At 37.7% G+C, this 288358-nt stretch overlaps 3 protein-coding genes, 1 non-coding gene and 2 pseudogenes across 7 annotated transcripts; 4 read left to right on the plus strand and 2 right to left on the minus strand.

The window, feature by feature from the left end:
* Positions 1-17517: 17517 nt before the first annotated feature.
* Positions 17518-152997, minus strand: Cd109 (CD109 molecule). 2 transcript variants are annotated; one of them, XM_047558705.1, is made up of 34 exons: positions 152953-152997; positions 152526-152725; positions 151268-151440; positions 132769-132797; positions 127043-127273; positions 120773-120898; positions 94368-94407; positions 92009-92093; positions 87343-87439; positions 86950-87091; positions 86113-86222; positions 83955-84179; positions 82645-82746; positions 82492-82554; positions 81549-81725; positions 79205-79357; positions 66567-66641; positions 66067-66127; positions 64622-64763; positions 63650-63767; positions 61783-61896; positions 59922-60140; positions 59009-59153; positions 55224-55400; positions 47053-47134; positions 44028-44256; positions 42900-43065; positions 40761-40951; positions 40186-40341; positions 33056-33121; positions 29853-29995; positions 26029-26176; positions 23894-23996; positions 17518-21874 (listed from the first exon to the last, which is right to left on the minus strand). In XM_047558705.1, exons 2-34 carry the CDS (start codon positions 152597-152599, stop codon positions 21711-21713), a joined length of 4326 nt encoding a protein of 1441 aa, XP_047414661.1. In that variant the 5' UTR covers positions 152600-152725; positions 152953-152997; the 3' UTR covers positions 17518-21710. The 2 variants fall into 2 exon arrangements, with proteins under 2 accessions (XP_047414661.1, XP_047414659.1); XM_047558703.1 differs by having other exon boundaries at positions 152905-152953.
* Trnaa-cgc (transfer RNA alanine (anticodon CGC)) lies at positions 96677-96749 on the plus strand. The gene has a single exon. It is a non-coding gene; the product is annotated as a tRNA-Ala (tRNA).
* Positions 116034-116937, plus strand: LOC124988440 (growth arrest-specific protein 7-like; annotated as a pseudogene).
* Positions 152998-158977: 5980 nt separating the features above from the next.
* Positions 158978-159687, plus strand: LOC124989138 (coiled-coil domain-containing protein 28B-like). Its single transcript, XM_047559109.1, has one exon. The coding sequence runs from the start codon at positions 158998-159000 to the stop codon at positions 159598-159600; it is 603 nt and encodes a 200-aa protein (XP_047415065.1). The 5' UTR covers positions 158978-158997; the 3' UTR covers positions 159601-159687.
* Positions 159688-189716: 30029 nt separating this feature from the next.
* Slc17a5 (solute carrier family 17 member 5) lies at positions 189717-234566 on the plus strand. Of its 3 annotated transcripts, none has more exons than XM_047559128.1 (11): positions 189717-189911; positions 199777-199973; positions 201712-201945; positions 205276-205363; positions 209358-209444; positions 210485-210603; positions 216624-216782; positions 220905-221037; positions 223624-223771; positions 229671-229761; positions 233060-234566. In XM_047559128.1, exons 1-11 carry the CDS (start codon positions 189818-189820, stop codon positions 233195-233197), a joined length of 1488 nt encoding a protein of 495 aa, XP_047415084.1. In that variant the 5' UTR covers positions 189717-189817; the 3' UTR covers positions 233198-234566. The 3 variants fall into 3 exon arrangements, with proteins under 3 accessions (XP_047415084.1, XP_047415086.1, XP_047415085.1); XM_047559129.1 differs by lacking the exon at positions 189717-189911 and adding an exon at positions 190369-190461; XM_047559130.1 differs by lacking the exon at positions 229671-229761.
* A 44256-nt stretch (positions 234567-278822) lies between these two features.
* Positions 278823-279296, minus strand: LOC124987993 (60S ribosomal protein L29-like; annotated as a pseudogene).
* Between the last annotated feature and the right edge of the window lie 9062 nt (positions 279297-288358).

Here is a 288358-nt window from a genome sequence, read left to right on the forward strand (position 1 = left end):
CCTCCACCCTCTCATTTCCCTCTACATAATCTAAAGTTCCTCCATTCTTCTTTCACCCCCTCAACATCATTACCCTATGTACATGTATGATTACACAAATGGTATGACTCTATATCATGCACAACCATAGAAATGAAAATTTGTACCCTATTTGTGTACAATGAAGCCAAATGTAGTCTATAAAAATTTTTTACAAAGTAATAAATGTAAAGTATTATGTGAGGAATTTAGTTAAGTGCCAAATGTTTCAATAAATACTAGTCTTATCCTTTGAAAATAATATTGAGCCCAATATAGGGAATGACGTGTCAGGTCACTGATATGGTACTGAAGTGACTTTATCATCCAACTCTAGTTTTTCTTCTGGATTGCTTTCCCCAAACAAAACATGCATCATCCATATCCCCACACATGTGTACACACACACACACACACACACACACACGCACGTACACATACACAAACACCTCAGAAGTACTCACTTTGTCATATCCTCAGGGCTTGGCCTTGAATTGCAGAAAGAGTTCTTCTATGTCTGCTCCTTCAATCAATGAGCCACACAGCCTGGGGACCCAGGGTCCTTGAAAGAACCCCACTTCGACAGGGTTGAAGACCAGGCAATTGATACCTAATATCACTTACCATCATCTTGGGTGAAAAATAAAGAACCTGCAGAAAAAAAAAATTGACTGCTTTCTGTCTTTTGATATTTTTAAATCTGATTGCAGAGTAACACCCAGACAAGTGAACAGAAATTTCCCTGTTTGGGGCAGTGTAAAAGAACCTGGACTCAGGAAACCTGAGTTTTAGCCCCAGCCCCAACTTTAACCCGGTGACTTGGAAACATCACCTAAGTTCTCTGGAGTTGTTTTTGGCTTTCTTGCCTGAAAACAGTTGGACAAGGAGTCAATTCTAAGTTGTTAATAAATATAGAAAAATCCCCTGCTTGACTTTCTCATCCTAGTAATGGAGAAATTTGAAAGAACTTTGTCAGGAGTGGAACTCTCTGAAGCATTTTGTGTAAGAAAAAAATCCTCAGTGTCCCCTCATTCCACCTCTCCCACTCTGGATATCTGAGATAAAACCCACCCTTCCAGGTGGCCATGAACAAAGGTTCTCATGGGATGGGAGCCCTGGGCCCTGTGACCATGACTGCAAACGTTGACCCCCCAAAATTTCTGCTTTCTAGGGTCTCATTTATTTATGCTGCCACTTCCACATTGGGCTCACATGGAGACTTAACTCTCACAACGTTAACACTTCCTTAAACTCCCTTCAGTACAATTGAAACAGGACCAAGATGTTTACAAATCACTGATGCCTAGCAGAAAACAAAAGGAATAAAAATGACCTACTAGATAATTGGATTTAGATTATATAATTTGCTCATCTTCAGCCTCCTCTCTGTCATCCAGCCTCCATCCACACAGCAGAGGCCACATAAACTCCTCCCACCTGAGAGACATGTCTAAATGCCCAGTGAAGGAGAATAGCTCCCATCCCCTGATTCCCAGCTTCCTGAGAACCCAAAGCTTCCCAGATCACAGCGTCAGGAATGACTGCCCCTTTTGGGAGATAAGACCCCACCTCAGGACCGTCCCTCCCTCACCACAACAATAATATCACTAACAAGTGTTCACTTGAGGTAAGAGAGCAGATGGGGACCCATGAAAGAGAGGTCCCTTCCTTATCCTGTTGAGCCCAATAATGGACTTTCCTATCAGAGAATTTCTAGACCATCCTCCCAAATGAGAGGGGTCTCCCAATTCTCACAAAATACTTTTATAGAGATAAACTAGTTCATAAAGAACAGGAACCTGTGGGAGTGTCGCACAATGAAGAAAGACGTTAAGAAGCTCAAGGGGCAACCAAACGTCCACTAACCAAGCACCCATTTTGCTATTTTTTCAGTTGCACTTATTCTTTCCCCACTGTGAATATAAAAGGAGAATCAAGGGGACTGGGGGATACTTCAGGAGCAAAGGAAAGTAGGTGGAAAATAATAATAATAAATACTTGTGAGATGATTAATCAAGACTCTCTGGTTCTATTAGGAGATAAAAATTCCACAAATTCTAGGTCAAACTTTACTTGCCGTGACTTATTCACTAACCAAAACGGGTTAGAGGAATGATAGTAGAATTTGGCAATACTGCCTCTTTCTATACTTTCCAAAGGTTAATCATCTCTCCAGTTTGAACATCAGGATTTACTTTCATAAAGTCAAAAGGCAACTCCTACTCTAAGCATATTTTTTTACTCTAAGAATAACAAATTATTATGCATTGATTATATGCCAAAGATAAGAATGCATCCTAAAAAGTTGTAGGGCAATAGAAGCAAGCAGACTGCTTTAATAACCTGATTATCTGTTTGCACAGACGTGAGAGGATAAGAACTCAGATCTCATTACGTCTTTAGTACATGACAGGAATTTTTTAATTTGGCAACAAGTTTGAGAGTTTTCTTAATCCTCCTCTGCCCCCTAGTGGCATCATATTTTTTTGTAAAATGAGAAGGTCTACACCAAGAATATTTGGTTGTTGTAGTCCCAACCTTAGAGTACCTCTATTGTAGTTTATTCCTATTATAAACCTTAAAATCAACTTAATAAACACACTTGACTATGTAATAAAACTTCATGATCATTTTAGTACTTAAAATTATGGATTAACTTGCAGCAACTTTACTTAAAATATAGTTTTCCCTGGAAAACTGTAAGAGAGAAATAATTTGGAGAAAATGGCATTCCTGTGGTGGTCTAAAAGCTTGGAAAGCATGGGATATCATATCCTTCCTTAAAATTTAAGACATAGGATTTCATTAACAAATTTTAACTTTGAAAATATTATAGACTCACAAAAAATTGAAAATAGTACATAGAGGTCCTCTATGCCTGTCACCCAACATCCTCCAATGGTGATATCTTAAATAACTATAGGCATTATTAAAACCATGGTATTGATTGGCATGATACAGTTAACTAGGCTACAAACCTTACTCTGTATTTATCTTTTTTACATGCATTTATTTGTATGTTTTTCAAAATTTGAGGCCATTTTAACACATATGTATTTATTTACCTACCAATCTAATCAAGATACAGATTTATCTCATCACTAAGAAACTCCCTTATGCTACTCATAACCCGTCCCTGTCTCCTTCCCAATCCCTGGCAACTACCTATCTGTTCTTCATCTAGATAATCATTGTCATTTTGAGAATGTTATAGAAATAAAATCATACTATATAACCTTTGGAAGTGTTTTTCCATTGAACAAAATGCCCTTAAGATCACCCAAGTTGTTGTATGTGTCAATGTTCTTTAATGCAGTGGCATTTCAAGGACTTGGTCTTGCTCCTTCGCTGGAATCCTCAATATAGAGTGAGCATCACCTTGCCAACCTGTTATAAAGTGTTCAGATGAAATTATTAAAATTGTTATAATGAGGAATAACATATGTGTGTGGCAAAGGAAGAAGGATCACAAAGAAGGAAATTCCCAACAATTCTGAAGAGGGAAAAAATAGGATTGGGGTTGGAGTTGGAAATGATACCAACATGCCAACTTCCCAAGTTGTATAATACAGGATTCCAATGGGTCTAATGTGAAAAAAAAGAAAAAGAAAAGAAAAAACCTATTTGATGACAAAGTATAGAAAATAACAGCAAGTGTTATTGCTGTGGATTTACCATTGATAGGGTAATGTATATCTTGACTTCAAAGAGGTGGTGATGATATTCCCTGATTTCCAAGCCTTTAAACCACCACAATTGTTATGATAATCCAAAAGTATATTTAGTAATAAGTAGCTACTATGTTAACTATTGAAATTAGTTAAAACTAAGAATTAAAACCTTCTTTCGGGCTCTCTTCACGGGGCGATCCAAGATGGCGGCCTAGAGGGAGACTGCACCCCCGGTCGCTCCACAACCCAGGAGTTAAGAAGGGGAGGCATTGAGAGACTCAGACTGAAGTGGAGCCACGGGTGAGTCTGCCCACTGGGTAAAGCTCGGCCCGGGTGGCAGGCCCAGATAGAGGTGGCTTATCGGAGCCGGGCAGGGCAGCTAGAGTCATCCACAGGCAGTCCTGCGCACTCCGGCGGTGGGCCCCGCCCACACAGCCAGCTTCTCCAGGTTCTCGGAACGGAACTGGCCCGCTAGTGAGAGCCTGTCTGAACAGAGCACGCTCCGAGTCCCGGAGCCCCTGCAGTGCAGTGTACTCCTGCAAAGAACCAGCGGAGAGCCTCGATCTGCAGTCAGCCTCAGGGATAAGGGCAGGGCAGCAGGAGACCTCTTCAGGCGGCTCTGCCCACTCCGGCTGCGGGCTCTCTTCACGGGGCGATCCAAGATGGCGGCCTAGAGGGAGACTGCACCTCCGGTCGCTCCACAACCCAGGAGTTAAGAAGGGGAGGCATTGAGAGACTCGGACTGAAGTGGAGCCACGGGTGAGTCTGCCCACTGGGTAAAGCTCGGCCCGGGTGGCAGGCCCAGATAGAGGTGGCTTATCGGAGCCGGGCAGAGCAGCTAGAGTCATCCACAGGCAGTCCTGCGCACTCCGGCGGTGGGCCCCGCCCACACAGCCAGCTTCTCCAGGTTCTCGGAACGGAACTGGCCCGCTAGTGAGAGCCTGTCTGAACAGAGCACGCTCCGAGTCCCGGAGCCCCTGCAGTGCAGTGTACTCCTGCAAAGAACCAGCGGAGAGCCTCGATCTGCAGTCAGCCTCAGGGATAAGGGCAGGGCAGCAGGAGACCTCTTCAGGCGGCTCTGCCCACTCCGGCTGCGGGCTCTCTTCACGGGGCGATCCAAGATGGCGGCCTAGAGGGAGACTGCACCTCCGGTCGCTCCACAACCCAGGAGTTAAGAAGGGGAGGCATTGAGAGACTCGGACTGAAGTGGAGCCACGGGTGAGTCTGCCCACTGGGTAAAGCTCGGCCCGGGTGGCAGGCCCAGATAGAGGTGGCTTATCGGAGCCGGGCAGAGCAGCTAGAGTCATCCACAGGCAGTCCTGCGCACTCCGGCGGTGGGCCCCGCCCACACAGCCAGCTTCTCCAGGTTCTCGGAACGGAACTGGCCCGCTAGTGAGAGCCTGTCTGAACAGAGCACGCTCCGAGTCCCGGAGCCCCTGCAGTGCAGTGTACTCCTGCAAAGAACCAGCGGAGAGCCTCGATCTGCAGTCAGCCTCAGGGATAAGGGCAGGGCAGCCGGAGACCTCTTCAGGCGGCTCTGCCCACTCCGGCTGCGGGCTCTCTTCACGGGGCGATCCAAGATGGCGGCCTAGAGGGAGACTGCACCTCCGGTCGCTCCACAACCCAGGAGTTAAGAAGGGGAGGCATTGAGAGACTCGAACTGAAGTGGAGCCACGGGTGAGTCTGCCCACTGGGTAAAGCTCAGCCCGGGTGGCAGGCCCAGATAGAGGTGGCTTAGCAGAGCCGGGCAGGGCAGCTTGAGTCTTCCCAAGGTAGTCTTCCACACTCCGGCAGTGGGCTCTTCCCACACGGCCAGCTGCACAGTGCAGGCCCACAGTGAGAGCATTTCCGCACAGAGCCAGTTCCAAAACGTGGAACCAGTAGGGGGCTAGGGGCAGTATTCTTCGAATGAGCTGCTTTATCAGATTCCTCCAAGACATCAGGCTACTGAAGGCTGGGAGGTGATACACTGGAAATCTACTGGGACACTATAAGCCAATAGTGGAAAACTGCAATATCTCAGGGTCCCACTGACAACTGACCATTATGAGAAAACAAGGGAAGAAAATGTCCCAAACAAACCTAGATACTACATCAATAAAACCCAATGACAGCAGAGCAGAAGAAATGTCAGAAAGGGAGTTCAGAATGTACGTAATTAAAACGATCAGGGAAGCTAATGAGGAGATGAAAGAGCAAATGCAGGCATTGAAGGAGGAGATGAAAGAGCAAATGCAGGCATTAAATGATCGCACCAATCAACAGTTAAAAGACCAAATACAGGAAGCAAGAGATCATTTCAATAAAGAGTTAGAGATACTGAAAAAAAACCAAACTGAAATCCTTGAAATGAAGGAAACAATAAACCAAGTTAAAAACTCCATAGAAAGCATAACCAATAGGATAGAACACCTGGAAGACAGAACCTCAGACATTGAAGACAAAATATTTAACCTTGAAAACAAAGTGGAACAAACAGAGAAGATGGTAAGAAATCATGAACAGAATCTCCAAGAACTATGGGATATCATGAAAAGGCCAAATTTGAGAATTATTGGGATTGAGGAAGGCTTAGAGAAACAAACCAAAGGAATGAACAATCTATTCAATGAAATAATAACAGAAAATTTCCCAAATCTGAAGAACGAAATGGAAAACCAAGTACAAGAGGCTTATAGAACTCCAAACATACAAAATTACAACAGACCCACACCAAGGCACATTATTATGAAAATACCTAACATACAAAATAAAGACAGAATTTTAAAGGCCGCGAGAGAAAAGAATCAAATTACATTCAGAGGGAAACCAATAAGAATATCAGCAGATTTTTCAATCCAGACCCTAAAAGCTAGAAGGGCCTGGAACAACATATACCAAGCCCTGAAAGAAAACGGATGCCAACCAAGAATCTTATACCCAGCAAAACTTACCTTCAAATTTGACGATGAAATAAGATCCTTCCATGATAAACAAAAGCTAAAGGAATTTACAAAAAGAAAGCCAGCATTACAGAACATTCTCAGCAAAATATTCCATGAGGAAGAGATGAAAAACAACGATGCAAATCAGCAACAGGAGGCGCTAGCCTAAAGGAATAACCAAATAAAGGAGAAACCGAATCATGTCAAAAACAAATATGAGTCAATTGACTGGGAATACAAATCATATCACAATAATAACCCTGAATGTTAATGGCCTGAATTCATCAATCAAAAGACACAGACTGGCAGATTGGATTAAAAAGAAAAATCCAACAATATGCTGCCTGCAAGAGACACATCTCATAGAAAGAGACACCCATAGACTAAAGGTGAAAGGATGGGGAAAAACATACCATGCACACGGACACAGCAAAAAAGCTGGAGTATCCATCCTCATCTCAGATAATGTGGACTTCAAACCAAAACTAGTCAGAAGGGATAAAGAAGGACACTACATGCTGCTTAAGGGAAGCATAAATCAGCAAGACATAACAATCATAAATATCTATGCCCCGAACATTGGCTCATCCACGTACGTCAAACAAATCCTTCTCAATTCCAGAAATCAAATAGACCACAACACAATAATACTAGGCGATTTTAACACACCTCTCTCACCACTGGATAGATCGTCCAAACAAAAAATGAATAAAGAAACTATAGATCTCAACAACACAATCAGCAATTTAGACTTAACGGACATATATAGAATATACCATCCAACAAAGAATGAATACACTTTCTTCTCAGCAGCACATGGATCCTTCTCTAAAATAGACCATATTTTATGCCACAAAGCTACTGTTAGTAAATACAAGAAGATAGAGATACTACCTTGTACTCTATCAGATCATAATGGATTGAAATTAGAAATAAATGACAGAATAAAAAACAGAAACTTCTCCAATACCTGGAGACTAAATAATACACTATTATATGATGAATGGATAACAGAAGACATCAGGAGGGAAATTAAAAAATTCTTAGAAGTAAACGAGAACAAAGACACATCATATCAAAATCTCTGGGACACTATGAAAGCAGTACTTAGAGGAAGATTTATTTCATGGGGTGCATTCAAAAAAAGAAGTAGAAATCAACAAATAAACGAGTTAACACTACAGCTCAAAGCACTAGAAAAAGAAGAGCAGACCAATACCAAAAGTAGTAGAAGACAGGGAATAGTTAAAATCAGAGCCGAAATCAACGAAATCGAAACAAAAGAAACAATCGGAAAAATTAATAAAATAAATAGTTGGTTCTTTGAAAAAATAAATAAAATTGATAAACCCTTAGCCACACTAACAAACAGAAAAAGGGAGAAAACTCAAATTACTAAAATTCGGAATGAACAAGGAAACATCACAACAGACACGAGTGAAATACAAAACATAATTAGAAGCTATTTCGAAAATCTATACTCCAACAAAACAGAAAACCTTGAAGACATCAACAAATTTCTAGAGACATATGAACTACCTAAACTGAACGAGGAGGACATACACAACTTAAATAAACCAATTTCAAGCAATGAAATAGAAGAGGTCATCAAAAGCCTACCAACAAAGAAAAGTCCAGGACCAGATGGGTTCTCAGCCGAGTTCTATAAAACCTTTAAAGAAGAGCTCATTCCAATACTCCTCAAACTATTCCATGAAATAGAAGAGGAGGGAACCCTACCAAACTCGTTCTATGAAGCCAATATCACCCTGATACCTAAACCAGACAGAGACACATCAAGGAAAGAAAATTTCAGACCAATATCCTTAATGAACATCGATGCAAAAATTCTCAACAAAATTTTAGCAAATCGCATACAAATATATATTAAAAAGATCGTGCACCACGATCAAGTGGGTTTTATCCCAGGGATGCAAGGTTGGTTCAACATTCGGAAATCAATAAATGTCATTCACCATATCAACAGACTTAAAGTTAAGAATCACATGATTATTTCAATAGATGCAGAAAAAGCATTTGATAAAATACAGCATCCCTTCATGCTCAAAACACTAGAAAAAATTGGGGTAATGGGAACATTCCTAAACATTATAAAGGCCATCTACGCTAAGCCCATGGCCAATATCATTCTAAATGGTGAAAAACTGAAAGCGTTCCCCCTAAAAACTGGAACAAGGCAGGGATGCCCTCTTTCACCGCTTCTATTCAACATCGTCCTTGAGACTCTAGCCAGAGCAATCAGACAAACCAAAGAAATTAAAGGGATACGAATAGGAAAAGAAGAACTCAAACTATCCCTGTTCGCTGATGACATGATTATATATTTAGAGGAACCTGGAAATTCCACCAGAAAACTTTTAGAACTCATAAGTGAATTCAGTAAAGTAGCAGGTTACAAGATCAATGCTCATAAATCCAATGCATTTTTATACATAAGTGATGAATCTTCAGAAAGAGAAATTAGGAAAACTACCCCATTCACAATAGCATCGAAAAAAATAAAATACTTGGGAATCAATCTCACAAAAGAGGTGAAAGACCTCTACAATGAGAACTACAGAACACTAAAGAAAGAAATTCAAGAAAACCTTAGAAGATGGAAAGATCTCCCATGTTCCTGGATAGGCAGAATTAATATCGTCAAAATGGCTATACTACCTAAAGTGCTATACAGATTCAATGCAATTCCAATTAAAATCCCAATGATGTACCTCGCAGAAATAGAGCAAGCAATTATGAAATTCATCTGGAAGAATAAAAAACCTAGAATAGCTAAAGCAATCCTCAGTAGCAAGAGCGAAGCAGGGGGTATTGCAATACCAGATCTTCAACTCTACTACAAAGCAATAGTAACAAAAACGGCATGGTATTGGTACCAAAATAGACAGGTAGATCAATGGTACAGAATAGAGGACATGGACACAAACCCAAATAAATACAATTTTCTCATACTAGACAAAGGTTCCAACAATATGCAATGGAGAAAAGATAGCCTCTTCAACAAATGGTGCTGGGAAAACTGGAAAACTATATGCAATAGAATGAAACTAAACCCCTATCTCTCACCCTACACAAAACTCAACTCAAAATGGATCAAGGACCTCGGAATCAGACCAGAGACCCTGCATCTTATAGAAGAAAAAGTAGGTCCAAATCTTCAACTTGTTGGCTCAGGATCAGATTTCCTTAACAGGACTCCCATAGCACAAGAAATAAAAGCAAGAATAAACAACTGGGATAGATTCAAACTAAAAAGCTTTCTCTCAGCAAAGGAAACTATCAGAAATGTGAAGAGAGAGCCTACAGAGTGGGAGAATATCTTTGCCAACCATACCTCAGATAGAGCGCTAATTTCCAGAATCTATAAAGAACTCAAAAAACTCTACAAGAAGAATACAAATAATCCAATCAACAAATGGGCTAAGGAAATGAACAGACACTTCACAGAAGAAGATGTACAAGTAATCACCAGATATATGAAAAAATGTTCAACATCCCTAGTAATAAGGGAAATGCAAATCAAAACTACCCTAAGATTTCATCTCACCCCAATTAGAATGGCGATTATCAAGAATACAAGCAACAATAGGTGTTGGCGAGGATGTGGTGAAAAAGGAACACTCATACATTGCTGGTGGGGTTGCAAATTAGTGCAACCACTCTGGAAAGCAGTGTGGAGATTCCTCAGAAAGCTTGGAATGGAAACACCATTTGACCCAGCTATCCCACTCCTTGGCCTATACCCAAAGGACTTAAAATCAGCATACTACAGAGATACAGCCACATCAATGTTCATTGCTGCTCAATTCACCATAGCCAGATTGTGGAACCAACCTAGATGTCCTTCAGTTGATGAATGGATAAAGAAACTGTGGCATATTTATACAATGGAATATTACTCCGCAATGAAGAATGATAAAATTATGGCATTTGTAGGCAAATGGTCGAAATTGGAGAATATCATGCTAAGTGAGATAAGCCAATCTCAAAAAACTAAAGGACGAATGATCTCGCTGATAAGCGGATGAGGACATATAATGGGGGGTGGGAGGGGCTAGCATTAGGTTTAGGGTTAGGTTTAGAGTTAGGCTAAGGAGAGCAGTAAGAATGAAGGAAAGAAGGACTGTGTAGAGGGAAAAGAGGGGTGGGAGGGGTGGGAGGGGTGGGAGGGGTGGGGGGGAGGGGAAAAATATAATAAACATCATTACCCTATGTAAACGTAAAAAAATAAATAAATAAATAAATAAAAAATATATATTCTAACCAAAAAAAAAAAAAAAAAAAAAAATAAAACCTTCTTTCTACATTCTCAAGCAAGGGCAACAAGAAATTAGATAATTTAATATGAACACACAGAGCTACATTTGCTCATAAATTTATAAATTAAGGTTAGTTTTTTATTGAGCACTTAAAACAGGACTGAAATCTTCAGTGTTTGGGAATCACTGAGACCTCCACTTATCCCTGTAACTGGAATCTGACCAGGTGCCTACTGCTCAAGCTCACAATTAGTCCTTATTTCTCTTCCATCTGTATTTCTTTCTTTCCCTGCTTTCCCCCTTCACTTCCTCTACTGCTACTCCTAAATCATTCATTTATGTATGCAATAAAGTTGTTAATCACTGTTCTTCTCATTGTACTCAGTTATGCATTTCTGAATATCTCCGTATAGAAGGTAATGTTAGTACTGTGAGGTAGGACATGGCTATAATATTGTATTCTTCCTTGTAGTTAGTATCTAAAAAAATTAGCTAAGGTTCTGGAGGGAATCAGATAAGAGATCTAAAAAATAGATAATATTACCTTTGTTCATTCCAAAAAATAAAATGTTTGGTATATACCAGGTTGAGGATCCATTATATGCCCAACTGCAAATACTGAAGATTCAAAACTGAGCAAGGCAATATCTCTGCCTTCCAGAAATTTGCTTTTCATTGCACCTGAGATGTATAGGAGAGGAAAGATAAAGGAAGAAAAGGGGGCAACTTTATGGATGAGTGAAGAGAAATGACATTAACCTGGTTCGAATTTCCTAAAATCAGGGAAAATCCTTTTCAGTGTGCTTCTGTAAAACCAAAGAGAACAATAAAATCATTCAAACCACAAATTTTTCTTGCTGATTTATGATTTTATTTTATATTCCTAAATAACTTCTCCTGTTCTTCAATATCTGTCAGCCCGATTCCTAAGAAAACAAAATATATGGTAACTTGTAGGGGGCCAGGGAAAAACACACAAACTAGCAAATGAAAAACTTTAGAAGGAAAGGTAGTTGTCTGTTTTTACTTGTTTGAGATGCCAAGACTTTCACTGCATAACTTTACTATGATAACATTATTTACTAATTTCATAATTCAGAGTCCCCAGAGTTATTGAATAGATCAGACAGCATTTATACATACATAGTATTTTATATAGTTTTTCTATACATATGTACATATACACAGAGAAAGAGAAAGAGTACATGGAGGGTAGAAAATTCAAAAAAATGCAAGCTTAAAATATGGTAAGTGAATCAAGACCAACACCAATAAAAACCATTGGTCCACATTGGAAGGCAACATACCTGACTGCTAAATTATATCACAGACTCCAAAGCAGGAATGACAAAGTCCCAGCTCAAATGCCAGCATCTGATCTGGCCTCACCCATGCAGACATCTGATTCCAGCTCTTATTCCCATTAAATCTGGAAATGGCCTCCAAATCTCTGGCAGAACCCTCCACTCAGATAGTCATTTCCCACTGATTCCAGCTGGTACTCCAGAGGAAATGTATGCAGCCTCACAGTTTTAAGCATATTTTAAAATATAATGCATAAGTTAACTTAGAACAGATAGCAATTTCACTTCTCCCACTGCTGAGGGAAGGCAGGAATGCCAAGAGCATAAGGTGAGTCTTGGGGACTTAGCCATCAGCAATGGTCTCATAGGACAGGAAGTAAGAAAAGGAAAGTCATCAACATGCTAAAATTCAAATGCAAGGTAAAACAGGGGTTATTCACTCCATTGAGTGCCTGCTACATGCCATGCAAAAGTCCAGATTTTGTTCTTATGATGTTGTGAAGGGAAAAGGCAGTTGTACGGTTTCTGCAAGGCACTTAATTTCCCTATATCTTAATAGGTATTAGCTTCCTATTAACACTGTAACAAAGCGTCACCAATAAGTGACTTTAAAACAACAGAAATTTATTGTGTCACAGTTCTGGAGTCTGGATCTGAAACCTAGGTGTCAGTAGTGCCCTGTCCTGTGAAAGCTGTATGGTACACTTCTTTTCCTCTTCCTAATATCTGGTGATTTGCTAGAAATCTTAGACATCCCTTGGTTTGCAGTTTCATAACTCCAGTCTTGCCTTAGTCTTTGCTGTGTGTCTCTGTCTTAACATGGCCTTGTTCGTATAATCTTACAAGGACACTAGTTTTATTGTATGGGGGCAACCCTATGCCATTAGCCAGTAAGACCTCATTTTAGTACATCTGCAATGATCTTATTTCCAAATAAGGTCATAATCTGAGGTGCTAGAGGTTAGGACTTTATCTTTTGGGAGAGACACAATTCAACTCTTCATTAGTACTAAATTAGAAAACTTCTCAACCTTTATCATTTTTAACACACAATGAAAAAAAAAGTAATGGATAAGATAACCAGTTTTAAAAATGCCAGTCACCAGCTATCATCAGCCTCTGCTAACCAATTCCAGGCACCATGTAATCACCACCTTCTGAAATAGGAAGGGTCTATTGGGTTCCCAATATTCTCAAAATCTACCCATTAATAATGATTTGGCAACTTGAGCTTGCTCGCAGTATCCTTTCAGATATTTGAAGACAAGCATTAAAATCCACACTGCCTCTTTACCAGCTGAGTGTTGCACATCCTTTGATCTTTCAACCTGACATGGTTATGGCCATTTTGCCCCCACATGGATTCCTATTGGTGCACCTTCTTACGTTGTGACACTGGTAACTCATCCTAAGACCCCAAAACACAGACTATATTAGAACCTACCTAGAAATTGGAGGCATTTCTCTTGTCACTAAGTCATACTTTGTTGCCAGTTACTGCGGCCCTCATCCTGATCTCAGGAGTATGTCTGATCTTATGAAAAACTGGGATAACATAAAAGGAAATAAAAACCAACTGCAAATCAGAGTAAAGCATCATCTGAAGTTCTTTCATCACTCCTTCACCCTAGGAATATAAACTAGCAGTAGAACAAGCAGAAGAGAGAAAGTTCTTGTGGTTCACAAGAGACAAAGGAAAAAAGGCAAAAGATGAGACTTGGAACTTGCTGATTTCTGAAAGGAAGTAACAGATAGGAAAAGGGAGAATTTCAGAATCAAGAACAGAAATAAAATATAGGGTTGCCAGAGATGGGATTAGGCCTAAAGGAAGCAGTGACAGTCTACCCATAAATATCTCTTCTATCAGGAAATGTCCTTGTGGGGACACTATAAAGGCTCATGCTCCTGCCTGAGACCGAGACCCACACTCTTACCTACTGCAGAATCCCAATGTGACCAGGGAACTACTGGCAGGGTGAGCTACCAAGGGGTCAATTTTGCTTGAGGATTGTGGTAGGGGCAGGGATTGAGTGTGTTAGGAAAAAGGCAGATTTGGAGGACAGTATAGTATCTATACCCTGTGGCATGTAGCCCAGTCTCCTCAACTTAGGTTTGTGCTGGGGAGAGAGAAAGAAAGGGAGGGAGAGAAGAGAGAAAGGAAAGAGATGAACAGAAGGTAGGGAGTTGGGGGAATGGACAGCACAAGAAGAAATTGTAAAAGCAGTTAAAAACTTCTCGGTTTATAACCAAAGGACTTAAAATCAGCATACTACAGTGACACAGTCACAACAATGTTTATAGCAGCTCAATTCACAATAGCTAGTTTGTGGAACCAACCTAGATGCCCTTCAACAGTTGAATGGATAAAGAAACTGTGCTATATATTCACAATGGAATATTATTCCACCATAAAGAAGAATAATATTATGGCATTTGCAGTAAATGGACGGAATTGGAGAATATCATGCTAAGTGAAATAATCCAATCCCAAAAATCCAAAGGCCGAATTTTTCCCTAAGTGGAAATGATATACAATGGGGGTGGGTGGGGGTGAGAGAAGAATGAAGGAACTTTAGATTATGTAGAAGTAAATGAAAGGGAGGCGAAGTATGAAAAAAGGTGGAATGAGACAGACATCATTACCCTAGTATATGTATAATTACACAAATGGTGTGAATCTACATCGTGCACCACTGTAGAAATGAAAAGATGTACCCCATATGAATCTACATCGTGTACAACCATAGAAACAAAATGATGTAACCCATTTGTGTACAATGAGTCTATAAAAATGCAGTCTATAAAAAATAAACAAATAAATGATTTTTTTTAAAAACTCTGAGCCTGAGGCACAAGCAACCCCACTCTGTATCCAAAGGATATTGGAGAAAAATTCAATTTTGTGGACAGAACTCAGCTCTGTACTGCTGTAGGATTTTCAGATTCTTGCTGGTTATCAACTGGAGGTTGCCCTCAGCTCCTAAAAGCTGCTCTCAGTTTCTCGCCACATTGTCCTCCCAACATAGGGAACCCAAAGCATGACAGTTCACTTCTTCAAAGTCAGAAAATCCAGCAAGAAGGGCACTACAACCTAGTGTTCACCCAGTTATCTTTGCCATGTTCTATTGGCTAGAGGCAAGTTGTAGATAACAACCACACTCAAGGGGAGGAGATACACATTGGCATGAATATCAGCAGTTAAGGTTCATGAGGACTATCCTAAGTCTGTCCACCTCAATTGCTTTAACCAAGATAAAAGTTTTCTCTCTTGTAAAAGAAATCTGAAGTTAGGCAGTTCAGGGTAGCTCCATCATGATCAAGGCCCAGTTTCTTCAAGTTCTCCAGCTCACTCACAACCTTTAGGGGTTGGCCTTCCTCCAATGGACCAAAAGGCTGATAGAACTCCAGCTAGCCATTCACAATCCAGGTGGCAGCATGCAGCAAAGGTCAAAAAAGAGAGAGAGAGAGAGAGAGAGAGAGAGAGAGAGAGAGGGGCACTTATTCCCTTCTTTTTATTAAGATGCGTCTTGGAAGTATCAACTCACATCTCCATGATATCCCACTGGATAGAATAGAGTTCAGTACTCTACCTAGCTGTAAAGGAAGCTGGGAAACAGCTGCCATGCTTAGTAAACTCAGGACTCCAAAACTAAGGAGATGGAGGAGACAGAGCAGGATAGAGAAGTGGCAGTCTCTGCTACACTGGACATCAACGAAATGGGCCAGTTAGGAAAGAAAGAATGAAGATCTCTTGTGAGTGCCCTCAGCATCTTTGGGGAAAGCATGAAATGTTCTTGGATGCTCCTGGGAAGGACTTGGAAGTACTACTCTGCAGGCTGCAGGTCCTACATCATCATTTATAGTGAATGGATAATGTTATATTCAGAATCCCATTTTATACCTAAGCAGGTGAGGTCTGGAAAACTTGTTAGATATTTCAGTGATTTCCAGAACATTTCCTTAACAATTTAGATTCAGAACTTAAACCTAGACTTCCTGAACTATGGTTTCTATAAGTAAGACAAGGATTTTTTGTGAAATCAGGCTCTATGGGGGAATCTGATGATCTATCAAGTTTAGAATCATTACAGATATCTCCAAAAAAAATAATTACTGTATCTTTTCCCCAGTCTCCAAGCTATGCCTCCTCAGCTTGGAATACAGACTTATTGTTAATCTAAGTATCAGTCCAGTGAGTCTAATGACTGTTGTTGTGAAGTATCTTAAGTCTATTTTCTATTGCTATACTTGACTGTATAATTTATAAGGAAAATGACTTTATTTGGCATGGTTCCAAAGGCTGGGAAGTTCAAGATTAGTTGGCTGCATCTGATGAGGTCCTTTTCTGGTGGGGAAACTCTACAGAGTCCCAAGGAAGTACCCAGAATCACCTGGTGAAAAAGGCACATGCAGAAGAGAGGGAGGAGACAAAGGGACGACCCACCTTACAACAACATGCTCTCAGAGGAATTGCACTAATTCCTTCATAAGGGGGAAGACTCCACAATCTAATTACTTCTTAAAGGCCCCACCACCTCTCAACAAAACTGCATTGAGGAACTAACCCTCAGCATTGATGGGAACGATCCATAATCAAGCCATAGCAGGAAGGATGCATTAATAATATTAATCAATTAATTATCATTAGTAGGTAAGCTAGAAGTGCCCAGTAACACTTAGCTAGAAGGTTTCTCAACCTCAGCACTTTTAGTTTTTTTGGATCAAATCATTCTTTATTGAAAGGGGGCTGTTATGTGCATTGCAGGTTATTTACTGGCATCCTTGACCTCTACCCACAAGAGGCCAATAGAACTATCAACAATTCTGAGAACCAAAAGTATCTTTAGACAATGTCTCCTGAGAGCCAAATCACCCCAAGAACCACTATCCTTCATTCAGTGCTTTACAGGAACCCTAAAAATTTGCGACAATAAGTAAGTTTGAGAAGGAATCAAGAATGTGTACTTAGAGAGTTACACACTGGATGCGATAGTCCATGCCCCAGTTTTCCTATGTGTACATAAACCATGCATTCTCTATTTCTACATAATCTCTGTAAGTACAGTAACCTAACATCAATCCACATTTTGTGTATCAACCACTTCTCCACAGACCCCACCCCAGGACATAAAGCAAAGAATGAAGTGAAGGGCATTGTTGATCAAATGTCTTAAACCTCACTCATGTCAACCCCTTGTAAAAATAACACTCACTCTAACCTGACCTCAGGCATCCCAGTTGGCATAATTAATAGATTTAAGTAAGGAAGATGTGCTATAAACATGCTTCAAGCTAAAATAAAAAGAACACAGACAATAAATAGATGGTAATTTTGATTTTTATTGATAAATCATGATTTCTTATTAAGTACACATAAAAGTGTGCAATTAAAAATAACATAACATACCAATATTTAAAATAAAAACTTTAAGAATCACCTTGATCAATACAAAGCTTTACTTCCTGGAAAAATAATGTTTTATTACAATAGTACTCTTCTCATATGTGAAACAGCTTCTCAAAATGGGGGAATTTATAAATGAAACTTTATACAGCTTCCTTTGTACAAAAAGGATCCATATCAACTGCACCCTACCAAAAGTCCAACCACGAAGGCTTGAAGGACCAAAACCAAGCCACATCCTATTGAAGTTATCAAAGATAAATCTTAAAAACCTCCAAATGGCGCATGGAACTACCCTACCACCAATTCAATATACTGGGCGGAAGATGGTAAATGTTGACCTGATGACAACACGACATAGAAAGATTCTTAAATATAGCAACATATATGTCCATATCATCCCCATAACAGAGACACACACATACCAATATGTGTCCTCTGACAGGAGAAACTCAGAAATCATCTAAGAAATGTGTGTTTTCCTATGTTATAATTGAAATGAAAATGACAATGTATTTAAGGAATGATGCAACGTGACACTGGTTTTGATAAAGCACAAATGCAAACAGAACTCACTGCCTAGTTTTAATGCAAGTCAATTCTTACCGGTATGTACCTAATTTAAAAGTGACATTTGCTGCTTAGTTTCTTGAAGAAAAGTAGAATAATGTCCTGTATTCAAAGTATGATAAAAATAACCACACTTCAAATTACTCCCAATGTGATTTAAGATACTGAATATTAACATAAATATCTGAATAGGAGACAAGAAAATGCTAAGTCCTTAAATTGCTAAGCCTTATTAAAGAGTGAAAATAAGGGGAAATGTGGAATATACTTCTCTGCCTGACAGAACTGTCTTCTGAAAACGTAAAAGGTTCTGGCAATTTACCCAAGAGTGAGTCCATTTGTCTAAAATTTACAACGTGAAAGAAATTATGCACCCAACAACAGTAACTTGACCCATGGTAGTCACTTGGCAGACTCAAAGCATTTGCTACCCTGGTGTTGAGAAATCTTGCCAAAGAGGTATTTACAACATATTTTTATAGAAATGAGTATTCAATAGTTCAATAAAGCAAAATACAAAAAGAAAATTCCAGATTATATGCCAGAAGGCTAATAAGATAGCTCTTTAAAAAAAGGACAAGGAAATATCATAGTTCCAATTTTTTAATGTCATGGAACAATTTTTAATGTCATGTCAAATTAAATAGCTGAATTAAGTCAAAACAAAGATAATTGGTATTATATTGCCAGTCTATTTATAACTATATTTAGCAAAAGCAGAAATAAAGACTGAGTATGATTTTTTTTTAAAATAACTTTACCCAGACTCAACAGAATCAGTACAGGGAAAGTTGACCCTACAATTCCAAAAACTCCTATGTTTAGGACATGGCATTGCATGAATAAGAAGAAACTGGGAGTAATATCTATATACCTGCTTTCTTTGTAAGCACTGCTCCCCATATTATAACACACCTTAAATACTAAACCCCAGATATTTCTAGAGTATTTTGAAAAGCACAGTGCAGCAGAAAAACATAAAAAGAGGAAGCCTTTTAACGACTGAGCACATTGTAATGGACTTTTGTTTCTTCTTTAGAACTGTAATGGTGGGTCCAGATGTAAGCGTTGAATCCTAGGACTTTTTGGTTATTAGTTTTTCCCAACATTCAGTCTATGGAACCACTGGTTAGACAAAAATGCAAGTGAGATATGCTGGTGTCTTAATAAGGTTCCTGGGCTGGGGAGATAGCTCAATCGGTAGAGTGCTTGCCTTGCAAGCAAGAGGCCCTGGGTTTGATCCCCAGTACCGCAAAAAAATTTAAAAAATAATAAGGTTCCCAGGCAGTGGAAAACTGATTAGTTCACATTAGTAAGCGAAACTGACAGTATTCTCAATTGATGAGCTTCAGCATAAGCAAACTTAAAGGTAAAATGAGTACGTTTTAATATCATTACTAAAAACGTGAAGAAAATAGGCTGGGCTATTGATTAATTATTATGACTATGTCTACACCTTTTCTTCTTATGTCTGCAGCCTTGAAACACTGCTGATACAAACCCTCTGCTTATAGCAGAAGGAGCCAGGACACCTCCACAGTCCACATGTCCCAGGGCTGTGCTAACTCACCCTTTCTCTTCCTCTCTCTCCCCGCACTTTTAATACATTTATAATAAAATGAGATTAGTTACAAGGTAACTTTTAACCTGAAAATCTGAAGTTCTTCACATAAAAAGTATCTGAATTCTAGTTTTTAAATGAACCTGTCTTCCAGTGGCCTTTCCATTCTAGTGTTTCCTACTGAACCACACTAGAAGATCAGTATAAATTATTTACTGCAGAATGTAACCTTGGATAGTCCAAGGTCTCTGGGAAGAGCAGGAGAGGGGGACTTCCTCTGCCAGCACCCTCCCACAACTTCATCCTAAGATGATTTCACCCCTAAAGAAGTTCCAGAGTATAAAAGCCAGACATCATCACAGGAAGTGCCATTAAAAGTGCCATTTTTTAGAACAGACTGTAGAAAAGATTAAAAAAAAAAAATTTTTTCCACTTGAAAAGAAATTCAAGAAAATTAGATGTTTAATATTTAACCACCCTCTTCATAGACCACTCCCTGAAAGTCTATTTTCTACATATAGGATGCAAGTGCTAAAATACTGAATGCTGGTGATATCTGAAATATCTATAAGTAATACATGAACATCCACTCCAATATACTTTCTTAAAATTCAACAAAATAACATTCTATTTAAAATTAACTTTAAAACATATCTTTGCATAATTTGCTTTTGATAAATTTATGTTTAAATAGCTGAAAATATTGTATAGCACCCTCTTGAGCCCGTGGCAAGAATTTCACAGAACTTAAGAGAAAAGTCATGGAGTCAGGAGCAAAGTTAAACCACTCCTCAGATTTAGATTTTAAAATGCTTAATTTTTTTTATATGTCCAAAATATTTCAATATATTTGAAAGTAAGAAAGGAATAAAGAAAGAAAAGAGAAGGGAAAAGGAGGGAAGAAACAGGAAAAGGATATTTCTTTAAAATTCTCACCCAGAAAAAAAGAAATATTACCCTTACAAGACAGGGTAACCAATGGCCTACGTGCTTAGAATTAGGAATCTTCTTAAAGATCCACAGCAAGCATCAGATGTCACTTGACAGCTGGCAGTCTGATGATTAGATCTCTGAGCCTGGAAAAGGTTCTAAGGACTCCTGGCCAACATTATGGTACTTCGGGTAGGCATCATGTCAAGAATCTCTGTTCCCAACAACCCCAACCCTTCTGCAGATCACAGGGAGGTCAGTCTGCTGTGGCTGATGTGAACAGTAGCTGTGCCCTGGCTCAGATCATCTCCTGTCCTAGGATATTCTGGTCAGAGTCATGTAAGGCACACACTGCAGTGCTCTCCAACTCTGCTCTGCACAGTCCAAGTGTGGGGCCGAGGGCAGAGCACAGCAGCACCCCTAAGGGTAGTTTTCAGTATGGTCCTTACCCTGAGACAGTACTTTGCCTTTCTCATTCTCTCCAGACAAAAAGTTGAGTGCAGGTAAAAAGGGTTAGAGTGGGAAAAGACCATTTAACTCTCAAAAATCCACCACCCACATTCTAAAAAGAAAATAGTATCCAGTTAAAAAAGACACCGAGACCATGGGGCATGGGGTGGGCAGTAGGGTTAGGATGGGAAGGAGACAGAACAAGCTCATCCTGCAGTTTCCCAGGGAAACCCATCTTGCAAACTCTTATGTGTGATAACGCTGAAGAACCCAGGCTCATGTCTTTTATAAAACAAGAATAATAATCTAAAATAACACTTCTATTGTGGAGAAAACAAACATTTCCCAAAAGAATTCTAAAAGATTTCAAGAGGGAGAAAAAAGATACATAACTGCAATCATTTTAATCTTCCACACCAAGGTCAGGTGAAGATATCTATGCAATTGTACATACTAAGACCTGCTGACCATCTCCCAAGCCCCACAGAAGGGGAAAAAATGTTTTTCAAACTTGTCAGAGACAATATTGGATTTTGAAATAAAAATCACATATGACTTTTGGAAATGTTAATTTTACATGGAGTCCTTTTAAAATAAGTTACAGAGAGAACAGAAGCATGACACAGGAAATAAGAAGGACTGAAGAGTGATGAAGGAAGCCTGAAGTTCCATCCTCACAAGGACGGCAGCCCTGGACGTCTCCACAAAGGTCACAAGAGGACAGCTTCACTCTGGAGTTGTAACTTCTCACTGCCTGTCTCCCTGTTCACGGAGGCAAACATCAGATTACACATCTCCCTTGTTTAGAAACAGTGAATTTGCCAAAACGTAAGAGCATTTCAATACACTTTTGTGAGTTTTCCATTCTTCACATCATTTTCTTTTTCTTTACAAGAAACAACCAAAATGCTCAGGAGAGGCCCAATGCAAACCAAATCCAAGAGAGAAATGAGGCATTCAATCCAATCTATCTACCACCAGCAGTTGGCCGGCATTAAAAGGGAGCAAATAGACCACAGCTGCACACTGTGGTCACAAGCAGGACTTTAATCTCTTTCTGGAACAAGAAAAGTTTTAAATTGAGGATTGTTTAACCTCTTCAATAGTTTATTTTAGGATGACATTTTCTATGCATTCAAATAAAATTCTAATCATTATAACAACTGAAAAATATATTGACTCTGGCTTTATTTAAAAATACATAAATAGAAAGAAGAGGTACTGGAGAACGAAATTGACCAAATTATATGGTTATATTGTGTGCATGTACTAATATATAACAGTGAAATCCACTATTATGTATAATTACAATACACAAATAAAAAAGAACAAAAAATAAATATATAATAAAAAATAAAAATACTTAAGTATGTAGGGAAGTCTGCCTGTGCATGCTTTGTTTCAATGTTTTAAAACTTTGAGCACATATGATTAAAAACTATTCAATCTGAGTAAAATTCATAGCACAAGAAAATATTTCAGAAACTATATAAAGAGCCTATAGCACTATAATAAGTTTACTACCAAACAAAACTGAGTTTTATAATTTTTTAAAAACATAAAAAACATACTATTTTCAAGTTTCTTTGTAATTGTTTAAAAACTTCTAAATCACAAAACTGTTTTGGATTATTAAAAATGGATTGGTGGGTTTTGATTATTCTTATCTTTCCCATAATTTCATTTTTAAATAGCATCCTCATAAATAGTTTGTTTTCCACAAAAAAAAAATTATATAGACTGAATCTTTTTCATTTCTTAAATGTTTAAAATGTTCCCCGTGCACCTAAGAAACACAATTGGGGGATTTTGCAACAAGGTTAAATAACAAAGCCGGTTAGCAAGGTACTGTCACTGGGTCTCTGTGGTGGATCTCATCCCTTCACCAGGAAAAAAGGTGCTATACCTGTTTTTGAAAAACATCCTCCAAGAACCTGGGTGTTCTCCTCAATCCCAACAGGAAGCCCAAGGCAAGAAAAAAACTCAGAGTCTCGAATACTCTGTCAAGCACTATCAAAACTATGACCAAGTTCATTTTATTTTAATGTGCAATTATCTGAAACTACCTACCGTAAGAGAATGTTTATCCTTCTCATGTCTTCTAATGATGGGGTGCTTATTCAAGATAAGACTCATTACAATTAGATACTTTAGCCCAGAGATCCCACACTCACAGAAAGTCACTCTGTGATGAAATGTAGATTCACAATTAACTTGGGGGATCTCCAGACCAACTATCTTCACATCCTAAATTACTATCATTTTATAAAATAAAACATTACCAATCAAATCAAAGAAGTCATCTTCCAGTCTATATTTTTCTCAATACACTAAGAAAAATCTGTTAGAATGCATAAGTTTTAACAAAACATCAGTCCTCCTCAATGAAGAGCACTAATACATTGCAAATGCTGCTCATGTTCTTTCCTAAAGAGCTCCCACTTTACAGCAGGAGCCTAATGGAATGGGTTCTTGGAATAGAAGCAAAACATGGAAAGGAAACCCAACTGGATTCTTTCATGAACTTTTCCTCTGAAGTTTATAATTGTGAATTAAAAATCCAAAACATGAGCAAAAAATGTCCTTCCTTAACATTTTTATGCTAAATGTTGTCATTAGCACTTTGTTTATAAATCATCAATATTGTCTTCATTCAAATGGAAAGCTCGCCTCCTACAGGCCACCTCCTATCCTTGCCCCCACTTCTAGCGAAGAGAAGAAAGGATGACTGAATGCCTGGCTTCACTTGTAAAGTATTAGGAACTCCAGACCACAACTTACTTGGTTCATAGTAATCCACTATGGATACAGAAGCATCTTGGGTATTTGAAACCTTAAAGTTTCTCACAGCAGGAATATCAATACAAAATTGGGTTTCATTTACCTTGAAAAATACAAAAAGGACTTTTAAGGGGTTGGCACAACATGTGTTCGTAAAAAAGAGATTTCTTTTTCTTACCATTTTAAGAAACAGAAACTAACATTTAGGGAAGACTTAGTACTTACCACATACTGCAATAAATACTTTCTATGAATTATCTTTTCTAACTTGTAAAACAACCCTTAAAAGACAGGTATTGTTCTTAGTTCTATTTTGCTGAAAGGGATATTGAGAATTAGAGTTGTTAAGTAAACATCCAGACCAGAGGTACATGCTCTTAGGGCCGTGGTTCCTTACCCAAATCCTCTCTCTGAGAGTACACCTGGCCTCTAATGACTCACAGAAGCCCCCTCCTCCAGAGAACTGCCCTCAGCTTATGTGGACCACTTCACCCAGTAAGTGAGGTCCTGAGGTGGGAAGTACACCCCACAATTAGGTGTACCCCTGCCTGATGTAGGGTTTTGGGCCCACCTCAGCTGGGTGCAGTGGTGCATGTCTACAATCGCAGCTATGAGGAGGCTGATGCAGGAGGATCACAAACTCAAGGCCTGCCTGGACAACTTAGCAAGACCCTATCTCAAAATAATAAAAAGAGCTGGAAATGTAGCTCAGTGGTAGAGCACCCCTGAGTTCAATCCCCAGTACCACACACACTCAGAAGGCCAGCCATCTTGACTCCAGGAGGAACAGTTTATGCCAATTTGACAATGTCAGTTAAATCAAAAATTAATAAATTCCTTCAAACATTCATTATGTGCCAAGAGCCGTAAATGAAAAACATTAATCAGAAATTATTGGACACTCAAATTAAAACATTAACAGGAAGATCAAAGATGCAAGACAAATTCCAGAATCAATTATATTACTAAAGAAAAACTTCAAAATTTTTTTCAAGTTCCAAATCAGGCCCATGGTTTTCAAGCATAATTTAATATAAGAAAATTCCTGAACAGCAAAATAATCTAAAGACTAAATTAACTTTAACAGAACTTTAATCAGAGTGATTTCTGAAGTGCTGAAACAAATAAGAACATGTAAGATCTAGCTTTTTAAAGGTAAATATTTAGCAATATTTAGTACATTTCTGACTCATATTTAGCAAAACTGGAATAAGAAACATATGGGTTCTTCCATGTAACATGCAATCCTAAGAATGCTTAGAAATCAATTTCAATTCAACCCCTGAGTTTCATATAGATGCTAGAAGAAAAGAAAAAACTCACATGCCAGCAGTTTTGAGACATAACAAGTCAAGGCTGGAATTCCTCCCTGACCTTTCCCTGCCATGTGTTTTACTCCTTATTCTTGGATCAGTACTACTCAGACAGCAATGGGAAGGGTATAATGAAGGTTGTATATAATTCTTGGTGTATACCAAGTCCCTGAGAATATTCTTCTATAATTTAAGCTCCTTTTTTTTTTTTTCCTTAATGTTGGGGATAGAACCTAAGGTCTCATGCATGCCAGGCAAGTGCTCTGCCGTAGGCCACATCCCCAACCCTAAGCACCTAACCTTTTAAGGAAGGGTTATTAATCACTTAAGAGATTTGTTAAAAGCTTCATGAGAGCATTTTAGAACATATAATTAGAACTTTCATCATCAGCATTTGAGCAAGTATATTTAACAATTACTGAAGGTAGAGAGGCTCTCAAGTTGAGATCCAGACTGAATTTCTGAAATGATAAGATGGCAATCTCTATATATTTTACATCTAGCATAAAATGATGATTTCATTATCAAGAGCTTCCTCAGGCTTATCATTAATAATAACTAATTTTGTGGTGATGTCTTTTTAATGTCTTTTAATATGGTTGTCAGGTTAAAATCATTCAGAGACACAAAAAGCTGAAGTAACAATGACCTAAAGAAAACATAATTAAAGTAAGGAAGTCTGTGTGTGTGTGTGTGTGTGTGTTGCTAGGCAAGCACTCTACCACTTGCTATATCCCCAGTTCCATAAGGTAGACTTTTGAGCACAGTAAATGGTAATTTAATCAATAATTACCTTTTTGAAACTTAGGTTTTACTACTTACAGAATCTAAATAGAGGTTGAGCTTTCCAGGATCATGCTCCACTTTCTTCACTGTCTCGCTTAGAGGAATTGCATCTGAAGGCACAGTAAAACCACTAAGAAGGTTAACTTCCATAAGGGCCATGCCACTCCTATCTGGGCCCAAAAACCTATATCAAAAAGAAAAGAAAGGGAGAAAACCCTTTAGGAAGGATTTTAAAATAGTTGGCAAATGATCTCAGACAAAAATTAAAAGTGCAAAATGTTATCCAAATACCATTTAAGTTCAAATAAAATTCACTATAGAATATTTCAAAACACATTATTATTTTCCTATATGTGTAATATTCTTTCAATCATGTAAGTAATGATAATACAGCAATGGGGTCATTGCACGGATAGGATGAAATGCCTACAATCTAATAGGTTTGTGCTTTGAGGTTATCACACTACCATGCACATCCTTTCAACAGATTCTAGTGGTGTTTTCAGTGGTGATTCCAAAATGAATATTCATTTTCTCAAAAGCTGACTGCATTGAACTTTCCAGTTGAAAGCTCAGGACCTGAAAAGGAGACATCGCTTGACCACTTAGTGGCAGATGCCAGCCAAGTCCTTAGGTTTTCTTCATCTGGTTTTAGAAAAAGAAATCTAGCAGGAAGACGCTTTCTCTTTGTTTTCCTGTGCACGCGGAGCACAGTTCATGTTTTCTTGAGTCACCCTGAGAGAACTGCAAGCCTTAGAAAGCTTTATTACACTTCCTACTTCTTTCGCCCTGTTATACCTCCCAGCTCACCCTTTTAGTAGCTCCCAACTCAACACCACAATGTAAGCATCAAAGAATCTGGGCACCAACAGCATTTTGTCTCCTTCAAAATAAATATTTTTCTAAAATGAAGAGGTGGCAAGAGTTTTTCATTTAGAACAGGAGCACAGTGTGGTTATAGAAAGAAGTTTGCCCCTAACATAAAAGGATCATAGTATTGTTAAGTTACTTCCTGGTGTCCATTCAATGGCAAAAGCAAGAAGCCTGTTAGAAAAGTTTGCTTTCTGGAGCAGCGAACAGATGCCTGCCAAACATGACTGATTGAAAAGCCATTCTGCTAACTTCAGCTGGCTCAGCATTCTGAAGCAACTGAAACCATCTGCTGGGCACTGCACTTAGCCAGAGTAAGTGCTATTGAAAACTAGTAAGTGGATTGAAACTAGAGGTGTTTGCATGTGAGCAAAAATTAAAGATGAGAAAAAGTTAATCTTCTTAAAGTATAATGCAGATTATACTTCCACTACATTATCAAAGTACCTTGGTTGACCAAAGGCATTTGAAAGACTAGTCTACTAGCCAATGCAGAATTTGCTAAACTCCCCTACCACACAGAAAAACTTGTCTGAGGTCAAGTCTTGGACTCTGTTGATGGGAATAAAATGCCTGAACTATCAGGCAATCTTTTTATAAAGTACCACTGAAAATAAAATTCGGTGTTTTTTATTACTGAAAATTATTATTAAATTCAGTTATTTTAATGTTGTTTGTGTTTGGTATAAGATTTTTTTCAAAAAACTAGCAGTTGCATTTAAAACTCTTCATAGGCAGCACAGTGGCATATGCCCGTGGAATCCCAGCTTTTTGGGAGGCTGAGGCAGGAGAATCTCAAGTTCAAGGCCAGTCTGGGCAACTTAGCAATACCGTACCTCAAAATAAAACAAAAAGAACTGAAGATGTAGTGCAGAGGTAGAGCATTTACCTAGTATACATGATGTATGCTGGGTCTGATCCCCAGTTACAGGAGAAGGAAGGAAAGAAGGAGGGAAGTGAAGAAGGAACAGAGAAAAGAAGGAAGGAAGGACAGACCAGCCAACCTTTCATAAAACCTCCACCTTCACATGAAGACAATTCCGTCTTCAGATTCTACCTACCAACCACCCCTGTCTGCTGCCCATTTTATTCTTAATACTGGATTAAGATTTAAAATCCTGCTTCCTTACATAGACAACAATACAAATGAGGAGGCCTCTGACCAGGGATGTAGTTCAGGGGTAGAACACTTGCCTACAGCATGTGCAAGGCCCCAGCATCAATCCCCAGCACCCAAAATATAGAACATTAAATAAATAAATAGGTCTCATCATGATCTGAATCATGGTTCCACTTCATTTCCTCATCTATTTCTTCACTTGATGTCCCTAAGAAGCAAAATCCCCCTCTCACAGCTCCATAAAGCTCTTCTCTGACTTTTTCAAAACCACAATTTTAGACTTGCTTAGAGGATATTTTGTATTTATTTCTGCCTCTGCTTCCAAACAGTAAATTCCATTAAGGCAGTGTGGTGTCATTTCCTGGCTCAGCATTATATTCCCACACCTGACACTGCTGGAACACAGAGGAGACTTCACCAATATTTATTGAGTGAGTGAATGAATGAGTAAAAGAGAAAAACAGGGATTAATAATAGCATTTAGTGTATAAAGTTATTGTAAGGCCTAAATGAGATGCATGTGAAGGTGTTTTGTACAGTGCCTGGCACATAGATTTGTGAAAAATGTAGGTCGATTATTGACAATAATAACAATTTGATGTTGTTATTCTTGAAGAGAGACCAATGCAAACTTAATAAATAATAATAATAATGAGAACCCTACTTCCCTCTTGGCTGAAAAGGAAGCCACTACAGAGATGCTGCTATTCCCCTAGTACAAAATGTCCAAGAAGGTAATGAAAGGGACAAACATGTGACACTGTGTCCCAAAGTCATGAACAAGGAGGTCCAAAGACAGTACAGATGGTAGCAATAATGCAGGTGATTCAGGCAGTGGCTCACAAGGTTGACCATCAGGATGAACACTCAGAGATAGCCCTGAGGAACATCTGGCAGCTCTGGACCACACATCTGGCTGACCTTCAGCCCAACAGCAAGCTAAGTTCAACCATAATGCTATGGCAGACAGCAACTCCTCAGTGTCAATACACCTTTATAGTAGCTCCCAGTTCAACACCAAAAAATGCAGATGTATGAGGACAGACTGACAAGAAAGAAACTGCAAAGCCTCTTGATTTAAGAACTTTCTCAGAGTTGTTCTTAAACTTGTGTGTGTGTTAATAGGACCAAGAAGCTGAAAAGGGCAGCTTCACAGACTTAGCATAAAGTCAGCAGTTCTGAGGTAGAATCTCTTTTCCTTATGAGTTAACAAGATCCTCGGATATTCTGATACAAACCAAACTAAGCATCACCTTAATCAAGTACTTCCAGATAGGGTCTAATTATCCAAGATGAAAACCTAAACTGCAATATTTTCAGTGCATTCAAAAAGACTTTTCTTCATTGAATGTGCATGTTCTTATAAAGTTCAGGATCAAAAGTATAAAAGTTAAATGGAGCAAAGTATATTATATGCATTTCTGAAAATATCAGAATGACATAGTGTATACGATGCACTAATAAAAGACTAAAAAAAGTATAAAAAGTTAAGGTTAAATATGAACCTCAAATGAAATTATTTCAACAGAAAAATAACTCGCAGCAAGTAATAACTATTTTGGAATGTTAAACATGATTGGTTACAGTTTTCCTAAATTAGATTTGTATTTTATTGATTTATATATATTTTTCTATTCAAATATGTTATAAATACAACAAAAACTTGTGAACAATTCTGGGCATGTCTAAGAAATGCTTAAAATAATTAATAGTATTTTTAGTTTGTAATTCGAAGTATAATTACATAACTGAATTCTCTATTAAATAAAAGTTCCTACATATAGTTTGGTAATTATACATAAATAAATCTTCAAATCTATTTTTTAAAGAAGAAAAAGAAGGAAGAGGAGGGACCTAACCAGATACCTACCTTGTACACACATTCAAATTCACACGATTGATATCATCTTTATTATCTTTTACATCAACATCTAAATCAAAGCCTTCTTGATTTTGGATAGATCTTTTTCTTCTAAAAGACCCTGAATCTTTCACATTATAAATTACATTGAGCTGCAATAAATAACAAATTATCAGACATAATAAATTAGCAATATATTTATTAACAATAAATTGCCATCATTTTGCATTCTAAATATTAGTTAATGATTCTCTTTAAGATAAACTGAATTAAATTTGTTATCTTCACAACTAGAAAAAATTCACTTCACTGGCTAACAATGTATCTTTAGTAACAAATATTATTACAAAATCTAATTTAAAAATTATTATTAAAATTGTTAGGTATGGGTGGGGCTGTAGGTCAGTTTTAGTAGAGTATCTGCCTACGATGTACAAGAACCTGGTTTCCAAACCCAGTACCATGAAAAAAAAAAATCAAAATAAAAATTGTTAGGTAACATGCAAAGCAAACACCATAGAACGCAGTGTGTGATATTCATTGGATATTGTTTTTACAAAGAATATAAAGCGTACCCTTGAAGAGAAAGTGAAGCTATCTTCTTGAGAGTTTTATCTAATTTCTAACCTCTAACACTAAATGGAATGTTTTTCACAAACTGGAATCTTAGAAATGCTCAGTAAGATAAATGAAAACTAAAACATGCCTGTTCAGCTGCTGGGGATTCTTTTTCATGATATGCTTTTCAAAGATGATAAAATGATGGACTTAAGTCAAACAGGTTTTCTACAGAACATAGACTGTGCACTCCACTGATATGAAAGGCACTGTGGGAACCATGGAGCAGTGTGGAGACCACTGTCTTTCTCAAAGGGATCCTAAATCAGAAGCTTAAGAATGTACTCTAAATCTCCTAGGCCAGTCTCATCCCAAGATGAAACAAAATGTACTTAAATGTTTTATTTCATCCACTTTTTTTACTACCAGGGTTCATAAGGTTTAATATTGATATACAACATTATATTTTCTTTTATTCCTACTTAAAATACACACGCACACCTCAGAAGTAAACATCTAGTGTCTTTCCTATATTTACATACTTTGAAAAAATCTCACTAAACTTCACTTTTCAAATCTAAGAGTTCTAGTCTTTTATTCTATCACAATCCAATAATCTTCTGTCATATAATCATATAATCTTCCATCTCTTGGATCATACTGATTATCTTACTCCAGTCATTCTCCAACTCTTTCTTAAACTACAACAATTCACTATTAATTTTAAGAATTATTTTCGTTACTAATTATTTCTGGAGAGGTAGATGGTTTCATAAAACTGGAAAGATGGTCTTTGTTATTTTCCTCACGATCTTTTAGTGGCATGCAATTTTCCCTTCAGAGATCAATGTCATCAAACAAGGACTATTAGATTTTTCCTGCTGCGTCATAATTAATACCCATCTACAACTAAGTGTAGGGTTTATGTATGGCCCACGGTAAAGCTCAACACTTCACACAGAATGCCAAGAAATCTTGCAGTTGATTTCCAACAGCTTAGCATTTTATTTCCCAAAAGAAGTTAACATCTTCTTCCAGAACACAAGAATCTCAATATTTATTTCTGGGTGACCAACATTTTTGCAATTATTTTCCTCCATCATGAGAAAAGACTATTGGTCATTTCTATTAGTTTTCCACATTTTTATATTGACATGGGACAGTGAACATTTTGAACACAAGGTACCACAGTTACCCCTGTGTCCTTCAAACTTCAAGTAACAAGTATTTGTTTTCAGTGATTTATCTATTTTGGCTTATCAAAAATGAATCCCAACAAGTTTGGTGATTTAAGCATACAAAATTTTTCAATTTTGTCTAAAATTACTGCAAAATTTACATTGGGATTTATTTTTTGCTGTAAAAGACAGTTCAGGGAGGCTGGGGAGATAGCTCAGTTGGTAGAGTGCTTGCCTTGCAAGCACAAGGCCCTGGATTCGATCCCCAGCACTGACAAAAAAAAAAAAAAAAAAAAAAAGACAGTTCAGGAATGAGAACTTTCTCATGGTCCTTGTAGTAAAAACCAATAGAAATTATTCACTCGCTCTCTTTCTACCCTTTTCATTGCCTACCATTTCTTTTCACTGTGATCATTTTTGCTTACTATGCTTTGAGTACCATGCAAAATAATCTTAAAATTATCAGGAAATTTCTAAATTATACCTGCTAATAAGCAAGGTATACCTGCCCTCAGAGTGTACCTGTTCTCTCAATTAGAATAAGTGTATTGATTTTTTTGAAAGTAACTTTTTTCAGTAATAGTCACTTTATTACTTTCTCAGCAAGTGTTCTGGGATTGGTTTGTCTTTTCTACCCATATGTATAATCATTTTCAGCCCCATCACATAATATTTGGGGTTTCCAATAAGATGATTTAAAGTCTGCATGATTTTCATGTATTTTCAGTGTAATATGTATTCCAGTCAGTATTTTCATACTACTTCCATTCTACTGTAGCTCCTACTATACCACAAAAAGTAGGCCTCTTTTAATTTTATTCCTGTACCAAAGCATTGAACATAATCATTCTCTAATTTTTTACTTACTATTATATGAGGATTTACATTAAAGGAATGCATTTCCTATTTTTAAGACAATAACTTGGAATGACATGCTGACCTTTATATTTTTAGACAAATATTAAGAATATGTAAGTGGGGCTAGGGATTTAGCTCAGTGGTAGAATGCTTGCCTGGGTTCCATCCTCAGCACCACATAAAAATAATAAATAAAGACAGTATGTCCATCTACAACTAAAACATATTTTTAAAAAATATGTAAGTAAATGTGTATTTGTTCATCAGGTAATAGTAGAAACTATACCAACATTACAATTCCTGAATTGCATTTTCACAAAAAAGTGGGAGTTCCCAACTATTCATTTGAATCATATCGAAGGATTTAACTCTTACTTCAAAAGGCATATAATCCCCCAAAATAATTTTTCAAATCGATTATCAGTACGTTACTCTTGTCTACTCACTAGCTCATAACACCTCTTCTACCTTTTATTAAAGAAGAATAGTACATCTTACCTAAGTCATAGAAGTAAATAATTAAGAATTTTATACAAATCACCTAAGATAAAATTTAGCAATGTTCCCAAAGAATTATTAAAAGTCACATTTAGCTTAAAAATAAACATGATTACATACCTGACAAATTGCAAATCCAAAACCATTTGCAGAAATATTAACCACAGTTGGCTGTACCACAGCAAGCTGAACAAAGGTGGGGGGGAAAAAAGTGAATGAGGGTAATTTTCCATATCTAGTTCCTTCCAAGTAGCCAAAGAAATCAGTAGGGGTAGAAGCAACCCATGGAGAATTCTGAGAGCCCTGCATGGTCTTGAAAGCAAAAGCTCACCACTTCAAGCAGTTACACACTGAGGCTTTGCTTCTATCCTCTGGAGAAGCAAGTCAGTGTGGGGTGCCACTATTCCACTGTCTTCCCAACCTCTTCAAGGTTAGTAATTTGTTCTTCAAGACCCTGTTACTTTGATGCTTGCCATGTCCCCATGTGTACAGGCTAAAAACCTCCATAAATAATACAGGCTTGAAAAGTGGCGCATACTTGATGCTGCCTGCATTCTGTCCCAACTAGTTTAATTAAAGTTGAGAAAAAATTTAACAAGCTGCAGCTGCACCTGGTCTGATGCATAGGGCTGATAAGACTGAAGTGAGTGCCACAGCAGGGAGCTGTGATTCCTGCCTCCATCTGCACCCCAACTTTTATCAGAGGACAAGTGCTTCAGGCCCTTCAACACAAATGGAGCAACCAGCATCAGAATCAATTTCACCTAACAAAACTATCAACAGTACCTGTGGAAAACCCTAACTCCTGATAAGGACTACCACTCCCATAGTAGGAGTGACTACAGAGGGCACATCCCATTTACCCTGCTGCCTATACCACATCTGCCTGAATGTTTCCACTCTTACAAGACTCACAGAGACAATGTGGAACACTCTAGGCTCAAGCTGATAAATCACAAACAAAGAAGCTACAGGAAAGTTACACTACATAGTCCACTGAAATAAACTCAACAATATGCAACAAGCCAATACCCAAATCATATTGTCAGAAGAAAGCTGCACAGGAACAAGGACACAACATAAAAGTGGAAGAGGGGTACATCCCAACAGATGCATGAATCACAACGTAGAAAAACAAGAAACATGAAAAAAATAAGGTAATATTTCAATAACTTCATAGCTCCATAGTAACAGATTTCAAGGATATTGAAGTGGATGAAATGCCAGACAAAGAATTCACAAGAATGGGTTTTTGAAAAGCTCAATAAAATCCAAGCAAATACAAATTAACAAATGAATGAACTGAAGAAGACAATGCAGGATATGAATGAGCAATTCAATAAAGATATGGAATCTGAAAAAGAACCAAATAGAAATGTTGGAAATTAAAAGCTCAATAAGTCAGATAAAATTCTCAGTTGAAAGCCTGGATAGCAGAGTAGATCAATTAGAAGAAAAGAATACTGGATTTTAAAAACAACTCTACCCAAACATTTCATTGATACAACAATAATGAAAAAAATTTAAAAGAATGAAGAGAACATACAAGATCTCTGAGTCACCATTTAAAGATCAAACATCCACATAATTGGTATACCCAAGGGGAAAAAGCAACATGTAAAGGGCACAGACCTAGCCAGTGAAATAATTATAGAAAATTTCCCAAGTCTTGGGAAAGACATGGAAATACAGGTACGGGGGCATTTAGAATTACAAATAGACATGAGCAGAAAAGAACCTTTGCACAACATATTATAGTTAAATGGCCAAATGTACACAACAAAGAAAGAATATTAAAAGCTAAAAACAAAGAAGTGCTAAGTGACATTTAAAGGCAAAACCAGTAAACTAACAGCAGATTACTCATCAGACACTCAAAAGGCCAAGAGAGAATAGAAAAGTATATTTCAAATCCTAAAAGAAAATAACTGCCAACCAAAATTACTAAACCCATCAAGGTTATCCTTCAGAATCAAAGAAAAACAAAGACCTTCCAAGATAAACATAAACAAAGAGAATTCATGACCACTAAACCAAAATTATAAAAGATACTTAAGAGAGCACATAAAAAATAAATCCCACTAGAAAAGTAGACATACAAAGGAGAAATAGGAAAGAATCAGACATCACCAATACAAGAAGCCATCAAACATCTAGGATGAATAATAGTGGAAGAAACATAAGATATTCAAAACAACTCAAAGAAAATTAACAAAATGATGGAGACAAGTATATACTTTTCAATAATAACCAAATATAAATGGTCTTAACTCTCTAATTAAAAGACTCAGTGGGCTGAAAGGATTAGGAAACAAGATCAAAAAATGTGTTGCATGCAAGAAACTGACCTCACCTACAAAGACAAATAAAGACTGAAAGTGAAAAGATAGAAAAAGATATTCCAAGCAAATGGAATCCAAAAAGCAGTGTCGCTATAATTGTATGCAACAGAATAGACTTTAAGAAAAAATCAAGAGACACAAAGAAGACACAAAGAAGGACACCCTTATGGTTTGGATCTGAAATGTCCCCACAAAAAGTTCATGTATTGAAAGTATGGTCCCCAATATGGTAAGATTCAGAGGTGGGCCTTTTAGGAAATGATTATATTATATGGGATGTAACCTCATCAGTAGAATCCGTTTGATGGTTTAATAACTTGAATGTACTACAGTGTGGTAACTATAGGTAGATAGGGCATGGCTTTATTAAGTAATTCCCTAGGGGCATGGCCCTGGGGACTACATCTGTCCCTAGTCCCTTCCTGTATCTCTCTCTTCTTCCCACCTGTGATGAGCTGAACAGCTTTCCTCTGTCATGTCCTTCTACCATGATGTTTCTGCCTTGAAGTCAGTCAAGCATGGTTCCAGACTGAATCCTCTGGAACCATTGGCTAAAGTAAATATGTCCCTCCTCTAAGTTATTCATTGTCATATACTTTGGTCACAGCAACTAAAAGCTAACTAACACAGCCACTGTTTTTCAAGGGAACAATAGAGCAAGAAGATATAATTATAAATATAAATTCACTGAATGTTGGGCACCCAATTTTATAAAACAAATGCTATTAGACATAAAGGGAGAAAGATGCCCTAATGCAACAACAGTGATAGCTCTCACCAATATAGCTATCATCTAGGAAAAAAAATGAACAAAAAAAATCAAAGTTGAATTATACTATAGATCAAACAGATTTAACAGACATCTACAGAATATTCCAGCCAACAGCTGTGGTATACACATTTTTTTCATCAGCACATGGAATTTTTTCCAGAATAGGTCATATATTAGGCTACAAAGCAAGCCTTAACAAATTAAAAAAAACTGAAATAATTTATTGCATCTTATGTGATCACAATGGAATGAAACTAGAAATCAACAGCAAGAGAAGCTATAGAAATTATTCATGGAGATTGAAAAGCACACTATTGAACAGTGGATCATAGAAGAAGTCAGAGGTGAAATTAAAGAATTCTTGAATCAAACAAAAAAGGAAACAAAACATACCAAAATCTGTGGAATACAGCAAAATCAGTACTAAGAAAAAAGTGTATAGTCATAAGTGCCTACACACACAAAAAAAAATTGAGATCTCAGATAATCTAATCATTCATCTCAAGGTTTTTGAAAAATAAGAATAAACCAAACCAAAAATTAGTAGAAGAAAAGAAATTATGAACATCAGAGCAGAAATACATGAAATAAAGTCTAAAAGAACAATACAAAAGTCAGTGAAATTAAGATTTGGTCCTTTAAAATGATAAATAAAATTGACAAATCCTTATCTAAACTAACCAGAAGAAAAAGAAGATCCAATACAAGGAGACAATAAAAGAAAAAGCACTGAAATTCAAAGGATCATTAGAGAATATTTTTTAAAACTCTATGACAATAAATTAGAAAATGTGAAAGAAATGTACAAATTTCTAGACACATGTGACCTACCAAAACTGAACCAAGAGAATATAAAAACTCCTAAATGGATCAATAAAAATAATAAAATTGAAGTTGTAAGAAAAAGTCTCCAAAAAAAGATAAGCTTAGGACCAAATGGATTCACCACTGAACTTTACCAGACTTTTGGACAAACTAATACCAATGCTTCTCAAACTGTTTCATAAAATAAAAAGAAGAAACACTTCCAAACTCTTCTGCAAAGTCAGTATTTCCCTGCCACCAAAACCTGATAAGGACACAATAAAAAAGAACAATAAGAATCAATATCCTTGATGAACATAGATGTAAAAATTATCAATAAAATACTTGCAAATTGAATTCAATAGCACATTAAAAAGATAATACACCATAATCAATTCAGCTTTACTCCAGGGATGCAAGGATGGTTCAACACACACAAATCAATAAATGTAATATAACACACTAGTAGAATTAAGGATAAAAATCATATGATCACCTCAATAGCTGTAGAAAAGACCTTTGATAAAATTCAACATTACTTCCTGATAAAAAAAAAAAGCCCTAAATAAAGTAGGTATAGAAGAATCATGGTTCAACATAACAAAGACTCTCTATGGCAAACCCATGACCACCATCATATCAAATGGGAAAAAACTGAAAACATTTTCTCTAAAACCAGGTACAAGACAAGAGGGTATCCACTCTCACTCTTATTCAGTATAGTACTGGATATTCTAACCACAGCAATCAGGCAGGAGAAAAATAAAATGCATACAAATAGGAAAGGAAGAAGTCAAATAGCCCATGTTTGCAGATGATATGATTGCATACAAAGAAAATCCTAAAAACTCCACCAAAAGATTTTTAGAACTGATAAACAAATTCAGTAAAGTAGTGGATACCAAATCAATACACCCAAATCAGTAGCTTTTCCATATGCCAATAATGAACTCACTGAGAAAGAAACAATTCCATTCGCAATACACACACACACACACACACACACACACACACACAAATTAAGATATCTAGGAATAAACCTCATTAACAATGTGAAAGACCTCTACAATGAAATTACAAAACACTGAAGAGAAACTGAAGACATTAGAACATCAAAAGACCTCCCATGTTCATGGGTTGGGAGAATTAATATTGTCAACATGGCCATACTACTCAAAGTGATCTACAGATTCAATGTAATCCCCATCAAAATACTCATGACATTTTTCATAGAATTAGAAAAAGAAATCAGAAAATTTATATGTAAACACAAAAGATCCCAAATAGTCAAAGCAATTTTGGGGGAAAAAAAGCAATGCTGAAGGCAGTAAAATACCTTGATTTCAAAACATATTACAGAGCTATAGTAACAAAAACAACATGGTATTGGCATAAACGCAGATCCACAGACCAACAGAACAGAATGGAGGACCCAGAAATAATATCTTCAGCTAAATGATTCTCAGCAAAAGTTAAAGGAGGGCCTCTTCAACAAATGGTGCTGGGGAAATTGGATATCAACAATGCAAAAGACTGAAACTCCACCCCTACCTCTCTCCCTTTACAAACATCAACTCAAAATGGATCAGAGACCTTAATTTAATACCTGAAACTTTGAAACTACTACAGAAAAACACAGGGGAACACTTCAAGATATTGGCACAGATAATGATTTCCTGGGTAGGAATCCAACAGCCCAGGAAACAAAAACAAGGGTTGACAAATGGGATTGCATCAAATTAAAAAGCTTCTTCACAGCTACAGAAATATTCAACAGATTGAAGAGATAACTTGCAGAATGGGAGAAAATCTTTACCAGCTGTTCATCTGGCAAAAGTTTAATATGCATAATATATAAATAATTCAATAAGGTTAACAACAAAAACAAGTATTCCAATTAATAAATGGGCAAATCACCTGAAAAGACATTTCAAAAAAGAATAAGTACAAATGGCTAATAAATATATGAAAAAGTGCCCCACATCTCAGCCATCAAGGAAATGTGAATCAAAACTCCATTGAGATTACATCTCATTCCAGTTACCATGCCCATTATCAAAAAGAAAGAAAGGAGGGGAGGGAGGAAGGGAAAGATAATAAAAGAAAAAAATTCTGGTGAGGATGTGAAGAAGAAAAAGGAACCCTTATACGTGGTTGGTGAAAATGTAAATTAATACAGTCACTATAGAAAACAGTATGAAGGTTCCTCGAAATACTCCAAATGAAAATACCATATGATCCAGCTACACCATTCCTGGTTATGTATCCAAAGAAAATGAAGTCAGCAAGCATAAGAGATACCTGCATGCCCATGTTTAACCAAGATAGTGAATCAGCTTAAGTGCCCATCAACAGAAGAATCGGGAAAGAATATATGGAGTATATATAATAGAGTGTTATTCAGCTCTAGAGAAGAACAAAATCACGTCTTGTGCAAGAACAATAGATGGAACTGGAAGATGATATGTTGCTCAAAATGAGCCAGACCAGAAAGTCAAGTAACACACATTTCCTCTCATATGTGAAAACTGAAAAAAAAGAAAGATGACCTGAGAAGCAGAATAGCAACTACTAGGAATTGGAAGGAAAGTGAGGGGGAAGTAGTGGAGGCTGAACATGACCAAAGCTCAATACCATACATTATAAGAATGTACAGGGCTGGGGAGATAGCTCAGTCAGTGGAGTGCTTGCCTTGCAAGCACAAGGCCCTGGGTTTAATCCCCAGCACTGAAAAAAAAAAAAAAAAATGCACAGTGAGGCCTGGGGTTGTAGCTCAGTGGTAGAACCCTTGCCTAGCATGTGTGAGGCACTGAGTTTGATCCTCAGCACTACATATAAATAAGTAAATAAAATAAAGGTTCATTCACAACTAAAAACAAAAAGCTTTTTTAAAAAAAGAAAGCACAGGGAAACCCATCCAGTTATATAAGTAATATAATTTTAAAAGTTACCAATCTCTCTCAGGCTCAGTTTTACCAAATGGACAACAGCAATAAAAGTTCTTATCTTAGAATTGGTTTGATAAGGAAATGCAACAGCAGATATGAAGTAAGCTAACATGGTCCCTGTGAAGAACAGGAATGCAATGCGTGTTTATCCCTTCCAATGTGGAAGTCCCCATGTTTTCTCCTTTTCCACCATTGTTTCCAAAGTTCCTATCTCCTCCACCCTTCCTGAGATCAGAAAATTCAACCAAAAGAGGGCACCCCCACCGTCTCTCTGCAGGGCTCTGGAAAAAGTCGTTGCTGATGTCAGTAGATTAGAAATAAATCAGTATTCCAGTATAAAGAACCAACTGCACAGAATTTTAAATAACTACCCCTTGTTCACACCTCTGCTGTCTGAAGGAGAAAGCGGTTGTGTGTATCAATCAGAAACTTTACAGGACTCGGTGAGCTTGGCTCCAGCACAGTCACTTGGACATTTGTCCTTTCTGTACTCATTAGAGCTGCAAATTCAGACAGTGCCTTTAAGGCCACAATGGTATCCTGTTAAGAGAAGAAAAACGATTGCCCAAATAAGTATATATCAAGGTTCCCAAAGAGTAGACAGATTTAGGAAACCTGCTGTACATTCATCTACCCTCCTTGAGAATGGAAGACTTCCTAACTCATCTTTGAATCTCCTGGCTCAGAGAATAGCAGGGGCTCAGAAAACATTTGCTGCATAAAACTGAGCATCCACTCTTTTATCAGTTACTACAGATACAAAATAGCCAATACACATAGGGAACTAATTTATTCCATACAAATGTCAGATATGAAGTTCATATTTTAAAAATACAGAGTATCTTAAGTCTTGGAGTTAAGATACCAAACTTTTTAAAATGGGTAACTTTTATGAAATCATGAAGAAAAAAAAAGGAACTCTACCCCTAATTTAAAGAGGAAAAACTATCATCTCTCACCTGGGTAGATGCAAAACCTCCCAAGCTATTTCTTTGCCTGCTTAGCCACCTCATAATTGGGATTCCCTCAGAAATTTGAAACTGCAGGAAGTGTGAGAGTAGTGCATAGGCTGCAACTTCAATATCCAGAGAGCGTGGCTGCCAGGACTCAGAAAGCGTAGACACTGATGACACCCAGAACTGCATGCCTCCTAAAAAAGAAAAGGACTAATGTTTGAATTAACTATCAAAATTACATTTAATTCCATTAAATATTCCTACACTGATCCATGTTCTACTTGATAAGCATAAAAATAATTTAGTCTAAAGAATACATATATTTTAATCTATGTATGTGTGTACCAAGCTAGCATTATGTATATGCAGACACACACAAACACACATACATACTTACATATGTCACTTTTTTTTTTTATTGTAAACAAATGGGATACATGTTGTTTCTCTGTACATGGCGTAAAGGCATACCATTTGTGTAATCATAAATTTACATAGGGTAATGTTGTTTGATTCATTCTGTTATTTTTTTCCCCTTCCCCCCCACTCCTCCCACCCCTCTTTTCCCTCTATACAGTCCTTCCTTCCTCCATTCTTGCCCCCTTCACATATGTCACTTTTTAAGCTATTACCACTTAGAAATTTTAGTCCTTTTTCTACTGCCTCTATTTAAGGATGCTTTAAGAAACTATTTTTCCCAAGAGAAATTCCATATGTTTGGCTTCAGACTAAATGACTATAAATAAAAGAAAAAACATTATATTCCAGAAAATAATGTATATAATTTATCTGACCAGGACATCCCCCAAATAGTTGAGGACACATGGGAAAGAATCCTGTTTTGGGAATCTGCCACTAACTAGTGCTCACATTCTGGGAAACCTCTCCCTTTTTCCTAATACCTTTCACAGTTTCTGAAGTCTGTAAACACTTTCTATATTTATCACTTCTTGAATAAACAGAACTTTGAATCAGTAGGCATTATTTAAAATTATGTCTGCCCACCCACCCCCTCTCTCTTTCTCTCTTACACACATACATGTACATCTAACTTCTTTATACAGCCACTTGGGTAGTAACTACACTTGTGCTTTTGTCCTTTTGTAGCCAAAAAGCAATCCCCATTCAAAAAAAAAAAAAAAAGCCAGAAGTCATAAACACAACCCACTTACTAGTAGCACCTCTTTTATTATTTTTATAATTACTATTATTATATTTATTTTATTATATTTTTATAATTATGCATTATAATTACATAATAGTGTGATTCATTGTTACATATTCACACAAGCACATACCATAATTTGGTCAACTTCATTCTCCAGAACCTTTCCTTTTCCTTCCGTTCTCCCTCTCTCTAGTGTTCTTCCTCTACTCTATAGGTCTCCCTTCTATTTTCATTAGAGTCTCCCCAGTCCTTTTCCTTTTTTCTAAATTCCAGCATATGAAGATAAGTATATGACCCTTGACTTTCTGAGTCTAACTTACTTCACCTAACAATGCTCTGAAGTTCCATCCATCTTCCTGCAAATGACATAATTTTGTTCTGTATAGCTGAATAAAACTCCATTGTATGTATGTATGTATGTATGTATGTATGTCATCTGTTGACAGACACCTAGGCTGGTTCCATAATTTGGCCGTTGTGAATTGTGCATTTGCAGCACTTTTTGATACTTGCATTTAGATTGTATTTTTGAGCACTTGCTACAAGACAGGCTCTGCACAAGATCTCATTTAATTCTCAAAGCAATCCTAATACAGGTGTTATTCCCACTTTACAGGTGGGGAAACTGGGGCTCTTAAAGGTAAGTTGCAGAATTAGGATTTGAACCCAAGTCTCTCTAGAACCCAAGGTCTTAAGGAACACTTCAAGTCAAAAATGGTATCAGAACTTAAAGGGTAGGTGATGACATACAGCAGAACATATCTAAAAGAAGGACATACCTGAGTCCCAAAATTCTACAGACAACTCCCAGGGAGGCTAGAGGCATCATCACCATGTCAGGCCCATCCTGAACTCATTCTGCTTCATTTTTGTAAATGTAACCAACTTCATACTTATCTTATAAAATCTTCTCACTTAATTTACATATTCCATAAGGCTTTTGCCCAACAACCTCAATTCAATTCATACATTACCTTCTTGTTCTGCACGCTCAGTCAGCAAGTTCAAAGCTTCCTTTGCTTTAGGACTTCTCACTGATGACAACGCATAAGTTATAAGAGCTAGAGTATAATTGTCTGAAATTCCTCTATCGAATTCGGACTCCAAAAATGTGACAGAGTCTTGCACATCAATATTGGACTTGAAAGAAAAATGCATATTTTACTACTCAACTCATAACCACACAGTAAAACAAAAAGTACTTTGAAACATACATTCAAAAAATTTTTTCAATATTTCTTAAGCACCTAATCTTGACCTAGGCAATAAGAACCAACAGTGCTCATTGACATTTAAAGATCTGCTATGCATTTTGAAAATAATACGGCTTTCAATTGTTATAATTAAATAGGAACAATTCTTTTGAAAAAATAAGACATAAAAAGTGGAGCTTTTGCTACTGTTTGAGTATCATAAACTCAGATAAGAAAAGAAAATATAGCTTAAGAAAGATATTTCTCAGATTTAATCTCAGATAGTGAATCTCTAAATTCAGGGAAAAGTTTATGACTAGTGCTGGGCTAGGAAAACAGTAGGAGTTTAATAAAGAGAATAGGTATCGATCTTATGAAATGCAATTGACAGTAACAGTAAGATGTCAAATAGCAAGACAGTTCTGGAGCACAATTAAGTTCATGAGCATAACTTTCCATGCACACTCATTCTCATGCAAGCAACCATGCCGAAAGAATGTCTTTTCACAATATGGGTGTGCTTTGCACTACATCAACTGACATTGCAATTGTTCCATGGTATTTTAAAAATAAAAATCCTTCACAACCTCATCTTGCTAGAACACATTCCCAAGATTTAAGAATATTCTTTTCCCTAACAATAATAAAATAGGTATTGACTTCCCTCACTAATAACAAGGACAACATCTATGTTAGAAAATATGATTCTCCTCTTCCAAAAAGTGATTTAATATTTTTATACTCAGATATCAGAATGTGGCCACAAATGAAAAGCAAGGGCACCCAAATTCAGATTCTAAACTTAGCAATGTAAATTGCAAAACTCTTTAAGCCTCCAGACATATATTTGACTCACCAAAATCTACCTTCCTTAGATTTCCTACCTGTCATTTATTATTGATTAAGTACCTGATACTTCTTGTATCCCAGGAGAGAAGTCACAATATAGGCTGTAAGTGTTACTGGACTTTTAGTGCCACCTTGCAGTTCACTATGGATCACTCTTCCTGGCTCCCAAAATTCACCATTGGATTTCTGATGTCCTTTGAGCCAAGTATATGTTCTGTGTAACACATTCTGATCAATATCTATGTAAGGATCAGCTTCAAGGAAACATCTTAAAACAAAAGCTGACAACCTTGGTGAAAAGGAAGGAAAGACATAAAACACACTTTACAAAGTTCTCCAAGTAATACTGAGCAAGCAAAAAACAACTCTTTTCCCCACCAAAAAATTCACCTCTGAAAAAGAAAAGCAGGGAAGAAAGACAGAAGAGAGACAACATGAATAAATAACTGCCTAGCAGGTAGAACTGGTTTCTACTTGAGCATGGCCAAGAAATTTCAGGTTGAGTCACAAAATATCAGATTTGAAAAGGAATTTAGAAACCTGTGGGAAGCCGTCCTTATTTAGCAGAATCAGACTAGGCTGAGCCATGGGACTCAGAGGCCTGCCTTCTAGGAACTGCCAGGAAGCATGTGGTGCTGTGTGGGAGTGGTTCCCTGTCTCCTTCTAGAATTTTCCCCCTAAGACAATGGCTTCCCTAACTCCACCCTTTCCTGTCCATCACAGAAGAAGCTCCTCCTGCTCCTGGCCCCCCTTTACCTGTCTGTTATAAATAAAGGAGAGTTGGGTGAGTAGTTGTTGTAAGAGGCCAGAGCTGGTATGGCCAGACCCGTCATGCCCCCTCTCATTTGAAAAGAGTACTGGCTCTTATGTGTTTTGCTTATTGAGTAGATTAAGTTTTTTGAGTAACTGAGTGATATACTGCCAACATTCTCCTCTGGCAATTAACCCTTTTCTCCTCCACGCAGGATGTGGCAGAGAGGACCCCCACAGAAACCACCTAATCCAGTCTCATCATTTTATAGATTGAAATATTGGCACTCCAAAAGAGTTAAATGAATTGTTCAAGGTTACTCATCATTGTATTCCTCTACACATGTACCAACAGTCTTAAACACATATGACTCAGTATAAAGCTGTGGATGAAGGATGTACAGTTCACTAGCTAACTGAGGTCCTCTACATGAGGAGAATGGGCATTTTCTCTCTTACAGTACTGCAGCACATAGACCCCATCTGCTTGATCCAAATCTGACCCTCAGGCAAAACAACCCAGGGCATGTTTCTGTCTGCACCCCCCCACACATCTGTCAATAGTGCCAATATCTAGGAATGATTCTTAAAGAGAGAAGGAGAACAGAAGAAAGGGCAAGGAAGAAGGGAAAAAGGGGGGAAGGAAGTGAGAGAGGAGGGAAGGAAGGAAGGCAAACAAGGAGGTGGGGAGGGAAGAAGGTGAGGTTTATGCAACAGAGACACTATGTGGCCCAAAATATCTGAAGTATTTACTGTCTGACCCTTTACAGAAAATGTTTGCCAACCCTGATGCAGAACACTATATTAAAGTAAAAAGGATGTACAAAATCTTCTATTTATGGATCTATAACCTGACTTGTGATTAAGAGAAAATTTGAAGCAGATCTATTTCATCTTATGAAAGGTTTAGCTTGAAAAATATTACTAATATTCAATAATATCAAGTTCTCCTTTGAATATTAATGTTCAATAATACCCAGTTTTCCTTTACTTTGAGTATGCAGAGGAATTCACTTCCCTGCCCCCTTAAAGTTAGGAATGGCATGTGACCAGCTCTGATGATGATAAAGTAAGTAGAAATATTACACTTAGACTAAAGCATCCAATTGTCAGTGCTAGATACTCCAGCCTTCTCTTTCAGGGCGGTGGCAAGCCTAGAGCCTCCTGTTCTGATGGTGAGTTGCTGGTTGCAGAAGCACAGAGAACAGAGTCCCCTGCTAACCCACAATGGAAATGCAGCAAGAACAAGAGATAGACCATTGTTGATATGCTATTGAGATTTAGGATTTACTGCTATAGTTTGGATCTTGTGTTCCAACACATATGTTAAAGACTTGGTCCCCAGAAGGGGACTGGGGAGTGGTAGAACCATTGGTGAGAGGTAGGGTCTTGTGGGAAGTCCTTAGATCATTTGGGGCATGGATCCAATGGGGTTGTCAGACCTTGACCCCTTCTACCTTCTTTTTTGCTTCCCAGACAGGAGGTCAGTGCTTTTGTTCTGCCATAGTTCTGCCATGATGTGCTGCCTCTCCAAAGACCCAAAACAAAAGGGCCAACCATGGACTAGAATATGCAAAAATAAGAGCCAAAATCTTTTCTCTCTCCCTCTCCCACTCTTCCTCTCCCCACCTTCAAAAAAAAAAAAAAAAAAAAAAAAAAAAAAAGAATGAAAGAAAGAAAAAAAAAGCTTTGTAATACATTCTTTTAACATTATTTTTCAGTGATGATGATCAAACGCAGGGCCATGCTAGGTAGGTGCTCTGCCACTGAGCTATATACCAGTCCAATCTTTCTCTCTATAAGTAGATTATCTCAGGTATTTTGTTGCGGTGACAGAAAGTTGACTAACACAGTCAATTTTATTCTGAAATATGAAATCAAAGATAGTGCGAAGACAGATTAATTATCCAAAATCAGTGACATTGAGATTCATTCAAGAGGAAACTCCAAATGCGCAGTACTTAATTCAATCATTGTTTGTTTAAAAAAAAAATTAAAGAAACCACATAGACTGTATTAACAAAACACTTGCACTAATCACATCAGATTATGGAAAAAACTATGTCACAATAATCAATTTTCCTTGTCAGAAGCATTATTACTTTTAGTGCTGTTTTTCCTACAAAAGAGAAATTACAATTTATCTTTTCTAAATAAAAAGTATTTGATTTATTAATGTTTTAAACCATGCTTTAAAAAGAATCCCTTTTATGGGACTATGGGAAAAGCAGCTGCCAAGTCTATACACAGAGACATGTCTATCAATTCCATGGCCAGTGTGACCTGGTAAAAGCCCATTCCATGACATATGAGTTGGATTGTCAAAAGCACTTACCAAGTGCTCCCAGAAGGGTCATTATTACCAAAAGCACTGAAGGAGCCATCATCCCTCTGGTAGAGAAGTTCCCTCTGGTAACCTGAAGACACAGAAATGGACCACTATTCAATGTAATCAACTTGCCATGAATAAAAGTTTCTAATAATGACTCTGTATTGAGGAAATAGAGCAGAGAAATGGAAACAAGAAAACATAAACCAACACCTAATCATGAGTACTTACTATGTTAAGTGTTATAGGAAATTTAAAATACTAGGACTTTTGAAGTAGAATGCAGAAAATAAGAACTATAATATCCCCAAGTTAAATCCAAAAGAATACCACAGCATAGACAATACTTCAAGACCTTCAAAAGCAAGCAAATTAAAGGCAGAGTTTTATTTAACCTCCAGTGTTCACCACAATGGTTTTGTGCTTAGTCATCTAAAATTATTTGATGCCTAAAAATATGTATATATATTACTTATGGTATCATAATTAAAGTTTATAAGGCCCCAAAAGAAAGTAAAAATACTTTCTATTCTTAGGCCAGCAACAGATGGGAGGAAATGCTATATAATCTAAGATAACATCTCTTAAATTTTTTTATCATGGCTAACTGAGGAAAATCAAAAAAATCAACTGGTCTGCCTACCACAGCAATTCCACATTTCCACTAAAAAAAGTACTTGGTCATGAAACTTAAGTATTACTATTAAAAGTAAGAATTGGAGAGGGATGTTTAGGCTCAAATATCTGCCTTCATAAACGCAGATGTTTCATATTTGCAAACAAACGATTTCAAATCAAATGCAGTTGTTTCATATTTGCAAAGTAATACATACAGGACCAAGTCCAATGACTGAGAAATCATAAGCCAAACACAAAGGATCCACCAAACAATCTGCTTTTGCCATTAAGTCCCAAACTTTCCTCCTTGAGTCTTTCCACAATAAACATTCAATCTGAGTATCTGAATAAGATACAATAAAACAAAACCCATAAAGAAAAAAAGGTACTATGTTCCACAATAATCTTTAAGACTTAACATCAAAAGGAATATGAACATGTAAAGTGATAACAATTTTGCTCAGTTTGAAGAAGGGAACATTAGATTATGATTTTGTACAACTGAAATATGATGGTACAGTAATTAAATAGGCCACCTTCATTCAACACTGACTAGGTATCAAGAACTGCTCAGGGTCCTTTGCAAGTATTAACTCAGGTAATTCTCACAACAACCCTGTGGTGTAGATGCTACTATTATCCTCTTTATACAGATGATGAGGCTGAAACTCAGAGGATAAAAATACTACCTGCACAATCACACAACTGGTAGATAGTGAAAGTGGGATTAGCCAAGGTCTAACTAGCTCCAGATAATTCACAGAACTCTTTCAATGATTAAACATGACACTGCATGAAAAGCCCTTAGCACGATACCTTTTACATGGCAAATTCTCAACAAAAGATAGACATTGGTCTCTGAATGGAGTGTGGGAAAGGTTTTCTAAGCACCAAATATGACAAAATAAAAATTGAAAAGTTTGACTATTAAAAAATATTTTAAACTCTTCAATGAAAAAAAAGCACCTGTAAGTGAAGTTGAAAAAAATAAAAGGATATATTTGCAATATATAAAATGGATAAATAGCTAACATAAATAATAAATTTATTTGTATATATGTTGACATTACATATACATATATAAAGAATTTTTTTAACTTATGGAAAAGATTTTTTAAGTCCTATAGGAAAAAAGCAAACAAAAAGATAAGAAGAAACAGATCACAGATAAAAAGATGAACTTAAATATATGAAAAATACTCAGCTTCATCACAGGAGAAACTTAAACTAAACTTACAGTGACCTACCATATCTTACTCGTCAGATTAGCAAAGTTTCAAAAGCTTGAACACTCATTCTGTAAGGAAGACAGTATTCATTCATCACTATAGGAGATTCAAAATGGTACACCAACTATGTAGGAGAATATCTTTCCCCTTTGAGCCAGTATCCCCCTTCTGGTAATCTACCCTGAAGATATGCCTCCAACAACACAAAAATATATAGGCAGATTATTCATTTTAGCATTATTTATAATTATAAAATATTGAAAACTACCTAGTGCCAAATCAGAAATTGGTTGAATAAACAACTGTACCTATGTACAACAAAGTACTATGCAACTGTGAAAAAAGAAAGAGGAATATCTCAGTAAATCAATGTCATTTCTTGGACATACCTTTAAATTAAAAGGCCCAAATCTAAAATAACATATATAGTATGGTACTTTTTGTACAATAAAAAGAGGAAATAAAAAGCATATGAATATGTGTTTTCTTTGCAAAAAGAAGAAACTAATAAAGTAGGCTACTCACAGGGTGTAGGGAGAAGACAAAGGAGAGGGAAAGACATCCCTTTAAACATACTTTTAAAAATAAGATTAGCTTTTGGCAACATGTTATTTTTTTGCATATTCAAAAAACAAATACAAATGGAAAAAATAAACAATGAACTTTATTATGAACACTACTGTAGTTCATTTTACCATGTTTTAGTTTTTTATACAATCTTGGGGAAAAAAACAGCATAGAAGTTCTTCATTTTTCAGAGGCAATCAGGGATCACAGAGAAGCAGAATAATTTCTTAATATTCACAAACAATATTAGCAAAAGAGTATAAGACATTCTCCCCCGTTTTCCAACTCAGGACTAAATCTACCAGATAGCCAGAGTTCAACTGTGAACTCGATCTAACAGGGAAGTGGAGGGGAGAGGAGACGTTTGGGGCCCTCCATCATTACAGGAGGTTCTTCTGGGAGAGAAAGCCATGTACTTCCAAGCCCCCACATCACATCAACAACTGCAGTTCCAAGTATGAGATCTTGTAAAACTGGTCAGAGAGCTGAGATCATGGAGATGAGATCAGTGCTTATGGAAATTACCCTTCAGGTGGCTGACCTCCAACATTCCCTGTTAATATCAACAACTAGCGCCATTCTTCCACTAGGGGCAGCCAGCCCAGAGGAAAAGAGGAGCCACATGAACTGACTTAGATAAACCTGAGAGTCTAAACCTCCAGCTGTACTCCCAAGAAAAAATAAAGGAAACAAGCAGAACCCAGAGAGAAGAACTTATATGACTCTCTGTGTGGGAGTCCCCTGTGAGGTTTCCCTCCTCATGTCACACCACATGCATGTTGGAGAACCCTTAGCTGTTTATCCTCCAGCGCATCCTAGTACATCAGGCATCATTTCCACTCCATGAGCAGAAAAGGGTACTGTTCATGGAGCTGTAGCTTTTGTTGTTAATAAAACAATTCAACATTCCAGTGTAGTCACCTGAGTTGTTGACTTTTCATCATAATAGGTAAGAAAGTTAAAAACGTGGTTTTTTATTTCTCCAAAAGTTTACGGAAAAATAAGAGTATTGTTTTTGAATTAATAGTTTTTGACTTTGGAAAGTAATAGCATAAGCAGAATTGTCAGAAGCTTCTGAAAATTGAAATACAGAAGGAAGAAGTCAAGAGGGCTGGGGATATAACTCAGTTGGTAGAGTGCTTGCCTTGTAAGCCCAAGGCCCTGGGTTCAAATCCCCAACACCACCAAAAAAAAAAAAAAAAAAAAAAAGAAGAAGAGACTTTTAGGATAATGACCCAGGAAGCACTGTTTATAAATGACCAAACAAGGCATACACTTTTCAGGGTCATGAATTTTCTTTGGGCTAACCATGAATAAAAAAATCTTCAGAATTTATCATGATAAAGATGAAAGTACTGTTTACAGAAACACATCAAAAATTAACATTCCAGGACTTCAGATGGAGCTCAGTGGTAGAGCACTTGCCTCACATACAGGAGGGCTCTGGGTTTGAACCCCAGCAGCACCAAAAAAAAAAAAAAAAAAGTAACATTCCAAAATATATTTTGGCTTGGTTTACCTTAAATATCAAAATTATATGTAAATGAAAGAAGTAAAATCAGCTCTTTGTTACTATGTGAAGCACTTTCTCTAGCAAAAGCTGATAAAGATATTTTCTGACTTGAGATGAGATAAAGATGTTTATGGTTTTTTCTCCTCCAGCTTCTTCACTATTACCTCCAGCCATACTTGTGACGACCAAAGGCAGCAAAATTCTGAAGCCCTTTTTTCCTGTTTTTATTTCAATAGATAAAAATATAATGTGTTTCAACTAGACTTGGTCTGAGTCTCACTTGAAAAAATTGAGCTGCAGGCACTACAACTTGAATATCTGGGGAAAATGAGAGGTTTAAATCTTTAATTAATAGGTTCAGGATTTCCAGTCCTTATCAGAAATGGTTTTCATTTTATGATTCTGCTTTTCATTTTTTTTAAACAACAAAATACACACACTTCATTCAATGATGTAGCTGTTGTTTTGACCCCAAAAAAATCAATGGGTCAGGTTACAGGTTCCTGGGCCAAGCATGATTTAAGTAAAACAATGCGCTGTTCATAAATGACATTTAAATAATGTAATCATGACTCACACCAAAGCCACTTCAATTTCTTAAAAAAGAAAAACAACTACACTATATTTAAAGGACTTGGGCAAATATGATGGCAAAAGAAAAGACAGTCTCTGATTTCATTATGAAATCAGTGTCTGATTTCATAATGAAAAGTATTATACCAGGAAACTTTTGTCTACCACTTTGAAATGTAATTTGGACTAGCATGTGAGATGATGTACTTAGGGAACTCTGTTTTGCTAACTTTCATTAGTCACTTCACCAGATCAAAAAGGAATATGTTGAAACCATGGGTCACATTTCCTGGCTGATAAGAACACATCGAGACCAGGTACAATCTTTAGTGTCTACAGACAATCACTACATTGTGGAAGCACTTCAAAAATCTTCAAGGCCCATCTCCAAATGAAGATGGTGAATCTAAAACCCAAATTAGCTAATATGGATAATTCATTCATCCATTTGGTATTTACTGAGATAACCATAAAGCAATACAATGAAGACACGGTTGAACCTTGTCACAGAGTTCATTCTCCAAGTGTAGGAGACAGATGATGAACAGGAGAATGGAGGAAGGAAGGACTGTATAGAGGGAAAAGAGGGGAGGGAGGGGTGGGACGGGTGGGCGGAAGGGGAAAAAAATAACAGAATGAATGAAACAACATTGCCCTATGTAAATTTATGATTACACAAATGGTATGCCTTGACTCCATGTACGGAGAAACAACATGTATCTCATTTGTTTACAATAATAAAAAAATTAAAATAAAAAAATAAATAAAATAAAATAAAGAATGTTAATGAAAAAAAATGAATTAATGTAAATCAGAGTCACTAAATGATCAGGGAATGTCACTCTGATGAAAACACAGCTAACTAATGAAAAGAAGAGAGTCATGGAAAGATCTGAGGGAAGAGCACTCTGGGAGAAGGAAGAGCAAGTAGCTTGAAGCTAGCAAATCTCCAGACACTGCAGAAAGGGAAACAGAGAGCAGTGTCAGCTGAGGAGAAAGATGGAGGACAAAGCCAGTTCACTCAGGACCTGGTGGGTCAAAGTCAGAAGCCCACAGGAGAATCTCAAGCAAGAAAATCACATAATCTAGAAATTTTCAAAAGATCCCTTTTATAACATGGAGATCACACTGAAGAGGTTACTTAGAAAATCAACGGATTAGTCCAGATGAGTAACTATGCTATTAGAATGGAACAGTTAACACTGAGATGGAGAGATGTGGGAGGATTTCTTGTTTTTAGAGGTAGACGAAACTGAATTTGTTTGCTGACTTTTAACCCTAACTCCAGAGTTAGAAGGAACCAACTTTAATACAGCTGACGTACTAACTGTTGAATACAGTGCTAAAATATCTCATTCTCAAATCAACTGTAACAGTGGAAAAACTGAGGGTCCAAGAGGGCAGGAAATCAGCCCAAGGCAGAAGCCTAGTTCTGACTGCCCCATAGCCAATGCTATAACCCCTGGACTCCACTTTCTCCCAAGATGAGACAGGCTTCCCTCACAGCAGTAGTGCTGATCAGTCTGAACAATTTGGAGGATGGTTTGGCACTTAAAAACCAAAGATTTCTTTGCCCTCTGGCTGCTATGCACCTTCTAACGACCAACAAAAGTGAAGAAAGTTCTCAAGTAATCAGTGAGATATCCAGAGGACTACTTTGAAAAAGTACAGTTTGGCACCAATCTGGCCAGGACTGCCCTGAGGGACCAGCACTGCTTTTGGAGCAAGAGCTCTTTGAAAAAGAGTTGGATCAGTCATTTTTTAAAATCTTTGCTGACCCAGAGTAAAGTCAGCCCTAATTCCAAATCCTCGTCTCCCTTGGTTTCTCCTGTCATGAACTGCATTGCTCCTGATGTAACCCCTTGACTCCTACTCAGCCTTGTCTGTACCATTCTATCCCACAGACATCTTTGGATACCTCATCCACTTGGATTCAACACCTAGTAGTTCACACTGTTGTAATCTGACAATGCAGATTCAAATCTTTGGTGTCTACTTGTCCACAGGACCCCAAGTTTCTCTCTTTCCATTTTATCAGAACCTTCACTTGAGAACTCACTACATTAATGGTACTCCAGCACCTTGGTCCAGTTCCTGGCTGCCTTCTGTTCTATCCCACTGCTTCTAACAACCTAAGAACATTGCAAACTAGAATTATCCTGCAATATTCTGAGGAAGATCATGGACATTGGAGCCAGATGACCTGGGAAAGCCACAGGTAAGTTAGTTAACTTCCCTATGCCTCAATTTCCTCATCTATAAAAGAAATAGCAGTCCATCTACCTCCTAGAATTACATGAAATATGTGCAGGGCTTTCCAACCTGGTAGTTGCTATTACCATTACTACACAGACTTTAGTTGAGGTTAAATAGGTCTCTGGTAATAAGGGAACCTGCAAGAAAAGCTCACATCAAAGCAGTCTTTACTGAGTTTTCCAATTCTTTTATGTAAAATTTAACAAAGCAGCTAACTGCTTGCCTCTCTTTACATTCAACCCATTCATTACAAAAAACAAAAAACATAAAACTTAAGAACTGGAAAATGTTGAACTATACTTTTCTAAGATAATACTGAATAAGTATTTTCCAATCATTTTGTATAAACCATTCAAATATTCATGAGTTTGATGGACAACACATATCATACAAATCACACAGACAGAAAAAAAAAGAGTCACACAATGATCTTGCTAAAGGTCACCTAATAAGGAAATGCAAAAACTGAAACTGTAACTTCCGGATGGCTTTTGGAGTATTCCAGGAAATCAAATTTGTATTATTATTATTATTATTATTATTATTATTATTATCAAAAATATCTCGGAACTCTTTATTTTGCTCCTAGATGTGCATACTAAGAGCATAGACTTTGGAGTCAGATATTGGGTCCAAATCTCAGTTCTGCTACTGACTTTCTACATGACTCTGGGTAAGATAGTTAACTTTTCTGTGCCTCCACTTCTTCATTTGTAAAAATGGGGTCATGCTAATACTCACTATGAGTGTTCAATGAGATATTAGATGTAAAGTGCTTAGAACACTGCCTTCCACATAGTAAGCTCTCAATCATGGTAACTGTTGATATTAGCAAGTGGCCATGTCATCTGGTATCTAAATAGTTCCACCTCTCAGACAGTCAGGGCAGAGTCATTACCAATGTACCATTTTCTGAGAATCTGGAAGGTCCTCTCCATACAAACACTTCTTTCCTAAATTCCATCTGATGAACATTTTAAATGCAGTGTCACCACATGACTCTGTCTTCTCCATTGACCGTGATTCTTTGAGAGGAAAGGCCCCAACTTCCTCTGTTCACTCAATCCTAGAATTGACCCTGGCACTAAGAGATCCCCATAAATGTGTACTGAATAAATGAACACTCATTCCTTTAGATTTTTAAAGAGTTTTAAATTTCAGATCCTTTATTATAATACAAACCCCTCTAGAAACTACCTGCTTAAGCCACTACCAACACCTTAGCAGCAGTTAGTGAACAGTCAACTACAGGAAGGATGATAACAACTCCTAGCACATTCAACACCGTCTGGTCCCACCATCACACACCAGTACAAAACCCACCTAGGCTAAAATATGGTCTAGGGCGAACCCTGCTTGGAAAAAAAAAAAAAAGAATAAACTTCTTATTACAAATAAAAGCATATTTCTAAAATGTTTACCTTGTCTCATAAATGAAAGAGATTTTTCTTTTATATTATCTGTCAGTTGTTTCTTTTTTGTCAGATAATCCAAAATGTAGATATTTGGAGCAAAATTTATCATGTTTTGTTCACCACAGCCATAAGGCATCTGAATCAGCGAGGCTAAGCCATTGATGGAAGGCCCGAGAACATCTCCTGAAAACACAAAACATACAATTCATTCAATAAACAGGCAGTCACAGTTATCTGCTGGTGGCAAGTCTTCCATTGAGTACAGAAGGTATTTGTCATGTAAGCAATTAGAACAGAGTAGAAGATTTACATAAATTACCTGGTCAGAAAAATAATAATGCAGTGGTACTGAACTTGTAATTACATGATAAATTAGGAGAGTTTTAACTCAGTCAAAGATGTAACATTCACAGTAACAAAAACAGCACACTGACATAAAAATAAACACATAGATCAAAAGAACAGAAAGAAGAGAGGACCCAGAACTAAATCCACACATCTTCAGCAAACTATTCTCAACAATGGTGCCCCAAACATAAAATACACTGGAGAAAAGACACCCTCTTTTATAATTGGTGCTGGAAAAACTGGATATCCACATGCAGGATATTGAAACTTGGCACATACTTCTCACCTTGTACAAACATCTACTCAAAATGAATCAAAGACCTTAAGACCTGAAACTTTAAAACTACAGAAGAAAATATAGAGGAAACACCATTGGCAGGTAATGATTTCCTGGGTAGGATTCTAACAGCTCAGGAAACAACGAGCTACTAGACGAGAATTAATACATGGGATCATATCAAATTTAAAAGTTTCTGCACAGCTAAGAGAACAATCAATAGAGCAAAGAGACAACCCTACAGAATGGGAGAAAATCTTTATCATCTGTTCACCTGATAGTTTTAATATCCAGAATATATATAAAGAACTCAAAAAACTGAACAACAAAAAAAACAAACAAACAAGTAATCCAATTTACATGGGCAAATGACCTAAATAGACACTTCTCAAAAGAAGAAATACAAACACCTAAAAAAATACATGGAAAGAAATGATCAACATCTTCAGTCATCAGAAAAATACACATCAAAAGTACATTGAGATTACACCTCACCCCAGTTAGAGTGACTATTATCAAAAAATAAACATTTTAAAAAGTAAATGATGGCAAGGATGTGGAGAAAAAGTAAACCTTACATACTGTTCGTGGGAATGTAAATGAGGACAGACATTATGGAAAACAGTATGGGGATTCCTCAAAAAACTAAAAACAGAACTGCCATATAATTCAACTATCCCACTCCTGAGTATATATCCAGAGAAAATGAAGTTAGCATACAGAAGAGACACCTCCTTACCCATGTTTATTGCAGCACTCATCACAATAGCCAAAATATGGAATCATACTATTTGTGTCAACAAATGAATGAATAAAGAAACTGAGATATATATACAAAATGGAATATTATTCAGCTATAAAGAATGAAATCATGTCATTTGCAGGAAAATGGATAATACTGAAGGTCATCATGTTAAGCAAAATAATTCAGACACAGAAAGAGAATATCACATGTTTTCTTTCACATGTAGAAACTTAAAAAAAAAAAAGACTGAAAATAAGGAGAACCTTTTAGAGACTGAGAAGGGAACTGGGGGCAGGGAAATGAGAGAGAAGGGTGAGAAAATGTAGAAGGGCGGGTAGACATGATCAGTGTACAATATATGCATGTATGGAAATGTCACAGTGACTTATTAAATCATATCATTAACACGTGTTAATAAAATATGAAAAAGATGTGACATAAATTAGGCAAAAATAATCTCTTCTTTAAATCTTTAACAAAAATGTAAGGAACGGACCATTAAGACATCATTCTTAAACATGAAAGAAATGCTGTATTAGTAGTATTCTTCACATGAACAGAACTTTTTATTTCTTACTAACATACTATAAACACTTGAGAAATTATATATCTTAAAACAGGGGTGGTAGTGTTTTACAAGTCCTCTATTCAGCAACTACAAAGTAGAAATAAAAATTGGGAATAAAAAAAAATTGGGAATATTCTTCACAGGTAGTAATCTAAAATGAAACAAAACACAAACTTAACAATAGTCTCTTGTACCCACACTCAAACACCCTCAGGAAATAAGAAAATTCAGATACAGGTTGAGTTTTTAATTTTGACGCCTACTGTTGTTAAGTTATATGAAGAAGAGTATTCTTCTATGTCAATTTACTTTGAAAACTTACACCATGCCAAGTCCAAATAACTAGCGAAAAACTGATCCTAACAAAAATGAATACAAAAAAGAGAAGACCTCTTTCATATGAACAGGATGCAGCCATGCCAAAATGTCTTAAATGTAAGATGTTAACACAGAAAAATAAATACAATTCACGTTACCACCCCTGAAAAGTTACATTTTTAATATTCAAATTAAACATAAATTTACAATCTCAAAGGCCAAAGAAACAAGCTAAAATTTATACATTCTGAACATCAAAGTGGGTGTTTTAATCATATAAAAATAGGACTTGAAAACCCATTCTTTACATTCAGCAAAAAAGTTAAATCTCAGAGTATTTCTGTGACCCTGGATAGGACAGGCTTATTCCTATTTAGGGAGTGGTGGTATACATTTAAAATTCAAGAATTATTGTGTGTGCGCATGCGTGTGTGTACTACACCCCACTGTATTTCTACTGCATCTCCACGAATACCTACATTGTGAGAGAAGCATAGTCAGAATTCCTTAAACAGAGAGCTTATTTGATTCTTTTAAGGAATTATATCTAAGGCTCCAAATAAAGTCCTCTGTGCAGTGATTAGTTCTTTGTGCTTATAAATATTACACCTGTAGGTGAGATTTAAAAGAAGTCTGAAGACCTGACATCCTGACATCTTGAAGGCCTAAAAAACGACTTAGATGTCTTTAATTAATACCATTTTCTACAGTTATTTTTAAAGCATAATTTACAAGCCATAATTTACAAACCACTTGTGGTGGTTAATTTTATAAGTAGGACAGGGGTGCCCTGACTAAATATTGCTTCTGGGTGTGTCTGCAAGGGTATTTCTGGATGAGATTAGTGTGAGATTTTTGTTTCTCTAGAGAACCCAAAGACACCAGTGTGTAAAAGTTGTGTGTAATTCTAAAGTATTTTAGATTGCAAGGTCCTAAGGTAATTAAGAGAGGTAACTAGGTAGTTTCTTATCCTCAAGGTAACCTATGTCCTGCAGAGAACTAACTGCTCTAGGCAGTAGCTCACAGTCCTTGATTATCACAATCACCATACCCACCTTACCCACAGCCCAAGAAATTCTACCATAGTTGGTTTAGAGTAAAGCACAGATATCTGTGTCTTTACACAGCTTCACACAAGATTCTGATACTCACCAGTGGTCAAGAGCTAAGAAGCTTTGATTTTAGGAACAATCCCTCCCTCCAGCCACAGCAGAGTGGTCTGCAGTGTGTGGTCTGCAAGCCAGAAACTTGCCATGGCATACCTGGGAGCTGGTTAGAAATGTCAAATCCCAGCTTCCACCCAGATAGCTTTCAAACAAGATCCCAAGTTGATTCATAAGCACACTGAAGACTGAGAAAAGCTAATCTAGGATACATAGTTTGCTAACCTTTCTAGTATAATCATCAGTTGGAACCAATTAAAAACTCTCACAATTTCTTCTCTTTAGGACTAAATAAGAAAATACATGTATAAATAAATGAACAATATATATGATTATGTACAAATAAATCGGTATATGGGAAGATATTCTTACCAACTGCAGTGATCTGAACTCTTTCACTGCCACTGACTGTATCAGGAGGAAATGAGAAACTCAATGTTTTCATGGTAGTTTGCAGCTTGTTGCCAGTCAAGTCTAGTAAGATCGACTGTGAATATGATTTTTCTATTCCTTCAGCCTATTGAAAAAAAGGAACACAATTAACATGGTCTCTGCACATCAATTCACAGAGAACTGTACGCAGATATGAAGAAAAACACCTGGCCTATTCTATAGTTTGTGTACAGCTAGATAAGTAATTACCACTCTTGATTCTGCCTTCAAATCTGTTGTGTGTTTACCATCTAGTTAAATTAGACAAAAAGTTTCATGGAATGTGATGGGAACACGAAAGGTAAAATGTGATGAGAAAAAAAAACTTATGGAGTAGGTTCTATTGTTATTAAAAGAGAGGGAGCAAATACTTTATCCAAAATCACATTTAGCATGGCAGAGATTCAGAATGAGGGCTTTCTCACCACAAAACTCAAGTGCTCATCTGCTATGCTGACTTAGATCTTTTTCTGCAGAATGTCTTCTCAGACAGTCTACAGAATATCTTCTACAGGCACTGAGAATTACAAAATTTTAAATCTACTTATCAACCTGACCATGATTTATAGGATCCCAATGTAACAAAGACTAAAGATGTAAATGACTATAAAAGAGACTTTGTGGTCTCGAGACTCACCATATTGATTCATTTTAAAGAGGATACTGGTAATTATTTCTAAGCATATACGTTATATTTTTACATAGAGATGAGAAAACAATCAGGCATTACCAGGAGGATTGAGGAAAAGGTGTACTAGGTTTGCCAACAAATTTAACCAAGAGAAAAAACATCTTTTTTGTCCTTTTCAATTCCACATTTGTATTTCATTTATTTTGGACTCCAAATATTTACCTTTACTAAAATCTTCTGGGTGATAGCATCAGAAGCAGCTGGTGAAATGGCTGTGACTGTGATAGGAATTTCTCCCAGATGTGTCGGCTTGATAGGAAAAACAACAGTTGCCCCATCCTCACTGGGAACCAGAATGGTCTGCTGATGTCCTGTGGCATTGATTTCATTCAAAGTCATTAGAATGTCATATCTGTCACTTTTCTCAATGATTACCTTAACCTGGAACAAAAGAATACCCATGGTTTGCTATAATAAGTGCTCTCAGCAAAGCATCTTACCACCATTGTAAGGGCTGTTGAATCTGTTCAGCTCAAAACTAGAGAAAGATGAGGCAAAGACTCAGCCAATAAGAGGATAAAAAGAAAAACTTCATTCATGTGCTTTCCCCTTCTACCTCAAGACATCTGGGGGAAAGGCACCCTTTACCTCCCTTTCTAGTCCTTTCACTAATCTTAAATTCTGTCATTATGCAAAACCACTGAGTGCTAAGGTTGTACATAGAACTGTGGTGTTGGTACAACCAACAGCCTGATTTAACTGTTTCCCCTAGAGACACGGGTCCCATCAGAAAACAATGAGACAAACAGGATGAGATGCTATTACATCAAAGTGTGACTCAGACATCAATCCTAAAGTGTATCTATCTTGGTTGTAAATCTTGCAAATTATGCCAAAATTGCTAGTCTCATCAAAAATAGCATTTCTGGGGTTGGGGAGATAGCTCAGTCGGTAGAGTACTTGCCTTGCAAGCACAAGGCCCTGGGTTCAATCCCCAGCACCCAAAAAAAAAAAAAAAAAAAAAATAGCATTTCTCTAGACCTTAAATTTTACAAATTGTTTACCAATGTATTTTCTCATCTGCTTTTCAAAGTACTTTTGTGTAGATAATAATTGTAATTCCCATTTTTTTTATAGATGAGGGAACTATAATTAAGTTATTTGCTAGTATGGGGCAAATTGGACACTGAGCCTTCTGACTCCAAATCTTTTGTTTGTTACACTGTACCATACTGACTACATTAAAAAAAAAATACAATTAAAAATTTTAAAGACTCAGTGGTAGAGTGTGTGCTTACCATGAGCAAAGCCCTGGGTTTAATCCTCAGTACCAAAAGTAGTAGTAGCAGTAATACTGATACTAATAATAATAATAAACATTTTATTCTATAGATATAATACTTTTAAAAGTATATCATTTCCATACAATAAAATTAATTACATATCCTGATTAGTTAATTTCATTCCCTATTACTCTGGGGGGGAAATATCAGCCATTTGGTTTAACACTACTGTGGGCACAGCACAAGCAATGGTCCTCATCTCAGCCTTCCAGGGAACTGACTAGCTAAAGAGATACAAAGCACATGACTCAAAAAATAAATCCTTGAAAGTGTAATACACTGTATAACAAGGGAGAATGTAAACATAATAGAACAGGTAAGATTCCTCAGGAAAGGCATCTTAGTTCCAAGCCAAGTCCTGCAGGGGATAAATCCTTTGCCAACTGCACTGGGCACAGAATGTAAGTGAGAATTGACAACACATTCTAGATGTGGGGGACCAAGGGGAAACATGGGCGGGGGCCAGACTGGAGAAAGGCATGCCTCCAAGACCATAAGGAAGGACCGGGGCTGAAGGGGAGAACCTGTGCTGGGAATTAAGGAGGAAATGCACAGATCTGCCGACAATTCTCTAAACATTACTACAGAAGAAATAGCTGACAAAGTCCATTCATATTGACTTCCCAGGAGGGTACAGCAAGTCTAGAAGCACAGATGTTCAAACACCACCCAGGCTAATCCCTACATGTTTTCTCCTGAAACAAAAACATAAACAAGCAATAAAACCTTGAACATATTACCTCAGTGGCCTCTTTCAAATAATTGAATATGGTTACTTCCAGAGCAAATTCTTCACCTCTGATAACAGAGTAGGGAAGATTCAAAAAAATGAAAAATGGTTGGAAGGCTTGTAGCTGAAAAGAACACAGTGAGTATATATTTTTATTCAGGTCAAATGCTTTAATTATACACAATTAAAAACAATCCTCACAACGCCTGTGTAGTTTATATGTCCACCTAGAAATGTCCACCTGCCTACCAACAGAAGGCAAATAACAACTTATCCCAAAAAATTATAGCAAGTTGACTTGTTTTATGTTATTTATTGTAATTAATCCTATACTTTATTGAATGCCTGAAAGGAGCTAGGCACTTCACAAATTATTCCATTTAATCATTACAACTCTACGAAGATGCTATGCTCCTATTAAATAGCAAAGTAAGGTTCGGGGTCTCTGTCACTAGTAGAACCTCATGTTATAGGCAAGTAGAGGAACCAGAAGCAAGTTGCTATTTAATACCAAAGCAAGTTGCTCTTTGGTTATGCAATATTGACTCCATGATCTGTTTTGAAAGCTACTGCCCAAATCAACAGTCCCTGTTTTGGACTAGTGTGGTAAAACTGAACCCAAGTACAGGCCTCGTGACAGTCTGCTTCTACACACACATCCACATGTGTTTCCTTCAAGTGGTCCAATTCTGAAAATGTTGGCCAAGTCCTACAGGGGAGGCCGAGCCCTTGCCCTGCCTCTGAGGCTTAGTTTAAGTCAATGGTCACGCTGGCAACAGTAACTCCTTCTAGAGGTTTATTTGGATATTTGTGAAGGTGTCTTAGGTCATCACAATGATTGGAGGGTGCTACTGGCACTTAGTGGATGAAGGTCTGCAATATTCAGAACAGACCCAGTGAAGGACTGTTTCCCAGTGAAGGACTGTTTCCTAGTGAAAGACTGTTTCATATTCCTCAGGATTCTTGAGTGTTTCTTTAGATATGCACATAAATAAAGTACCTATTTAAAATGATGCAAGTTTACAACATAATTCCAATATATACATACAGGGCACATTAAACTTTTCTAAATACAACTATTTTGTACATTAAGAGAAGAATGCATCTTGATTTGTTTGTAACTTTACCAAAAGTTGTTCACCATTTCAGAAATTTACATCCCCATAGGCAGCGCCACTCAAGGATTTTGAGTTGCTGAAACAATACATGTACACATTTATAGCTGTTGCCCACAAGGTGATTGCAGGCATGGCATAAGCACTTAAATGTCACTGTATCTCTAGGGCAATAATGCCTGATCACAAACATACCGAAGTACATATCATGTTATCATGTGCTGCTTTCTTTTTATTTCTCTTAGTATTTCACTTAGGGCATCATGTTAATTTTTTTGACATTGTATACATTAGGTGGATTATACATTCTATGAATTTCATTCTGAGATGCTAGCTTTACAAATAACAGAAGTGAGAAGTATTGATCTTTGGCCATTCACGGTCATGTTATTCTGCTTAGTAATTAGAAACAAGATATGATGGAATGTCCATAGGGGACATCCTGAGAAGTTGTGCTTTTTCTTGAAGGATACATGGAAATTCTCTCTCCTCTCTCTGTTCTGACCATTGGAAGTTGTTAGGTCACATCCAAAATAAACTTTTTTAATCCTAATCTCAATATAGAGACTTACCAATTAACAGTCTAACATAGCATTCTTTCTAAAATTTAAAACAGATAAAAAGCAGAAAGGCAAAACCAAAAAATTACCTAAACTATGATAAACATTATAAGCAATCATTTTTTAAAAATCTACTGAGTAGCTAGAACTTCCTTAGCTTCAAGGTACTATAACAGTAATAAGCAGCCCTTTCATATGGTACCTCCACTGGAGTAGTTGTTAGTCCAAGACCCAAGTCTTCAGAGATCACAAAAGCAGTAGCCACCCAAGAAGTGATAGAATCAGGTACTGTCACTTCAAATTCCTGGTAAATCTTGGATCTGAAATCAAGACAAACATAAAAATCACAAAACCCAAGAATTGACATATTTCAAAATAAGTCAACATAACTTTAACTATTTTTGGAAGAATTTTAATTTTCTATATCATTTATGTATCTAAATTTAAAAACCATTTAGCATAAAAAAGTAGATTCCAAGTTCTCAAGGTATAGGTCATTATAAGGGCATAATACCACATACTAATTCAAATTCCAATAAATTCTTTCTATAATGTTTATATCTTCAGAATGACCACTATATTCTCATAAATGTTGTATAGAGAATAAATACATATTTTCAAACTCTACTCCAATTTTTTCTCAATTTGAAGAAGAGTTACTTTTCTACATCCCTGTAAATACTGTCTTTTTTTCAGAGATTATTTTGAGTATTCCTAAATAGCTGTCTATAAATTACTGTACAGACTTCATAATTATCTTATCAGGTATCAGGTAGCACAGTGTTTAGCAGTTAAACTGAATTCCTTCCACCACCCACTCCCCTCCTTCTCCTGGGGATGGCATTGCCAGTGCCCACGAGACAGTCACAACTACTTCTCACCCAGTGGCAACAAATGTAATTCCCGCCATTTTTCTCCAATGAGAACTATGAGACTTCAAAGTTAAAATCACCCTTCATTAGGGAAAAAAAAAAAAAAGGGAGACCTGTCTTCTCCTTGTTGATAATCTCCTATCGCAATTTGCATGTGACTTTATTAAATACTAGTTAGATTTGATAAATATCCTAAAACAAAATCTACTTAGTTCTTCATCAACACTAGAAAGAGGGCAAAACTTATTTAAAACATATACTAAGCAAAATATATGTGAACAAAGAACTTTATAAATTTTTACCCCATATCAGTGTCTAGCCAAAGCCAGGTCTCTGGAAAATGCTTTCTTACACGTGGGTTGCTAACGGAAGAAAAGTCATTAATATCTACTAGATATCCCTCGTTTTCCTCCACAAACCTCTCAGCATACTCGGCAGTATCATCTAAAAACAAACATTGATAGTGGTAAGGAAAACAGTCACCAGAGAAAATGAATTGTAAACTTGGTGCAGAGGCTCAGACCCTCCCAGTTGAAGGAGATTTTAGATTCTGTCTTGTCCAACCCTCTTAGTTTCTCAGATAAGAAATCTGACAGGCAGAGAAGTCAAGTGATTTACCAAACACCACATGGACAGTGACCTCAGAGCCAGAAATAATTTTTTTAAATGTTTCTTGTCCCTGATGACCAATAACTAAAAAACTACTTACAGTTCAGTTGCTAAAATTTTTAATTTGAATTTTTAAAGTATTTAAAAGTATATTTTTAAACCTTTTATAACTTTTCTGCTCTTCTCTTTTTAGATCTTTAGTGCTAACAATTAAAAAAGGACTATAATGGGCATCAGGCAGGATTTGATAAGTAGAGATGAGCAAAGATGCATAAAAATAGAGACTGAAAAATGGATAAAGACAGATGCTTGGAAGCCTTGTAGGACAGAATTGTATGAGGAAAATTAAGTAGAGCACATGTTTTTAATACATAAATATCATAAAAACTTCATAAATCTTCAAGACTATGAAATATCTTTTAAGCTTCAGAACAGAGACTCAATGTGTGGCAAGAACCAATGCAAAGCCAAATAGCCTCGGGTTGAGTACAGAGTAACTCAGAACACCTACAGGAACTAGGAATCCAGGGATAGGAAGTGTGATAGCTCTGGAACCCTCTCAAGATGACACTAGTACAATTTTACCTGAAAAAAGAGGGAATAACTTCTACAGTTAACCATCCTTATGTATACATTTCCTTCAGTCAAAATATTTTATGGCTTCTTTGTAAAAGTATACTTTTTATTTGAGTGGCCAACTCCATGGATAAAGGGTATGTGTGTGTGAGAGAGACAGAGACAGAGACAGAGACAGAGAGAGCTTACTTTTAGCAACTGGGCAATTTCTGAGTGAACATCAAAAAGCTAGAGAACACAAATGTTTCAAAAACATGTTTCTCCTTTGAACTAGTTCCAAATAATAGCACAGCTTGCAATACAAATTGGAACCAATATGTTCAAAATATAACCACCTCAAAGAATTACACAAAACAAATGAAAAGCATTCATTTCAAAGATAGGAACTCAGAAGAACATTTCATGTCATGGCCCAGATGTACTTCCAAGTATATTAAATTCCACACATTTTAAGGTACAATATTCATGTTCAACCAGAAAATATCCATACCTGTATAAAGTAATACTAAATGTCTGATGTAAAAGATAAACATTTTGAAGCATATTGGCAGGTTTTACTTACAAACCATATCAACATAATCTTCCACAAGGTTTGCATCCGTCAATACCCAGAGACCACATTCCTAGAAAAAATAATTTAAATTTTCTTTTAAAACGAACATTTAGATGCTCTCTAATCACAGAAGTCTCCAACACTCTAACTCACTCTTGCTCATTTTTGAGAACTTAGGTACATACAGCTTCTCTGTCTCTTTCTTTCCCACTCTCTCCCTCTCTCACACATGCATGAACAGCCATTTCAAAGTCAAAGAAAGTAATATGAAGAAAATAAAATATTTGTTTAGTGATAATTCCATTTCTGTCTCTAACGGTGAATTTTCTGTTTACTTTTAAAAATGAAAGGATGATTATCTTTCCATCTCCAATTATACTTATGAAACAGTACACTTCAGTGACACATCTAATAAAAGGTTAACATTTCAAAATGATCATTAATTCTGATAGTGTTTGATATAGTAAAAGATACTAAGGTCTTCAAATTATATAGCAAAGTTAACATACCTTAAAGACAGCAAAAGAATTCATAAACATGCCTAAATAATATCCTGTGTTATAAAGTTCCAAGTCATGGACCACCTACAAAGAAGATAAAATACACAGAATGAACAGTTGATGTAAATGTTTTCTGCCTTCTGAATCATTTCTTAGAAGTAACTTAGATTAGTCATAGCCCATGTGCTTATCAAACTTGAAAATGATACAAATCAAGGAGTAAAGAATATGTGAATGCTTTGTTCATGATTCAATTGGTTGGAATTATATTTCTTCTTTAAACTTATTTTGACTTTGCTCAGCAATCCAAAATTTCTGAGAGTTTAGAATTGAGTTTTGCCCAGGAGGAACTTAAATGTTACTGACTGACAGATCAACACATAAAGGTCAGATTTAAAAATAATCCATACTTCTGGCAGACATAAATGGGTTAAACTGGATGGCAATTAATATATCCATAAAATATCAGTTACCTAATTTTTTTCAATAACCTAAACAGACAATTCAGAAAAGAGAAATATATAAATTATTAATAGGAAGAAAAAATATTCATCCTCACTGATAATCAAAGCAATACAAATGACCCCAATTAAGATAATATATGCTTATGTCACATTAGCAGTGTTATTATTTTTTAAGAATAGGTAAAACAGCTAGCAAGAATAGGTAAAACAGGTTAAAAGAGTGGGTAAAACTCTCTTTTTCCTCAAAAAGTTAAACATGTAATTAGAATATGACTCAGCAGTTCCACTCCTAGGTGCATACCCACAAGAACCAAAAGCAAAGACTCAGAGGTACTTCTATGCAATGTTTGTTCTAGCTTTACTCACAATAGCCAAAAGGTGGAAGAAATAAGTAAATGTCTAGAATAAATACATAAGAATGTAGACTAAGCAAATTCATAAAGACAGAAGTGGATTAGAAGTTGCCAGGGGGTCAGGGCAAGAAAAAATGGGGAATTACTATCTGAAAACAGTCTCTGGAGCAACGAAAATTTTGGAAATACCAATGGTGGTTATACAACTTTGCAAAGCAATTAATGCCACTGAATTGTACATTAAAATGGCAAAAATGGCAAATTTTATGGCACAAATGTTTTCCTAGAATAAAAAAAATTAAAGTATTATATCTTTTTAAGTAAGTATTGATACTTCTCCCTTATTTACATTAGCATTAACCAAGACAAACTGAGACAAAAGTAGGAAAGTAGGAAAGAATCTAAGTTGAAAAAACTCATTCTAGGATGAAATTAACACCTGCGGCCTCTGTGTTCAGCTATGCTAATGACCACAGATACATCCCCGGTAAGCAAACACGACGATCTGGCAATGTGTTAGCTTTTGTCATTGTGACCGAAATTCCTAACAAGAACAATTTAGAGGATAAAAAGTTTATTCTGAGCTCACAGTTTCAGAGGTTCAGTCCATCATCAGCCAACTTCTTTGCTATTCAAGAAGCAGCATCTATCACATAAAGAAATCCTCCTTTTCTCACTGCCTCAACAAAAAGCATTGCAAAGCTGCAGCACAAGCTAACAATGGGAAGGCTAATGCCTAAAAATTGTTCCTGGAAGATCTAGTATACTTGAAGTACTCTCAACACATTCAACAAAAAGGAGGGAAGCCAACACAGTCTGGTATCACAGGCTCCTGACTCCCTCCCCCAGAGTCAACTCTGGAGAAATAATAAAAGCAAACAAAATGTGAATGAGTGAGATGGGAAAAATCCCAAGAGTAGAGGATATTTTGAACCGGTGCTGGAAGGAAGGCAAATGGTTTCGGTCTGAGGCAGAAGACAGCTAAATGGTAATCAGGAAACTGATCAGGATGGGGAAAGTTTTTATAATTCTCTTGCTTCTCTCCAGGGGGTAGCCTCAGGAAAATCATTCCTTGCAACTTCCCTGTCAAGATCAACAGCAGCAGCAGCAGCAGCAGCAGCTTAGAATACCTGTGCAGATGCCCCAAGGATAATTGCAGGTGGACACTTGTGGTGTGAGGAAAACATGGCCAGACCCTTCCTCCCCACCTCTTCCAAAGCCTCAGGGCTTGGATCATAATCTCTTCCTGGTGCTGCTTTTCCCTAAATGTTTAAAAGTAGAACTCTGAATAGAAGCAGGTAGCAAACAGGATCAAACCTAATTCTCTAGTCCATGAATTGCGACCCCTCCTTTATCTTTAAACTCCCAGGACCTACACCAAAAATTGAAGCCTGTTATTCAGGTTTCCCCAGTAGATGTTATCAGAGGAGATGCCACATCAACTAGCTACCCAAAGAGTATAACTACCCAAAAGAAAAACATCCAACTAGACAACATGACATATGAAGCACAATTATTGAAAAAAATTTAAAATAAGCATAGTAAATATGCATAAGGAGATAAGGAGAAATATTAGCAATATGAAGCAGGAACAAAAAATGACCCAAAAGAAAAAGACACTAAAAATATAATAGATAACAAAATAAAAATAAAAACAAAAATAAAAATATAGAGCTGGCACAAAGGAAATAATAAAAGCTTTCAAAGTAGGATAGATAAGGCGATAAATGATATGAGAGCTGGAAGAATCAATTGAGGATCTTTCTCAGAGAACCACAGAAAAAGAGATAGAAAACATAAAACAAAAAACTAAGAGATATGGAGGATGAAAATAGAAATGTCAATTTCTGGATAACAGGAGTCTCAGAAGGAAAGAAAAAATAAAATGGGAAGAAAGAAATAGTGGATACAAATTTTCAGAATAAAAACTGAAAAAAAGAACATAGATTAAAATGGTAATCCATAATAACATATAATTAAACTCTGTAAACAGCACCATTATCTGACCAGGGAAGGAGAGGAGGAGAAGATGGGGTGGAAACAAAAAGGATATGAGAGCACACTAAAGACTTGTCTCATTAGATGAAGATATAAATATAATACTGATAACTCAAGCTCAAATAAAATTTGATCTAGTACATGGAAAGAAAAAGAAACAAAAAAAAAAGAGTAGGCTAAATTTAAAAACATGAAATAATATATTTATCAACATATTTAGAAAGCTGTAAGGTAAGAAATACAGTTATATTCAGTTAAAGAAAACACAGATCTATAGACTTTCCTTGTGTGTGGTGCTGGATCAAACCCACCTTGCACATTCTAGGCAAGCACTCTAACACTGAAGCATAACCCCAGTTCCAAACCTATAGACTTAAGGATAATGTGAATTTAGGAAAAGTCAAAGAGAAAAGATTGATCAATTGGTTTTAAAGGGATTTTCCTTAAAAAAAAAAAAAGCTGAGAAAAATTACTTCTGTAAACAGAAGAAAATGTATAATTTTTCACAAGTGAATTAATTTTCCAATATAATTGCCAAATCAGCCTAACTATACATATCCTTCCTTCTGCTACATAGTTAATCACTGTGCTGAATCAATTAATGGACAGATTATACAATCTATATTAAAACTCACAATGGTACACAAAGATACAGCAAAAATGTGTGAATAAAAATGAAATGACTAATATGGAATTCATTTATGTCATTCTAAACATTCATATATTTCTCAGTTTGTAATTTTCTGCAGAGTAACCTGATTTCACTCCTTCAATGCATTGCAAATTCCTGATTCCACGGAGATTATAATCACTTATAAACATCATACATAAAGAAAATAGGAAGCATTTCAAAATTATCTCAAGCTCTATTATCCACTGTCATCCAGAACTGTGCGAGTCAATTTCCCAGTACTTTCTCTTTTTAAAATTTACTTTTTAATTGATACATAAAAACATTAACAATGTACATATAAATGGGGTACCAAAAATGTTTTCATACATATATACATTGTATAATGTTTAAATCAGATTAAGCATATTGATCCCCTCAAACATTTGTCATTTCTTCATAGTGGGTCATTCAAAATTTTTTCTCCTAATTTTTGAAATGCATAGTTCATTATTATTACCTATAGTCAACTTAATGTGCAATAGCACAACAAATCTTGCTTCTCTCTAACTGTAACTTACTTCCCACTGATTAACCTTACCTGACTCACCACTCCCATTACCCACCCCCTCAACATCTAGTAACCACCAATTTATTATCAATATCTATGATATCAACTTTCTTATGTTCCACATATGAGTAATATCATGTGGTACTTGTTTTTCTGTGCCTGGCTTATTTCACTTAATCATTCCCAGTTCCATCCTTGTTGCTTCAAATGACAGGAATTCATCTTTTTATAGTTTAACAGTATTCCATTGCATAGATGTACATTTTGTTTATCCACGCATCAGCTGAAGACACTTAGGTTGTTCCCATTTCTTGGCTATTATGATTAGTGCTGCAATTAGTGCTGCAGTGAACATGGAGTACAGATGTCTCTTCAACATACTGATTTCATGTCCTTTGAATGTGTATTCAATAGTAGGACTGCTGGATCACACAGTAATTTTATTTTTAATTTTTTAAGGAACCTTCATATAGTTTTCCATAACAGCCGTATTAATTTATATCACCAACAAAATGCAAGCCTCTTTTTCTTCACATCCTCACCAGCACTTGTTATTTTTGTCTTTTTAATAATAGCCAGTCTTACTTGCTAGGGCATAATTTCCTAGTATTTTCTTGAGTGTCTTAAATTAAAAATATAGTATGCAAATGAGGAAAACTCTAATTGGCATATTTACTGTGTAAATTGTAGGGTAAAATGTGATGTTTTGATATACCTATTATATATCATGGAATAATTAAATCAAACTAAATAGCACATCTATCACATCACAATTTTACCACTTTTTGTTGTGAGAACATTTAAATCTGTTCTTTTAGCAACTTCTAAGTGTATAACACATTTTTATTAATTATGGTCACTGTGCTATACAATAGACCACCAGAACTAGTTCTAGCTGACTGTAAATGGTATTTGTCACATAAGACAGAGAAGACACTTAAACACATAAGCTTTGGTCAACATAACAAGTACATGCAGATTCTTTTTTATTTGGAGGCTTTACTATTTATTGGCTTATACACTCAGAAAAACTAATGAATTTCCTCTAAACATTTAAAATAATGCAATACGAAGCAATCCTTAGTGAGAAAAGTAAAGCAGGAGGCATCACAATATCAGGCCTTAAATTATACTACAGAGGTAGTAACAAAAACAGCATGGTATTGACATCAAAAGAGACATGAAGACCGATGGAAAAGAATAGAAGACACAGAGACAAACCCACATAAATACAATTACCTCATACTAGACAAAGGTGTCATAAACATACGTTGGAGAAAAGATAGCCTCTTCAACGAATGGTGCTGGGAAAACTGGAAATCCATATGTAGCAGAATGAAATTGAACCCCTATTTCTCATTCTGCACAAAACTCAACTCAAAATGGATTAAGGACCTAGGAATTACACTAGAGACCCTGCACCTAACAGAAGACAAAATAGGCCCAAATCTTCATCATGTTGGCTTAGGATCAGACTCCCAAAGAACAAGAAATCAAAGCAAGAATCAATAAATGCAATGAAATCAAACAAAAAACCTTCTTCACAGCAAAGGAAACAATCAAGAACGTGAAGAAAGAGCCTATAGAATGGGAGAAAATGTTTACCACCTGCATTTCAGATAGAGCAATAATCTCCAGGATATACAAAGGACTCAAAAAACTTAACACCAGCTCCCACAGGGCCAGCTTCTCAGAGCAGGCCCCCCAGTGAGAGCCTTTCTGAACAGAACCAACTCCAAGTCCCAGAGCCAGTGCGGCGAGCTCCGGCCCGCAAGCAGCTTCAGGGACCAGGACAGGGCAGCCAGGGACTTTCCCAAGCAGCCCGGGCCCCTGCGGCGGGAGGCGCCTTTCAAGGCTAGCTTCTTGGAGCAGACCACCCAGTGAGAGTCTTTCTACACAGAGCCAGCCACATGTTCCCGAGCCAACGGAGAGCTCCGACCCCCAGGCAGCCTCTGGGATCAGGGCAGGGCAGCCAGAGACTTCTCCAGGTGGCCCTGCCCCTTCCGGTTGCAGGCTCTTTCCATGGGGCAATCCAAGATGGCAGACTAGAGGGTGACTGCATCTCCAGTCGCTCCAGAACCCAGGACTCAAGAAGGGGAGGCATTGAGAGACTCAGACTAAAATAGAGCCATGGGGTGAGTCTCCCACACCGGGTGAAGCTCGACCTGGGTGGCAGGCACGGATAGGGGCGGCTTATCAGAGCATGGCAGGGCAGCTAGAGTCTTCCCCAGGTAGCCTTCCACACTCCGGCGGTGTGCTCCTCCCACACGGCCAGTTGCGCAGTACAGGCCCCCCAGTGAGAGCCTTTCTGCACAGAGCCAGCTCCAAGCCCTGGAACCAGTAGCAGACTAGGGGCAGCTTTCTTCAGAAGCACTGCATTATCAAGTTCCTCCAAGACTTCAGGCTACCGAAGGCTGGGAGGTGATACACTGGAAATCTACAGGGACACTATAAGCCAATAGAGAAAATCTGCAATATCTCAGAGTCCCACTGACATCTGACCAATATGAGAAAACAAGGGAAGAAAATGTCCCAAATAAACCTAGATACTATATCAATAAAACCCAATGACAGCACAGCAGAAGAAATGTCAGAAAGGGAGTTCAGAATGTACATAATTAAAACAATCAGGGAAGCAAATGAGGAGATGAAAGAGCAAATGCAGGCATTGAAGGAGGAGATGAAAGAGCAAATGCAGGCATTAAATGATCACACCAATCAACAGTTAAAAGACCAAATACAGGAAGCAAGAGATCATTTCAATAAAGAGTTAGAGATACTGAAAAAAAAACAAACAGAAATCCTTGAAATGAAGGAAAAATAAACCAAGTTAAAAACTCCATAGAAAGCATAACCAATAGGATAGAACACCTGGAAGACAGAACCTCAGACATTGAAGACAAAATATTTAATCTTGAAAACAATGTTGGCCAAACAGAGAAGATGGTAAGAAATCATGAACAGAATCTCCAAGAACTATGGGATATCATGAAAAGGTCAAATTTAAGAATTATTGGGATTGAGGAAGGCTTAGAGAAACAAACCAAAGGAATGAACAATCTATTCAATGAAATAATAACAGAAAATTTTCGAAATCTGAAGAACGAAATGGAAAACCAAGTACAAGAGACTTATAGGACTCCAAATATGCAAAATTATAACAGACCCACACCAAGGCACATTATTATGAAAATACCTAACATACAAAATAAAGACAGAATTTTAAAGGCCGCGAGAGAAAAGAATCAAATTACATTCAGAGGGAAACCAATAAGAATATCAGCAGATTTGTCAAACCAGACCCTAAAAGCTAGAAGGGCCTGGAACAACATTTACCAAGCCCTGAAAGAAAACGGATGCCAACCAAGAATCTTATACCCAGCAAAACTTACTTTCAGATTTGACAACGAAATAAGATCCTCCCATGATAAACAAAAGCTAAAGGAATTTACAAAAAGAAAGTCGGCATTACAGAACATTCTCAGCAAAATATTCCATGAGGAAGAGATGAAAAACAATGATGCAAATCAGCAACGGGAGGAACTAGCCTAAAGGAATAGCCAAATAAAGGAGAAACCAAATCATGTCAAAAAACAAATGTGAGTCAAATGACTGGGAATACAAATCATATCACAATAATAACCCTGAATGTTAATGGCCTGAATTCATCAATCAAAAGACATAGACTGTCAGATTGGATTAAAAAGAAAAATCCAACAATATGCTGCCTGCAAGAGACTCATCTCATAGAAAGAGACACCCATAGACTAAAGGTGAAAGGATGGAAAAAACATACCATGCACACGGACACAGCAAAAAAGCTGGAGTATCCATCCTCATTTCAGATAATGTGGACTTCAAGTCAAAACTAGTCAGAAGGGATAAAGAAGGACATTACATACTGCTTAAGGGAAGCATAAATCAGCAAGACATAACAATCATAAATATCTATGCCCCAAACATTGGCTCATCCACGTACATCAAACAAATCCTTCTCAATTCCAGAAATCAAATACACCACAACACAATAATACTAGGCGATTTTAACACACCTCTCTCACCACTGGATAGATCTTCCAAACAAAAATTGAATAAAGAAACCATAGATCTCAATAACACAATCAACAATTTAGACTTAAACAACATATATAGAATATGCCATCTAACAAAGAACAAATACACTTTCTTCTCAGCAGCACACGGATCCTTCTCTAAAATAGACCATATTTTATGCCACAAAGCTACTGTTAGCAAATACAAGAAGATAGAGACACTACCTTGTACTCTATCAGATCATAATGGATTGAAATTAGAAATAAATGACAGAATAAAAAACAGAAACTTCTCTAATTCCTGGAGATTAAATAATACACTATTATATGATGAATGGATAACAGAAGACATCAGGAGGGAAATAAAAAAATTCTTAGAAGTAAACGAGAACAAAGACACATCATATCAAAATCCCTGGGACACTATGAAAGCAGTACTTAGAGGAAGATTTATTTCATGGGGCGCATTCAACAAAAGAAGTAGAAATCAACAAATAAATGACGTAACACTACAGCTCAAAGCCCTAGAAAAAGAAGAGCAGACCAACACCAAAAGTAGTAGAAGACAGGAAATAGTTAAAATCAGAGCTGAAATCAACGAAATTGAAACAAAAGAAACAATCGGAAAAATTAACAAAATAAATAGTTGGTTCTTTGAAAAAATAAACAAAATTGAGAAACCCTTAGCCACACTAACAAAGAGAAAGAGGGAGAAAACTCAAATTACTCAAATTCGGAATGAACAAGGAAATATCCAACAGACACTATTGAAATACAAAACATAATTAGAAGCTATTTTGAAACTCTATACTCCAACAAAACAGAAAACCTCAAAGACATCAACAAGTTTCTAGAGACGTATGAATTACCTAAACTGAACAAGGAGGACATACACAACTTAAATAAATCAATTTCAAGCAATGAAATAGAAGAGGTCATCAAAAGCCTACCAACAAAGAAAAGTCCGGGACCAGATGGGTTCTCAGCCGAGTTCTACAAAACCTTTAAAGAAGAGCTCATTCCAATACTCCTCAAAGTATTTCATGAAGAGGAGGGAACCCTCCCAAACTCGTTCTATGAAGCCAATATCACCCTGATACCTAAACCAGAGAGAGACACATTGGGGAAAGAAAATTTCAGACCAATATCCTTAATGAACATCGACGCAAAATTCTCAACAAAATTTTAGCAAATTGCATACAAAAATATATTGAAAAGATAGTGTACCACGATCAAGTGGGTTTTATCCCAGGGATGCAAGGTTGGTTGAACATCCAGAAATCAATAAATGTCATTCACCATATCAACAGACTTAAAGTTAAGAATCACATGATTATTTCAGTAGATGCAGAAAAAGCATTCGATAAAATACAGCATCCCCTCATGCTCAAAACACTAGAAAAAATTGGGGTAGTGGGAACATTCCTTAACATTGTAAAGGCCATCTACGCTAAGCCCATGGCCAATATCATTCTAAATGGTGAAAAACTGAAAGCATTCCCCCTAAAAACTGGAACAAGGCAGGGATGCCCTCTTTTACCACTTCTATTCAACATCGTTCTTGAGACTCTAGCCAGAGCAATTAGACAAACCAAAGAAATTAAAGGGATACAAATTGGAAAAGAAGAACTCAAACTATCCCTGTTTGCTGATGACATGATTATATATTTAGAGGAACCTGGAGATTCCACCAGAAAACTTTTAGAACTCATAAGTGAATTCAGTAAAGTAGCAGGTTACAAGATCAATGCTCACAAATCCAATGCATTTTTATACATAAGTGATGAATCTTCAGAAAGAGAAATTAGGAAAACAACCCCATTCACAATAGCATCGAACAAAATAAAATACTTGGGAATCGATCTCACAAAAGAGGTGAAAGACCTCTACAATGAGAACTACAGAACACTAAAGAAAGAAATTAAAGAAAACCTTAGAAGATGGAAAGATATCCCATGTTCTTGGATAGGCAGAATTAATATTGTCAAAATGGCCATACTACCTAAAGTGCTATACAGATTCAATGCAATTCCAATTAAAATCCCAATGATGTACCTTGCAGAAATAGAGCAAGCAATTATGAAATTCATCTGGAAGAATAAAAAACCCAGAATAGCTAAAGCAATCCTCAGTAGAAAGAGTGAAGCAGGGGGTATCGCAATACCAGATCTTCGACTCTATTACAAAGCAAAAGTAACAAAAACGGCATGGTATTGGTACCAAAATAGACAGATAGATCAATGGTACAGAATAGAGGACACGGACACAAACCCAAATAAATACAATTTTCTCATACTAGACAACGGGGCCAAAAATATGCAATGGAGAAAAGATAGCCTCTTCAACAAATAGTGCTGGGGAAACTGGAAAACCATATGCAACAGAATGAAATTAAACCCCTATCTCTCACCCTACACAAAACTCAACTCAAAATGGATCAAGGACCTCAGAATCAGACCAGAGACCCTGCATCTTATAGAACAAAAAGTAGGTCCAAATCTTCAACTTGTTGGCTTAGGATCAGACTTCCTTAACAGGACTCCCATAGCACAAGAAATAAAAGCAAGAATCAACAACAATTCAAACTAAAAAGCTTTCTCTCAGCAAAGGAAACTATCAGTAATGTGAAGAGAGAGCCTACAGAGTGGGAGAATATCTTTGCCACTCATACTTCAGATAGAGCACTAATCTCAGGAATCTATAAAGAACTCAAAAAACTCTACACCAAGAATACAAATAATCCAATCAACAAATGAGCTAAGGAAATGAACAGACACTTCACAGAAGAAGATGTATAAGCAATCAACAGATATATGAAAAAATGTTCAACATCTCTGGTAATAAGAGAAATGCAAATCAAAACTACCCTAAGATTTCATCTCACCCCAATTAGAATGGCGATTATCAAGAACACAAGCAACAATAGGTGTTGGCGAGGATGTGGGGAAAAAGGTACACTCATACATTTCTGGTGGGGTTGCAAATTAGTGCAGTCACTCTGGAAAGCAGTATGGAAATTCCTCAGAACGCTTGGAATGGAACCACAATTTGACCCAGCTATCCCACTCCTTGGCCTATACCCAAAGGACTTAAAATCAGCATACTACAGAGATACAGCCACATCAATGTTCATTGCTGCTTAATTCACCATAGCCAGATTGTGGAACCAACCTAGATGCCCTTCAGTTGATGAATGGATAAAGAAACTGTGGCATATACAATGGAATATTACTCAGCCATAAAGAATGATAAAATTATGGCATTTGCAGGCAAATGGATGAAATTGGAGAATATCATGCTAAGTGAGATAAGCCAATCCCAAAAAACTAAAGGATGAATGATCTCGCTGATAAGTGGATGAGGACATATAATGGGGGGTGGGAGGGGTTAGCGTTAGGGTTGGAGTTAGGTTTAGGGTTAGGGATAAGGAGGGTGGTAAGAATGGAGGAAAGAAGGACTGTATAGAGGGAAAAGAGGGGTGGGAGGGGTGGGGGGAAGGGAAAAAATAATGAATCAAACATCTTTGCCCTATGTAAATTTATGATTACACAAATGGTATGCCTTGACTCCATGTACAAATAGAGAAACAACATGTATCCCATTTGTATACAATAAAAATATATATATATATATAATAAAAGAAGCTTTAATTTCTTCAAAAAAAAAAAAACTTAACACCAAAAATACAAATACCCCAATCAATAAATGGCTTAAGAAACTGAACCAACACTTAACATGAGAAGAAACACAAATGGACAACAAATATATGAAAAAATATTCAACATCTCTAGCAATTAGAGAAATGCAAATTAAAACTACACTGAGATTTAATCTCACTCTAATCAGAATGGCAATTATCAAGAATACAAGTAATAATAAATGTTGACAAGGATGTGGGGAAAAAAGTTCACTCATACGTTGCTGGTGGGACTACAAATTGGTGGAAACTAGAAAGCAGTATGGAGATTCCACAGAAAACTAAGAATGGAACCACCGTATGACCCAGTTATCACACTCTTCAGCATATACCCAAAGGACTTAAAATCAACATACTACAGTGACACTGCCACATCAATGTTTATAGCAGCTCAATTCATAATAGCTAAGTTATGGAAGTAACCTAGGTGCCCTTCAACAGTTGCATGGATAAAGAAAATGTGGTATGTATATATACACAATGGAATATTACTCAGTCATAAAGAAAAATAAAATTGTAGTATTTGCTAGTAAGTTGATGGAACTGGAGAAAATCAAGCTAAGTGAAATAAGCCAATCCCAAAAAAACAAAGACCAACATGTTCTCTCTGACATGTGGATGCTAACACACAATAAGGAGAGAGGGACAGAAGTTAGATTAGACAAAGGGGAATGAAGGGAAGGAGGGGGAAGGGAATAGGAAAGACAGTAGAATTAATGGAACATAACTTTGCTGTGTTCATATATGAATAACAACCAGTGAAACTTCGCATCATTTACAGAGAATGGATTATACTCTATATAAACATAATGTGACAAAATACACTTGTCACGTATATATAAAAAGAACAAATTTTTAAAAAGAAAAAATATTTGTAACTTAATAAAAAAAACTAAACTCACATTTTCCATTGTAATATCATTTGAGGCATTCATCAGATTCACACTTTTGTCAACAGCTACAATCCCAACTACTGAGTCTGGCTGTGTAACAGAGACCCTGAGAGAGACTTTCTCAGAAGGTTCAGCATTAACTTTGCTCCAAAACAGCTTTATCTGAGGGAGAAAACAGGATTGATTGATTTTACTTTTTAAAAACATTTGTTACATACCTTACCAATAACAGATTAGTAACTCAAAATCTAAAAATCCTACATTTGCCTTGGTCCAGGGATAATTCTAAAACATATATAACTCTTTCCAAAGAAAAGAATAAAAAAGATTTTTTTTAAGAAAGGCTATTCCCTCATGTTTGCAAGCCATAAAACTTCTTACACTTGTACAAATGTGAATTATCCTTCACATCTCTCTTCCCCTTCTCTCTTTCTCCCCTCCTTCATCCCCCGCCCCCGAGCCAGTGCTGGACAGGCAACGGCAGTGTCTAGCACAGCTGAGAAGGACAGCATCCGAGAGGGGGCATGCAAAAGAAAACAGGTTTCCTATACATAGGTGACCTGGACTTGGGAATGAACACAGAGAGCTCCCTGAGGACTCACCAAACTAGGTAGGCTGTGAGATATGAAGGTTCTGTCCAAGACACCGTCCGTGCTCTGTGTCTCCATGGCTACCTGACTTCCTGTCATCATACTCAACAAAGCCTAGTCCTACTACTTCTCAGAAACCATCAGTCATCTCATCACTGCTGTACAGAAGGGCTTCTCACGAGGCCCCTTCCTACAGGGGACTCTCATTTCATCTAGCATCTATCTCTACACTCCCCTGTACCAGCAATGGCACCGTCTGTCCAAGATGGCCTTAATGCCACCCTAGGCTTGATTACAGTTTGGATAGGCTCCTTCCTGACTATAGCCCCCTTTCCTTAGAGCACGTGCTTTAGACATCTTGCAATTCAAAGTCTTTCTCTGACTCTGAAGTGTAAAACTTCTCGTGGTGGAAACCATCCTCTCAAAGTGTAATCATCAGGAAAGACAGAGCCCCAACTGTTTTCCTAGTCTCAGTGGGAAAGTGGGAGCCAAATTCCATAGGTGTCAATTAGCAAAAAATGAAGGTCTAATCACTTTAACCAACCTTCCCACAACAACCTCCGGTACTTTTATTTTAACTCACCCCAGTGCTTTAACAGTCTCCTACCTTTTGTTTCAATAGACTTGAATTCAAACTCTCTTATATTATAGAATCTTGAGTTAAAATCATCCCCTCCTGCCTATCTGGTCTGGTGCAATTTTTCTCTGATACACTTCTCAAGTCATCTTATCTGAGACTGGAACTGAAACTGATTTCCTATCTCATATGTCTAAGAAATTTCTTGAAATAAGCTATCAATACACTCTGCTTCCTCAATGTCGATGACCCTATACACTTGTTACTAATTTTAGAGCTTGATCTCACTTTCAGAAATATGTCTCCTAGGTTAAGCCTCAGTCCTACTTTAAAATTCACTTTTGTCAGCTATTATCATTAGAAGTAAAAATTGTGCTCTGAAGCTAACAAAATATAGTGTCTTCTTTTTTAAAAAGAAAAATGTCTTATGTCTTTTCATCAGACAAAAAGTAGAAGTTTATATTGTGATAATGAAAGTTAGGGTTAACAATTCTCAACAGAAGAAAGCATGGAAGAACCCATACTCTGCAAACACTGCTTTAAAACAATGAGGACCAGAGAGACAGCGAGTTTTAGTGAGAAGCATGGCTCATTCTGATATATGTGAGAAGATTCAGTCATGTTTCTTTTCAGAGTTAGGGGCCAAGGCAGCTTCCTACACAAGCGGATTACTCAGGCTACAAAAAGCACTGATGCATCTGGAGGTCAGACTTCACACAGATCCTCATGTGCAAGGTAACCAAGTATATTAAAAATCTATCCCAGGTTAGTTTTCAGCTAATGTAATAGATAAACCAAAGCCCAGCTCTGCCTCTTAAATTCATCTCAGATGGCCTCACTCCCTCACTCCAAGGTAAGGTCAAACCACACATATACTACAGTGCCAATGAATTCCACAACCAAGCTACATCAACTCAACTATTTTAAAAGTCCTTAAATGGTTGTATGTTTTTACATACAGCCAAGAACATTATCTCACAAATAAGATACATAAAGTCAAATAATTCTACATGCAAAAATACACATGTAGTAACTAAATATGAAGAGGTTTGACCATAGTTCTAGAAGGGACTAATATATCATCCTAACCAATTTGGCTTAATGATACTTTTTTAAAGAAATAGCATATATCTCAGACTTCACTAATAGAAAGTTTTATTTTAAATATAATTACTTTAAATCTTACCTTATTTTTAAAAATAAGCTGAACAGGAATTTTTAGGACATCATTTATAATTTCACCATCATCTTCAACATAATACACAATTATACAAGACTTTGGTGCCCAAGAACTTTCCGGTATTAAAGAAAAGGTTGTGGTGTTCTGTTTGCCTACAGCCACCAACTGTCCCCTGGATATTACCTGAAAAAAAAAAATAGTAGATGAATTTAATTTTTTGCAAAAGTTAGTAGGATCTCAATTGAAGCTATATTTATCGTAATTTTAAGCAAAACCACAAATTTTTGACTTAAATCAGTCTTGACACCTTTTCAAATACAAGAAAACCAACTTGACAGAGAATATAACCTAAGAAATAGAAATTGAAGATTAAAGCAATGCTGATTGGAATAACAGTAGATTCATAATCAAAAATTAATATTTTTAATTCTCAATTTAATTTATTGCATTTTTAATTTTTGATTGACATGTAACATTTGTGCACACTTGTGGGTCATGGTGTGATATTTCAATACATGTACACAGCATGTAATGACCAGATTAAGGTAACTGGCATATCTATTCCCTCAAACATTTATCATTTCTTTGTGTTGGTAAAGAATCTATTTTTGATTGGGAGGAATACAGGACTCTACTGGGACAGTTGGATTTAAAAAATTACAAAGTCATGATGTCAATTTCTATTTTTTTTTATATTTTACAAATTTCTACCAAGAATGTATGTTACTTGTCTAATAGAAATTTGAATTTTAAACATGATGCTAAAATTAATTAAAGTATTTTAAATTAGAAATGAAAACACAGGTGGAAAAAGATAAAAGATACTTTGATTCAATATGAAAGGGACAGCCTAATTTCAAAAATTAGTAAGTTCAGTGTAGATATAAGGTAGATACCATTTAAGATGATTCTATAATAGATCATAAATTTAAATTCTGTAAGAGATTACCATATAGCTAAACTCCTTCAATTGCTTGTTGCCACTGACCACCAGTTCAAAAGGTGATCCTACCTAGAAGAAAAAGATCTCAGTTAATGTGCACATATCGATGGCAAGAGAGTCCAATTGTACTTTGATTATCAAGTGAGTTATATGTATTACCTTTATATTTTCATCTCTTGCTTTTAGCTGGATGTATGTCTTACTGGGAGATGTAAACATGCCATGAACTGCCATGCTACTTACACTGGTCAGAAAATAAGCCTACAGCAAAAGAAAGAGAGCTGAAAATTTTCATTTTGAGTAACCCTGAGAAAAGATGCTACCTGATGAATAATTACTAAAAGTCAAATTCACTTTACTTTCTTTTTTTTTTTGAGCAGTAAAAATACATTCACCAAACACTGGTCTTCATCATTTTATAGTTATACTATAAAGAACCTGATAATTTAAAAACACAAAAGTCCTTGCTATCATAACCTAGGGGGGAACAAAAAACACAGCTCTTTTTCAGAAACAAAGGTTATTTTATCAGGAAACACTGTGAGAAGAGAGAATGAAAAGGAAAAGGAACCTTTCTTTTCTCCACAACACACAGCTCACCAACACCTCTTAATCCATCAATGTTCAGAGTGAAAATCAAAGAGGCGGACTAGGGGTATGGCTCAGTGGTAGAGCCTGGTACGTATGAGGCACTGGGTTCAATCCTTAGCATCACATATAAATAAATAAATAAAATAAAGATCCACTGACAACTAAAAAAAATCAGAGGCCCCAACTGTGGAGCACCCTGCTCAGCCAAGGCCCTGACTCAGGCAAGACAGAGTAACCAGAGGGAAGGTAGCAGGGATGGCTGAGAATTCTCAGACAAACCACTTTGAGAAAGGAAGCTCAACAAAGGTGTGTATGTAAAAACAAATACATAATCTTCTTTGATTCCAGTTCCTCCCAAAATAAATCCACTTTTATTTTTATTTTCCAGTATTAGGGTTTAAAGCCAAGTCCTTACTCAGCCTAGGCAACTGATCTACTGCTGAGCTATAACTCCACCCCTTTTCTATTTTATTTTATTTTGATATGACTCTCTAAGTTACCCAGGTTGTCCTCCAACTTGTGATCCTCCTACCTCAGCCTCCTGAGTAACTGGGATTACAGGTGTGTGTCACTACACCTGACTGAAAATAAAATTTCGAATGACTGAAAATCAACCTAGACCCAGGTTTTGAGGAGCTTCTCCCTCATATCTTCACATTGTTATATTTTACTCTGCTCTTCAAAATGAACTTACAAGGAAAATTTCAGGCCAATCCTCAGTCACTGTCATCAAATTACTTCTAACACTTTCTCCCACTTTAAAACACAGAAACGTGTCCACTTCCTATGCACTTTGAGCTCTGACAGGTTGAGTGTCTACATTGTTACAACTGAGATGATGGTGTCTCAGAAACATAATCGTGGGAAACAGAGGGCACCTTCAGCTGTAGCTCATTGGAGTTTTCCAGGATTGGGAATTCAATCTTAAAGATTCCATTTTGGGGAACAGTATAATTCATGATCTGGACAGCTTCCATATCCTGATTTCCATGATTCTGTCTGCTCCAGAGATTGGTATTGTTTCTCTGCGTCACTGCTATGACTACATTATTACTTCTTTCTTCAAGAGTCAGTTGGTTGCCATCAGAACGGCTTACTTTCACCTAATTATCAAAACAAGATATTTTTAAAACAGGTAACAAAAAAAGCAAAGAATTTAAGTTCAATTGGCTACAGTTTCCATCTGTAATATTCCCATTACAGTAAGTCTCAACAATTACTGGTGGCACTCTCACTTCCAGATTCAGTGGCCTCTCTGTAGGAGGCATCGAGAGCCCATGGTCCCTGCCTTCTTAACACTATGGCTTCCTTGCCTTCTGTTAAAGTGTTCTTCTCCCTTCCTCAAAGGTCTCAGTGTTCCTATGCCTTAGTTTGTTATTTTGGGGGGATTATACGGTAAATCCAAAACCCCTATCTTTTCTTTGCACTGCAGCTCATACCCAATACCTCCAATTCCCTCCAGGAAGTTCTCACCTGAATACCAGTCACCTGGAAATCAGCATATCTAGCACAGAGTAACCATCTTGCCTTTCCTGTTTTCATTGATACCACAATTCTGCCAGACCTACCCTCCAAATTTTCCCTCCCTTGCCCTACCTCCCAAATCCAGTGAACATTAAGTCCTATATTTCTCTGTTGCCTTCCACTCTCACAGCCACCACTATGAGGTCCCTGTTGCCCCTCGCCTAGGCTGCTTCCGTCCTCCAGCGCACAACCACATGGCCCTACTCAGTTTTCACCATAACCCTCCCACATTCTGGAGGTTCCTAGGCTTCTCACTGCCTAGAGTATAAAGTTCAAACCATAAGGGAGAATTCAGGACCCTCCTGTCTTATCACTCCCAGACATGAGCCCTCAGCTGGGACTGCAATTGTCCAGTCACTATCTTCTGAGTACCCCTGAATTTGCCATCCAGTCTCCCACTTTTTGTCTCAACTCACCTTGCTCCCCACCTCCCAATCTCATGCCCAAACATTTAAAACCCTACTAATCTTTTAACAAAGCATTCAGAACTTCCTCTTCCATAAAGTATCCCTTAACCCCCATCCCATCCCAAACCCAAACCTTCCTTCCTGAACTCCACTGTTTCACTCATCTGGAAACAAATATCAGCAGCCTCGTGATTTTTACCTTTCAAATTGCCTGAATTATTGAGATCACTGAAAACAGTAACTATCTAAAACTTCTCTTCACACATTCAACAAGGATCAACCCCTCCTCTTTAAACAAGGATTAGCTAACTGGAAAGCAGGCATGCCTATCCAGTATGTTTGTAAATAAAGTTTTATTGGAATATAGTCATTCTCCTTTGTTTACAAGTTGGCGGTGGCTACTTACATAGGACAATGACAGAGTTGAGTAGATGTGACAAAGACCATATGGCCCAGAAAGCTAAAAATATTTACTATCTAATCTCTGCAGGAAAAGTTTTGCAATACCTGCTTTAAATCCCTATAGAAACTAACTCATGATTTAAAATCTTATGCTGCCTTGAATTACATTTCTGTGCATATTTTCTTGTCACCACCACAAAAACTTTGATTTCCAGGGTAGCCCTGGGTCTTTCTTTGCTCCATAAGCCCTGCCTAGCCCTATACCTTGCACTCTGTCAAAACATACTAAAGTAATAAGTGTTAATTCAACATTTTTTGAAAAAGAGATATGATGTTAAATTTTAAAGTTGTATCCTTTCTAGAAATAAAATTGTCATTGTAAAAATCAGATTTAACTTAAAATTTTGACCACCATCAAATCCCTTCAATTAATAAAATCTTCAATGTAGCAAATCTAATTTAAACTATTAGCTAAATAAATTTCTAGGAAGATATTTTTGTTGTTGTTAGAAATGACTTTTAAAAACTTGAGATCCAGATCATTTAGAAACAATTCTACTTATCTCACAGTTCTAAAGAGGAAAAGTAATATATCTAATTTTGGTTTAAATTTTTGAAGAAACACTGAATATAGTATTTCCCATTCTGTTTTTCATTCAACCAAACTTACTGCTATGGACTAGTAATAAATATACCAACTTACAGTGGCTGTGAAGTTCAGAGATGGCTTCAAGATAGTAGCATAATCAAAAAATTCAATGATGTAATCATGTTGCTTGAAAAACACATTGGAGCTTGCATTTCTTGAGATGCCTATTTTGGAAGTTGCATCATTTAGAATGAAAAAGAAATAATTTCCTACCAGCTTCTATCAACCAAATCTTCCCATCTAAGCTACTTGTGAAAAAGACTGAAAATATCAGGACACATAAGCTTTACTTCTATACTGACATAGCACACTACAAAAATCATATGACTCTATGATGTTTTCTGTGGACTGCTTTTAATTAAACACCACTACCACCATCCTCCGTCAGTGACATGGATACCAGCAGACTAGGGTCACTGACAGAATAGTCTTGCTTTTCCAATAATATTTCCAAAGCTGTTGAAATAATAACAGAAACGTCCAAATAATTGACAATTTTTTATTAAAGGATAAAACTATCTAGAACCAGGTGAGATTTCAGATGATGTTAAATAGTTTTTAAAAAAGGAGGAGGAAGAAGAGGAGGAAATAACAGTTGAAAATGTAGGCCTTTCTGGGTGGTTTTCAAGCTAAAAAGAAAGAGTAAAAATGGGAGGAAAATGCAAATAGCTATCACATGTGATTGAAGCACAAACTCACAGAAAATAAGTTTCACTTTTATTATGAAAACATCCTGCAAGTTAGACTACTTAATAGTCTTGAAAACTTCAACATTAAATAGCATGTTTAAAAAGGAAACTAAATGCCCTCAAGTGAAAGTGCAAGTTATAAAAAGAGAGGACAGAGCAGCAGCACTTAAGTAGCTTTACCTTCAATTCAACATCTACAAACCTGTAAGTGATTCTGTTACTGTGGCTAGAATTTCTATTGGCCCAGGAGTAGAGAGATCCGAGTGTTCAAAATGCCCATCTGAAAAATCCATTACCTTTTTCATCTCTTCATCATTAAAAGAGAAGTTTGCAGATCCATTTATCTGTTTTGTTTAAAAGTTCAATTTTATTCTCACTTTAGCAATTCAAATTCCAGAAATAAAACTCAAACTAAGTTACAACGTGATGGCTCCATATTAATCACTATGTAAGTGGGTAAATTCTCACTTTTCAATGCTGCAAAGCTCTTGATTATCTTACACTCAGTTTTTTGTTAATTCAGTATAAAATCTTATTTTTAGAAAAAATACATATATTTTCCCATTGCAAGTTATAAACTGTTTGCAAAAGTTACCTTAAATTTTTTTGTAATATTTTTCTTCTCTCCCCAGAAGGATAGAGGTAAAAATGTAAGCACTACATCTCCTTTCACTGGCTTCCCATATGTATACCTGAAAAACAATAAACAGGGTTTTTTTTTCCCCCTAAAACTTGATACTGTCAGAAGAACAAAATAAAAATATTACTTTCAATAGCATATACTAGCAATCTAATGTAGAAGAATTATATTAAATACACACTCATACTACAAATTTTTAAAAACTAAGCCAGCGTCTCCCACATACTAGGCAAACGCTCTACCACTGAACTACATTCCCTGATATTTTTAATTTATTTTGAGACAGGATTGCTCCAGCTGGCCTCAAACTTTCAATTCTCCTGCCTCAGCCTCCTGAGTAGCTGGGATTACAAATATGAGCCACACCCAGCTTGAAGATTTTTAAATGTCAGTTGAACTTACAATCCCTGTGGCCAACAGCTGTACATTCCAGTATGAGTCAGGAGGGATTATGAGACCTTAGATTCTGGAGCACTGAATGAACTCACAGCTGCCAAAAATTATTTTTGCAAGAAAATCAAAAACAGTAATTTTTTCAAATCCATAGGATCAAGATTTTCTTCTTGAATCAAATCTCCTTCTCTGCTGTTGGCAGTCTAAGTATTATTAGTATCCATTCTCATCAGGGGAAATTCTCCTCATATAAAGGAGAGGCAATCTTTGAAGAATCATTTTACTGCCAGGAAGTCTTTTAAAGATGTGTTTCCTAGATTTCTTCCATCTCTATTATGAAATTCTGGGTCAAATGTGAAAGTAATTTTGCTTTGCATTCTGTAAATTATAAACTACGACTTCCTGAATACATTGATTAGACACAGAAATAGCCCCTCATCTGGGTCAATTCAGCTCAAAAGCAAATATAGTATATTTCAAATCAAGAAGGAAAAAAAAAATCAACCTTCAATGCACTACCCTTCCAAACAAAAATAGTAAAGGTAGTGGAAACCCTGGTTAGAAACCTTAGCTTCAAAATCACTTAGTCTAAAGAGTAAACCTAATATCGTTTATATCTTGGTAAGTAAATAAAAGCAAAACTATAATAGCAGCACACTATATTTTAAAAGAGTTGTATCACATGCTAGTACAGAGAGTTTTAAAATAATCATTTAAAGTATTTTTGGATGCAAATTTTTAATTTGGCTTAAATGTGAGGTAGACTTAGCTTTCTACCAAGCTGATAATAATCACTGTGAAACAGGATTGCTGACAATTATTATCCTAAATAGAATCTGAAAGCATTTAGAATACATTAATTATTCATAAAATAACTTGGCAACATTTTACAAAGCAAATCAAAGATATTCTAGGATAGTATCATTAAGAAGATAAGAAATTTTTTATTCTGAAAAAAGTCATGGTAAAAAAGATTTATAAAATAATACCTAAAAAAAAATTAACCCTATAATTCATGTTTCTCCCTACCTACCTTTTTTTTTCTTCATGTTATTTCCAGGATACAAATGTCTCAATTCAACAAATAAATACATTTTAATAAACCTTAGATTAAATAATCTTTTTTAATTCCACTGTTCCCAGGAGTTGTAGGAGCAAACTAGACATAGGCTGTGTTATTTTCTTTATAATCCTCTAAAGCTCACTGGGGTTAATGGGAAAGAATCTATTACTTATTTTTAATGAGGTAGAAATAATAAGCAGATATTCACATCAAAGGTAACAGATAAAAACATACTTTTATTTTTTAGTCACCTCAGTTAGTTTTCAAAACCAAATGGAACTTTTTTAAAAAATGTGTTCTAATTAGTTCTACATGACAGTAGAATGCATTTTGACACATCATACATAAACGAAGTAAAACTTCTCATTCTTCTGGTCGTACTTAATAGTAGAATCACATTGCTTGTTTAGTCATATATGCACATAGGGTATTAATGCACCAAATGGAACCTTTTAAGCTTCTCCAAGAAATTTCTAGCAATACCCTGTACATATAAAATAACCTTGATGGAACAGATGCTTACTAGCAAAAAAGATTATTTATCATCCAACTCATAGAGGTGACTATGACAGCTATTATGAAATAGATATGTATGAGATAATTTCTATAATTTAATATCAACCACCTGAAAAGACAGACGACAGAACCCACCTTTTAAAATACACCTGAGGAACTTGATTTCAGGTTCTACTCTCTACTCCCTAATTTGATAAGACCAAACCTACTGCCCATACAACTCAATTTGGTTCACTCCAAATCACAGCCTTTTAATTTGGTATGAAGACCTTGTCTGTGCTACATACAGCTTGGTGCTGAAATCTTAGGAGTCGTGTTGTTCATCCATTGTTCCTTCAGCAAGTATTTCCTGGATGCCTATTCCATGCTGATGCTGTACCAAGGTGCAGTGGTAAGGCAGACTCATTTTCAAAGAAGTGAACTAGCAAACAACAAAGCTGCACAACTAGTGCTGTGAGGACAGAGGATTCGGGGGAGTAGCCACACCTTGAAATCACCTATATAAAGATCATAAAAAGCATTTTTCATTCTTGAAGCACAAGTAAAATTTGGGGAGTAGAGTTTGGGAGAGTGGAAAAAGAGCTGGGAGGTGTCAGGAAATATGTTTAATGGAAACTGCAACAGTGATTAAGAAGAGATAATGTAGGTCTGAATGAAGGAAGTAGCCATGGAGAAAAGTGGATGAACTTGAGAGAGAGAAAGGAGACAGAATCAACAGCACTGGTTGTTGACTGGATATGGGAATTACTGAAGGAGTAGAAAGAGCTTGGCTAACTGGAGCAGCTGCACTGATGGTGGTGCAGTCCACCAAGACGTCAGCAGGGAGGTCACAAAAGAAGCATCAGGTTGTGGGGGGTGATAGGGTTAGTTAAGTACCTATAAGACACCCAAGTGGAGATGTCTAGTAGGCAGCAAGATATGAGCGTCTAAACCTCAAGACAGAAATTAGTGCTGGAGATAGAGACTGGAGATAAGGACTGGAATGACTGGAGAGTCATTCAGTTATATACTATAACCATGAAGGAAACTAAATAAATGTGTCGAGAAGGAAGAATGCGCTGGCCATGGTGGCGTATACCTGTAATTAAAAAAAATCCAGCAGCTCAGCAAGAGGATGGCAAGTTCAAAGTCAGCCTCAGCAACTTAGCGAGGCCCTAAGCAACTCAGTGAGACCTTGTCTCTAAATAAAATATAAAAAAGAACTGGGGTTGTGGCTTAGTGGTTAAATACCTCTGGGTTCAATCCCTGGTACCAAAAAAAGAAAGAAAGAAGAGTGCCAAAGATGGAGCTCTGAGGAATAAGAACTTTTCAAAGATGAGCAGGGAAGAGTAGACTGCAGAGTCTTCAAAGAGTAGCCAAAGGCAAGGAGGAAACCCAGTCAGGAAATTAGAGTGGATAGCAATGCCAAATGCTGCAAAAGGGAAAAAAATCTAAAAATATGCCCCAGAGACTGAGCAGGAAGGAGGTCATTGTGACCATGGTGAAAGCAGTTCCGACCGATTATAGGTAGCTGAGGAATGAATGGAATGTGAAGAAGTGGAAAATGGATCTGTGACTTCCTGTGAAGAAACAAAGAGATAGGCGGTGGTTGGAAGGAGGGATGGAGGTCAGGGAGGGTTTGTTTCTTTAAGATAAAGATGATTAAAAGTGAAGATGCCTCTAAAGAACAAAAGGTTAAAGATACTGAATGGAAAAGTCCAAACTCAGGCCAGAGGAAGTGGCTTGGCACTCTCCTGATAGCAGCCTGACAAGTCCCAAGTGGAGGAATTAGCCTCTGGAGGGAAAAGAACTACAGCTTTCACCATGACAGTCAGTCAGGATGATGGAGATGCAGAGGGGGAGAATGACGATTACGATCATTTCCACCTCTACTGGGACCCAATATTGATGGTGTATGTCTATGCTCATCTTTATAAACTGATAAAAAGCTGGGCATGTGGTGCATGCCTGTCATCCTAGCCATTTGGGAAGCTGAGGCAGGGAGATCGAAAGCTCAAGGCCAGCCTCAGCAACTTAGCAAGTCCCTAGGCAACTTAGTGAGAACCTGTTTCAAAATAAAAAATAAAACATGGCTGGGTTCAATCCTAAGTACCAAAAAACAACAACCACGACAACAACAACAAAAAAAAAAAAAAAACTGAGATTCCTCATAAAACTTGGAATGGACCAACCAGAATGAAGACACCAGATATATGTGAGGCAGGGTGAGTTGAAGGTCTCTGTGTACATATGGGGAAATGAATGAATGTCGATTGCAATAAGACAACCAACCTCCTCTCCCACTTCCATTATCAATGAGAAAAAAAGAATAGGATTTAAGAAAAGTTAAGTTGCCTCAACTCTACATCATCTGAATGAGGAATAAGAATGGATACATATTTTTTTAAAAAATCTAGCAACTTATAATGTATATCCTTGATGTAGTCTTGGTCTTTGGGAAATATTTTAGGACTGGACTGGCTTAGAAACAGAGACATGGATATAAACACCTGCTCATGCTTGATTATTTATTACAGAGAGTTGATCATTGCCCAGTAGGATATTTTGATAAGCAAAACACAGTGCTAATATTCTGGAATACATAATGAGCTTTTGTGTATACAGTTTTATAATGGTTCAGAGTCATATCAAAAGAAACATAATACTTACTTTGCTGTGATGGTACCACTTAAATTCTTAGAAGTCAAAGAACAATATAGTGGTGTCTGCAAAGCAACTTCAAATTTTGGCAACACTGAAAAAGAAAGGCAATTTCTTAAAGAATATGTTTTACCATTATCTTCGGCTGAACAAAATTAAAAAATTAATTCTTCTGAAAGAGTTGATGATTATTATTACTTAAGTTTAGAATCATTAGAATCCAAATACACATTAACACAGAGGACAACCCCTTTATTTTATTCCAAATTAGAAATTCTGAGTTCAGCTTTATGTAATCAAGTATTAAATGTTTTAATTAATACTATTTGACATAAAGCACCCCACCAGAGTAAAAAATGTTTGTTTGCTTTTTTCTGATCTATAGAAAATTTTTTTCTATAACTTCACTGATCAAAGAAATAGATCTAAGTCTCATAACAAAGTATCTCACTATTCAATTAACAGAAGACAAATATCAAAAAGGCCTCTGGGTCCCATAAGGCTAAAGGCCCTCTTCAAGCTCCAAGTCCTTCCTATACCCTGGACCAGTCTAAAACAGGAAACCAAAAAAGTCACATAAGTAAACTACGACTCCCCTCTTCCAAGGAAATTCAAATACCTTCTCCTCACACCTGATAGGTGGGTAATCAGTTTCCCCATACACTGTACCCCATTCAACAATATACAACCACCAAGGACCATCACAACATGATGTGAAAATAGCCTATAAAATTATTGGTCCCCTATGATTTATGCTTCTGGATTAGCACTATCCAAAAGAAATAAAATGTGAGCCACGTGTAATTTCTTCATTTCTAGTAGTCACATCTAAAAAGTAAATCAGTGAGATCAATTTTTGCAATACTTTGCTTAACCCCATATAGACAAAGAAATATCACTTCAACATGTAATCAAAATAATAATTATTACTAATGAACTTTTTCCTTCTTTATCCTCTTCTATTAATTCTTCAAGATATGGTGAATTTTATACTTATAGCATATCTTCTTTTGGACCAGCTACATTTCAAGTGCTCCACAGCCACATGTGGCAAGTGGCTTCATGTTAGACAGCAGAGTTCCAGATGAAGGGACAGCCAACTATGACCAGCAAGAGCTAAGACTGGTTTTTACTATTTTTAATTCATTGGTTAAAAAAAAAATCAAAATAATAATATATCATGACATATAAAAGTTACATGAAATTCAAATTTCTATGTGCATAAAATAAATTTTATAATATCACAATATTTGTTTACGTATTGTCTACAGCTGCTCTCACCCTACAAAGAAAAGTTGAGTAGTTATGACAGAATATAGGACCTATCCTAGGGCCTCAAATATTAACATCTGACTCATTGTAAAAAAACACTTTGCCAATTCCAGTTTTAGGTAATCCTGAGAATTAGATCTGAAAATAGTGTGTACTGAGATTCTGAGTCTGAGCCACAGAAGGGATAAGCACAGTACTTTCCAGAATTTCAGTTGCCTGAACGAAACACAGTCTCAAAATGTGCCACAAATCAAATGAAAAGGTTCATATACAAACTCAAAGTGGCTATTTAAATTGTGAACTAAGATGGAGATCCCCAGCTTTTACTCATTTCTCCTCCATTCATCAACAAACTAGCAGGACCCACTGTTCCCATCTGTGCTTTTAACACAATATTGTAAGTGCTGCACTTACAAGAATATGATTAACCTGAGTTAAACAGGTTCAGCAATGTTAACCAAATAAAAATGTGAAAAATAAATTGACAGCAAAATGGGTTTTCATTTTCTTTTATTTTATTTCATGGTGTGGGGATTTAACCCAGGGCCTGTGCATGCTCGACCACTGAACCCCAGTGTTTTCATTTTGCTTTTTTGGTATAGGGGTGCCTTACCACTAAGCCTTATTCCCAGTTCTTTTTTTCTTTTTCTCTTTTTTCTTTCTGTTTTGAGACAGGGTCTCACCAAGTTACTGAGGCTGACCTTGAACTTGGAATCCCCCTACCTCAGCCTCCTGAGTGGCTAGGATTACAGGCATGTACCACTGCACACGACTAACCCCAATGTTTTGACTTTTAAAAACTCAAAAAATTTTAAATATCTCATGATCACAACAAATAGAAAAAAGAAAAACTGTATAAAAGGAAAAGACTAGCATAATGGGAATTTAGGTAATATTTTTTTCCTACTTTTCTTTTACAATAAGATTTTAGAACTTTACAAAGGAAAATACTTGTTTAGGCCTAATAAGGAACACCAGAATTTTATCTCCATTGGGATTTTTACTTTAAAATAATATCTCTTGAAAATTTCTCTTATCTCTGTAGAAAGTAATAAATGTGGGGTTTTTTCTTCAAAATAAACTGAGGCACTCTTACCATACTCTGAGACTTGAAATGATTGATAATATGTCTGGTCCTATTGGGAGGAAGAAGAAAGACAAAATATGAGTTCTTATTCAATTATTTTGCTTGCTTACTTACCTGCATATAAAGGTTTAGAAAATGAACTTTAAGTTACATTTTATATGATTTAATGAACCAAACAGTTTATCTTAATTTATGAAAGCTTATTTTTAGACAATTGCAATAATAAGCTTGTGAAATTTCAGAGTTTTACTTTCCAACTTGCTTACATAAACAGATGACCTATCTCTTTGCAGGTCATTTAAATAAAACTGTTTAATATGGTTCATCATTTGCAAAATAAGATTAAATATGATAATCAATAAATTTCATAAAGTAAGGATAACACATATCAAACTAATTATGGATTTCAATTTTGTTTTGAATATCACTATCAAAAAAACCAATGGTTAAAATAAAGCTAAACATAATCAAAACTTTCTTTTTTTTTTTTTTTTTTTTTTTTGGTACTGAGGATTGAACCCAGGGGCACTTTACAACTGAACTACATTCCCCCTTTTTCATTTTTTTTATTTTGAGACATGGTGTCACTAAATTGCTCAGGTCCTCCCTAAGTTGCTGAGGCTGACCTCAAATTTGTAATCCTCCTGCCTCAGCCTCCTAAATTTCTGGGATTACAGGCATGAGCCATCATGCCCAGTTCCAAATTTTTATACATAATCTAGGATACAAAATCATCATGAACCAACATCCTTCACCTTTCTCATTCCTTAAATTATTATCTAGTTAACCATTAAATCTATACATTCTATCCTACTTTGATAACATTATTTCTTTTTCTAATATCAAGAAAGCATGTGGTTTATTATATCATTTTTCTAATTCATATTTCTGCCTATTCTAAATTATAAGTAACACATTAAGTAGAACCTTTTCAAAATAACTAAGTAATTCCACCAAAGAAATTTGTGTTCTAAATCTGATTCCCTAAACTTATCAAAGCAAACACACAGATGTGATTATGAAATATTAGTGTTTCCTAAAGTTAATCTAAAGCATCTGTATATCAAGAAGTTATTTCTTAATCTTAAAGAAAGGATATAAAAGACCCTAATAACCGAAGCAATCCTGAGCAAAGAGGGTACTCTGGAACTATCACAAGACCTGATTTCAAATCATACTACATAGCCACAGTAACAAAATCAGCATGAGACAGGCATAAAATCAGGCCCACAGACCAGTGTAATAAAACAAAGGATCAAAAAATAAATCTACACACCTATAACCATCTGATTCTCAACAAAAGAGTCAAAACATACACTGGAGAAAAAAACTGCACCTTCAACAAATTGTGCTGGAAACCTCAATGTCCACATGTAGAAGATTGTGTATTCCTATCTATCGCCCATACAAAAATCAACTCAAAATGGATCAAAAGCCAGGCACAGTGACACACGCCTGTAATCCCAGAAGCTCCAGAGGCTGAGGCCAGGAGGATTGCAAGTTCAAAAGCCATCTTCAGCAACTCAGCGAGGCCCTAATCATCTTAGTGAGACCCTGTCGCCCAAAAAGAAAGAAAAAACAAAAACAAAAATAGGGCTGGGGATGTGGCTTAGTGGTTAAGCACCCCTGGGTTCAATTTCCAGTACCAAAAAAAAAAAAAAAAAAAAAAAAAAACAAATAAATAAATCATTGTCTAAAAGTTGACTTTAATATAGTCATTTAAAGAGTATCCCAAATAAGTTGTGCAGTTCTCATCAATATTAATCATATCTGTGATGTGTGACTTAAATTGTTTTCTTGTCAAATATAGAAATTTTATAAATTAAATGTATTTAATTCATTTGTAAGTTCTAATTTGTCACCTTGAAAATCAAATCAAGAAGGTAAAGTACTCAAGTACCTATATTACCAGTTTTACTGGTAAACAAAGTGTTCTGGTCTTTTTATTTTCAGGGGTTTTTTTTTTCTTTTTTTTTTTTTTTTCATTGTACACAATTTCTCTGGTTGTACACAATGTAGAGTCACACCATTCATGTAATCATACATGTTCATAGGGTAACGATGGCTGTCTCATTCCACCATCTTTCCTTCCCCCCACACCCTCTTCCCATCATCTCTCTACACAATTCAACGTTCCTCCAAGAATTCAAGACTTTAAATTAGTTTTTGTTTATTACTGAGGTCAGCACAGGTAAAGCTATGGATAAGAAATTAAATAAGGATGATGTCTCTGCTAAGTTAAAATTACATAGCAAATATTCATTAAGTAGTACATGCAAAACACCATATGAGGTTCTATAAAAATGAATTCAGGGGCTGGGGATATAGCTCAGTTGGTAGAGTGCTTGCCTCGCAAGCACAAGGCCCTGGGTTCAATCCCCAGTACCCCCCCCCCCAAAAAAAAAAAATGAATTCAGTCCTCAGCATCAGTATATTCAGCCGTGGGGAAGGACAGAGTCAAAGGCTTTAACAGCCATGCACTACATAACAATGGGCATAGTACCATGGTGGCCAACCATACAGTCTACTGTATAGGAGGATGTACCACCTCAGTGTTGAAAGTGTACTCCATGATGCTCATACAATACAATCGCTTAATGATGCATTTCTCACACTATGTTCCCTCCATTAAGTGAAGCATCACTGTACGTGATTGACAGCGTCTTGGGATTTCATGCACTGTGCTTCTGCTCATACTTTTTTCTATGTTTAAGTCACTCATACTTCCACCTCTACCCATCTTCCAAGGCTTAGCTCAAACTTTTTCTTTCCCTGTTCCCCAAACGAAAAGAAATCTCTCTGTCCTCTAAGCCTTCATGTTTTTTAGCCCTTCCTTCACTTCCTGTCACTTTTTGCCCTGTACTGTAAATATTTAGATATGTGCCTTATCTTACTGCAAGTTCTTTGAGGTTTAGATTCATATTAAATGGTTTCTGTATCGTTCATAGTTTATCTCTGGGGTTGCCAAAAAAAAAAAAAAAAGAAAAGAAAAAAAGAAAAACAAAATGTGCTCAATAAATATGTTAGATTAAATAAAAATTACTGACTTTTACAAATGTAGGAAATCAACCCATTTATTTGGGCCTACTTTAAACAAAAGCCTTAAAGCCAAGTGTTAGGCAATTATTTACTTAACAGGTAAGTAATTACAGATTGTATTTTAAGTAAGTTCTGTCTTCCCTACTGCCCCCATATTGCCAATCATTCCTGATGACTCTTTTCTTTTATGGGGGGTTTTATTTCATGTATTTATTTTTATGTGGTGCTGATGATCAAACCCAGTGCCTCATACGTGCTAGTCAAGTGCTCTACCACTGAGCCACAACCACAGCCCCTCCCTCTTTCTTTTGTCTGTCTTCCCCTTAAGTCTTTTGTTCTCTTGGTACTCCTAAATATCTTTCTGACTCCTGTTTCCTTTATGTGCTGTCTTTCTGACTCTTGACTGCTGGCCCTTCACATATGAGCCCAATGCTCTCCCAACCCCAACTTGTAGGTGAGTTCAATTCTTGTGTTTTTAACCATCATTTCTATCTTATAGACTCTTAAATCTTTATCTCTAGTCCACATCTCAACTGGGGGTTTCAGGTTCGAATCCACCTGCTGGACATCGCCACCCAATGTCCTACTGAATGTCCCAGATTTCTTTATCTGGATTTAGCCCCTTCCAAGTAGTCTGTCATGATGTGCTCTCCCGTGTCATGTTGAATCCCCTTCTCTCCCATACTGCTCTGTGAATTATTCAATCATTTTCCTTAATACAATATATTTTAAGTATCTGCTCTACATCATCTCCTATAAATGACTATGAAATCCTGTGGACAGCACCTCGTCAACAAACTCCCAACATTTGTTGAATTCATGTATGTATGAATGAGTGAAAGTTAATTCTTTTGTCCCCAGGCTGATTCCGATGATGCTCATTAGATTAGCCTCAGTTATCAGATAGTATCTCCTGCAAGACATTAAAATAACTCTTGAGAAGGACCAGGTTACACCAAGGAGGCAAATTACCCTCAGAGTAACCTTATATCTGCCCTTTATTTGGAAGGAACATAAATGCCAAGGAGTAGAAGAGGCCACTAACAAAAAACTGAAGGAAAAGGAAAATGCTTCTTTTCACTGTCGTTTTAATTATTTCCATAAATCAAGAAATCATCTTGCAATCAAGTGCTGACAGCACACTTTGCACCATACCATGTCTTCCCAGAGAGTTTACAAGTGGTAAATGCACATTAAGAAATAGATTTTTTTTAAAAGATTTTTAAAATGCTACTTAAAATAAAAAAGAAAAATTATTTTACCATTCAAAGGATTTGGACAAAAGCAAAAATGATCTTTGCAATATTCAATTTACTGTTTACTAGGCACACAGGATACTTATCTTCAGAATGAGTTTAGTTATTTTTACAAAAGATGTAATCCAGAATGGTAGAAGATACTGAAATATTTTAAATTAATAACAATTCATACAATTAGTAGCCCTTTGTATCATATATAACCACAACAACATTGATATTAAGTATTTTCATTAGTCTAGAACAGGGATCTGCAAAGACCAGGTAATAAATATTTTAGGCTATGCAGTTTATATGGTCTCTGTCACAACTATTCAACAATGCCACTATAGTGCAAAAGCAGCCAGAGATAATATGTAAGGGAAAAAAAGTATATATGTTCCAATAAAACCTTATTTACAAAAACATGGATCTGACTGAATTTGGATGAAAGGCTTTGCTGCCTCCTGATATAATAAAAGGAATTAAATTTATTTCCAAGTTTTTCTGTTTCTTCTAGCTGAACTAAACAAAACCTGACTGAATTTATTTAAAAACATGAAGAAAAAAAACTGATCTTTTTTATGAAGTACAAGTTTCTTTTACTGAATGATTTTCCTTCGGTTTCAAAAGAACTGAATCTACTTCAAAATGACTTGATACATTAATTGCAAGTCATCAAATAGGGCTAAGCTCATTCACTCTGCCAGCAACTGGAGAAAGCAACCAACCTGAAGGCTTAAATACTTGGACAGCCTGTCTTCTAAACAAACACCTTTCCTGGCAGGAGAATACATAACTCATCAATGTCTTCTGTGCTCTTCTTACCTAATATGGTCACCATTCCATGGGGAAAGCTCTGCCTTAGAAGTACCCATATTCACTATCTGTTTGCATTAGATGCAAGTCTTCCTCAATTAGATTTTCTAAACAATTTCTAAGGCAAAAATAGAAAAGAAGAACCAGTGGGTATTCTCTTTAACTCCTACAGCAATCTCTGTAGCTTCTCTAAATGTTGATCCTGCGTATTAATTTATTATAAGGGTATGTGTTGTATAAATCAGTCAAATGAAAGGGAAAGAGAGAAAACATTATTTCTTTTAATTTCTTTTTAGTTGTTGATGGACCTTACTTTATTCATTTATTTATATGCAGAGATGAAACTCGAACCCAGTGCCACACACATGTGAGGCAAGCACTCTACCACTGAGCCCAACCCCAGTCCTATTATTATACATTTTGAGTCAAGGTCTCACTATGTTGCTCAGGTCAGCCTCAAACCTGTAATCATCCTACATCAGCCTCCTGAATAGCTGGGACAACAAGCATGTACCACTGTGCCTGGTTGGCACATGTAAAAATTAAGAAAGTCACTAAATTTTTTCAAACTACGCATTATCAGGATATTAAAATGAACTACTTCAGACTTAATTTTGGCTTCGGTACCAAAGAAAATAGATGCCACCTACATACATCTTCCAAAAACAAGTACAAGACTACCATGCAGGACTTGTAAAGGGGGTTTCCAAAAACTAGTTTTGAAACAACCCCTCAGTTCTGTGGAGAATATAAAAGTGTTAAGATGAAAATAAACTAGGAGGGAATTTTGGGAGAAAAGTCTCGATGAGTTAGGAGTGACACACACCTCTACCTCCCAAACTCAGGTGGGTGTTGCTTCAAACCTAGAAAAAGGGACTTTAGTGGGAAAATCCAGAAAGTTGGATATGTATTCCTGGGAGCATCTTCAAGTTGTCAGTGAGCATGTTCACATACTTGAAAAATCTAAAAAGAGATTCCTGGAACGGATCAACTAAACTGACAATGGAGCTAGCTGAGTGCTTTGTTGGGTTAGTTTGCACCTCCCAAGTGTTGAAACAAAGAAAGCACCAGCATTTTCTCTCAGTGAGACTGCAAAAAAGAGTGAGGCATCATGGGACTGTTTTCTATCTTGACCGAAAGTGCTGGAGGGGTAGGCTGGAGGTGTGCACCCTGGATGACCAGGAACTGAAGGCAGTTATGAGCTACCAGAGGAGACAGATGCAAAAGCATTCAAGGCTCTTTGGATGAAGAAGATCCCAGCAGTGATAGGGATGTGCCAAATAAACAACAAATCAGTTCTAAAAATGAAAAAGTGCTAATTTTAAATGACTTCTAAGCCCAGAAAGTTCTGATGCCAGATGACAACAGTATTTCTGTGAACCATATTTTATAGGATAAATATTGGCAAACTCATATGTCTCATCTTTGTACAGCACATAAGAATTTTTTACAGCTTCTCTCTCTTCCCTTCACCCAACACAACCTGGAAGAATTGAAGGCAGCCTAGTAAGTTGGAGACAGGGAGCCACACCAAAGAAAAGCTGAGCTGGGAGAAGGGAGCACTTTATGTTATGGAGTTGTACATATGAGTTACTGAATGTAGACTTGTGTGAGGGGAAGAGTTGAATGTAACCAAAAATGATTAATTAGTCCCAAAGAACAGGACTAAATGGCAAAAGAATAACATTGTGGGTTTTTTTATTATTACTATTGTACCTGTTGAGTATTAAATTTTCAACCTCACCAACCTCACAGTTATAAAAAATAACTGGACACAGAAAACTGGGCAGCTGTTCTTATAAGAAAGGTTGAGGATGAAGAGGGTAGTCAAATTTCAAACTCATAAGATGTTTTTCCACAACAATCAGTTCTAGGCTGAGTCACAAAGGTTTACCTAACATAAGTACATCAAGCATCAAGGAAATCATGTGGTCTTTTGCTACTATCCTCACCATATGCCCTATTCATTGTCTCCTTAGAACAAAAGTTTCAAATGAGGCACTCTATGACACCTGGAATCTGGATTTTGCCTCTGCCATATCACAGCACCAGTGGATAACCAGAAAACAGCACAGCTTGCCTCTAATTGCCCATCCTTTCTCTCCGCTTATTCTCATTGATGCCTCCTCAACACCTGACACTATAGCCACCCGTTCTGAATCTCTATCCCTCTGCTTTGTGCCTGCACTTTCTTGGCTCTTTCTTCCTGAGTCTAGCTATCCTTTCTCTATTGCTCTGAGTGTCTCCTCTTCTGAGCTCCTAAAAGTGGTAATTTCTGATAATTCAGTCCAAATATGTTTTGCTCAGCTCTCATCCCTAAACTGGGCTTCCATTGTTTACTCCCTATAGCTTTAACAAGTGATTCCCAAACACCCATAGGTGAAATCTCAGTCACCTTCTACTCCTCTTTCTCTTTTGCCCCAATCATGATCCAGTCAGTCACTGGATGATTATTCTTTTAAAGTGTCTCTTGAATTCAACCATTCCTCTTTATCTCTCTATATCTGCTCCCTTGATATAGTCCCTTATTACCTTCAGAATGGACTATTACATCCTAACACAGATGACATTCAGATATTTCTTAAACAATTATACTAATCCTCAGACTTCAGTTTCTCCCTCTTAATCAAAACCACACTCTGCCACAAAAATGATTTTCCTGAAATGCTACTCTGATCATGTCAAACTGCTACCTATGGCTTGGGGCCTAGCTTAGTGGTAGAGCACTTGCCCAGCACGTGTGAGGCACTGGGTTCAATCTTCAGCACTGCGTAAAAATAAATAAAAATAAAAATAGAGATATTAAAGAAAAGTTCTTTAATTGTTACCTAAAAACTTTCTACAAAAATCAAGAAGAAGACAACAAATGTTAATGATTTTCTGCCTGGGAGTTTATCATAAGGGTATTATACTTTCTAATGTGTAATGTTTAGATGTTTTTACCTTAATTATGCATTACTTTGCTAATCAGAAAAATTGAAAATGTAAGATTTTATCATTTATAATTCAAGACACTCGTTCACACACATTTTTCTTTCTTTGTCCTCAGAAATTTATATGAAATTGTAACACTTGTTAGCATGCAAAAGAAAAAAAGAAGAAAAAATCCTTTTAGAGTTTCCTTTCTATAAAATGAAATCAAAAACTTAAACCTGGTATCCAATACCCTCCACAGGTCAGCCCTCAAACTCTTCCGACTTTCTCTTGGACTACTACTGTCTACAAGCCCTCCATTCCAGGCATGCGCCTGCTCCCAACACTGTGACTCTGTCACCTCACTCAGAGCTCCATTCACCTCTACTTCTGCACACTCCCATCCAAGTCCTGAGCTTCCTCCAGCCCCATCTAGTCACAAGGACTTTTAAAGCCGGGGAGTTCTCTGATCCAGGGCTTATATTTTATAGCTGAGGAAACAGATTCAGAGCTGAAGTGACTTGCCCACAGTCCCTCAACGGGGGCCCTAGGATCCAGATCTCATGACTTCTAATCCAATGCTCTTTGCATTTACTACATAAAACCTCCTAAATTTAAGCTCCTTGAATATAGGAGTGTCTTATCATCTTCAGATGTTTACTGGCTGGTGATTCTTTTGATCCAGCACATGAGAAAAAAGTTCCATCGTTTTGGCTTTTTTCAGATCCTTACTAACCTTGCTGTGTTTAAAATATTGCCCATATAACACTAGTCATGTAATAACCTGTCTTTTTCCCTCTTTTATTTTTACCATAAAATTGGCAAAGAGTTTAAAAATAAACAAGAAATCACAATGAAAATATCATCCTATAAAAGCGTCAGTAGATGTATATTTTTTAAAATGCCTTTGTTTTATTTATTTTTTATGTGATGCTGAGGATCAACCCCAGTGCCTCAAATGTGCTAGGCAAGTACTCTACCACTGAGCTCCAACCCCAGCCCCAGTAGATGTATATTTGCCTACCTAGACAAATGACAGAGCCAACAGGATTTGCGAAATGACTGGAAGTGTTTATTAACACTTACATTGTCCTTTCCTATTTAGAGCCTAAACATCTGTGGTCTAAACTATAGTTACAACCTACTTCTCTAGGGGTTTCAACCTAACTGAGCAGCAGAATCAGCTATGCTGGGCTTAATATAGAGAGATCCTTGGTTCCCACCCCAGAGTTACTGAATCAGAACCACCAGGGCTGAGGCCCAATACAGAACTGCCTTCATCCATCTACTCCTTCAACAGCACTGTGCTGGGAGGTGAGGATAAACCCTCAATGAATGGAGATTTTGTTCCAGTAAAAACAAAGATATTTATCAAATAATCACATACATAAGTACATGATTAAAAACTATGGTAAAGGCTGTGAATTAAACCTATAAGAATTAAGACATCTGGAGATGAGATGGGGAAAGGAGATCCAAGTCAGGTAAGGCCTTGTGTAGGCCATAGTAAAATATATGAGCTTTACTCTAAGAGCAGTGAAATGTCTTTGGAGAGTTTTAAGCTAGAGAATAACATGAGCCAACAAATGTTTAGATTCCTTTTACTGCTGAGTAAAGAACTGGCTGCAAGGAGGGAAAGAAAATTTAGAGAGAAATAACTCAGACATGGCAACCAGAAAACAGAGAGAGCTCTGGTCACCAAGGACAAAATATAAACCCCTAAGGCACACACCCAGTGACATAGTTCCTTCATCCACAACCTACCTACCTATCTTTAACACCCAGTTAATCCATTTCAGTGGATAAACTCAGTGATTAGTGTTGGGACTAATGACACGTTAACTAACTCAAGCTGACTCCTTACTTCCTGACGAGTGAGCAAGATCAAGACCTCAAAGGCGATTTCAAAAGTTAATGACGAAAGGTGCCAAAAATATGCAATGGAGAAAAGATAGCCTCTTCAACAAATGGTGCTGGGAAAATTGGAAATCCATATGCAACAGAATGAAACTAAACCCATATCTCTCACCATGCACGAAACTAAACTCAAAATGGATCAAGGACCTCAGAATCAAACCAGAGACTCTGCAGATTATAGAAGAAAAAGAAGGTCCAGATCTTCAACATGTCGGCTTAGGACCAGACTTCCTCAACAGGACTCCCATAGCACAAGAAATAAAAGCAAGAATCAATAACTGGGATAGATTCTAACTAAAAAGCTTTCTCTCAGCAAAGGAAATTATCAGCAATGCGAAGAAAGAGCCTACAGAGTGGGAGAAAATCTTTGCCAATCATACTTCAGATAGAGCACTAATCTCAGGAATCTATAAAGAACTCAAAAAACTCTACACCAAGAATACAAATAACCCAATTGACAAGTGGGCTAAGGAAATGAACAGACACTTCACAGAAGAAGATCTACAAGCAATCAACAAACATATGAAAAAATGTTCAACATTTCTAGTAATAAGAGAATTGCAAATCAAAACCACCCTAAGATTCCATCTCACCCCAATTAGAATGGTGATTATCAAGAATACAAGCAACAACAGGTGTTGGAGAGGATGTGGGGGAAAAGGTACACTCATACATTGCTGGTGGGGCTGCAAATTAGTGCAGCCACTCTGGAAACAGTGTGGAGATTCCTTAGAAAACTTGGGATGGAACCACCATTTGACCCAGCTATCCCACTCCTCGGCCTATACCCAAAGGACTTAAAATCAGCATACTACAGAGATACAGTCGCATCAATGTTCACAGCTGCTCAATTCACAATAGCCAGAGTGTGGAACCAGCCTAGATGCCCTTCAATTGATGAATGGATAAAGAAACTGTGGTATATATATATACAATGGAATATTACTCAGTCATAAAGAATGATAAAATTATGGCATTTGTAGGCAAATGGGTGAAATTGGAGAATATTATGCTAAGTGAGATAAGCCGATATCAAAAAACCAAAGGACGAATGATCTTGCTTATAAGTGAATGATGACACATAATGGGGGGTGGGAGGGGTTAGTGTTAGGGTTAGAGTTAGGGTTAGGGAGGGGGCAAGAATGGAGGAATGAAGGACTGTATAGAGGGAAAAAAGGGGTGGGAGGGGTGGGGGGAAGGGGAAAAAATAACAGAATGAATCAAACAACATTACCCTATGTAAATTTATGATTACACAAATGGTATGCCTTTACTCCATGTACAAACAGAGAAACAACATGTATCCCATTTGTTTACAATAAAAAAAAAAAAGAATGGAAGAAAAGAGGGGTGGGGGAAGAAACAAATAGCAGAATGAATCAAAAATTATTACCCTATGTAAATGTATGATTACACAAGTGTTATGCCTCTACTTCATATACAGAGAAATAAGATGTATTCCATTTGTTTACAATAAAAATAAATTTTTAAAAAAGCAAAAAAAAAAAAAAAAAAAGTTAATGACGATAAATCGGACCACCATCAGGGATTGGTTAACAGTTCCGCAAACGTGATCAGCTTGAGCTTGCCATATAGTCCTATGGGACTCTCACCTGCGTGAACCCCCAATGCCTTGCTGACCTTTAAGCTGATTGGTTCCCACCTAGCCCCCACCCTACATAAAAGCTGTGCGACTTCCTCAATAAACGAGATTCCTGCTGTGCCTCTGCGCTGACAGACCTCCCGGCTCTGGTGTGTTTCCTTTGCCGCCCACACTCATCATCCTGCTCCGCCCAGTATTCTCCTCAGGCCGGCCCTGAGGAGGTACATCTGACCTTGTTGCCCGACAGGGAGCAACAGATTAGGTCATGCATCTCACGATCTACTCTTTTCACCTCTGAAAATTCTTGCATTGTCTTATACATGAGCTTTTGGGGGATATCTAATATCCAAACCATAACATTCCACCCCTGATCCTCAAAAGTTCACATCTATCTCACAATTGAAAATACATTTAGTCCATTTCCAAGAATTCCCATTGTCTTAATGGTTCTAGCATTGCCCAAAAGTTTAAGTCCAAAATCTCCCCTGAGATTCAAGGAGAGCTCTTAGCTATGAGAGTAAACATCAAAAGCAAGTTACATATATCCAGTATATATAATGGCAAAGAAAAAATATTTCCATTCCACAAGGGAGAAACAGGGCCACAGAAAGAAGAGATGGAACAAAAGCAAGGCCAAAATTAAGCTGGGCAAACAAGTCACATAGCTCCAAGTCCTGCATCTAGGGCACATGGCATGGTGATATTCTCTGCAAAGGGCTTGTTTAAGTAGGTTGATCTGAAATATATTTAGGGGTAAACATTATGGGAATGTGTAATGGCCTGGATATGGGTAGGAAGAGCATGAGCTGTCAAACAGAGCTCCAAGGCCACCCACTCGCACAGCTGGATGGATGGGGAGTACGCCGATAAACTGGAAACTGAGGAAGCAAAACTGGAGTGAGTTGGAAAAATGAAGGCAGAGAGATTCTTTTTAGAAGACTGGCTAGAAAGGGAATATGAAATCACTGGAGAGGTATATAAGGTCAAAGTGCTCTATTTTTCTTTTTTTGATTTTTTTGTTCGTTTATGTGAAAGACTTTCAACATATTAGATTTTGTGGAATGATCTGGGAGAGAAAGGGGTCCAAGTTGATGATCTAGGAGAAATAAGAGGTTATCAGTATTGTAAATTTTGTGAGAGAGTGGTAGAAGGGAGAAGCCAAGGCAGAGTAGAAGTATTGGTCTTAGATATGAAGAATGACACCTTTTCTGTAGGAGAATAAGCATGAGACGGACACAGAGGCAGGTAGAGAGGGTTGAAGAAATACCCATCTGATGAGTTCTGTTCCTCTGTGAAGTAGAGTTGGAGTGAATCTACCTAGAATGAGGAGGAAGGAACCAGAACTTCCTATAACACAGACTTTTCCTGAGTCCCTCGTCAGAAAATATTGTAAGTATTCTGGTGCTCATGAAGACTGAAACTAACCGTCTGAAGAGCTGAAGTCGTTCTGGACCTGACAGTCAATCTTAGTGATAGGACTTGGGGAAAACAGGGCTAACCCATAAGCCAGACATAGACTGTGCAAGGCTCCAGTAAGAAGGACAGTGGACAAGCATCCAGTGGCACAAGTACACTCATTCCTAAAAAGTTTTCCCATTTGCTGTTCAAGTATATTGTGCTGTGCAAGAAAAAACACTGGCTTCCCTGATGGAACAGTACTAAAGAGAAACATCCAAACAAAAATCACTCACACAGCCCTCTCTGCTCCAAAGAATTAAGGTTTTTAAAAACACATAACATGACTACCTTTCTTGGAAACTGTCTCAAGCAAAGCTTGGAAAAAGCAGCAAAAGAGCCAAAGCTTCATGTTTAATGGGAACATTGCCCCTGAAGTAACAGAATTCTGTTTCTTAGTCTTTCCTCCTCAATTCAGCCAGGGAGAGACAAGCACTCCTCTTCAGCACCCCACTTGGGTACCCAAAGCTGTCACCTCTAGTCATCACCAACAAGTTATAATATTCCAAAATTCCCTCTATGTCATTGAAAATTAAGCATCATAAAGAACTATAAACATATATCCTACAAATGTCAAATTCTTGGTTTTGATGTTGTACTACAGTCATGTAAGATATCACCAATGGGTACCCTGCATAAAATGGACACAAGACCTCTCTGTACTGTCTTTGCAACTTTCTATGAATCGACTTCAAAATAAAGTTATTTTGAAAATTAATCTTCTTATGCCTTGTATGACCAAGATTATAAGGCTGGCTAGATGATAGCTAATCTCTAATAATATATTAATGGATAATGGTTACCAGAAAACCTATGTGCTACAACCCAAGTCTCCTAGGCTCAAATCCTCACTCAGAAGGCACAGCTCCTGCAGCCAGAATCCGAGACACTTTGGGAACAATCCAACGTATGAGGAGGGGATCCATATGACACCCTCAAACCACAGAACAGAGCTATCATCTTCTCCATCAATGGATATAGCAGGTCCTGATGAAATCTAAACTCAAACCAAAAGGGTAACCATTTTAAAACAGCAATAGCTGTACGTTTTAACTTTATAGGATTGAAAGTGTCAGGAAATCTAGCTTCTCACTCAAATCCTTCTACAACACACTGACTGGGTGAAGCTCACCACATCACACCTCTTCATTCAGATTCTTTACCCATAAAATGAGATGGATCTAAGTGATGTCTAAGAGTCTCTCCAGTTCTGAAACCCCACAGGATATGCCCAGATTTCCTCAAATTCTCCATTTCACTGATGATCATGACATACTTAGGTCTGATCCTAAAATTTTCTAACTGATGCTAAAAAGATGTTATGTGCAGAGAGGGATAGGGACAAGACATTTGAAAGGAAGGCAATCCTAAGGCAGGTTTCTGGTGGGAAAGAACAACACAAAGAATTCCTCCCAAAAATTCACATCAGCTGGGTGCAGTGGTGCGGGCCTGTAATTCCAGCAATTCAGTCTGAGGCAGGAGGATCATAAGTCTGAGGCCAGTCTCAGCAACTCAGCGAGACCCCATCACAAAATACAAAAAAAAAAAAAAAAAAAATTTAAAGGGCTGGGATAGTTCAGTGGTAAAGTGCCCAGGGGCTTAACCTCCAGTATCCAAAAAACATCACAGAGATTCCAGAAATTAAAATGCACACCATCAAAGAACTGGCAGTAATAGATCAAATGGCTCAATCATTAAATCACAGGAATAATCTGGCAAGAAAACTGTGAGCACAGTTTAAATTTTGTAAGAAATTAGAATCATCAGTTATTGACTGAAATCTTTTTTAATTTTATAAATCAGAAAATCCAGGAATTAATCCAAAAGTCCCTTTTCCCATTGGCTAAAGCTCTCGAAATGAAAAAACATGAACATGTTCTTTTTAAGTTGCAGTACCATACAGCATAGAGGGACTATAAATCAAAGAACATGATAAATGATAATAATTGATAGCAAGAGCTCAGGAGAAACAGTTCCTTCACTCCATCCTTGCATTCTTTCATCCCACAAACATGAATGAGTTCTCACAATAGGTCATATGCTATATCAGATAGAATAAATACGAAAATTTATAATAAACAGGACTCCTGCCTTCAAGCATCTCACAGTCTAATAAGTGAGGCATATTTTTTTAAAAAACTATACTGATCACAACTTGAGAAGATAAAATGAGTTGGAAATGGATCATGTTGGCACCACAATATGAAGGTATTTGATGTCACTGAACTGATTAAATGGCATATCCTATGTTACATGTATCTTATCACAATAGTTGTTAAAAGGGGGGGGGGGAAAGACACTGATCAATAAGTGCCGTCACAGAGGTGTCTCTAAAGGCCCTGAGGAATGGAGAATAAAGTACTGCACTTTTGCCAAGAAATCAGCATTCTAAAACCAACTCCTCTCTTCCTTTCTCACTGCACATGCAAGTAAGAACTTGAGTTCTTTCCCCTACAAACAGCCGTCTTCTTACAAGCAGAGATCAGCAAGAGTATTTTGGAAGCCATGTCAACTTTCTAGAGAAGATGCCACTGTTTTCTACCTGTCACCATTTGCTCCGTGCTTCCTGTTAAGTTGTCACCACAAGCCAGAGGGGTTACCAGATGCTACTTGTAGAGTGCTTCAGGGATAAGAGCTGTCCAAACAAAGATGTGCTCATTTGCAAAGGAAAAACAGCTCCAGAGAAGCCAGACAGCTGAGAGGAGCTGACCTAGTAGGGAAACACGAGGAAGCAGTGACATATTGGCAGCCCTCTCCCAACATTTCTACAACTAACTCTAGTGAAAGTAGATGTGATGTTATGAGGAACAATTCAATGCAAATTGTTTCTGAATTACAAATAATTTGACACCCACAATTTATTGTGCAGTACCCCAAAAGAGAGATTTCAAACCTTAAATCTGTTTGAGTTTTCTGCATTCTGTTTCTTGTTCCCCATTCCCAACACTGAAGATTAAGACATGGGCTGAGAAACTTCAGTGATAGCTAGAAGAGACTACAAGATTATCGGGATCAATCGTTCCCAAGCTGGCTCACCAGAGAAGCTATTGTAAAAATACAGATTGTCGTAAAAATTCTGATTTAGTGTGACTAAAATGCCAGGGAGCTCTACTGAGCTGATCACCTAGAGAGATAAAGTAAATAACTGAGAATATCACCACTAGAGAATTCAAAGAGTAAATCAGATGACCTTCCCCAGTTCCACACACTGTTCATTACACAACAATGTCTCTGAATGGAATAACTACTAAAGATGCTTCCCTATGGGCATTTGTCAGTACTTCTCAAAATATGATCCAAAAAAAAAAAAACAAATAACACTTCCTAGAATTTCTTTGATACAAGGTACTTAGAGTTCATCAAAATCAGAGACAGAAAGCAGAAAAATAGTTGTTGTGGATGGGGAGAATGAAGGAGAAAATTGGGAATGATTGTCTAATAGGTACAGAGTTTCAGATTTGCATGATAAAAAGAGCTCTGGAGATGGATGGTGGCTATGGTTGCACAAAAATATGAAGGTACTTAATACCACTGAGCAAAATACTTGGAAATGGTTAAGATGGTGAATTTTATGTTGCATGTATTTTATTGAAACTTTAAAAACAAAGGAAAACTGCAACTATTTGGGAGAGGAATCAATATCACTAAAAAGATAAAATGCCTAGAGAAGCATTGCAAAATAAAAATACAAGCAAGGTCTAACTTTCAAAACAAGTTATCTTCCCATGGTGTATCTGCACATTAATTCAAATCAGAACATGTTTCCCCACTTAATCTAGAATGTAACTAAAGCATGAGAGTCCAATAAAACATGCTTCTATGCAGAGATGTCACAGCTAAAAATAAACCTTTTCCTTCTGAGGGGAAGCTTGGTGTTCAAGAAAGCTGAGGGTGAAATGACAGAAGAGAGCTGAGCATTCAAAGTATGGAAGAGGCAGAAGAGATGGTGATTCTTCTAAAGAGAAGTACAGTCCCCAGAGCAGCAAAAACTACACATGTTAGATGTAGGTATGCAAATTAGGCATATGCATAAGTAACACCAAAATGAGTCAGTGTTCTTACTAAATTTTACTAATTTTATGAGGGCTTTAAGATAATAATCATCAAGAGGTGCTCTCCAGTTAAAACAGCATTGGAAAAAAATCATAGGTTTGTGAATATATAAACTTTCTGTGTCCTACCACCATATACTACACAATGAAAGACATAAAAAATAAGAGGAAAAATCTAGATCAAAATAAGTACTCAACATTTCATTATTCATCATTAGAAATCCTGAAGGTGAAAGTAATACATGAAGGCAAATGCAATTTAAGTTATTCCAGAAAGGTCAACAGTAAAATAAATGACTCATTATCTTAAGGTTCTACAAATTAACTTATTACAATTGGATAAAAGTCACAGAGTTCATCAAGTCACTAAAGGGCACTTTCCTCACCTAGAAGAAAGTATAACTAAAGAAAGTCACTTTCTGATTATCTGCACAGTCACTACAACCAAAACTCTGATAAGTCCTGTATTTTTAATACGCTGTCCTTCTGATGTTAACATCATTCTATATCTTTTCTACAGACAAATGGGATTTCCAAAATACTGTACTAAAAATAAGTTTCCCCTCCCTGAGTTTTATACTGAGAATGATCATAGGCTCAGGAAAATTAAAACGTGATCTATGATGGTGGACTACTTAATATTTCCTCCATAGTCATTATTCACTGCTAAATACAAAAGCTGATAGTCCTTTAATGCTGTTCAGGAGTCAAAGGAGGACAAGAACCAGAGATGGAGGCGGGTCTGGGTGGTGTTTCCAAATATTTCTTTGACTGTACTGACCCCTGGTGGCCATTGAAAATTTTTTAAAGGGTGGCTTCCTTTTTTCTTAGTTGTGGGACACAAGTTAACATTTCACAACAATAAGAAGTACCTGATCAATATGCTTGTCTTGAAAAGGACAAAGACACTTAATAAAATGTGGAAAGGGGAGAACTGCATTTAGTGCAGGACATTTAATAAACATCGACTGCTACTTATATGCAAACCACGGTGCTAGGTCCCAGGGATGGAGGGGTGAACAACAGCTGCTACCCTTATAAAGATCACAGTCTATTCGGAACTGTCAATTAAAAGGACATGAATGCAGTGAGAGAGGCACAGAATGCGAGGGGAATGTTTGGAGGGGTCTGGCCGCATCACAGAATGCCTATAAGAGCAAGTAGCTAGAATACAGGGAGCAAAAACAGCATCGCAGGCATGAGGAAAAGCTCTGGTGTGAGACAGACTGGTGAGTTTAAGAGATGCCATGGATATAATATTCTAAAGCACAGAGCTCAAAGGCAAGGTGGCAGTTAAGACCAAAGAGGTGGACAAGGGCTAGATCTTGTGAATATTTTTAAATTTTTTTAAGCAACTAAATTTTCTTAAGAGTGTTTTTCCCCCTACCAAAGCTATAGGACAGTTCAAGTCCACAGCTGCTACGTAAGAAATTCTGTTGCTCTTTCTTTTTTTTTTATTTATTTTTATTGTAAACAAATGGGATACATCTTGTTTCTCTGTACATGAAAAAGAGACATACCATTTGTGTAATCATACATTTACCTAGGGTAATAGTTTTTGACTCATGCTGTTATTTTTTTTCCTTCCCCCCACCCCTCCCACCCCTCTTTTCCCTCTATACTGTCCCTCCTTCCTCCATTCTTGCCCCCCTCCGACCCCCCATTTTGTGTCATCATCCGCTTATAAGCAAGATCATTCGTCCTTTGGTTTTTTGAGATCGGTTTATCTCACTTAGCATGATATTCTCCAATTTCATCCATTTGCCTGCAAATGCCATAATTTTATCATTCTTTATGGCTGAGTAATATTCCATTGTATATATATACCACAGTTTCTTTATCCATTCATCAATTGAAGGGCATCTAGGCTGGTTCCACAAACTGGCTATTGTGAATTGAGCAGCTGTGAACATTGATGTGGCTGTATCTCTGTAGTATGCTGATTTTAAGTCCTTTGGGTATAGGCCGAGGAGTGGGATAGCTGGGTCAAATGGTGGTTCCATCCCAAGTTTTCTAAGGAATCTCCACACTGTTTCCAGAGTGGCTGCACTAATTTGCAGCCCCACCAGCAATGTATGAGTGTACCCTTTTCCCCACATCCTTGCCAACACCCATTGTTGCTTGTATTCTTGATAATTGCCATTCTAATTGGGGTGAGATGAAATCTTAGGGTGGTTTTGATTTGCATTTCTCTTATTACTAGAGATGTTGAACATTTTTTCATATATCTGTTGGATTGCTTGTAGATCTTCTTCTGTGAAGTGTCTGTTCATTTCCTTAGCCCATTTGTTGATTTCTGTTGCTCTTTCAACAAACAATTTACCTCTCCCACAAATTTCCTACACTCTCTTGCCCTTCTTACTTCTGGTCCTTATTCTGTCCACCACTTATTGAACAAATTAATCACTTAGGACCTTTCATCCAGCTAAAACTTCTCTTGCTGGTCACTGTGCAGAGGTGGTTTATGAATGGACCAGCAAAGGATACGCCGACCCAAGGGCACCCCACCAGCCACCCAAGAATAGGCTTGCTTGTGGGGCACTGGGCCAGTGTAACCAGCCCCATTCATATCTAGTTGACAACATCTCAAAGGTTGGTGGAAAAGTGAGAGGAGAATGAAGTAGACCCTAAGATGTGGAAACAGCTAGCCCCAAAAGCACTGCTCATCCTTAAAATAAACACTCTTTAACAACAAGGTAGCCCAAACACCTTCCAGAATCCTCTGCTATTACAGTGCCTTGTGTTCCTCTATCACCCTCGTGACATTTAACAATGTTATTCATGTCACTTCAGCTATGATATTTGAAAGTAGCTATCACATGTTTAGCTTTCTTGCACTGTAAGCCCTTAACACATATTGGGTGCATGGATGGATGGATGGATGGATGAATGAATGGATGATGGATAAACAACAGAGAACTGAAAATAAAATCCTAACTCCTTAAAACTTACAGTATGCTTCCTCAGCTCCAATTTCCATCCTTCTCCACATGCTTGAGTAACACCAAACTTCTCCCAAATTCCCAGACACACGGGTACTCTTCCATTTTCCCTGCCTCTACACGAATGCTTCCCTCTCCTCTTAGTCTCACAAATGCCTACTCTTTCCTCCTTCTCTACAAACTCAAGTGCCCTCTTCCCCAGACTTCATCACGCCTGCTCAAGGCTTCCATCCTCCCTCTATTATGCTTATAAGCAGATGATGACACATAATGGGGTGTCTCTATGCCTCCTCACTTTGCATCTGCCCTCCACCCTCACCCCGTACCACAACCTCTCCACAGGTCAAGTGTGCTCTTCAGCTTTAGGCAGATAAAAGAGCAAGTGAATAGTTGGATTGCTGCTTTTAGCATGTAGCCCCACAAAATGTGAACTAGGGGGAAAAATTAAAGAATTTAGTACCTCAGTTTAAGAAAAGAACTGAGTCTACAGAATATACTTACTATATATATCTGTAGATTTGTTGACATTATGAAGTTTATTGCTCTAATATAGAGAATTTGAGAATCTTAAAGCAATAAAATGCTCAAAAAACTAAAGGACGAATGATCTCGCTGATAAGCGGATGAGGACATATAACGGGGGGTGGAAGGGGTTAGCATTAGGTTTAGGGTTAGGTTTAGGGTTAGGGATAAGGAGAGCGGTAAGAATGAAGGAAAGAAGGACTGTATAGAGGGAAAAGAGGGGTGGGAGGGGTGGGGGGAAGGAAAAAAAATAAACACCATTGCCCTATGTAAACGTATGATTACACAAATGGTATGCCTTGACTCTATGTACAAATAGAGAAACAACATGTATCCCATTTGTATACAATAAAAAAAAAAGAATATATAGAATGAAAAAAAAAAAGCAATAAAATGAAATAGAAAGCTGCTATTTAAACTGAACTAAAGATCAAAGAGAAGTCAACAACTCCTGCTTACTTAAGAAGTTCCTCTATGTGGTTGGGTCAGGGTATTCTCATCATAAAATGGGCATAGTCATTCCCAACTCATGGGATTATACAGTATGCACAATAAATATGAGAACATATCTAAAATACCTGCTACTGTGCCTGGTCAACCTTCTCAAAATTCATCATAATTACATGACATTACAGAGAGGATTACCTGATAAAACCAGAGTTTGGAGGAGCCATCTTGGAACTGCAGTGTGGCGGAGCCTACAGAAACTGAAACCCAGATTTGTGAGGTACTGGAAACCTTCAGGGACACTATAAGTCTACAGGGTAGAAACTGTACTACCTCAGATCCCCAGGACCAGATGGGAAGACACACAAACAAAATGAAAAAAAAGGGAATAAAGCACTCCAAACAAACCAGGATGCTCCAATTATAGACTCCATTGACAAACCAGTAGAAGAAATGTCAGAGAAGGAGTTCAGAATTTACTTGGTAAAACTGCTTCATGACTTTAAGGAGGATATAAAGAGAAATCAGAGGTATGTTTCAGGAGAAGGAAGATAACTTAAAAAAAGAGATAAAGACCCTGAGAAGAAATCTTTGAAATGAAGGAATCAATAAACCAAAATAAAGATTTGATGGAAAGTAGCAACAACAGAGGAGACCACTTGGAAGACAGAACTTCAGGCAATGAAGTCAAAATATATAATTTTGAAAATAAAGGTGACCACATAGAGAAGATGATAAATTGTGTGATGTTCCCTCACCCAGACACAATGCCTGAACAGCAGCTGCTGAAGTCAACTGAGTGGAGCTACCGTGACTACTTCTGGGCTGATAAGAAAGACCCTCAAGGCAATGGCACTGTGGAGGGGTTCCAACTGCTGCTCCAAAAGCAACTGAAGGGCAAACAAATGCAGAAAAAAATGTCTGAATTTGTCTGAGAGAGGATAAAGATTGAAGAAGAATATGCAAAGAACTTGGCTAAGCTCTCTCAGAACTCGTGGGCTGCACAGGAGGAAGGCTCCCTGGGAGAAGCATGGGCTCAGAAGAGCCTGGCAGATGAAGCAGAAGTTCATCACAAGTTCTCCGTCAAGCTTCACAGTGAGGTAGAGGAGCCCCTAATGAACTTTCATGCAAACTTCAAGAAAGACATGAAAGAGTATGACCACCATATCGCTGACCTCCGCAAGCAACTCGCCAGCCGCTATGCATTGGTGGAGAAGGACGGGAAAGCCTTCACAGAATGGCAGAGAGACCTGGAGATGAAGACCTAGCAGCTGGAGATCAAGCTGAGCAACAAGATGGAGGAGGACATCAAGAAGGCCCGGAGGAAGTCCACACAGGCTGGTGATGACCTCATGTGCTGTGTGGACCTCCACAACCAGGCCCAGTCCAAGTGTTTTGAAGAGATGGTGACCACCACTTTGGAGCTGGAGCAGCTGGAAGTGGAGAGGGTGGAGATGATCCGGCAACATTTGTGCCAGTACACACAGCTGCAGCAAGAGACAGACATGTTCAACCAAAGCATGGTTGAGCCTGGTGGACCAACTGCTTGGAAAAGTGAACCCGGCCAAAGACAGAGAGCTGTGGGTCAGAGAGCACAAAACGGGCAACATTCGCCCTGTAGACATGGAGATCTAGACACGCCTGTGTAGCCCCGGGAGTCCTGCCCAGGAGAAGGGCTGGGTGACCCACAGAGAGGAGATGGTGTCTCCTGCTGGGTGAAGCTACCCTCCCACCCACTCTCCTGTCCACTGAGGACAGAGGAGAGAGCTTGCAATTCCAGAAGGATGATCTGGATGGTCCAGCTGGGGGATCCCAAATATTCCCAGGCCAAGAAGACAGACCTGCAACCCTACTCTTGTCTCCAAGACTGAAGCCCCCAAACCTCATGCCATGCGTGTTGCTCTGAGAACAAACTGAGGCTGGAAAAAAACAAAAACAAAAAGACAGAGTATGAAGGCCCAGTGTTTACACCATAAGCAACCCCTGAAGACCAGTCCTTGTCTCACTGTTAAATGGTGACCCCATGTCTTCTTTAATTTTTTATTTGTCTAACATTTTGTTTTGGTAATTACTGAACTGCATTATAAATAAAAAAAAAAAAAGTTAAGACCTCAGACGCCAATCCTACAAACATGTTTTCAATAGTCACCTACAACATTTGTCTCTACAAGTTTGAAACTTTTTATAACACTGCCTCCAATATTCTTTAAAACCATATTGTGCACTCAATAGAACTGCTAAACTAAAAAGGATAAAATTGGTAAACACATCAAGTAAACATCCATAAAGGTGAAGGCTATCAAAAATAATAAGAGACTCTGTATGGAATAAAGAAAACATGGAATATATACACAAAAGAGTTTTATTCAGCCAGAAAGAATGGAATTATGTCATTTGCATGAAAATAGATTATCTTGAGAACATTATGTTGGGCAAAATAAGCCAAATCATAAGTCAAGGGTCACATTTTTTCTCTTATGTGGAAATAGGAAAAAGGAAAAGAAAGGTGGGGCATATCATGAAAGTAGAAAGGAGATCAACAGAGTAGAGGAAATGATCTAGGGGGAGGGAGGAGAAAAGGGAAAGAGGAAATACTGGGAAATTATATTGGTCAAATTATGTCATTATATTGTGTGCACAAATGAATATGTAATAATACCACCATTATGTATAATTATTATGCATCAAAAAATATGGAAAAAAGCCAAAAAAGGAAATAAAGTTTTTCAATGTTCATGGTGAGTGGGGAATAAAATAGACTCCTAATAAGACCCTAACACAGTCTTTTTTCATATAGGTCAGTTCCCACAACTGGTTCCCACACAAGACTCCAAACTACAATGCATCATGCAAGCAAGCTGTAATTTCATGCATCTCATTTTTACATATCACTAGATTTTTACATAAAGAAAAAATGATAATATGATATTTTCTTTATTTGACACAAAGAAAAACATATTTGTACGTTTTTAAAAATACATATTATAGAGAAAAATCAGTGTTTATCAACTCTACACCTAATGATCAACTTATATCCCATTACTTTTTAAATTTTTTTATTTTTAATTATGGTAAATTATCCATAACATAAAATTTCTTAGCCCTTTTTAAGTGTACTGTTCAGTACCGTTAAGTATGTTCACATTGCTGTTCAGCGAATCTCCAGATCTTTTTCACCTAAGAAAACTGAAACTTTACCATGAAACCACCTCCACTTACCCCGTCACCCCTCCCCTTGAAACTATCATTCTACTTTCTGTTTCTATGATTTTGACTACTGCAGATGTCACACAACATTTGTCCTTTTGAGACTGGTTTATTTCACTCAGAATAATGTCTTCAAGGTTCATCATGTGTCAGAATAGCCTTCCTTTTTAAGGAAGAGTCCATCATTTTTAAATAGAGCAAAAGTAAGGACATAATTTTGAAGAAAGAATTAAGAATATAAATATCTTAAGATTTCAAAGTACTAAGCTAAGTTCCCTGGGTGTGCTGCTTTTTTTTTTAATTTATTTTTATTGTAAACAAATGGGATACATCTTGTTTCTCTGTTTGTACATGAAGTAGGGCATACCATTTGTGTAATCATACGTTTACCTAGGATAAATAGTTTTTGATTCATTCATAGTAAATTTACCTAGGGTAATTGTTTTTGATTCATTTTGTTATTTTTTCCTCCCCACCCCACTCTTCCTACCCTCTTTTCCCTCTATACAGTCCCTCCTTCCTCCATTCTTGCCCCCCTCCCACCCCCCCATTATGTGTCATCATCCTCTTATCAGTGAGATCATTCATTCTTTGGTTTTTTGAGATTGACTTATCTCACTTAGCATGATATTCTCCAATTTCATCCATTTGCCTGCAAATGCCATAATTTTATTATTTTTGTGGCTGAGTAATATTCCATTGTGTGTGTATATATATATATACCACAGTTGGTGTGCTGCTTTTTGGAACAGAAATTCCTAGAAGTAGAATCACAATTCTATGATAAAAATCATGTATTTCCATTTGTTTGCTGAGGTTCCCCTTATCAATAATAAGTGTGCCTGGAGGAAGGTTATCTGTTAGGTTGAACTACATAAAATTGCTGATATTAGGCACTTTTGACCAAAAAAAGAACAATTTCATGTCCAAACTAATAATTTATCATTTTTCTTTTAAACTCATCTAAAAGATACTGCTTTGAATATGATTAAAGGTGTACTACATCTTATATCTTCTAACCAGGGTCCAGACTCAAGGTATTTTTACCATGGTGCTTCAGTTACAGAATTTCAGGGTCAATTTGGAGCCCAGGCTTTTGGCTCCAATCTTCCTGGCAAATTGCTAAATTTCTCTAAACTCCACTTTCCTCATCTAAAAATTGAGTTTAATAAAATCTGTTTTCAGAATTATCAATTATTGTGACAATGCAAATAGAAAGTGGGGCACACCTGGGGTTGTAACTCAGTTGTAATGCACTTGTCTAGCATGTATGAGACCCTGGGTTCCACCCCCAACAGCAAATAATAATGATACCTAAAAGTGAGGCACCTATTAATTACTGGGTACTCTTATCTTATGTCAGATCTTAGGCTAATGAATGATTACTCTTTCTAATACGGTAGCTCTCAGTGGTACAGGAGGAGGGTATTTCCCCCACAGGGAACTTTGGCAATGACTAGAGATATTTTTGTTTCACAACTTGGGGGAGGGGAAGCTGCTACTGGCATCCAGTAGGTAAAGGCCACAGATGCAACTCAATGTCCTACAGATCAAAGGACAGTGCCCATGAGAAAGTTTTTGTCCAAACATCAATGGTGAGAAGCCCTGTACTAAGAGAACTATTGTTTACAGTTCTTATTCATACATATATTTTTTAGTTCCAAAGAAAAATGGGAACACCTGGAATGAACGTCCAAGTATCATGCAGCAATGCACAAGAGAAAAACTGAGGCAGAGAGATGGAGGCATTTTAATGCCTCTGCCCTGTTAGATCTCAGAACTACACAAGTTGGCAGCCAATGCAGGAAACAGGTAAAGGCACTGGGGAGAGAAAAGGGTCATGAACGTGACTGCTTCAAGTCATTATTTCTTAAAGCAGAGACCAAGTACGTGAGTCCAATCACTCATCAGGAATTATTCTGAGTCACAAAATTTGGCAAGTAATAGCTATATAGTCATTTCTTAATTTTAACTCAATGCATGATAAGTAAGCAAACACTTATTTAATCAGTTTCATACCCAAATGCTAAAAGGTTTTAGCTTTCAAACATTATGTTACAGAAAAAGACAACAATGATTAAAATGTTGTAGTGATGGCCAACCCATTGATAAACACAGTAAATTAAGAATAAACCACTTAAATTGTCTAGATGTTCATATTAATTTTTTCCTACTTGTGAAATAAGTGACTTTGGAGATACTTTCCCACCTGAATGATTTCAATAATTTTAATATTCCCCCCCCAAAACAAATTCATACTTACATTCACTTGAACTTGAATGGACCAGTCACCAAGTATTGGATGTGAAGATAATTGAAAAGTTTTGGAAATGACTCCAAGCTCACTTTGTTGTGACAACCACTGCTGGATCAAATTGGATTTGGGGTCCTAAAACAAAAACCACACATTAACTATGTAAAGGCTGCCCCTATACATGGGGATCCTATTAGGTTAGGAATGATGTTTGCAGCACCCACAGACACATCCAGAACATTCCCCAAAATAAGAAACTAAGATAGGTTTTGGGAAATGTCAGTTCTATACTACTAAAGAAATCAAATCAAAACTTCTTTCCTTGTATTTCCCCTGAGATTCCTGACACCATATTTCCTTTTACAACATGTACATCACCAAACTGAAGGTGGTATCAAAAGAAAATTACTGTTACTGTAGAAGTAACAGGCCCCAATTATTAGAGACCCAAAATGTCAAGCACTCTGCCTTGTCTCTAGTGATTCTAATTCTGCAGAACTGCATTGTCCTCACCTTAGAGTTGAGAAAACTGATGCCTGGCGAGGTTTGGTAAGCACTCAACTGTAAGTGTTGGCATGGCCCAATATTCTAGTACCAATACATAATGCAATTGAAGACTCAAACCCAGGTCTCTTTACTCAACCAAAGCATATCAGAGAGATGTTTAAGCACAGACATAAATGACAATCACTTAAGTCTTCCCATCATCTCCCAGACTTACTGTCTCCTCATGCGATATTCATCCCAGGCACTCCAGCAGCCACCCCGGATTCCTCTCACATTCCCAGTCTCCTCAACTCTGTCTCATTCCCTCTCTCTCTCTCTCTCTTTCTCTCTACTTCTATTCATCCTCACAGTTTGCCACCATCTCCTGTTTTCTAACTACTGCAACTGATCTCCTCCCTCCAATCTTGCCCACTCTGATACTTCTTCCCCACTGCACAGTGTGATCCATCTGAAATAGAGATCTGAGAATGAAGCACATGGTTGGAATGCTGAGCATAGTTCTTGGCATGTCGCAAGCGATTAGTGAACACTGGAATGATCATTCTAATAGACGGGTGGGTACTGATGGTTTTAGTCTGCAGAATGGACTCTGTGCTCTTTTGCATAGTTTACAAGGCCCTTAGTCATCTGACCCCATCTGCATTTCTATGCTCATCTTCTTTCTAACATATAGATTTGTTTACAGTTCACACGGAAGTCCACACATCTAGACCTCTGCAATTGCTGCATGGAATGCTCTTCCTTCTTTGATCACCAGTGAAATGAGCTCCAGTTTATTCTCCATACACATCTCCAACAGGCAAAGATGACCACTTGGGTACTATTAAGCCCCCAGTATATCTGGAGTTTACTCCTCTTGAGTATATCTTATGGCTAAAGGCAGTAAAAAATGTTTATTATATATATTTTATTTTACAAAAAATATTTTTATTCCCAACTAGATTTGAACTCCTAAGAGCAGAGAGCAAATAATTTCTCTGATTGTTAGTCTCTGTCCTTTGACTAAAAATTAGTGAGTTGTCTCTGTTATTAGAAACCAAAAGAAACTTCTCTGCCAATGTAGGGAGATGAAAGTAAGGGTAAACACAGTGCTGAGAACTAAGTAGGCAGTAGCTAATCAATTGAGAGTCAAGCAGTAAGCTAGAAACTAATTGTTAAAACCAGGGACTAAAGGCAGATCAAGAAGAAGCAGGTCACTGTACCCTTGGCCAACTCCTGAGACAGGTATTGTAACTAGCAGCTGGCTCTACTGGGCCTGCCGCAGCATGAAACATGGAGAAGCTGTGCAGTTTAAAGGCTCAGAAAGAAATATAAATAACCAATAAATATGTGCTGTCTAGTAATTAAGGGAGTGAAAATGAAAACAATAAAGTACTGTTTTTCTTCTCACAGATTGACAAAGACTTTTAAAAATCAACAATAATTCTCAGTGTTACCTAAAGTGTAGGGGGAGGGAACACCCGTATTCTGCCAATGTCTTATGGTGGTGAAGGTGTCATGCTCCAAACAGGACGTCTGAGCTGACGTCTTCGGTGATTTTGTACCTGGAAGATCTCAGTTGAGGGGGTGCATGAGAAAATCCCTCTGGTTTCCCAAACTCATCTTGGGCCCAGATCTATCCATCAACAATAAGGAGGACATGTAGGCAATACAGAACCACCAGAAATCTTTACAGAACACAGTGGGATTTGAACAGGCCATGCATGGCACCATCACAGCAGAATCCAGCATTTGTGCATGGTCATCTCCTGCTGAACCCACAGAAGAGGCCATTTACAGTTGAACAGTGCCCCCATCAGAGCCACAACAGTGTGTGCCAGAGACACTGGAATGGTGGCCCTCATGCCCTTCGAGTCACCTCTGGATGGCTTTGGATCTCCATCACATGCATAGCACAGCACAGTACCCTCTGCCTGCACCAGACTCTTGAGCAATAAATTCCTTGACTGGAAAATATGTCTCCAAGGAGTGTTTATGGAATGCTGGATTATACGCAAGATATGTGTCTGTCCGGCATGTAAAAACTCAGAGAAGTCAAGTCACTCAGGATTTGATGGCCCCCTCACCTGACCAGAGCGAAGGTTCTGAGGTTGCCTTAGCTGCTGCAGAATGTCAGGGCACAGTCAGAGGATATACCCCCCAGCAAATACACCTGTTCCCACACAAGGTCATTCACCTATACCAGGTGTAACAACTTCTTAAAGACAGAGGTCAGGGTAGAAGCCAGCCATGTCAGCTGCCTTCACAGTGTCAAAGGCCCTTATATCCATAACATTAGGCCATACTGACAGAGAGGGATCAAATTAAGGCATGTTATCCATTGCCAAAAGGTCTCTGAAGCCCCTTTCCTTCCTGAGGCCAGTGATTGAGGCAGGCAAAATGAATAACACCAGCAATCTCCACAAAAAAACACTGATGATCCCTGAATATGCAGTGATGGTCAATAACTAAGTTATGTTTTACAGCCATTCTTGGCTGGGTAAAATAATTCCCAAAAAGTCAGCCTGCTGACTGGGTGGGGTGCTTCTGCACATCAGCCTGCAGGTGGTATTGCTAGGAGTATAATAACCAACCTAGGTGCTGGGACTTTAGCTCAATAGTAGAGCACTTGCCTCAAATGTGTGAGGCACTGGGTTCGATCCTCAGCACCACATAAACATAAACAAATAAAATAAAGGTATTGAGTCAAACCACAGCTAAAAAAAATATTTAAAAAAAAAAAAACCTAGTCAGGGGCTTAGTTTCACTAATTCCCATTTTTATCTTGGAATTTTTGCCCAGAAACCAATTATTCCACACTAAAAAATACAGAAGACATCACAAAGTCCTGTACCAAATGACCGTTTTCAGCTGAAGGAATGCAACAGTGTGGACATTCAGATCACTGTCGACCTGGCCTCTGCAAGTTACAAGAGGGAGACAGCTAGACCTGAGTCCTTACCCAACCTTACTCCCCAGGTAAAGAGGGGAATATGTCCACTCCTCATGAACTGACCCCAAACACTTCACTTCAGCCCAAATTCCGTCCCCTGGGCAAGAGGGCCACACATTGGCCAGGCCAGTAGAACCCCTTAGAATTTCAAGTGTGTTAATCAGCTTTTCATCACTGTGACCAAAAACCTGACTAGAACAACTTAAAGGAGAAAGAGTTTATTTAGGCTCATAGTTTTAGAGGTTCAGTCCATGGTCAGCCAACTCCACAGCCCTGTGCCTGACATGAAGCAGAGCATCATGGCAGAAGGACATGCCAGAGGAGAGCTGCTCAGCTCATGACAGCCAGGAAGTAGAAAGAGAGAGTGAGGTGCCAGGGACAAGATGTAATCCCCAAGGGCACTCCCCCAGTGACCTACTTCCTCCAACCATGCTTACAGTTACCACCCAATAGTGCACTTAAATTATTCATCCATCAAAATCCATGAATGAAGTCATAATTTAACCATTCCACCTCTGAACACTGCCACACAAATTTTTGTGGGGATAGATCACAGAGCTAATATAGAGCTAACAGAGGAAGGTCTCTCTAAGCCCTTCTAGGGAAGCCAAATGTGAGAGGTGAAGCCCAAAATTGGACAGACGAGTCCAAAGAATCCACGAATCTAAGGTTTCAAAGACAGATGCTGAAGTGGAAAGACAGAACTATAAAAATGCAGAGGCCAGGACTGGGGGTGTAGTTCAAAGGCAGAGCAATTGTTGAGCATGTATGAGGCCCCAAGTTTATTCCCCAGTACCACAAAAAATAAAAATAGGAAGGAAGGAGAAAAGGAAAAAGAGGCCAGTTGTCCAGAATCAGCAGTGTTAATTCTGATTTAAGGTCTGGAACAAGCTATTTCTCTAGTACTGTCTTTTTTTCTGCCTGTGGTAGATAGAAGAACTGGCTGAAAACAGCCAGAGAGAGGTAACATTCACCTCTAAACCATCTTTTTTACATCAATAGTAAGTTCTCAGGGTATGTGAATAAGGACAGATGATATGAATAGAGTCAGTTCAACCCTGCTCAGAGCCCCATGAACTTACTAGTCACAGTATCAACATGCTTCATGGACATTTCCATACCTAGCAAAAGCAGAAATTCACAGAGCTGCAAACTCAAAAATAATACTAGTTCAATTCAAGAAATATGCATTGAGCACCATGATAACCAGCATGATACTTGCTACAGACATATCTTGGCTTGAATTTTATGTACTTGCTCTTTTGATTGTTTGTTGTTGTGTTAATTAATAATGAGAATAAACTAAGAATAGAAAAATACCAAACTAAATAGCCTGGGTTTACCTTCCACTCTGTTATTTATTAAAACATTTAGAGTAACAAATGTCGCAGGATTAAAAGATTCCCGAAACAATTGACTCACAGTTTAAAAATAAGGAGCATCCCAGGCCAACTGCAAAGAGCTGTTCATGTGATGACCAAATGTCTAGTATGCTCCTCTGCTTAAATGTAGAAAACCAGGCCCAGCTGGATCTCAACTTGACCGTCACAGGGAAACACCCAATCTGCCAGCCTTGCTGCCTCCAGATAGCAGAGCAGCACATACCAAATGAATTCCTCTCAAAAAGAGTTCTTCTCACAATAGTAACAGCTAATCACAGGTGAGCACATACTGTCCTCCAGGCACGGTTCGAAATGGTTCACTTGAATTATCTCATTTAATCCTCACAAAAACATTGAGAGGTTTTACCATTACTACACATTTTATAGACAGGGAAACCAAGGTTTAGAGAAGTTAATCTTTTCAAGGTCACACAGCCAACATCTATTTTTTTCAGCGTTGATGGTGATCCTTTCAAGGTGAGCCTTTTACAACGTTAAGTCAGATCATGTCGTGCCTCTCCTTGAATTCTCCAATGAATCCTCATTTCACTCAGGGTAAAATCCAAAATCCATATGATGACCCCACATGGACCCAACCCCCAACCCACTAATTGTGTCTGATCTCATCTCCCAATACCTATCCCCTCACTCCCTGGGCCCCAGTGCATTGTCAGCTAGTAAAACAAGCTCCCACCTCAAGGCCTTTGCGCATTTTGTTCTCTCAGCCTGTATGGGCTCATTCTTTTATTTCCTTTGTATGGGCTCTTTTTTTTTTTTTTCTTTCCTTTTATTTCCTCTTCTCAAATAGTTTCCCCTGATAACTTTATGGAAAATAGCAAATATAAACTAACTTGCCTCCTCTCTCCCAAACACATACAGGAATACCTACATAACTGTTTTATATATATGCATATATACATGTATATGCTATATATATATATATAAAATATATTTATGTATATATAAAATATATATATGTTTCTTCACTACCTATAAACTTGATATGATATCAAGAATAAACTTGATATAAGCATGAACTTAGTCTGTTCACTGCACTGCCCTGTGTCCGTGCCTGGAATACAGAGGTTCAGTAAATGTGTGACGAATGAAGAAATCAATGAAGAAGCCAACAGAAGCTGAACAGGCTGACTTTGAAGCCTGAGCTCTGAACCCAGGCCTCTACCACCTCCCTTCCTCGGCAGAGGACCATGTTGAGAACAAAGCTTAGCTTAGGTAAAATTCTGAAATATTAGTGTCAGTCACATGAACAGAACTGGCTGGGAATGTAGCTCAGTGGTAGAGCATTTGCCTAGCATGCATGAGGCCCTGGGTTCCATCCTGAGCACCACAAAAAGTCATGTTCGAAATCATATATCATTGCTGAACATGAACAGAACTTCCAAGAGAGCTTTGGTAAGATAGTTTGAACTACTCACTTTAATTTTGTTTGCCTCTTACCTTAATTAGAATGTTTAAAGAGGTTTTATAAGGTTTGAAATCCGAGAAGAGTGTAACAACCCGAAACTTCACTTCTTGCTTTGGCTTGTATAGCATCTTGTCCGTTTGAATAAAGACAGATATTCTCTTGGTCTCAAATGATAAATGCGTACCATCAGAGAATAAAATCTCATCCTGGGCACGCCCAGTTACACGTAGCTCATAAATCTCATCGGCACTGTTCAGAGGTAGCTGTGGGGGAGAAGAGATCAGATATATCAGGGTCTCAATTTTTACCTCAAAAATGTCTTAATTACAAGCTAGTATAGAAAATTTAAATACATAGTATTATCAGAAGTAATTGCAATGTTGAAAATTTTACTCCTCCTGGGCACCAAACAAATTTGTTTTCCTCTTTTAACATCCAGTAGTTTGCTCTCCAGTTATACCACAGGGTTTCAGGAATAGAGGACACACCCCCCGCAGCACTCTCTCTCTCTCTCTCTCTCTCTCTCTCTCTCTCTCTCTCTCTCTCTCTCTCTCTCTCTCTCTTTACCAGTCACCTTGCTGCTTCCAAGTCCAATTGCAAATGATCCTTCCCATCAGTTACTAGGGGTCTGAATCCCTCAACAATCCGCCAACATCCTGTACTTGCCCTATTTGAGACAGTCCACCCATGAAAGGCACATTTGCATTGTCTTCCTGCATTTTTCTCATCATGTGTCAGTCTCAGTAAGGATGATGGTGCTGCTACTTGCATTACTATTATTAATAACAAAAATTCTACCTTCTAGCATTAACAGACAAGAAACCGTACTAAACAGTTTACATGCACTATATATCATTTTACATTAATCCTTTAGAAGATTCTTATACTAAAACAATTCCACAAGTAAGGAAACCAGGGCTTAGAGGAGCTAAGGAGGTTACTCCAGGTCGCTAGCCCAGACACAAACCCAACATGAGCTATACTACTCTAAAAAGAATTTGATTGTGGAGAGTAGTGGCACACACCTGCGATTCCAGCCACTCAGGAAGCAGAAACAGGAGAATCACAAGTTCAAGGGCAGCCTGGGCAACTTAGCAAGATCCCATCTCAAAATAAAAAATAAAGAGGGATGGGATGTAGCTCAGAGATACAGCACCTCTTGTTTCAAATACCCAGTACTTTAAAAAAAAAAAAAAAAAAAAGGAAAAGAAAAGAAAGAAACCTTCATGTGATGACTTAAAAATATGTCTCAAAGTCTCTGAGTCTCTGACAAAAGGTGGAGCCTAGGGCTCAGGATGTGACTCAGAGATATAGAGCCTGCCTAACATGAGCAGGGCCTCGGATTCAATTCCCAATATGGGAAAAAAAAAAAAAAAAAAAGAATACACTATGAAATTCTTTAAGGTTTTATGTATATTTGAAAAGTAAATAATAAAATGTTACAAAAAATAATAACGTCACTTTCAAAAAACCTCTGGTACTATTTACTTTTCTTCAATAAATAAATATTTATTGAGCCCCTCCTATATACCAGGTTGTCCTAGGTCCTATATACCAGGTTGTCCTAGGTATTGGGATACAACTTGAACCAAAGACCTGTGCCCTTGAGGGACTGAGAGTCTAGTCTTGCATTCTTATATTCTATTTTCTCAAGTAATACTTTAGTTCTCTGATTCTTTTAATCAGTCAGATTCCTCAATACTATAAGCAAGAAAATACGCATGCTAGGAACCTGGATATCACAAGCTTATAACTGGCATAGATTTATAAATATTTCTCATGCAAAAATGAGATATTTGAGCCAGGTATGTCATACAAGCCTGTAATTCCAGTGGCTCAGGATGCTGAAGCAGGAGGATCACAAGTTCAAGTCCAGCCTAAGCAACTTAGCAAGGCACTAAGCAATTTAGCAAGACCCTTTCTCAAAATAAAAAAATAAAAGACTGGAATGTAACTCAATAGTAAAGCAATCTTCTACACATATATACATATATATTCAATGGCATTGCTCTTTATAATTTGGATACAGTTTGATTGTTTTAGGGGCACAAAGGTCTGAGAACAGATGGCAGATTGAATACTAACATTAAATTAATGATGCAGAGGTGCAGAGGCTTCTTTAACCACAAGAAAGCCAAAGAGTCAGAAAATTAGAATTAACATGAATGCACCCCAAAACATTTTCCTCTGCTCCCTTCTCCCTCCTCCTTCAGGGAGCTCCATTAGAAACTCCACCCATCCAAACATAAGACTTAGGTAATTTGGCATACTCAAAGACTCAGTGCCAATCCCAATGCTAGGAAATCAGAATGATGACAGAGGCCTAGGTGCATCAGTAGACCTAGGTTCTCTCTGTGAAGAACAGGCAACATTACTTTCATTAAAGTGTCACCAGGGACTCTGCATGGTGCTGCACAATCCCAAGGAATCAGTACAAACTTTGACTCTTCATCATTAACAGTGGGACACATAATGAGAAAGATGGAGAATACTGTGGAATCTAAGCAATCTTTGCAACAGTTTCTGTGTGTCAGACCTGGGATGGGTTGTAACCTGCTTCCACAGCAGAGTGGACACCCTGGGGCACAGAAGCTCCTGCATCTCTACTGGTCAGTTGCCTTCTGTCTTCTTGGGGCCACTTACTGAGAAAGGGTTTCCCAAAATGGGTAATAGTGCAGTCCCCTGATTAAAGACTTCCACCTCTTATGTAGGAATCAATATTTTCCCACAGATATTTTGGACTCCTGTTTCTTGACCCGAGGGGACAGAGCTGGAGGAAGGTAGAGGCACCACAGTTGGAGACTATATGTCAGCCAGACAAAGTCTAGGAGTTGACAGTATCAAGAGGTCTTTATTGACAAAATATAAGCCTCTGAGTTGAATATGTTGATTCTCAATTAGGCTAAGCCTATTCTGTGCATCCATAAATGCAATCTTTCTGAGTCAACGACAGCCTTCTTCCCAGAGTACATAAGAAAAGAAAGCTCAAAAGATCCTTGGTGGACACTAAATAAGCATGATTCATTCTAATCTGAGCTCTTTCACCTCCTCTGACAGGTTCATTCCTCTAAGGAAACTTGAAATGACACAAGAGTGCTTATCTTCATTTATACCCTGGATAACACCAGTTACTAAAGAAATGGAAGATAATTTTTTAAGTCAAATTGATAAATTTAGGATGACAGTTTTTATCGACTTTATTTAAAATAAATTTTAAAAACATGTCTAATTAAATAAAACCACTGCCTCATTTTAAGTTGGATTCCTTTACCACAAGAATAAGAGAAATCTCTCTACCATATTTTAGACAAAAAATAATAATCTTTATATTAAGCATCAATTATGATTTTTACTTTCTTCTTATTGAAGGCTATTTGTATTAAAAAAGAAACAATGACTAAATCAGATAAGACACATTTGTTTTAATGCACTCTTAAAATACACATGCTTTGCAATAAAAAGTCCTAAGGACCTTAAAAAATAATTTAAAATACTACATTTACAAACATCAGGATGCAAATACACTTTAAAAGTTGGGTCCACTTAAACTGAACACCCATGAAAATACAGACTCTTCTATTTTTGCCATGAATTATCAAAGTTGCCCAGACATTTTATGACTAAGTCTTTAAAAATGTCCTTTACTAAAAAGGGAAATACTCCTAAATATAATCTCTGGTAAAGCTTTTAATAAATAGTCACTATAGCTACATAGAGTTGAAATGGCATATGTAATATTAAAAACAAAGGGTTTGTCATTAGTATTAAATTTTAAAAAAGAACTATAGTGGCCAAATTACTAGCAGTGACAGCTCAGACAAGCGGTTTAAACCGCATGGAGACCTCTCATGCCCTGCTTCCTCCTGTTTCCAGCCTTTCTACACTTCCAGTCTGTGAAGATGCAGACTCTTGAGGAAAACAAAGTTTACTGGACCTCAAGTTATGATTCCTGAACTTGACTCCCACTCTCCTGCTGCTGTAGAGCAATTACGTTACATAGGATTTGTTTTAATTTCACCACTAGCCTACCCTCTCAACAGAGTCATGCACACAGAATCTATTGTTTTAGGTTCTATTAACGTTAGTCAGCTAATGATTTATTGTCACTAAGACTGTAGTGGAGCAGGGCATCCCACTTTTGCCTGCTCATTCGTTTTTTCCCCCCTCTACTTTCTATTATTAGCAGGTGTGTGTGTGTGTGTGTGTGTGTGTGTGTGTGTGTGTGTGTGTTTCGGTGCTGGGAACTGAACCCAAGGACTCACACAAGCTAGGTAAACACTCTACCACTGACCTACATCCCAGTCCTTTCTTTGTTTTGTTGTGGTTGTTTGCCTTCTTCTTTCTTCCTCCTCCTCCTCTTCCTCCTTCTTTTCTTCTTCTTTTCTTCTTTTCTTCTTCTTTTCTTCTTCTTCTTTTCTTCTTCTTTTCTCCTCCTTCTTCTCCTCCTCCTTCTCCTCCTTCTCCTTCTTCTTCTTCTTTTCTTCTTCTCCTCCTCCTCCTCCTCCTCCTCCTCCTCCCCCTCCTCCTCCCCCTCCTCCATCCTCCTCCTCGTCCGTCATTGTCTTTTTTTTTTTTAATGACAGTGTCTTGCTAAATTATCCAGGCTGGCCTGGAACTTGCAATTCTCCTGCCTCAGCCTTCTGAGTAGCTGGGATTACAGGTACATGCCACAGTGCCCAGCTAGCAACTACATATTTCTCAGTAAGGCAAGTACAAACACAACATGTTAGAAACTTAATTGATAAGAAATAAAAAGTAATTTTTATAAATACTATTTGGGACACAATATTCTGTTGGAACCCCCCAAAATGAATGTAGTTTCTGAATATGCTTAACAAACAGCCATCAAGAGGTAATAAGTGAACTGGTTCATGAGGTAATGCTGATCCTACTCAAGTACATATTATTGTCAAGGCCAAAATCATTAGTCATTTATTCTCAGAAAATTATCAAATTGTGCCTCTTGTTGGATGATGAAGTCTACTCTACCATACATCAACCGCCTGAAAATCCAGAACAAAGCATAGTTATTAAAACACAGACTTCCAAATCAAAGCCATGGGAAATAGGATTAGTTCACAAACAACATATAATAATAAGGTCTGATGGCTCTCTCAACAATAACCCCTTTGCATTTCTACAGTAAATTTTACAATACTTTCACATCTTATTTCACTCTAAGGCATCCCTATGAGCTAGAGACTATCTTTATCCCTCTTCTAGGGCCAGGGATAGTGAGGTAAGTCAGGCACTTGCCTCAGGGGCAAAATTTGAGGGGCACCAAACAACTGTAATCAAGAAAATAATATTTAATATTTTAAAATATCAAAACTAATACAAAGAAAATATTATGACACCCCAAAATTAAAACTTTAACAAAGACAGGACGAGTATTACTGATTTCTTTTACCTCAGGTTCTAATATGATTCAGCGTGGCATAGCCCTCTTCAAAGACAAGGAAACTCAAGAGCGTAGTATTTATTACACATTCAAGACTGTAAAGCTCATTAAGGCAAGGGGGAACAAACACAGTGAACTTCTTTATTTTACAAAAGGAAAATCCCTGCTAAGAGTTGGAAGACCCTAACAACCAATATCCCTGAAATAGCAGTTCTCTTAAATAATCCAAAGGCTAAACTTAACTCAAGACACACTTCCAAGAAATGTAAATAGACACAAAAGCCAATAAAATATTAATTTATTTAGCTCATTGAGGCAATGTATTTCTAAAACCAAAAACCACAAATGAATACTCACTGCTGGAAGAGTAAGTGTCCTGAAAGAACCTAAAAGAAAAACAGGGAAGAAAAGAGATTTGTCATAATCTGAATGTGATACTATAACACAAAATTTATAAAACTCTTAGATGTAGATGGGATTATAAATGCATTTGGTTAAACCAAAACAATTTCATTAATGCCCAGAATATACTAGAAATTATTATAAATACTTGTGTCAAAGATCTAAGGATCGTAATTTAAAAAATATCAATGAATGAGCACCCAAAACAGGAAAATTTGCTTCTCTTTGCCATTATTATTTGTTCTCATTGTTGCTACGGCTCTCATTGCTGTTCTAAGGCATATGTTTTTTGGGGTTTTTAAAAATATTTTTTAGTTGTATTTTATTTATTTACCTTTATTTTATTTTTTTTTTTTTTTATGTGATGCTGAGTATTGAACACAGGGCCTCACACATGCTAGGCAAGTGCTGTACCACTGAGCTACAACCCCGGCCCCAGATTATGTTTTTAAGGGACACTCCGTAGAACATAGGGGAACCTGCGGTTTGGGAGTTCAGGATGGGGGGTGTTTTGCTGTTTAGGGACTTTTCATTTTGTTTTTTCTTTGTTTTATGTAGTGCAGGGGATTAAACACAGAGTCTAATGAATGCTAAGCACGCACTGTACCACTGACCTACCCTCACATCAAGGTCTATTTTTTATGTTCTCATACCCTCATGATAAAGGAAGAAAAGGAAGGCATTAGTCATGTCAAGGGGGAGCTGGGAGTCATAACTGACTCACGAGTATTAGGGTCGTGCAGATGTTTTTGCATACAGTTTCTAAACATAGGATTGCTACTTTAATTCATGCCAACTTCTCATATGCATTTATTTTGAGGGAAAAATGGTTTCAAGTTAAAAATTAAAAAGTACTTATCTGAAGTTCCCATCAGAAGATAATAGAACCTCCTTTCCTTGATTAACTTGAAAATTATTTATTAAAGATGCCAAAATTAATAAAAACAAACATGGTCCCTCTCCTCCTGGAAGCCACATGGGTTTATCATGTGGGATCAGAGAGGCACCAAAATGTGGCACAGTACACAGCAGGAGTTTTAAAAGTGGCTTCTGAAGTCAGATCTCACTGGTTCTATCATGAATCTGCCACATTCCAGCTCTGTCTTTGAACAAGTTACCTGATTCTCCAGCCCAATGTTTTCATCCATAAAATGAGGAAATTGATAATCACCAACCTCACAAGATGGTAGTGAGGTGGTACTTGATGCCTGTAAAGTGTACAGAACAGTTCCTGACCCATAGGAAACATCTGATGTGTTAGCCATCACAGTGCCAGAAAGCTTGAAGAGTTTTCCACTGGGAATGTCAGTATGCCTCTACAACAATAGCCTTCAAATTTTTATGATGAAGCACTCCATAAATAAAAACATTTAGTACACATTCCTAATGTCAAATTAGTCATAATGTTATGTACATGTATTTTCTCAAACTATCAAATATAAGAAAACCTTAGTTTCCTAGTTTTTCTCAATTACAAAAATGAAAGTACCTTTTCTACCTTCACTCTTGTAAATAATCTTGTATATCTTATTATTAATAAATAATCTTGTACAGATGGCTGCACACCACCACAAAGACCACAGCTTCAGCGGGCCTCAAGGAAACTCGAATATGTTTCCAGGAGCAGATAAGCAAGTCATCACCATCATTTATCACCCAGCATAAATCAGCTTATCTAACACCTATCAGCATAGAAACCAAAGAGTGGGAGTTTTACATAAGAGGACGGTGGACAAAACATGTTTTGAGAAAGTGAAGAAGAGCAGTTGAACAGACATAGAAAGAGGGGGGAGGGGGAGCACATAGGCGGACTGGAGGGACAATGCCTAGAGAAAATGAAGCCAGCCTCTGCCAATCTAAGACAGGAGAAATTAGCCAGGTGAGGAAGGGCAGGAAACATGCTTCAGGCGGAGGAGCAGCAAATCCACAGAACAGAGGTCATCTTCAGTCTACCCAAGCGAAGATCCGGTTGGGCCAAGCCACTGGCCAGGAGAGGGCAGCAGAGATGAGACTGGCCCAAAGTTCAATAGGCTCTCTGCACAGGGTGAGCCCTTGACACCAGTATCCCAGTTGACCCTGTTATGCACATTCTGATTTAGCATTTGTCCTGGATCTTTTGTTGGTTAGCAAAATGTTATTATGGGATAGGCTCAATCTGCATGTTTGAAATAGTTCATTCTTTTTTCATAGGTAAAAATTGCACATATTTATGGTGTACAATATGATGCTTTGATATATAATTTGTGCAGTGGCTAAAAAGTTAATTCACATATTCATTACTTCACACATTTCTCATTTATTTGTGGTAAGAATACTTAAAATCGACATTCTTAGCAGTGTTCAAGTATATAAAATGTTATCCTTAATCACCATAACCATGATGTACAATAGATCTCATAAACTTATTCCTCCTGTTGAATGGAAATTTTGTCCTTTGACCAACATCCCCTCAAGCCCCCAGCCCAACCTCATTTTACTCTCTGATTCTCTAAGTTCAACATTTTAGATTCTACATACAAGTGAGATCATATGGTATTTGTTTTTCTGTGCCTGGCTTATTTCACTTAATACTCTCAGATTTATCCATGTTATCACAAATGACAGAATTTCGCTTTCTAAGGCTGAACTGTATTCCATTGTGAGTATATACACCATCTCCTTTATCCGTTTACCTGCTGATGGACACACACAGGTTGAATCAATGTATTGGCTATCACGAGAAATGCGCAATGAACAAGGGAATGCAGAGGTCTTTGCCATGCTGATTTCATTTCCTTTAGATATATACTCGGCTGTGCTTTGGGAATATCTCAACTGAGCTGGGGGGCTCTTTTCATTAAGGTTTTATTTTTAACAGGACAGATATATTCTACATTGAATTGAAATAAAATTGAAAAGCCCTATGGTGCTGCAGCAACTAAACTTGGTAAATCCTTAAAAAAAATAAAGTCAATTTACTTACCAAATTCTGTCTTATAAAAATATTTGTTGGGTTAGAAGTGGGGTGCTTGCCCAGCATACACAAGGCCCTAAGTTCCATGAGAGAGGCATAGAAATGACAGGACCTGTGAATTATTTGGGCTGAAATACTTGAACATTTCAATATGGCAGGAAAAATAAAATTAAGAATATTGTGTCCCTATAGCAGAATTTACTATATAGACAGTATTTCTTACCAGGTACCTCAGTACATGTAGAAAGAATGTGTTCTCAATTTAAAATATTATGGCCAGACAACCTGAGCATGGACCATAAATAATGGGTTATATGAGTTCATGCTGGCTATATAATTAAATAAATGGTTAAATGACAGAGAATAAAAGTTCTTACTTATCATAAAATTCATCTAACAAATATAGACAGAATCCTGGAATTAGAAAATTTCACAACTATCACACAAATGCTTAATTCAGGCAATAATCACCAATCTAGTATGTACGAACAAGCAAAGAACCACTGTTGTTTTAAGCTAATAAATTTGGGGGTGGTTTATTTCATAATGATAGATAGCTGGAATACTTTTGAAACAAGATTAACTAGCAGTCTCTAAAGCTGGGAGGTCCTGTGAAATAGCCTCTAGCCACATGTGGTTATTGAGTCATTGAAATACACAGTAATTATAAAATACACCCATATTTCTAAGACTTAGAACAAAAGAAGAGTATAAAGTACCTCATCCATAATTTTATTCAAGTTGAATTGATATTTGTAGACTACAGGATTAAAGTATATTATTTTACCTTTTTTAATATGGCTACTAGAAGATTTTCAATTACTTATGTAACAGTGGTCTACTTTATGCTTTGAATGTAGCTCTTGCTGCTCTGCCACCTTTTTTTTTTTTTTTTTTTTTTTTGCCGTGCTGGGGATCAAACCCAGGGCTTTGTGCTTGATAGGCAAGCACTCTACCAACTGAGCTATCTCCCCAGTCCTGCAACCTATTTTTTAAATGGACATGTTTCTTTCTCTTCCTCTCTCCCTGCTCCTCCCTAATCTCTCCCCCTTCCTAATCTCAGGGGAAACAGGATTACCTTTTTTCCCCATTTTAGACAGATTTATCAGTCCTTGAGTACACACTCACCATTAGAATGAAGTTTCCAACAAAGAACATGTGGAATGTAGCCTTTGAACAAGCTCTTTTAAAAACCCCTTGTTCATGTAATTTGATTATCCTATAAATTTTGGTAGTCTCATTTTGTCTCTCATTTTAATCGATTACTAAAGTGTATTTTATTTTTGCCCTTATTGAGTCATTTACTGACGTGTACAACTGTTCTCTTGTAAAATTAATAGACTATTCGTTGCATTTAAAAATAAAACCTTGTTCCCCCTGATGGGCAGAATCACAGACTCTGGGGCAGGAGTCCCCTGTTTCTCCTTTGTTCGCAAAGTAATAAACCTTCTTTTTCCTTTTTCTCAAAACTGTGTCCTCATTACTAAATTGGCATTGGGGAGAAGGACCGAGCTTTTAGCGACACTTACATAGTTACTAGACTTCCATTGGACAGCCCTAGCCTAGAGGATATAACACTTAAATTTTTACTTAGAAACAACAGAACCTGAAAGAATTCAATTTTTTAATTTTGTGAAAAAAATAATCATAGTATTTATAGAGTGTTCTAACTGGTTTAATCCTCCCAACAATTCCATTTTATAAATGAGAGCCTTGAGTCAGAGACCTGAAGAGACTCACCCATGGTCACAGACTAGAGCGATGGGACCAAGGCTCTGACAGGGCAGCCGGCTCCTGGGTCAGAGCCCTCGTCACTGCTCTGCCCTGATTCTCAGCAAGAAGCAGTTACACTCCACAGCCTGCATAGCCTTTGTTGTGACAGGCTGACAGATTTAGCTCCATGGAAATGTTATAGGCCAGGCTACATGGACAATGACTAAACAGACTCCATTTTGCTCCGAGACTCCATGCTTCTCCTGTGGGAACATCCCACCTCGGTACCCATCAACAGTTGTTAGCTTCTCCCATGGGAACACCGGCCTCTGTACCCATCATCAGTTACTTAGCATGACATGTTTGGCAATACAAAATGACAAAATGACAATTCTTATATAATGAAAAATTATTCTCTTTTTGATTCCTATTTTTCCTAAACAATGTACCCTGTTAACAGTGATGTCAACAGTAATTATTTAGATGTTAGTAACCATTCTTTAGTTTGTACCTAAGTAAGGTCATTTTGACCCACTTCCCTCTTCTGCTAATGATTTTAGATCTCATGCTGTTAGTTTGTAATTTTAAATCATAGCAACAGATACTTATGATTGATGTACTGACTTATGGTATTAAAAACCCCTGCAATCCTATGGTCAGGGCTGTTCTCCCAACAGCCATTTTTGGGGCATTGTGTGAGACAGTCAGCCGGCCGGCTTCATAAAGACTCTCAAATTTGAACTTGTCAGTGGTGAATCGGTCTGTTCTTAAGTTGCTCACTATAACATTGTGAATGCTGTCAGCCCCACTTCCTCAATCATGGAGGTTAACAGTCTCATTCATCCTGAACTCTTCTCTCCTCAACTCTATGTTAATCAGTCATCAGAACCCGTAGATTCAGGAGCCTATGCCAGCCATTCCAAAGAGGGAGTCAACCTTGGGTCAGGTGACTCTTTAGTACCTGCAGGTACCAGAAGGCACGGCTCTGAGAGCAGCAGGCTGCCAGACCCTCAGCAGCTTGCAGGAAGAAGTCCTTCACGCCTGATCTGGGTAGTCCAGCACGGCGTCTACCAATGTCCCACATTAGAATAAAACAGAAAAAAATTAAATTGCAATGAGCTACACCAACAAACCAGTGCCTTCCATTACTGAGAGGTACTTATTTTTCTTTACTGTGGGATAAATCACCAGGGGTTGACTATTTTGTCAGCTCAATGACTGGAGGAAACAATGTGCTTCCTTTCTCCCCTGGTCTGACCCACAGTCTGCCTCCCACTGCCAGCAAATTTACAAAGATAAGGAGGGATGAGGGGTAGGAGTTTATTTTGGTCCAAGTGACATCAAGCAAGGAGAAAGTGGAAAAGAGCTGGGAGTCTACAATTCATTCAAATAGATCTCAGATCTCGTGGGTTGATTAAGTGGAAGGCAAGCATTTTAGCAATTCAAAACAAGTTCACCAGATTTGAAGTACAAGAAATCCCATTTCATAGAACTTTTTTTTTTTAATGTGGTTTTTAGTTTAGTCAAACCTTGGAAGGGTTTTCTCATTAGAAAGAAGTTGAGAGAGTTGACTGACTACATACCTGGGTCCCGTGCAGACACATGACCACATCTGTTCACAGAACCAGGAAACACATACAGCCAGAAAGAGAAGTTCCATTCAAAAGTAGAGTGCAGGGACAGAGATGTTTCACCCATCTCTCACTCTTGTGGGATCCAGGGAGTGGCTCAGACAATGCAAAGAAAAATCTGACTTATGATACTCACTGGTCTCCAATATTCTTATCTAAAGGTCAACTTTAAATAATAATTTTTTTTAACTTGCTGTCTTGCCTGTAAATTTACGAACACGGCTTGGAATTTCCTAGGTGTTTATTAAGTCCAAACATAGAACTTTTTGAAAGTCCTAACATTTTAGCAATAATTTATGCCACCAAGACATAAAACTAGGAACACTGGGGGTGGGGCAGTGTAGGTGAGGAATAATCATCTCTTTCTCTGCTGTTGCTAGGTTAAGAATTAAATGGATAGTATTTGCAAACTGTTGTGAATATTTTTTTCCCTTTTGGCAGGCTCCACTCAGACATGGGAACTAGTCACCATCTCTTGAACAGGGGCAGGGCAATCTTTGAAATCACTAACTAAAGAGACACTGTTACTAAAGTCCTTCTGAGCGTTATTCTGGCTAACTCTGTAAAACTGACCATTTTCGTGTATGACCAGAGATAGTCAATCTGAAAACCCTCTCAGATGGTTTCTCCTTCCCCACATTGCCTAAGCAACTCAAAAGAAACCTTGTTTTAAGACTTAAGCTTGGCACAGCCTGAGAACCGGCCATTTGATTTACAAATAGAGTCAAAGCTATTTTTAAGTTGTGTAATAAGCATACACAAAAACTAACCTTCCCTTAACTTTTTAAACACACTCTGTAATACCAGATGCTGCCTCTTCTGACAGCTGTCCTGGAGAATTGCTGAAGGCAAAGTGTGTAATTGGAAATCCAACTAGGTCCAGAAATACTCTCTACAAAAAAAAAAAAAAAAAAAAAAAATTGATTTTCCACTATATATATGGCCTGACTTAGTGTTTGCTTCTTTAATTCTTGTTGGTAACCCTTTGCTTTTCAGTCATAAGCAGTAATAAACTTTATTATTACTCTATTCTTAGTTGAAATTTTTGACCCCTTTATCAATGTATTAAATGTTCTCTCACTAGGCAGCATAGTCTTTGATCAGCAGATGGACAAACTGAGAAGGAAGAGTTTCCACCACAAATCTATGGAAGGCAAACCTTAAAATACAATGTTTCTGCTTTACAGTTTAATGTCATTTAAAGGTGAAACAACCATCCAGTGAACTGAATTTATATAGAAAGTACAAGTCAGCAAAACAGAACAAAATATCCTATGGTCTCTTACATCCTCCTTTTGCTGTCTGTTTGTTCCTTTTGCTTACAAACACCTCAATAAATAAGAGTTTCATACATAATGTTTGATTCCATTTAGACATCTCAGTGAAATTAGATCAAACAAAAACCCACTAACCATAAAACAAACAAATGCACAGTATAAATGAAAAACCAAGAGGCAAGGTTCTTGGCTGCTACATGGCAAGGTTGGGAAGCTATATCCTCCAGAGCAAATCTGGCCCACACCTATGTTTTGGTACAGTCCATGAACTTAGCATGATTTTTCACTTGGAAACAGGTGCGGAAAATCAAAAGAAGAATGATATTTCATGATAAATGAAAAGTATACAAACTCCCAATTTCAGCATCCATAAGGAAAGTTCTCTTGGTACACAGCCACACTCGCTTGTTCATGCAGCATCTACAGTTGCTTTCAAACTACAAAGGCAGCACTGAGTAGCTGCAATAAAAACCACAAGGTCAGAAAAACGACAGTATTGACACTTTACAGAAAAAGGTTACTACCCACTGGTATGGTTAACCTTTTAGAGATACCACCTCCTTTCTCAAGAAATCAGGTTGAAGGCCCACTCCAGCCAAAATCAGTCATGAACAGATAGCGTTGGACTCATGCCACAGGTTTGTGCTCCCTCCAAAGAAAAGCATCAGTGTTAATATCCAATTCTGAGTGCCAACTAACTAACATTCCCTGTTTACTACACACCAGGGACTGTGATAAATATTCTGAGCAATGCACTAAGAAAAGAAAAAAGAAATGGGCGAAATTAATTTTAATTATGTATTGTATTTAACCCAAAATGTATGAAATATTATCATCAAATATATAATCAGTACAAAAAATTTTGAGTATTGTTAAAATTTTGTTACCGAGTATTCAAAAATCCAGTGGATGTTTTATATTCATAGCTCATTTCAATTCATATAAGCCACATTTCAAATACTTAAAAACCACTAACTGCGCTGGGGTCATGACTCAGTGGTAGAGCGCTTGCCTAGCATGTGTGAGGCATTGGGTTCAATTCTCAGCACCACATAAAAATAAATAAATAAAATAAACGTCTATCGACAACTAAAAAGAAAAAAAAAGAATTTGCTCTAAAAAAAAAAAAACTATATTGGATGGTACAGTTCTACAGAATTCTTTTTTAACACTCACAACAATGTTGTGAGGTAGGTACTATGATTTTCAGGTGATATAAGGATTCGTTTTCAATGTAGCTCCAGAACTTCCATTCTGACCCATGGTGCCTCCCAAACGTACAGGACAGACCCAGCTATTCCTTCCAAAATAGTCCAAACACATCCCCATCCTCCCTCCCTTTACCTCTTCCATAGCTTACAACACTCTGATATAAGTAGTCGGATACACCCAGTCTTTCATCTTTTCTCTTGCCCACATTATTCTCAAACTCAGCCACATAGATAACCATGCCTCTTCCATCCAGCAGAATCATCTGCAGCATTTGTTCCACTCTCCCCTCCCACTAGCACACACAGCTAATTCATCTAGTTCTCTAATCCAGTAAACCCAACTTGACTTTGAAACAGTCCACACAGCACTCCAATTGGCCTTTACCATCAACTCCAGTTGGCACATGAAATGAGGCTTACTCGGCTTCCCTGGGAAGAGCACAAGGACAAGAACTATGCGTGGTCACAAAGTGTATCATCTAGCATTGTGCCATGGCCAATTTGATGCAAAATAAATGTCTGAAATGCTCGCAGTAATAGACAATCTATCTTTATATGCCTGAGGAAACATCACACATATTTCAACAAAATTATAAGTTTTTAACACAAAATCATTTCTGCCAGGTACAGCCTCATAAATGTAAATTCCTAACATTGCCCAACCAAATAGAAGCTACCAGGTGGTCTTAAAAAAAAAAAAAAAAAAAAAAAAACTTTGCTCCCTATTTATTTCAAACCTCTTTACCACTCTGGTTTTTAGATTTTAACTCTTGAGTCATTTCCTCAGAAGTAAAGACGCACAGACCTGCCCACTAGCTACTTACTGCTACTCCCCCCACTAAATCTTTGACCAACTTCACCATGAGCCTGGCAAGGGGTGAAAAGCCAACTCAGAATTTTGCTAAGGGAAGTAAAGAGTAGAAGAGATAAACAAAGGCCAGGATTCACTATAATCCTCCTCCTGGAATTTTGTCACTATAACTTTGGTATGATGGTCATCTTAGCCCAGACCAAGAAATAGTGAGTTATAATGCCACCCCTTACACTGACAGCCATGACAATAATCAAGTAACTCTACCTATCCTCTCACACTTCAGGTGAGGCACAACCTCAGCCTAAACAGTTCTTTCCTTTTTATTCTCCCCTTGCTGCCTCCCTAGATACTAATCAAGTCCTAGTCCTTGCATTCCAAATTTCTCACAGTCCAGCAGTGAGCCAGTGCAGGGCACCACCAGGGAATATTTCCAATTCTGTGTTTCTTTTTCTGACGTGCCACTACATTTATCCCCATTTCCTGCCCAGAGGAACCTCTGTACAGGCCAGATTTGTATAATTTAGAGGCAGATAGATAACTGTAACAAAGTTTTCCTAAAATTTCATTTTAAATTTTTCAATTTTATTTTTTCATCTCAACTATATGTCAAAATGTTTCTTTCCTTATATATGGGGGTCTCTCAACCTGGATAAGAAAAGGGTTAACTATCAGAGGAGGATGTTGGCTGTTTTCCAATCTATTACTCAAAAAACACACAAGAGCCAATACACTTTTTAAATAACAGGGGACATGAAGGGTCTTGCCATACCAGCTCTGGCCTCTAACGACAATGACCTGGAGTAGCCCAACTCTCTTTTATTTGTAGACATGCAGGTAAAGGAAGGACAGGACCAAGAGGAGCTTCTTCTGTGATGGACAGAATAGGGTGGAGTTAGGGGAGCCATTCTCTTAGGGGGAATATTCCAGAAGGAGACAGGGAACCACTCCCACGCAGCGTCACATGCTTCCTTGCAATCTGGGATAGACCTCCATGGCTGTTAGTTCTTGGGATCCAGGCCTCTGTGTCCCATGGCTCAACCTAGTCTGATTCTGCTAAATAAGGATGATTTCTCACACTCATACATTCTCTATTTCTTTCTTTCATCAAATAAAAAAGTACAACTTTATGGTTAATCCAATCCCCCATGCTCCTGATCCTGATCCTGATCCCACCTCTTCTGACCCATGAATTATCCACCCCCACCTTTGGTCACTTTTTTCTCTCTACTGTGCCTTTTAAGAGATCATCTGCCTCTCTCCTTTCAAGAGTGGATTCACTTTTCGATTTATTTTCTTACCTTCTGTTCATTCCTTAAAACTTGCCTTTGCTCCCAACATGCAAATTTGAGCCATTCATTTATGGTTCACAAATGTCCTTTCCTCAGTACTGACCTCTTCTTCTCCAGTTTTCTGGACTCCTTGGCACTGCCAAAGCTTCCTTATCAGAACTTTCTCTTCCCTTGGTTTCTGAGACACCTGACCCCTTCAATCTACCCACCTCTGACTGCTCCTTGGCTATTCCTTTCATGGACTTATTTTCCCCCTCCAAAGCTTCTGCCCTCAGTCTTTTTCTTCCCTTAAGTTCTGTCTCTCTTGTACATCTCACGTATCCTCAGGATTTCCAACATTGTCTGTCTCCATGGAAACAATGCCTTAAATTCCCTCCCCAACTATGATTTCAAAACTATCAGCTGAGTATCTCTACCTGGATGCATCATCAAACTCATGTCCAGTGCAGAATGAAATGTCTCTTCAGAAAACACATAGAAACCCCTATCGCCTTCATGACCACCACTCCCAGCCATCAGTTCTTTCCTCTGGCACACCCTTCCCTTCTTTGGTCTGTGAATAACCATGGGACATTTATGAATGGTCATCTGTATCCCTCTGGAAGTAAAAGGTAACTACCATGCACAGTGTCAGACACAAGAAGCACTATTTGCAAACCACAGTGCATTTTTTACACAAACAAAAAATGAAAATTTTCCAGTCTACTGCACTGTGTACGTATGTGTTACTAGAATTTATCCAGTCTCTCAAGTCAGAGAACTTTTTTTTAAGTTATTTTAACTGACGTACAAAAACATAAAAAGTGTGCATATTCATGGGGTACCATGTGATATATATATAATGTAATTTTTAAGTCAGGTTAAACATACCTATCTCCTCAAACATTTATCATTTCCTTATGGCGAAAACTTTCAAAATCCTTCCTTCTAGCTTTTTGATATGCAGTATATTATTGTTATCTGTCGTCACCCTACAGAGCAATAGCACACCAGAACACCTTACTTCTAACTGTAACTTAGTATTCATTGATCAACCTCACTGTACTGTTTAAATATTATATATTATTCTTCTGGAACCTCCAATGAAATCCTTTCCTTTGTCCTACAATCCCCATTCACTCATGCTTCACACACAAGAAATAATCCATGAATATTAAACTAACGAAGGGAAATGTCTTTGGATAAGCACTCGTTTCAGCATTATAAAGCTATCTTAACAGAACACAAGGGATCAACAGTAACCCAGTCCAAAGTTTTATAGGATCTGATTCCTATTTCCACCACAACCCTTCAGTGAGTCACAAAGACAGTGACTCATTCAGTGTTAGAAAAAGAGCAGCACATGTTTAACTTAAAGTTTAAAGAATTAATGTGTTTACTTTCAACTTTACCCACTGATTCACAATAAAGCCCCAAGATACATTTCTCTGCTGCTGAAAATTGGCACCAATGCTTAGGGCTGGGGGCTGCTCCGAGGGCAAACACAAAAGTCCAGGAGGGGCCCTCTCAGCTGCCATGAGTCATCACAGGCTTGCAAGGGCATGCCACTCGCTCTCAGGCTTTCCAGTATTTGGTCAAGTACAATTTGTGAGACACTAAAGGTAGTTGTTCTCACTTTATTGTGGCTAAGATGGTTGTGATGGTTGAACTTTAAACTTAGATTCCTGTACCTTACCCATATCTGGAGGTTGGCCTTTAATCTGCATCTTTAGAAAATACAATTCAAACTTTGAGAAATATGGCAAAAGAATTTAATGTTTTAAAGATCGATGATGCTCCCAGCCCAGTCCCCACCCCTTAAGCTGAAGCAGTAGTCCATAAAAGCAACTCCACCTTGAGATGAAACAAAACACTTGCACAAATATGTAAGTAATCATTTTCAAACTCCCAAGTCTTATTTTCTTCCACATCAGAAGAATTAATATTTGCAAATATATTATAGGCCTTACCCAGAGTTCTCCATATGTTAGGAAAGTTTCTTGAAGGATAATGGAAATAGCAGTGGACTGAAAATATGGAGACATACAATATGTTTCCAGTTTTGCTACCAATAAGTGATTTAACCTTGACTAAGTCCTCAGACTAAGACCATACCTCTCCTCAGTCTCCTCCACCATAAATTAGGTGATTGGGTTGGCTTATCTTTGAGGTCCCTTCCAGCTCCAAAATTCTATGAAGCACATAATAAACTAAAAGAAGAGTTGGGATTTCATCTTGAAATTTTTTAGATCCAAATTAAATTTAATTAGTTCCAAGTCTAAACTATAAGCAAATGTGAAAATGATTTTAGAGAAAGATGACTATACAACACTCCGTCAATATCCCAAAATGAAGCAAATGAAAAATCTTTCACTGTCTTCCAGGCAGCAGAAAACCTTATAGTTTTTATACCTCAAACAGAACTAACTTAAAGTCCAAACTTCACTATTTACTAATTTGGTTAACTCAGGTATATTAACTGTTCTCCTTGGTTTCCTCGTCTCCAAAATGAAGATAATAGTGCCTATTTCAAAGGGTTATAGAAATCAACTGTTTTGCATAAAGTCCCTGGCACTGTGGGGAAACATAATATTTAATATGCTAAATACCTTCCCATTCTTTGCTAGTGATGTTTCTTTTATAGAGTTCCCAGTTTCAGATCACCCCAATAGGTCATTAATAAAACTGCTTTTGACATGAATTGTTGCTGTTCTCTTATAATAACAGTAGCTACCAATTTCTTAAGCAATCCCTATGTGTTAAGTACTTTAAATGTTACCTCATTTCATCCTCACAATAAGCATAACATTGTATGAGGCAGAAACCACTATTTTTCAGATGATAAAACTGAAACCATGACTGCCCACAGCCACACAAGCATTAAGTGGAAAGGCCAGCACCTGCATCCAGGTAGACTGACTCCAAAGCCCAAGCACATCTACTACACTATGGTCCTTTATACTCAGGCTCCACCTACCTGTTAATATATATCTCACACAATAGCAAAGATACGTCAATGAATAGCCTACACCCTTTAAAAATAATTCTCACGTAACAACAGGTTCAGACTGAGTTCCACTGGCAAAGCTGCCTGTGAAAACCTGTCCTGGGAGATCTGCCCACACACTACACCAATTAATCTACTTTCATAAAAACCATGGGACTGATTTTGATCTATGAAGCATGAAATGTACTTCAGTAGCTTTGTTTTCACCAGAAAACTGTTCTAAATGAACCGGATGGGTTTTTTAGTTCGTCAGCTAGTATCTCAAATATTAAAATTTTCTTACCCTTACTGGCACATGATAGAAAATAAAATGCCCCATAGTCAAAATAATAAAGCTAATGAAGGACCAAAAAAAAAAGATTTTAAATACTAAAAAAAATAGAAAGTGAACATGCTCCATTAACTCTCCAAAATTTAAGGCAAAAACTAAAAGCAGGTTATCAGAGGATATAGACATAGAGAGCCTCATCCCAATACCTCAAGGGAAAAATAGGAGTGGGCCTGGCAACACAAAAACCTAACAGTGCCGCCAGCCAGTAGACACTCACCAGCCCTTGCAGAGTTCCCCAATTTTCAGCTAGCATTTTAGTTCAGGTTTTTTTCCTTAAATCAAATTTACAAAACCAGTGAAAACTAATTCATTAATGGGGAGAAAGACTATGCTCTTTTTTATTTGAAGTAAATCTTGTTCCAGAAAACTAGTGAAAGTGTATAAATGAAACTTTCAAATTACAGAACGAGAAGGGAAATAAAATGGAGATTGTGATTTCAATGATATCAAAATAATTCAATGCTTTTATATGCCTTAAGAGTTCTCATTTACAACTGGTGAATCTCAATGTTCTTAACTTTTTTTTCCTGATTGGCATGGAACTCTAGGACAAGACTAGGGAAGAGAAAAGGGAGCAGACTCACTCTCCACCCAATATTATAGACTGATTCCAAGCCAAGGGCTGCTCCATCTTCTCTCCTCTGGTGTTTATTACCTGTTGAACTTTTACTATGTCTTTATCAATTATGTTTATTACTAAACTACCTCTATAATTGTTTTCACTGAGAGATGATGGTGATAACGCTACCAATGATGATAGTGGTGGCAGTGACATGGGGATGACCACAAGCACTCTTAGATTAGATTTAGATCTAATCTAAATCTTCAAGGAGACATTAGGGGTTGGGGTTGTGGCTCAGTGATAGAGCACTTGCCAACCGCGTATGCTGGGCCCTGGGTTTGACCTCAGCACCACATTAAAAATAAATAAATAAATAAATGAAATAAAAGTATTATTTAAAAAAAAACGCTGGGCATAGTGACACACACCTATAATCCCAGCAGCTCGGAAGGCTGAGTCAGGAGGATCACAAGTTCAAAGCCAGCCTCAGCAACTTAGTGAGGGTCTAAGCAACTCAAAAAAACCCTGTCTCTAAATAAAATATTAAAAAGGACTGGGGATGTGGCTCAGTAGTTAAGTGCCCCTGGGTTCAATTCCTGGTACAAAAAAAAAAGACTAATATACTTTACAGAACTCCATAAAGTTTAGTAGAAACATTTTTTTCTAAAGGGTTATTATTCACAAAAAAATAATAATAATAAACAATCCCCAATAAGTATAGGACTAATCTATTTTTAAAAAAAGAATAATTGTAATGCAATCAATGCTGCTGGCCTCAAGTGTGGAAATGTAAATAAAATTTTCTGTATATCTGTTGATCAAATAAATGAACTCTCCCCTGAAGAAAAGACATATTTTACTGCCTTTATTAAAGCACATTCTACAATCTGAATCCATTAGTTATTACTATTTCTAATAAAAATTAAGCCACAAATACATTTTGGTTATGGTAAAAAAAAATATCCCCACTCCCACCCCACGCATTTCTAAAAAAGTCAAGGACCGTTGGAATTGAGCCACTCAAAATCAGTCCCTCTCCTTAACTCTGCTGGAAGATAAATCTCTGTTACGATCATTCTTTTCTTGGGGGCCTGCAGAGAAAGCTGATGAAGCTATCAGATTGAAAATGTATTTGTTTGTGTTTACAGTAGTGGGGAAAAATTACAAAACATGAATTTTATAAAGATCCAGACCCGGATTTAGAAGTCCTCATTTATCTACAAATTGTTACATAAACAAAGGCTGTAAGAAGTTAGATAAAGGATGTTAAGGACAAGGAGGGAGAAATGTCTTGATCCTTAAGTCCTAACTTTACAGGAAGCACCTGCTCTGAGAACAATACTCACAGTTCTGATAAAAGAATAACTCTTTTTTGAAAGAGAGAGAAGCTCCTAGCAATGGCAGTTTCAATGAAACTCCATGTTGACAGTCAAAAACTGCCCAAGAAAGCAGCAGCATTTTCCTTCTTTCCTTTTCAGAGATCAATTCTGTTCCCTGGGCAGGGTTTTCCAACCTAGTCTTGAGCACTTGATCCTTCCCAGGAATACATGAGGGACACTTCTCCCAAAAGAAAAAAATCTAATCAAGTTAAAAACCAAGCCACAGTGCAGGTACTATTTGTTGCAAAAGAGAGACTGATAAGGCTGTGGTTGTGGCTCAGTGATAGAGCACTTGCCCAGCAAGTGTGAGGCACTGGCTTTGATCCTCGGCACCACATAAAAGTAAATAAATAAAAAAAGGCATTGTGGCCATCTGCAACTAAAAATATTTAAAAAAAAAAAAAAAAAGAGAGAGAGAGAGAGAGAGACTACAGAGAAGACAACAGCAAGAGAAATTCTAGAATAAGAGTATGCAAATGTCCAAGCAAAGACCAAACATTTCTCAAAATCATCTGTTATTCTGTAATTCTGCATTGTAGTAAAATTGCCATAGAAGTAGAGCCAAAATTATAAATTTTTAATGAATAAATAGCAAATTTGGGACTACCTTAAGTATCATATCATATGATTCAATACATCAATATTTTCTTTAGCTACTAATGTAAGACCAGGTTTCATTCATTTTCAGAAACAACAGTTCAATAATCAAAATTGAGGTCTGACTCCAAGTGAAGAAGGAAACTATGCTTTCTGCATCTTCTTCAGTATTATTATTAATAACATTAGCAGTTGTTCTGTATTAAGTGCATAATAGGAATATCACGTGCTGATTTCAACTTCATAACTCCCTGGGGAAGTTGGTTTTATTATCTCAGTTTTACAGATAAGTAAATGGATGCTCAGAGCAGTTAAATAAATTGCCATGATCACATAACTAATATCAGATCAGTTCTAGAACTTCAACTCAGATGTTAAGAACTAACCTACACTTCCTCTCCAGAAAAACAAGGCCCCCCACCTCCCTAAATTGCTCCTTCAGTAACAAAGTGACCTGGCATCCCACACACATCCCTCTCCTTGATTCTTAGCCCAAATTTACCCACCCAGTGGGTTACCTTCCACTGGAGAGAGATCCACAAATGCAGGTAAACTTTTATTTTATCTCATTTGATAGTTTTAATTTCTCTATGCTGGTAGAGGATAAACATTTCTATAAAGAACTATTGTATCTGGGTGCAGTGGCACACCCCGGAAGTCCCAGTGACTTAGGAAGCTGAGGCATAAAAAGGGCTGGAGATTGGGCTCAGTGGTTAAGCACCCCTGGATTCAGTCCCTGGTATAAAAAAAAAAAAAAAAAAAAAAAAAAAACTATTATAGAATCCCATCCATCCTTCACCAAGTTCCCTTAAATGATTTTTTGAAGATAGTTCTTAACATTATAGGAATTTATGCTTCAAATTCTGGCCTCTAACAAATATCTAAATATGCTTCCAATTAATTGTGCTTATATTTGGGTGGCATAATCATGGGTGATATAGGTTTACTTTTTTTATTTCTAGTATTAATCAAATTGCAAGTGCTGAGAATATATTGCTTTTGCAACTAGGAAAAAAAATACAGTAAGGGTCCATTTTAAGTATTTTAAGTATTGACCCCCTAAATTATTTTTCCCTTATACTGAAAAAGAAAACATTTACTGGGCCAATATAATCATGAGCCAGATTAAAACCCAAACTTGAAACAAGAGGTGTTCATTCCTTTAAAATGGCTCTCATTTCTCTCTCTTTTTTCTTGTTACTTTAAAAAGTTTTTTTAATTTCATAAAACTTGATTTTAACTGTTGTTTAGCTCTTCTTTTCCTTCCCACAGTTTCATTTAATAAAAACTCTCTGCATCCAATAACCAGGGTCTGCATCAGAGACAAGCTTTTAGTTACCTGAGTTCCTCTTCTGTGGTATTCCATCACCCATGTTTCCCAGCCTCCTTTGCTAAATGAATATGGACAATGGTAGCATATCCCATTTCTAGGCCTAGCCCAAAAAATCCTCCCAGATGAGAGACTACATGCTCTTCCCTTGCAGATTGTGGAGCCACATTTTGATGATGATGGAGCTACATATGGATGGAACCTGGGTGTCTGAATCTCCACTAGGATGAGCTCTGGGAATGCCATTTTGGATCCATAAATAAGAATTAAATGTGTCTTATGAAAGTCATTGTGAATTTGGGGTCCTCTGTCACACTATTTAATACATGGCTTTATTAACATATTCCAATGTTTACTGCAGACGAGTAAGAATCCACGCACCTTTTTCAAAGATTCCTTCTGCTTCCAGGACAGAGACAGTTAGGTTTGACACCGTCTTGAATACCTCAGCCTTGACTGTGACCTGTGAGGGGCTGTGTTCCAGAAGCTCCACCCCAACAGTCACATTTCCTCCAGGCCTGATGATCCCTGGGGCTGTCACCAGAAAACGGGGCCTAAAGAGTTCCCAAGAAAGGAAAAGTCAAGTTTTTTATCCTCATATCTCCGTTCTTTTGTGACCCTCCAACTTCATAGACAGTGAGACAGACTCTCCATACTGCGCTTATTGCAGTTTTACAATTAACGATGGCCCACTGGTTCATTTAGCAATGCAGTTAAATGCTACTGAAACAACAGTAATTTCCCAAAACACTATTATAATGCAGTAATTCATGTACCACTATTAAAGGAAGGCTTGTTATTATTTCCATGTTATAAACCACAAACAGCACAAGCAGAGCTATGATGTGAAAGGCTTACACTGGGTTATGCAGAACTTACAGGCAAAGTAGAAGCCTCCAAATTTCTACTTTACAGATAACTTCATCCCAGTGTGATTGCTTTTCTGGGCTTAAAAAAAAAATTGACTAGGATTTTGCCTGTTTCTTATTCAAAGCTTTATACTTGGGCATCCAGCCAAGAAAAAAAAAATCACTGATAGAAATATACCATCTGAAAATAAACTACCAGTGGTGAAACTTCCAGGTGAAACAAAGTATTAAAAAAAAAAAAAAAAAAAAAAAAAAAAAAAAAACCTCACTAAGGTAACACTTTCTTTGCTAAGGCTACAGTTTAGGGATCGACTGCGAAAATCTTTAGGAATGGGGCACTATTATCTAGAAGTTCTTATCTTCCTTATGAACCCATGCTTCAGGTAACTTGAGCCCCACTTTGACAACTCCAAAGTTGAGACTTGCTGTTTAGAAAAAAAAAAAAAAAATCATCATGTCTTTGAGAGAAGGCAGCACATTACTTAGAAGTATAAGATTGAGAAGCAAAAGGCAGAGGCAACGTGAACTAAAAATAAAATTACTTTCTTTAGAAAGTTGTTATGACCAGAAAGACGCTTAAATATTACGGGTGGAGAAAGCAACTGTCCCATGGAGTGCCACCCTGCAGCGACCTATGGTCAAACATCCAGGCCAATGTCAGGCTGGGGACTGCCGCCGCGCGGCCGCTGCCACTTCCAGAAGCCGGGGCCCAGGCCCATCCGCGCAGCGCGCCCTCCCCGCGCGTCCTCCCCGCGCGCCCGCGCTCCTACCCGGGGCCCGCGGCCAGCGCGGCCGTGCACACGCAGAGAAGGTGGGCAGCGGTCAAGAGCGGCGGGCCCGGCATCTCAGCAGCTTCTGCTCGGGCGAAAGTCGGTTGCTGGGGAAATTCGCGGGCACTGCGGGGTGTGGCTTGCCACCTCCTCTCGAATTTTATCCCCCGACTAGAGTTAGCGATCTGAAATGGGCGCGCCTAAAAGCGGAGTGAGAGATCTAAATTGAGACAGGACTAGGTGGCTCCACCCTTCCCAACCGCATCACAATGGCGCTTCTCGCAGCCCTGGCAAACATCGCCAATCCAGGGGGTTAGAAAGCAGTCTCTAGAAGCGGTCAGCCCAACCTAGCCCCACCATCCCTGCTCCCCGCAGAGACCAGAGGGCGCCCACTTCCCCCGTCCACCGGGTTCCTCGGACTATTTACACTAGCGCTCTACCAGCGGTGCCCAGAGTGAATAAACAAGCCCATCCTTGTGAGGAAAAATTCATAGCAACTATGTGAAGTGGAAAAAAATCAATCATTGTCCTCCAGACTATGAGTCAGAATTTGAGAGAAATGCAAACGCACACGCGCGCGCGCAAGCACGCCAAACAAGTATTTTTGCCGGGTAGCTGTGTGATGCATGGGAACAGAGAAAAACGTTTTCTCCTTAACACAAAAACTGAAGTATATTGCTTTCCTCTTTGAGAACGTGTTATGGTTCCTACCCTTTGAAGGAAGGTGGGGAGGGGCGTGTTTGCTCAGTGATAGAGTACTTGCCTAGCATGCGTGTGGCCCTGGGTGCCATGGCGGGGGCGGGGGGAGGGGGGGAGGTGGATCCCCAGTTCGTGCAACTCTGAGAAACAATTATCTGGGAAGAAAATTTTATACTTACAGATCCCTCTAGACATATTTACTTCAGGAAGTATTCATTAGAACTGTAAATCCTGGGGTAATTTGTCTAAACACAATTAGGGCCTGTTGGAATGAAGGCAGGAGGCCAGTGGTGATGATGCTCAACAGTTATTGATCCCCAGCTCTTGCCCTCCTGGTTTGTCTGCAGCTCTTCCCCAGCCACTCTCTTTGGCACTGCCACCATCTTCAGATGACTCAGGTTTCACCATGACTACACCATAAAAGCAAGGGAAACTGCCAGAAACTGCTGGAAAATAGCACATTCAGTCTCTGACAATTTAAACTTTCTAATTCATGGAAAAGTTTTAGATGGTGACATTTTAATATGGGGCAAAATGCAAACGGAAAAGAGGTCAGCAAAAGAATGTCTCATGGCACAGCTATGTGCTAAATAAGGGAGAAAGTAGCACCTAGACCAACTGTGGTTTACAGAGTCCAGGAACTTGCTTTCCTCCCTTTCCTGTTCCACCCTTTCTCACCCAGCTGAACAGCCTGCAAGCATCCCTTATTCCTCTCCCAGGGCAGCCTATCTTTAGTGACTGACCTCCTGTGCATGCTGGATTTGGGTATAGTCAGAAGTGTCTCAGAGGGTACTGTCCGAAGTGTCAGAAGCTGCTTGTTCCTGACACCTCCGTTACTGCAGGACTGGACTCACCTCTGTAATTCAAAGAGGAGGGTCAGGTGCAAGTGTGGGCAAAGTGTCATGGTCTAAATAGGTGCTTCTCACTCTCTGATGTGTATGAGAATCACATTAAAATGCAGATGCTGATTCAGCAGTCCAGGATGTGGACTGAGATTCCTGCTTCACAACAACAGACAGTGGGTCATGGAGGTTCTACAGGTAGGGACAATTCAGGGACACTCTGATGAGAAAATGAAGTTGAGATCATAAAGATACTTCTCAAGCTTTCAATTCAAAGTAGTAGACAGTAAGCTCAGGCAAGCAAATATAAGAGGGACTCTAAAAGACTTGTTGATAATGTTGCATTCCAAGATGACCTACAGAAAGGTTTAGAACCACCTAGTTATTTTATGAAATTAAATATGTAAATTTTGAGCTGATGCACCTTCCCAATTTATGCCTTCCTTCTCACAATGCACATTTGTTGAAAGGTTTAAACCTACAGAAATTTAGGCATTTGAATTTGTATAAAGATGAGGCTATTTCAAGCTTGGTACAGAATAGCTATACACACACCAAAAAAAAGGTTTATGAAAAATGTTAATCTCAGAATTTTGATTTTCTTAATTAAGAAAAACTCAAAATGACCTGAACATCTAACAATAATAGGTTGGATTAAATAAATGACTATATATCCATGTAATACAAAATTGTGAATTAAAATTATGCTGTCAAATTACAAATATTCATGATATTGAGTGGGAGAAGTCTGTTCAATAAACCAGAATTTAAATGGGATTTCACTTTCATAAAAACAAAGTGTGCATTCTCATAATAGTTATACATATTAAAGAAAGATTTGAAAGGTGTTCACCAAAATGTTATCAGAATCATTATGATTGTCTGACTCTGCCATATTTCTTATGATGAACATGTATTATTTTTTCTCTAAGAAGAAAACATAAAAATGCTGCTGCTTTTGTTAATAGTCTTTGAGGATGCATCCTAGAAACTCGTGAGTAAAATTCCTTTCTTATTTTTATTTTATTTATTTATTTATTTATTTGTTTATTTATTTATTTATTTATTTATTTATTTTGTACTGTGGTCAAACCCAAGGATGCTTAACCACTCAGCCACATCCCATTATTTGATTTTGAGACAGGAGCTTGTAAGTTGCTTAGGGCCTCACTAAGTTACTGAGACTGGTCTTGAACTTTTAATCCTCCTGCCTCAGTCTCCCAAATCACTGGGATTACAGGCATGCGCCACCATGCCTGACAAATTCATTAATTTTTAAATCAAAAATATTATGTATATTCTCCCACGAAAACTGAATAATTTTCAGGATAACAACCCCAAACTCTTCCCATGTCCCTTCAGAGCTATCTTTAGGTTGTGGTTCAGTGACAAAAGCAGACTGGAGTGAGACAGACACTAAGAAATCGTAGGAGCTGCTGATACAGGTCATACAGGTCATTGCCTAAAGTCACCATAAGTTACCAAAAGCCTAAAGTCACCAAGGGAGAAAAGCTAAATGTAGATAACAATGAGGAAAAATTGACAGAGAACTGAAACTCATGCACCTCTTACCACCTCCAACTTCAGTGTCATGGGTAACCTGCAGGAGAAGCGTTTCACTCAGAGCTGCACATGTGCTTGGACCACATTAAAATCAGAAAAACTGGAGGAGATCCTCCGAGAACTTGAGCAGTTGCAGGCCTGATTACCACCCCACAACCAAAAAGTGAGCTAGCACTTGCTACCAGCAAGTGTTCCTACCTGCCTTGCTCTCCATCCTGCCCTTGAGAGGGTAAAAAGAATATTACTCTGCTTCACTGCTGGCTTCCACATTCACACAAAATGTCCTGTGGCCAACACGATCTAGAATCACATGTGAAGGGAAATCTGAGTTGTTGAGCTTAGTCTTACAGAAGATGGCACAATACAAAGCCACCAAAGCCCATGCCTCATCAGCTTGGCATCCACATATATCCCTTTAACTATTTAGCTTCAGAAAAACAGAAAAATCATACTTTCACCTAATGTGATGCAAATATTCCTTTACCCTCTATTATTGTTTCTATTCTTTAATCACAGGACTTCTGAATACCCAAAAATGTCCCCGGGGCTTTCCTCTATATTCCAGAAATACTCTCTATCTCCATGACTGGTGGCGACCCCTTGATGATAAGGATCATTTAATCACTCCAGCCAGAGTAACCCCTTCTCTGGTCGTTGACTCACGGGCAAGAGGGACCCCAAGAGGCAAGGTAGCAGTCTTAATTTTTTTAAATTTGACAGAACCATCACGGTGTCCCCTAGTGGAAGCTTTTCTGTCTTGAAATTGAGATTTCTAAACTAAAAGCCCTATGTTGCAGGAATGGGAAGCAAAAGTTTCACCAGCAGATCACAAGAGGTAACAGAGGAACCCCTTACTTCCATCCTTTTCGTCTCAGACCAGGGAAGTTGGCATTGGGAGAAACAGTGAAAAAAATATTCATTACTGATTTTGAGCACATGCCACAGGCTGGAAATTTTTTTATTATTTTTACAGTTCAAATTTTATAAATTTCAGAAACATAAGTTGGGGTTATAGCTCAGTAGTAGAGTGCTTGCCTAACAAGAATGAGGCACTGGGTTCAATACTCAGCACCACATAAAAATAAATTAATAAAATAAAAGTATTGTGTCCCTATACAACTAAAAAATGTTTTAAATTTTTTCAGATATATTATATATTGAATTAATGTCTACAAATGTCCATCTTCTATTTGAGATCTAGTTTAGGACTACTTAGATAGATTTCTGCACAGAACACCAGAATATACCCTGAAAATATTTTTTTATCTAGAGGCAGAAGGCAGTCCCTGTCCACTGGTAGACAAGGAATGATATTGAAATTAACAAGTGATAATAATAGTGGTGCATGTCCTTAATATTCTATATGAGGGTCCAGAATTTAAAATTAGAATTCCATATCCAATCAAAATATCAAACAAAAACAAAGATAGGATAAAAACATTTTCCATAAGTGGAATGGTTCAGAAACTTTGCTTTCTATGAACTGTTTTTAAGAAATTACTTTAGAAGGACATATTGAACAAACCAAAGAAATAAGCCAAGAAAAAGGTAGAAGTATGTATAATCCCAGAGAGCAAAGAATTTCCACCAGGAAGAACCCCAGGAGTAAGGTCCTGAGGGAAATAAAGAAATCCTAACAGTATAGATGCACAATGGAAAATTGAGACCGTGATAAAGTAAAATAGTGCAATAAAAGGGAAGGGAAATTAAAAACTCAAGGGAAACAAAATGCTGAATTAAAAAAAGAAAGTGTAAATATGATTCATTAGCTGGTTTTGCAGCAAAAATATATATATATATATATATATATAAAATCTTGTCATTGTAAGTATTGTATATTGATTTATAGCTTATAGGATAAAACACTAATAAAAGTGAAGTTGGATGTGATGGCACATGCCTGTAGTCCCAGCTGCTTAAGAGGCTGAAGCAGAAGGATCACTTGAGCCCATGAATTTAAGACCAGCCTGGGCAACATAGCAAGACCACATCTCAAGTTTTAAAATTTTAATTACAATGTTTCATCATGACTAAAATAAACAAATTGCACATTTTTAACATTTCTGAACTTAAAATCAATGGCACTTTATAATCATAACTAGAAATTTATTTTTTCTTGGTAATAATACATAGAGTAAATGATGTATCTTAAAACTGATTGTATCTTAGATGAAATATGTGAAATAGAGTGTGTTTACAGAACAAAATGTGAATGGCGTTAATATTTTAAAATGGAAAAAGTTCAAAAGACTAGGCTTGGAACCACCAAACATCCCAGCTATACCACTTCTACGTGTTTATCCTAAGGATTTAAAATCATAAGACTATAGTGATACATGCATATTGGTGTTTATAGCAACACAATTCACAAAAGCCAAACTTTGGAACCAGCCCAGATGTTCATCAATGGATGAATAGATAAAGAAAATGTGGTATATATACACAATGGAGTTTTATTCAAGCATAAAAAAGAAAATATAGTTATGTCACTTGCAGGAAAATGGGTGGAACTTGAGTTATGTTAAATAAAATAAGCCAAAGTCAGGTCAAGGGTCATATGGTTTCTCTTACATGTGGAGGTTAGAGAGGAAAAAGAAAAAGAAAGATGGGGGATGAGGGTCTCATGAAAATCAAAGGAAGATCAGCAGAGGAAAAGAACCATTGGGAGTGGGAAGGTGAGGAAGCAGTACGTGCTGGGGAGTAATATTGGCCAAATTATATTGTTCTATTATGCGCATGTAGATAATAAATCCCATCATTGTGTACAAAAATTTGTGGAAACAGAAAAAATGGAAAAATAACAGATGACAAAATTTAAGAAGTCAAACTGGGCTGGAGAATCCAGGCACAGTGGTGCACACCTGTAATCCCAGCAGCTGGGGAGGCTGAGGCAGGAGGATCCCAAGTTCAAAGCCAGCCGCAGCAAAAGCAAGGCACTAAGCAACTCAACTCAATGAGACCCAGTCTCTAAATAAAACATAAAATAGGACTGGGATGTGGAGGTTGAGTGTCCCTGAGTTCAATCCCTGGTACCCAAAAAATAAAAACTGGGATGGAAAATTCAAGGAATGACTGAGAAGCTAAGAAACTTATGAAGTAAAAAATTATGTGCCTACTGTTTTTGGATCAAGAAATAAGGCATAAGCATATTAAAGTTAAAGGTAGTATAAAAATAGAGGGAAAACCAAACCAAAGTATATTCCTATTCCCATACTCTCACTTCTATACACTTCACCTCTGATTAATGAAATGTATGCGGTTCCTTCCTCATACTGACAAAGCAATCGGCGCGCGGAGGGCGGAGGCGCTCAGAGGGCGGAGGGCGCGGGACCACCAGCCGCGCCAGGCCTGAGACCTATCAGCACCCAATGGATGACAAAAAGAAAAAAAGGAGCCCCAAGCCCTGCTTGACTCAGGCAGCCCAGGCCCCAGGCACACTACGCAGGGTCCCTGTGCCAACCAGCCACAGCGGCTCTTTGGCCCTTGGACTCCCTCATCTGCCATCCCCCAAGCAGCGGGCCAAGTTCAAGAGAGTAGGCAAGGAGAAATGCCGCCCAGTACTGGCCGGAGGTGGGGGCGGCTCTGCCGGCACACCCCTGCAGCACTCCTTCCTGACCAAGGTGACCGATGTCTTTGAGATGGAGGGGGATCTGCTGAACCTGCTCAATGATTTCCACTCAGGCAGGCTGCAAGCCTTTGGGAAGGAATGCTCCTTTGAGCAGTTGGAGCATGTTCGAGAGATGCAGGAGAAGCTGGCCCGGCTGCACTTCAGCCTGGATGTATGTGGGGAAGAGGACGACGAGGAAGAGGAAGAGCATGGAGTCACTGAGGGGTTGCCTGAGGAACAGAAGAAGACCATTGCGGACGGCAACCTGGACCAGTTGCTTAGCAATCTGGAAGATCTAAGTAATTCTATACAGAAACTGCACCTGGCGGAGAATGCTGAGCCTGAGGAGCAGTCAGCTGCATAGGTCTAGGACTCAGGCCCACGCTGCCTCTTTCATTCTCTTCAAACTGTGACTTCCGTTCCTGGTGGGGCACACCTATACTTCCAGCTTCCCGGGAGACTGAGGCAAGAGGGTCTCAAATTCAAGGCCAGCCTGTGCCATTTAGCGAGACACTGGCTTAAAATTAAAATTTTAATAAAGGGATAAGGGTGTGTAGCTCAGTGGCAGAGGGCTTGCCTAGCACATGCAAGGCCCTAGGTTCCAGCCCCAGGACCGGGGGAAAAAAAAAACTGACTTTACGAACTCACTGGTGTTCCGCAGCCCCCCAGGTGCTATGAGGTTGGGGAGCGTTGGATGGAATTAAACCAAAAATAAAGACGTGAAACAAACAAACAAACAAACAAAAAAAACAAAGCAATCAATTCTCCAGCAGGTACTCCAGTGGACAACAGTTAGTTGTTCTCTGAATCAATTTAATTCTTACACTAACTGGAAATAGCATCAGATCCTACAGGTTGGGACTCATTTTAACAAGACTGATTCTCCAAGATGCCAATGGCAAACACAGCTTGTAATCTGTGATTCTGACACACCAGTTATAAATTGGGGTCTCACAATCCTCTCCTTGGATTTGGTCAATTTGCTAGAGCAGCTCACAGAACTTGAGAAAACTGTGTCAGTCAGCTTTTCATTGCTGTGACCAAAATACCTGAGAAAAACAATTTAGATGAGAAAAGATTGATTTTGGTTCATGATTTCAGAGGTTTCAATCCATGGTCTGTCTGCTGGCTCCATTGCTTTGGGCCTGAGGTGAGGCGGAATATCATGGCAGAAGGGCATGGCAGAGGAAAGTTGCTCACTTCATAACAGAGAGAAAAAGAGTCAGGAGGGGACTGGGGAAGAAAATACAGTCCCCAAAGACATGCTTCCAAAGACCTGCTCCCATCAACTAGGTCCCACCACCTAAGTTTTCATCACCTCCCAAAAGCCCATCAAATTACAAATTCATTCGTGGATTAATCCATAAGGTTAAAGCCCTCATGATCCACTTATTCCCTAAAAGCTCCACCTTTGAACATTGCTGCATTAAGGACCAAGACTTCAACACATGAGCCTTTGGGGAACATTTTAGATTCAAACCATAAAAGAAACACTTTACTTGTGCTTACCAGTTTATTAATAAAGTATATAATAAAGATACAGATGAGCATCCAGATGAAGAGATACATAGGGCAAGGTCTGTAACGTTCCAGAGCACAGGAGTTTCTGCACCTATGGAGTTCAGATGCACCATGCTTCTAGCATGCAGATGTGTTCAACAACCCAGAAGTCCTCAGAAGCCAATAATTGAGGAATATTTGTGGAGGCTTCATCATATAGGAATGTTTGATTATTAACTCTATTTCCAGCCCCTCTCCTCTAACTCACATGCAGAAGCCCACAAGAGTCATCTCATTAGGAAAAAAATACAATCCTATCACTCAGGAAATTCCAAAGGGTTTAGGAGTTGTATGTCAAACACTTCTATTCTTAGGAGCTCTGTGCCAGGAACCAGGTTCAAAGACCAAATACAACATAGTAGCACCCCTACCCTCAGGAAGTTACAAGGGTTTTAAGATCTCTGGCAAAGACTAATTTGTGCATTTAGTATTAGTCCACAAATTAGAAATTAAAATATTGATATAATTACCATAAAAATCGCAATAAAACTAAAGAGTATTTTCCAAAAAAATGATGTACTAAAGAAGACAGAATCACAACTAATTTGAGTTCTTACAAAGTCCCCAGGATGCTAGTGCATGGTTCCCCATTATAATATTTTTAACAATATAATATCTGGGGAAGATGATCTCCACCAATACTATCTTGGAAATTGATAGATATCACCCAACAGAATGATTTATAAATAAACTAATTGACTAATTAATTATCAAAGAAACAATCTTGAAATAATATCAACAATAAACTTTTTTTCAGATCACAAGTCTGTAGCCAACTTAGGCAGCTTATAACTCCATGTTTCTCATTCTCCATGGTCAAGGACAGAGTCAAAAATAGGTGGTGGCATGCTCTACCTTTCTGTTAGAAGAAATACAAATTTAATTATATGTTAAAGATATGGATGGGAGAAAATTTGAAATGATAATTCAGTCTACCAAAGCAGTTACCAAAGTTTGATCAAAGCCATGTTCCATTCGTCAGAACAATATTTCCATGAGGACCAATCAGCCTATCAGGGAAAGAAGGAAGAGAAAAAGAAGAGGAAGAGGAAAGAAAGAAAGACATTTTTAAATGCATGTATCAGTAATGATTTTCAAAGTAATTATTTCTAGAGAATGCTATACCATGAACTCATTAAAGGGAAAGAATTAAGCACTATCCTGACTTTCCTATATGAACTATGTCACTGGATAACCAAATAGTAGATTTGGGAAAATTTCTCTTTATAAAAGTTTTCCAACTAGTTAATATAAAATAAATGTAAGAATAATACAATGACACAACTATTCATGAATTAATAAATCTAGAATAGTGCTGTGCAATACAACGTTCTGTGATTATGAAAATGCTCTGATTATGGAAAACTTAGTACAACATCCATGAACAACGAGTTTATTCAGCATTTGAAATATGACTAGCTCAACTGAGAAATTGAACTTTAAACTTTAATTATTTTACATTTACAGAGCCACATGTGACTGTAACTACCATATTGGATTGCAAAGACCTCAACAAAGATCATAAGTAGCTCCTAGTATCACAAAAGAAACAACCAGATACCTTATGTCTTCCAATAGAACAACACAGCCCCACTAAGAAGTGGGATTTGCTTCAAAATAATAGAAAACTACTCTAGACCCATTAGGATGACTATTATTTAAAAAGAAAGAAAGAACAAATGAATGAAAGAAGGAAAAAAGGGAAGAAAGAATGAAAGAAAGAAGGAAGGAAGGAAGGAAGGAAGGAAGGAAGGAAGGAAGGAAGGAAGGAAGGAAGGAAGGGAAGGAAGGAAAGAAAAAAGAAAAAGCCAGGTGTCATGGCACAAACTTGTAATCCCAGTGATTCAGGAGGTTAAGGCAAAAAGATAGCAGCTTTGAGGGCAGCCTAGTCGACTTAATGAGACTCTGTCTCAAAATAAAAATAAAAAGCACTGTGGATATAGTTCAGTAGTAGAATACTTCTGGGTTCAATTTCCAGCAGTGCAAAAAGAAAAGAATTAAATGTACGTATTTTTCAAAGGGTGTAGAGCCAAGACTCTGTGTCTAGATTTTTAAACCAGGTCAACATTACCCACACATAAAAATTGTCACATTGACCTAATACTTTTGCTTTGCTCTGTTAACTACATTTTAACTTCTTGGCATCTCCTACTTTTCTTCCTGCCCCACCCCCTAATTTTTATTGGTACATTATAGTTGTATGTAATAATGGGATTTGTTGTTACATAGACATACATGCACACAATATAGCTATTTAATTTGGTCAATATCACTGGACATCTATTTTTCATTTCATTGTTAATTCTTGGGTTTTGAATGCCTTCTGTATAACCACCAACTTACCTCAAAATAAGCACTATAGAATGGCTATGCATTGCCTTCCTCTGCTGTGTATTCCTTTGCCAGAGTGGCTGGAAGTTACAATAGAAAAATTTCTAGGCTCAATTCAGTCATGAATGGCCACGAGACATAATTCTGGACAATGAGATGTAAAAAGAAGACTACAGGAAAGTCTTTCCTCCTGAAGAAAAAGAAAACCTCAAGGGAACCTTGGCCTTTGATTCTTCCACTCATCCTACCCAGAGCACAAGCATTATACTTTGCAACTCTTAAGAAAAAAGCCAGGAAGAATGAAAAGAAAGAGAAAACCCCGATTGCTGAATGTACAATTAAGCAGGTAGAGCAGCCCTGGTTTGCTCCAAATGTCCCCTTTTCTATCAGTCCACCTGCTGTTGCAGGGGACTCCTGAGTCAGTGCCAGACTTTCAGACTTTCCCCCCAGGACTCTCCATATGGGCAAGCTTAGCCAGCTATGCAGTGAGCCTACTACTACCTCAAAACTCTGTGCTGCTATTTATTTCCCTTTCAGGACTTGTCCCAAATATGAAAGTAATTCCAAACATCCTGTCAGCTCACACAAAATACAATGCACCCTTGAGGTCAATGATTTCAACCAGCTTAAACCTTTCTTGGCACAGAGCAAAGTCTCCACCATTGTGTGTGTGTGTGTGTGTGTGTGTGTGTGTGTGTGTGTTTACTGGGGATTGAATCCAGGGGTTCTCTACCACTGAGCTACATTCCCAGTCTTTTTTATTTTTTATTTTGAAACAGGGTCTCGCTGAGTTACTGAGGCTGGTCTTGAACTTGGGATCCTCCTGCTTCCGTATCCCAAGTAGCTGGGATTACAAGCATGCGCCACAGTGCCCAGCTGTACACCCATTCATACATATTTTTTCTTTTGAATATGGCATACCCTTCCACAGTCATGTTTAAGTCATAAGTATCACCCAATTATGCTGCATGGCTGTTGTAAGATTATATTTACTTTCTTGCACTAAAATGCATTTTCCTGTTACACGTTTAGAGAATCACAGATTTTTTTTCAAAAAGGAATTGTCTGAAGAAAAAGAACAAAAAATAATTTAAATATAATTATATAAATCTGTACCTATTATATTTAGAAAACAGTCAATGTACAAAAGTAAAATGGCTTCGATTGGAAAGAAACAAAAGAGAAATTATGATTCCACTCAAATTACTGGGTTTGTGGTTCAAGCTTCACTCTTTTCAGTTATCTGCCTGTAGATCTTGAACTCAATTCTTTTTCAGCTGTATATAGTTTTATTTTCTTCTGATAAAGCACTATCTTAAATTTTTCAAGTACTACATGGTTCCCAAGAATACAACTAAGCCAGGCATGGTGCCATGAACCTACAGTCCCAAGTACTTGGGAGGCAGAGTCAGGAGTATTGCAAATTCAAGGTCAGCCTAGGCAACTTAGTGAAATCCTATCTTAAAATTAAAAAAATAAAAATAAAAAGGGCTGGGGATGTAACTCAGTGGTAAAGTACTTGCCAGCAGTCATGAAACCCTGAGTTCAATCCCCAGTAGTGAGTAAGAAAATGCAACTAAAAAACATTTACAACGTTTTTCTCATGTTTTCCTTACTGTTGTTAGTATTGAAATATAAAATGCTGCCTTTCCCTGTTTGATAAAATACAAACTTTTTTTTTTTAAATTAACCAAGGGTAAAGAACTTGGAGTATTTTAACCATAAACTACAGACACTTTTATTTTTAATTAATCTTCTTTATTGGTGTATTATGATTACACATAATAGTAGAATTCATCATGACACATTTGTACTTGCACATAACATAATTTGATCACTTTCATCTCCACTTCCTCCCCTTTCCCTTCCCTCCTCCTTCTCCCTGATTCCCTTCCTCCACTCTACTGGTCTCCCTTCTGTTTTCATGAGGTCCCTTACTGAAGAAACTTTGAGATGTGAGCTTGATAAACTCAGAATAGTTAAGTCCATTCTTCCCGAAAATTATCTTTAAATGGTGATTTGTTTAAATTCCACATGACCTTCTACCAGCAAAATATGCTTAATCTGTCTGATATTATCTTATCCATCTAGGCTTGATTTGTTTTGTCATACAGTTTCTGCTTTATAGGCTCCCCATAAGGGACTTTGTTAAGAATTCCTGTCCCAGGATGATATCCTGCCAAGAAAGAAAGAACAAATTGATTCAGGTAGCCTGTATGCCTCCCAGAATCAGAGAATGGCACAAACTTGTTGCAAGATTAGGAAACGAGCAGGTATCCTGTTCAAAAGTCAAAATAGGTTCCCTGTGTTTCCCTTCACAGAGATATGAAAGCCATGAGAGGTAGAGCCAGAGGGTGTCTGCCTGAATAGTGGGCCACCTTCCTCAGCCAAGTCTTGGTAAAGATCAAACACACACAGTCATCCGGGAGGGAAAGTGCCCTAACACTTCAGGCTGTCCCCTCTCCTCCCAGCATGCAGCTAGGAGGCTCACAGGGGCAGCCCTCAGTGAGCCCCATCCAAGAGTATGCAAATAAAGCTTAGGGAAACCAGTAAGGTGTTATACCTTAGGTTTGTTCCTTTCTCTGTTTTTCTTTAACTAAAGACCAGCAGTTATCTAACAAGTTAAACTCATCTTTATTGCCTCTGCCATTGCTTTTCTTCTCCCTCACTGGATTCTTGGTATTGTTAAGTCAGAAGTAACCATCACTGGAATTTGATAGGCATCCTTCCAGTCAATGCTGTTACTAGTAATGCATTTCCATGTATTAATTGTCATTCTGTTGTCATCTTCCATAAATTGCCTCAATAAGATTTTTTTAATTTTTTTTAAGTTGTAGATGGATGCAATACCTTTATTTTATTTATTTATTTTTATGTGGTGCTGAGGAGCAAACCCAGGGCCTCACACACACTAGACAAGCACTCTACTACTAAGCTACAGCTCCAGTCTTCAATAAGATTTTTGTCCAGTTTGTATTGTCTTTTCCTTATGGATTTGTAAGAAATTTATATATTCTGGATTCTAAAATGTTATCTCAATATATATTCAAAATGTCTTTCTCAAATTTTCTTGTTTTTTGTTTACTTTGTCCTTTGTGGTACAGAAGCTTTTAATGAGGACATAGACAAATTTATCAAATTTTTACTTAAAGAGTTGTGCTTTATGTCTTCTGCTTTAAAAAAACACTTTTCCTATGGCAAAATCTTAAAGATATATATACATATATATGTATATGTGTGTATATAAATATATATATATATATATATATATATATATATATATATATATATTGTACTGGGTTTGAACCCAGGGGCACTTTACCACTGAGCTATATCCACAGCCCTTCTTATTTTTTATTTTGAGACAGGTTCTAACTAAGTTGCCGAGGCCTGCCTGGAATTTGTCATCCTCCTGCCTCAGCCTGCTGAGTCACTGGGATTACAGGAATGTATCACCACACACAGCTATATTTACTTCAAGTAGTCATAAAGTTTTGTTTTCCTCATTTAGGTTTTTAATCCATCTAAAATTTTTTACATACAGTGTAAGGAAGGAATCTAATTTTATTTTTCATGTGAATTCACTGTTCCAACACAAGTATTGAATAAATCTACCTGCCATTGGTTTATATTGGCATATGTAACACGATCATCTAGTTGTTCTTCAGTATCCCTTCTTTTTTTTCCATTGGTAAAAGGTGCTCAGAATTGACTTTATTTCCCATTCTTACTTGCAGCTGGCTGTGGTCCTGTTCTGGCAAAGGAGTTGTTAGTGAAAGTAGTATGTCCATCTTTCAGGAAATATTTTCAGTTTTCTACCCCTCACAGAAAAAAATTCTAACTAATATACCACATTTATGTCAATTTTCATGTATGCTTCAATTTGTTTACAAGCTCTCATTTCTCTTCTATTGATGTGTTTATCTATCACGGGGTCAGATACCACATTTTAATTAATATAATTTTTGTGAAATTCTGATATCTTATAGGCAAATTCACCCTCTAAGTTCTTTTTTAGAATTTTTTTAGGGGGAGCTGTTCTTAGACTACTCCTCCTTCTTATAAATTTATATTCTAGTGCTAAGGGGAATAGCATGATGGCAATAAAAATGCTTCTATTTAATTTATAGAATCAACACCTTTATGCATTGAATGTTCCTATATTTGGGCATGGTATAATTCTATCTTTATTTTTTATGTACTATAATAACACTTTGTACTTTTTCTCCATAAGGTCCTGCATATCTTACATCAAATTTATAGACCTTGATGCTATTGTAAATGGCATATTTTTCTATTACCTAATGAGTTGTCAATAATATCATTCATTGTTTCATATCTATTATATTTAGTAACTTGCTGAACTCTTATTTGTTCTAAGAGTTTGGCTATAGTGTCCCTTCAATTTTCTGTTACTTAACTTCCATAAAACAACCATAAGAAAATGGAAAATGCAGGGCTGGGGAGATAGCTCAGTTGGTAGAGTGCTTGCCTCACAAGCACAAGGCCCTGGATTCAAATTCCTGGCACCACAAAAAAAAAAAAAAAAAAACCCAGAAAATGGAAAATGCAGATGGTGAACAGTCACAAGAGACTTGAAACAGTAGTAGTTATAAGTAAGAAGTTCAAGAGCTAGCAGTGGAGCCTGGTCAGTAACTTGGCAACAAGACTAACAAGGCAGGGGTGGAATTGTGATCAAGAATACAAGCTTGCACCACAGAGGAATGCACTGGACTGGAACCACAGGTAAGGTCATAAAAGAAAAGATCTGGGTGGTAGGAGGGAGAAGAAGGAAGAAATCAAAAAGATTGAGGCATCAAAGGCAGTAACTGAACCATACAATAACATCACTCCCACAGGGATCATTTAGGTCAGTTCAGTTTGGGATAAAAATAGACTTTCTGCAACCTAGAATTGGCTTTATAGCCAGGCACAGTCGTGAACACCTGTAATACCAGTGACTCTGGAGGCTGAGGCAAGAGGATGGAAAGTTCAAGGTCAGCCTTGGCAATTTAATGAGACTCTGTCTCATAATTTAAAAAAATAAAATAAAATGGCCAGGGATGTAGCTCAGTGGTAGAACACCCCTGGGTTCAATCCCCAGTACCATGAAGGGAAAAAAAATTTTCAAGTTGCTTTATTTTGGCTGAGGCACTGAACCCTACTACTGGAGAAAAAAGGCAGAAAAGAGTAAGGTAAAAGAGAAAAGAACTGGATCACAACCAGGGGTGGGCCACAGGAAACCAATTTAGACTGAAACCCTTTTGACTTCTCATAAACAGTGAAAAGGGAGGTAATTTTGTGGGGCTGCAGCAGCTATCCAGAAACTATAGTTAATAAATTCTTCTTTACAGTTTCTGTCACCTCTTCTGGGTTCTCTTTGGACCTTGTTTTTAAAATATTTGTTATATGGTTATATGAGCTTCCAGAAAGGACTCAAAATTCTAGATTGCGAACTCTCTAAATCCTAGATATCTGTCTGGAATAACATTAAGGTAATGTTAATGTTTCTATTATCTGAAATAGGATCCTTAGTCTTTCATATGTTTGAAGGTTCAAAGCAGAAATGAACAATAATTGAATTTGTAGGACCATAAAGTGAGAGAAGCTTGAATTCATTCAGACCTTAAATTCTGAATCCAGGAAAAGCATGCTGAAAACAGTCACCATCATGCCAGTGCCCACAAAAGACCAGTCAGACATGGAACACTGTGGTTTCCCGGCAGCAACCAGGCTGCCACCTACTGGTCACAGAAATTGATGCACCATGTTACCACGGTCACCGCACAACTGTATATAATAACTTCATCATTTTCTAGGCCTCAGAGTCCATGGTTATTCTGTAAAATCAAGGGGGAGAGGAGAGTAGAGCTTCCTGTTACACTTTTTCTTAGCCCATTTGAGCTTCTATAACAGACTGAAATTTATTTCTCCCAGTTCTGGAGACTGGGAAGTCCAAGGTCAAGGTTTTGGCACTTTTAGTGTCTAATGAAGATCCCTTCCCTGGTTCACAGATGGTACCTATTCTCCATGACCTTACATGGAGGAAGGGGAAAGGCAGCTCTCTGGAGACTCTGTTTATGAGGGTATTCATCCCACCCAAAAGCCCCATCTCAGAACATCATCACATTGGTGATTAGATTTTAGCATGAATAGAGGCGGGGAAAAATAAAACAGCACAATGTGACAGCAGTAATACAGTTGTTGAAATAGTTCATACAAGAAAATGCTCCTAATGATAAAGAAATGTAATTCTTATTTATTTGTAATGTAATTAGGAATCTACCTGAGATAATTGTATAATGTCACCTGCTTAAACATCAGTGAAACAGATCATGAATAATCTCAATTTACCCCACAGTTCAATGGTCGTCTCAGTCTTACAAAGATCTAGGAAGAATGAAAAAAACAAAAAAGGGACTCTAGGGACTTCAGGATTACCATCATAATCATAGGTGGCCTTATATTGATTACTGTAGGCATCACTGTGGACAAAAGAATATCAACTCCCTTCAATAAAACATGACGATGGCCTCAACTAAGTGCCAAATTCAACTTTAGAACAAAGTCACCATTCTAGAAAAACCTTTCACACATACTTCCTGGAGAATGGGTTTTTCTAGTACCTTTGCTGTGAAAAGGAGTTACTCTGGGCCAACCCCAAAGATTCTCAGGGTAAATTTGAATGATCTTACAATCACAGGTATCTCCAAAAGTATCAGCTGTGGAGGACAGCAAGCCACTGGGCAGACTCTGGAGGGGTACTGAATAGCAATGTCAAGACAGGCCCTAAGGTTGGAGCCCTATACATGCAAAGCCAGCATCACTCACCCAGAATTCCATGAAGATGCTAATCTCTGATTTGGAATTAATCATTGTTCTAATGTATTGGGATTTTTGTTTGTTTGGTTGGTTGGTTGGTTGTTTGGTTGGTTGGTTTTAGACCAGAAAAGGTTTTCATCTCTTGTTGACTATATATTAATACAGATATATATCATATATATATATAATATATATCATATATTAATACAGATATATAATATATATATCATATATTAATACAGATCCAGTATAGGACAATGCTCAGTAACAAACTGATCTTACATATTTAAAGGCAAAAGAGTAGAAAGAAGAGAATACACATGAAGGAGGAGGGCATTTCTTCTCCGTGGTCTGGGGAGAAAGGAGACAATTACATATTCACGGAACTCTACAGTGCTCTAGGTATATATCAACTTGTGCATCACTTAAACTTTCGAACCTAGAAATTTGAGAGGATAATACTGCACCTAGATTAAGATCCTTCCTCTACTACTTACCATCTCTGTCCATAAGCAAATTGCCTACCATCTCCAAGCCTCAAGATCTTTGTCCGAAAGAGGGAGCCATAAGGATTAAATGAGATAAAGAGTCTGGCACGGAGTCACACAATAAATGAGGTAGCTGTTAAACTGAAGCAAGATATTCGTCCCAGTTTATAGATGATAAAACATCAGTTCTAAATTGTTTCAAACACACTGCAACTTAAAACAGAGAAGAATATTTGAAATATACAAGTAGAACCACATGCAGAAACCATATTAGCAATCACTCCACTGATTACCACAGAAAAAGAATCAGAAAATAAAAAGCTAGTGCATTTTTTTCCTGTATTCACTTTATTTTTCATTTGTTCTTTTTAGATACACATGAGAGTAGAGTATATTTTGACATATTATACATACACGGAATGTAACTTATTCTAATTAGGATTCCATTCTTGCAGTTGCACACCATGTGGAGTTTCACTGATGGTGTATCCATATAAGAATATAGGAAAGTTATGTTTGATTCATTCCACTGTATTTCCTATTCCTGTGCCCCCTCCCTTCCTTTCATTCCCCTTTGTCTAAATCACTGAACTTCTATTTTTCCCTCCCCCTCTCTTATTGTGTGTCAGCATCCACATATCAAAGAGAATATTTGGGGCTGGGGATATAGCTCAGTTGGTAGAGTGCTTGCCTTGCAAGCACAAGGCCCTGGGTTCAAATCCCCAGCACCACAAAAAAAAAAAAAAAAAAAAAAAAAAAAGAGAGAGAGAGAGAGAGAACATTTGGCCTTTGGTTTTTTGGGACTGATTTATTTCACTTAGCATGACATTCTCCAGTTCCATTCATTTACCAGCAAAAGCATAATTTCATTCTTTTTTGTGGTTGAGTAATATTCATTGTGTATATATACCACATTTTCTTTATGCATTCATCTGTTGAAGGACACCTAGGTTGTTTCCATAGCTTGGATATTGTGAGTTGAGCTACTATAAACATTGATGTGGCTGCATCACCATAGTATGCTGATTTGAAGTCCTTTGGGTATATACTGAGGAGTGGGATAACTGGGTCAAATGGTGGTTTCATTCCAAGTTTTCTGAGTAATCTCCATACTGCTTTCCATAGTGGTCAGACCCATTTGCAGTCCCATCAACAATGTATGAGTGTATCTTTTCCCCCACATCCTCATCAACGTTTATTGTTACTTGTATTCTTGATAATTGCCATTCTGACTGGAGTGAGATTTAATCTACTTAATATAGATTAATATGATTTAATCTACAATCTACATTAAATCAGTGTAGTTTTATTTTGCATTTCTCTAATTGCTAGAGATGTTGAACATTTTTTCATATATTTATTGACCAATCATATTTCTTCTGAGAAGTGCCTATTCATTTCCTTTGCCCATTTATTGATTGGGGTGTTGTGCAGAGGGTTGGTGTTTTTGAGTTCTTTGTATATCCTAGAGATTAGTGCTCTACCTGAGGTGAACGTGGCTAAGATTTTCCCTCATTCTGTAGGTTCTCTCTTCAAGTTCTTGATTATTTTCTTTACTGTGAAAAAGCTTTTTAGTTTAATACCATCCATTTATTGATTCTTGATTTTTCTTCTTGCACTCTAGAACTGTTATTGAGGAAGTTAGTTCCTAAGCTGACATGATGGAGATTTGGGCCTACTTTCTCATCTAGCATGTGCAAGATCTCTGGTCTAATGCCTAGTTCCTTGATCCACTTTGAGCTGAGTTTTGTGCAGGGTGAAAAATAGGGGTTCAATTTTATTCTACTACATATGGATTTCCAGTTTTCCCAGCACCATTTGTTAAAGAGGCTATTTTTTCTCCCATATATGTGTATGGCACCTTTGTCTATTATGAGATACCCGCATTTATGGGGTATGTCTCTGTGTCTTTTCCATTGGTCTTCATGTCTGTTTTTGTGCCAGAAAATGAAATGCTGGCGTGTTTTTAAAATCCACCTCTCTTTTTGGATTACACAGAGGGGAGTGAGGAGAGGGGTGGGGCAGTAGGGATGGGAAGGACGGTAGAATGAGACAGAATTATTACCCTATATACATGTATGAAAAAAATTTTTTAATTAAAAATAAATTTTAAAAAATCTACTTCTCTTGCAACCCAAGTTGTTTGTATGGATTTTTTTTTCTTTGTTTTTACATTTATGGGATTTATAACAAACTATTAGAAAATATTTGGGTCTGTGAATGTAGCTGAGTGGTAAAATGCTTGCCTAGCATGCATGAGGCCCTGGGTTTGATTCGCCCAGGGCCTCATGATTGTGATGAGTAATCACAAATAATAAGAAGAAGAAGAATGATTTGTCATTTCTCTACCTTTCCTTAGTCTGTCAGAAAGTTTTAAAGGTTCCCAAAATTTGAGGAAATAATAGCTAGTTCAATACTATTCCTTCAAGATATTGAACACTAACATCCAGCAATTCCATTTAATTCCCAGATAAGGATCCAATAATAGACATGAAGTTTCCTTAGGCAACACTGAAATTCCAAGTTTATTTCTGGAGCAGAATGAACTATTTCCATCATTTACAATGGGGTAAAGAATTTAAGAGATCCCCCCCACCTTATGAACAGGAATGAATCTGAACAGCATAAACAAGTTAATCTAGATTTAAGGACAGTTTCCATAGAAATATTAAACATCTCAATAAAAATTTGTCAATCCCTCAAAATATATATGACATGGGAAGTTTAGTAGTAACAATGAGCATTATAATTCATGGTTTTCACTAAATTAAATCTTTATCTTTAAAATCATGTGTTGCGTCTTAACAAATAATGTGTATTTTTTTTAAACACAAAAAATGTGCTTCTTTCAACTTTGTTATGTTCATCGGTTCATAGATTACCAACAATACTAACAATTTTTTCCACACTGTTGTTTAAGAGGAGGAATTAAAAGAGTAAGGAACCATAGAGCATAGATCCTTTACTTTAAAAAAAAGTTCTATTTGTCAAGAGAAACCCTTGCCTCACAAGGCAGGAACATCATGACCAAGAACTACAAACCAGAAACTAGGAAGTAAAACTCTAATAGAATCCCCTTGAATCCATTTTAAATCAAACACTTTACTGAATTCTCATTATTCCAGAAGAGAGCTAGAATATCACTCTTCTAAAACATATAATTAGTCTATGGCATTTTTATAAAGTTATATTTTCAAAATGCTTTTTATTGTGCACCTAAAGTTCTAGAAATAAGTGTCATTGAATAGACCTTGAGGAACTTTAATTCAGCATTGACCAGAGATTATTTTTTTAATCTCTTTTTTGACAGAAAACCAGAAAAATCATACAAAAAGAAAACTCATCTAAAATGTATGAAGTGTTCCAAAATAACATAATGTCTCTCTATCCTTATGTAAGCAAAACATTTTTAAACATTAAACTTACATGCTACCATGTAAAATACCATAGAATCTTAAGGGTTTTTAATCCAATAGGATCTCTTTTCTGTGGTTGGTTAGTTGTTTTGTGGTTCTTGGGATTGAACCCAGGGGTGTTCTAACACTGAGCTACATCCCAATCCTTTTTATTTTTTATTTTGAGACAGGGTTTCAGTAAGTTCCTGACGCTAGCCTTCAACTTGCAATCCTCCTGCTTCAGCCTCTTGAGTTTCTGGAATTACAGGTATGCACCATGGTATACAGTTCTTCTGTGTCTTTCAAACATGAAGATGGGGCTGGGACTATAGCTCAGTGGCAGAGCATTTGCCTAGCATGTGTGTGGCACTGGGTTCAATTCTAAGCGCTACAAAAAAAATAAACAAGTAAAATATAGGCATTCTGTCCATATACAACTACAAAAAATTTAAAAAAAAAAAGAAGATGACAATACTAACCCTCTGTCAAAAAGGTAATTTTACACGATTCCATTAAAATGTAAAAAAATCCTAAAAATCAAGTGACCTGATTTCTTTGCCAAAGAAATGGTAGAAAAGGGAAGAAAAGTATAAATTTTATAGGTTAAAAGAGACTTAGAATATTCTGTATCATAAGTCATTAGGAAATTATATGTTAAAAAATAATGAGATATCAGTACAGTTATTAGAGTTGTCAAACTCCAGAGCACTGGAAACACCAAATGCTGGTGAGGATATGAAGTAATAAGAACTCTCATTCATTGCTGATGGGAATGCGAAAAAACACAGCCACTTTGGAAGATGATTTGGCAGTTTATTACAAAACTAAATATTCTCTTATCATGCACTCTAGCAAAAACACTTAGTATTTGCCCAAATGAACTGATGTCCATGTAAAAATCTGCATACAAATGTTTACAGCAGCTTTATTCATAATTGCAAAAAGTTGGAAGCAACCAAGATGGCCTCAATATCTAAATCAATAAACTATGAAATATCCATAGAATGGGACAGTATTCAGCAATAAAAATATATGCATTTTTTTAAGCAACAAAGATACAGAAAGTAACCTAATAGGCTTATAATTGCTAAGTGAAAGAAACCATGTTATGTAGAAAGTAAGCTTCTCCCATGGGAACACCCCACCTCTGTACCCATCATCAGTTACTTAGTGTGACATGTTTAGCAATACAAAATGACAATTCTTATGTAATGAAAAATTGCTCTCTTTTGATCTCTATTGCTCTTAACCAATGTACCATGTAAACGGTAATTGTGTGGATGTTAGTAACCATTCTTTAGTTTGTACCTAGGTAAGGGTCATTTTGACCCACTTCTCCCTCTGTTGATGATCTCATGATGTTAGTTTGTAATTTTGAATCATACCAACAGACACTTATGATTGATGTGATTTTTAGTATAAGAACCCCTACAACCCTATGGTTGGCACTGTTCTCCCAATAGCCATTTTTTGGGGCATTGTGTGAGACAGTCAGCCTGCTGGCTTAATAAAGACTCTCAAATTTGGATTTCTCAGTGGTAATCGGTCTGTTCTTAAGTTGCGCCCCATAACATCATGGAAACACACACAAACATATATACTTCTTTTTTCTTCTTCTTTCATTTTATCATTTTCCCAAGTGTTTGTTATTTCACTGTTTTTATCATTAGGAATTTTTGTTTCTTTCTTTGTTTTTGTTTCTCTTATTACTCTTTTATCATTTGTTTGTTTTATAATAACCCCATGGTCTTTGTTCTGCCCCATGGTGTTCCACTGAATTACATTCCTGACCCTTTAAAATTTTTATTTTGATACAGGGTCTTGCTTAGTTGCTGAAACTGGCCTATGAACTTGCAATCCTCCTGCCTCAGACTCCTGAGTTTCTGGGATTACTGGTGTCTGCCACTGTGCCTGGCTCTTGTTAGTCTTTCCTCCTTCCTTCTATCTCTAATAACCAGGTTATCTTGTTCTCTTTCTCTATTTTATTTCTTTTTTCCTCTCTTCTTTATGGCCATAACTTACTACTTCTCCTCTGCTTTCTCTCTGTTCACATTTTGAATATTCTCAACTTTCCTTGACTTTCTACCCTATTTTCTTTTCTCTTAATGAACTGTACTTTTACCATCTTTTAGAACTATTTAGTTTATATAATTCCTGCCCCCACCATTCACATTGTTGTAGTTATTGATACTGTGGTTAATGTAGTTGACATCTGCCATTTACATTAATGCTAGATCTAGGTAATGGTTATTTATTGTTATTAATTGCTGACCCTGGTAACGCCTACATTAATCACATAATACTCACAACTCAGCCGCAGTCTTTACCCTGTGAACTCATAGCTTCCGGTAGATTCCCAGCACCTCTCAGAAAGGGGAAAACAAACAATAGTAACAAACAATATACAACATTAAAATAAATACTCAGTACCTACTATGACATTTACAATGCCAATCACCACAAAAAGAGGTGTTACCAGGGTCATCAATTAATAATGTGAATGGTGGGAGTGAATGTGAATGGAGTCTCAGAGCAAAATGGAGTCTGTTTAGTCATTTCCCTTAGAGTCTGGCCTATAACATTCTCATGGAGTCAGATCTGTCAGCCCATCACACATGATCCAATCAACACAGCAAGAACACACATCAAAAAAAAAAAAAAAGAAGAAGAAAGAAAGAAAGAAATAATGAAAAGAAAAGGAAAGGAAAGGAAAGGAAAGGAAAGGAAAGGGAAAAAGGGAGAAAAAAATCCTTGATGAAAAATGAAAGGACCATCTCCACTGAGGTGATCCAAATTGTCAACAAGGATGGGCGTTCACTGCCTATGTCGGATTGGCCTTCTTTCCATTTCTTCTTGGGCTATGTACCCCTTAGAGAGAGCAAAGTCTGGGTGTTGTTGAATCCTTCCTCTTTTTGTGTTACTCACCAAGCTGACAGCTGAAGTGTCCTGGAACAGAAGCTGATTGAAATAGCTCTCAGCTTCCTGTCTTACCAGTATAAACCAGGACAGAATGGAAAGCACTATCAATTGGAGTTTTGTCCAGACAGACTAAATCAATGCACTCCCAGGATGGGGCTGATACAGAGTTCTAAATGAGAAGTTCTAGCAGAAAGGGTTTAGCTCTCATCACACCCCTGGAATCTGTCAGGTAATACTCCTAGAGCCATGCAGATGTTGGTTTCTGCTGGGCATCTAGATCTAGGGGCCTCACAAGAACTCCATTTGTTCTACAGGTTAACCAAACTTCCACAGGTTCCACACGCTTACAAACGTAATCTTCCCAGACTCAGTCTCCTAGGGCAGTTGTGCCCACCTGTCCAGTTCCTGGACCCTCTTCAACTGGTCATGTGAGTCACCAGACTCAAAAGGAAAGCAAGTTGCCTTCTCTTCCATATGCTGAATCTGAATCACCCTAAGTACAATCCTCTCTGTGCCCATTTCAATTGCACTCTACTAGGCACAACCTAGGCCACAGGGTAGGCACTTGCCAGGATAGTATAGCAATAATCATTTTGATCTCCTGAGTTCCCACAGCAGCATGGCCTCCTCCAGATGGCTCCCACCCCAACTCTACACATGCCAGTCAGGAAACATGGAAGAAACTTTCAAACACCAGCCCGCTGTGCAGCCTCTGATTCAACTAAGACTACTTTTCTGTTCTACAGGTTTTCCTGTGCCAAATCTGTTCAATGTGTTTCTCTTTGTGTTACCTGTAAGTACAAAACAAAGGATGCCGACCTCAACAACAGATTCAGAGAAGCTTTTATTCATTCGAGGACTCAGGCACCATCGGGGCTCATTTGCTGGATGTGAAAATGGCTGTCAGTTACAGAGGGGATTTTGGTTTTATGGGGTACAATGAGGATGGTTAATCATTGGAAGCCGTGGACATGCAGTTTGGACACTCAGGGGCTAGTTGTACAGGTTAAAACTTTAACTTAGGAAAGGTACTTGTAAAAAGGTTGAAACTCATTATTATCTAGGGAGAGAGAAGTCCAGATCCCAAGGGATGAGTACTTAAATCTTGCCCATTGCTTTTCTTTCTCTGGGATCCATTGTTTCCCAGAGTTTCAATATTTGCTGTGCCTCCATTTAGGACTCATTTGCAATGAGGGAAGGTCAAAGTTCAAAGCCCAGCATTCAGTGTTATTAGGAAAGGATTTACTGGGAGGTTAATCCTTGGCTAGTTTCCCTTCCCTCCAGTTTTCTTGGGGAGCTGTCTTGCAGTAATATTATTTTCCATAATTCTTCATTACCCCTCCCCTCTGCAGTGAACTAGCACCGCTGCCCCACCGGAATGGTTCCAATATGCTCTTTCTTGTCCTCTGTTCAAAGCACCTGAATTGCTGGGTCTCTGTGGTTCTCTCACTCTCCAATATTGAATGTCAGTGAGTTCCCTGTCACCCTCCTTGCTGAGGAGCAGTATTCCCGCTGCTTGACTCTCGAGCCATGGAGCACCTGGAAAATACACCCTTCCTCTAATCTGCCTTCTTCAATCTCCCTCCAAAAAGATACTTTTTTTTTTCCTTATCTCACTGATGCTCTTCTCTTTGAAAAGTATTGTATAGGGTCTGCCTCTGTTGACATCACTAAAATGAAGCTGGCAGTTTAGTTATATAAGAAAAAATAGTGCAAAAATAAAGCAAAAGGACTGTTGGGACTTTTTTCCCAGTAAACACAAATTAAGGTCAAAGAGAACACAAATTTTAACAGACTAAATACCTTTTCTCTGAATGCTCTGTCCTTCAAAATACTTTTGGAACTTTCTTTCCTCCTACAACTGTATTTAGAGCTAGTACTTGAATCTCTCTCCCTCACGCACCTACTTTATACCCACACTTTGTAAGTTAAAACTGAAACTACCTGAAGTGTTTTCCTTTATATTTGAAAGAATGATAGTATATGCATCATTAATTATGTGCCTTACTGTTATTGGTTTTTATTTGGGGTTGGAAAAGAAGGCCAATTAACCACATTCTCTGAATAAGTTTTGGGTTTCACTGTTGTTAGATTTTTGTTCAGTGGTTTTGTTTGTTTCCACAAAATTGGAACTATTGATAAGGATTGGGGTCATTTCACAATTGATATGACCACTTAACCACTTTTTGGCAGATTCTTTAAAAACAAAGAATGGAAGATTAATATTCTGATTCATTAGCATTATAATGTTATTATTTCTTGAATTAGATTTATAAGATTGCAATTTTTGTTCCTGAAAATTTTCAATTAAAAATATAACCCAAACATTACTTATATATCTCTTTTTACTTAAATTGCTAGAAGGGCAAATCCAGTATAAATGTGCCCCACTAAAAGAACACAAAAAATGAAAATTCGGTTAAACTTTTTCAAAATGATTAATCATAGCTTCTCTATAGATAGTAATCTCTCATATGTTATCTTCAATTTGAATTTATATAAAATTTTAAGAATATATCGGGGAGCTGGGGTTGTGGCTCCCTGGTAGAGTGTTTGCCTAGTGCTGGTGAGGACCTGGGTTCGATCCTCAGCACCACCTACAACTTAAAAAAAAGAATATGTCATCAGAGCTGGGTGTGGTGCCACACACCTCTAATCCCAGTGACTAGGAAGGCTGAAACAGAAGGATCACAAATTCAAGGCTAGACTCAGCAACTTGGCAAGACCCTGTCTCAAAATAAAAAAGTAAACAGGGCTGTGGAAATAGCTCAGCAGCAGAGCTACTGCCTAGCACATGTGAGACCCTGAGTTCAGTTCCCTCAATGTCAAAATTCCCTTGATTTGAGGACAGGCTTCAGTAGAAAAGACTTTTACCAATTGGCCTCAGTAGAAATTCTAGGAGACTTTCAAATATTTTCTATGAATATGAATGTTCATTCCTTCTTTCTCCTAGAGGAGAAGTTTTAGGGTATTTTCCTCCCATCTCATGGAGTCACGAGGCTCTATAAACCATTTAGCCCTCTTTTCCAGGATGGTGCCCAAAAGACAAGAACATTGGTTCTATAAAACTCCTAGAAGAAAATATAAAGAAAAAGTTACTTGACAGTGATCTTAGCAATGATTTATTTGTGAATGGACCAAAAGTACAGGTGATAAAAGCAAAAATAAATACATCAAACTAAAAAGTTTCTGCACAGCAAATAACAGAATGAAGAGACACCAAGAGAAACCTATGAAATAGGAGAAAATATTTACAAACTATATATGTGAAAAAAGAGTTTAAATTCAAAATATACAAAACTCAAACAACTTAACAGCAAGAAAATAAATAATCTAATTAAAAAATGAACAAAGGACCCGAATAGACATTTCTCAAAAGAAGACATATGAATGTATGAATGGCCAACAAGTATATGAATAGATGTTCAATATCACTCATCAGAGAAATGCAAATTTAAACCACAAGGAGATATCATCTCACCCTTGTTAAAATGGCCATCATCAAAAGACAAAAGTTAACAAGTGTTGGCAAAGATATGGAGAAAAGGAACCTCGGTCCACTGTTGGTGAGAAAGTAAAGTGATACAGTCACTCGAAGAGTCTGTTTTCTTCAAAAACATTAAAAATAGGGCTGGGGTTGAAACTCAGTTGGTAGAGTGCTTGCTTTGCAGGCACAAAGCCCTGGGTTCAATCTCCAGCACCACAAAAAAACAAAAAAACAAAAATATTAAAAATAGAACTAGCATATGATCAAGAAATTTCACTTCTAGATGCACATATCCAAAATAATTGAAATTAGGATCTTGAACAGATATCTGTACTTCCTTATTCATTGTAGCATTATTTACAGTAGCCAAGACACAAAAACCCAAATGTCCATTGACAGATGAATGAGTAAAGAAAATGTAGTATATTCATTCTATGAAATATTAGTCTCAAAAAAGAAGGAAATCTTGCCATTTATAACAACACAGATGAACCTAGAGGACACTGTTTAGAGAGATAAGTCAGTCATAGAAGAACAAATGCTGTGAAATCCTGCTTATATGATAGTTAGCTTTACATCACTGTGACAAAATACCTGAGATAATAAACTTAAGGAGAAAATATTTTGGCTCATGGTTTCAGAGGTTTCTGCCATGGTGGTTGACCCTGTCCTTTGGCATATGGCAGCACAGTACATTGTGGAAGGAGTGCTTGGCAAAGAATGCCTGTCTACCTCATGGTGGCTGGGAAGAAAAGAGAGAAGAGAGACCAGGCTCCTAATATCTTCACCAAGGGCACACTCCTTCTACTAGATCTCACCTCCAAAATGTTCCACAATCTCCTAAAAGAGTCATGGGTTGGGTACCAAGCCTTCAAACCATGCATCTCTGGGGGACAGTTATTAGAATCCAAGTTATAACATGAGATATGTAAAAAGAACAAAATCAAATTTATAGAAACAGAGTATGAAATAGAAGTTTCCAGGGATTGGGGGCAGGGTGAAAGGGAGAGTTGTTGAAGAGTTAGAAAATTTTGTTTGGGCAAGATGCATAAATTCTAGAGATCTGCTATATAGTTTAATATCTATAGTTAAAAATATTGTACTGTGTGCTTAAAAAGAAGGCAAACTTCATGTCAAATGTTTCCACAATAAGCACAAGGCCCTGGGTTCAATCCCCAGCACCCCCCCCAAAAAAAATGTTTCCACAAAACAAAAAGAGGTACAAGGAAACTTTTGGAGATGGTGGACTGTCTATCACCTCAACTGTGGTTTCATGGGTACAATCTCATCAAATCGTGTACATTAAATAAGTGCCATTTTTGTATATCAATTGTGCCTCAATAATTTTTGTAATTACAGTGATTTCAGATTTTCTTTTGTTCTAAAATGACAATTCGTTTTTAAGCCACTACACTTTTCATTAGTCAGAAAATATGAATTTATATGTAGAAAGAATTCTGACCAAAAGTGATTGTCAGGAAGGTCTGAGTCATCAGCACTGTGGCTTCACATACTACTTACTAGAATAGATCTGAACCTTAATCTTCTAATCTACCTGAGTCATTCAATTTTGAGTTTCTTTGCATGCACTTACAGCTCATTTCTGAAGGTCATTCTGTTTCTCATGCTTCTTGTAATTCTCCCAGCTGATTTACTATCTATTCCACTGGTATTTTACCACATTTGAATTTTTTAATTATTTAAAACTCCCTCAAGTTGAAAAGATAAAACTTTAGTGTGACTTCTTAAATGTTTCAGTATGTTTAAGTTTCAGATATCAGTCTCTTCCAGGCTCTTCACAGAGGCAGTGTTTTTATGTTTGTTTTTTTTTTTCTTTTAACGTGGCCATGTTTATGACTCCCCTATATCAAGTAAATGAAAGGAAATTAACAAAGAAAATTCTATGTAATTCATAAACAACAATTGACAACCTCACTTATTATATACTTACCATTAAGCTAAGTAAAATTTCACTAAGTCTAAATGAAATTTTGCTCAAAAGTTTTAATATTCAGGGCTGAGGTTGTTCCTCAGTGGCAGAGCATTTGCCTAGCATGCATAAGGCCCTGTACCACAAAAAAAAGAAAAAAGAAAGAAAGAAAGAAAAAAGTTTTAAGATGCAAAGGTAAAAAGGGAACAGAGTATAGAAAATTAAGAGAATTATGAAGAAGCACCGTCCTATGATTTAATATAAGAAGAGGTAATAAATCTTAATTGTAATAGTGGCTCCCACTGACCTTGGACAAATTACTTAATTCAACTGCCATCTATGAGGTCTCCTCTTTAAAAGAGTTATAATACTCACATGTTTGTATGTCGCAAGAATTACCTAATTTTGAAGTTGTAAAGCACTGAGGAATTTCAAACTCTGCCATGAAAATGATGAAACTGTGATATCATATCCATGTGACAGAAAACTGTTTACATTTTCCTATCTTATTTTTATGTTGATTACTGTCTGAGAACACCTACCATACAGCTGCCTAAAGAAAACAGGATATGGGAAAGCACATTCAGACTATCCATTTTTGAGACTCTTTCCTAAAAATATGTGTACTCTTCCTCTGGAATACATTAATCACACAATACCTGCTCTCTAGAAAAATGGAAATTAAAATATATCTTTAACTTTCTTAACTGTTAGGAAAATATATTTCCCTTGGACAGTATTAAGAAATATTTCCTTCACAGTACATTTCATTTGTAAGCTCCCTGAAGGTAGAAACCATGTTTATACATCTTGGATATCTCTATGGCAACCAGGACACTGACTAACACAAAATATAGAACTCCATAAATATTTGTTCTGTGCTTAGAGCTGGGAATGAAAGATAAGTCAAGGTCCCTCTTTCAAGGAATGATTCTTATTAAACTGTCTTAGATAACTAACACAATGTGCCACAATAACAGTTATTGCAACATACATAAGAGCACTGAGTAAGGGAGAGATTATCAAGGAATCATTAAGTTGAAGGTGACATTAGACTGGAAGGACAAATTGGAATTCACCATATACCAAAGATCCAAATAGGTGGAAGGAACAAGACAAGAACATGATATGTATAAGGTTCAATGAGTAGATAATGCATAAAGCACAGAGAATGGCAGGAATGGTGGAAGATGGGATTGAAAACATAAATTGGGGCCAGATGGTAAAGGCCTCATATTCTATACCAAGGAATTTGGATTTTATTCTCTAAAAAAAGGGTCTCCAAAGTAGGATGCCCTCACTCAAGAACATTTGCAAAATGATCCTGGGAAAACCAGATGTAAGCGCCCAGAAACCACTCTGGATGTGGGAACTCACGCAAGAGAGTTTATTAAGCAAACAGGCAGAGTGTCTCCCTCTAAGGTAAGAGAGAAAATGAGAGGAAAAGAGAAAGAAAGAGCACATGTACAAGAGAGTGAGTGAAAGCCAGGGGGCGAGAGCATGAAAGCAAGGAGGAGAGAGAGCATGAAAGCGAGGAGGAGAGAGAGAATGGTGGGGGAGCCATTCTTAAGCAGTGGAATTCTGCGGGCTAACAAGGGACCAATAATGAAGGATACTTGCAAACTGACTGATGAACCAAGCTATTGAGCTAGCTAGGATGTTCACAGACTGACAAGTTAGGTTGTAAGTTGGGAGACCGGGAAATGACTGCAGTGTAAAGGGCAGGGGAGCAGTTTTATATCGTATTATACCGGAACTTACGTTTATCTTTATATTTTGAGTGTTTGAGGAGGTGTGTGTGTAAGTTATAAAGAAATAAACACATGTTGGGTGCATCTTCAAAACTTTTATTGATGGAACTGAAATCAATTTCCATGTATGTATGAGTTTGTCAGGATGAACCCAACTACTAAATATAACCACTAAGCAAAATAAAATAAAAACTTTTATTGATGGGATACACAATCATAAAATGTGAATACGTAAACAAAAAACTATATAAAAGGAATTTTAAAAAGAGATAACAGTACTGGGTCCATATTACTAAGAGCATTTTCACAGGAAGAAGTATTGCAAAATGCATACACTAGAGTGGAGGGAAATCTTAAGACTTATTTTAGCTTTTAAAAATATTTTTAACATTCTATCTTAAATAATTACATTGGGTCACTGTTTTAGTTAATCTGACGTGTGGTGCTTAAAGTTTTAGTATATCTCTTTTGCATAAATCTATTTTCTGAGTAAATATTCTTGAGGATTTTGGTTTTTTCTTAATAGTTCTGTAAAAGTTGCAATAACCAGTGCAGTGGCACCTGCCTGCAATCCGAGAGACTAGGGAACCTGAGGCAAAAGGATGGCAAGTTCCAGGCTAGTCTCAGCAAGTTAGCAAGGCCCTGTCTCAAAATTTAAAAGTTAAAAGGGACAGAGAAATGAAATTATGGCATTTGCCAGTAAATAGATGGAACTAGAGACTTTTGTGCTAAGTGAAATAAGCCAATCCCAAAAACTAAAGGCTGAATGTTCTCTGTGATATGCAGACGCTAACTGAAAATAAGGGGGTGGAGAGTTTTAAGGAAGAATAGAAATACTTTGGATTAGACAAAGGAAGGAGGGAAGAGAGGATGATGGGAATAGTAAAGATAGAATGAATCCAACATTACTTTCCTATGTTCATATACGAATATACAACCGACCAAATGTCATTCCACATTATATACAACCACAAGAATGGGAAGTTGTACTCCATGTACATGTATGTATAATATGTCAAAGTACATTCTTCTGTCATGCATAACTAAAAAAGAACAAATAAAATTTTTTTCTTAAAAAGGAATAGGGATATAGCTCAGTGGTAGAGCACTTTCCCTGGGCTCAATGAAGGAAAAAAGATTATAAATTATGTTGAGAAAAATGGCCAGAGGAACTTGGAATTCTAAGAGGGAAGGACCTGAGAAAGATGAAATATTTCTGCCCAAACACAAAATTTGAAGAAAATAGGTTCTAAATCCCAAAGATTCAAAACCACTAAGACAATAAGGAATTTAAAAATTAACCTGAAAGAATCAATTCTCAGATGATTAGCTATAAAGTTTGATAAAAAAGAAATAAGCAAAAATATTAACTAAAATACCTCAATTATAAAATTCATTTTAAAGGAAAAGCTAGGATTTAAAAAAGGATGATTTTATAAAACAACATTGTTCATCAAAACAATCTTTTACCAACTTTGTCACTTCTAAATTAATGGTTAGAGTATTTGTCCTCCATTCAACTTTTTACTCCCAAATGGTCCTGTCTACCTGAAATTCTCATACCAGTCTCACCAAGGCCAACAGGATGAGATACTGTAAAATATAACAAGCACAGTGAAAGGACCAGTGTCAGGAAATGCTCAGGTACCAAAAGGAATAAGATTTGGTCCCAGTGCCTCCGCAACCTACAGTCATAAAAGGGAACTAAAAGAGATACATAACCAACCACCAACTATGTAATTTCACATGTAATGTAGTATGTGTCTTAAAAGAAATACAATGAAAATCAAATGGGCATTCCTAAGATGTGAAGCTCATTTTTTAGAGCAAATTTGGTCAAAATAAAAAATTAATTGCTAACTTACTGAGACTTACTAGCCAGCAGGCACTATAATTTACATGCATTATCTTATTTGATTATTTAATCCTTAAAATAACCCTATACAGTTGTTTCTATTGTATTCATGTTAAGGAGGAAACTGAGGAAAGCAGATAGAGACTTTTCAATTAGGTATCCTGCCAAAAAGATGTTCCTTTCCCAACCAAGAACAGGATTTGGAGGGTGGAGAAGAGGCAGGGAGAATAAGCTATCACAAGGTATACATCTGTTTTGTCCAGTATGGCAGCCTGAGCCACAGTGGGGCTAGAGTACGTGGAATGTGGCTGGTCCTAATGAGAGATGTGCTGTAAGTACAAAATACGCACAGGTTTCAAAGACTTAGTACCAAAAGAAAGAGCATATCTCACTAAGTTTATATTGGTTAGATGCTGAATTGATACTTTTTGGATATACTGGATTAAATAGTGTATGTTATAAAATTAATTTCACTTTTTTGTTTTTACCCTTTTTTTTAAAAGATACTTTTTTTTCTTTTTTGGTAACAGGGATTGGACCCAGGGGCACTTAACCACTGAGCCCTTTTTTTTTTTTTTTTTTAGTTGTAAGTGGACACAATACCTTTATTTTATTTATTTTTATGTGGTGCTGAGGCTCAAACCCAGTGCCTCATGCATGCTAGACAAACACTTTACCACTGAACCACAACCCAAATCCTGTTTTTATACTTTTTAGTGTGGCTACTAGAAATTTTTAAGTTACATATGTGGTTTGCTTATACTTCTACCGAACAGTGATAGTCTAGAGTATTGGCAAAGGAAGAAATTACCAAACAAAAAATAAATAATATTAACATAACAACAATCTTCTATGGTAATATGTAATCAGGAAGTAAATGCCAGACTTAAGGAAGAAAAAGATGTCATCTTACACTTTTTTAAAAAAATCCTCTTGGGATAATCATTTTTTAAAATATACTATAATAAAAGTACCTCCTCTGGGCCTAGAGTCAATGACACCTCAGTAGAAAGAAGAAAACCCAGTTCCTAGATCTTGATTTCTAATATCATTCTCCTTGGAAAAATGGCAAGAGCAAAAACATACAAGATGAACCTGGACCACTTCATTGTACCAGAAAGTGAGATATTGCTCAGAAAACATTACAAGGGGAGCATTTAAAAGAGAGGGGCCAACAGAAAGAGCTCCCAGTCACCAAACTGAAACAGTTGATAGACAAAATAAGTAACATAGTGGCGAATTATAATCCAAAGTATAAAATAACAAGAAGTCTGTAGTAGTATAAATAAATAACTGGATGAGTAAATAAATAGCCAAATCTCACATACAAAATAATTTTGCCCCTGAAAGTGGTGGAGCATAACTGCCCCCCCCACATGCACACACTTTAAGTGTAGGTTGTACATACTGACTTCCTTCCAAAGAGAAAAGTTATGCAAAGGGGGGTTAAAACAGTAATTTTGTGGTGGAAAAACCTGACAAACACTAAGTCAAGCATGTAATGAAGCTTAACATCGTCAGCGATAATTATCAGTGATAAACTGTGCTGCCAGCACATTCCCTTGAAATTATATGATGAGAATGGCACTTTGCCTCTCTGGTCTTTCTCTAAACAATTTCATATCCACAGTTTAATTATAAGAAACTAAAACTGGGAGACTTTCTATTAAGTTTACCAGTACTCTACAAAACTATCAAGGTCAGCAAAACAAGGAAAATCTTGAGAAACTGTCACAGTCAAAAGGCATCTAAGGAGACCAAAAAATCTAAAGAAATTCCCAAAAATGTATGAACTTCAGTTAATTATACATATAATTAGTTGTTATAATATACCATACTAACATACTAACATAAGATCCTGACAATAGGTCAAATTAGGCAAAAGGTATGGAGAACTTCCTGTGCCATCTTTGCAACTTTTCAGAGAACCTAATTTTTTAAAAAATAAAAGGTGTATTCAAAAAAAAAAAAAAGGCAAGGACCTCCTCTAGTTTAAAATCTTTCAAGACTATTAGAATCAATTCCCTGACCCAAGATGTTTTCAACCTTGCTATTCACCTGGAGCTTGTTAGCTATATGAAATCTCGGGCCCATCTCAAACGTACTGGGATTCTCAGAGAAACAGAACCATTAGGAGAGAAAAAAAGAGAGAATATGTATAAAGTACAGGCTCAAACAGCATAGGCCTGAAGGATCCACACCTAGGAGAGAAATGGTACAGAACCCTGGAGGCCTAAGGAGGCTGATGGTGCAGATGAAATCTGAAGAGGGCCAGACCTTGTGGAACAGGCCTGTAGCCCCAGTTAGTCCAGAAGTTGAGGCAGGAGGATCACATCTTGAAGGCCAGTTTCAGCAACTTAGTGAGACATGACTAAAAAAATAAGAACCAGGGATGCAGCTAGAGACTCCTTGAGTTCAATCCCCAATAAAGTAGTACAGAGCCCCTGGGTTCAATCCCCAATACCATAAAAAAGAAAGAAAAAATAGAAATATGAAATAGTCTGGAGGATTCCCTTTTGCTTGGGGTGAGGGGAGGGAGTGTTCTATTTGTTCTAGTTAGGCATTCAACTTATTAAATGAGGTCCACCCACATTATAGAGGGCAATCAGTTTCACCAATTTAAGTGTTAACTTCATCCCAAAACATCCCCCAAGTTGACAAACCACCACACCAGACCTGCTGAATCTGAAGCTGTATTAAAAAGGATCCACCAAGTGATTATATGCATACTCAAACAAGGGTGGCACTATCTCTACAACCCAGTTTGAAATCTACATGGTAATTTTAGTCACTCAGAAATAAGGTCTAATTTGTTATCCTAACTTGAAAACTAGCCTAGAATTTACCGATCCGGAAGTTAAGGATGCCTTCAAAAATCCTCACCCTCTTCTCTGGACAAAGGAACTTCACCTATCTCCAATTATTTTATCTGATTTACTGAATTATTGGTTTTAGTCTTCCGGGTTTGCCCTGAACACTCCGAGGGCATCTACACATCTAATTTATCTCTCTCCACAGAGATAGCCTTTATTACCCACGACAGCTGCTGAACTGAAGTCTATGACTAGGACAGTGGCTCCAGGTCATTCCGGCCTACGTCGGCATTTTCCTGGTTCCCTCTTTCTTAGAGTCAGTAACTATGAGAATCTGTCTGAAAAAGAGGTGCGTAGGGACAAAAAAAAAAAAAAAAAAAGAAATGCATCGAGGATTTGATAGCTTGAACCATATGAAATTGCTTACATTGGGTTATTTTTGCCTATAAATCGGCAGACTCTTGGTACAAGGCCTGTAATCCCAACCGGCTCAGGAGGCTGAAGCACAAGGATCGCAAGTTCAAAGCCAGCCTCAGCGGTTTACCGAGAACCTGTCTCAAAATAAAACATTAAAAAGGGGCTGGGGATTGGTAAAGCGCCCCTGAGTTCAATCCCTGGTACCCTCCCAAATCGGCAATCTTATTGAACAATGTATTTCCATTTGCTGTTTTTCCACTTCAAAAACAATTTAGGGACCGTACACTGTCACGGGGTAGACAGTACAAAGGTTGCCAACACTCGTGGAAACTGTAAACACCGCCCACTTCTCTAGCTCGACTTTAGTCCTCCCCATCATTAGGCGCGCTTCAAGTCCCCGCTGTCGGCGTCTGGCTTCCACTTATCCTCGCACAGCGGCCGCACCAGAGCTTGACCGGGGATCGCTGGCAGAGGCACGTTCCCCAGAACACGGGCTCTGGAGCGCGCAGAGCCGGCGGGGCGGGGCATCTCCACACCGACCTCTCCCCACCGGGCGGAAGTCCCGGGACTCAGCCTTCCCGGCCCAATCCACGCCAGAGTTGCCCAAACCTAAGATGGCGACAGGGAGGAACCGGCGCGGCCGCCTCTGGGCGGAGCAGCGGTGACACAACGTGGTCAGGGGGCGGTGCCAGTATGGGGGCGGTACCAGAGTCCGCGCCACCGCCCCGCCCCGCCCAACCACCGCGGCCGGGGGCTTCGGCTGTCGGACTGGAGAGCTCCTCCCCGCAGAACTGCCTGCTCCCTGTAGGCATCATGAGGTCCTCGGTTCGAGGTCCGGTGGTGAACGATGGCGAGGACAGCACCGACAGCACCCCGCTCCTTCAGGGCGCCCGGCAGGCCGAAGCCGGTGAGCAGCCGGGTCGTCTAGGGGCTTTAGGCCCGCAACATTCCGGGGGCGGGCGGTGGTACTGGGGCAGAAGTGGCCAAGGTCCCGGCACCCTCGCCGTCTGGTCCAGAGTTGTCCGGCGCGAGGGGACTTGAGGAGGGAAAGCCCACTCAGTCCCCATCAGCCCCGCCTGTCCCCGGTGCCCGGAAGCCCCTCCGGCGCCCGAGGGTCTGGCGGGCAGGGACGGCTACGCTGAGCTCGCGCTGGGCCTCGGCAAGTGCCTCCCGGCGGGGCGGGAGCGGGGAGCAGCACTGTGCGGCAGGTGCTTGAGCTTCTGGCTATTTTCAGTAGTGCAGAGCCAGAACCGGGTGAAAAATCCAACTGAGCCTTCAAATCAATGGGCAAAGGCCAGGCGGAGGGCTAACTGAGGTCCCTGGGGTTTCATCCCCGGCACCCAAAAAAAAAAAAAGAAAAAAAAAAAAAAAAGAAAGAAAGAAAGAAAGAAAAGAAAAAGAAGAAAAAGGAGAAGAAAAAGAAGAAAGAACAAACTGAGGGAGAAGCTTGCAAATCGGTGAGCAAATGTCCAGGCAGACTGATTCTCCTGCCCTGTGACCTCCGGGTTTCCGCAGCTGCGTATCAGCCAGCATGTGAGCTGGTAGCCTCTCAGGGAGAGGAGACAAAAGGATAGGGGATATAATATTTCTGAGTATGAGAAGAACAAGTGTTGCATAATCCAGCAAATATCTTGATCTTGTGCTCTAAGAGACTAAAAATATTGCAGACATTTCAATTTTTTTTCTGTCTAGCAGTGTACAGTTTAAGTTAGGAAACAGTTTGGTTGTCATCAAGATAAGCTATCTACAAAACTGTAAGGTAATTTGCCAGAGGTCTTGCAACAAAATCAAAAGGGAGGTATTTCAAAAAGCACAGTCCCTGAATTTAGGAAAATAACAATATTTTGCTATTTGCCACTTTTATAATGTGGCTTCTTCAGAAGTAATGGAAACTAAAAAATAAATCCGTTTGTATGCATCCTGTAGTTTCAAAAATTCAAAGTATTTGAGTAGAATTGGAAATTTGACTTCTGTTGACCAAGAATAGTATTTATTTTTAACATTACCAGATGGTGGCAGTAGAGATGGCAACATTGTAGCTCTGACCTGCATCTTGGATCTTATTTTAGTCAATGCTAAGTGTATACCAAAGTGGTATTTTACCTGAAAGTTGTACTTGATTCCATAAACTGATCTTTTCCCGTGGTTTGTAGCATTATAATTATATACCTTCCTCTGTAAAATAATCTATCAGAGAAATACAGAAACAAATGATATAATACAGTCCCTAGAGACTACTGTATTCTGTTGTAATTAGAATATATGTGTGTGTGTATGTACATATACATATATATATCGAAATTTAGTTCAAAGGTCAACCACCTTTAATTTTCAGGAAAATGAAGATTCAAACCACAATGCTCACTAAAATAGCTAAAACTTAAAGGCTGAGAGCCAAGCACAGTCCCAGCAGTCAGTAGACTGAGACAAGATGGTTGCAGATTTGAGACCAGCCTGGGTTATGTAGTGAAAACCTGTCTCAAAAAACACAGAACTGGGGATATAGTGGTACAACACCCCTAAATTCAATCCCTAGATAGAAGTTAGAAATACCAAATGTTGGCAGAGATATGGAATTACTAGAACTCTTGCACATTCCTAATTACTGTGTAAAATAGTACAACTACTTTGGAAAATTGTTGGGAAATCTTAAATTTATGTATTACCATATGACCACATAATGTAGATAGCTGTTTTATTCATAAAATAGTAAAAAACTGGAAATAGATCAGTTTAGTGGATGAATACACAAATTATATATGAAAAGGGACAAAATATTGTTGTACATAACAACATGGGTAAATTTCAAAAGCATGCTGAGCAAAATAAACCACCATATTAATGTATGATCCCATCAATATGAAGTTCTAGGACAAGCAAAGGTAATGTATAATAGAAAACAGATCAGTGATTGACTGGAAACTCAGGCAGGACAAAATTGTCTTCAAAGAGGCATTAAGGTACTTTTTGAGGTAATAGAAATTTCTACCTCTTGATCTTAATTGGGTTGAACAGATGTGTACATTTGTCATGTAAATTAGACTTTGATAAAACCAATCAAAAATGATTAGCTCATATTATCATTTTTCAAAATATTACCCTCAACTGATTGGTTGAATATATAGATCTTAAGGTATTAGCTCTGTTCTTGATTTCAGGTAACTGCCTTCATTACGCTATTTCACTTCTTATTTCCACTCTTTACATACTCTCAGGAAAACAATTAAAGTGGAAGTAGTAGCAACATACAACAGAATATTACTTAGCCATAAAAAGAATCACTTTACAACTTTTGCCAGCAAATGGATGGATCTGGAGACTATCATGCTAAGTGAAATAAGCCAATCCCAAAAATCCAAAGGCTGAATGCTCTGATATGTGGATGCTAACACACAAAGGTGTTGGGGGGCAGGGAAGAATAGAAGTTCAGTAAATTAGACAAAGAGGAACAGAGGGATGGGAATAGGAAAGACAGAATCAATGGATATAACTTTCCTATGTTCATATATGTTTCTTATGTTTCACCAGTGAAACTCCATATCATGAACAGTCACAAAATGGGATCCTAATTAGAAAAAGTTATATTCCATGCATGAATAATATGTCAAAATATACTTTACTGTCACATACATCTAAAAAGAACAATTTTTTTAAAAAGTAGTAGCAACACATTATTTTTGCTATTTAAAATATGATAAAGGGCCAGGAGTAGTTGGGCACACCTTTAATCCCAACTAATTGGGAGGCTGAAAGAGGAGGGTTCCAAGTTTGAGGCCAGCCTTGGCAACTTAGTGAGACCCTGTTTCAAAATAAAAATAAAGAGGCTGGCATTGTGGCTCAGTGGTAGAGTGCTTGCCTAGCATGTGTGAAGCCCTGGGTTCGATCCTTGGCACCACATACAGATAAGATAAAGGGGTTCTGTCCACCTACAACTAAAACAAAATATTTTTTAAAATAAAAATAAATAAATAAAAATTAAATAATTAAATTAAATAAATAAATAAAAATTAAAATGTTGGAAAAAAATGCTAGAGATGTAGTACAGGGTAAAGTGCCCCTAGGTTCAATTCCAAGTACTAGAAAAAAATATGTACGTACATATATATACACATATATATATGTGGTTTTAAAATGGTAATATATATGATAAAGGTTTTATAGAGGTCTCCTATATAGTTAGGCCTAGGATGGTTGCATCTATACTGAACCTATATAGACTTTTTTCCCTATCATCATTCTCTACACAATACCATATAACAACTATTTGCATTTTGGGCAATCTAGAAATAATTTAAAATCTACAGGAGGATGTGTGTAGTTATCTGCAAGATCACCATCTTTTATAAGTGACTTGATCTGCAGTTTGGTACCCTTTGGGGGTTCTGGAACCAATCCCCTATGGATGCCAAAGGACCTGTGTTTTTTTGCTCCTAACACAGGCCCCCCTGCCCACTGTGAAACCTTTCTACAAAGATAAATACTAAGACATCCTCAGATTTTTTACCAAACTCTCTTACCACTGGTACCTCCTTGCTCATCAGAACCCTGGCTTTAGGTAGCACATTGGCACATACTGGCAGCTACTCCAGCAGCTGAGGCAGGAGGATCACTTGGGACCCAGGAGTTCAAGATGAACCTGAGCAATATAGTAAGAATCCCATCTCAGGGCCAGGCTGTGGCTCAATGATAAAGGGGTCACCTAACATGTGGGAGGCCCTGGGTTCAATCCCTAGCACCACGAGGGGGATAAAAAAAGACCTAATGATAACCCCATCTCAAAAAGGAGCAGCAGCAACCTGGCTTTCTGGAGGTATCCCTTCTGTTCCCCACTGATCTCTTAAAGAGGTAATTTTTTTTTTTTTCATGCTCATACTAATTGATGGAGTTGAGGACTTCTTGTTCCACATTGATGCTTCCTGACAATTACTCCCCACCCCAATGCTTTGGGCTAGACCACCTTTCCATTACATCATTGCTATCATCTACCCTCCTGCCACATTTTGCTTCATTCACCACAGACTTTGCCACCTGACTCATGTCCATCCTCTGCATTCCAGTTCCTGCCATTATCCTTAGTGACTTCCTATCCAACACCATGTCCCTCAGTTCTCTGCACTCCTACATGTCTAATGACTTCTTCCCTCCTCTGGTCATCATTATACCCTGTCATCTCCCATAACTGCTTTGACCACAGCTAAGTATCTAGGTAGCCTTCCTAATTGCCAGTGTAACTGCCCTACTTTGACTACTCTCTGACTTCATCTGAACCTTTTTGTTTTGTTTTGTTTTGTTTGAGACAGGATCCCACTAAATTCCTGAGGCTAGCCTTGAAGTTCTGATCTTCCTGCCTCAGCCTCCCAAGTAACCTTCATTTTTTTTAGTGGAAAAGTTCACCTATATAGGGGCTGGGGTTGTGGCTCAGTGGGAGAGCACTTGCCTAGCATGTGTGAGACACTGGGTTCAATCCTCAACACCACATAAAAAATAAATATATAAAGGTATTGTGTTCATTTACAAATAAAAAAATTTTTTAATTCACACATATGCCCATATACAATAAAAGAAGTGTATAATGAACCCCCATGTAACTAATACTTCATGGTCAATCTCGTTTCACTTATTATTATGTTCATACATGATTTTTGAAGCAAATCCCAGATACGTCATTTCAAGAGTAAATATTTCCATATGTACTTCTAAAAGATGATACTTTTTTAAACATAATTTCAGTACCATTATCACAATAAATAAAAATAATTCCTACCCAGTGTTCATATTTCCCCATATTTGTTATAATTTTTGTAGTTTGTTCAAATGAAGATCCCGATAATGTTCATCCCTTCCAAATGATTGAAATGTTTCTTAAATCTTTTTCACCCTTAGGGATGCCTTGCCCCATCTCTTTCTTTCTTGCAATTTATATCCCTGTGTGATCATTTAACATATTCTTCTGCCCCCCCCCCACAATGTTTACTATAAATTGGTAATTGGTGGATATAGAGATTTGGTCAGATAATGATTTCTGTCTGCCTTATCTACTGTCAAGAGATCTTCATAGGTAGAATTGTATACTACCATCAGGAGACACCACTCCACTTTTCAGCCACAAAAAAAAAAAAAAAAAAGTTTATATGCCAGTTCTACTAGGTGCTGGTTTAAGCACTGGAGATGAACAGAACACCAAAAGGAGTTCCCATCCTCATAGAACTTTTATGTTCCAATGTATATTTTCCTCAACTATTAACCCTGTGCATTTTACCTTCTTTGGGGGTTAGAATCATAGTCCAAAACTTTATTTTCTTTCCACTACTCTAAACTCTCTTGCCCTCTGCTTTGTCATCACATCTGAGTGCCAACTATCTGTTCTCTCAACACCTACTCCTGAGCACAGACATGCAGTGCTTAAAGTACTGCCTCTACCAGTTCTTTATGGGAATCCGCCCATTGGGCAAATCTCTCTGTTTCACTTGGAACCTTATATCCCACAAATCCTAATTTCTCACAAATGATTCCTAACATATGACTTCAATTTCTAATATCTAGAAAAAGCAATATTTTCAACAGTTCAATTACTGGAGGGATACTATGTACTAAGCAGTATCATAAGTATTTTACATATACCAGCCCAGCCAATCATTATAATAACCCTAATACAGACAAAACAGATTGGTAACAAGCACATAGTAAGTACTCAATAAGTATTAATTATTATTTTTTTAAACTGAGTACCTGCTATCAACCCCCTCAATAGTGTCCTCTCTCTCTCCTTCCCCGCCCCTTGTACTTGGGATTGAACCTAGGTGCTTTACCATGAATCTGTATCCCCACCCCTTTTGAGACAGAGTCTTACTAGTTTAGGGGGCTTGCTAAATTGCTGAGGCTAGCCTCAAAATTGCAATTCTGCCTCAGCCTCCAAAATGGCTGGAATTACAGAATTACAGGCATGTATCACCATACCTGGCAATTGTGTTAGTTCTTAGAGTTGCTACTGTCCCTTGTCCAGCAGCCTCAAATCATTTAGAATTTCCTGTTCTCCCTGTGCTTGCCTTTCTCATTTTCATACTCCTGAAAATGCTGCTGCCTTCCTTTGGATTGCTCTCCCTCCTCTGGATCATTGAGGAAGACAGTCAAATATTTTTTCTTTGAATGACCTTCCCTGACTAATCCCAACCCCAGGCAGATTAATAGGCCTCTTTTGCCCTTGTTACACACATGTACATAACATTTTATCTGATTTGTATAACTTTCTGTGAGGCAAAAAAATAGTGAATTCACTTTTACTGAGGGTATACTATAATGTCCTGTGGTTTTTCATTTAATCCTCACATACCCCAGTAAGGTGAATGTTGGTCTCTTCGTTTTAGAGCTGAGAAACCGGAGAATTAACACTGTTAAGCAACTTCTACTAAACCACAAGCCAGTGAAAGTGAGAACTGAGAGTCATTCCCAGGTCTGCTTCATTCTAAATTACCTGTGTTCTTTCCTTTACACCCACTCTACATTCCTAAGTTTAAAGCACATTTTAGAAGCTGATGTTTATTTTGATGGTTGCTTTGTTCGTTATGCAAGCATTATTTTGCTTTGAACTTGATTTCAGTGTGGTGGTTGCTCCATGAACGTTTTCTTTCATGCAGGCATTCTTTTGTTGGATCAACTTCAGAGATTATCTAAATTCATTAACATGTTTTACCCTACCACTATACTTTTTTTTCTGACTAAATAAGTTTATAATCACAACATGTTTTATAAAGCAACCATTTTTGTATTAATATTTCTAAAAATTTCATAGTCATATATTTTGTGGTATCTTTGTAGGCTATTTTCTGACTACCCTCAAAATGTAAAATTGCCTGACCCATAACTTTTACATCAGATGTTGAGTCATTGTTATGGTTTAGATACGAGGTGTCCCCTAAAAGTTCATTGGTGAAACAATGCAAGAAAGTTCAGAGATGAAATGATTAGATTATAAAGATGTGATCTAATTGTTGGATTAACCCACTGATAAGGATTAACTGAGTGGTAACAGTAGACAGAGAGAGTGTAACTGAAGGAAATAAGTCACAGAGGGTATACCTTTGGAGTTCATATTTTGTCCCTGGTGACCTCCCTCTCTCTGCTTCATAGTTGCCATGTCAAGAGCTGCTTTCCCTTCCATTCCCTTATGCCGTAATGTTCTGCTTCACTTCAGACCTAGAGCTCTGAAGTCAGCCAACTGTGGACTGAATCTCTGAAACCATGAGCCAAAATAAACTTTTCCTCCTTTAAGTTATTCTTATCATCAGGTTTTGGTCAGTGACAAAAAACTAACTAAAACAGTTAATGCCACTTGTCATTTGAAATCACTTTACTTACATTTCTTTCACTTCTCAAGCTTCTACCCCTACAACTTCATCACATGATAAAATCATAATCCAAGCCAAACATCACTTGGAGGAAAAATTAATGACAAACAGTAAAATAAGGTAATAGCAAATAAGGATAGACCAGAATAATGACATTACAAGCAAGAGTAGCATAAAATAAAGTTGTTTAGAATAAGAATTGCTGATAACTTCATCTCTCCCTTTTACTTTCTCCACATCTGGCAGTTAGGCAAGATGTTATCCCTTTAACCATACCTCAGATCTGCCTGTTTCTCTCCATTGACTCTGCTTTCTTCACAGGTTAAGGCATTCTCATCTCATCCTGGAAAGCTACAATAACAGTCCCTGAATCTACATCCCCCCCACCCATTCACATTTCTTCCTTTAGCAGTCTTCACGCAGCAGCCAGATAAGCTCTTTAAACCAAAACTCACATCTTGTCACTCTTATGATATAGATAGTGAACTTTTTAAATAAAGACTGTAGTGAAACAGACTTAGCACATGAATCCAGATTTTTCTTGCTCAAAATTAATGTATTTTAATTGCCCACATTTGATGAGATCATAATTCTCCCGTCCAGACTTCCATGTAATATTGCCTGACAAAGTGTAATAAAGTGTTCTGTTATAGACAGCATCCAAACTGTCCTTAACTGGACAGCTGCCATTTGATTGGAGCAGAGCAAATCAGTGTAAATTCAGCTAACAGAGATAGCATAAATTGAGCCTTAGAAACAGAGTTCTCACAGATCTGAATCTAACAATGGTAGTAGCACCATAATTCTTGTAACTATACCCCTGAAAAAAGGATTTAAGAATATCAAATGACAAGCTTTCTGTTAACCTGGAGAAAAAAATTGATCATAGTTAAGTGTATGAAGGCTTATAGAAAAGTGAGTGGGATCATAGTAGGGCTGTGAATGTAGCTCAGTTGTAGAGTACTTTTCTAGCAAGCCTGGGGCCCTGAATTCAGTCCCTAGCACTGATCTAGTTGTATAGTTGTGCCGTATTTATTAACATTTCAGTCTGAAACAATCATTCTGAATCAGTCCCAAGACCTTTATACTCTGAACAGTGCATTTTTGTATGAAGTCAGGTCAATGAAAACAAGAGAATTCCCAAGTAGGGTGAAAACACACACACATTAATGCATGAAAGCACACATTTTCGTATGTACATATATAATTTAATTTGCATTACCTAATGAAATCAGCATTCATGCCTTTGTTGCTGGAGATCAAACCCAGAATCTTATGCATGCTAAACAAATGCTGTACCATTGAGCTACATTCCCAGCCCAGGATTTTTTTTTTTTTAAGTGACAGGATCTCATTATGCCCCAAACTCCTGAGTTCAAGTAGTCCTCCTACATCAGCCTCCCAGGTAGCTGGAACTATAGGTGCACACCACCACACCCAGCTTTTAAACAGTTATTTATCTAAACACTCAACATTTATCAAACTTAAAGGTGTAAGACCATGAATGAGCCAATTTCTCCTTGTCGCTAAAAGGTGGAACACCCTTAGTTTACTGAATTCTCTCTCCAATTCTGCAACTCAGTAAATGAAGAAAACGAAAATCTAAAATTAGAGTAAAGATTAGGTCAAACTCCTCCTCCCACATGATCTTTCTTTCATTGGTTCCTTCAACTTACTCTGCTGTCTGGTACATTCACTTATTTCCTTTCCACTGTGGGCCCTTTAAGCATGTTACATACCGAGCAACTGTCACAGATGCTGCAACTGTCATAGATTCTGCAAGTTTGTTTCTGGATTCTTAAGTACCTTTAGTTTAGGAGAGACTTATTAATCATGGCTTCTGATTTAAACCCAGCCTCTGAGGATATTCTTCTAGGTAAGAAATTGAACTGAAGAGGGGTTTTGTGCCTATACAATAATTTTTTTCTGTGCTGCACATAAGTGGGATGGCTACTAACCCATAGTCAGTAGCTTATATGTTATATCATTCTAAGTATCCAAGTACTTATTGACCATGTTTGAGATAGTGTTTTAGGAATTGTGATGCCATTAAACTCCCTTACCTATTTTTCTCATGCCAGTCTTTGACAGCTGACTAGAATTAGGGAGGGGTTCAGTTTAACTATAGAACCGAGATTTTTCTGGGCAAAGTTGATAAAGCTATCCCATATTTTAATGAGTTGTCTTATAGTTCAGACTCTCACATGTTAAATTTCTGTTAACTAAGAGGAACAAATAAGTTTCTATGAAATAAGAGGAACAAATTCCCTCTGATAAATCTTTTTAGATATGCTTGAACTGAGGCTATTCTTAGAAAATATTCATGAGTATTAATCTATCTGGGGACTTCTAAAAAATAAACTTCTTTATGATTTAGGAAACAACAATTTACCCTTATAATTAGTTTTCTCCTAATCTTTATTTCAGCTCCAGCGTGCTGCTCTGCTCGTTACAACTTAGCAATGTTGGCCTTTTTTGGTTTCTTTGTGCTTTATGCATTACGTGTGAATCTGAGTGTTGCGTTAGTGGATATGGTAGAGTCAAATACAACTTTAGCAGAAAATAGAACTTCCAAGGAGTGTGCAGATCATTCTGCTCCCATAAAAGTTCTTCGAAATCAAACGGTAGGTACTTTTTTAAGAAATCATAATCCTAAAACGTTTCCAAGTAAAAATATTGAAAATCTTTCTTTTTCTGAAAGAAACCAAAACAGTTGTTTTCATACATACTCTGAACTGCTTTATTTTTGTGTTTTCCCAGGAACTGGTTGAACAATAACTTTCAACTTTAGCTACTGCTATTGTGCTATCATATGCCTTTATCTGTGTGAAAAGTAGCTCTTCAATTTCCTCTATAAACATACCCTCCTTGAAGAGAATTTGGAGAAACTTGTTTGATCTATCAAAAAATAAGCTTGTTTTAAATATTACTAAATAGTTGTTATAGGACTATTATTTAATAGGTGTTTGACTTCTAGGATTACAGTTGCAGGAGACCATAGATAATCTCACCTGCAAGTTGAGAAATATAAACTGGTCAACTTCTTAGGTCAATTTCTTTTTGAAAATTTATATGTACCTAATCTAAGCTACTTAAGTCATTTTTCCTGCTTTCTGTTATAGAGGAATTGGTGAATGTGTGCTTAATTTGTTTAGAATTATATTTTTTACACTTTAAATATTTTACTTTATTTAATGTTAATAATACTGCTGAATAAAACATTTAAGCACACATCACCCTATATCCCCACTCCAACCTCCATGACCTCTTTGTATTGGGCAGTTCATAAAATCTAGGATTTCACAAATAAGCTACGAATTAAACGGAGATTTGTTTTGTATCTTTCCCTTTGGTAAGTGCATTTGTTGAGTTATCTTTATCTGCCTTATATAGGCAGTGAAAAGAAATTCTGGAATGGTTCTTGACATAATGACTTGGTTATACAGCTTCATGCATTAAAAATATCAACTATTTAGATCATCACTAAATCTTTCTTTTGAGGGGTGGGTATTGGGGACTGAACTCAGGGGCACTTGACCACTAAGCCACATCCCCAGCCCTATTTTATATTTTATTTAGAGACAGGGTCTCAATGAGTTGCCTAGTTCCTCACTTTTGCTGAGGCTGGCTTTGAACTCAGGATCCTCCTGCCTCAACCTCCCCAGCTGCTGGGATTACAGGCTTGCGTTGTGCCACCTCACCCAGCTCATCCCTAAATCCTCCTTACTATCTTGCTATGTGCTGCTCCTAATTAAGACGGGTCTTACTCATATAAAGTATATGACTTGGTTTAAATTCTTGCTCTTTTGTAGTGTTACACGAGATTGTTCAAGTACTTGATCTGAAATGGGGAGATATTATTATATTTGTGCATTCTAATAACCAACATTAAGTGAATATTTAATTGATATTAAATTTAATATTCCTAGATCATATACCCAATAAGTGATAGAGCTAGACTTTAACCCAGGCCTGGCTCCACAACTTGACTCAGTCACTACAGTATTGTGTTTAATAGTTTTCTAGATTAAGCCTATGGCTCTTTTAAGGGCCTTTTTGATCAGGAATATTAGAAAACCTCTACAGCTCATCCTCTCGTCTACTTCCATAAAATAGCAAGCCACTTTAAAGTTTATGGCTTTTAGTTCTTTTGGTCTCACTTTAATTATTTTCCAGTTTTCTAGAAACTGCATGTTTGTATTGTGGTCACTCACCCACCTGCCAAAACATTTGCATGTTCTGCAGTTCAGATGAGTGGTTCACAATTTTATTTGCATTTACTTATATGCCAACAAGAGAAAACAACAGTTTAATCAGGGTCTTAACGGATTGATTTTTTTTTTTTCCTCCTACTTTTTACAGGGCAAAAGGTACCAGTGGGATGCAGAAACTCAAGGATGGATTCTCGGTTCTTTTTTTTATGGTTACATTATCACACAGATTCCTGGAGGATATGTCGCCAGCAAAGTAGGGGGAAAACTGCTGCTAGGATTTGGGATCCTTGGCACCTCTGTCTTTACCCTGTTTACTCCCATTGCTGCGGATTTAGGATTTGTAGCTCTCATTGTACTCAGAGCACTAGAAGGACTAGGAGAGGTGATTTTATTTATTTATTTTTTTCTTTACTTCTTTATTTTGTCTCTTGTTTTATTTCTTAGCCTAAATCTCTTTCTCCTCCTTTTAATATGAACCAAGAAGTAACACTGGACAATAACAGATTAGAAAAAAAAGATTAACCAGAAAAGAACCTGAGTAGTAGATGAAGTCATTGAGTAGGAGTACTCCAAAATCAGACAAAGATTGGAGAAAACACTTTCCAGGGGAGACTTTATAGCTCAGACTTTAAGAGATAAGAAAATTAACCGGGGCTGGGGAGATAGCTCAGTCGGTAGAGTGCTTGCCTTGTAAGCACAAGGTCCTGGGTTCGATCCCCAGCACCAAAACAAAAAACAAAAAAGAAAATTAACCACTGTTAAAATGGTTATGATAGGTCATCTTTACCTCTGGTACTTTTTTTTTTTAGAGCTTTATAGTTATACATAGTAGATGGGTTCATCCCAAGTAACTCATACAGGCATGGTATTCAATTCAGGATCTCTCCTTATCCCTCTGCCTTTTCCCTCCCCTTATCCCTTGTTCTCCTTCCTCTACTTTACTAGACTTCCCTTCACTTGTCCATATCCTCTTGTACTTTTGCCAGATTTTACAAAATAGACTGTTAAATTGTTTTACTTTATTTTTCAATTTGTTGTTATTCATGAAACTTCCTCTTTATCATTTTGTTTTTTTTCTTTTTTCTGGTCTTCTAACTTAGAGATAAATAATTTATGATTATATGTCACTATCCCAACTTAGTTCTATGATTCTTCTGGACTTTTATCCTGTAAAAATTGTTAGCATTAATTTTTTTATCTCCTTTTCCTCCTAAGATGTTTATTATTTATTTAAATTTTTGTTTTGTTTTTGTTTCAGTACCAGAGATCAAACCCAGGGCTTTGAGTATGCTAAGCATGTGCTTTACCACTGAGCTATATCCCAACTCCATTTTTAAAATTACTTCCTTCCACTCTAATTCTCTTTTATATACCCCCATCTTTAATTATCTCATCTTGTAACTTTGAACTTCCACCTTTGTAACCCAGGCATAGGTTTATTTTTCTGTCATGCATTTTTTCAATTCAGGCAATATAGTGGTCCTCTAGGTCTGACTTATAACATGAAGATCATGTCAAGTAGCATTTTGTCATGCTTTGTTGGAAAGGACACTTGATTAAAGTCAGAAAATCAGAGTTTGGCCAGGCACAGTGGATTACTTCTGTAATCCCAGCAGTTTGGGAGTCTGAGACAGGAGGATCTCAAGTTTGAGGCCAACTTTAGCAACTTAGTGAGACCCTATCTTAAAATGAAAAATGAAAAAGACTAGGATTGTATCTCAGTGGTAGAGTACCCCTGGATTTGGTACCCAAAACTGAAAAAAGGAAAAAAGAAAAATCAATTTAAAAACTCTACTAACAATAAAACTTTGAGTTAAGTCCTAACCACTAGACCAAATTGACACTAAAATACCTGCCCATTGTCAATCACAGGATAGATATAAACCTTATATATGGTAAGGTTTGCAAAGTACTTTGGAAATTGCCAAGTACTATTTAAATTTAATGTTTTACCGTTCATTTGAATGTTATTTCGTCCTTTTCAATAGAAATATATTAAATAAAACCTTCCTGATTATAGAATAAAAATTGCCACTCTACTTACCAGGTTTCTCTTCTGCTTATCAAGGTATAATATATTTATTTGTATACTTTCTCTGATCCATGTACTAAATATCCTTGCTCATGCATTCTCATGTTTTAGCTTCCTGTTTATGCCATTAATTTAACATCAAGCATGTTGCTTATATTATTTGTACTACCGAGATGACCATTTTATTTCTAAATAGAATTTAAGTTGTGTATACTTAGGTTCTCCCATGTTTCTCTGTTCTTCTAATGTGTATTGCATACTTCATCCATAAACTTTTGTCAATATCTTTCATCCTTACTATTTGATTTACCATAAATATGCCTACATTATCCATAAAAAAATTTATAGTAAAGTTTTCCACAACATAATCTCTGTGGGCATTTTTAAACATCTCAAGTTTTATCCTATAGTGATTCATCCCATGAATGAAGATTTCTATTGATTTGCCATGTAACCCAAATGATCTTAAGTTTTGTTTTTTTTTTTTTGTGGGGTGGGGGCAGTACTAGGGATTGAACTCAGGGTTACTCAATCACCGAGCCACATCCCCAGCCCTATTTTGTATTTTATTTAGAGACACGGTCTCACTGAGTTGCTTTGTGCCTCGCTTTTGCTGAGGCTGGCTTTGAACTCACAATCCTCCCACCTCACCCGCTCTAGCCGTTGGGATTACAAGCATGCACCACCATACCCAGTTTAGTCTTCTCTTGATAGTTCTTCCTTTTTTGTTTTTGAAGAAGCACAAATTTTTAAAGCATTTATTTTTCTCTCCTAATAATATGAGCTGCCCTTGATATTTATGATTATGTAACGTAGGGAATATTACCACTGTTGTAAAAATGAAGAATGGAAGTTCAAGAAGGTAACTAGTCTTTCTGAGATTACACAGCTAGTGAGTAGCCAAGAACTGCAAATCCATTGATTTGATTTGGAATGGGGGTAGAGTTTTTTTGTACGTTTGTTTTAGGTTTTCTGTTTTGTTTTGTTTTTGCTTTCAGTCCTGGAGATTAAACCCCGGGCTTTAAGCATGCTCTCCCACTGAGGTATAGTCCAGGCACTCAAATCTATTGATTTGAATCTGCCCAAAACTATTATCTCATACTCTTCTATGGTGTCTCCTCATCCACAGGAGAAATTTGGTGCCTCCCTGCCTCCATGTTCCATTACCTCTCCATTATCAGTAATTGGCATTTTCTGATACATTATCACTAGGAGGAAAAAAAGACGATAAAACACTCTCATTGAATTTATCCTTTTTCTAATAGGACCATTTTTCCTATTGATTTTGGTCAATCTCAGTATCCTCTAGTATCCCAAATTATTACATCAGTGTTTTTTAAAAAGTAATAAATTAGCACTATTCCTATATCATCCAGGTCATTAACAAAGTAAATGAGTAAAATAAACCTTGAGAGTGATTCCTTTATGTCACCACTCAGTAGTACAGATTTATTGTAACCCTTAGATTATAGCCCCCAAATCCATAAATTGTTGTCTGTTTTTGAAAGTGCTTCATTATAAGATATGTTCACTTAATACTGTAAAAACATCTCACTTAATTGAATCTGATTCTGGTTTGATTTTTATCTGGAAAATTCTTTTGTAACAAAATACTCAATTTAAGACATTAACAAAGTCACCTTATATTTCATCAGAAATGCTCTTTTCCCCACTCCTCAGGGTGTTACATTTCCAGCTATGCATGCCATGTGGTCTTCCTGGGCTCCCCCTCTGGAAAGAAGCAAGCTTCTTAGTATTTCATATGCAGGTAAGGTAACAACTCTTATAAAAAGTTTGCTCACATTTATTAGGTATATACCAATCTTGTGGAGAAAGTGCCTGCATACTAGAATCATGAAATACTGGGTGCTTCTTTGTGGGGAAAATAAACTTCTGAGGGTACAACTGCATTATTAATTTTTCTCTTTGACTCAGCAGCATATTGTAGTGTATCTTAGTTGACTGATATTTTCCCCTCTGCCACCATTTATTTCAAAGTGTATTTTCTTTTCAAATGTTGGTATACAGGATATAAAATCAACACACATAAATTGAAAGCATTTTTATACATAAGTGATGAAACATCTTAGAGGGAAATGAGGAAGACAACTCCATTCGCAATAGACTCAAAAAAAGTAAAATACTTGGGAATCAATCTAACCAAAGAAGTGAAAGATCTCTACAATGAAACTACAAAACATTGAAGAAAGAAATTGAGGAAGACCTTAGAAGATGGAAAGATCTCCCATGTTCTTGGACAGGCAGAATTAATATTGTCAAAATGGCCATACTTCCAAAGGCACTATACAGATTTAACGCAATTCCAATTAAAATTCCTATGACATTTCTTATGGAAAAAGAAAAAGCAATCATGAAATTCATCTGGAAGAACGAAAGACCCAGATAGCCAAAGCAGTCCTGGGCAGAAAGAGAGATGCAGGAGATATCACTATACCAGAACTTAAACTCTACTATAGGGCAATAGTAACAAAAATGCATGGTACTGGCACCAAAATAGACAGGTATAACAATGGTACAGGATAGAAGACACAGAGACATACCCACATAAGTACAGTAACCTCATACTAGACAAGGGTGCCAAAAACTTAAAATGGAGAAAAGATGGCCTGTTCAACAAATGGTGCTGGGAAACCTGGAAATCCATATGCAGTAAAATGAAATTAACTCCCTCTCTCTCACCCTGTACAAAGCTCAACTCAAAATGGATCAAGGATCTAGGAATTAGACCTGAGACCCAAACAGAAGAAAAAGTAGGCCCAAATCTCCGTCACATTGGCTTAGGAGCAGACTTCCTTAACAAGACCCCCATAGCGCAAGAAATAAAACCAAGAATCAATAAATGGAATAGATTCAAACTAAAAAGATTTTTCTCAGCACAGGAAACAATTAATAATATGAAAAGAGAGCCTATAGAGTGGGAGAAAATCTTTTCCACACACACTTCAGAGTGTGACAGATGAGATATTCTCCAAAGTTTATAAAGAACTTAAAAAACTTTACACCCAAAATACAAAGAACCCAATCAATAAATGGGCTAAGGAACTGGGCAGACACTTCACAGAAGAAGATATACAGGTGATCAACAAGTATATGAAAAAGTGCTCATCATCCCTAGTAATTAGAGAAATGCAAATTAAAACCACCCTAAGATTTCATCTAACTCCAATCAGAATGGCTATTATCAAGAATACAAGCAATAATAAGTATTCACGTGGATGTGGGGAAAAAGGCACACTCATACATTGCTGGTGGAGTTGCAAATTGGTACAGCTACTCTGGAAAGCAGTATGAAGATTCCTCAGAAAACTTGGAATGGACCCACCATTTGACCTAGCTTATCCCACTCCTCGGTTTATACCCAAAGGACTTAAAATCAGCATATTACAGAGACACAACCACATCAATGTTCATAGCAGCTCAATTCACAAAGCTAGATTGTGGAACCAACCTAGATGCCCTTAGATTGATGAATGGATAAAGAAACTGTGGTGGGCTGGAGTTGTGGCTCAGTGGCAGAGTGCTTGCCTGGCATATGTGAGACACTGGGTTCGATTCTCAGCACCACATATAAATAAATGAAAAAAATAAAGGTCTATCAACACCTAAATAAAAAATTTAAAAAAAAAGAAACTGTGGTGTATATACACAATGGAATAGTACTCAACCATACATAAGAATAAAATTATGGCATTTGCTGGTAATTGGATGAAGTTGGAAAATATCATGCTACGTGAAATAGGCCAAGCCCAAAAAACCAAAGGCCAAATGTTTCCTCTGATAAGTGCATGACAATATATAACAAGGCGGCGGGGGGAAGAGAAGAATAAAGGAACTTTAGATGGTGTAGAGGAAAAAGGGATGGGAGGGGGTGGGGATGGAAAAATAGTAGAATGAAACAAACAATATTACCCTATATATAAGTGTGATTACACGAATGGTGTGAATATACATTGTGGACAACCATAGAAATGAAGTGTTGTACCCCATTTGTATACAATGAATCAAAATGTGTCTGTAAAAATAAAAAAAAATTTTAATAAAAAAAGTTGGTATAGAAAATACTATGTATTTAAAAAAGAAAAGGCCATGAGCTGGAAAATTGAACACTTTCGTTCTTTAATTGTCATTTCTAATTTGATTGTGTAATGAACATATCATGACTCTCAACTCTTTTCATACATCTTTTTCCCATGCACTTACTTTTACAATTTTGAGCTACAGTTGAGATAACATGAGCTTTAAATATGTGAATTTTAATTCTATCAGATTACATAAGAACTTCTAGCCTTTCTTCTATTGACTAAATGGAAAATTTTCCACCTGACTAATTTTAAATATGTAGTAGAAAGGCCTGTCTGTGATAACTTTTAAGCCAAAATCTGAAGGATATGAAAAAACCAGTCATGCAAAGAACAGAGAGAAGAGCATGCCAACCAATCAAAACAGCATGTACAAGGGCTCTCAGGTAGAAAATAACGAGATCAAAGAAGTGAAAAACCACTGTGGGTGGCTAGAACATAATGAATAAAGAGGATAATGGTAGAAAATGAGGTTAGAGAAATAGACAAGAACCAGATCATATCAGACCTTAGAGGATGCAGGAAGGAATGTAGATTTCCCCCAAATATAGAGTGGAGAGACATTAGAGGTTTTTAATCAAGTGAAAGACAAGATCCAGTTTACTTTTTAAGATCGTTCTTAAAAGATTGTTCTCATAAGGAGATGGATGTGAGAAATATGGTGACAAATTCAATGATAGGTACTATATTTCCCCTTTACCTAATGAATAAAATCTGAAGACCTAGGGTATGAAAACTTTTTTACAATTTCTATCACTTCATTACAGCCAGCCTAGGCCCTGGCACATAGTATCTGTGATGGAGTTAGGTACTCAGTAAGCCTTCAACTTATTTTTCTAAGTAATGTTCCCAAACCTACTCTCTTTTCCACCTACTCCCACTCCTTTTCTGTTCCTTTAACATTAGCATATATCTTCTTTCTTATCATGTTTCTATGGGATCAGTCTTAACCAGCTTTTCAAAGTCTAGTTGCCTGCTACACACAACTTCACTTCACCTCTGGAGCTTGGGAATAACATCTGCCATGTTTGAACTCCACATTGCTCTGTGAAACTTAACACTTCCTAACATGTAATATATTTACATATATTACCTAAGACTGATGTTTGGGACTAGAAATAATATCTGATTCATCATTTTAGCTTTTATTGCATTTACTAACATGTCCACATTTAATGGTTAAAATATATTTTATAATTTATTCATCTGAAAAAATTGTTTATAATGTGTTATTCTTATTTCAACAAGTATGGTGCAGTAGGCTATATATAAATATATATATATATATATTTTTTTTTTGCCTTGGAAACCGTCTTTGAACTGGCACCCAGACACCTGGATTTCTAAAGCATGGGGCATTTACTTTGTCATATTGTGATGAATCTTCTGTTGGTTGCTGGCTTCTAATTCATCAATAACTACATAGTTTCAACTCATATAACTACATATTAATGTATATGTTTACATATTATAGGTTTTCTAGAAAGGGATCCCTTAAGAAAAGTAGATTATTTATATTTATGTGTGACTGATTCAGTTCCTTCAGATTTTAGTCATTCTTTCTGTTCTTTATTATCTATTCCCCATCCCCTTTTAGCAGTAGCTCTGTCCCTGCTGTGTTCATCTCTCTCCGAAATTTATGAAGTCTTATATATTTTCTAGGAGCACAGCTTGGGACAGTAATTTCACTTCCTCTTTGTGGAATAATCTGCTACTATATGAATTGGACTTATGTTTTCTACCTTTTTGGTAAGTTTAAAATTTAATCTGCCAGGAGGCTACTCAGGAGGCTGAGGCAGGAGGATTACAAGTTCAAGGATAGCTTTAACGAGTAGTCAATACTTTGTTTCAAAACAAAAAATAAAGACAGGGTGGTGGGTTAGCAGCTCAGTGTTAGAGCACTTGCCTAGCATGCATGAGGCCCTATGTTCAGTCCCCAGAACCGAAAAAAAAAAAAATTAAAAATGTAATTGTAGGGGCTGGGGTTGTGACTCAATGGTAGAGTGCTTGTCTGACGTGTGAGGCCCTGGGTTCAATCCTCAGCACTGCATATAAATAAATAAATAAATAAATAAAATAAAGGTCTATCAACAACTAAAAAAATACTTTTAAAAATGTAATTGTAGTTTATTAAAAATATATATTCTGACTCACTGAAATAATCATCTTCTAAACTACAAAATTCTAAAACACTGGTAGTCTGTTTTTCATGTTTATGTGGTTAAAAAGTTCTGAGTTATGACCTGATGTTAGTTTTGGAATCCTGGATTTAAATGTCACACTTTCAAAAGTTACTCTCTTGGTTATTATAAAAATGTGTGTTTTTAAAATATTTCTTCTTAAGCAAATTAAGATGCTCTCACTTGGTAATTTTAATATTTTTATTTTTATTTTTATTTTTATTTAGTCCCAAGATAGGTTTTCTCAAATTCATTGTCAGGATAACACAAATTTTTTATGAGTACATTTGCACATAGACATTTCATGCAGAAGGTATATGTACATCAAAACAAAAAAATCAAATAAACAAAACAGACACCTACAGAAATATATAGATTATGGAAATTTATTTTCCAGAAGATTTGTCTGATGGACACTGATATGCAGAATCATGTATTTAAAAGTTGTTTCCTTCAAAATATGTAGGAAATAATACAGTTATAATAATTATTCCATTAAAGAATTGAAACTTAATTTTACATTGAATTTATGGTTACATAATTTTTAAGACATGGAAATTGCTGTTGGTTCATTCTAATTTTATTTAACTTTTATTTTTCTATTTTAAGGTATAGTTGGAATATTCTGGTTTATTTTATGGATGTGGCTAGTTAGTGATACACCAGCAACTCACAAGACAATCTCCCATAATGAAAAGGAATACATTCTTTCATCCTTAAAAAATCAGGTATGGACTTTGACAAATGTTAAAAATAATTTTAAACATTTTTCTGTCAAAAATAAGATACCAATTGTTTAAAATAGATATTTCTATTGTGCATGCCTTAAGCAAAACAGACTGGGCAAATGAAATATATAGCAAATGAAATATATATTTACAAAACGTTGTTTGAGCTGGGCATGGTGGTGCCTGCCTGTAATCTCAGTGACTCAGGAAGCTGAGGCAGGAGGATACAGATTCAAGTACAGCCTCAGCAACTTAGTGGGACCTGACCTCAAAAAGTAAAGGTGGGCTAGGGGTGTGGCTTGGTGGTACAGTGTCCCTGAATTCAATCCCCAGTACCACAAAAATAATAAATTGTCTAAAAAAAATTCCAATTCTTTCTAGATTAAAACCATGAAAAAATTACTTTTTAAAGTTATTTTAGGGGTGTGGCTCAGTTGTAGAGCACTTGTATAACATGGATGAGGCCCTGGGTTTAATCCCCAATACCAAAAATAAAATAATAAAATATTCATTTTAAACCTTTTAAAGTAATGATTATCAAGTGAGTCTTAAGTTTGTTTTTCTATTCTTAATTAGAACAAAATAAAGTGCATTATTTATTAAAAGAATCTCCTAGTACATTGTAGTCATTGATTGTTAGAAAACCAGCTTCCTTTGGTGCTGAGTATCAAGATAACCCAGGGCATCATGCATGCTAGGCAATCACTCTACCACTGACCCACATGCCTAAGCCCTATATCTGTGTTTTAAATAAATGATTTAATAAGGAGAATAATGCATTTATTATGATATACTATGATGTGTACTTGTTCTTCTAGAGTAAATTATCTTTAGAAAAAAATTATTAAAACTTGATTTGGGGGCTAGAAATATAGCTCAGTTGGTAGAGTGCTTGCCTAGCATGCACAAGGCCCTGGGTTCAATCCGCAGTACCACAAAAAAAAAAAAAAAAAAAAAGATTTGTATCACTTAGTGGAACATGAAAGCATGTCAGACATAAGTCTGTCATAATTCAATATAGTAAATTCTCAAGCCATAGAAACAAAATGTTTGTCTTTTAGGTGGAATAAAAGGAACATATGAATATTAAGAAAGATTATAAATATATAGTCTATTTTAGCATTCTTACTGCCTTCAAAGTTGTTTTATTAAAGAATAGTAAATATTTCATATAAAACTTTTCTTGTCCATTATGATAAACATTTTTAAATTTTTTATGTAATATAACAAGGTAGTAATTAAAAATGTATTCATTCACATCTCTTTTTGAGTTTTAAAACTTAAAAACCTGGTGGTCTTTGTCAAAGATTGGCAAATACCTAGAAGAAATCAGCAACATAATAAGGAGAATTTCTTTGGGAGTTTATTGCCCTCTGAGTTGTTAATCGAATGAATCACCAACTTTTTCCCCTTATGGAACAGATAAAAAGAATTTAATGCATTATAAGCAGGTCAATGTAAAAATGTTTTATCACATTTTTTCAGAATTAATAGTTTATTGCTTATTCCCTCTACTTCAGTTTTATATATTTTTTAATTCTTTTTTTTTTTTTAACAGTACTGGGGATTGAACCCAGGGGTACTCTACCCCTGAGCCACATCACCAGCCCTTTGATATTTTATTTTGAGATAGTGTCTCACTAAGTTGCCCCAGCTGGCTTCAAACTTACTGTCCTCCTGCCTCAGCCTCCCAGGCAGCTGGGATTACAGGCGTGGGGATCTGTGCCTGGATATAATTATTTTTATGAATTTGTGAAACTTCTTAGTTTATTAATATTTTTAAAAGCTTTCTACCTTGATATATGTCTCAATCTGTCTAATAACCAAATCTAAATTGTTTTTTGATATGCTTCAGAAAATAGAATTCATAGACAAGAGGAGTTAGGAGGATTGTTTCATGGAGCCCTAGTTTGCATTCTTAAAGCAGATAGTGCAGTTGAAAACTTTATAAAATAAAGAGGCAAGAATGTGCCTGTAGTCTCAGCACACAGAGACTGAGACAAGATTACTTCAGCCCAGGAGTTTGAGACCAGCCTGGGCAACATAGCAAGACCTTCTCTCAAAAAATAATAATAATCATAATGTGTTACATGAAGCGCCACCTTTAAATCTTGGATCCAGTTAATCCAAGAACAAATTGTACTTCATATTTCTCTCTCTCTCTTTCTCTCTTTCTCTCCCTCTCTCTCTTTTTTTTTTTTTTTTTTTTTCTTTGTGGTACTGGGGATTGAACCTAGGGGCACTCTACCATTGAACTACATCCCCAGTCCCTGAAATTAGAGGCATGCACCACCCTGCCCAGCAATCTTTATTTATTTATTTTTTTGGACTTATTATGTCCTAGGTTCTTTGTCAGGTACTGAGGACTTTAAGATGAATAAAGAGCAGGGGGGAAAAGAAGACATTCCTGTGAGATTTGTGGTCTCCAGAAAAAGACTGGCATGGAGGAACAGAATTTTGGTATGATGTAGCCTGGCTAATGCAGAGCTCTAAGGTACACAGAAGGTCTTTGGAACAGAGAAGGCAGGGTCCTCAGCTAGCCTGGGACAGACAGGAAAAGCTTTCTGGTGTCAATGCCTTCTAGCCAAAACTATCAGGAACACACTTGTAATTGAGCTGAGTTGGGTTTCTTAGTTGGTTGCAGTGAAGGAGAAAACCAACATGAGGAACCATAGAGCACCTCACTGACAGAGTTGTAAAGAGTTTGTTATAGTTTAGACTTATATTAGGTAACTTAGGGGAGAGTTTAAAGAACCAGTGTTTTGCTCTTGACTTGGTGCTTTCAAAAAACAATGCAATTTTTTGATTATCTTAATTTCTATCTACAAGGTAGAGTTAAAGTATAATTGGTAAAGACACAGCAGTCACTCACTGGGAGAAGGTGTTTGCTATTTTGTAGTTTCTGGCTTTCTTATTTTTGTTCATGCTCAGACGTGATTATGGAATAGTCCTATTTTTGTCTCATTTTGTCACGTTTGTATAGCAACTTTTATTAAATTCAGAAGGAAAACACCATGGCCTAGCTTTTAAAACCACACAACCTAGCTGACAGGAACTGCATTTTTTTTTTCACTAATGAAAGCTGTATCTGAATGAAGCCTTGAAAGAGAGAAAGAGAAGTTGTAGTTAAGTAGAGAAATTAAAGAAGTGAGAGAAGTGCAACACTCCAGGCCAAGGATATGATATGAGCAAAGGTATATAGAAGTTAGGTGTTTCTGACATGTACAGAAAGCAGCAGGAGCTGGGAGTGGTGAGTGGCACACACCTGTAATCCCAGCTACTTGGCAACCTGAGGCAGAAGGATCACAAGTTCCAGACGCCTTGGCAACTTAGCAAGACCCTGTCTCAAAAATTTAAAAGGAAGCAAGAAGGGGGCTGGGGATGCAGCTCAGTGACAGAGTGCTTGACCACATGTGCCAGGCCATGGGTTCACAAACACACATACACAGAGAAGATCTAGGAGGCAGGCGAAAGTCAGATCATAGAAAGCCCCCTATGTCCTTCTCACTAAGGAGTTTGGATTTTATATTTTAGTCACCTGGATGCCGTGAAGAATTTGTAAACTGGAAATGACAGAATCAGGTCTGCTTTATGCTAACAGTTCTGTGGAGGGCAGAGCTGAGTGGGACCAGCATGAGTTCAAGTTAGAATGCTTTCTCAGAGCTGAAATATAGCTGAGTGGTAGAGCATTTGCCTAGCATGTGGGAAAGAATGTTTTCTCAGTTATCTAGATAAGTCAAAACTTATAGGGAAAGATGATTTCATTCTTATAATAAGTAGATTATACAATTATGACAGCATATGTAGTTCTTTTTTTTTATTAGAGCTTTACAGTTACATAGTAGTTGAGTTCATCCCCAAAAACTCATACATGCATGGAAATCTATTTCAGTTCATGATCCCTCCCTTTTTCCTGTTGTCCTCCCTCCCCTTTCCTTTTCTCCTTCCTCTGCTCTATTAGACTTCCTTTCACTTATGTATTAATTTATATTTGTTTCGTTCTTTATGTTATCCTGTCTTTCCTTCCCCCTTTCCTTTTTTTTTTTTTGATATACCAGGGATTGAACCAAGGGGTGCGTAACCACTGAGCCACATCCCCATCTTTTCTATTTTTTATTTTTTATTTTGAGACGGGGTCTCGCTAACTTGCTCAGGCTGGTCTCCAACTCTCAATCCTCCTGCCTCAGTTTTCCAAGTCACTGGGATTACAGGAATATGCCACTGTACCTGGCATACCCCTTATATCTCTGTTTCAGACTGGGAAACAAAAGAACACATCTACTAAGATATCAAATAAAAAGTCCATATGAAAAAGGCCACAAGAAGGTTAATACTGATTCTTCCTCTTTTTGAAATAACAGTGAACCATGGAGACAGAAAAAAAATGTTCTTGTTTTTGAGCAAAGAACCACAGAACCTCAGTGTATAGAAAATATAAAAATCCAATACCCCAGACTAGTGATATCCAAGCTTTCTTGATCATGCAACCCATCCATAAACAGGTAGGGGGCTCACAATCTGAATGTATTTATATTTACTCAGAAATTACCCAAATATAATATTGTACTTACATACATCATAAAGTATATGCAAAAATAGACTTTTGTGTGTGTGGTACTGGGGATTAAACCCAGGGCCTCAAACATGCTAGGCAAGCACTCTGTCAGCTACATCACTGGCTCAAAAATAGACCTTTAATGGGTGAATAAGATGAAGTAAAAACTCTGTATACATTTTTTAAATTTTTAATAGGAATAGTCTTTTTGCTATCACTTTAAAACTTAGTATTAATTAATTAACAGTGCTGTGTATTGAGGGCAATGTGTTTGAATATGCTGTATTTGATGATCTCCTGTTATTTTGCTTGGTGAGGTAGTAACAAAGTACTCATGAGGAAAAATGGCAGCTTTGATACTTTCTTAATGTTCATTATGCTTATATTACTGATTCTCTTCTAATGACTATTGCTCTTTAGGAATCGTTTGAAGATATGGCCCATTATATGAAGTTTGTTTTAATTAAAACTGGCTAAAAAAAATCATAAATCCACTTATATTACTTACAGTATAAACCTCAAAATATGTCATAAAACACTGAGGGCAAATAGACAAGTGAGGATGCCATTATTAACCCCTCTGAATACATGATTGTCCAATATATCTGGGGCCAACCTATTTATTAAATATTGATAGAGTTTAATTTCTTTTTTAGAAAAAAAATTAAATGTAAATGTAAATTCTAATAAGTCTTTCTTTACCCCAAGTGGATCATCTTACATATCTCTGGGGTGCTTATACCCTGCTTTGAAGACCACTACTAAGTATGCTGTATACAAATCCCTTCTATTACATAATTTATTTTTCTTTTTGAGATGGGGTCAGACTGTGTTGCCCAGGCTGGTCTTGAACTCGTGGGCTCAAGCAATCTTCCCACCTCAGCCTTTCAAGTAGCTGGTACTAACAATGTGAGCCACCATACCCAGCTTGCACAACTCCTATGAATCATTTCAATTGAATATAAGATTGAATAATGAAATGTGAATTCTAACTGGATCTTCTGACCTCTTTATCCTTATGTGAACTTTTGACTGTGATTTTGAAACTATTCTCTATTTTATAGAGAAATTAATACTGAAGGTGATTTTGACATTCATAAGGAGTGTTTAGGGTTGACATGATAACTCTACAATTTTATTGCCTTTTTTTCCTCTAATCTGAATCCTGGACTTTCTAGTTTATATCTATATATCTATATGTCTATATATATACATACATGTGTATCTATATATAGATATGTGTGTATGTGTTAAAATATATATTTTTTTAATGAAACAATTGAACATTTATCATGTATCCTGCTATTTAATATTTCAAAGGAGTTGATTTTTAAATGTGGAATGTGGAATTTACTAATCAGGGCTGATATTCTCTATGTGGTCTAGATTGAGTCTTAGCTCATAAGGTACAGGTCTCAACATTAACATGGCTATAACTTATCCTAGTTTTGTCTGTTTTCTTCAGCTTTCTTCACAGAAGTCAGTGCCATGGATACCCATTTTAAAATCACTACCACTTTGGGCTATTGTAGTTGCTCATTTTTCTTACAATTGGACTTTTTATACTTTATTGACATTATTGCCTACTTATATGAAGGAGATCCTAAGGTTCAATGTTCAAGAGGTAAGAAAAAATAATCATCTGCTTCTTAAATAAAATATACATTTTATAATTACACGCAGAATTTATTTTTGTCTATTATGAAACTCAAGTTATTTGTGCCTTCCCTTTTACTCTGTTGCACTAAATTTTAGGAACTTCTCTTTTTTGTCTCTACTGTTGTTCCTTCTCTATGTTAACTTTTTTTTTTCGGTGTTGGGGATTGAACCAAGGATCTCACGCATGCTAAGCACGCACTCTGCCACTAATCTTTACCTCAGCCCTGTGTTAACTCTTAATTTACAGTATATTTTGTCTAGAATCCCTTTACCTATAAAGATCTTACTAGTTCCTAGTAATACGCCAGGATATCAGATGACAAATTTAAACAACATCAGTACTTCTAAAAAGAATGGTAGTGGGTCTTTACCTGTGCCCAGCCTGATTTCTTAAATAGACATTAAAATAGACATTAAGATTTAAGCAGACATCTCTCCAATGATACACAAGTGACCAGTAAGTACATATAAAGATGCTCAACTCATTAGTCTTGGGCTGGGGATGTAGCTCAGTTGGTAGAGTGCTTGCCTCACATGCACGAGGCTCTCAGTTCAATCCCCAGCACCACAAAAAAAAAAAGAAGAATCATGAGTCTTTAGGGAAATGCAAATCAAATCCATAATGAGATACCACTTCATACCTAATAGGATGATTATTGAACACACACACAAATAAAAGTGTTGAGAAGGATGTGAAAGAATTAGTTTGGTACATTCTCAAAAAGTTAAACATAAAGTTATCATATGACCCAGTAGTTCTATTCCTAGGTCTATACCCAAGAAAATTAAAAACATAGATCCTGCCTGGGGCTATGACTCAGTGGAGGAGCATTTACCTAGCATGCATCCATGAAGCCCTGGGTTTTATCCTAGCCCTGGAAAAAAAAAAAAGTATATGTGTGTATTTAAAAGAAACGTGAATAGAATTTGAAACAATTCTAGTGTATGGAAGCCTATTTTTAAATAGATTTTTTCCTGAAAGTCAATATATTATATTCATTAAATGATGTACATTTGAAATAAGGCTTGCTTTTAGAAACAAGGTGTTTAAAATTTTTAAAGCTCTTTACCTTTCATTATAAGCTTGCTTTTACCTGTAAGTCTAGTTTCATTTGTTATATTCACTTTTCTTTTTTCCTAGTCTTTTCCAATTCTCCTTATTCCTTAAAATTCAGTGAGTTAATATCTTTTGCATATTAATATTTTTGAGTCAGTTTTTTTAAATAAATGAATATAAGGAATCATATCCTTGAACAGAAAACTTAACTGTAAGATACCTATGGAATGTGTAAATGTTGAATATTTTAGTAGTTTTTGGTTGCTAAAGGAGTTTTTTTAAATATTTTTATTAGTTATAGATGGATACAATACCTTTATTTTATTTGTTTATTTTTTTATATGGTGCTGAGAATAGAACCGAGTACCTCACACATGCTAGGCAAGCACTTTACCACTGAGCCACATCCCAGCCCTGCTGAGAGAGTTTTTAACATCAGAACTTTAAATGAAAAAATTCAATCTCTCTGAAAAATTATTGTTCCTATCCCACTAGGGAACAAGACCAAAATCAGAAAATTTACCTCTTTACGGTTGTTTATTCAAGTGTAGGATTCTGCCACAAATAACAGTAGATGTGATCCCACTACATAGAAGTCTAAATGGAATAAAATTTATAGAGGAAATATTCAGCCTTGTGCATGTGAGGCAAGCACTCTACCAACTGAGCTATATCCCCAGCCCAAGTCTAATGATGTTGAGCATCTTTATATGTCCTTATATGTAGCTGAATAAATTTCCTTCAGCTCAGAAGTAGAACTAGGAAAATGTAACATCTGGATGTGGAGGACCACAAACCATGATGAAAAAAATTAAATCTCAGTTTCTTAAACTTGCTTAAGTTTAAAACTCATATTCACCACTAGGAAGGAAGTGTTAAGGATGGGCAGGCAAAAGACCTTGTGTGAAAAGTCATCTAGATGAGGTGGTGAGAAAGAACCAGAGAGGGGGGAATCTGCCTGGCCTCATTGAGGCCTACTTGGGTTCATGAACATGAAGCTGAAGAAAAACAGGTAAGCATGGTTATATTTTTTGTAGCCAAGTTCAGCTGTTCAAGTGCAAGTGCAGAACAGAGTGAGTTCAGGTTAACTAGGCTGTTGGTTTTACTAAGGAAATAATGAAGTGGGAGAGGAATGAGGGCACCAGGGGCCTAGGTAAGGTAGTGTATAATGATTAATCATAAAATCGATAGTTGAGGGGAATGGGAGCAGTGAAGAGTTGAAGGACAGCAAGGTGCTCAAGGTGCTGTGGCACATGCCTGTAATCCAGCAGCTTAGGAGACTGAGGCAGGAGGATCGCAGGTTCCAAGCCAGCCTCAGAAATTCAACAATACTATAAGCAACCTGTCTCAAATTTTTTTAAAAAGGTGGGGTGGGAAGGGTCAATCCCTGGCACCAAAAGAGTTGAAGGACACTAAAAATGTGGCAGAATGAATGGATTAGGGTTAGGTACTAGAGGAAATGAGGTAATCAGACAGTGGGAAGCATGAAACTAAGATAATGAAAAAGCTGAAGTTATTAGTAATAGAAATATCTAAGCAGAAAGTAGGAGACTAGAGCCATAGTCCAGGCAATAGATGAGCAATGCCTCATATGGGTAGAGGAAGGGTAGACAACAGAGAGAGAAGCAGAAAGATTCAGCTGGTTGGGTTTTTTTTTTTTTTTTTTTTTTTGGGGGGGGGGGTTGATTGAACACAGGGGCACTTAACCATGGGGCCACATCCCCAACCCTTTTTTGTATTTTATTTAGAGAGAGCATCTCCCCAAGTTGCTAAGTGCCTTGCTGAATTGTTGAGGCTGGTCTTGAACTCATGATTCTCCTGCCTCAGCCTCCTGAGTCACTGGGATTACAGGCATGCACCATGGCACCCGGCAGATTAAGCTTTTTGTAAATGAAGTAGAATAGACAGTATTTGGTAACTGGAGGCAAAACACATGGGAAAAGAAACTATCAAGAGCCCAGGTTCTGGGAAAAAAAAAAACAAAAAAAACTTGTATGTGTGTGTGTGAACATAAAATACATTTTCAGCTCTAAAACAGTTCAAGCTGAGCATAGTGGCACATACCTGTAATACTAGCAACTTGGGAGGTTGAGGCAGGAGAATCACAAGTTTGAGTCCAGCCTTGGCAACTTAGCAAGACCCTTTCTCAGAATAAAAAAACTAAACTATGTTGTCTAGGAATGCACATCTGTAGATAACTGTGAGTATGTGATTACTGTATGCTGTAAACAGGATGATGCTTTCTTATAGGGAAAGGAAGATGGTTATGATTGGGCCAGAACTGTGGAAGGCCTCTGTGGTGGCTGGCAAAGTTCTATTTCTTTATCTAGGTGGTTCTTAGAATAATTCATTAAGTTTTACATGTAATTCATGTGGTTTTCTTTGTGTGCATTTTATTTTATAGTAAAAATATATATATTTTTAAACAAATAACTAAAAATTGCCAGGAGTGATGGCACACACCTGTAATCCCAGCAACTGGAGAGGCTGAGGCATGAAGATTCAAATTCAGGGCCAGTCTCAGCATCTTAGTGAGGCCCTAAGCAACTTAGTGAGACCCTGTCTGAAACTAAAACAATAAAAAGAGTTGGGATGTAGTTCAGTGGTAAAGTGCCCCTGGTTTCAATCCCCAGTAGCAAATAAATTAAAAAGTAAAAAAGCAAAAATTGAAGGCAAAAAATGATCAGTAGAGAGAATCAACGGGCTAATAGGAAGACTTATCTTCTTCCACAAACCGTATTCCAGAGTAACAGCCATAATTGCCTTGAGCAGACAGGACTATGGTGAGCCTTGTTTCCCTCTGAAACAGGCTCTTAGGGAACTACGTTGGAAAAAAGTCCCATAATCCTTCCAAAAGCCAAATGTGTTTACTGTAACTATATCAACATTAACAGACTATTGCTGCCTATTTCTTTGGTTGTCAATTGGTGGAGGTTGGTTGTGATGTGCATGTATTTGTGTGTGTGTGTGTGTATGTGCTTTGTTTTTTCCTTCCACCATAATTAATCTGTATCATCTTATTCCTTCCAGAATGGATTTTTATCTGCATTGCCTTATTTTGGCTGTTGGTTATGTATGATCCTGTCTGGTCAAGCTGCTGACAATTTAAGGGCAAAGTGGAACGTTTCAACTATATGTGTTCGCAGAATTTTTACCCTTATCGGTAAGTGAAGTGAATCAAGTTCTGTTTTGGGTTACAGTTATTGGAGATGGAGGTGGGAGAACAAAGTATTTTCCCATGCTCACACATAGTACTCCACACCAAAACATTTTACCTCTGATCACCAATATGTGTGTGAGGGTTTTTCCCACACAGCCAGTTCTGCAGTGAATACCAGCTGAGTGTCCTGTATTTCAATTCTAACACTATCTACGTATGTATACTGTAGGTCCCACAAGTTGAGAGCCAAGTCCCACGAGACTCCACACACACACACACACACACACACACACACACACGCACACTTCAAATGCTAATCTCAAGTCTCAGGTTGTTTTTTTGTGGGTTTTTTTTTTGTGTGTGTGTGCGTGGTTTTTTTTTTTTCGTACTGGGAATTGAACCCAGGGCACTTTACCATTATGCTACATCCCCAGTCCTTTTTATTTTTTATTTTAAGACAGGGTCTTCACTAAGTTGCTTAGGGCCTCACTAAATTGCTGAGGCTGGCCTCATACTTGTGATCCTCTTGCCTCAGCCTCCTGAGCCGCTGGAATTACAGACATGGTTCATCATTCCCAGCTTGTAACTTATACTTTTGAGTAACCAGCAATAAATGGGTGTTCCCATGCCCCCCTTGTTATGTTCAATTAATTTCCTAGAGCAGCCCACAGAACTCAGTAAAACACTATTTATGTTTACTCATTTAAAAGGCTATTACAAAGCTTATGGTTGAATGGCCAGATAGAAGAGATGCTGAGGGTCAGGTTTGTGGGAAGGGCCAATGAGATTCCATGCCCTCTCAAGGAGCACTGTCCTCTAGGAACCTTCACATGTTCTGCTGTTTGAAAACTCATCCAAGCCTTGTCCTTTTGAACTTTCATGTAGGTTTAATTATGCAGACATATTTGAGTAAATCACTGGCCACTGATGAACAATTCACGTTCAACCCCCTTCACCTCCCCAAAGATTGGAGGATGGAGCTAAAAGTCTCAATCTTCTAATCAAACCCTGATCCTTCTGGTCACCAGCGCACATACAGAAGTGAGGGGCACTGGTCCTAGTAGCACCAGTCATCGTATTAGCAAACAAGAGACAATCTTATCACTCCAGTAATTCTTAGGAGCTGTGTGCCAAGAACCAGGGGCAGAGACCAAATATATATTTCTTCTTATTATATCAAAAGAGTGCAAGGCAAAATTAAAATGATAATATCAGTCATTTATTTTGTTCACATATTAAAACACACTGACATATTTAGCACATTTAGTACACAGTGGTTTTCTTTGAACCATACATTTTGAGGATTAAGATTTATAATTTCTGTTATCTCCACCATAGTTTATGGTTAGAGAAGTTGCTGAACATCATCCCCAGAATTTTGTATTCACTTTGTTTCAGCTATAAATTGGCAATGAAAATATTATTCTAAGTAAATACACTTTCAATTTCAAAAATATTTACTAATATCATTATAACACATGAACTCTAAATCAAAGATCTCAAAGGAACCTTAAGTAGTCATGTGTTTGAGACTCTTTTCAGAAAGGTAAATTTTAGAACTATCTGAGACAGTTATTTAGTTTTTTAAAGGTCTCTAGTAATTACAGACCCTGGAAGTTATTAATGGCTATACTTCAGTAATTACATTTTAAAAGGACCCTATTCATATTAATTCTGCAAACATCTGCCATCTAACCACTGACACATACTGTCCTGTTCCACAGCTTACTTACTTTGACTCTACATCTACATATGATGTAAATCCCTTGGATTTAATCTGATTTTCTCTTTTTTTTTTTTTTTTTTTTTTTTTTCAGTTTTCTATGGATGGATCTCCTCCATTCCATACAATACAATAACTACTAACCATTTCAGTTTAATTGGGCTATTTAAATTTAATTGAAATTTCAAAATAAGTTCCTCAATTGCAGTATATACAAATATGACATTCCCATTATCACAGGGTATTAAACAGCACTGCTGTAGACACAGAAAAACTGACAGCCACTATTTGTATTTTATGCTTACTTGCTTGTAATGACCTATACATACTGTTATTACCTGTTAAAAACAAGATGGAGATTTTTCTAACTTTATGCAACAGAGTTTATTTTTTATCTTCTTTTATTTGAATTTGAAATCATCACACTCTGTCAGCTATGACTTCTCTCTGCACTCATATTTTTCAGTCATTCTCTTCTTGATCTTTTTTCTAACACTGTAGATCTTTAGCTGAGTTCTGATCACATGCAGATTGTATAATGAGGTTTGGTTAACCTCATTATGGTTAACTATTACATTAATTGTATTATACCCGTATGTTTTTTCTTTAAAGTGCTAGGGATTAAACCCAGACCCTCATGTATGCTACTAGGCAACTGCTCTACCACTGAGCTGCATCCCCAGCTCTGCCCATAGTTTTCCAGCAGTTTTTGGTTTCATGAAATTCATATATATCACTCAAGTGTTCCAGGCAATTCAGTGTTTCTACATTAGGTGGCAGCAATATCAAATTTCAGATTTACACTGTCTGAAGGTAGAGCAAATATTAATGTTGAAGCTTTTTCTTTTATGACTTTTTAACTCTAGGAATGATTGGACCTGCAGTATTCCTGATAGCTGCTGGATTCATAGGCTGTGATTATTCTTTGGCTGTTGCATTCTTAACTATATCAACAACACTGGGAGGCTTTTGCTCTTCTGGATTTAGCATCAACCATCTGGATATTGCTCCTTCGTGAGTACAGATATAAAGATTTACTGTAATTGACTTTATATTCTTTTTTTGTAATCATGTTAAAACATACATAACATAAAATTTACCATTTTAGACATTTTTAAGTGTCAAATTCTGTGGTATTAAGTACATTCACATTGTTGTGCTGCTGTTACCACTAACGATCTCAACAACTTTTTTGTCTTCCCCAACTGAAATTTAACACCTATTAAACACTAATGCTCCATTTCCCCTTCCTCCTAGTTCCTGACAATCTTCATTATATTTTCTGCCTCTGTAAATTTAACTAGTATAAAAAATTAGTTTAAATTCTTCACAAGATTTTAATTTACACAGTAATTAAAGCATGAAGTTTTTTTGTTTGTGGTACTGGGAATTGAACCCTGGGGTGGTACTGTCCCCCCAACCCTATTCATTAATTTATTTATTCATTAATTCATTCATACATATATACATATGTGCATTCTTATATATTTTTATTCTGAAGATTGAACCCTGGGGCACTCTACCACTGTGCTGCATCCCCAGCCCTTTTTATTTTGAGACAGGGTCTCACTAAATTGCAGAGGTTAACCTTGAACTTTTGATCCTCCTGTCTCAGCCTCCCAAGATGCTGGAATTATAGGTGTATGCCATTGTGCCTGGCTATGCAGTTGTTTTTAAAATTTGAACTTTTAACTATCATCACCTCTGTCCACAGAGAAATGTTTGTTGTTTATCGAGTATACGTATAGGTGAAACATGAACTTTAGATAATAATGAAAGAAAAGAATACTTGGAAAGCAAAGTAATTTCAAGGCAACTTTGTTAAATTTAAAGATAATTTGAAAAATTGGATAACTTGAAGTAATAAAGAAACCCTTCAAGTTGAAAGGACTAAAGGAACAAGAAACCATCTCTATGGGAAAAAGGGCAGATAGATGTCTACTCTCCTAACTCAGATGCACAGTGACTAGGGGCATGTATTTGAAATTTATGAAGTAGGAACTAAGCCTAATTACCCCAAAATGGATTCAAGGAAATAGTAAATAAGTAAAGAACTGAAATAGGTTAGTTTATGCTAGTAAGGCAAAGAAAGAAATCTTGAAAAGATTTCACTTGAAGTTAAATGAATTATATTGTTCAATTATGTAGCTTTTAGAATTATAGAAAGTTAGAACCAGGAAGGATTTAGAGTAATCTCATCCTATCAGTATAGTCCATGGGCCAGAGGCCTCAACATCACCTGAGAACTTATAAGAAATGTAGAATCTCAGGCCCCGCCATGGACCTACTAAACTAGAATCTGCACTTCCAGGCATGGTGTCACATACCTGTAATCCCAGCTACTCAGGATGCTGAGGCAGAATGATTGCAAGTTCAGGGCCAACCTAGGAAGCTTAGTCAGACCCTGTCTCAAAATAAAAAACATAAAGGGCTAGGGATATAACTCAGTAGTAAACCTAAGAATTAAAACAAGGTCTTCTAGCTCCAGGGCCCAAGGATCTTTCAAGTTGCCTCTCAGTCACTTACAGTTGTTCCTCAATATCTACAAGGGATTGGTTCCAGGACTCCCATGGCAACTAAGATACAGGGAAGCTCAGATCCCTTATATACAGCTGAGCAAATGGCACATGCCTGTAATCCCAGCCACTTGGGGGGCTGAGACAGGAAGATAGCAAGTTTAAACCAGCCTTAGCAACTTAGTGAGGCTCTAAGCAACTTAGCAAGACCCTAAGCAACTTAGCGAGACCCTGTCTCAAAATTTAAAAATTTTTAAAAAGGACCGGGGATGTGGCTCAGCATTTAAGTCCCAACTTGGGTTCAATCCCCCATATCAAAAAAAAAAAAGAATCCCTTATATAAAACTTCACAGTATTTGCATATAACCAACACCCTCCCATATACTTTAAATCATCTCTAAATTACTTATCTTACTTAATATAATGTAAATGCTATATAATAGCTCTAATACTGTATTATTTAGGGAATAATGACAAGAAAAATTGTACATGTTCAGAATTTTTAAAAATATTTTTGATCTGTGGTTGGTTGAATCTACAGATGTGAAAATCTTAAAGAACTGGTTGTTTAGAGGTACTAGTGGTTATTTTTGAGAACTCAGGGGAAAGAACTCATTGCAGAGACACATACTCTGGTTGCTTCAGTTGATGTAAGTGTATTGTAAAACTAAGTAAATAAAGATAAGAAGTAAAAATTATAGAGAATATAAAGTTGGCTCAGCAACCATCTAGTCAGAAGGAAGGTAGTAATCCACCTACTCTATTTCATGGAGCAGAAGTGTAGTTTAGGATTCATTAGGTTCCTGAAGTCTATCCAAAGTTCTAGAATCAGATAAAACCTGCTTTCTTGAGCCAGAAATGGAAAAAAAAAAAAAATCAGATCATCAAATAAAAATTAGGGCTATTGTCAAAAGAAAATGAAAGTGGATGCTGGAGAAGAAAAAATGTCCAAGTTACCTATCCTATAGGATAGGATTTTCAACAGTTAATGCCACAGAATTCTAGTACTGCAACAGCACAGAATCCAGACTGAGTTCAAACAACAATGTTTTCTTCCAAGCAGTCATCAGTCTTTCATGGCCCTTCCTGGCCAAGTGTAATATAAATACTTGAATGAGCTTCTTAGTGCTGACATTGAGAATTTCACAGCATTCATCTGCACTTAATATCTGTCACCGAAAAGACCTGGCAACATCACAGGTTCCTCATACTGCCAAGGTGCTAATAGTTTTTTAAAAAAGAGAGAAAGAGACAGGGCCTGCCAAGCTTGGTTAATTTAAGATACACTCCCTAAAGGGGATAAGCCAAAGAGATCGGTGCCTCATAGTTTTGTTATTGTATTATGTATGGATGTATGGGTTTAAAAAAAAATAATGTGTACAGATAACTAAATTCGGTTCAGGAGGATTTTTTTTTTTTTTTTTTTTTTTTTTTTTTTTTTTTGCCTAGGAATTGAACCAAGGGGCATTCTATCATTGAGTCACATCCTCAGCCATTTTATTTTTTATTTTGTCACTGGGTTTCTAAGTTGCTAAAACTGGCCTTGAACTTGTATTCCTCTTACCTCAGCTTCCCAAGTTGCTGTGATTACAAGCATGTGCCTCCACACCTGGCTAGGATTTTTTAATTTAGGCACCTTTCCATTCCAAATGAGGAGAGGAATTTCAGATCAGTAGTCTATAGCCTAGGTATTGAAGATCCTAAACCCTAATAGAAATTGCACTATCCCACAATAAGACTACATGGGCTAATAAAGCATCAAACTTCTTTATTTTGACCAGAATTTTATTTTATAATAACACCTATTCTTTTCCAAAAAATTGAAAGCTCTGATTGTATTTTGTATATGTCTAGGTAACCATTATGAAAAATAAATTAATAAATGTCATTTATGTGCTAAGTACTTTTTTTAAATACCTTTATTTATTTATTTATTTATTTATTTTTATGTGGTGCTGAGGATTAAACCCAGTGCCTCACATGTGCTAGGCAAGCACTGTGCCACTGAGCTACAACCCCAGTCCCTTAAGTACTTTTTTTAACTGAACTCCTGTATCACCTTGCTAAAATATTAGCCCTAAATCTAATGAGTTCTCTAGCGTCTAGAGTCTTCATCCTTCCAGTGTGCTGAAACATTGAGGATATAAAAAATTATGTTAAATGACACTTCAGGGATATAACCTATAAAATCCAAAATTTAGAAGTATGTATAGGACAAACATCTCAGTTTCTTCAATCAAAAAGAGACAGCAAAACAGGAATGGTACACATCTATAATCCCAGCTACTTGGGAGGCTAAGGCAGTAGGCTAAGGCAAGAAGATCACAAGTTCAAACCCAGAGTAAAATCCTGTCTCAAAATAAAAAATTAAAAGGGACTGGGGATGTAGTTCAGTGTTAGAGCACCCCTGGGTTCAATCCCCAGTACCAAAATGGGGGCGGGGTTGGCAGTAATTTTTAAAAATGAACTAGTTGATACCCAGTTTGGTTTTGTTATTGTTATTACTTACTTGCAGTAGTGAGGATTGAACTCAGGGTGCTCTACCACTGAGCTACATCCCCAGCCACCCCCTACTTTTTTTTTTTTTTTTTTTTTTTGTACCAAGGATTGAACACAAGGGGTACTTAACCACTGAGCCACATCCCCTGCCCTTTGTTATTTTTAATTTTGAGACAGGATCTTGCTAAGTTGCTTAGGGCCTCACTAAATTACTGAATCTGGCTTTGAATGTGCAATCCTCGTGCCTCAGCCTCCCACGCCACTGGAATTACAGGAGTTCACCACCACACCGCCCCAGAAATTTGCACCTTTGGAGCCCATGCCCAGGGGAAGGGATTACTAATCTTCATGCTTCAAAGCTCCCACATTCAGTGTAGTCAGAGCCTCATGGCTCTGTGTTGTAGGTCACATGCCACTGTTCATTAGTAACATATATTGAATGAGCACTTGTGTTGTACTGGGCACTAGATATAATAAAACATGCGTTTGAAATGAGATTGCAGAGTCAGAATCAGCAAACTTGAATTAGAACAATTACCTCATAGAGAAGAAAGATGCTGATATGACTGGTCAATATGAGAAGGAGTATGGATTTTAGGATATAGTATGAGTAAAAATAGGTAGCAGGGATGAGCATGGCAGATACCGGCAGCTGGAATGATCTGAATGTGTACAGCCAAGTAAGGCTGTACAGATGGGTGAGGGCCAGGTCATGGCAAATCCAGGCAAATGACCAGTCTTCTTAAGGTAAGTGTTAGACCATCCTTGCGGGTACTTAAGCAGAAGAGGAGTGACCTGACAAAATCATTACTATTCAAATTAAAGTTTATATAGTCTGAGAGGCAGATCAACTATATGTAAAATGTACTTAACAATGTTTATTCCCTGAGGTTCTGTTTCTTGATCAGGTGTTGGTGACATTGTTGTCTTCAGTTTGTGAAAATTCAGTAAGCTGTACATTGGTGGTTTGTGTATTTTTTCATATGTATGTTATACTGAAAAAGATTTCCTTGCCAGGTGCAGTGCCACACACCTATAATTCCAGTGGCTTGGGAGGCTAAGGCAAGAGGATCACAAATTCAAGGCTAGCTCAGCAACTGTCTCAAAATAAAAAAATAAAAAGGGCTAGGGATATAGCAGTGGTAGAGCACCCCTGGTTTCAATCCCCAGTACCACCAAAAAAAAAAAAATTTTTTTTTTCTTATTACACCTTGGTAGGGTATGAGGGTGCTCAGCAGGGACCACTGGACATTATTATATGTACACATCTGTGAACTCATAGATAAGGGAAATAAAATTCTATCACTGACATGCATAAGGTCATACATATCATTAATAGTGGAACCAGGTTAGAAATCTTTAGGTTCCTAGCCCAGTGTGGTGGTGCACACCTGTAATCCCAATAGCTTGGGAGGCTGAGGCAGAAGGATTGCAAGTTCTAGGCCAGCCTCAGCAATTTAGTGAGACTCTAAGCAACTTAGCAAGACCTGTCTCAAAATTAAAAAATTAAAAGAGTTGGGATTATGTCGCAGGGGTAAAGCAACACTGGGTTCAATCTTCATTTCCCAGTACAAAAAATATAGTAAAAATAAGCTAAACATACCAAACTTCCTTTCTAGATAGAGTCATGTATGAAAATCATATGTCAGCACTATTCTGCATCAGGATAAAAAGAATAATTTCACTGATTGTGTTCCTCTATGTAATGTTAGAATGTTAACTAGCTATTGAAATACAAGTTTTCCACCAGCTAAATATAAAATCCTAGTTCAGTAAATCATTTCATTGAGACATAAAATCTCATAAGAAAGCAACCTGGAAGTAGAATAACAATCTGTTGAAAGAAGCTGCTTCAATGTGTAATACACTAATAAACCTCTATGAAAATATGTCCCCAGGTATGCTGGTATCCTCCTGGGCATCACAAATACATTTGCCACTATTCCAGGAATGATTGGGCCTGTCATTGCTAAAAGCCTGACCCCTAATGTAAGTAGACATTTTGCTTGTAAACTAAAAAGGTTTGGAAACTATACATCTGTGTCAGAGTTGAGTATACTTTAGTGGAGAGTTCTGAATGTTTGTTTTATTTTTTTTTTTTCTTTGTGGAGTTAGTGATTGAACTCAGTCCTCATGTGTTCTTCTAAGCAGGTGCTCTATCAGTGAGCAACTCTGCAGCCCTTGAATGTTTATTCTTAAGAGATTCTATATAGCAACAAGATCTATAAGACTGAATGAATGAGAAAGTATACATTTTCAAAGAATACTTTTTGGGTTTTAGAACAATATAACTAAATTAAATGATAATCCTGTGATCAAAACCACACAAGTATTTAAAAGTTGTGATAGTTTACCATAAGTAATTTATGTGCTTGGTCTGGACAAATAAAAATTGGCAATGTAAAATGATTCAATGAACCCATCAGGGTAAGTGAGGTGTCATAAAATCATGTGAGAAAGAAGGAGGAATAATTGAAATATTCAAGAATTTTGAAAGGCCAAGAAAGTTGAGAAGATCTGATGGGTGTCTTCACATACTTGCAGGGCTACTGCATGAAAGATGGTGACTTATTTTCAGTAGTTCTACAAAGACAGATGGAGAGAAGTTCTGGGAGACATTAGGAAATTTTCCTGCTCAAAGCTTCTACTTTATGAAATGGGCTGTCTGTGAGTCAGTAAGCCCTGAAGCAGTAGAACATTTATTTGAAAGGCATTTCTGGGGTGTTTATTCACATGCTAGATACTGAGGATTCAAAGGCAAAATGACAAAGTTCTTCTTACTTCTGAAATATTCACTATTTAAAGATTATATGTAATCAATTCAAGTGCCGTTTGATAGATGCTACAGAAAAAAAGATGTATGTGGCATGCTAAGGAGAGAAAGGAGGAGACCACCACTCTTCCTAGTGGGGAAGGAGCCCCTCAGGAGTGAGTCACGTGGGTGTTAAGGGTCTGGCACACAAACCTGCACAAGGACACTGAGCACAGAGAGGCAAGGTGTACCCAAGGTTGGTCAGGTCTTAAAGCTGGAGGGCAGCATGAGGCCAGGTCGGTCAGCAGAGCCTTTTGAAACATTACCTGTGCTCTGCAAGAAATCAAACTTATGGACCACAAAGGCCCTTTCAACTCTAGTTTTCTGCAGTTAAATGTATCTCAAGCCAGGTACAATGGCCCTAGCCTATAATCCCAGTGGCTCAGGAGGCAGAGGCAGGAAGATCAGGAGTTCAGAACCAACCTCAGCAACTTAGTGAGGCTATAAGCAACTCAGTGAGACCCTGTCTCTATAAATAAAATATAAAAAAGAGCTGGGGATGTGGACCAGTGGTTGAGTGCCACTGGGTTCAATCCCCAATAAAAAAAAAAAAAAAAAAAATGTATCTCAAGGAATGGTGGGATAAGCTCTTCAAGAGGCTGACTTAAACCTTGCAGAGAGACCTAATTTTCTGTTTTCTCTTTTGATCCTGTCAATGTCGTATCTAATTTGTTGAATTTCAATACATACAAAATTTCTTACTACCAAATATCCTGATTTCAGACACGTGTTCACCATTCTATCCACTTTCGCCATTTCTAATTCCTTACTTAAAAGTTCTGTGTCTCAATATGGACATGTCAGAACTGTTTTACCTGTTCTCTTGGAGCAGTGTGACAACCCAAGAACCTTATCTACACACTGTCATGTATTAGTTATTAATACCATGTATTATTGTTGATAATTTTAGCACCTCTGCTAGAGAAATATTGATTCCTAACTGAAATCCTGAGTGTCTATAAAGTAGGAACTGAGCTAGATTTTGATGATGATGTAGCTGGCTGTGGTGGCATGCACCTGTATAGTCTCAGCAACTCATGAGGCTGAGGCAGGAGGATTACAAGTACCAAGCCAGCAAGAAAGACCCTGTTTCAAAATAAACAAAAGGGCTGAGGATATAGCTCAGTGCTAAAGCATCCTGGGTTCAATCCCTAGTATAAGGGAAAAAAAAAAAAAAACAACTAGGAGCCATATGAGATTTCTGGTATAATTGATTGATTTTAAATCACTGTAGCCCACAGAGAAGGTTTGTCTTAGGGAATCCTAAGAGAGTATCTTAAATATTTCTCTCTGGTATAAGATATAATTATTGATTAAATTCTCCATGATGACACATTATTAGTGCATCTAAATTTTAGTACTAAAATTAGTTACTAAATTTTAATTACTAAATTTAGTTGCTAAAACTTATGATGGATTTCTAAGGTTTTTTTTTTTTTTTTTTTTTAATTTCAGACAAGCATGATAGCCACAGGTAGCTCCCTTCTTTCCCATGTTTTCCCTTTTTTCCTAAATAAAATGACTTTATACTGGCTTCCTAGTGCTTTCCCTTTCTCTTCCACATTGCCAGCACTACTATTTAGTTTTTTGTTTGTTATACTGCTGCAAAGTTAGCACTCTGGTTAGATTGAAATTATCAAAATTTTAATATTGGTTGTTAAAGGTAGAAATTTAGATAACTTTGATGTTTTTATACTACTAGGTTATACATTGAACAATTGTTGATTTCTTATAGACAAACCCCACGTATGTCCTACTTTGTGCCAGTCAAAACCTTTCACAGTGGCCAGACCTCCCTGCAACATCACAGATCCTCAAACTTGAACTTCAGAGTCCTTCTGAACTTATGCTTCTTTGATCCACCAAACAACTCCCACCTAAGAATTTGGGAGATAAATGCAGAGGCATAAATTGCCTAGTAACACATAATTCAAGGCCATGCTATATCTTTTGTTTTTAGTAAGCTTTTTATTGAAGTATAACATATATTTTAAAATAAGCAAGTCATAAGTGTACAACCGAATCAGTATTCAAAACATTAACATATCTGTGTGGCCTTTATCCAATCAATAAATAGATCATTGCTCCCTCAGCAAGGGAATTTTGCCTCTTTGACATTCCTGCCATTCCTTCCTCACCCCTCACAGGAGGAACTATTCCTGACTTTTAACCATAAATTAGTTTTATCTGATTTTTAACTTTATATAAATGGAATCACTCCATAAATACTGTCTTCTTTTGCTTTACACTTCATGAAATATATCTGTGTTGTAACTCATTTATTCTCATTGCTATATGATATTTCATTGAACAAATACACCACAGTCCTACTACTGATGAATGTTTGGGTTGTTTCAAGCATGGATCTTTGATGAATAATGTTGCTGTTATAACAGTTTTGTGACACCACCTTTTTTATGAACTGGACTACAAACAAAATTTTTTTCATTGCATTTTTCCTTTTTTTCTCTATAGAACACTGTTAAAGAATGGCAAATTGTTTTCTGTATCGCTGCTGCTATTAATGTATTTGGTGCCATTTTCTTTGTACTATTGGCCAAAGGTGAAGTGCAGAAGTGGGCTGTCAGTGATTACCATGGACACAAAAACTGAAGAAAGCAGTAAATAATCCTGTCTCTATTAATGTACTTTTATTTATCATGTAACCTGAAAAGTGCCTTTGATATTTTACTGTGTAAGCATTCAATATATTAAAAAAAGTACTTGTATTAAATTTTTAAGGCTTATAATCATGAAATGTCTCTAGTTGCCAGATTAGTAAAATTTGCTCTTTTTTAATAATTAATAATATATATGCAGGACCTTAAACTTTAGGTTCATATACCTGGCTGCAAGTCAGGCAACATGAAATAAGGGAACTCTACTTATTTTTAAGGTCCACATTTAAGGGAATAGAATGAAATGAACCCTCTTAATACTGCTTAATTAAACTAGATAGTAACCTCAGGTTTTGGTAAACACCTGTTTTTGTTCACTTTCCTCATGAAAATTATTTGTTATTAGCTCTCCCTGACACTTAGCTTCAAATTTCAGCTTTTCCACAGAGCTGCTAGCCACTGTATAATTAAGCCTGGCAACTAAACTGAGTGAAGCATGCCCAGGCAGCTGCCAAGTATTCCCTCCCTGGCATCAGGGACAGAGTGCCCAGCATTTATCAGAGGCAGCAACCAAGTCCAGGACCAATGCCAAAGTCTTTGGATGGTGTTCTCCTTCTGGGGCTGTTAGTGTGTAGATGAAGCCCTAAGCAGACAGGAGCAGTGAGATCCACAACTATGGTCTTGATGCAACTTCACACTTTCCCTTCCCAGCACCTTGGACTATCTACTCTCATGGAATCTGCAAAAAAAAAAAAAAAAATGAGATGACCAGTTAATCACAAATAATAGCATCCTTGATTAAAACTAATTTCATGTGAATCAGAGTATATGTGAATACAAGTTATGTTTTTTTAATTCCATCAAAATAAGACAAAAATTTTTTTTTTAGATCTGGCTTCATGTAAGCTTCTGGTTACAGTTTAAAGTTAAAGTGACTTTTAGAGCTGGGAATGTAGCTCATTGGTAGAGTGCTTGCCTAGCATTCACAAGATCCTGGGTTTAATCTCTAGCACCATAAAAATAAATAAGTTAAAAATGGCTTTTTAAAGACTGCAGGGCCTGTGACCCATGTAATCATCTTTACTGTTGGTTCCTGAAATCCCATATTTCTAGTTTTTTTCCTGATTCATCTTCTGGTGGTTGTTGAGTATACTTTGAGGATATGTATGTTTAAAATTTGGTTTATGTTTTGTTATTTGTTCAGGATTACCTGTAACATTCTAACTAAAGTGATTTAATGTAACATGTTTATGTTATGAATGTTTATGTAAATTAATTTTTAATGTGTAAATATAAATTAAGTTGCTATAGTGATGTTTATTTTATAAATCATCAAAATAAACCTTCTTGATTTTTCAATCTGACAGTTCTATGGTATTTTCTCGTGTCCACAGTGACATCTTCTGTGTATTCTCCTGAAGTCATCCATCTACCTTAAAATGTATCTCTGCCACCACCAGGCTGAAGAGACAGACCATCTAAGTGTTACAGCATCAGAAATCTCTATTGCAATCCATCTTCCCTTCATAGTTCTGAGAGGGTCCACCTGCTTTATAAAGTACATAAGGACATCACTGATTCTGTCCCCTCCTACCTCCTCTAAGAACTTGCTTCAGTAATTCCTCTAATTTGCTTCTTCCATCTGTTTCTCTGATCCTTTCCCTTCTGTCTCAAATATATACAAGTCTTCTCTAGCCTTAAAGAAGTATACAAAAATCTCCCAGGGACATGAAAAGCATATATATTCAGAATATCTCTAGAATAATACTTAATAAACTAGAAGCAGTGGTTCTCTCTGGGGAGAGAAAACAGGCCACCAGAGGTAAGAAGGGGAATTAATTTTTTCTTTACCAAATATGGCAGTATAATCTATTCAAATAAATACATCGTTTTAAAAGCAAAACACTACAAGGCACAATGGTGCATACCTATAATTCCAGAACTCTGGAAGACTGAGGCAGGAGGATGGCTAATTCAAGGCCAGCCTGGCAACTTAGTGAGACTCTTTCTCAAAATAAAAAATAAAAAGGGGACCAGGTACAGTGGCACATACCTGTAAGCCCAGCAGCTCGGGAGGCTGAGGCAGGAGGCTCCCAAGTTCAAAGCCAGCCTCAGCAATGTAATGAGGCTCTGTCTCTAAATAAATAAGTAAATAAAAAAGGACTGGGGATGTGGCTCAGTGGTTAAGACCCTCGGGGTTAAATTCCCAATACTGAAAAATAAATAAATAAAAAGGGCTGGGAACATAGCTCAGTGGTATAAGTGTTGTGGATTGAATCCCCAGTCCTACCAAATAAATAATAAGTAAATAAATTTACCTCTTGCTCAAACTGCTGTGTAATCATCAGGTTTTCAACTGCCTACTAGACATCCCCAACTGGCTATCCCTTTTACTACTGAGACTAAGTTCACCCTCACTCCCCTCCCCTCCTCAAAACCAACTGTTCCTGCCACCTTCCTGATTCCTGTGAAAAGTACTATTTCCCTGGTCATGTAGGCTTGGACCTGGAGTCCTATCTTGTTCTTCCTTAGTCTCCCATCCCCAACCCCATATCTAATCAACTGCCTATCTTCTTTACATGCTAGTTTTTTCATGTCTCTGGAAATTTTTTTTTTAAGTCCTTCTGCCATCTCCTAAAAAAAAGAGAGGCTCATGACTTTTGTTTCCCCTGGAATAGAAAAGGTAAATGGTCTCAGTCCTCGGCGGGAGGGGTGGGGTGGTGTGTGCATGCCTGCAGTCCCAGCAACTCCAGAGACTGAGGCAGAAGGATCTTAAGTTCAAGGTTCTAAGCAACTTAGTGAAACCCTGTCTCAAAATAAGAAATAAAAAGGGCTGGGGATGTGGTTCATGCCTAGGTTCTAGAAGGTTGTTCTTCAGCCCCACCTCTTTCATGACCCCTGATTTGTTCTCACCCTCCCTGATGGAGATGCAATCTCTTCCTTTGATCCACTAAAGCACTATAAATCATTTGGGGTTCTTTAGGTGTAACTCAAGGATCGAGGTTCAGTTATGAGGAAGAGATAAATTATTCATTCAACAAATATTATTTCCCCTTTTTTGCTAGGTAATAAGGATACAAATAGGCTGTTGATGTGGCACTTTCCCTCCCCGAGGCTTGGTCTGGTTCCTGATCACCTTTCTCTTCCTTTATCATACTTAAGAACACGTGTCTGTGCCCTTAGGTTCTTCACAAACTTTTTATTTTATTTATTTTTTTAATACCAGAGATTGAACACAGGGGCACTTAACCACTGAGCCACATCCCCAGCCCTTTTTTACTTATTTGAGACAGGGTCTTGCTGAATTGCTTGGGGCCTTGCTTAGTTGCTGAGACTGGCTTTGAACTTAGGATCCTCTTCCCTTAGCCTCCCTCCAGAGCCACTGGGATTACAGGCATGTATCACTGAACCCAGCTCCTTAAGCATCTTAAGGACAGGGTCCATTTGATTCTCACAAAATGGCCTTCCTCACAACATGTGCTTAGTCTGTTTTAGGTGTTCAATAAATATTTTGTAAGGTACTCTTCAAATAAACTGTAAGTTGAAAATTTTCAACTCACATTATTGTTTTCTTTTTCTTTTTTTGATACTGGGGATTGAACTCAGAGGCACTTAACCACTGAGATACATCTCCAACCCTTTTCATTTTTTTATTTAGATATAAGGCCTTCACAATTTAGGAGGCTGAGGCAGGAGAATCCCAAGTAAGCAATTTAACAAGACCTTGTCTCAAAAAAGAAAGGAGGGGGCGCTGGGAATGTAGCTCAGTGGTAAAGTACCCCTGGGTTCACTTCCCAGTACCAAACAAAAAAAGAGAGAGAGAGAGAGAGAGAGAGAGCTAATAAATGCGACCTTAACTCTTATAAAGAAAAAACAATGCCTTATAGTGAAGATACGTAAACCTCAAAATAAGTTATAAGAAGCAATTATTTGTAAATGACTTTGAAAGTATTTGAGAATAGCTAAACTCTATATAGGCAAAATATTTTTTAAGCATTCACTGGGTACTAGGCATTGTTCTTTGCACAGGGACACAGCAGTGGGGGAGGGAGGGAGTCCCTTTCTTATAGGGTTCACATTCTTATTTATCAAACCTTTTTCTTCTTCTTAAGTTCCAGCCTTTGAAAACTTCCATGCAAAACATTGCTATCCACCCAACAATCAAATCCTGTGGGAATGAGTGTGCTGACTGACCTTGAGAATCAGATTTTTAAAAGAAATTAAAACAAATCAGTCATAATGTCTTTCTTCAGCATTTGTTTCATTTTCAAGAAAGCAGAGAGAGAGAGAGAGAGAGAGAGAGAGAGATGTTTGACTTTAGTCCCTGTTGCAAAGTGGATTATCAAGCCTCCTCTCTGAGGGCGGCAGCACATTACTGTTCAAAATAAAATTGCCCTAAACAGAAAAATATTACGTAGTATTTAAATTTGAAGACAGGAAAAGCATCAGGAAATGGCCTGGTTCCTCTAAATGAAAGCATGTTACTGCCTCAGATAGACGGACATGGGTAAATGTCTAATTTCTGTTTTTTAAAAATTGACTTTCTTGTAGAAATATAAATCAAGATAGATTACAAAGCCTTTTCAGATGCCTATGCCTTTTAGAGCAACCACAGCGGAAAAGCCAAAAGTTCTTACTCATAAAGGATAATATAGAAAATTGTTTCCAAGAACTCTGCAATAGAAAGCTGAGTACAAGCAAAACTGAAAAAAAGAAAGAAATGTAATGAATTTTCTGTCCTCTCTTCTCATGTGCCTTGAGGAGGAAGAACACTAGTAATTTTCCAGAGTGCCTGTTTACTTTCACTTTATCTTGATGTTGGGGGAGGAGGAAACAAAAGTTCTCAGTCACTGCCAGTCCTGTACTAATAATGGAGTAGCCACTGTTGCCCTACTGAGCTGAAAAGTTTTGAACTATCCCTCCCCCACCCAGACACATCCTCAGCCAAAACAGTCTAGACTTTCATGGGGTTATGAGGAGATCGAGATAGAGATATATAGATACTATTAAATATACATATACACACATATACAGCACTAAATCTTAAGCACTCTCACTGGCTGAACAACTGAAATATGCTCCCATTTTTCAACTGTGTCATCACCTCTCAGGATCAACTGTGCATATTGGTCCCACTCTTCTTTCAGCATACCACAAATAGCTCCTTGGAAGAATTTTACTGTTTCTCTCCAGAGTCTGAAACTTGAGCTTTCTGGTTGAGATCGAAAGCAATCTGGGGAGGTTAAGTAATTGAGATCGAAAGCAATCTGGGAAGGTTAAGTAATTGAGTCTTTTTGTGTGAAGTATTGTGATGCTGTTGGAGAAAATTCAAGTCTCTATATTGTATAAATCACCCATACATACCTACTATAATGCACTTTTTTTTAATATTAAAAAAATTTTAGGGGCTGGGGAGATAGCTCAGTCGGTAGAGTGCTTGCCTTGTAAGCACAAGGCCCTGGGTTCGATCTCCAGCACCCAAAAAAAAAAAAAAAAAAAAAATTTTAGCTGGGCATGGTGGCGCATACCTATAATCCCAGTTATTTGGGAGGCTGAGGCAGGAGGATCACAAGTTGGAGGTCAATTTGAGTGATTTATTGAGACCCTGTGTCAAAATAAAAACAAAAATGTCTGGAGATAGAACTCAGTGGTAGAGCACCCCTGAATTCAATCCCCATTACAAAAAAATAGACATCTCACCCCAATTAAAATGGTGATTATCAAGAATACAAGCAATAATAGGTGTTGGCATGGATGTGGGGAAAAAGGTACATTCATACATTGCTGGTGGGGCTGCAAATTAGTGCAGCCACTCTGGAAAGCAGTGTGGAGATTCCTTAGAAAACTAGGAATGGACCCACCATTTGACTCAGCTATCCCACTCCTCGGCCTATACCCAAAGGACTTAAAATCAGCATGCTACAGAGATACAGCCACAACAATGTTCATAGCTGCTCAATTCACAATAGCCAGACTGTGAAACCAAACTAGATGTCCTTCAATTGATGAATGGATAAAGAAACTATATATATATATGTATATATATATTGTGTATATATATATATATATACAATGGAATATTACTCAGCCATAAAGAATAATAAAATTATGGCATTTGCAGGCAAATGGATGGAATTGGAGAATATCATGCTAAGTGAGATAAGCCAATCTCAAAAAACGAAAGGAAGAATGATCTCGTTGATAAGTAGATGATGACACATAATGGGGTGTGGGAGGGGGGCAAGAATGGAGGAAGGAGGGACTATATAGAGGGAAAAGAGGGGTGGGAGGGGTGGGGGCAGTAAAAAATAACAGAATGAATCAAACATCATTACCCTATGTAAATGTATGATTACGCAAATGGTATGCTGTTTACTCCATGTACATACAGAAACAACATGTTCCCATTTGTTTACAATAAAAATAAATTTAAAAAAAAAATAGATGACTATAGTGCTTGGAGTTGTTCTACCATCAGTGGAAGGAAGTTTACCCTGGGGCACACCCAAGCCTGCCTGACCATCAGAGAAGCAAGCATATGCTAATAACATTTGTATACCACTCTCAAATTCATTACCTCTGTTTTTTCTGGGCGGTTTTCTCAGACAATAATCCCATTCTAAAATGAAGCCTATGGATGCTGATGAGTAGTAAGCTTCTCTCCAGGGTTAGAGAGGCCAGAGGTGTAGCAGGCTTGGGCTACATTGTATTGAATCTTCAGAGTCCCAGTTCCTCTACCCCAAGTCTGAGGAGACTGAGAAAGAGGAAAGAAGGAAGAATGGATTATACCAAGACTATCTGAGATGGTCAAGTGAGTAAAAAAGGGGTGAGGAAATAGTAAACAGATGTGTTCAAAACTGAATGTAGTAGCAACTTGTGGTATATTTGTACATTAACAATATTCAAAATTTCCCAGAAAATTGGTGCCAAGAACTGTACTAGAATCTGCCCTCAACATTTATTTAATGCTCATCCACAGCCCTGTCACACAGGAATCAGGATGAAGAAGCTGAGACAGTTACACAGCCAGTACTAGAGACAAGATGCAACCAGTTCTCTCAGATGTAGAGCAAACTCTACTCCCATGCCATACCAACTCCATTAAATGCTGTCATTATACACTGTTGATAGTCATCAAAATCACTACAGTATTTATGGAGGATAATTTGTATTCTTTATATGCCAATTCTAAATACAGTAATTTATTCTAAAAACAATTGAATAAACCAGATGTAGTGACACCCACCTTGATCCTTGGGAGGATCAGTTGAGCCTAGGAGTTCAAGACCAGTCTGAGAAACATAGTGAGACCCCATTTCAAAAAAAAAAAAAAGTGCAGCAGCATTACAAATTCATTCAAAGCCAGCCTCAGCAATTTAGCAAGACCCTAAGCAACTTAGTGAAACTGTCTCAAAATAATAAATAAAAAGAACTAGGAGTGTAGCCAAGTGGTAAAATGCCCTGGCTTCAATCCCCAATACAAAACAAAAGCCCCAGCCATAATGGTATATCCCTGTAATTCCAGCTACCTGGGAGACTGAGTCAGGAGGATCACACATTTGAGAACCTGTCATAATTTTTTTTTTGCTGGGGTACCAGGGATTGAACCCAGGGTCATTTAACCACTGAGTCACATTCCCAGCCCCCTTTTTAAGATGTATTTTTTATTTTGAGACAGGGCCTCACTAAATTGCTAAGGCTGGCTTTGAACTTGCAATCCTCTTACCTCAGCCTCCTGAGTTGCTGGAATTACAGGCATAAGCCATCATGCCCGGCATAAAGTCATAATTATTAAAAGGGGCTAAAAATGCAGCTCAGTGGTAGAGCATTTGCCTAATAGTAAGAGGCCCTCAGTTCAATCCCCTGTATCACAATAAAAAGAAAGTACGACAAATTAGAACAAATTAAAAAAAAGAAGGAAAGAAAATTTGATATCATTAAGTGTTGGCAAAGGATGTAACAAAATGAAAACTCTTGTCCACCAGAGAGAAGAGAGGATTGCAAACTGGCAAATCCATTCCAGAAACCAAATTTTTTGTATTTAAATTAAATGGGCCTGGCACAGTGGTGCACGCCTATAATCCCAGTGGCTCAGAAGGCTGAGGCAGGAGAATATCAAGTTCAAAAGCCAGCCTCAGCATCTTATCAAGACTCTAAGCAACTTAGTAAGACCCTCTCTCTAAATAAAATATAAAAAGGACTGGGAATGTGGCTCAGTGGTTAAGTGTCCCTGCATTCAATCCCCCATACCAAAAAAATAATAAATTAATTAATTAAATGTGATTATGCCTCTTGGTTTCATATATATATATATATATATGCCACATGGCTAAATTTATGTCCCAGAAAAATTCTCCCTCAAGTTCATGAAAAAGCATATGTACCACACTGTTTATTATGACACAGCTAGAGGCAACTCAGGTGTTCATCATTAGGGAAATAAAAGTAAAATGTAGCAGATGTTTATTAAGGAATGATATAATAGGGTAATAAAAAAAAAAGTATTTAGCAAGAAGATTTATAGTTCAACACCACTTCCAAAAATTAACCAAAAACACAAAAAAGTGATATTTTTCCAAGGATACTTCAGAACTTGGAACATAATACACACATTAGAGTGGGTAGTAATGCAGGGGAGGAGAATGAGTAGAGCTGAGGACTGCAGGAGGGTAAGTAAAAATAAGACTGTGGGCCTGCCCTGAACATAAGTTTCTATAAACAGAAGGCGATGAGATAAAAATAATTCTTAAGTGGGTACTCCAAATGTGTTAAAGTTGGCCACGGGGAAAGTACTTCCTGATTCTCACTCTTCTGTATTTAAAAAAAATTACAAGGAATGTGTATTTCTTTAAAATGCTAAATGTTTAAAAATTAATTAAATTAAATGAAAAACGCTGCAGAAGACGTTATTGGGAATGTTGGGTTAATGTTCATATGCTCATAATATATATCTTATAGTGTGATTGATTTTTTTTCTTTTTAATACCATGGCACTATACATACTAGGCTGACTCTCTGCCACTAGGCGGTATCCCCAATCCTTGTAGTATGAATGTGTGTGTGTGTGTGTGTGTGTGTGTGTGTGTGTGAGAGAGAGAGAGAGAGAGAGAGAGAGTGTATGGTACTGGGGATTGAGACCAGAGGCACTTTACCACTGAACTATATTCCCCAAAACCCTTTTATTTTAAATTTTGAGACAAGGTCTCACTAAACTGCTAAGGCTAGCCTCCAACTTATATTCCTCCAGCCTCAGCTTCCCAAATTGCAGGAATTAGATGCATGTGTCACCACACCTGGCTTGATTTTTTATAATGGCTTTATTGATTTATAACTCACCATAAAATTCACATTTTAAAAGTGTACAATTCAGTTGGGTCCAGTGGCACATACCCATAAACCCAATTTTTCAGGAGGCTGAGACAAGAGGATCACAAAATCAAGGCTAACTTGGGCAATGTTTTATTTTTTATTTTTTTGGTACCAGGGATTGAACGAGGGCTGCTTAACAACTGAGCCACATTCCCAGCGCCCATCCTCCTTTTTAAAATATTTTATTTGAAGATGGGTTTTCTCTAAGTTGCCTTAGGGCCTCACTATGTTGTTGAGGCTGGCTTTAAAGTCCTGATTCTCCTGCCTCAGCCTCCAAAGTCACTGGGATCACAGGCATGTGCTGCCTGGTATTATTAACTTGGGTAATTTAATGAGACCCTGTCTCAGAACAAAATTTTAAAATTAGTGCTGGCGGAGGGATATGTAACTCAGTTGTAGAGTGCTTGCCTAGCATGTCCTAGGCCTTGAGTTCCATCCCCAGCACTGAGACAACAATAATAAAAGTGTGTAATTCAGGGCTGGGGATTTAATTCAGCGGTAGGGTGATTGCCTAACAGGACCCCGTCCCACAAAATAAATAAGTGTGCGATTGAGTGACTGTGTGTGTGTGTGTGTGTGTGTGTGTATGTATGTGTGTGTGTGTCCTAGAGATTGAACACAGAACTGTCTACCAGTAACTACATTCCCAGTCCTTTTTCATTTTGAGACAGTCTCACTAGATTACCCAGCCTGGCTTCAATTTTGTGATCCTCCTTTCTCAGTTTTTCGAGTGACTGGAATTTCAGGCATTGCACCACTGCAACTGGCTGGTGACTTTTAATATATTCACAGAATTGCACAGCTAACAAATATCTAATCAGAGCATTTCATCACCTCCCCACCAAAGAGAAATGCTACATCCATTAGCAGTCACTTCCCATCCTCCTCAACCACTAATCTACTTCCACCTCTTCCATCTGTCTTTTATTTATTTTTTTGTACCAGGGATTGAATCCAGGGGCACTTTACCACTGAGCTGTCTCTCCAGAATTTTTTTTTTTTTTTTTTTTTTTTTTTTTTTTTTAAAGACAGGGTCTGGCTAAGTTGCTTAAGGCCTCTCACTAAGTTGCTGAAGGCAGCCTCAAACTTGCAGTCTACCTGCCTCAGCCTCTGGAGTCTATGACCTCCTCCTCAGCTCAACTTTACTGGCTCTAATTTCCATTTCTATAGATATGCTGATTCTGAACTTTTTAAGTAAATGGATCATATACTATGTGGTCCATTGTGATTGGTTCATTCCCTCAGCATGTTTTCAAGATGTCCTGTTGTAGCAGTATCAGTGTCATTCCTTTTTTGTGTGTGGTACCGGTGATTGAACTCAGGGCCTCGAACATGCTAGACAAGTGCTCTGTCACTGAGCTACATCTCTAACCTTTTTATTTTTCATTTTGAGACGGAGTCTTGCTAAATTGCCCAGGTTATCCTGGAACTTGCAATCTTCCTACCTCTACAGGCATTACAGGCATATATTATCTCACAGGGCAAATGCATTTCTTTTATACCATTTTTTGTTTTAACCATTCATCCTTTTTTTGTTTATTCTTTTTTTTGGGGGGGCGGTCATTCTCACTGGAGTCATGTCTCTTGGAAACAATTTGCTGATAGACATATTTGGATTGTTTCTATTTGGGGGAAGTTGTGAATAATGTTGCTCTGAACATTTGCTTACAGATGTTTTGCATGGGCACAAGTCTTTGATTTCTCTTGACTTTAGTGATACCACTTTTGTTTAAACAAAATAGGCACAGGAAAAAAAAAAAAAAAAAAACTGAGCACACACCAAAATGTTAAGTGATTATTTCTGGATAGTGGATAAAAGACAATTTAATTTTTTCTTTATTGTGCTTTTTAAAATTTATTTTAAATTTTTGAAAATAAAAAAAAAAAATCATTTAATCAGGAGAAAAACGCATCACTGAAACAAATACAAAACCTCAGGGTCAGCCCCTGAACTCCACCCCCGCTTTCGCCCCTCTGGTCATTGGAACTGCGGGTTCAGGATCTCTGGCACAGGCGCTCCTGGCTGCGGTGCCCTGCCCCTCCCGACTTCATCCTCAAATTTCACACTGCAGGGAGGACAACTGAAGAGGCTTCCGTGGCCTACAAAGTGGCTCTTGTCGATATTAATGTCAGCCCACAAGCCATGCCAAATGACCCATATTTACTTGCCAAAAAACCAAACTGCCTCCCCTGGAGGATGTCATTCAGTCCTCCTACTTTCTGCTGCCTACCACGGTGTAAATGTCCATATTTTTATATTTTTAAAGACACTTTTAAATTAATAACAGATTTTTTAAAACGTACAAACACGCTCCTCTCTCTTCAGGCGCTTGGTATACACCGCAGTTTCACTGCCCTAAAAAAAAACACCACTCAAGGCGCGGATCATGTTACACCGAATTCGAGAGAAATCCTCCAGATTGGAGCCCTTCGGTGGCGAAGTGAAGTGTGGCCGTTTCCCATCGGGGCGGGGCAGGCCAATATTTATAACTCTCAGGAAATTTGAGTTTGACTCATATTTTTGCAAACTCATGAATCAGAACTATCAAAGACCAGATTTCTTTTGTCTAAGGAAAGAAGGTGACTGTGAGAGCCACCATCTCTGCGCACTCGCTTGCGGAGAGAAAGCACAAAGGAATTTAGAATGACTCAGCCCAGCCTCGGGCGGAGCGGGCCACACGCATAATGGAAAGTCACAGCGGGGTCTCAGAACCCGCGTCTACACCCGCCCGCGCCCTGGCTGCTGACCGCTGGGGCACGGCAGGGACACCAGGCAAAAAGTGACTTTTTTTAAACCCTCGTTTCTTGATTTTTAGACTAAAATGCAAAATTAGCTCTTAAGACTACAATTACGATTTATTTATTATTTATTTTTTTAGTCCTGGGGCTTGAACCACAGGGGCATTTCATCACTGAGCTACATCCCCACCCCTTTTTGCTTTTTAGAGACAGGGACTCGTTACATTGCTGAGACTGGAGGTGAACTCTCCATCCTCCTGCCTCAGCCTCCCCAGTTGCTGGAATTACAGGTGGGCACCACTGCGCCCTGCACAGTAGTTTTCTGGTGAGTTAAGAAAACATGTTTAGGCGGACACGGTGAAGTATTTCTGTAATCCCAGCAACTCTAGAGACTGAGGCAGGGGGGAATCACAAGTTCAAGGCCAGCCTCCCCCAATTAAAAGGGCTGGGGGATGTAGCTCAGTGGTAAAGTGCCTCTGGGTTCATTCCCCAAGAGGGAGAGAGAAGAGAAGAGAGGGGAGGGACCTTGGTGAGTGGGAAGAGAAGAGAGAAAAGAGAAAGCAAGAAAGAGAAAAAGTTCCTGAAAGAAGAACACGAATGTCTGGGAATACAGTTCAGTGTCAGCGCTTGCCTAGCACGTGAGGCCCCGGATTCCGTCCTCAGGAAAACAAGAACAACAACAAAAGTTTGAGAACCCCACACTAAACATTTGCTTCCAGCCCAGGGAGGGATGAGGGATTCACAAGAGCGGGAGGAGGCCAGCTTGGACTTCACTGGATACGAATTGGCCCTTTCTGGCAGGAGCAGAAGAAATTGGCCTGAGGCCTGGTGGTTAGAAGAACATTTCTGAAAATGCAATCACCTAACACAGAATCTATTGAGCTTGGGGTTTCATTTATGGGATTCGGTTACTCTCGAGGAATCTAGAGAGTGCAGCCAAAATGTAAAACATCAATAGAATAATGTTGCAGAGGGGTTTTTTGTCTGAGATGTATTTGCTGGTGCGTGGGATGAAAAGGAGTCTGAGGTGGGCTGGAAAGTTCCACCAAGGCCCTTAGGGAATCTGCCCTCAAGTCCAAGGCAGTATGGATCCTCCCTGATACCCAGGCTTTGAAGGTCACTCTGGAGCATTAGCCCCGCTGAAAAAAAAAAAAAGAGGTATTGTGGGCTGGTAAACTTCCGTTTTTGGCACCCCCTGCCAGTCTTGTCTGGTTTCCCGGGAGACCTGCCCATGATAGCTCCTGGCCTGTTCCCAAGTTCAGGATATCATCTGTTATGGTTTGGATGTGAGGTGTCCCCCAAAAGCTCACATGTGAGATAATGCAGGAAGGTTCAGAGGAGAAATGATTGGGTTGTTAAGAGTCTTACCCAATCAGTGAATTAATCCCTGATGGGATTAATTGAAGTGGTAGGGTGTGGTTGGAGGAGATTGGAATTGGGGCGTGGCTTTGGGGTCTATATTTTGTATCTGAAGAGTGGAGTCTCTCTCTGCTTCCTGATGATGTGACCTGCTTTCCTGTGCCACGCTCTTCTGCCATGATGTCCTGCTTCACCTGGAGCCCCAAGGAATGGAGCTGGCCTTCTATGGACTAAGCTCTCTGAAACCGTGAGCTCTCAAATAAATCTTTCCTCCTCTATAATTGCACTGGTCAGATCCATTTAGTAACAGTAAAACTGACTAAAACATCATCCAAATTCAAAAATCACCCCCCTAATTCTCCCTTATAGGCCCCAGGGATACACTAATACTCACAGTCCCTGATATGCTAATTTATACATGCCAAGTCTGTCTTCACTATCTCCTTTTCCTACAGATGAGATAACCATATAGTTTACCATCCAATTCAATACTTTTTAAGAGGGAAAAGGACCTACCACAGTGGTGCATGACTATATGTAATTCTAGCAACTAGGGAGGCTAAGGCAGGGGAATCACAAGTTGGAGCCCAGCCTGGGCAATTTAGCAAGACCCTGTCTCCAAAATAAAAATAAAAAGGGCCGAGGATGTAGCAGGGCAGTAAAGTGCCCCTGAGTTCAATCCCCAGTACTGGAATGAGGGAGTGAAGGGAAAGGGGTGCTATTAATACTTGTGCAACAGCAGAAAACCTGTCCCAGGCTAGGTGGGGCACCAGTACACACCTTCACCTTGGAAAACTTGAGCAATTATCAAAATTCAGGGGATGCGGCAGTGTATGCCTGGAATCCCAGTGGCTCAGGAGACTGAGGCAGGAGGATCACAAGTTGGAGAACAACCTTAGCAACTTAGTGAGGCTCTAAGCAACTTAGTGAGACCCCGTCTCAAAATTAAAAAAAGTTAAAAGGGCCAGGAATGTAGTTCAGTGGTAAAGTGCCCATGAGTTTAATCCCCAGTGTCAAACAAACAAACAAATAAAAAACTCTACCGCTAGAGTCTATGCTCCTAAACCCTACATTATACTGACCTGATCTGAAAATACTTCCTAAGGGCAATTGGAGAGCTGCAAACCGGCTTGATTATACTTATTTGCTAAAGTATTTAAGATGTATTTTACTGCTGCCCAGACCTCTAATAAATGCTCCCATGAGCCATGCCAAAATAAAAACTGCTACTAGGACTCACCCCAGTGCTTTAAGACTATTAGCCAGTGTGACCCCATCTTCTCTCTCCCCAATCCTCAGCTACAGCTACACTGAAATTCCATATTTTCCTGCCTCAGCATTTTCTCCGTGCTTTTCCCTCTACCTAGAATGTCTCCCAGGTCATCCCTCTCTACCCAATTTCTTTTATTGAAACCCCATTTACTTTCAAGGCCCAGATCAAACTGGCATTCCATTGTCACACAAGACAGAATCTTTCCAAAGTCTGAAATCCTACAGCCTTTATCTGCACCACTCACAGGCCCACATATCTCCTCTACTCAGTCAGCAATTTCTCTTCCACACAACACTTAGCACAGCACATTTCCACATAAATAGTTCTCAGTGAATGTATAGCCCTACATTGTTTGCCCTTCATCCATCCTCTCTGCTAAATATCTGCAAAGAAATATGAAGCATTGATTATAAAAAGACCTCCTTCTTCAGAAACAAAACAAAAAAAAGTCTTTTATTTTTTTCTTTTTATACTGGGAATTGGATCCATGGGCACTCTTTCACTGAACTACATCCCTGGCCTTTATTTTATTTATTTATTTGTTCATTTACTTATTTATTTATATTTTGACACAGAGTCTTGCTAAATTGCCAAGGGCTGACCTTTCAAACTTCTTATCCTCCTACCTCAGCCTCCTGAGTTGCTTGGATTATAAGTGTTTATCACTATGTCCAACTTTCTTTTTCTTTCTTTTTTTGTTCTTTCTTCTCTCTCTCTCTTTCTTTCCTTTTTTGTTTTTTAGTACTGGGGATTGAACCAAGGGCCTTGCACATGCTAGTTAGTGCTCTACCAGAGCTACATTCCCATTAACCCTTATCCCACCCTGCCAGTTCTTTTTTAAATTTTTTTGGGAGGAGGGTTACCAAAGGTTAAAAACAGGGGTGCTTAACAACTGATCCACATCCCCAGTCCTTTTTATATTTTATTTTGAGACAGGGTCCCACTAAGTTGCTGATGCTGGCTTTGAACTTGCAATCCTCCTGCCTTAGCCTCCCAAGTGGTTGGGATTACAGCATGCACCACCACACCCAATTTTTGCCAGTCTTTTTTATTTAAATTTTTAATTTTAATTTTGAGACAAGTTTTCCCTAGAATGCCCAGGTTGGCCTTAAACTTGCAATTCTCCTTCCTCAGCCTCCCAAGTTGCTGGAATTAATTAGCACACCAAGAAAATGATGATTTTGTTCAGGAATCTATTCCTATCAAGTTCTGGAAAAGTTCTAGTGGCCACATTAAGAAAAGTAAAATAAACAGTTGAAATTAATCTTAATAAAATTTATTTAACCTAATATATCCAAAACAGGAGGGATCCAAGATGGCGGACTAGAGGGAGGCTGCGTTCCGTGTCGCTCCGTAACTCTGGTTTCAAGCAGAGGATATCTGTTTCTTGGTGAGGCAGTTTTTGCTGCTTATCGATTCCCTGGTATTTACCCCATTTGTCTGCTGTGATGACCTGCAGTCTGCCAGCATATCGACGCCTTTTTTGAGTGCAGATTGCTCACTGTCAGGCGCCTATCATCCGCCATTTGCCTGCCTCTCGCCTGTCCATCGCCTGCCTTACACCTATCCATCAACCAACGCACGAGGTTCACCTCCTAATCGTCCGACAACAGTCAGCAAACTAATCGCCAACCGCCAGTGGAGCGCCAGCTGCCTGCTGCTGCCTGGAAGTTCACTGTTACAGTACCTGCAGGTTTGATTACACGTGGCTGCTGCCATTTTGAGACAACAGCCAGGCCCTGTAGGACCCCTGGCCGGACTGACTGAGCCCCATCTCCAGGATCCCTCAGCCTGACTGATCACTCCCTGCCTCTTGGGCCCTCACATTGACTGACTGTTCCCTGCTGCCAGGACCCCCAGACCAACTGACTGCGCCCTAACACCGGGACCCCAGACTGACTGATTGCAACTGGCCTCCAGGATCCCACAACCACACCAAACACACCGGACCTCCAGGACCTCCAGCTGACCACGTCCTCACCCTGAGCTGCAGCTCCCCATTTGCCACCACATTTCGAAGCCAGAGCGGCCATCTTGGATAATCCTTGAAGCCGTAGCTCCCATCTTTAGGTCCTGAGACGCCTGCTGGAGGCTTGAAGCTCACTGTCAGCTACCTCTCATGCATCAGGCTACTGAACACTGGGAGATTTCATTACTATAGGACTGTTATATTGTAGGTTTTCTTTTTTCTCCTTATTGAAAAAATTTAAGTTTTTATTTCTTTACTTTTCTTGCTCTCTTTTCCTTTTCTTTACCTGTTCCCTCAGAGTCTCTTTCTTCCTTTTTTGCATGCTAACATCCAATTTCTTTTGATTACACTCTTACCCTTTCTATTATCTAGAACTTCTGTATATTCTTTTCTTATCCCATTAACAGCCACATTCTACATCCCTCTGCATCTTCTTTGTCCTCCATTAGAAACTGCAGACCTTATTGCAAATCTGTTTGTTTTATTGAAGATAATATTTTAATGCATTCTGTTTATTATGACAATTTTGTTATTGTCCTCATAGGGGCCATTTGGTCTAGGATTGCATAGTGTCTGAATTGGGCACTGCTAATATTGATCTCCCCTTAAAGAAAGGGTTTTGGAAACCTATAGGGCCACTATAAGCCTAAAGGGGGAAATCTGCAATACCCCAGATCTGCACTGCTACAAGGGAAGATACATGAACAACATGAAAAAACAAGGGAAGAAAATGATCCAAACAAATCTAGATTCTATATTAATAGAGTCCAATGACAGTATGTTAAAAGAAATGTCAGAAAAGGACTTCAGATTATACATGATTAAGAAGATTCCTGAAGCAAAGGATGAGATAAGAGAGCAAATGCAAGCAATGAATGATAATACCAATAAACTGAAAGAGCAACTGCAGGAAGCAAAAGATCATTTCAACAAAGAGATAGAGATTCTCAAAAAAAAAAAAAAAAAAAAAAAAAAAACGGAAATCCTTGAAATGAAGGAAACAATAAACCAAATAAAAAACTCAATGGAAAGCATCACCAAAAGACTAGACCACTTGGAAGACAGAACCTCAGACAATGAAGATAAAATATTTAATCTTGAAAATAAAGTTGCCCAAACAGAGAAGATGGTAAGAAATCATGAACAGAATCTCTAAGAACTATGGGACATCATGAAAAGACCAAATTTAAGAATTATTGGGATTGAGGAAGGCACAGAGATACAAACAAAAGGAATGAACAACCTATTCAATGAAATAATATCAGAAAATTTCCCAAACCTGAAGAATAAAATGGAAAATCAAATACAAGAGACTTACAGAACACCAAATGCACAAAATCACAACAGATCCACACCAAGGCACATTATAATGAAAATGCCTAACATTCAAAATAAAGATAGGATTTTGAAGGCTTTGAGAGAAAAGCATCAGATTACATATAGGGGAAGACCAATACGGATAGTAGCCGACTTCTCAACCCAGACTCTAAAAGCTAGAAGGGCCTGGAACAACATATTTCAAGCTCTGAAAGAACATGTTTGCCAACCAAGAATTCTATACCCAGCAAAACTAACCTTCAGATTTGAAGATGAAATAAAATCCTTCCATGATAAACAAAAGTTAAAAGAATTTACAAATAGAAAGCCTGCACTACAGAATGTTCTCAACAAAATATTCCATGAGGAAGAAATGAAAAACAACAATGTAGGTCAGCAAAGGGAGGAACTACCTTAGAGAAAAACCACTCAAAGGAGAAACCAAGCCAACTTAAAAACCAAAAATAAACCAAATGACTGGGAATACAAATCATATCTCAATAATAACCCGGAACGTTAATGGCCTAAACTCATCAATCAAAAGACATAGAATGGCAGAATGGATTAAAAAGAAAGACCCAACAATATGCTGCCTGCAAGAGACTCATCTCATAGAAAAAGACATCCACAGACTAAAGGTGAAAGGATGGGGAAAAAACCTACCATGCACATGGACTCAGTAAAAAAAGCGGGGGTTTCCACTCTTAAATCAGATAAAGTGGACTTGAAGCCAAAGTTAGTCAGAAGGGATAAAGAAGGACATTTCATACTGCTTAAGGAACCATAAATCAGGAAGACATAACAATAGTAAATATTTATGCCCCAAACAATGGTGCATCCCTGGACATCAAACAAATCCTTCTCAATTTCAGGAATCACATAGACCACAACACAATAATTCTGGGTGACTTTAACGCACCACTGTCACCACTAGATAGAGCTTCCAAACAAAAACCAAACAAAGAAACCATAGAACTCAATAACACAATCAATAACCTAGACTTAATAGACATATATAGAATGTTCCATCCATCAATGAGCGGATTCACTTTCTTCTCAGCAACACATGGAACCTTCTCGAAAATAGACCATATGTTATGCCACAAAGCAGCCCTTAGGAAATGCAAAAAAATAGAGATACTGCCTTGTGTTCTATCAGATCATAATGGACTGAGAGTAGAAATCAATGACAAAATAAAAAACAGAAATCACTCCAACACCTGGAGACTAAATAATATGCTATTGAATGAAACATGAATAACAGAAAACATCAGGGAGGAGATTAAAAAAAAATTCTTAGAGGTCAATGAGAATGACGAGACAACATATCAAAATCTCTGGGAAACTATGAAAACGGTACTAAGAGGAAATGCTCCATTCATTGCATGGAGCGCATTCCAGAAAAGAATGAAAAGTCAACAACTAAATGATCTAACATTACAGCTCAAAGCCCTAGAAAAAGAAGAACAGAATAACAGCAAAAGTAGTAGAAGATAGGAAATAATTAAAATCAGAGCTGAAATCAATGAAATTGAAACAAAAGAATTCAAAAAATTGACAAAACGAAACAGGAGTGGGAAAGATAGCACAGTGGTAAAACACTTGCCTGGCATGCTTGAGACCTTGGGTTTGATCCCCAGCCATGTAAAACAAAAAAAAAAAAAAAAAAAAAAAAAGAGAGAGAGAGAGAGAAAGAAAAGCTTAGTCTATCCAAAGTATCATTTTAACGTGTAATCAGGCTGGGCGCAATGGTGCACATCTGTAATCCCAGGTACTCAGGAAGCTGAAACAGGAGGATCAAAAATTCAAGACCAGCCTTGGCAACTTAGTGAGGCCCTAATCAATTTCGGACACACTGTCTCAAAATAAAAAAGTAAAAAGGGCCATGGATGTAGCTGTACTCACCAAAAAAAAAAAAAAAAAAAAAAAAAAAACCCATGTAATCAATATAAAAAAACCTTAGAGGTTTTTTTCTTTTCTTTTCCTTTTTTTTTTTTTTTAATAATTTATTTACTTTGATTCATTGTAAACAAATGGGGTACAACTTGTTTCTCTGGTTTTACATGAAGTAGAGTCGTACCATTTGTGAATCATACATGTACATAGGGTAATGATGTTTGTCTCATTCTGTTATTTTTCCTTCCCCACATCCATCCCACCCCTCTTGTTCCTCTATACAATCCATTCTTCCTCCATTCTTGCCTCCCTCCCACCCCCCATTATATATCATCATCCGCTTAACAGAGAGATCATTCAGCCTTTGGTTTTTTGGGATTGGCTTATCTCACTTAGCATGATATTCTCCAACTTCATCCATTTGCCTGCAAATGCCATAATTTTATTGTTCTTTATGGCTGAGTAATATTCCATTGTGTATATATACCACAGTTTCTTTATCCATTCATCAACAGAAGGGTATCTAGATTGGTTCCAAATCTAGCTATTGTGAATTGAGCAGCTATGAACATTGATGTGGTTGCATCACTGTGGTATGCAGTCCCTTGGGTATAGTCCAAGGAGTGGGATAGCTGTGTCAAATGGTGGTTCCATTCCAACATTAGAGGTTTTACTTATGTGTATTTGTATATGAAATTTTTAACATCTGAAATGTATTTTACACTTACAACTTATATTAATTCAGACCAGCCATAGTTCAAGAGTCCAACTGCCACAAATGCCTTGGAACTGGCATATTGGACAGGGCAGGTCTGAGCCCATCAGCACAACATTCCTATGGGGGCCATTATTGGTCCAGTAGTGATTGACTGGAGAACTAAGTTGGGCCAGTCAGACAAAGCACCTAATTTATTGTCCCTGTTTGGGAGAAGTTTCCACCTGCTGGTAGTGACTGAGGGAGCCTGTAGCTCTGATTGCCACTGGCAGTCTTAGTGGAAATCATCTTGGAACCATGAGAAAACTAGACAGGACTAGCATTAGGATGATGCAAATGCTTAGGATGGAAGGAGTAGGAGGACAGAAGAACCCCTGCTTCCTTATTAACATCACCGATCAAGTAGGGTCTGCAGCTCATCTTACTTCTGGTGAGGAAAAATAATAAATTTTCCTTTCATTTAAACCAAACCAGTAAGAGTTTTCATAGCCTCCAAGAGCAGCCTCAAATAAGAGCTGAGTCTTAAGTCCAGATCTACAACCTCCAATGCCCAGGTTCCTCTACCAACATTACTCACACGATTGATATTTGGCTAATTCTTTTGGATCCCTCTTAGAGTCTTTCTGTGGCCCAGTCATGGTAACTGCCAGTGAATTGGAAGTAAAGATCCCTCATTCAGCCGGGCACGGTGGCCCATGTCTGTAATCCCAGTGGCTCAGGAGGCTGAGGCAGGAGGATGGAGAGTTCAAGGCCAACCTTAGCAAAAGTGAGGAGCTAAGTAACTCAGTGAGATTCTGTCTCTAAATAAAATACAAAATACAGCTGGGGATGTTGCTCAGTGGTCAGTGCCCCTGAGTTCAATCCCACTACCCACCCATCCTCCCCTCCCCCTCAAAAAAGATCCCTCATCTACCAGGTGCATCAGCATAGCTGCACTGTCATCTTGGAGCACAGGAGGGATGGAAGTCCCTTTCCCAGCAGCTGTGATTGCATGTGCTCTCAAGCTAGCCAGTGCTTGCACAATCTCCCAGAGCAGACATTTGTCACAGCCCTTAAATACCTCTCTAAGATTGTACCGACTTGGGGCTGGCCCAAAGCTGAACAAACAGGTGCCCTTTGCCAGGAGACAGCCCAGGAAGCCACATTTTCTGCTGTGATAGGACAGTCTTTTCTGGCAGGGGTACTAAAGTTAGAGTCCACTTGTCCTAGACCTACTGCTCGTGTGAGTCATTTGGAAGAAAGGCCAGAAAGTCTGATGAGAGAATTGACAAATGCAAGGCCATAGATTAAAGAGTAGCAACAACTAGAAAATGGACTAAAGAAATATCACTATGTGAGTGAGAGAAAAGTGTTCATAAGCTCCAATCAGCATGTGTTACAAGCAGCTGCAGTGTGTGCACAAACCTGCTCTAAGGCAAACAGACTTAATGGTTCACTTAAAATGTACAGGTCTTATAGCCCCCAAACTGGAAGGGAAGGCAGAGCCACAATGAACAAAGGCATTCTTCCAGTCTGTCTTGGAGAATACATCATGCACCAGTCAGTCAAATGTAGTAATATGGAGGTCTAGAAAGGTAGCCCAGTGATAGAGCACTTGCCTAGTAAGTGTGTGGTCCTGGGTTCAATCCCCAGAGCTGGGGGCAGCGGGGAGTAGTAACGTGGTATAGAGAGAATAATGTGACTTCTGGACCAAAGATCTGTCACTCAGTGCTGGTACAATTGTGGGCAAGTCACAGGCCTCTTTAAGGCTCTGTTTTCTAGTCTCTAAAATGCCTTCTTATATCTCGCAGCTTTGTAAGGGTGATTTTCTACAATGTAAAACCATTAAATGCTATAAATGTTTACCATTATGACTTCTTTCTCTTTTTTTTTGGTACTGGAGATTGAACCTAGGGATACTTTAAATGCTGAGCCACATCCTCAGCCCTTTTTTGTATTTATTTATTTATTTTTTCCTTCATTGTACACAAAAGGGGTACAACTTTTCATTTCTCTGTTTGTACATGATGTAGAGTCACAGCATGACATCATAATCATCATGTTCATAGAGTAATGATGTTTGTCTCATTCCACCATCTTTCCTTCTCCCTACCCCCTCCCCACCCTTCATTTTCCTCTACACAATACAACATTCCTCCATTCTTCCCTCACCCCCTCCCCTGACCCTCGTTATGTACCAGCACCCTCTTATCAGAGAAAACATTTGGCATGGCATTTGCAGGCAAATGGATGGAGTTGAAGAATATCATGCTAAGTGAAATAAGCCAATCCCAAAACATCAAAGGCCAAATGTTTTCTCTGATAATGGATGATGTATTTTATTTAGATCAGAGTCTCATGGACTTGCTTAGGGCCTCACTAAATTGCTGAGACTGGCTTTGAACTCACAATCCTCCTGCTTCAGTCTTCGAGCTGCTGGGATTTCATGCATGCACCACCATGCCTGGTTTATGACTTCTTTTTATAAGGAAAAAAAATGCTCTTTCTTTTTACTTACTTTTCTTTCTTTCTTTCTTTCTTTTTCTTTTTCTTTTTTTTTTTTTTTTTTTGTTTTGTTTTCTGTTTTTTGTTTTTTGAGAAGGTCTTGCTGTGTTGCCCAAGCTGGAAACTTTCAACTGTTGCCAAGCTGGCAACTCTTGAACTCAAGCAATCTTCCTGCCTTAACCTCAGGAATAGTTAGGATCGTTCAAGGTCAGCCTCAGCAACTTAGTGCGTCCTTAAGTGACTTAGTAAGACCCTGTCTGAAAATGAAAATGAAAAGGGCTGTGGATGTGATTCAGTGGTTAAGTGCCCCTGGGTTCAATCTCCAGTATCAAAAGAAAAAAAAAAAAAAAAAAAAAAGACTGCATCTCCTCTCCTTTTCTCTTTTGTACTAAACATAAATGCACCTACCTGAATGTTGTAAGGAAATCTGCCGAAGAAGACTCTGAGGACTAGAGCTGTAGCTCAGAGGTATAATGCTTACCTATCATGTGTGAGGCACTGGGTCCAATCTTTAGCACCACATAAAAATAAACGAATGAAATAAAGGTATTGTATCCACCTACAACTAGAAATATTTTTTTAAAAAAAGGAGACTCTAAGCCAGTCTCAGTGATGCCCACCTGTAATCCCAGTGGCTCAGGAGGTTGAAGCAGAAGGATTGCAAGTTCAAAGCCAGTGTCAGCTATTTAGCAAGCTCTTCGGCAATTTAGCAAGACCCTGTATCAAAAATAGTAATAATAATAATAACAACAATAGCAATAATAATAATAATAATAATAATAATAATAATAATAATAAAGGACTGGGGATATGTCTTGGTCCCCTGGGTCAATCCTGTACCAAAAAAAAAAAAAAAAAAAAAACAGGGGCGGGGATGGAAATGTAGCTCAGCAGAAAAGTACGCCTGGATTTAATCTCCAGTATGGAAACAAAAAAAAAAAACTTGATAACTACATATCAGAGAGTAGCTGTATGACTGTGCTTAGGCTAAAGTTAATTTATACTAAAATTATAAAAGGAAAGAAAATTTTGGTGAGAACATCACTCTTTCTATAGATAGTCAAGACTATAAATATAAATTTGAGAAACCCAGGAAATTTTAACATTGATAATCGAATCAGTCCCAAATCAGGCAAAAGGTGTACAGACTTGGAAAATGGATATAGTAGTGCATGTCAGTAATCCCAGCAACTTGGGGGGCTGAGGCAGGAGGATTCAAGTTCAAGTTCAGCCTGGGTAACTTAGCAAGATCCTGTCTGATAATTAAAAATAAAAAGAGCTTAGGATGTAGTTCAATGTTAGAGCACACCCTTGGTTCAGTCTCTAATACCATATACACAAAAGAAACCTGTACAGACTTGGAGAAAATTTATATCGTTTGGTCTAATGGAAACAAACCCCTTCTGATAAAAGTCTTACCTTTTTTCTACAATACTGATAATATTCAATGTGATAGTCTTTAAGGTTAATAGCCTTCAAAGTTAAAATTAATATACTAAAAACCCCAGATATTTATGTCATACTTTCTGAAATTTACCTACTGTATATTTAACCAGTCTGTTCTGAATGATGTTATCCAGGGCGAAAGCTGGTATATCTAGTTATGTATGCAATTGCTTTACTTGATGTCACTGCTTACTTTTCCAGTTCCATCTGCTGCCACTCCTTTGCCACAAGGCAGCCATGAGCAAGTCGATTGCTTTCTTACCTCCTTGTCTTTATACACATTGTTTCCTTGCCCTAGATTAGAGTGTTCCTACTTGGGTGCCTACCCCCAAAACCCAGGTTCATTATCATCTCTGGAGAATTTTGGGGGGCTCCATCAGTCACATATTTCATACATATCTGTATGTCACTCCTTATATCTTTTCAGAAATTATCTGCTTCCACATTTGTCTCCTCTAGTACCTGGAGAGTCCTAATGATCTGACACTATAACCTACTTTTTTAATAATCTAATCTCTTCTTTTTTTTTTTTTTTTTTTTTTTTTTTTAACGCAGAGGCACTTAACCACTGAACCACATCCCCAAACCTTTTTATTTTTATTTTATTTTATTTTTTTTTGCGGTGCTGGGGATTGAACTCCGGGCCTTATGCTTGCAAGGCAAGCACTCTACCAACTGAGCTATCTCCCCAGCCCCCCAACCCTTTTTATTTTTGATCGAGACAAAATTGCTAAGTTGCTTAGGGCTTCACTAAATTGCTGAGGCTGGCCTTGAACTTGTGATTCTCCTGCTTCAGCCTCTCGAGCAGCTGGGATTACAGGCCTGTGCTGCTATACCTGGCTCATCTTTGTACTTTTAATGTCAAGTATGGTGCCATACATTGAATTAATGTTTAGTAGATAAATGACTGAGAATGAACAAATGAATGAGTGAATAAATGCATTTGACCCAACAACACTATATGTAAAATCATTTGTTTGTGTGCTACTAGGGAATTTACAGAAATGGTTAAGTAAGATAAACATACCCAAAGAGGAAGCACTTAATAAGTATGTATTTAGTAAAACAGACAGACTCCTGATTATTTGTGGAACAGAACTGAGCTTCCACAGTGGGTTCTTGGTTCATCTGACTCCCTACAGCTGTGTGCCTCTGCAGTCTGAAGCAATCTCAGTACAGAGATAGTAATTTTTCCAACAATAAAGGATATTCCGGGTTGAAAGTATCCTTACTCATCATACCTTGTCCAAATCCTGCCATTTCATTCCCAAACTGCTGTTCCCACAAGTTCTCCAGATATTATGGCCAGTGTATATATTCAGGTGAGCTGAGGGGATAAGGGCAACACCAAGGGAGCCAGAAAAAAAGAGTAGGTTATATAATATGGAGGCACCAGCAAGGTTAGCTACACAGGAACTCTAGAGGCCCACAGGATTTGACATCTTTCCAAAGATAGTCCAACCTCGAGAGCATTCATTTAATAAACATGAATTTGTTGAAATTATCCTATGGCCTATGTGGTGGCAATTCTGGGTTTTTTCCCCTCCAGGTACTAGGGATTGGACCCTGGGCCTTGTGCATGCTAGGGGAGTGCTCTACCACTGAGTGAGAACCCTAGGCCCCGTAGTGGCATTCTTGATTTACAGTTCTAGTGGCATTCTTGATTTACAGTTCTTGTTCACAAACTGGGAGATTATACACACAAACTGGGAGATTTGTAACACAGGGCAAAATGACTGGGAAAGAACCTCCTCTAAACTGGTTTTGTAGCTGGCAGAATGAGACTTGGGAATGTGCTGAAGTAACTCTGGAGCATCTCCATGATGGTAGCAAGTCACTGGTTCTTTTTTTTTTTTTTTTTTTTTTTTTTTTTTTTTTTTTTTTTTGTGGTATTGGGGATTGAACCCAGGGCCACTCTACCACTGAACTACAGCCTCAGACCTTTTTATTTTATTTTAAAATGCAAAATGTTAAATCTGGGTGGGACTCAATAATTCACAAACTCTGTGATGGCATTGTTTTAACCTGGACTCCAGATAATGTGAATGAATCCAAAAGTATGACAAACACTATTCTAAAGTATCAGGGGCTCCTGCAGTAGCTCCAGGGTAAACACCTTGAACCAGTTCTTTCTTATTCTGATTTGCATGGAATTTGAAACTGGGCATCCTCTGTAGCTTGTTGAATCCATGGCCACTCCAAGAGCCTACTTTCTACCTCATTTTAATAATCCTTGGCAAACTAAATCCAAATCCTTGGCTGCTAGTCTATTCCCTCACTTTTCTTCACAATTTGCCTTCATACCACCACAGCATTTTCTAGAAAATATACACAACAGGCCGAGTGGACACAAACTGAAGCATGGGTACTTTGTACCCAGCTCTTTTATACAACCATTTGCCACGAAACTTGCTGGTGGGCTGAGAATATGCCAAGGACAGGACAAAAACACAGCAGCAAGTTTCCTTTTGTTGCCGAAAGCTTGATCTTTGTCCCCAATGCCAATCCAATAACAAGGACATGGTTTTGAGAAAAAGGAAAAAGAGGGTTGGTGCTTTGCTAGCCAAGGAGAAACGCAGGGGTCTCCTGTCTCAAAGACTGTGATTCTGTCCATCAGCAGGAACAGGGGGCTTTTGTAGAGGTGATTTAGAGAAAATGAGGTCAGGGAGGAGAGATCAGGAAGGAGAAGACCAGGAAAAAGAAGATCAGAGAGGAGAAGGTTAGGGAAAAGAAGATTAGGGAGGAGAAGATCCAGGGAGAAGAAGATTGAGTAAAAGGGAAAAAAATGCAAGTTGGATGGACTAGGGATGTAGCTCAGTTGGTAGAGTACTTGCCTTGGAAGCACAAGACCCTGGGTTCTAAACCCCAGCACCATAAAAAAATATAAGTAAAAATGTAAGTTTCAAAGCCACAAGGGATAGAGTCAAAGCATCAAGTGAAGTAGCTTGGAGATATTTCAAACTACTCTACTGTTACAATTCCCCACTGTCAATTTCTTGCTTCTATTTCTATGGAAAGTGGGTGATGACATCTCCAAGTTACCTATTACTGAAAAGGGGTGAAGTTGAGGGATGTAACCCAAAGCACTTGTTATCTATCAGATGGGTCATGAGCAGTTAAGGGTAGCCAGCATCAGAGCAGTCCAGAGGTCCACAATGGCAGATGGCAAGTGACTGGACAAGGCATACATAGGGCAGCGATCATGCTTTAAGTAGACCAGGATCTCCTTACTATCTTCCAAAAAATGCATTTAAATTCCAATTCCAATATGAAGAGTAACACAAAATTGTAAATATAACTTATTGACAACAGGGTACTTTATCCAGCAATAAAACATCAAATGATATGAATAAATACCAACCCAATTTGTTATTTTTATACAAGTCCAAGACTTTTGCTATAGATAATTATAGTTTAGATAACACAAACTTGGCAAAGTGCTCTTCTAAGCTTTACATTTAACTTTTTAACTTTTTTTTTTTTTTTTTTACTGTTTAACTTTTAAAGTCCTATTGGCATCAGATCTGCTATTTTGCTGCCACCATTATTCTGCCTCTCCCACACCATTTTACAACCCAGATCGTCAGTCTTCGAACATCCTAGCCAGTCACTGGTCCACTCCTCAGCCTGCAAACATTCTTGGCAGTCATTGGTCCAGATTGTTATTAGCCTGTGGAATTCCACTACTTGAGAATGACTCCCTCACCATTTTCTCTCTCTCTCTCTCTCACTCTCCCTCACTCTCTCACTTTCTCTCTTTTTCTCTTTTCCTCTCTCTCTCTCTCTCCTCACTCTCACTCTCACTCGCTTTCTCTGTCTCTCTCTGTCATCCTCACTCACTTGTTCTCTCTCTCTCTCTCCTTCTCTCTCTCTCACCCTGTGGACAGACACTCTTCCTGTCCGCTAAATAAAATCTCTTGCATGAGTTCCCACGTCCAGAGAGGTTTCTGGGTGCTTTCAAGTACAATTGAGAATCCAGGGTGTATGGTAACAATCACAGGTCTACATGGGTTAATGAAAATCAAAGAATAGCCTTAAATCTCTTATACATTTAGAAAACAGTGTTAATGATCAGAAATTGACTTAGTCAAAGCAAACAGATATAAGACAGGTCTTCAAATAGCAGTAGGACCCTTCTATGTCAGATACAATGTATAAAAGAGCACTTATTGGTTATCTTGCCTTTAAACTTACATAAACATTCATTTTATAAACTTTTACATAACACTTAGACAAGGCTGAGAGAGAAAAAGTTCTCAGATGCATATGTACACTTAGTCACCTATATTTAGAGTGTCAACTGTTGTTATAACCTAAGTAACAGTTGTTTGTTTAACCAGTTATAAAATAATCATTTATGACTTTAAAACAGGTACAAACCCTAATTCCTTTAAGACTTAGTTTCCCCAAGTAGTAAAACCTGACAAATACAAGAAAATTATCCATAGATAAGAGCATCAGTGTTTCAGACTTTGCTTTATATAAGTACATTGAAGTTCAAATAATTTTGTGCTAATTATAGTCAATTTAATCAAACAAGCTTTTTGAGATTTACATTCCACAAACCTTCTGCAACTTACTTAAACATTCAGAACTTCTTTACGTCCTTAGTTTTGCCCACTTTCATCTTGGACTTTAGCCGAAGAATATTACTTCACCAGTTAAAATACTCTTTCATATAGAAACATTTCTTTTACCTTCTAATTTTCCATACTAAAATATATTTCCATACCTATAACTTTCTTCTATCTTTTCTAGTTTTGCACTCTTTCTTAAATTCATACTCTGAAACAATCCTTATGAATGTTATCTGTGCATTTAATTTACACAAATTTCATCCCAGGAGAAGGTTGGATAATCCAGCATATAAAAAAAAAAAAAAAACTGCCTTAATCTTTTTTCTCTCAGGTTGCATTCAAGGGATTGGAACAAAGGATATTTTTGAGCCTGACCTGTCTCCATTATCATTATCATAATACCATCAACTTATGAGTTCCCCACTATCAATTGTACCCAGAGGCTCCTTTTGACCTTTTTCTTTTACTAGGTATATTGATATGCAGTGGAGGAGGCCCTTTCCATCCTTTTCTTTAGGTTTCCTTGAGATCCCTTTGCAGAGACTGCCTATAAAAACACAGAAGAAGGTTGGGAAAAAGAAAAAAATGTAAGTTTCAAAGCCACAAGGGATATAATCAAACTTCAAGTGAACCCCTGGCACATTGCCACACTTTTTATTTTCTTTTGAGACAGAGGCTTGCTAAATTACCTAGTCTGATCTCAAACTGAAGTTGCTATACTCTTCTCTCAGCCTTGAGTAGCCGGGATAACAGGTATGTGCCACAGTTACTTTCCTTGTAAGGGGTGATAGTACCATGGGGAAATAACTGATTAATTACTATCAGGTTACTTCTCTTGTGTAAGAATTGAAGCACAAGCAACTTCATTATCATACCAGTTGAAATTGGCTGATTTGGAATTTGCCTATTTATCCCTTTAATTCTGACTTCTGGGAAGGTCAAATAAACAGCTGTTTCAGTTTGTTGACCTGGAACTTCAGTGTGAGTGATTCCATTTTGATTTCTAGTCTGGTCTGCAAAGGAGCTTAGTTCAAAACAATGTTCTCCTATAATATTTGTCTTAACCGAGCACTACTCTCCCTCAAGGTGTACAAAGACTAAGAAGATAAGCAGGTTTGTTGCCCTCATTCTAGCTAAATGCTCCTTTCAAACTTACTTCCCACAAATACCTATAAAATTCTTTCCTCAAGCCAAATGGTCTGGACTTGCATTTTCCTGCCCTCATGGGTTCAAACCAGTTCCTCCCCTTGGAGGTTCCTTACCCTCTTCCTGGTATAGCCAGATCCAATGTATCCTTCAAAATCTGACCCAAAGAAGCATTGCTTTTCCCAAAAATGTTGTGATGCCTGCCATGTGCTTCAAAATAATTTAGTTGAAGAGGGGGAAGTAGTAGGGTGGGATGAAATAGGACCTCCATGAGTTAATAATAGATGGATTTGATAGCTGGTTAATGGAGAATAAGAGATAAGGGGAGAATTATTTTCTCATTACTTCTACTTTCATGTGTTTGAACTTTTCCGTTAAAAGTACATGTGCCAAAATTAATACATTGAAATATAACAAGGGGGATAATTTGATTATATCTTATTCATATATTTAAATAAAAATATTAATAACAATTAAAAAAAAAAGTACATGTGCCATGGGGTGTGGTGGCGCATGCTTATAATTCCAGTGGCTCAGGAGGCTAAGGCAGGAGGATCATGGGTTCAGAGCCAGCCTCAGCAATTCAACAAGGTCCTAAGCTACTCAGTGAGACCCTGTCTCTAAATAAAATACAAAAAAGGACTGGGGATGTGACTCAGTGGTCGAGTGCCCCTGGGTTTAATTTCCTAGGATGCGCGTGCACGCACACACACATACACACACACACACACACACACACACAAAGTACATGTGCCTAAATAAATATAAATATTAAGTATTAAAAAAATAGTTGATGATGAGATACATAGTACATTGCCCAACATATATAAAAATCATTATAACTTAAAATAATAATGCAAAGTTAATGTTTAAATAAAGAATTTATATCAGTGGTAAAAAGATAGTTGAGAGACATTATATACATATATACAAATGTGTGTATACATTTAACAACATTATAAGTAAGTATATAAAAATGTACGTGAGGGTTTGGGTATTTAGCTCAGTGGCAGAGCACTTGCCCAGCACACTCAAGGCCCTGAGTTCAGTCCTTGGCCCTGAAAAAATAAGATAAAATAAAATAAAAATGTATGTGTATGCATTTACTAGCATTTCCTAGTTAGAATCACCTGTTTCATTCCCTGTGCTGGTCCAAAATGTTGTTTTGTTGTTTACTAGTTTACATATCTATCTTCCCTTTAATCCAGACCCCATTTTGTGTGTGTGTGTGTGTGTGTGTGTGTGTGTGTGTGTGTGTTTGTATGTATCCGTGAGACCCAGCACATTCTCTAGTTAGATAAATGTAAAATCATCCTTAAAAATATATTTTGCTGTGGGGCACAGTGGCACATGCCTGTAATTCCAGTTATCCCAGAGGCTGAGGCAGGAGGATTGCAAGTTCAAGACCAGCCTCAACAAGTTAGTGAGACCCCCATCTCAAAATAAAAATGAAAAAGGGTTAGGGATGTTGCCCCATCTCAAAATAAAAATGAAAAAGGGCTAGGGATGTTGCCCAGTGGTAAGTTCCCTTGTGTTCAATTTCTAGCACCCAAACAAAAAAAATTTACTACAGCAGTGCTTCAGGCCAATTTCTGACAGAATGGGAGCTACTGCCTGTCAGAGAGAAGATAAATTGAATACTGGATAATTTGAGTATCCTTTCGTTAGTTCAAGAGCCCATAGCAGCCAGGCATGGTGGCGCATGCCTGTAATCCCAGTCGCTCAGGAGGTTGAGGCAGAAGGATTGCAAGTTCAAGGTCAGCCCCAGCAATTTATCAAGGCCCTAAGTAACTTGGTGAGAACTTGTCTCAAAATAAAAAGGGCTGAGGATGTGGTTCAATGTTAAGTGACTCTCTGGGTTCAATCTCCACTAAAAAAAAAAAAAAAAAAAAAAAAAAAAAAAAAAATGCCATGGCAAAACACACTTTAATCACAAGCAATGCAGATGGGGCTGGGGATGTAGCTCTTCAGTAGAGAGCTTACAAGGCCATGTTCAAGACCCCGAGTTAGAGCCCCACACTGGAAAAAAAAAAATGCAGATTTGTATGTTAACTTGCACTAAATATGCAGGAATCCCAAAGGCCCGGAGGCAAGAATGTGTGGCTGTCTGTGCACACCCAAATGGCAGACATTCTTTTAATGTCTGTGGACCTTGTCCCTTCTGCCTCTGTCTCGTATTCTTAAGCCACCCAGTGTTCTAGTTGCTAGTCTTGCCCTTCTCCAAACTCTTCAACCAAAGCAGCACAGTACTTTAACAATGCTTCTTATACTAAAGTGTGCATACAAATCATTTGGAAACTTGCTAAAATGCAGACTTGAATCAGCAGGTCTGGGTGGGCCTGAGATTCTGCCTTTCTGACAAATTCCCTTGTTCCTGGTCCACAGACCACACTTTTTAAGTTGCAAAGCTCTATAGCAGAAATCAGCAGACTTTTTTTTCTGTAAAGGGGCAGAAAGTAAAAATTCAGACCTGATGGGCCATACTGTCTCTTTCCAACTGGACAATTGTGCTGTTATAGCATGAAAGTCCACAAACAACATGTAAATGAATGGGTATGACTATGACTTCTGCATAAAACATTATGTATGAACCTTGAAATGTGAATTTTATAGAATGTTCATGTCAAGAAATTTTATTCCTTTTTTGATTTTTTTTTTTAACCCCTACTTTTTTATTTTCTTGTGGTTCCAGGAATCAAACCCAGGGCCTCACACGTGCTAGATAAGCACTCTACCAATGAGCTCTAACCCCATTCTTTTTTTTTTTTTTTTTTTTTAATACTGGGGTGCTCTATCACTGAGCTATCACAGGCCTTTAAAAAAAAAGCACACACACACACATTTTTTATTGGTTCATTAGAGCTGTACATATTGATGGGATTTGTTGTTACACATTTGTACATGCACACAATACAACATTGTAATTTGACAAAAATTCACTCCGCAGTACCCTGGCCCTTTTATGTTGAGATCAGATCTGGCTAGATTGCTGAGGCTGGCCTCAAATATTTAATCCTCCTGCTTTAGCCTCCTGAGATGCTGGGATTACACAAAGGAACCACCACACCCAGGTTCCCCTACCTACTAAAAATATAAAAACTGGCCAGGCGCTGTGGCACATGTCTATAATTCCAGCAGCTCAGGAGGCTGAGGATCACCAGTTCAAAACCAGCCTCAGCAAAAGCAAGGAGCTAAGCAACTCAGTGAGACCCTGTCTCTAAATAAAATATAAAATAGGGGTGGGGATGTGGCTCAGTGGTTGAGTGTCCCTGAGTTCAATCCCTGGTACCCGCCCCCCCCGCAAAAAATATATATATATAATATGTGTGTGTGTGTGTGTGTGTGTGTGTGTGTGTGTGTATAAACTGACTGGGGGTATAGCTCAGTGGTAGAGTGCTCACCTATTATGTACAATGTCCTGGGTTCAATCCTCAGCACTGCAAGAAATAAACAAACAAATGTATGAGAACCAAAGGGGGAAAAAGAGAACCACAGGAAAGTTAAAGAAATGAAGTGATAGAATTAGTGTTTTCTGAGACTTTGATTCCTAGTTGGTTTTGTTTTCTTTGTTTTTTTGATACTGGAGATTCAACTCAAGGCCTTGAGCATGGAGCTACACCCTAGTCCCTGGGTCTTTTTTTGTTTGTATTTTGTTCATTGTTTTTTTGAGATGGTGCCTTGCTAAGGTGCCAGTAATGCCTTTGAACGTGTGATCATCCTGCCTCAGCATCCCAGATTGCTGAAATTACAGCTGTGTGCCACCACACCTGGATTTGATTCCTATTTCAAGTTAACTTTTTTTTTTTCCACTTTTTTCCCCTTGTGGTTTTGTTTTTGTTGTTGCTATTTTGTGATACTAGGGATGGAATCCAAGGCCTCACACATGTGACGTAATTAAGCAAGTGCTCTACCATTGAGTGCTAATCCCAAATTATCTTTTTGTTTACTGTATTTATTTATTTGAGATGGAATGTGGCTATGTTGCCCATGTTGATCCTGAACTCCTGGGCTCAAGAGATCCTCCCACCTCAGTCTCTTCAATACCAGGATCACAAGTGTGTACCATTGCCACCGCCAACATGCCCAGTTACATAAGTAAGTCACTTTCAACTTTGCAAAGAGGATTATGGTACTATAATTGTCATACATAAAATTTGACTCTGCCTACTTCAATGGTGGAAATAGGATTAAAATGGTTAGGAAGGAGGATTTGCTCAATGATTTGTATCTTAGAAACTGGATTTGGGAAGGGAGTTTGAAAGTAGAAGTGAGATTCCTTTGAGAGAGTGTGTGCGGGGATGTGTGAACTCTCTAGTTTCTATTATAGATATAAGCAGTGGCTACTTGCAGTTTTTTTTTTCCTTGTGGTGCTAGGGATCTAAAAATTTTTTGAAAGGGGGGTGTGGTATGAGGACACAGCAGCTCAGTGGTAAAGCACCCCTGGTCTCAATTCCCAGGACCAGGAGGAAATAATTTTTTTTTTCCCCTAATGTTCTCTGATCAGATAAAAACAAGAAAACAGGAGGACCAAGGGCAGCAGTCCTAGACTGGACCTAGCACCTTAATTAACCAAGCCAAATGCCTGCTGCATACTTCAACTGAGAGTTTAAACCAGTACACTTTTGTGATTTTTGTTCAGTGAGAAGACAGGAAGCTGCAGGGTGGGGAAGGAGGGTGGAAAAATAACAAAATTGACAATAGAGGTCAAATTAGTGAAGAAAGAAAAAAAAAAAAAAAAAAAAAAGAGGACCAATCAGCTTCTCTCTTCAGTGGAGATGAGGCACTTCCCCTTCTCCCTAGGGCTACCCTGGGCAAAGTAAGACCATTGCTGAGCTCAGTCCCAGAGACCCACTCCCCAGCCCTCTAGACGTCCTTTCCCTGAGCCACCCAGAAACTTCCTATCTCAAGGGTGGAAGGATATTGAAGACCTGTTAATGCCATACTGAACTATTCATCATTTCCAATTATGCTCAGCCCTCCTGAGGGTGAAGGACCTCTTTTATGTTTCTGGATTACTAAGGACACTGGAATACATACATGAATTAATGGGGCTAAATGGCATCAATGATCATCTACTGTAACACTCACTTCACTAGGTTTTAAAATTTAACTTCTTTCATGGGAAAAAGTCAGCATATAAATAACTTAATTATGATTACACATATGGTATGCCTTTACTTCATGTACAAACAGAGAAACAAACATGTATCCCATTTGTTTACAATAAAAATAAATTTAAAATAAATAAATAAATAACTTAATTAGGAACCTGTTTTTTTACCTAGGGGACCCCCCCCCCCCCTTGTATAAATGAAGCAAATAGTTTCCAAATTTATTTACTTTTGGTTTACCTGGTATATGTACACTGGGCAAATCGAGTTAAAATATTCCTATCAATTTAAACCCCTGATTAAAATTCGCTATTTTTGTGCATCTTACTAAAGCCTCACCCATGAACCTGACGTTTATTCTCTATGTGAAAGAGTAACCAACCCAATTCCAAAGAAAATTTGAGAACAAGTGTAGTCAAAGACTACCATGAAAAGCTTTATTTAAGGATGAGTACCCAACCAATACTAATGAGAACTATTTGAGTTTTTGTTTGTTAGTTATTTGTTTTGTTTTTGGTACTGGGGACTGAAACCAGGAGCACTCTGCCACGGAGCTACATCCCCAGCCTTTTTATTTTTTTAAGACAGGGTCTCTCAATTTCCCAGGTTGGCCTCAAACTTGTAATCCTCCTGTCTGAGCCTCCAAAGCAGCTGGGATGATAGTCCTTCACCACCACTCCTGGTTAATGACAAGTATTAATGTAACTGTACCAACACAGCCATTTATGGTGATGCAAATGACTAAAACATTTTTCCTCATTTTCTGAAAGTCAAGGGACTTCTACTTTTAGTGCTCTCTGAAATATTTTAGTGGGATCTTCACAATTCGGAGAAAACTCAGACTGGAGATTGCTAAATAATCCCCACAGTTGAAAAAACGAGAGCTGCGTCTGGACTCGTGATTCATTTCCCTGTTACCAAACGGGCGACCGGCGGCGGGGGTGGAGGCGGCCCCGCCCGCTGGCGTGAACAGCCCAGGGCCGCAGAGCACCCGGCACAGCCATGGCAACAGGCCGTGCTCAGCGGGGCCTTCTCAGGGGGCTGCTTTACCTTCTCCCTCTGCGCTCACTGGACAATTATAGCTCTGTTTCAAGTACACACTGAAAAATTAAGAGTCTCCTGAGCAATCAGGGAAATTATCACGGCCACGTGGCCCGGGGACTGAGAGTCTGCAGTGCACAGACCCGGGTTTCTTTGGCCTTTGCTGGATGCACTGGGCTGTTTGTTGCCTAAGGTTTTCTTCCCTCGTGCTTAGAAGACAAACTTGAGTAATGCTGCAGAGGGTATAAATGTTTATAAGAGTCTTCCAAAAATACAGAACAAATTCTTTGATTTCCCTGTGACCTTTTAGTAACTGGGAAGTCTGGGCCCAGAGGTGTGCAGGTCAGGGATAGAGCACTTGCCCAGTACAGATGAGGTTCTGGGCTCCATTCCCAGCGATTAAAATAATAACAATAAAAAAAAGGCAGCTGGCGCTGTGGCACAAGCCTCAGGAGGAGGCTGACACAGGAGGATCACAAATTCAAAGCCAGTTTGAGCCATTTAGTGAGGCCCTAAGAAACTTAGTGAAACCCAGACTCAAAAAAAAAGAAAAAAAAAAGAAAAAGAAAATGCATTAAGAGGTGTGACTTCTTTGAGAGTATGGCAAGAAGTCATTATCCAAGACTACTTTCTAAACCCTGGAGGAGCTTTCAGTTCTGTATTATTTGCCAGGCGAACAGAGAGAGGGAAGTGTGACCAGCTCAGAGATGAAAAGGCTGGCTTATTCCTTACCCTATAGGGATGTTTAAAAATAGCAGGCGAATTATAAAGAGGCACCTGAAGCCTGCAGGAGAAAGAGGCCATACAGAAGTGCAGTGTGTGGTTTAAACTTACACAGCAAGAACAGGATAGTGATTCCTTCATTCCAGCAAGTGCCATCCAGCTCCTTTCCTAACAGAATTTACCCTTGGAGAGGGGTGAGAAGATAGGGTCAGCAAGAGAAAGGGGAAAAGAAAAACAAAAAACAGAGCCACAGAAACAGTTCTGATTTCTCCTATTTTCAAAAAATGCACCCACTGATGAAGATACAAAGTAGTCCCTTCAGTTTTTCTCCTCTTACATTAGCCAGTGATTCCTTTCCCTGTTGGCTCCCTTCTCATACAGAAGTGTTTTAGCTTTGCTGACTGACTTAGCATTGGCAAACCTGAAAGTAGAAAGTGGGGGTATGGAAGAAAACTACCCATCCGTAGCCCCACTAACTAGAGACATCTACTGTTAATATTTCACCATATGGCTTTCCAGCATTTTTATGCTGTAGAGGAAAAGTAGAAAAGGAAAAGAAAGAAAGAAAAATGAAAGGGGATGGAAATGATGAAAAACATGTAGCCTGACCTGGTGGCTTATGCCTGTAATCCCAGCAACTCAGGGGGCTAAGACAGGAGGATAGAAAATTCAAGGCCAGCCTCAGCAATTTAATGAGACCCTAAATAAAAAATAAAAATAAAAAAGGAACCAGAAATGTAGCTCAGTGGTAAATTGCCCTTGGGTTAAATCCCCAGTACCTCCCATCCCCCCAAAAGAAAGACAGTTAACATTTACACCACTGTAGCACTAATTGTTAAAAGCTTGGTGCTATCTATATAGGAAGGCCAAGCACATTTATCTCTCAGAAGAGCCATCTGAAGCAATGGAAGGTGAAACCTAAGGAGTTATAGCTATTGCTTTTAACATGTGATCTGTAATTCCTAACTCCTGTGATGATAATTGCATTTCTTTTTTTTTTTTTTTCTCAGTTGTCAGTGGATGTTTATTTATATGTAGTGCTGAGTATCTAACCCAGGGTCTCACACATGCCAGGAAAGCACTCTACCACTGAGCCACAACTCTAGCCCCTGATAATTGCATTTCTAATTTAGGAACTTTTGTTTGTCCAATAACCTAGAGTTCAAGGTTGCCCTTGAACCTTATATTATTCATATTTCTTAAGAACTGGAGCATTTTTAAGGAAAATAATGGAGGCTTATAGTAGAGACTCTTTTTTTTTTGGGGGGGGGTGCTTAAGATTGAACCCAGGACCTCACACATTCTAGACAAGCAGTCTGTACTGAACTACATCTGCAGCCCATTTTAAATTTAAAAAACAAACAAACAAAAAATACTGGTGGGTGTGCACCAGCAGTGCACTGTAGTTTTATTTTAAAATTAAGATCAGGGGAATGTGGCTTGGTGGTAGATCACTTGCCTAACATGTACAAAAGACCCTGGGTTCAATTTCCAGCACTGGAAACAAACAAACAAACAAAACAAAACTTCAAACTAAAGTTAGATGTAAATAAAACATTTTAAAACCTAAACTAAATTTAGACTAAATATTTTAAATTTTCAGCTTAAAAGTTTTCCTATAAAACATATAGAGCATTAAGCCCCATGCAAAATATGTTCCTGTAAATTGGATTATCTGATATAAGCTTCTTATATCAGCATGGCCTTTTTGCCTAAGCACATCTTTGTTATGCTTATTCTAACAATTATCATTATTACAAATCATAAATCAGGAGTAGATTAATTATTTCCCCCGTGTTAACCCCTTATTTCCTTAATGGAGGTGAGTAGAGCAGATAATTTGAGTGGTGGACAGGGAAAATAATTTGCTTTGGAACCAAGCAGTAAAATGTGAGTTGCCACCTTAATCAGGTTTCTTCATTTATCAAAGCCTCAGTTTCTTCATCAGTGAAATGTTTATAATATGTATCTCATTTGATATGTGAGGACTAAATGATGTATAATACTGTGATTTATAGTTAATGAGCGTTGTGGACTTAATGAATCCCTTATGGTTTCTGTACATTCATCTTGTTTTTCACACAGAAGTGCAAATTCCTTAAAAGTAATGGTTTTTTTTGTTTGTTTGTTTTGTTTGTTTTTTATCTTCTGGGAACCCAGCACAGTTATAAAGAGGGAGGAAACCCCAATTGGCAGTGTTACTGCATTATCATCATTCTCCAAGTTAACAATGAGTTTGAATTTTAATAAATGGTACTCATGAGCTGATATTAACTCACTACACTCACACAGTTGCCAAATGTGCCACACATACTGAGTCATGTTTCAGTTTAAACAAACTAACAAACAAACCATTAAAAACCTTAGCTGCTTAATGAGGTTCTTGCAAAACTCTTCTTCCTGGACTGGAATAGCTTAACACTGGTGAAGACAAAGTTGAAAAGTGATCAAGCAAGACAAACTGTGAATGAATTTGTGGGTAAGGGGTCAAGTGTCAAGTGCAGAGGTTTAGATCATGTATGATCAGCAGTGGGAGTGATTTTAAAAAGAGCTACTAGGAAGGAATAATTAGCAAGGCTGTTAATTAAGGTTCAGTTTGTAGTTCTGTCCTAGAGAATACTAATTTGTTAGCCTGAGTAAGATCTTGTTTTTTTGGTTAGTACTTTCACTGTTCAGACATGAGCGAGACTTGACATTAAAGAAATGTTAAACTGGGTGCAGTGGCACAGGCCTATAATCCCAGGAACTTGGGAGGCTGAGGCCAGAATATTGTAAGTTCAAAGCCAGTATCAGCAACTTAGCAAGACCTTAAGCCACTCAGTGAGACCCTGTCTTAAAATAAAAAATAAAAAGGGTTGGGTAGATAGCTCAGTGATTAAGAACCCCTGAGTTCAATCCCTGGTGCAAAAAAAAAAAAAAAAAAAAAGAAGAAGAAAAAAAAGAAAAAAAGAAAAAAGAAAAAAAAGAAAAGAAAAGGAAAGGAAAGAAAAAAAGAAAGAAAAAACAGGGGCTGGGGTTGTGACTCAGTGACAGAGCGCTCACCTAGATTTGCAAGGCACTGGGTTCGATTCTCAACACCACATCTCAACACCACATCTAAATAAATAAAATAAAGGTCCATTGCTAACTAAAAAAAATATATATATATTATATATATATATGTATGTATATCTATATATATATATATATATACACACACACACACATACATATATAAAAGATATGAAAGAAAAAAGAAATGTTAAAGAAGTGAAAGTAGAGAGGACTTGCCTAGCATGCAAGAGACCCTGGGTTTGATTCCCCAGCACCACAAAAAAAGAAAAAAGAAATAAGTTCAAGGCCAGCCTTAGCAATGAATGAGGTGAGTCCTTAGCAACTTAGTGAAAACCTGTCTCTAAAAAAAATAAAAATAAAAAGGACAGTGGATGTTGCTTAGGGTAGAGTACTCCTGGTTCAATCTCCAGTTCCAAAAACAAAATCTTATTGGAATACAGCCACACCTATTCATTTATGTATTGTCTGCGACTACTATGGAACAAGCAGAAGTGAGTAATTACAACAGACATCATACAGCCAGCAAAGCCTAAGATATTTATAATCTGGTCTTTATAGAAAAAATTTGCAAATCCCTTGTAATGATGGCATTAGAAGTTTAAACCAAGTTCAACAAGTAACTGAGAGTAAAATACTTTATTCTTTCTTTTGGTACTAGGGATTGAACCCAGGGGTGCTTTGCAATTGGACTACATCCTCAGTTCTATTTATTTATTTATTTATTTTTATTTTGAGACAGAGTCTTGATAAGTTGCTTAGAGCCTTGCTAAGTTGCTGAAGTTGGCTTCAAACTTAAATTCTCCTACCTTAGTCTCTTGAGTCACTGGGATTATAGGCATGCAACAATGACTGGAAAAATGTCTTTTATGTCTAGATATTTATCATATCTATTTTATTCCTTCCTGAAGATTTGAGTTTCTCTTTGATGTGATTACTCTTCTGCCTAAAGAACATCCTAAAGCATTTTTTTTTCTTTCTATTCCTTCCTTCCTTTATTTATTTTTGTGGTATTGCCTTCTTTTTTCTATTTTTTCCCCAGGTTTTTAAAAAAATATTTTTAGTTATAGGTGGACACAATACCTTTATTTTATTTATTTATTTTTACGTTCATGGCGCTGAGAATCAAACCCAGTGCTTCACAGGTATTGGGCAAGTACTCCACCACTGAGCCACAACCACAGCCTCTTCCCCCAGCTTTTGAGGTATGGTTGTCATGTAATTAGACCACACATATTTGAAGCATACAATTTGATAAGTTTTCACATATCTATACCCATGTAACTACCATCACAGTCAAGATAATGAACATATTCATCTTCCCCAAAAGGCTCATCATATCTCTTTGTGATCTTTTCCCTCTCCTCCCTAGCTCCCTTTCCCATCATCTAGAAACTATTAATGTATTTCTGTCATTACAGATCAGTTTGCATTTTCCAGAATTTTATATGTGTGAAGAATCATACAATGCGTATTGTCCTATTTTGTATGGACTCTTCAATCAACACAATTATGCTGAAAGTATTCAGGTCCTTGCATCAATAGTTCTTTCCTCTTTATTGCTAAGAGGTTTGCTAGTGCATAAATAAACCATAATTTATTTATCCATTCACCTGTTGATAGATGTCTGCATTGTTTCCAGGTTTTGGTGATTACAATTAAAACTGCTCTGAAAATTTTGTCCTGCGTCTTTGTGTAGACTCATTTCTCTTGGGCAAACATGTAGAATTGGAATGGATGGTCATTTTGTATGTGTACGTTTAATTTTTTTTTTTCTTGAGACAGGGTCTCACTGTGTTGTGCAGGCTGACCTCAACTCGTGGGCTCAAGCCATTTTCCTGCCTTAGCCTCTAGAGTAGCTTGTACAACAGACACATGACAACATAGGAGGGTATGTATGCTTAACTTTGTAAACGAATGGGTCAACTGTTTTCCTAAGACATTGTTCCCTTTCTCGTTCTCACCAACTGTTTGAGTCCTAACTGCCTGCCAAGAGTTGGAACTGTCAGTCTTTTTGGGGGTGTGCAGTGGTATCTCATTGTGATTTTATTACCTTCATTTGTAAAGGATATTTGCACTAGGTATAGAATTCTGGGCTAATGAGTATTTTGTTTTTAAAATTTTTTCAGCACTTTAAGATGTTCTTTGGGCTGGGGGTGTAGCTCAGTGTTAGAGTGCTTGCCTAGCATGTGCCCGGTCTTGGGCTCGTTCTCAGCACCAGGTGGAGGCAGAGCATTGTTCATTTATCTCCTTGCCCCTATTTTTTTGTTTGTTTGTTTGTTTAATCTGATTTTTTCCGGTCCTGGGGATTGATCCCAGGGGCATTCTACTACTGAGCTACATTCCCAGCCCTTTTTATTGTTTATTTTGACAAAAGATCTTGCTTGGTTGCTGAGGCTACCCTCCAACATGCTATCCTCCTACCTCAGCCTGCTGAGCAGCTGATTACATAGTCATTTCAATCATTGCTTCCCTATATATAATGTGTAATTTTCCCTGAGCACTTCCAGTTTTTAATCTTTTTTCCAAACATTTTATTTATTTACTTATTTATTTATTTATTTATTTAAAGGGTCTCCCTAAGTTGCTTAGGGTCTCACTAAATCGATGAGGCTGGAACTTGAATTTGTAATCCTCCCACCTTAGCCTCCCAAATTGCTGGGATTACAGGCATGTGCCACCAAACCCAGCTTTAGTTTTTAATGTTGGTCTATGCTTTTCAACAGTCTGACTGATGACTATGATGTGCCTAGTCTTACACACATGGGTTTCTCTGAGTGGGCTAAATATGTCCTTTACCAAATTTAGGAAATGTTCATCCCATATTTCATCATCACATACTAATGTGGGCCAAAGTTTTTTTCCTTTTGTACTAGGGATTGAATCCAGAGGCACTTCACCACTGAGCTACATCCCCCAGCCGTTTTTATTTTTTATTTTGAGACAGGGTCTTGCTAAATTGCTGAGGCTGGCTTTGAACTTGTGACCCTCTTGACTCAGCCTCCTGAGTCACTGGGATTACAGGCTTGTGCCAGTGTACCCGGCTTAATGTATGGAGACCGAATACTTTAAAAGTGTTCTAACCTACAGCTTTCTCTTGCCTTTTGCAACTAAAAAGCTGATGTGAAAACCATCTTTCCACAAAATTTTTAAAAACTTTCTTGAGTCGATTAGTTAATTTTGGCCCAGAGAGGCAGCTTACTCTGAATCTATTAGCTATTCATTTAACAAATATTTATTGTATAGGTACTGTTTTAAGTACAAGGATAGAATATCGAATAAAACACAAAATAAAAATAAATACTTTGAGAATATAAAGAACTTTAAAATATACATACTAATTTATGTAATTCTCTTAACCATTCTATAAATAAGTACTATTATCCACCTTTTAGAAATGAAGAAGCTGAGAGTTAATATATCTAAGGTCACATAGCTACTAAATATCAGAACTAGGTAGCTTTGAACCCAGTTAGTCTGCCTCTAGTACGTGTACTTTTTTCCCCTTATGGTACTAGAGATAGAACCCAAGAGGGCTCTACCACTGAGCTACATCCCCAGCTTTTTTTAGTTTTTATTTTGAGACAGGGTTTCATAAATTGCCAAGGCTGGCCTTGAATCTGTGGCCCTCCTGCTTTAGCCTCCTATATAACTGAGACTACTGGTGTGTGCCCCCATGCCCAACTGCAGAGGCTGTCTCCTCCTTTCCCCTCCCTCCTCCCTCCTCCCTCCTTCTTCTTTCTTCTTTTTTTTGGTATGGGGCCTACCTATGTTGTCCAAGCCGAACTTTAACTTTGGGGTTCAAGTGATCCTCCTGCCTCAGCTTCCCAAGTAGCTAGGATTATAGGTATGTGTCATCTTCCTCACTTCTAGAATATGTATTTTTAATTCCTATTGCTTTGTCTAATGAAGGGAAAAATGGAAGTCAAAGGGTGGGCAGGATTGATCTTTAGTTACATTTATAATGGGCAAATCCCTCATTCTATTTTTCCTCATCTATAAAACTAGTTGTTTTCACTGGATGAAAAATAAAGTCTCTTGCATCTTGAGAGTTTATTATTCTAGAGAGCAAAGGTTGGTATAGCTAAGCGGAAATAATTAAATTAAATATGGAAATAAGTGCTATACAAAAAAGGACAGTGGTAGTGTTTTTGCAGTGGATCCAAAGGTGGTATATATACAAATTAATTGAAAAAACACTGTCCATAGTGGGGGTTTTTTTTTGTGTGTGGGGGGGGTGGTACCAGGGATTTAACCCAGAGGTGCTTAACCACTAAGCCAGCCACATCCTCAGTTCCTTTTTATATTCTCTTTATAGACAGGATCTCACTGCATTGCTTAGAGCCTCACTAAGTTACTGAGGCTAGCCTAGAAACTGCAGCCTTCCTGCCTCAGCCTTCTGAGAGTCACTGGGATTACAGGTGTGAGCCACCACTATCAATAGTCTTTATGTACATAATGGCATTCAGATTCTTTGGTCTGTTTGAATGAGTCTGTTCTTTTAAAAAGGTGGGGGGGAAGTAAAAAAAGACAAAACCATAATCTCAGAGACTCAGAAGGCTGAGGAAGGAGGATGAGAACTTTGAGGCCAGCCTGGGCAAATAAACCAGACCCTGTCTTAAAATAAAAAAAATTTTCTAAAATGGGGCTGGGTACGTAGCTCAGTGACAGAGTACTTGCCTAACATTGGCAAGGCCCTGAGTTTAATCCCCAGAATCACACAAGAGGAAGAAAAAGGAGAAGATGAAGATCTAAGAATTTACCTCGGTGGTCGTCCAGTTATTGAGATCTGGTTTCCCCTTCTCATTGATGATTGTGTAAAATATGTAACAATTGGGTGTTTTTAAAAAACTAAGCCTGCAAAGTTCCTTTGGCAACAGGAATGGTTTGCCAATAGATATGCTGGAAGCAGATGGTAGTAGAAAAACCGACATGACACAGCAACAATTCAAAAGATACTGTACTAAAAATGAAAAAGGATAAAGCACATTTAATCTTAGAAAGTACAAGGCTATGACAGGATTTCGGAATTAAAGTTAATGGTCTATGTTGCCTTTTTTTTTTTCTTTTTTTTTTTTTTTGGTACTGGGGCTTTAACTCAGGGATGCTTAACCACTGAGCTACATTCCCAACCCTTTTTATTTTTTATTTTGAGACACGTTCTCACTAAACTTCTTGCTAAATCGCTGAGGCTGACCTGTAACTTGCAATCCTCCTGCCTCAGCCTCCCAAGTCCCTAGGGTTACAGGTGTGTGCCACAATGCCCAACTTGTTGCCTTTGATTTTCTTTTTTTCCTGTTCCTGGATTTATTTATATAAACAGCACAGGAGGACACCAGTCCCCATAGACAGGGACTCAGGGGTCACACCAGTCCTTCTGTCCTCACATTTACAGAGGTTTTTATTATGGAGCCTTCACAGGGACCTGGGCACCCTTGGGGGCGGTAGCCAGAGCCGGAGCCGATGCTGATACTGGAGCTGGAGTTGTAGCCTGGGTCTTGGCTTAGGCTTTGGCCTTTGGCCAGCAGAACCTGTGTTCCCTGGCCATGTGGCCATGAGCACGAGTCCCATGCTTGGGATGGGCAAGCAAAGCAAGGCAATCAAGTTTGCGGCTGGCACCCTTTGGCATCTTGGGCTTAACCTCCTTAGGCTTTACCAGGGCCTTGACAGCCTCAGCACATGTACTCAGGGCCTTGGCGTTGTTTGCCTGCATCTTTTTCAGGCCCTTCTTGTGCTTCTTGGCAAAACACATATTTCTCAGGAACTTGGGGTCTACCCCCCTAAGAGATTCATATCTCTGTGATCAGGGTTTCTTGATGCCATTTCTGTGCCATTTTTGGGATTGATTGTGCGTGGTGTAGTTCTTGGACTTGGCCATGTCTGCACCTTAAGTTGCTGGTCCCAGAGCAGTTGAGACCAGAAGAGGAACTGTTGCCTTTGATTTAAAAAAAATCTTCATTATAATTTTTTCTTTAGCTGGGTATGGTGGGACACACCAGCCACTAAGGAGACTGAGGTAGGAGGATTATAAATTCAAGGTCAGTCTCAGCATCTTAGGTGAGACCCTATCTCAAAATAAAAAAAATTTTAAAAAGGGTGGGTATGTAGCTCAGTGGGAAAGTATCCCTGGGATCAAACCCAAGCAACCCCGCCCCCCCCCAAAAAAAAAATTCTGAAAGTGAAACTGATAGGAAAATCAATAAGAAAAGAGAAAAAGGAGGGATGTGAAACACAGAACTCAAAGCAAGTAGTCATTATGCCTTTTTTTTTTTTTTTTTTTTTTTTTTTGAGGTGGGACAACTGAGGATTTAATGTAGGGAGACTTAACCAATGAGCCACATCTCCAGTCCTTTTCATTTTTCATTTTGAGACAGAATCTTGCTAAGTTGCTTAGGGCCTCTCTAAATTGCTGAGGCTGGCTTTGAACTCCCAATTTCTCCTTCCTTATCCTCCCGACCCACTGGGATTTTAGGTGTGCACTATGCCATTATTCTTAAAGGAAGTTCATTTTGCTAGGCATGGTGGTGTACGCCTGCACTCTCAGGGGGCTGGGAGGCTGAGGCAGGAGTATCCCAAGACCAAAGTCAGCCTCAGCAATTTAGTAAGGTCCTCAGTAATTTAGTGAGACCTTGTCTCAAAGCAAAAAAGCGGGCTGGGGAGATAGCTCAGCTGGTAGAGTGTTTGCCTCGTAAACACAAGGCCCCGAGTTCAATCCCCAGTACTGCAAAAAAATAAAAAAATAAAAATAAAAAGGGCTGGGGATATGGCTCAGTGGTTAAGACCACTGGGTTCAATCCCTGGTAACCGCCCCCCTCAAAAAAAAAAAAAAAAAAGAAAGAAAGAAAGAAAACAAAGAAGGAAACTTCATTTCTTCGATTTATATCAAGATTCTGGTTAATGAGGAATCTCAAATAACAAAAAAGCCCAAAATGAAATAACAAGCAACCATTAAGATTTATTAGGGCTGGGGATGTAGCTCCACGGTAGAGCATGTGTATGTGTGAAGCCCTGGTTCAAACCCCAGCACCAAAAAAAAAAAAAGAAAAAATAATATTGAATGCTTACCCTAGTGCTAGACTCTGGGTTAAGTACATTGGTTGTTTCATTTAATCCTCACCACATGCTAATGGGGTAGATATTATTTACTACTAAGCTCACTTTAGAGATATAAACAACACATAAAAAACATATAAGCAACATTCTGTTGCTAGTTGTGCTACAGCCAATGGGGATTCCAGTTGAAGACATTCCAGTTTCAGAGCTGTCTCATTCTTAAAGCACTATACAATCTACGTGACGCGTTAAAACAAATGAAGAAGAAACAATTTCCTGCAAATTATTGTTCTGATCTGGTGCAACAAAACAAAAACAAACAAATAAACAACAACAACAACAAAACATGCTCTGTATGTAAGATACTCTTCTCAAATTTCATAGTAATCTTATGGGGCAGGTATTATTGTCTCCTTTTTATAAAGACACCAAATACTTGACCACATATTCAGTAAGATGTGGTACATGCAGGACTTGGACCCAAGCCAATTGGTTAGCGTGCCCCAGTGTTCTTCACAAGCTCCTCAGGGGGTTTCCATGAATACCCCAGGCGGACATATGTTGCTCTCAGTTCCTGTCTGTGGAGGACAATTTTTTTGTAGGATAATCACCCAAAGCACCCACGTCTATGGCCTCCTCTGGCTGACTCCCATTGTTCCTCCCCAGCTTCTCCTTTGAGCTTTCCCTGTTGCTCTCTTCCAAGAACCCCTAGTCTTACTTGATCCAGTATGCTCATACTGCCCTGCTGTCCTCCTCTGTTTCCTTTATTTTTTTGGCGGCTGGGTGGGGGTGGGAGTGGGGCGGCTGGGAATTGAACCTAGAGGTGCTTAACCGCTGAGCAACATCCCAGGCTTTTTATTTTTTTATTTTGAGATAGGTTCTCATTAAGTTGCTTAGGGCCTCACTAAGTTACTGAGGCTGGCCTTGAGCATGCACCACCACACCCAGCTAATCTTCCCTTCCCTATCTGTCCAGGGGTCTGCCACATCACATATATCATCCAGAAGGGACTTGGTTTTGTGTCCCCAGTGCCTAGCTAGTGCTTGGCACACAGCATATGCCCAATAAATGTATGTTTTTGTTTTATTTTTTGAGATGCTGGGGATCGAACAACCAAGGGCCTCACACTCCACCGCTGAGCTACCCCAGCCCCTCAACAAATGTTTGGAGATATAAAGACTGGCCTCTGAAGTCCTGCACGATCACCAACATATACCAAATGCCATAATTTGAAAGTTCCTGCCACTTACAGAACACACACTGTATCACATGTGTTGGTGAATCTATAGTTCTAATACTCAAATGAGATAGACCAAATAGTATTCATTGTTGGGATGTTAAAAATTGGTAAATTTCTCTATTTTGAACAGATTTTTCTTGCTTTTTTTTTTTTTTTTTTTTTTTTTTTTTTTTTTGGTGATGGGAATTTAACCCAGGGGCACTTAACCACTGAATCACTTCCCCCAGTCCTTTTTTTATATTGTATTTAGAGACAAGGTTTTACTGAGTTGCTTAGAACTTCCCTAAATTGATTAGAACTTGCAGTCTTCCTGCCTCAACTCCCCCAGCCTCTAGGATTACAGGTGTGTGCCACCATGCCTGGTGCTTTCTTTTCTTTTCTTTTTTTTTTTTTTGAAAGAGCTAATGAGTATTTTATAACTATAGTGAGCACTGATGTGTAAAAATGGTTTGCATCTTCAGGTAATTATCTTATTTAATCATTATTATCAGTTCTATGAAATAGATGTTAGATCATTTTGTTAGTGGGATAATGGACTGAACTCGAGGGTAATTTATTCAAGATCACATTAAGAAAGAAAATATCTAGGAATAGACTCTCTAAGCTCTTCCCCTTAGTCCAGTGTTTCTCTACTAATTATGAAGACACAAAAATACTGAAAATGAATATTCTATAAAATATGAAGTTATAAGGAAATCCTTTCCTTCATACCACATGAGAAAGTATGTATCCTGCTAGGTCCTGAATTTGAAACCATGAAAGAAGTTGTAGAAATCTTTAGCTTCCTTAATCTTTCTGGTATAGTCTTCAGACATCCCTCCTCCCCCCATCTACTGGTAAATGCCATAATGTCATTCTTTTTATGGCTGAATAAAATTCCATTATATATATGTTGTGGGGGTGTGTATAACATTTTTATCCATTCAACTGTTGAAGGGCACCTAGATTGTTTCCATAGCTTGGCTATTGTGAATTGAGCTGCTATAAACATTGCCGTGCCTGCATCACTGTGGGTATGCTGATTTTAAATCTTCTGAATATATAACAATGAGTGGATAGCTTGGTCATATTATGGTTCCATTCCTAGTTTTTCAAGGAATCTCCATACTTTCCATAGTGGTTGCGCCAATTTGCAGTTCCACCAGCAATGTATGAGTGTACCTTTCCCCCCCAACATCCTTACCAACATTTATTGTGACTGGTATTCTTGATAATTGTCATTCTGACTGGAGTGAGATGAAATGTCAATGTAGTCTTAATTTGCATTTCTCTAATTGTTAGATTGTTGAACATTTTTTCATATATTTGTTGACCATTTGTATTTCTCCTTTTGAGAAATGTCCGTTTTGTTCCTTTCCTATTTATTGATTGTGTGTGTGTGTGTGTGTGTGTGTTAAGTTTTTTGAATTCTTTGTATATCCTGGATATCAATGCCTTATCTGAGGAGCAGGTGGTAAAGATTTTCTCCCATGCCGTAGGCTCTCTCTTCACCCTCTTGATGGCTTCCTTTGCTGTGCAGAGCTTTTTAATTTGATGCCATCCCACACTTTATTTTACTTCTTGTACTTTAGGCATCTTGTTAAGGAAGTCAGTTCCTGAGATGACATGTTGGAGTGTTCGTCCTACGTCTTCTAGTGGGCACATGGTTCCTGGTCTAATTCCAAAGTCTGATGCACTTTGAGTTGAGTTTTGTGTAGGGTAAGAGATAGGGGTTAAATTTCATTCTACTACATATGGATTTCCAGTTTTCTCAGTGCTATTTGTTAAAAAGGCTATCTTTTGCTGGGTGCAGTGGTACATGCCTGTAATACCAGTGACTTGGCAGAAGGATCCCAAGTCCAAAGCTAGCCTCAGGAATTTACTGAGGCCCTAAGCAACTTAGACCCTGTCTCAAAAAATAAAACAAGCTGCAGATGTGTCTCAGTGATTAAGCACCCCTGGGTTCAATTCCTGGTACCAAAAACAAACAAACAAACAAAAAGGCTATCTTTCTCCAATGTGTGTTTTTGACACCTTTTTCTAGTATCAGATAATAATTTATGTGGGTTTGCCTCTATGTCTTCTATCTTGTTCCATTGGTCTTCATGCCAGTACCATGCTGTTTTTGTTACTATAGCTGTAGTATGTTTGAGGACCAGTATTGTGATGCCTGCTTCACTTTTCTTGCTAAAGATTACTTTGGTTATTTTGGTCTCTTATTTTTCCAAATGAATTTCACAACTGCTTTTTCTAAGTTTCGTGAAGAACATCATTGAAATTTTGATGGGAATTGTATTGAATCTGTATATGTAGTATGTCATTTTAACAATATTAATACTGCCTATCCAAGAACATGGGAGGTCTTTCCATCTCCTAAAGTTTTCTTCAGTTTCTTTCTTTAGTGTTCAATTTTCCTCCTTAGAGTTCCATAGTTTTCATGGTAGAGGTCCTTAACCTCTTTTTTTTTTTCCAGGCTATTGTGAATGGGATAGTTTTCATAATTTTTTTTTTTAGCAAATTCATTATTTGAGTATAGGAAAACAATTGATTTATGGATGTTGATTTTGTGTCTCGATATTTTGCAGAATTCATTTATGAGCTCTAGAAGTCTTCTGGTGGAGTTTTTTGGGTCTTCTAACTATAGGATCATATCATCAGCAAACAGACAATTTGAGCTCTTCTCTTCCTGTTCCTATCCTTTTAATCTCCTTCTCTTGCCTGATTTTAGAACATATTTTTAAATGTTTATAATTAAAAAGATATTTATGAGTTTATTTTCTCTACTGACTCAAGTTAGTGTTACAAGGCACACCAACTGAAGGTAGACGTTCTCCAGATAACCTATTGACACACTGTCTTCTTTAGCTAATAAAGTGCTTCTATGTCTTTGCATGTTATTGCATATTAGAATCATGAGGTAGTTTCTAAGTATAAATAATGAGTAGACCCATTTCACAGATGCACTCAGAGGGATCCAGAACTGGTGGCTGTTACAAGATCTATAAGTGGGAGAAAGTGGACTGAATTCTTAATTTTCTGACTCTTATGCCACTGCTATTTTCATTACAGCAGACTACCTACAGCTGTTGGTAAGGGTTAGGACTAATTCTCCAATCAGATTATCTGGGTTCAAATTATTCTCTGCTAAGCTCTAAAAGACTCACAAGAAAAGACTGCCAACATGTATTAAGTGAAAAAAGTAAGCAATATAGTACATTGTATTTTACCATTGTATGCCTAAAAAAAAAAAAAAGGAAAAAAGAAAAACTTTAAAAATAATGTCTCTTTTTGCTTATTGTGCATAAACTATTGCATATCTATAAAATGTGGATAGTAGGATTACATTCAATACTATAAATATTAGGACAATGTTTGCCACAAAGAAATGCCAATTTATTTGAAGTCTGTCCAAATAAGTCCTTGGCTTAATCATATTCTAAAATACCCTTAAAAAAAAAAAATCTTGTTTTAGTTGTAGGTGGACACAATACCTTTATTTTATTTTTATGTGGTGCCGAGGACTGAACCCAGAGCCACACGCATGCTAGGCAAATGCTCTACTGCTGAGCCACAACCCCAACCCTAAAATACCCTTTAAAAATAATTTTCAATTGGCACAAGCAAGATGAAAACGTGGTAAGCTACAGCAAAACTTAAATTACTTAAAACTGCTTTAAGTTAGGCCCAATAGCAAAATAAGCCAATACTGAAAGATGCTTGGCAAATCACAATCATATATATTAAAGAACGGTTACCGTTCACCCTTTTACCATGAAAATAACTAAAATCCTTGTTTTTTTCTTAAAACAGTATGCTGATGCTTACTTAAAATATATTTTAAGTTTGACACTCTAAGTGATTCAAGCAAGTTTAAAGAAAATATCAAGCAAAATAATGACTTCAGATTATAACCCGCAAACACATATGTGAGTCTAAAGAACGTTACTGTTACTATTTTAACATTTAAGTTAGTAAAAAGCATACTGTATCTGCTGTAAAATTGTTCTGGTTATAGTAAAGACAGAGGGCTTGGGTGCTTAAAAAAAAAAAAAAATCCAATATTTGTTTCAGTCCTTTAGAGGATAGGCGCTTAGGCGAGCGAGACACACTAGTCTGTGGCCTCCTCCAGGGCCCTTTCTTCCGCAGTCTTGGGACCGCACCAAGTGACCTCCAGGTGGGGGCGTGTCAAGGGGCGGTCTTGCACTTTGGAGATCTGAGCTGGCAGATCCTGCGGCCCTCAGTGGGACCTGCGGGGCGCACCGGTGTAGGCGCGCTGGACAAGGCTGGCTGCGCGGCCCCGGTACCTGGAGCCGGAGAAGGAGCGCGGGTCCCCGCAGCGTCCCGGAGCTAAGCGGCGCTGTCCCAGGGACTCGCATTCCCATCCTGCTCAAGCCCTCCTGGCCCAACCCTGGCCTCGACCGAGGGCAGTAGTGTGAGCTCTACCCTGAGAACAAATGCACGATAAATGGACCCCGATGGGTCCAAGATATTGGGTCTTAAGTATAAGAATCGAGATCTCCCTTTCCCCAAGGAAAGTCTCGGCCGTAACGGCAACATAAAGAGTACTCAGTGGCTGTGCGCAGGTTATTTATACAGAAGTCAAGGATTCTGGTAATTTTATTGTTTCTTAGATGATATTAAAAAAAAAAAAAAAAGATTGTCTCTAAGGTATTTATAAAGTGTATACTTTTGTATGTAGTTACAAGGGCTAGGGAAAACTTACCTATATTTTGAGATAAATTTTGGAGTTCATATTTAAAATTTTTCCTTTCTCAATCTGTGCATAATAATGAAAATTTGACTACCTTGTCTGTGTTTAAGGAATGCTTTTGAACCGTTTTGTCAATTAAATTTAGAATGTTGGGTTGTTTTCACCATCCAAAGTAGTGGGGTTGAGGTACTAGGAAAAGCTTTGAGTCGCATTTGAATCGGGAGCTGTAGTTGTTGTTGTCTAGTTGTAGATGGACACAATGCCTTTATTTTATTTATTTATTTATCGAACCCAGTACCTCACCCGTGCTAGGCGAGCCCATTACCACTGAGCCACAACCCCAGCCCGGGAGCTGTAGTTCTTGGTTTTGTTTTTCTCTGTTTTTGTAGTACTTGGAATTGAACCCAGGTCATCACACATGCTAGCATGTTAAGGCATGCTAGGAAAGCACTCTGGTAGACAAGCTACATCCCCATCCCAGGAACTGTAGTTTTTATAAATCATGAAAACTGCTGACTGTCATCTCTTAAAGAATTCTAGCATGCCCCTGTAATCCCAGCTCCTAGGGAGGCTGAGGCAGGAAGATCACAATTTCAAGGCCAGCATCAGCAATTTAGCCAGGCCCTAAGCAACTAAGTTAGACCCTGTTTCAAAATAAAAAATAAAAAGGGTTGGGGGATGTAGCTCAGTGGTAAATTGCCCCTGGGTTAAATCCCGTTACCCCTTTCCCCCAAAATATTCCAAAATGGCACCAAATATATATTTCAGCTTAAACTATAGTAGGTCCATATTTTCAAACAGAATAATTCAACTGAAAGCCAACATTTGCAGTTATTATAATTTTAGGATTGTAAATAGTACATTTGCAAGTCACATTTCAATGAATTGTACATATTTCAGATATCGATTTTCTTAATTGAAATTATCAATACTTTTCTCTTTTACCAATATCTTTTGACTTCTCATTTCTTTCTTAGATGTTAGTGGAGATTCTGGATCCCATGCCAAACTTTCAAATATTGAACTTTCATGTCACCAAATAGCCATTTCTTTACATTTTCAAAAATTTGCCATTCCTTTGGCATGGCAGTGGTGCATCCTTATAATCTCAGCAACTTGGGAGGCTGAGACTGGAGGATCACAAGTTCAAAGCCAGTCTCAGCAAATTGGTTGAAGTCCTAAGCAAATCAGGGAGACCCTGTCTCAAAATCAGAAATAAAAAGGGCGGAGGATGTAGCTTAGTGGTTAAGCACCCCTGGGTTCAATCCCTGGTACCAATAAATAAATAAATAAATATTTTAAAAATTCACCATTCCTGTTAAAATATGTGCCTTAGTATTATCTCCAACAATGTACAAACCAAAACCATGTAAGGTATACATTGTTAAAGGAGTCATGGAAAATAATGTCTAGTGTAGTACCCTAACTTTAATCTGAAATAACTGTGTAGTTAACATTAGTGTGATATACTAATATGGTTGACTGTAGAAGTCTAGTACCAAGGAAAAGAATCATTAATGAATATTCCTTTTTTCTAATGAATTTCTTTCTTTTGGTACTGGGGATTGACCCCAGGGGTGCTTTACCATTAAGCCACATCTCCAACCCTAGTTTTGATTTTGAGACAGGGTCTCACTAAGTTGTTGAGGCTGGCCTCAAACTGGCAATCCTCCTATCTCAGCCTCTGGAGCCACTGGGATTACAGGTGTGGCCCACCACAACTGGTATTAATGAATGTTTCTAAGGAAATAAAATGAGGCAAGGTGTTTGCATTATTCTATTATATGTGATTGATTTTCATTGGCACTTCTTACCTCTTTTATTATAAACAGGGATAGGCTATCAAGATAATTTTTTTCCACATGTATATGATTGGCTAAAAACACTAGGAAAATTTGACGCGACAAAAGAATTTGCGAAAGTAGAAATGCTAGTAATAAAAACATTATAGGAAAGG

Source organism: Sciurus carolinensis, chromosome 7 (assembly GCF_902686445.1).
Source record: "Sciurus carolinensis chromosome 7, mSciCar1.2, whole genome shotgun sequence".
Taxonomy (NCBI): domain Eukaryota; kingdom Metazoa; phylum Chordata; class Mammalia; order Rodentia; family Sciuridae; genus Sciurus; species Sciurus carolinensis.

What these genes read in the sequence shown, in the direction of transcription:
- LOC124989138 (XM_047559109.1), top strand. Translation starts at nt 158,998, where the DNA reads ATGGATGACAAAAAGAAAAAAAGGAGCCCCAAGCCCTGCTTGACTCAG.
- Cd109 (XM_047558705.1), bottom strand. Translation starts at nt 152,599, where the DNA reads ATGCCGGGCCCGCCGCTCTTGACCGCTGCCCACCTTCTCTGCGTGTGC. An exon ending in ATGATATTACAATGGAAAAT is followed by an intron (nt 66,642 to 79,204) that starts GTGAGTTTAGTT and finishes TCTTCTTTGTAG; the next exon opens with GTGGTCCATGACTTGGAACT. An exon ending in AGATTATGTTGATATGGTTT is followed by an intron (nt 64,764 to 66,066) that starts GTAAGTAAAACC and finishes GTTTGTTTTTAG; the next exon opens with ATGATACTGCCGAGTATGCT.
- Slc17a5 (XM_047559128.1), top strand. Translation starts at nt 189,818, where the DNA reads ATGAGGTCCTCGGTTCGAGGTCCGGTGGTGAACGATGGCGAGGACAGC. An exon ending in CAGAATTTTTACCCTTATCG is followed by an intron (nt 221,038 to 223,623) that starts GTAAGTGAAGTG and finishes TTTTAACTCTAG; the next exon opens with GAATGATTGGACCTGCAGTA. An exon ending in CTAAAAGCCTGACCCCTAAT is followed by an intron (nt 229,762 to 233,059) that starts GTAAGTAGACAT and finishes TTTTCTCTATAG; the next exon opens with AACACTGTTAAAGAATGGCA.